The sequence below is a fragment of the Paroedura picta genome, chromosome 5 (assembly GCF_049243985.1).
Source record: "Paroedura picta isolate Pp20150507F chromosome 5, Ppicta_v3.0, whole genome shotgun sequence".
Lineage (NCBI taxonomy): Eukaryota > Metazoa > Chordata > Lepidosauria > Squamata > Gekkonidae > Paroedura > Paroedura picta.
The window spans coordinates 123,219,405-123,485,849 of record NC_135373.1 but is presented as its reverse complement, the minus strand read 5'-3'; the positions used below and the strand labels follow the sequence as shown (position 1 = coordinate 123,485,849).

At 49.1% G+C, this 266,445-nt stretch overlaps 7 protein-coding genes and 1 long non-coding RNA gene across 17 annotated transcripts; 5 read left to right on the top strand and 3 right to left on the bottom strand.

Moving 5' to 3' along the window:
* The first annotated feature begins 5,747 nt into the window (after window positions 1-5,747).
* Window positions 5,748-18,780, top strand: LOC143838633 (myotrophin). Its single transcript, XM_077340327.1, has 4 exons — window positions 5,748-5,971; window positions 13,180-13,293; window positions 14,229-14,312; window positions 16,761-18,780. The coding sequence occupies exons 1-4, from the start codon at window positions 5,900-5,902 to the stop codon at window positions 16,845-16,847; spliced, it is 357 nt and encodes a 118-aa protein (XP_077196442.1). The 5' UTR covers window positions 5,748-5,899; the 3' UTR covers window positions 16,848-18,780.
* A 5,393-nt stretch (window positions 18,781-24,173) lies between these two features.
* Window positions 24,174-35,273, bottom strand: LOC143838632 (myotrophin). Its single transcript, XM_077340326.1, has 4 exons — window positions 35,069-35,273; window positions 30,478-30,591; window positions 29,482-29,565; window positions 24,174-26,191 (listed from the first exon to the last, which is right to left on the bottom strand). The coding sequence occupies exons 1-4, from the start codon at window positions 35,138-35,140 to the stop codon at window positions 26,105-26,107; spliced, it is 357 nt and encodes a 118-aa protein (XP_077196441.1). The 5' UTR covers window positions 35,141-35,273; the 3' UTR covers window positions 24,174-26,104.
* A 217-nt stretch (window positions 35,274-35,490) lies between these two features.
* SNX2 (sorting nexin 2) lies at window positions 35,491-72,443 on the top strand. The gene is made up of 15 exons (XM_077340325.1): window positions 35,491-35,675; window positions 53,605-53,722; window positions 55,804-55,967; window positions 57,227-57,293; window positions 58,201-58,244; window positions 58,339-58,480; window positions 59,330-59,408; window positions 61,629-61,704; window positions 63,371-63,484; window positions 64,206-64,299; window positions 65,104-65,309; window positions 67,235-67,378; window positions 69,738-69,818; window positions 69,910-69,981; window positions 71,947-72,443. The coding sequence occupies exons 1-15, from the start codon at window positions 35,568-35,570 to the stop codon at window positions 71,995-71,997; spliced, it is 1,560 nt and encodes a 519-aa protein (XP_077196440.1). The 5' UTR covers window positions 35,491-35,567; the 3' UTR covers window positions 71,998-72,443.
* A 2,189-nt stretch (window positions 72,444-74,632) lies between these two features.
* On the top strand, window positions 74,633-81,703 carry LOC143838630 (polyisoprenoid diphosphate/phosphate phosphohydrolase PLPP6-like). The gene is made up of 3 exons (XM_077340324.1): window positions 74,633-75,493; window positions 77,051-77,456; window positions 78,723-81,703. The coding sequence occupies exons 2-3, from the start codon at window positions 77,237-77,239 to the stop codon at window positions 79,115-79,117; spliced, it is 615 nt and encodes a 204-aa protein (XP_077196439.1). The 5' UTR covers window positions 74,633-75,493; window positions 77,051-77,236; the 3' UTR covers window positions 79,118-81,703.
* A 2,914-nt stretch (window positions 81,704-84,617) lies between these two features.
* RBM17 (RNA binding motif protein 17) lies at window positions 84,618-101,939 on the top strand. Its single transcript, XM_077340323.1, has 12 exons — window positions 84,618-84,823; window positions 88,504-88,644; window positions 89,901-90,017; window positions 90,694-90,860; window positions 91,701-91,798; window positions 93,713-93,769; window positions 94,487-94,628; window positions 95,252-95,403; window positions 96,491-96,567; window positions 98,682-98,780; window positions 99,249-99,321; window positions 101,642-101,939. The coding sequence occupies exons 2-12, from the start codon at window positions 88,522-88,524 to the stop codon at window positions 101,743-101,745; spliced, it is 1,209 nt and encodes a 402-aa protein (XP_077196438.1). The 5' UTR covers window positions 84,618-84,823; window positions 88,504-88,521; the 3' UTR covers window positions 101,746-101,939.
* Window positions 101,940-107,890: 5,951 nt separating this feature from the next.
* Window positions 107,891-171,130, top strand: PFKFB3 (6-phosphofructo-2-kinase/fructose-2,6-biphosphatase 3). 4 transcript variants are annotated; one of them, XM_077340322.1, is made up of 18 exons: window positions 121,609-121,660; window positions 140,561-140,675; window positions 148,599-148,724; window positions 150,199-150,295; window positions 150,867-150,933; window positions 152,095-152,169; window positions 152,339-152,395; window positions 153,483-153,607; window positions 155,575-155,782; window positions 156,391-156,537; window positions 157,228-157,332; window positions 158,791-158,920; window positions 159,409-159,471; window positions 159,918-159,982; window positions 160,263-160,373; window positions 161,926-162,045; window positions 163,728-163,904; window positions 167,851-171,130. In XM_077340322.1, exons 2-18 carry the CDS (start codon window positions 140,597-140,599, stop codon window positions 167,878-167,880), a joined length of 1,782 nt encoding a protein of 593 aa, XP_077196437.1. In that variant the 5' UTR covers window positions 121,609-121,660; window positions 140,561-140,596; the 3' UTR covers window positions 167,881-171,130. The 4 variants fall into 4 exon arrangements, with proteins under 4 accessions (XP_077196436.1, XP_077196437.1, XP_077196433.1 ...); XM_077340321.1 differs by lacking the exons at window positions 121,609-121,660; window positions 140,561-140,675 and adding an exon at window positions 107,891-108,039; XM_077340318.1 differs by lacking the exons at window positions 121,609-121,660; window positions 161,926-162,045.
* On the bottom strand, window positions 122,331-127,119 carry LOC143838627 (uncharacterized). Its single transcript, XR_013231436.1, has 3 exons — window positions 126,697-127,119; window positions 125,383-125,554; window positions 122,331-123,614 (listed from the first exon to the last, which is right to left on the bottom strand). It is a non-coding gene; the product is annotated as an uncharacterized LOC143838627 (long non-coding RNA).
* Window positions 171,131-212,859: 41,729 nt separating the features above from the next.
* On the bottom strand, window positions 212,860-263,781 carry PRKCQ (protein kinase C theta). Of its 7 annotated transcripts, XR_013231434.1 has the most exons (19): window positions 259,405-259,551; window positions 249,431-249,559; window positions 240,886-241,085; window positions 233,823-233,883; window positions 232,623-232,785; window positions 230,750-230,781; window positions 230,036-230,121; window positions 228,872-229,001; window positions 228,195-228,304; window positions 227,749-227,866; window positions 226,782-226,957; window positions 225,038-225,211; window positions 223,945-224,036; window positions 223,147-223,209; window positions 222,350-222,488; window positions 220,683-220,871; window positions 219,867-219,995; window positions 216,397-216,821; window positions 212,860-215,414 (listed from the first exon to the last, which is right to left on the bottom strand). XR_013231434.1 is itself a non-coding variant. In XM_077340316.1 (18 exons), exons 2-18 carry the CDS (start codon window positions 249,546-249,548, stop codon window positions 216,666-216,668), a joined length of 2,136 nt encoding a protein of 711 aa, XP_077196431.1. In that variant the 5' UTR covers window positions 249,549-249,559; window positions 263,647-263,781; the 3' UTR covers window positions 216,269-216,665. The 7 variants fall into 7 exon arrangements, 5 of the variants coding, with proteins under 5 accessions (XP_077196431.1, XP_077196428.1, XP_077196429.1 ...); XM_077340316.1 differs by lacking the exons at window positions 212,860-215,414; window positions 259,405-259,551 and adding an exon at window positions 263,647-263,781 and having other exon boundaries at window positions 216,269-216,821; XM_077340313.1 differs by lacking the exon at window positions 212,860-215,414 and having other exon boundaries at window positions 216,269-216,821.
* Between the last annotated feature and the right edge of the window lie 2,664 nt (window positions 263,782-266,445).

Sequence of the window (266,445 nt, the reverse complement as noted above, 5' to 3'; positions counted from 1 at the left end):
TAGGGTTGCCAGCCTCCAGGTGGGAGCTGGTGTTCTCCCAGTATTTCAACTGATCTCCAGCATTTGGAGATTAATTCCTCTGGGAAACATGGCTGCTTGCTCCAAAGAGTACAGAAAAATTAAATTTTGTAAATGAAGCAAAATAAAGATACCCCAAGCCCTAATACCTTATAAAATCTGACACTGCAAACCTAGGAAGAGGTACTCAGTCTGAGTCCACTAAAATAAATGGATTTAAACTATAATAGCTCTGCATAGGATTGCACTGTAACTACACTCTAACACACTGCATTTTGAAAGCTATTGAAAATTTAAAAACTGAAGGGTTGGGGAAATTGGCCTTGAAAGAATTGGGTTTTATACCCCACTTTTCACTACCCGAAGGAGTCTCAAAGCAGCTTACAATTGCCTTCCATTCATCTCCCTACAACAGGCACCCTGTGAGGCACCTCTTGAGAGAATTGACTGACAGCAGGCCTCGTGTTTCAAAGCAGCTTACAATTGCCTGCCTTTCCTCTCCCCACAATAGCCACCCTGTGTGGTAGGTGGGGTTGAGACCTCTGACAGGACTGATCTATGTGAGCAGCTCTAAAAGACTGTCTAGCCCAAGATCATCCAGCTGGTTGCATGTGGAGGAGTGGATAATCCAACCCTGCTCTCCAGATTAGATGCCTCCACTCTTAACTACTATACCACAACTGAGTCCACTGAGATTTTATAGAATCCTGGAGGGGGGGGGCTTTGAGTGCAACATCATTTCCCAAATGTTTATCCCCCTCACCCCCCCACACACAGTTCCTCATGATGCATTTCAAGAAGAATGGAAGAACCCATCCACAGGCATGAGGGGTTTCTACATCTTTCATGGACTTCCTAGATATGCAGATGGTGAATTTGCAAAAGGGAGAACCTGCCACCCAAACTCTGGGCAGCTCATTGTGCTTGAAAACATTTTAGCATTGTGAGGGGAGCATGAAGATAGGACATTGGAGCACAGAAGGAAATGGCTGATGCTTTGTGTCTGGCTCCTAAGACAGAAGAAAATGCTTTGGTGCTCTGGCCTGCCTGCTCCTTCCCTTCCTCTCAAGTGTTTTTTGCCACTGAGTCACAGCAGATTTCTGGTGACGACCTGGGGTTTTGAAGGCAAGACACATTCAGAGGTGGCTTGTCATTGGCTGCCTCTTCAGAATGACCCTGGGCTTCTGCGATGGCTTCCCATCCAAGTGACTAGCCCTGGTTAACTTCTGAGATATGATGAGATCTGGCTAGCCTAGGCTACCCAGGTCAGGGACTTCAACAAGTAACATTATGCAAATTAGCCAGAGATGTAAACCTGCCTCCTTTCCATAATTCATGCAAGTCTCAGAATCCAGCTTTTCCACTCCGAACGCTATTTGTAGTGCAGAATCTATCCAGTCTGCATGTACAGGAATATCAGAAGATGCTGCATGTACAGGATGCTGCATGTACAGGAATATCAGAAGATGCCCCCGAATGCCCAAGCCGCAAACCTGAGCAAGGGAATTTTGCAGGCTCTCTGGCCTCTATTCTTGCGAACACAACATTTTGTTTAATAGCAATAGGATTCAAAATTATACAGCAGGGTCATCAAGCAGGATTAAGGATTTCAGCATCCCAAAGGCCCTCTGTTCAGCCTGCCATCTTCAGAGGTTCTCGGTTGGTGCAACTGCCCTTCAGAGCTGCACGTCAAAATCATCTCATTAGAAATTGTGTAAGTTATTCATCCTCTTCCTATGCAAGTTCCCCACTGGATGGGCCCATTGCTTCATCTCACAGGGTTGGTAATACCCGTTATGGATTTTCCTACTCACAAGTCCCTCCAGGGCAGGAAACCAGAAGACACTTGACTCATAAGATGTGATCAGCTGTGCGGGTTTACAGCAGGGGCGGGGAAGGTGTAAGATGATGAAACCTGAAGGTGCCTCCCGGGTAGGAAATCCATAGACAGTTACAGCGCCGAACAAGATGTTATCTTGGCTGCAGATAAAGGCAATAAAATGATGAAAAGCCCTGACTGCAGGAAGGAGGGGAAATTTCCCTTAAATTTCAGAGTCCATTTGGGGAGAAAATAGCTTAAAATAGCTAGGGAGCTAGAGTTGTTAACTACGAACATTCTTGGACATTTTTCGGGAAAGAGTACAGTAGGGATGCCATACAATCTGCCCTCCATAGTGGCCATATTCTCTGGGAGAATCTCTGTCATCTGCAGATCAGTTGTAATTATGGGACAACTCGAGGCCCCACCTGGAGGATGGCAAGCCTACTGGGGTTGGAGGTAGGGAATATGTACAGTGGCCAAACCAATGTGCAGAAAATAAATCTGCCCTTTCTCTTCTTAGAGCTAATTCCAGCTTCATCCTGTAGCACGTTGGACTTTAGCTTCCCTGCCCCATGCACTTATCTATCAGCTGCTTATATAGCTGGCCACGCCTTTACTGTCAGCCTGCCTTTGCTGCTAACATTCTAGGTCAGAGGTCCCCAACAAGGTACCCACCACTCTTTTCCTGGTGCCTACCAAGTGCTTTTAGAAAGTGGGAGGGGCTAGGCACAAGCAAAACTTCTGAATGTCCACTGGAATATGATTGGCTGAACACATTTTTTAAAATGCTGCTTTGGCGGTAGCTGCCATCAGAGGATCTGCAGCCATTATGTGGTTGATCCGTCTTCTAAGGCAGCCATTTTGTGACTGTGCCTGCCACACTGCATCAGAATTCCAAAGGTTCACAGGTAGAGCAGAGTTTGGGGCCTATATCTTAGTTTAGGGTCATAGAGCCCGCTTTCCAAAGCAACCATATTCACCCGGGGAATTGTTCTCTGTCTACTGGAGATCAGGCCTCACCTGGAGGTTGGCAACTAGGGATGCATGCGGTACAGCCAGATCGGTGATCAGCGAAGACTGAGGCAGCCATGCCACAGAGGGGAGGGGTAGTGGCAGCAGAACGCCAGGCGGCGCCACCCCTCCTCTCTGCACCACAGTGCTGGCTGCCTCAGGCTCCAGTGATCGCCGAAGCGGCTGAATCACGCCGGGTGCGTAACCCTATTGGCAACCTTTTGGGGCTAGGTGGGTTTTCTAATTGACCATTGCAGATTTGATTGGCTGTACAGACCTTGAAAACCATTACTTTGGCCTCATCTGCCACCACCACACCAGGATCTTCACTGTCTGGCCAAAGGTGAGCTGTGGCAGCCATTTTGTGGTATGTCCCACCATGTTCTATCAGAATTCCAAAGACGACTGTAGGGTTGTCAGGGTCCTCATGGCCACCGTTGGGGGATGGAGGAGGTAAAGTAGCCAGATGCAAGCTGGGCAAGTCCTGGAGATTTGGGGATGGGTCTTGGGAGAACAGGGACCTCAATGGGGTACAAACCCATAGAATCCCCCCTCCTAAGCACCCCTTTTCTCTAGGGGAACTTATCTCTCTGGAAGGGAGGGCACCAAGGAAGCCTCTGGAGAGGAATGCAGTGGCCAACCACCTCTGCTTCTCAACAGCTTTGAAAGCCATAAATTGTGACTTCACAGTACTGTGTTATTTATAAACACAAATTGCTTCAGCGAGGTATAACTCCCCCCAAAGCAATTGTTTCATCCATAGAAACTGATCTCTGTAGTCCAGCTGCTACAGACCCAGGAGTCCTGTCAAATATTTTAGGCTGAGAGGATGGGTCTGGCTCAGAGTTTCCTGGCTGTGCCGGAATTCTTACCTGATCCTTTCCAATCCTATTCTGACGTTCAATCTAACTATTTCTCCTTTTAGGATATGTCTGTAGCGGCCTTTTTGTACATGAAAAGCAGGATAATATTCATTTTTCCTGTTCAGGTGCATTCAGAGGGCAGGCAGAGCAGAGAAGCTCAGAATGATGAATCAGGAAGCCTTTGTTTCAAATGTGCTAGCGGGTCACAATCGGATTGTGAATGCTGTTTTCTACTGCTGACGGGAGAGAACACCTGGCAACAGAAGTCTCTGGACTGGGCTGTTTGTCTGGTGACTGTCCTTAGTAAAAAAAAAAAAAATTTTTTTTTAATTTTTATGTTTGTCCTTTGGAACTGGATCAGTTGAGGCCGAAACAACATCTCGAAATCCTATCCTGGCTTCCCTGCTAGAAACCTACCAAGTTAGACCTCAATGAAGGCCCTTGTGACCTTCACTCTCTCATAGAACCGAGAAGACCAGGCAATCATATTGATTCTGGTTTGAATGTTTTTAAATGTATTGATTTATTTACATTCCTAAATTACATATCATTTTTATGTATTTACATTGTTGTGAGCTGCTCCCATTCTCTGGAGAGAGGGCAGCAAATAACTGGCAATTAATAAAATAAAATGAAATAAATAACTTGAAAAATGACTATAGTTTATGACCATTATCTTTCCTATTTACCAGCATTCCACAAAGGATTTGGAAAAGCATTATTCAGCGGACTGCTGTCTACCGTTTGAACTTGCCCAGTTATTGTGGATCATCCATGCTCTTAATGTTGCTGTTTTTTCCCCTTTTTGTCCTGCTCCTGATCTCTAGTTTTCTGTGGCTTTGGAACTCAATGAGCCTTTTTCAATAGAAAAAAAGCAAGGATGTTACAGCATAGTGTAATTTATTCAAGCTGGTAGCCGTGTTGGTCTGAAGTAGCACAACAAAAATAGAGTCCAATAGCACCTTTAAGTCCAACATTTATTCCAGGCGTGAGCTTTTGAATGCAGGCACTCCTCCTCAGACAAAGTGGAACAAGGATCATAACTGTAGAGGGGTAAGGCAAAGCAAATTGTGGCAAATTAGTAAACTGTGTCATAACAGCCAAATTCAGCCATGTGATAATCTTGCGCTGAGACCAGAGAGTTAAATTCAAACTTGCATTCCATAGTACTAACATGTAATGTCATGTTGAATTTAACTCTCTGGTCTCAGGACAGGATAACTGGCCAGCACAGCTTGTCACATTGTCCCAAATAAAATCAATTAAAAAGAAGAGGGGATTGTAAGGAATGCGGATATGAGAATGGAAAGAGGCTCGCATGCTTATACGTTATATCAGGGGTAGTCAAACTGCGGTCCTCAGAAGTCCATGGACTACAATTCCCATGAGCCCCTGCCAGCAAACGCTGGCAGGGGCTCCTGGGAATTGTAGTCCATGGTCATCTAGACTCTAGAACAGGGGTAGTCAAACTGCGGCCCTCCAGATGTCCATGGACTACAATTCCCAGAAGCCCCTGCCAGCGAATGCTGGCAGGGGCTTCTGGGAATTGTAGTCCATGGACATCTGGAGGGCCACAGTTTGACTACCCCTGTTCTAGATTCTAGAGGGCCGCAGTTTGACTACCCCTGCGTTATACATCTTCAGTTATGACGGTGGTTCATTTTGCCTGAGGAGGCGAGCCTGCACTCGGAAGCTCTCGCCTCCTATAAAGCTTTGTCGGTCTTAAAGGGGCCATTGGGCTCGATAGACAAACTACCCTCTCGTTGCTAGGGCGACGAGACGCTAACACGCGCATGCGCACAGACAAACTACCTACTGAGAGAGAGTGTGTGTTTGTGTGTGAGAGAGAGAGAAGCGAGGCGTAGAGCGAGCAGCGGCGCAGGCGCGCGCGTGCCGGCTCGCCTCAGAAAAGGCGAAATTGTGGCAACAGCACGACTCTCAAAACGATAAAGCGCGCTCCTTCTCCTCACGGCTTTGTTTTTGTTTTTTTTTCCCTGAGGGGGGGGGGGTCTGCGCGCGCGCCCCCTCTGGCGGCCGTTGGGCGACGGTTGCTGCGTCGGTTGGAGGCGGCCCTTCCGGCGCGGCCCCGCCCCTTCCGCCCGAGCGCCGCCGGCCCCGTTCCGCGGCTGTCAGGCAGGCAGGGACGGAGAGAGGCAGGCAGGGACGGAGGGCGGCGGCCGCCGGGATGTCGGACAAGGAGTTCATGTGGGCCCTCAAGAACGGCGACCTGGACGAGGTGAAGGACTACGTCGCCAAGGTGAGCCGCCGAAGGGAAGGAGGGAGGGGTCGCCGCAGCAGACCCAGGCCCCTCAGGTCCTCAAGCCTCAGGTCGAGCCTGCCCCCGCCACGCCGCCGCCAGTGGGGAGAGGAGGCGGAGAGGCCCCGGGGACGAAGGCTCGGGAGGCGCGTGGGAGAATGAGGGGTTGCCAACCAGCCGGGAGGGAAAGGGCCTGCCCCCTTCCTGGCGGGAGCACGGAGGGTTACAAAGGGCGGGATTGGGGCGTCGCTCAGCCTTGCCCAGCCGCGCCCCCCCCCCCCGAGGAGCATCCTTTTGCGACGATGGCATCGAGTCCACCGGCAAGGTTGCCCTCGGAGGCGGTCTCCGAGGGGCTGCTGGCATCGCCTTGTTCTGCTGCAGGCCCACAGCGCTGCCCTCTGAAGCATGGCTGTCAGTTTCCCTAAGGGAAAACCATCAAGCCCCCCCCCCCCCGAAAAAAGGCCCTAGCCGTTCAACTTCTGCATGGACATTTTCCCCTTCACATGAACCACTCCCCCCCCCCCTTGGCGTTATTGTCTGAAACTATGTCTGTCATTACCGGTTTAAGCCTGAGCCCCTGGTACTAAATAGGAATTTACTTCTGAGTAATTGCGCTCAACAATGGGCTCAGGGAGGCAGACATTCCCAGGTGGTAGCTGTGTCCCATTGCAGTTCTCTATAGGTTTACTCAGAAACAAGTGTGAGTTGTGCTTACTTCCAAGTAAGTCGTTAGGCATGCACTGCTAGCCTGTTCTAGTCAAGCCTGTATGGGGCCTCATGGCTCCTTAAAAAGCTGAAAGATTTATTGAGATCCAATTTCTCCCCCAGCTTGCTTTGTTAAATGCAAGAAGCATATCTTAAATTTGCAAACATATATGAGCGAGTGAGTGTGGAGCGGGGGGGGGGGGGGAGATTTTGGTGGGGGCAGCTTGGCTTGGGAAGCATGCAGGAAACTTCTCTGGTCTCTCTGACACAATTATATATAGTGGTTTATACACTAATGCATGCTGTGTAGAGGTAATGAAGAGAGAGAATTGTTTTCCGCCTGAGTGCTATAAATGTAGGTCACCCATAATGAACTCAATTAGCAACAGGTTCAGGACAGCCAGAAGGAAGTTCTCAGTCATGTGTTGCTGCCAGTAAGCTGTGACAGCTTCTTGTTAGAAGATTTTTAAAGGGAGTGAGATACATAGAAGTGGAGAGTGTTATGTTGACTAAATAAATAGAATATTCATGTTTATAGTTGTTATACGACTGGCTGCCAGGTTCCCTGAGGAAAGAAATGCCCTGTCCCTTCAATGGGGTCGTTATTTACCAGGTGCTTTTATTTACAGTGTGGTTCTCCAGAGGTCCATGGACTACATCTCCCATGAGCATCTGCTGAATGATAGGGTTGTGAGTGTCCTGCATAGTCCAGGGGGTTGGACTAGATGACCCATGAGGTCCCTTCCAACCCTGTTATTCTATGATTCTATTAATTGTAGTCCATGGACATCTGGAGAGCCAGTTTGGCCACCCTTGTTCTATGTCATGAAATGATTCCACACATTAAGCCCGGAGAAAAATGCCCTGTCCTATGTCCCGTTTGCAACTCCTCACCTGGTCTTTATTTTTACCAAGGGTTTTAAAAGAGAGCTCAGTGATTCCACTGCCTTCTCTGAATCTTTGAAGTATGCACCTGAGTTTATTAACAAGTCTGATTTGAGAAAATAATGCAGTTAGGTATAGTTATGGAAAAGGGATTATGCATATGCTCAGGGTTGTTTCTTTCAGGACTCGACTCTAGTGCTGAAAAACAAACTTCTGAGCTAAGCCCTGATGAAGTCTTGGCACAAATGGAGCAGTTAATTACAGAGACAAACTCTAAAGGGGTAACCATGTCACTCTGTAATGACAATGCTGAAAAAGATACTTTGTGCCCCCTTAAAGTTTAACAGACCTATCCTAAGGCAGTCTACCCAATATCTTGCTCAGGACCATTAAATGGGGCTATGTTCAGCAAAGCATTCTTAGGATTGCACTGCTCTGGCTTTAAGAATGTATGGTTAAAACCTGTTCTCCCAGGTGGGTCAGCTGAATCCTCAGCAAGCAGCTACACCTGTGCACCTGAAGCACAATTATGACCATTGGTGGTCAAGCTAGTTCGTGGCATGTAAAAGATATATTTTGGACAACTTTGTGTTGAACTCAAGAACACAAGCACAGATTTATATATTATTTATTTGGATTTTTATACCACCTTTCCATATGGCTCTGGGCAGTTTACATAGAACGTCATAGGTTGATATTATGGAACATCATAACAGTATAATGAATATAACAATATAACAATCATAACATATCAACTAGAACAATATTTTAACAGAAACAGTAACTTTGAGATCCTTAGGTGGGTTGGTATATTCAGTCATGGAAGAGGGGGTCTGAGGAGGGACCAGCAGTTGCTGTTGGCTCAGTCGGCCTCAAGCAAATGCCATTCACAGCAATAATAATTGTGGTTGTGTAAGTCTGCGTTGAATAAAATTACATATATTGTTGAGCTCTTACTCGGCAGTTCAGTTGCTTTAAATCTGTTGAATGCGAGCTTTTAAAAATGTTTTTACAGTCTGCTTTTCTGACAGGGACTGAAGGCAGATTACACATAGTGAGTCAGTACAACTGACAAAATGGGACATTCAGTAACCAATGCATTAGGATGTTAAAAGTCTGAGACCACCAGAAAGAACTGAGGCAGTACAGAAGTATTCACATAACACATTCGGTGCTACAGAAATAGCCAATGCATTCCACTGAGCTCGGCAACTATTTGCGATACTATAACATTCTCATTTGATGATGAAGAAGAGTTGGTTTTTATACCCTCCTTTTCATTACCAGAAAGAGTCTTAAAGCAGCTTACAATCACCTTCCCTTCCTCTGCCGACAACAGACACCATGTGAAGTAGGTGGGGCTGGGAAAGCTCGGACAGGACTGCTTTCTGAAAACAGCATTATCATGACTGTGACTGGCCTGAGATCACCCAGCTGGCTGCATATGGAGGAGGAGTGGGGAATCAAACCCAGCTCACCAGATTAGAAGCTGCTGCTCTTAACCACTACACCAAGCCTGTTCCACCCATTCAAATGACCCATTATGTTTTTCAAAACCGCAACATCTGCGTGTGGTGGAGGAGAACTGACTTCTCCCTGCCCTGGCTGCTTGTCTCCTTTTAGCTTCTCTCCCCAAATCCTTTTTGCCAGAAGGTAATTTCCAGTATCTCCGCTCAGATGAAGAGTGGTTTGTGAAAAGCAGCTGCGGGAAGGCAAGCGACCAGTGGCAGAATTCTGTGCTAATTGCACTAGTGCTCCTTTCTGTGGTTCGGAATCGGATTCTCACTTCTCTCTCTTCCTCCGTAGTTGGAGGAGTTGTGTGCTGACCATCTGTTGTAACAAATTCGCGAAGATGCTGACACTGTCAAAGCAGGTGGCTGAGTCAGGTGGATTCTAAGTCTAACTGCACTGTATAGAAAACAGCGCTCCACTAGCTGGATTTTTGAAAAAAGAATCACCCCCTTAGTCGTGCTGTTCATGCATTCCCATTGTTCTTGCGTATCATGTCTGCTGTTCTTTGTGACCTGTGCGCTCTGGCGCTAGAGCTACATCACAACAGGCCTGATCAATTTCCAGGTCTCAGTAAGGTTTCATAAGATCTGTGCCTGCTGATCAGCTTTCCGCACTCTTCGTAATCCTTTTCTCCCCGGGTAGTTTTCCAGGCCCAGCCCTTCTCCCCCCCCCCCACCCCTCTGTCTCCCCAGGACCATTGTTTACGGGCTTTGTGCTTGCTGGCACATCCAACAGCTACTTTTCTGGCATCTGCGACTGTGTTGGGTGGGAGTGCAGAGACTCAGAGAACTGAGGTGCCCTTTCTGAAGGCCAAATTCCAGTTCAGAGGACATGACCATTGGCCTGCCTCCATGCTGTGTAACTTGAGAGTGCCTCTGTTGGTGTTGAGTCAAGGGGGGGGGATTGGTCTGATATACTGTGTTTGCTTCAACACTGAGGTTCCTGCATGGTGTCTGTGTGAATGGACGCCCTGGCTAGTGGAATACAAAGGGGGTAGCCCATTCTTTAAAAGCCTACATCACGCAGCATGTGCTGCTTCAGTCATGATGCCTTTCATATTCTTTCCCTTAGGAAAGTGACCCCTTGGCTTCTGCCCTACCTAATTTCATGTGACAGAAATGTGTTCATAAGTCTGCTTGTCAGGCACCAAGATAGTCAGAAGAAGCATTTTGAGGGATCATCTTTTTATTTTCTTCCTTTCCGTTGAGCTTTCAGCATCATAACTCCCTCAGTTCTCAAGTCTTTAAGAGTCCTTGTCCCCCAAATGTTTATGCTTTTCTCTGGGGGGAAAAAGTTGCACTTCCTGTTCTCATGGAAAATTTTCTGGTTTTGCAACAAGACTTTAAAATGCAGCAGACCATATATTTGCAGTGATGTGTGGTTCTTGAGTGCCACAGTATTCTGAGTTTCTGACTTCAGGGAGTTTGTTGCTTTGACCTACCCTCCCCCCCCCCCAGTAAATCCAGCCATCTCAGAACCTTTGTCTCTTCTGAGAACCAGTGGTTGGACCTGCTGTGAAGGTTCCTTCACCTTGAGAGTGAGAAGGACATTCTAAAATATTTGGATACCCCCCCCCCCAGGAATCTGGTTGATCTTTCTGTCTCCCAAGATCAGAGGGAGTGCTCCATTTCCTAAATTTGATGCATACTATTATAAATTAGCCAATAGTGATCCTGACAATAAGAAACGGGTGGGTCCAGGATGTCCTCCTTGCCCTCATGCAGAAGTCCTACTTTATGGTAAGGCCGAAGTTCCACTCCTGTGCAAGGGGTGGAAGATATTCTGACACATTTCAGATGTTACCAAGTCACATTCTCAGTGGTGAGAGGACAAGAGAGAACCTGTAGGACTGGCATGCAGGCACCAAGATAGAAGATGGTGGACAGTCGGAGGGTGCTTGAATACAAACTGAATACGAACAGGTTTTGGCAGTTGTTTAAATGGGGCAAAATGGGGCTGTGGTGCACCTTGCTAAACTATTTTCCATCTGCCACAGGAATGCAAAATTCATGCTTTACAGCATCAAGAAAACCAGATGCTGGCAGGAGAAGCGGTACTGTGAATGAGTGAATGAATGAATGAATGAGAGCATCTTGTCTTTGGAGATGTGAGGGAGCAATGTGGCTCAACATAGTAAACCAGTAGGTTGGAGTGGGTTTAATACATCCACTGACATCAAGATTGAAGCATCACATTCCACAGTAACAATACACCAACCCCAAAGCTGAGCTTCTAAGTGTTGTAGCAGACACATCCAAAGTTGTTCCACATAATTTTTGGAGAGTGTTGTTTCACAAGTGTATTTTCACTTCCATATTGGTAATATGGTGTTTATAGCTCAAGGCCCTGATTGTTTCCATCTCAATAACGATCTTGCCAACCGTGAACTGAAGGTGTTGTCTTAATGGCACCGACTTATACAACCATACACCTAAGTACCTTGGAAGTGCCTTGGGAAATGCCTGATTTACATATAAGCCTCTGCCAAGTTGATGGATATCATGCAGCTTCCTAGCTTAAGGGCATCATCCACAATCATTTTCATAGTTTCTGTTTTGAACCTCCTGCTCCTCACAATTCTGTGGAAGAAATTGAGATCCAGGATAGCTTACCAGCTGCCATTTCTCTTGGAAGCTGGAGAACAAAAATGAATAGACACAGCAGAATTGCTGATTCTGTGACACTACTTCTTTCACATTGTTTTCCAGATGTTAGATCCCTTGTAATGTCCACCTCTTGGTAGGACTCTTGAACATGACTCTTGAACGGGGAGGGCATAAACCTGTTGGGACTAATTGTATTGTATACCCACATGCCTATAAAGGATATAAAGTAGTTACTTGTAGGGGTGCAGAAGTGTCCAGCAGGCAGCCTTGGTGAACCAGGAAGGAGGGTGACTAGATGAAGCCCTATTGTCTTTAGGAGAACTCGGTACTGTCCTGCTGTGTAAAAGGGTCAGGAGGGTCTGGGAGCCTGATTATTTTCCCTAGCAGGTTACTGATTGCCTTGTTCTTTGTTTCATTCTTTCATTCAATATACTGCCCCTCACTGTGACATCTCTTCTTAAAAGTCATATTGTTACACAGTGATCTAGCTAGTTTTGCGAGCCAGGTGGAAAAGGATAAGACCCTTTTCTCCAGCAAATAATGGGAGCCACTGGATCTCGGAAACTCACTGTGCTGTAACCGTATTACAGTTATTTAGATCTTACTTAAACAAATATGCATATGAAGGTATTTTAGTTACACCCTTCCCTCCTCTTGGCTGTAGTGCTGAACATCAGGTTAAGGACACTGTAGAATACTGTCTTTCATTAATTTCTTTCTCCGATATGTTCTCTTGTCAGTCGTGGGTGTTTGTGTACTCTTGAGTGTTGGTGCTAGAAGCCATTCTGCATTCTTCTCTATTGACTTGTGTTTCCCCCACCCCAAGTTTCTAGGTTCTTTGAGACATGACTTTGTTGGACCATCAGCATGTTGCTAACAGATGACATTTTGCTTAGGTGCACATGCTTCTTTCATTTTGGCTCTTGGACTTGAGGTCTTTGCAGAGATTGCTGCTCTGTCCTCAGAAAGGAATTAATATACCATGTTATTCTGCTGGGTCCTTAATGTAAAGCTGAGCACCTTGACTTGGAGGTGGGAAGGGTAGAACTAAAAAATCTTCATGCAATTTTGCATTTCAGTAAACTATTGAAAGAGCCTTTCTGGAATGTTTAGTTCATAAATAACTCTTCTGTTGGGAAGAGGGAATGTTCTTTGCTTGGCTGGTAGCCATGTTGAATGTATTCAGTGGACCTAGTACTGTAAAAAAGAATTAGGTGATATGATCTAAAGATTAGCCAGGGAAGACGGGAATGGTTGAAAGGGAGGAAAGGAATAGTACATATACTGCGACTGAAGACTGTTCCCTGGTTAGATAACTTCCTGATTCTTGAACTGAGATACAGTTTTGCCACCCTGCCTCTGTTGCTGTAAAATCACTGAAACAAACACAGGAGGCAAAAATTGGGACTGCTGATACCTGGCTTGAATAATGACTTGCCTGTATGATGCTCATTTTCAAACATAGCTCTGAGTTCTCACTGCCGTTTCTTCCTGCTAAAGGGTGAAGATGTGAATCGGACTCTGGAAGGTGGGAGAAAACCTCTTCACTATGCGGCGGATTGCGGGCAGCTTGAGATCCTGGAGTTCCTTCTACTGAAAGGCGCTGATGTTAATGTATGTTGACTACAATCCGTGGGACCTGGAGAGACTCTGTGTGGATGGCTAACGGGGGCAGGGCATCTGAGAGATGGGTCTTGCATGGGAGAGGCTTCCGTTTTGTCCCGTGTTTTGCAGGCGTTTGTGTTGTTTCAAAACCTGGTGTATTCAAGGAGAAGATGGAATGAGTAGATATGCAATGAGCAACAATGGTCTTTTAAGCCCCTTGATGCTTTTATGGGCTACTCAGTCCTCCAGCCTTTAGTAACTGGCCAGTCCTCTGGGTGATTGAAAACCGCTGATTGGGTTAATCTGGGTGACTCCAATGAGTTTGCTTCAACAAGCTGTGTGAAAGCCTGTCCCCCCTCTCCTTCTGGGGTGTTACAGAACAGATGCATTGGCTCAGACCAAGCAGAGAGTAAGTGATCTGCTTCATCATTAGACTGTCAGTGTACAAATAAATGGGTCCCATCTCCTGGGGATACTGTTTGTAGGATATCAGCGGCCTGTGTGCAAACACTCCTGTTAAGCCTTAAGGCAGTTTCTGTTTTCAGTGTGTGTGTGGGGGGGGGTGGGGGGGTGGAGCTGATTTCCACAAGTTCCCCTTCCACTGCAAACCCTCAATTTGTTCCCATCGTTTTTGAAGGTGGCTTCTGTGACACACACACACAGACACATACAGAGTCTCGGGAAGTTCAAAGACCTATAGCAACCAGAGGGAAGAATTGGGGTAGATTTCTGTCCCCCTCCCCCAAACCGCTTAAAAACTCCAGAATGCATGCTCAGATACTATATGTGTGCATAGATGCAGGCCTGTGTTTTATTCGGATTCAGTTCTTCCGTGCCGATTCTTAATAACCACCATGACCTCATTAGTGTATTATTAGAACAGTCTGCTACTCTCGAGTGAAGTCCAAACAGTTCTCATCAAGCGGGGCCCTTCTTTTCTACAGGCTCCAGACAAACACAGTATCACTCCACTCCTTTCAGCAGTCTACGAAGGCCACATGACTTGCGTGAAGCTGCTCCTGTCCAAGGTGAGTGATGGTAGACATGGGACAACATGATGAATGAGCATGCCAGTTTCAGTGACCACCTCCATTTGAGGGACGCCAGAAAGAATTACTTTATAAAAACAGAAGAAGAGCATACTATTCTCAGTGTTGAGTGTCTTCATCTAAATCACATTAAATAATGGGCAGTTTCTTTCAATTGTGTGGGGTTTGTCTCCATATTAATTGGCCAACAACCTGTTTACACACACACACACACACACACACACACACACACACCATTGTGTTCAGAGCAAGGGCTTAGGAATAGGATGAGTGCTTGGTGTGAAGCTCACCCCAGATGCAATCTCTGGCACATTCTCTAGAAGCAGCCCATCTAGCATAGCTTCCAGTGTCACACACTGGCAACCCTGGTACCCTCAGAGTCCAAAGCAGCAGCTTTCGTAGACAGGCTGTTCTTTCTTAGAAAACCCTCTCCATTATAGTGGCTGGAACGGCCTATGCCCATAAATATCAGGATGATGGAGCTGCTGCAAGAGCTTCTGGTAAGGTTCTGCGACCCGTGCCACAGATCATGTCAAAAGGAACTCCCAACTATGTTTGGGTCATCACAGACATCTGTGCCAAAGCTTTAATTTCTTGCTGCTGCTTTGCTTCCTCATTTATCTCTCTAGCTGCCTTTGGGACTTAGTTTTAAAAGTTTTGGCCACATGCTTGGGTGCAGTTGCTAGACGTTTTCCTTCTGAAAGCTTTTGTGTGAATCTCCCAAATGAATTAGTCTGAAAGTGTATCATTAGATTTGGCAAACTGCTCATAACTTTTCTGCTGCTTGGGAAATGTGTATGCAGCCACTGCACTTTTTGTGCCTTTGCCCTTCTGAACCTGCTAGTGAAGGGAGGTTTCTAGTTTTGCCTAAGGTTAGCAATTGAAAGTGAAGCATTTAATCTACTGCTTGCTGAACCAACAATAAAATAATTTTCTAACTCAGAAATATCGGATTCTGGAAGGTTCCTGTCTCTTCAGAACACCTCACAAAGTTTATTTCCTCCCATAAATTTCCCTGGCTGTAGATCTACTTCAGTATAAATGGAAAACGTTCCTGCTTTTAAGCCTTAAACTTCTTGCCACTGGGTTACAAAGAAGATCACCTGCTCTTGCCCTAGATCTGCCTGGTCCTTCATGTCCACTTATTGTTTGGGTCAGTGGCAAGGACAGGGATGTTTTAGGTGTGGAGCTACAGGTGCAAAACATCCTTCTTCCAGGTTATTGTGTGTCATGGAATGTTCAGCACCAGGTGAAAGAACCTTTCTTAGTAATTATGTTTCCTCATCTCTCTCTCGACACTTGGCAGGGGTGTGTTGTCACACTGATCTCTTCGTTTTGTGTGTGTGTGTCTTTGTTTATTTTGCTGTGTGTGTTTTCTCCTTTGTTTTGAGCTACTACTAACTTTTTATCTTGTTTGTAAAGTTTTGATTTGCTTCTGTTGTTTAACTGTGAGTGGGGCCTCGCATTTTCATCCCGACAATGATTTGATGCAGGTTCAAGGTATCAGCACCCCAAATACTGTTCTGACCTTCTGTTTGTGCTTGGTTTCTAAGGCATTGCAAAGACTTAATGGCTACGCATAGTTGGTTACCTCTTCAGTGAATGCAAGCGGTGCTTAGTCACTGCTAAGTAGCTTAGCATGTTAAGTATTTTGTATAGCTACAAGTGGGTGTGAAGAGAATTCTATGCAAGTCTGATTTTTCTGGTGAGCTCAGAAGGTCACCTGTAGGTGGAGAGGCCAGGGTTCTTTGAATGCCACCATTGGCCTTCAGAGAATATGGATTTTGAGAGCGACCCTTGCCAAAAGAACCCAAGAGCCTCAGGGAAAAATTGATGCTTCTGTTTTGGCCCACTAAGGGATCCAAAGCATCCTGCAGAAATATCCAAAATGAAGCAAATGTGTGGAAGCAAACCAGACAACAAGCCAGGCAAACATATCCTGGGAAGGTCTTGCTTACCTGGCAGCTGTAGGCCACAGGCTGTGTGCCTTAGGCTAAAAGTCAGGGAACAGATGCCCCTGGCTATGCCCAGACTTCAAGTTGGCACACCTACTAGTATGGCCCAGACTGAAAAACGTGAAGACTGAAATCTGTATTGGGTTCCAGTGGCTGGGGGACAAGCTTTGTTTGAATGGACATTTTATCTAGAAGCACCTACAAAATACTGTGAATTCAAGTGTGAATCTTTGACATCACTGCACCTGTACCCTCAGTATGCTATTTGGATTGTGGATGGCCTTAAATCCTTGTTTCAAACACACAGCTGAAAACTTGGTTGGGTATAAAGGATGAAGGCGTCGTCATGAATTATGGCGCTTGCATAAGAAAAGCAACGATGAATACAGTTCTTCTTGTGCAAAAGAGCTGTGGATGTTTTCTCCTGGGCCTTATCTCCGGAGTGACAGCAACTCTTCTCCTCTCTCGACAGGGCGCTGATAAGATGGTGAGAGGACCGGACGGACTAACTGCCTTGGAAGCCACCGACAATCAGGCGATCAAGGCTCTGCTCCAGTGAGGGATGGACTGAGCCGTTTCGTCTCTCTCTCCTGTGGCCTCACACTGCTGCCTGTCTGTCACTCTTTGTATCTTCCAGCTTCTTCCACTAAAGATGGGGCGGGGAGGGGGGGGGAACCACTACAGTAAACCCAACCAGGTGGGGCTCCTGTAAAAGAGAGCGAAGGTCCATCTGGAGGGGGAAGGAGCCCATTTTTCTGGTGTCTCCTTAGGACTGTTTCTTTGCGGGACAGTCTTTTCCCCTCTCCAGTGAGGCTGGACATCTCCTGGGGAAAGGAAGAAGAACGTGGTCTAAAATGTGGCCTGTATGCTGTTCTGATGCTCTTAGGATTTCCAGAAAATGTTGTGAAAGGGTAGCACCATTCTGTGCTTTCTCGTTTTGTTAAGGCTGGGGAAAGCCAGGCCTTTTGTACCTTCATTTCCAATCAAGCTGCATCCCCAGGCCTCAGGTAGACCCTGCGATAAGCAGAGTTCATGAAATTGGTTTCAAACGTCCCAGACTTTAATCATTGGATTCCATGTTAATCCTCAACTCTTTCCACAAAGAGCCCACCAAAGAATCATGTGTGCTCCACGACCCAGGACATTCTAGTTGAGAGCCAGCCACATTGGGGATAATAGTGCTCTTGGAAGGCGTCGGATTGAAAATCCCTCACCTCCATGTCATAAAATGTGCTTGAACCAAGCAATGGCCCCGGACTCCTTGGTGCTAGAGCATCCATGCTTTGCCCTTTGTGAGGGAGACTGGAATGTCTTAATTCGTAACCCAAAATGGCTCCCAATCTTTGGGGCCCATATCGTTCTTCTGAAGAAAGCCAAAGCATCCTTGCTCTAGCTGTGCCCTCACCATATAGATCTTATCCGTGCTGCATGCTCCTCAGGATGAGATGTGATCCACTCTCTTAGCATTGTCTTTCGAAACCAAAAAATTCAGTCCCGCAGACTCAGTGGTCACAGGGTGGGCTGCAGCTCATGACCAGGAAAGGAGAGAGCGGTTTATACGGGTCTCTTCACCAACACTTTGCAAGGTAGCTTTCTTAGGGACATTCACTTACAATTCTTTGCATCATGTTAAGCTTCGGTTGGTTTAGAGTTGCCAGTAGAAACAGCACCAGACCGGACTGAAAAACGAGGACAAAATTTGGGCCACGTCAACCTTCCCAATAAGAGTTGCCCTGGCTTCACCTCAAGTCTGTGATAGCCTCAAGGATATGTGCTGTCCGGTTTATATCTCCATTTTATATTACGTTTAGATCCCTCCCCTTATAGTCCTGATAGCATTTATAGTACTGTGTGGCCCGTTCCCCATGCTTGTAGCATTTCCTTCCAATGAGAAATCAAGCAGTTGAGTCTCTGTTCCAAAACAAGAGAATATTATTGAGTACCTGCAACTCAAATTGTTCTGCATTTCTCATTCATGATATGTGAGCAAAGGGGCAGCTGTGAGGGGAACCAGGAGATGTTTAACGAAAAGTCTTAAAAAAGAGTCCTGTAATCGCTCTCTGTCGCTAGTGCTGGGCTGTTCCCAGTTTGAACTAACGCCTTGTGGTCTCAAAGTTGGCCACTCCCCTTTGTACAGGCTCTGCTTTCCCAACTTAGTTTTTGTTCTTCTGCAAATAGTAAATTGAGTGGATAGAAGAAGCTGGTAAGAGTGGAATGCCTTCAGTGGAGCAGTCGCCACGTCGCATGCGAAACCCCCCACGGAAACGTCTTCTGTTTGGTAAACGGAGAAACGGTCATATCTTTCTACCCAACGCTGGAAGCAAAACCATGCTTTGTGCATTTTGATATTTGATCTTTTTCCAGGACTGTAACTATTTTTCCACAGTTGGGTTTTTCATTATCATGGTTCATACACATCTGACCGGTGAATGATGCTTTGTTTCAGTTTGTGTTGCAAGAATGAATGGAATAAACTTGAACTGTGTTCTGAAGTGAAGCTTTGTTTTTTCATATTATTCATGCAACTGTCCACATTAATCTCCTTACAGTTTTGAATCTGGCATTGTAGAATAACGTGAAGTAGAAGAAGAAGAAGAAGAAGAGTTGGTTCTTATATGCCGCTTTTCCCTACCCGGAGGAGGCCCAAAGCGGCTTACAGTCGCCTTCCCATTCCTCTCCCCACAACAGACACCCTGTGGGGTAGGTGAGGCTGAGAGAGCCCTGATATCACTGCTCGGTCCGAACAGTTTTATCAGTGCCGTGGCGAGCCCAAGGTCACCCAGCTGGTTGCATGTGGGGGAGGGCAGAATCAAACCTGGCATGCCAGATTAGAAGTCCGCACTCCTAACCACTACACCAAACTGGCTCTCAGTACTGTAGCATGCAACATAAGCAAGATTGCAAGAAGCAAGATTGCATAACATTTATTCTGCAAGTTTTTGTATTTTGCTTTTATGCAAAAGTTGGACCATAAGGAAGGCCGAGCGTCAAAGAATTGAGGCTTTTGAACTCTGGTGCTGGAGAAGAGTCTTGCGAGTCCCTTGGACTGCAAGGCGAACAAACTGAAGAGATCAGCCCAGACTGCTCCTTAGAAGGCCAGATCCTAAAGATGAAACTCAAATACTTTGGCCACCTCATGAGAAGGAAGGACTCCCTGGAGAAGAGCACGCTGGGAGTGATTGAGGGCAAAAGAAGAAGGGGACTACAGAGAATGAGGTGGCTGGATGGAATCACTGAAGCAGTCCGGGGAATGGTAGAGGACAGGAGGGCCTGGAGGATCATTGTCCATGGGGTCACGATGGGTTGGACACGACTTTGCATCTAACAACAGCAACAACCACTATAATTCAACTTTTAGAGGGAGGTATACCATTTGCATTGGCTGGGTGCATGATTATAAGTGTGCTGGTTTACTTTGGAGGCATCAAGGCCTGCCTTAGTGAAGAGTTTATATAGAAAGAAAGTAGAGTTTAATGACATCTTAAAAACTAAGCTTTTTATGAACTGGTGTTCACTGTACCACCTGGCTAAAGAGTCCAATAGTCCCAATATACAGGAGGTATAGTCAGAAAGATCTCAGGCAGCCTTTTACATGATCTGAACATTTAACATGCAATGTTGAAGAAAATTTGGTTTTTATACCCACTTTTCACTACCTGAATGAGTCTCAAAGTGGCTTACAGTTGCCTTCTCTTCCTCTACCCACAACAGATACCCTGTGAGGCAGGTAGGGCTGAGAGAACTCTGAGAACTGTGACTCTCCCAAGGTCACCCAGATGGCTGCATGTGTGGGAGTGGGGAATCAAGCCAGGCTCTCTACATTAAAGTCCTTTGCTCTTAGTGACTACACCACGCTGGTTCTCAAGGTGCACCACCATGCTACACTGCTAATCTGCTCACAGGGACTATTTTATTCACCTGCCACTATCTGGACCTTACCAGCTTTCTGAATTGCCCCATTCCAATTAGGCTAAAGCACTGGGGAAGAGTTGCTTCGGGCCCCATTATGTACTTCTCTGTTCTGCTCGTCACAAGGACAAGAAGGTCTTTGTGGTCGATGGTTGCCGAAGTCCAACATCAGACCCACAAAAAAGGAAGAAATGACAGATCTCTATCCGGGTAAGTGGGCAGATTCTTTTTGCTGCTAGTGCCCTATCTGTCTCCAGACTGTTTGGCCATAGTGATCCATGTGATGGTCACCTCTAGATTAGACTTCTGTAACTTGCTTTATGTGGCCTACCCTTGTCCTTGACCCAGACATTCCAGGTGGAACAGAATGCAGCATCTAAGGTCCTCACTGGGTCATCATGGAGGACCCATTTCCAGCCTGTGCTGAGGCAGCTGCACTGATTACCAGTTATGGCCTGGATCGAGTTGAAGGTTTTGGTTTTGGATCTTTAAGGCCATATGCAGCGTGGACCCTGCCAATCTCAGGGACTGCTTATCTTCTTGTGCCTCCCGTAGGGCCTTGCGCTCTGTGCATGCTAATCTGTTAGTGGTCCCTGATTCTATAGAGGTGTGCCTGGTCCTGGCCCTGACCTGGTGAAATGAGCTCCCGAAAAGCTGAGGGCCCTGATGGAGATGTCAAAGTCCCACAGAGCCTGCAAAATGGAGCTTTTCTGGCAGGTCTTTGGTTGAGGCTGGGTTGCTTTAAGAGTGTTGGCCTCCCCCCCCCCCGGGTTTCTTTCACTACATCATCTATTGAACCCTTTGGGGATGTTATGGATTCTAAATGTAATAAATACCATACCGTAGAACGTAAAAACAATCCTGTAAGTCCATGAACCCTATTCCCTTCATAAGGGATCTTTCTGAACCATTCTTTTAATGCTCGATTGTCCTTACAGAACTGTCCTCCTAAACTATTCAGTTTTACCTAGTTTGCAGCATGAAAAGTATAAAGTAGCCTTCTGACCTCAGGCAGGCAATTCCTCAAGGTGGAGGTGCCAACAGCAAGTGTATGTGCATTGGCAATTGTATTAGCATGCCCATTTTCATGAGTCGCCATGGTGGAGCATAGGGAGAGAGGTGCACTACCGGCATGAGGGTCCAGGATCGTGAATGGTTTTATACCTTGAATGGAATCTGGTAACTGATGGGCAGCCGATGGAATGACTGCAGGATGGATGGGCAACCCCCAAAATCCTGCCTCTTTCTGGGCTCTCAACCAAACCACAGAACAAATCCAAGTGATTATCAGCCAATCAGTGCCCTTGGAACTCTGCTGGGTGGGAGGAGTTCAGCAAGCCTCACTATAAAAGGAAATCTCCTCAGGCAGGGACTTGGAGACTGTGGTCAAAAATCAGATTATTTGTATTTGGGATTTTTTTTATTTAGGTAGGAATGGTAGGTTTAGGGAAGAAAGATTATTTTTAGGTGATAAATAAGCATCTTAGTGAAAGCCAGAAGGACTGAATCTACTTAGGCGATTTCTGAGAACCTGAGATGAAAGGGTAAACATCCCTTTCATGAAACCTGCATCTTAATAACCTATTCCAGTCTACCTACTAACCTGAGGCAAATACTCTGGAGAAAGGAAGCAAGAATCTTACTTCATTGTTTAGAACTGGGGCGAAGTACATTAAATAAAGTATTCAGTCCCTTGGGGGAAAGGCTTTAACTGCTGGGTTGCAGTCGAGAGTCATTTTACCAAAACATTCCTCACACAACACTCAGTTTAAAACCCTATTTCTCCCATTAATTCAAGCATGTTCTTTTGCTTTCCCCTGTGTCTTCTCTGTCCAGTTGAATATTTACTAAGAGGGGGTCTAAATTTACCTCATAACATAACTATAAAAGAGCAGTCTTTCTTCATAGATCCACGTCTCCCGTTTTCATGACTCTGGTGATTCGAAGATAAAGAGAGCCTAGGGTGAGGGGGAGGAGCCATTTCAGAAAGCTCCCTGAGGTGTTTCAATAAAGCCTTGAGGGAGGGTCTAAATTTACCTCATAACTACACCCAATAGCATTATAGGTGTCTGAATAAAAGAGCAGTCTTTCATCATGGATCCATGTCTCCCGTTTTCATGACTCTGGTGATTCGAAGATAAAGAGAGCCTAGGGTGAGGGGGAGGAGCCATTTTAGAAAGCTCCCTGAGGTGTTTCAATAAAGTCTTGAGCCTTGAGGGAGGGTCTAAATTTACCTCATAACTACACCCAATAGCATTATAGGTGTCTGAATAAAAGAGCAGTCTTTCATCATAGATCCACGTCTCCCGTTTTCATGACTCTGGTGATTCGAAGATAAAGAGAGCCTAGGGTGAGTGGGAGGAGCCATTTTAGAAAGCTCTCTGAGGTGTTTCCACCATAATAAAGCCCTGAGCCCAGGGTATAATGCTTATATTTCTCCCATCATTGCCACAGGGTGTAATATGTATTGTTCACCTAGCTTCAGATAAAATAATAACTGAAGCGTTCTGTACCTACCAACTGAGGTGTCTGACCAATTCAAGTATCTGGGCATGAAATTGGGGTCACCATAAGTGGGCAGGTAGTTGTGAATATCTGTATTGTGCAGGGGGTTGGACTAGATGGAGGCCTCTTCCAGCTCTATATAATTTAATGATTATATAATTTAATTTTTCTACAGTTCCATGTTGCTTGTTGTTTCATTTCATTCATCATTGTTAATCTAAGTTATCTGTACTGTTTCTGTTCTGTTTCATGTGAACTGCCCTGAGCCTTTGAGGAGGGCGGTATACAAATATAATAAATTTGATGTAAAGCCCATTGTATGTGGTGATACAATGTGCGCTTGAACCCCTCCCACCCGACTTTGCGGCTTTGGCCGGGCAAAGGAGCAGACCCGCCACATCAGCCCAGCCTCATGGTCAGAATTTCAGATAGCATGTTGGCTGCCTTACCACCCTGAGACATAAGGGTTGGTTAAATAAGGGTTGTAGACAAACTGGAGCGTGTCCAGAGGAGGGCAACAAAGATGGTGAGGGGTTTGAAGACCAAGACATATGAGGAAAGGTTGGGGGAGCTTGGTCTGTTTAGCCTGGAGAAGAGATGACTAAGAGGGGATCTGATAATCACCTTCTAGTATTTAAAAGGCTGGAACAGAGGTGTTCTCTCTTGCCCCAGAGGAACAGACCAGATCAAATGGGATGAAATTAATGCAAAAGAAATTCCATGTAAACATCTAGAAGAAGTTCCTGACAGTTAGAGCAGTTTCTCAGTGGAACAGGCTTCCTCGGGAAGTGGTGGGTTCTCCATCTTTGGAGATTTTTAAACAGAGGCTGGATAGCCATCTGATGGAGAGGCTGATTCTGTGAAGGCTCAAGGGGGTGGCAGATGACATTGGATGAGCGATAGGGTTGTGAGTGTCCTGCTCAGTACAGGGGGTTGGACTAGATGACCCAGGAGGCCCTTCCTACTTTGATTCTCTGATTCTAGATACATTCATGGAGACTGAAGGCAAGCTCCACATTCAGAGACATTAATCCTTCAAATCCCAGAGTCAGGAGGCACCTCAGAAGGAAGACCAAGGCCTCTCTGCCCTGTTCTTGGCCCTCCAGAAGAACTGGTTGGCCACTGTATGAGATGGGATGCTGGACTGGATGTACCACTGGACTGATCCAACAGGACGCTTCTGATGTTATGAAGACTTCAGCCTCAATCCTGTTATTGGCCCTCCGGAGGAACTGGCTGGCCACTGTGTGAGACAGGAGGCTGGGATAGATGGACCACTGGTCTGATCCAGCAGGGCTCTTGTTATGTTCTTAGGATGCTGGACTAGATGGACCACTGCTCTGATTCAGGGGGGGGTCTTCTTATGTTCTGATGTTCAGACGCTGAGGCCATTTATAAGTTTAAGTGGTCAGAGGATCACAAACAATGGTCAGATGCAGAGGTGTCGGGGCAGAAATCAACAAAGCTTCACTTCAGAACACAGTTCAAGTTTATTCCATTCATTCTTGCAACACAAACTGAAACAAAGCATCATTCACCGGTCAGATGTGTATGAACCATGATAATGAAAAACCCAACTGTGGAAAAATAGTTACAGTCCTGGAAAAAGATCAAATATCAAAATGCACAAAGCATGGTTTTGCTTCCAGCGTTGGGTAGAAAGATATGACCGTTTCTCCGTTTACCAAACAGAAGACGTTTCCGTGGGGGGTTTCGCATGCGACGTGGCGACTGCTCCACTGAAGGCATTCCACTCTTACCAGCTTCTTCTATCCACTCAATTTACTATTTGCAGAAGAACAAAAACTAAGTTGGGAAAGCAGAGCCTGTACAAAGGGGAGTGGCCAACTTTGAGACCACAAGGCGTTAGTTCAAACTGGGAACAGCCCAGCACTAGCGACAGAGAGCGATTACAGGACTCTTTTTTAAGACTTTTCGTTAAACATCTCCTGGTTCCCCTCACAGCTGCCCCTTTGCTCACATATCATGAATGAGAAATGCAGAACAATTTGAGTTGCAGGTACTCAATAATATTCTCTTGTTTTGGAACAGAGACTCAACTGCTTGATTTCTCATTGGAAGGAAATGCTACAAGCATGGGGAACGGGCCACACAGTACTATAAATGCTATCAGGACTATAAGGGGAGGGATCTAAACGTAATATAAAATGGAGATATAAACCGGACAGCACATATCCTTGAGGCTATCACAGACTTGAGGTGAAGCCAGGGCAACTCTTATTGGGAAGGTTGACGTGGCCCAAATTTTGTCCTCGTTTTTCAGTCCGGTCTGGTGCTGTTTCTACTGGCAACTCTAAACCAACCGAAGCTTAACATGATGCAAAGAATTGTAAGTGAATGTCCCTAAGAAAGCTACCTTGCAAAGTGTTGGTGAAGAGACCCGTATAAACCGCTCTCTCCTTTCCTGGTCATGAGCTGCAGCCCACCCTGTGACCACTGAGTCTGCGGGACTGAATTTTTGGTTTCGAAAGACAATGCTAAGAGAGTGGATCACATCTCATCCTGAGGAGCATGCAGCACGGATAAGATCTATGTGGTGAGGGCACAGCTAGAGCAAGGATGCTTTGGCTTTCTTCAGAAGAACGATATGGGCCCCAAAGATTGTGAGCCATTTTGGGTTACGAATTAAGATATTCCAGTCTCCCTCACAAAGGGCAAAGCATGGATGCTCTAGCACCAAGGAGTCCGGGGCCATTGCTTGGTTCAAGCACATTTTATGACATGGAGGTAAGGGATTTTCAATCCGACGTCTTTCAAGAGCACTATTATCCCCAATCTGGCTGGCTCTCAACTAGAAAGTCCTGGGTCGTGGAGCACACATGATTCTTTGGTGGGCTCTTTGTGGAAAGAGTTGAGGATTAACATGGAATCCAATGATTAAAGTCTGGGACGTTTGAAACCAATTTCAGGAGCTCTGCTTATCGCAGGGTCTACCTGAGGCCTGGGGATGCAGCTTGATTGGAAATGAAGGTACAAAAGGCCTGGCTTTCCCCAGCCTTAACAAAACGAGAAAGCACAGAATGGTGCTACCCTTTCACAACATTTTCTGGAAATCCTAAGAGCATCAGAACAGCATACAGGCCACATTTTAGACCACGTTCTTCTTCCTTTCCCCAGGAGATGTCCAGCCTCGCTGGAGAGGGGAAAAGACTGTCCCACAAAGAAACAGTCCTAAGGAGACACCAGAAAAATGGGCTCCTTCCCCCTCCAGATGGACCTTCGCTCTCTTTTACAGGAGCCCCACCTGGTTGGGTTTACTGTAGTGGTTCCCCCCCCTCCCCGCCCCATCTTTAGTGGAAGAAGCTGGAAGATACAAAGAGTGACAGACAGGCAGCAGTGTGAGGCCACAGGAGAGAGAGACTAGACAGCTCAGTCAATCCCTCACTGGAGCAGAGCCTTGATCGCCTGATTGTCGGTAGCTTCCAAGGCAGTTAGTCCATCCGGTCCTCTCACCATCTTATCAGCACCCTGTCGAGAGAGGAGAAGAGTTACTGTCACACCGGAGATAAGGCCCAGCAGAGAACATCCACAGCTCTTTTGCACGAGAAGAACTGTATTCATCGTTGCTTTTCTTACGCAAGCGCCGTAATTCATGACAACACCTTCGTACTTTATGCTGAAACAAGTTTTCAGTTGTGTGTTTGAAACAAGGATTTAAGGCCTTCCACAATCCAAAAAGTACAGGTGCAGTGATGTCACAGTATTTTGTAGCTGCTTCTCCCCCAGCCACTGGAACCCAATACAGATTTCAATCTTCAAGTTTTCCAGTCTGGGCCACACTAGTAGGTGTGCCAACTTGAAGTCTGGACATAGCCTGGGGCATCTGTTCCCTGACTTTTAGCTTAAGGCACACAGCCTATGGCCTACAGCTGCCAGGTAAGCAAGACATTCCCAGGGTATGTTTGCCTGGCTTGTTGTCTGGTTTGCTTCCACACATTTGCTTCGTTTTGGACATTTCTGCAGGATGCTTTGGACCCCTTAGGGGGCCAAAACAGAAGCATCAATTTTTCCCTGAGGCTCTTCGGTTCTTTTGGCAAGGGTCGCTCTCAAAATCCATATGCTCTCTGAAGGGCAACGGTGGCATTCAAGGAATCCTGGCCTCTGCACCTACACGTGACCTTCTGAGCTCACCAGAAAAATCAGACTTGCATAGAATTCTCTTCACACCCACTTGTAGCTATACAAAATACTTAACATGCTAAGCTACCTAGCCGTGACTAAGCACGGCTTGCATTCCTGAAGAGGTAACTTGCATAGCCCACTAAGAATCCCAAGTATCAAGGATTTTAGGAATTAAAGGTAGCAAATATTTGAAATGATGAAATGGATCTATGCCTAGGGACATATACTACAAAAATAACCTGCGTAAAGTGCATATAGAGCTTCACCCTCCGCCACCTCCAACTGGATGCGGATCCTTGACCCTATAGAAGCACGTCGGACCTCAACAAGGGCCAGGGCCTCTTCAGTCCTGGCCTCCACCTGGTGGAATGAGCTCCCTGAAGAGATTAAGGCCCTGCTTGAACTTTGACAATACCGCAGGGCCTGCAAAAGGGAGGCATTTGCTTGAGGGCGACCAACTCAAAACATCTATAGCCCCCCCCCCCCCCCCCGACTGAGAGGTCAAACCTACTTAGGGATTTTCAATTATTATTGTTTTGTTGAAATGCTGTTCTAGTTGGTATGTTATATCATGATTGTTATCCGTTATACTGTTATAAGTTCTATTTAAATGTTCTACAATGTTTTATGTAAACCGCCCAGAGCCGTATGGAATGGGCTATATAAAAATCTAAATAAATAAATAAATATTTTTAAGTGAGAAGAATTCTGTTCATTGTTGTCGTTTTAGCAAGCAGCACGTTAAATGCTTCACTTCCAATTGCTAATCTTAGGTTCAAAAGGGCAACGGGAAAAGGTGCTTACACAACACTTTCCAAAGAACATACAATATATACAGGGCTGCCTACTCTAAAGGTAGCCTTTCAAACGTATTCATTGGGCGATTCAGACAAAATCTTGCCAAAGGGAAACGCCTGGCCTTTTCCATATGCGCCCAAGTATGTGGCCCAAACATTTAAAACTAAGTCAGAAAGGCATTTAGGGTGATATATGAAAGGCAGCAGATATAAAGTCTGAAATCTCTGCCCATGGGGCTGGGAGTTCAATCCCAGCAGCCGGCTCAAGGTTGACTCAGCCTTCCATCCTTCCAAGATCGGTAAAAAGAGTACCCAGCTTGCTGGGGGGTAAACGGTAATGACTGGGGAAGGCACTGGCAAACCACCCATATTGAGTCTGCCATGAAAACGCTGGAGGGCGTCACCCCAAGGGTCAGACATGACCTGGTGCTTGCACAGGGGATACCTTTACCTTTACTTTTAATGAAATAACTGTCAAAGGAAAGTAGCAGCAGAGAGAAAGAAAGCCTTCAGGATAGAAGGCTGTGATGGGCCACTCCTAGTTGAAGGTTTCTTCTGTGTGGCACGGGGAACTGGAACCTCATCAAGAACCCACTTGTAGCAGTACCATCATTGTAACAGCATGTGCTGCTCCATAAACTACAATGGAGAGTTTATTCTAAAAATGGACATCCTGTCTTACTGAGACTATTGGTTTGGGCTCTGGGGTGTGACACTGGGAGCTAGACTAGATACCAGGGTGCGACATTGTTGGCTAGATGAGATGGATGGCCTAGGGATGTGCCAAAGACTGCATCTGGGATGTTCTATTACTGAGCCCTTGCCCTGAACATGGGAGGTGGGTGGGGTGGAGACAGGGTGTTGGCCAATTAATATAGAGACAAACCCCACACAATTGAAAGCAGCTGCTCTTGATTTCAGGGGCTCTAGGCCAGTGGTTCTCAACCTGGGGGTCGGGACCCCTTTGGGGGTCGAACAACCATTTCACAGCGGTCGCAGCAGGGCAAGCAGCTTGGCTGGGAGGGCGCTATCCACACAACAGCCTTGCGGGGTATATCGAGATTGAGCGTTCCTCTGTCTGGAGCATCGGAAAAGAGCGAGATCGCCATGGTGGGACAAGAGGCAGAACTGAACTGAGAAACCCCGGAAAAAACCCATTTTATAGACAATCATGAACCATGGATCTTCACGCCATTGGTCAGCTTCAGTTTAATTTCTGTGAAAGAACCCTGGCATAATTGTATGGTTGGGGGTCACCACAACAGGAGGAATTGTATTAAAGGGTTGCGGCATTAGGAAGGTTGAGAACCACTGCTCTAGATGAAGACACTCAGCACTGAGAAAACTGAACTCTTCTTCTGCTTTAAAGAGCTATTGTTTCTGGCTTCCCTAAAATGGAGGTGGCCGTTCACACGGATATCCTCATTCATCATGTTGTCCCATGTCTACTGTCACCAACACTGTGGTTGACAGAATGGGTAGAGGCCAGTTTGAGTTCTGGTTTCTATGAGAGTGTCCCTTATTCCAGCACTTCTGCTGTCCAGAACATTCACCACTGTGCAGAACAGCACAATCCGTGCCCCATCCGGGGCAGTGATGCTCTGTATTCTTGGTGCTTGGGAGGCAACGGTGGGAAGGCTTCTGGAGTTCTGAGCTCACCAGTGGACCTCCTGAGGGCACCTGAATTCTGGCCACCGTGCACCACACAGTGTTGGATTGGATGGGCCACTGGTCTAATTCAACATGACTTCTCTCTTATATTCTCATGTCCCCACAGTTTGAAAGAAGTCTTAAAATGGGCATGCGAAACCCCTATTGGGGCAGCCCTCCAACTCTTACCTTTGACAGAAGCAGCTTCACGCAAGTCATGTGGCCTTCGTAGACTGCTGAAAGGAGTGGAGTGATACTGTGTTTGTCTGGAGCCTGTAGAAAAGAAGGGCCCCGCTTGATGAGAATTGTTTGGACTTCACCCGAGAGTAGCAGACTGTTCTAATAATACACTAATGAGGTCATGGTGGTTATTAAGAATCGGCAAGGAAGAACTGAATCCGAATAAAACACAGGCCTGCATCTATGCACACATAGTATCTGAGTGTGCATTCTGGAGTTTTTAAGGGTTGGGGAGGGGGGGACAGAAATCTACCCCAATTCTTCCCTCTGGTTGCTATAGGTTTTTGAACTTCCTGAAACTCTGTACGTGTCTTTCTGTGTGTGTCAGAGAGCCCACCTTCAAAAACGATGGGAACAAATTGAGGGTTTGCAGTGGAAGGGGAACTTGTGGAAATCAGCTCCACCCGCCCCCCACACACACACTGAAAACAGAAATGCCCTTAAGGCTTAACAGGAGTGTTTGCACACAGGCCGCTGATATCCTACAAACAGTATCCCCAGGAGATGGGGCCCATTTATTTGTACACTGACAGCCTAATGATGGAGCAGATCACTTACTCTCTGCTTGGTCTGAGCCAATGCATCTGTTCTGTAACACCCCAGAAGGAGAGGGGGGACAGGCTTTCACACAGCTTGTTGAAGCAAACTCATTGGAGTCACCCAGATTAACCCAATCAGCGGTTTTCAATCACCCGGAGGACTAGCCAGTTACTAAAGGCTGGAGGACTGAGTAGGCCATAAAAGCATCAAGGGGCTTAAAAGACCGTTGCTCATTACATATCTACCCATTCCATCTTCTCCTTGAATACACCAGGTTTTGAAACAACACAAACGCCTGCAAAACACGGGACAAAACGGAAGCCTCTCCCATCTCTCAGATGTCCTGCCCCCTGTTAGCCATCCACACAGTCTCTCTCCAGGTCCCACGGATTGTAGTCAACATACATTAACATCAGCGCCTTTCAGTAGAAGGAACTCCAGGATCTCAAGCTGCCCGCAATCCGCCGCATAGTGAAGAGGTTTTCTCCCGCCTTCCAGAGTCCGATTCACATCTTCACCCTTTAGCAGGAAGAAACGGCAGTGAAAATTCAATGCTGTATTGGAAAATAAAGGTCAGCTGGTTACGTTCTACCCCAAGCCTGGCTTTAGCACTCTGTTCCATATTAGTTTCAGAGATCTTAAAACGGGGGGGGGGGGGGGGGGGCAGGGTGACAAGGTGGCAAGACCACATCTGGGTTCAAGAATCAGGCTTTTTTTTTCAAACCAAAGAAACACAATCTTCAGTGCATTAGCCACAATACAGTTTTGTTTTTTTCTCAGTTTCAACCCCCATGTTTTCCTTGGCTTACTATGTCACCTACTTCTTGCTTGGCATTGTGAGAGGACCGTCCCTCCGGGGCAAGAGAGACCAGAACCAATGGGATGAGATTAATGCAAAAGAAATTCCATATCAACATCCGGAAGGAGTTCCTGACAGTCAGAGCGATTCCTCAGTGGAACAGGCTTCCTCGGGAGGGGGTGGGTTCTCCATCTTTGAAGATTTTGAAACAGAGGCTGGATAGCCCAACCTTTCCTCATATGTCTCCAAGTATGTTTCAATCCCAACCGCAAGGGAGAAAAGGATGATCCCTCAAAACTGGTGTTCCAGCTATGCGAACAAACCTGACAAGCAGACTTAGGGACATATTTCTATCATGGCAGTTAGACAGGGCAGAGGCTAAGAGGTCACTTTCCTAAGAAAAATAATTTGAAAGGGAACCCAGCTTCTAAAGAGTGATGCTGGCGGATCAGGGCCACTTGCCTTCCACTAGCCAGTGATGCCATTCCAAGCCATACATCTGGCCAGGGGATTCCCAATGCTCATCTGAGCCACCACGCAGGAACCTCAGTGTTGAAGTGAACACAGCATAACAGACCAACCCCCTCCCCTTGACCCAACACTAACAGAGGTACCCTCAAGTTAAGCAGCATGAAGGCAAGTCAATGGACATGTCCTAGGAGCTGGAATTTGGCCTTCAGAAAGGGCACCTCAGTTCTCTGAGTCTCTGCACTCCCACACTCCCACCCCACACAATCGCAGATGCCAGAAAAGTAGCAGCGGATGTGCCAGCAAGCACAAAGCCTGTAAACAGCAGTCCTGGGGAGCCAGAATGTGATGGGGGGTTTTAAGGGCTGGGCCTAAAAACTACCCGGGGAGAAAATGATTATGAAGAGGGACGGATTACGAAGAGTGCAGAAAGCTGATCAGCAGGCACAGATCTTATGAAACCTTACTGAGACCTGGAAATTGATCGGGCCCGTTGTGAGGCAGCATTAGCGCCAGAGCGCACAGATCACAAAGACATGATACGCCAGAACAAGGAGAACGTGTGGATGTGAGGGGCCAGGAAACGAGAGCAGGGGACAGGGGAGAGGCACGGGAGCTGCCCAGCAGGGAGAGAACCAAAAACCTGATCGAGATGAGGTGGAAAGGAAAGGAGCTGGATATTTTTATCTTGGGTTGCGGGGGGGGGGGTAGAAAGAGGCATCAAAAAAGGTAGAGGGGGCCTCCAAGGGTGCAGGACGAAAGAACTGGCTGGGGAGGACTTTGTAGGTGTGTTTTCATGAGGGAAACAGCCCACAGCTGGTATGTGCAACTCTCTAGAAGTCATCAATGAGAAAACACTGCAGGGTAACATCCCATAACTGACTTTGTTAATAGGCATAAATGCCCCAGTAATTTCAGCCTTCAGAGAATAAGGCAAGTAGCTCAAATATAGTATTTTAATCTTGCTGTTTTCTATACTATACAATTGTTTTATGTATCAGTGTTGGAAGCCGTCCCGGGCAGGGTAAAATAAATGGAAAATAAAATTCATAACCTGCCCCCCCAGCTTCGCAGAGTACTCTGATGGTGGCAATGTGTACCTTCTTCAAGGAAGTGTCAAAGCCCAAGACATTCATAACCATACTAGACACAAAAGTGGCAGCAGCCTGTTCAGCAGTTGCTCCATCCACAGAGAGAGAGAGAGAGATGCAAGGGTTGGAAGCTGAACAGCAAAGATGTAGCCCCATCTGAATGTATGAAGCTGTCTTGTATTGGATCACACAATAACACCATGAAATGAAAATTAATCCCTTGAATGGGAAAACAGGTTGCATGAGGCAAGTTTAATGGCAGTTGACTGCAGGAGCAGCCAATACTGATTCATTTTACTGTTTTAACTAGGAATTATTGTTTTTAAAGGTTATTTATATATTGTTAATACGTGGTTAACCGCCCTGAACAAACAATGCTGGAAGGAACGTTCTTATAAATACATAAAATAAAACAATTGCTCTATCCAAATCAGTACTGTCAAACTTGCAGTGGCTCTCCAGGGAAGTCTTTTGCATCTCAGGTTCAACCATAAGTGTATTCCATGAGAAGGCCTCGCAAAGACCATTCGCTAACAGAGACCCTGGAAAATCCATGCCACTCAGTAACACTGAACTACTTAGATCAGGCTTTCTCAACCAGGGTTTTATGAAACCCTGGAAGAGTTTCCCAAATGGGGGGGAGTTAATTAATCCTTACCGCTTGTTCTCCCTAACATTTGGGAAAGGCCCGTGTGGGCGGAGCGCAATCTAGGACACATCCAGTGTCTGGACTAAGCTTCCGCTCGTACGGGCTAATCTGGCTGTGCCAAGTGCCCGCCTCCAGAGCCCAGCCGTGATCCATTGAGCTAGCCTTGCGCTTACCTGCCTTGGCTGCTGGCCCAACCCGCCCACCAGTGGCTGCACCGACCTGGCTACCAGGCTGTGCCCAGATTGCCCCGCCTCCTACAGCACCCGCCCCCTTAAGCTGGACACAAGGCGCACTCGTCACCTTGCGCTCACTGCATTCCTGACTGCATTGGGCTTCTTTACTAGTTTTAAATATATATTTAAAATTTGTTAAACATTTATTGGGTTATATGACCATATAAGATCATGTTGGCTAGTGATAGTCCTGGAGGGGCCCCAGGTGGGTATGTAAGCCCCGTTCTCCACAACCATATTCTGCACAATTGTGTCACTTGTGGGGTTTCTCAAAGCTTGAAGAATATTTCTGGGATTTCTCAATGGTAAAAAAGTTAATAAAGACTGACTTAAATCAATAGGTATGGATGGCTGTAAAAGACAGATTAATGGAGGAGAGATTCATCAATGCCTACAAGCCATGGCAATTAAAGGGAACCTGCAAAGGCAGTAAACCCCTGAATCCCAGAGCCAGGAATCAACATCAGGGGAAGGCCTTGGCCTCTATGTCCTGTTTTCGGATCTCCAGAAGAACTGGTTGGCCACTGTGTGAGATGGAATACTGGACTAGATGGACCATTGGTCGGATCCAGCAGAGCTTTTATTTTCTTTAATAATGAAAGGGTCTTTTCAGTCTTGGCCCCAGCCCGGTGGAACACTCTGCTTGAAGAGATCAGTGCCCTGAGGTATCTTAAACTATTCCAGAGAGCCTGCAAAACAGGAGCTGTTCAGGCCTATGGTTGAGGCCAGGAAAGAACATCATAGATTCTGGTCTCCCCGCACCCATCTTCCATCTGGAGTGATTTCAAATGCCAAAAGACAAGGGCAGGCAGAGGACAATAGCAGCTGTGACTGGATGGGGTGTGATATGCAGAGAGGTCACAGAAATCAGCGCTGGTGAAATGGCAGGAGATCAGTGGCTCACAAAAGCAACAGTGGGAGGGCTTCTTGAGTTCTGGCCCTGCTGGTGACCTCCTCATGGCCCCTGGGCTTCGGCTCCTGTGTGACACAGACTGTTGACCTGGATGAGTCATTGACCTGATCCAAGATAACTTCTCTTATGTCCTTAAGGTCTTGCTGGTGCACCTCCTGAGGGCACCTGGGTTTCATCCCCTGTGTGACACAGAGGGTTCAACTGGATGGGCCATTGGCTTAATCCAACATGGCTTCTCTTATGTTCTGATGTCTGGGGCACTGATGGTCTACATTCTTGGTGCTGTGGGGGGTCCCATTGGGGGTTCTTCTGGAGTTCTGGTCCCACTGGTAGACCTCCTGATGGCGCCTGGGTTTTGGTCCTTGTGTGACACAGAGCTCTAGGACCGAGTGGGCCACTGGCCTGGTCTGGCACAGCTTCTCTTGTGTTCTGATGGCCCCTGGGCTTTGGCCACTGTGTGGCACAGAGTGCTGGACTGGTTGGTCCACAGGCCTGATGCAGCACGGCTTCTTATCTCCGTCTCCATCCCTTGGCAGCTGCACTCCTCCGACCTCGCCCTCCGGAGCAGTTCCATCCCTCCAGGCCCAAACTTCCCAAGGCCGCCGGGCCCTCGCTCGAGGCACGCTCGCCAGGGCGCCCAGCCCAGCCCAGCCCAGCCCAGGCGCCGCGCCCACACGCAGCCTGCCTCTCGCCCCAGGGCGCGCGCTCCGCTGCGGGCTCGGAAAGGCGGCGCCGCCACACCCCCACCGTGCTCCGGAGGCCGGGCAGAGCGCGCTGCGAGAGGGGCCTGGGCCTGGGTCTGCTGCTGCGGCGACCCCTCCCTCCTTCCCTTCGGCGGCTCACCTTGGCGACGTAGTCCTTCACCTCGTCCAGGTCGCCGTTCTTGAGGGCCCACATGAACTCCTTGTCCGACATCCCGGCGGCCGCCGCCCTCCGTCCCTGCCTGCCTCTCTCCGTCCCTGCCTGCCTGACAGCCGCGGAACGGGGCCGGCGGCGCTCGGGCGGAAGGGGCGGGGCCGCGCCGGAAGGGCCGCCTCCAACCGACGCAGCAACCGTCGCCCAACGGCCGGCAGAGGGGGCGCGCGCGCTCCCACTCAGCGCTCTCCTCCCTCGCCCCGCCCTCCGCTCTCCGTGCGACCAATCACAGCGCGCCTTTCGCCCGCGCCTCCTCCTCTCCGCCTCCTCCCCTGAGCCGCGCATGCCCGCCCTCCCGGCGGCCCCGCCCCTTCGTCTCGAGCGGCTGCGGCGGGTTCCCGTCGGGGGGGCGGGGCCGGCGGGGCGTCACGTGACTGGAGGCAGCTGCCGGAAATCCCGCGCCTCGGAAGGACGGGGGGGGGATAAGATGGCGGCGGAGCGGGAGCCTCCTCCGCTGGGGGACGGCCGGCAGACCGAGGCGGAGGAGATGGAGGACGGCGAGGACCTCTTCACCAGCACCGTGTCGACGCTGGAGGTAGGCTGCGGCCGGCTTCCCACTCCTGCCCGCTCCCTCGGCTCTGCCTCGGGGAAGGCGGTCTGGAGAGGGGAGGCAGCCCCTGCCAGGCGCTGGTTCCTCCCGCGGGGACTGGTCCGTGTTGCCTGAATCCTCCCTTGGATTCCGGGAGACAGCCAGCCCCCCCGCCTGGAGGTTGGCAACCGTTGCTTCTCCAACTCCCAAGTACCTGCGTTCCCGTCTTCCCAACCAGAGTCCGACCCAAAGCTGGAAGAGGCCCTCAAAGGCCATCCAGTCCAGCCCCCCGTCTTCTTGGGGACTTAAAACTCCCACCCTCCTGCAAGGTGCTCATCCGGTCTTTTCCTGAAAACTTCCCACGGAGGTGACTCTGCCGCCCTCCGAGGCAGCAGGTTCTGTCTAGCTTCGCTTGTGTGGTAGGATCCGCCACCCACTTGCCCAGAGAGGTGTGTGGTCCCTTTCATCAGGGGTAGTCAACCTGCGGCCCTCCAGATGCTCATGGACTACAATTCCCATGAGCCCCTGCCAGCGTTTGCAAGGCACCTCGGCTTCTACTATTCATGTCATGGGAGTTCCTCTCCTAAGGCTTGATGTACGCTCTGGGGAGGGGGACTCGATGTGGAGTGTCTGTTTTAGGTCAATAGCAACCTCCTTTCCCTTCTATAAATGTGACTTATCAGTTAGAGCACTTCCTCAGAGGGACCGGCTTCCTTGTGAAGTGGTGGATACTCCTTTGGAAGTTTTTAAGCAGAGGTTAGATACCCAGCGGACAGAAATGCTGATTCTGTGAACTTGTGCAGATTGGGAGTGGCCGGGATGAAGGGATGGCATCTGTGCTTGGCCATTGGGCCCCTTCTGGCTTGACCAGGGAAATGCCAATCTACATGTTGTGATTGGGAGGCAAATTTCCTCCAGGCCAGACTGGCCAGGGGTTCTGGTTTTGGGGTGGGGGCATCATCTGGGCATGGGGTCACAGAGGGCAGAATTGTGAATTTCCTGCATTCTGCAGGGGGTTGGACTAGATTACCCTGGAGGTCCCATCCAACCCTGATTCTGAAACAGCTCCGTTCAATAACTTTGTTTCTTGTTGCTCTAAATGTATTCTTCATGATCTCTTAATTGAAACTCCATGGAGTGTAGGGGCTCAAGTGTTGCGCTAGAGTCCGGGAGACTCACGTTGGAATCCCCCCTTTTCCATGCATATTTATTGGTGAGCTTGGCCAGCCACGTCTTTTCAGCCTAACTTACCTTGCAGGGCTGTTGTGAAGGTACATGGAGGAGAGTAGAATGACATAAGCTGCTTTGAGATACCCCTGGGGAGAGAGGTGGGATGTGAATAAAACAAATAGATAATACTCAGCCTGTGTTACTAGCTATAATTGAAAGTATTTGCTGTTTAAAATGTCGAATGCCAAAGGAAGGTAGCCTTAAATCTTTTGATATCTGTGCTGATAACAAAAGTATTCCACCCAGAGAAATCAAGTTGGCTAAATAAAAGCAAACATTCATTTGGCTCTGTTACTGATATATTTTGTTATCTGTTTTTATTCCAGTTCCATGTGAACCGTCCTGAGCTTCAGGAGGGCGGAATAAAAATAAATAAAATAAATAAATAAAATAATTGGTTTGATTTTAAGGTGCCCCACATTTCTTGGTATATGTTGGGAAGGGAGAATCTTTCACAGATGGTAAGCATCTTGGTGCAGTGGTTAGGAGTGGCAGTTTCTAATCTGGTGAGCCGGCTTGCTTCCCTGTACCTCCTCCACACCCAGCCAGCTGGATGATCTTGGGCCAGTCACAGCACTGATGAAGCTGTTCTGGCTGAGCAGTGATATCAGGGCTCTCTGAGCCTCACCCATTCACAGGGTGTCTGTTTTGGGGAGAGGAAAGGGAAGGCGATTGGAAGCCGCTTTGAGACTCCTTTGGGTAGAGAAAAGCGGCATGTAAGAACCAACTCTTCTTTTTCAGTAGTATCAGGGCTCTCTCAGCCTCACCTCCCTCACAGGGTGTCTGTTGTGGGGAGAGGGAGAATGTAAGCCACTTTGAGACTCCTTCGGGGTAGAGAAAAGCAGCATATAAGAACCAACCAATTGTAAGCTGCTTTGCGACTCCTAGTAGAGAAAGGTAGCATATAAAAAAATCCAGCGATAAGAAAAAAAATGATAGGAGTGCATTTCTATGGTCTTGGGTTCACTTGCACTCCGACCATAATTAATCAGATCATATTTGGACTATTGTTGGAACCACTATTGTTACTATGGCTTTACTAAGCATTGTTACTGAGTCGTATTATACTTACTCCTATGTCCCCCCATGTTCTATGTAAACATGTTTTCCCATGTTTTATGTAAACCTCCCTGAGCCGCAAGAGAGAGTGGTATATAAATACAATAAATAAATTCCCTCCAAATCAGAGGTCAGGTTTTTTTAAGCAACGGGCTTTTGAAGTCTTTTGCCAAACTTTGGGGAGTTAATATTTGAAGCCTTTACCTGAGTCCGGCCGAATTCAGCCCCTTGATACAGAGCCAAATGTTTGTTTGCTTTTATTTAGCCAACTTTTATCTTGATTTTTCTGGGCGGTGTACTTTGTTTTTTCCCTTGACCTTTTTAACTCTGCCAACAACTCGCTTAGGCCAGGCTAGCCCAATCTTTGCTCAAGTGGATTAGAGCGAGCCGACAGGCTTAAGTTCACCCAGAAAACTTTGTGATTTGCACTTGGATTTCCCAGTTCTTAGTCCAACACCGCTGTACCACTCTGGAATGATCACGAATTCTCTTAAATTGGGGGCTTTGTGTGGCTTGTGTGACCGTTTCCTGTATGTCCTTGGTGGAATGTATTGTAAAATTGAGGGATCTGGTTCAAAATTAATCATTCCTGTTTTTGTTGAAGGCTTCCTGCCACTGAACTGTAAAGTCACAGGGTCAGTGTGTTCGGTCCATTCTAGTTTATCATGTCCTGGCTATAGTAACGTGCTAGGCTTTTGTGAAGAGAGATAAGGCTGGAACTTCCCGAAACTTGCAAAAGCTACAGCTGTATACAAAGAGTAAATGCTTCACTGGGCATTCAACATGTTTATTCTTTGCCTTTCCCAGTGATCTAAGCCCGGCTTTTCCAACCTTTTGACTGTGGAGGAATCCCTGAAACATTTTTCAGCCTTCCAAGAACCCTGGGAGTGGTGACATTTGTTTGTTTATTTATTGTATGGATACACCACCCTTCCCAAAGGCTCTGGGCTGTTTACATGAAACAAGAAATGATACAGGCAGCTCCGTTTATAGTAATAACAAGGTGATAACAATAATAACATTAAAGAACAGTGGAAACGGCAAAGAGCATCAGCTCAACTCATACTGAGGCCCAATGGGTAGGGCGGTTTAATTTGATTTATACCCCGCCCTTCCTGACACAGTCGGCCCGAGGCAGCTTACATTGGGATAAACAGTAAAATATAACAATTTCCATAAAAACTCCATTAAATGTTACAATCTAAAACTCTAACAGATGGCGGAACGACATTCCTCCCTTATTCCAGTCAGTAGATCACCTGCCCCAAGTGCATCCATTCTCTGACACAACCAGGAAGAGCTAACATAATGCTTCTCACTAGGTTCTCCTTCAGAGATATGAGCGCGGAGGAAAGATGCAGGAGCCAGCCAATCAATCATTTCCTGTTTCTATTGTGGAGAAAGAGACTAGGCCCGTTGAGGAGCAGGGGGAAGTGGGCTCCAGTGATGTCAGCACCCATCTGAACTTCCGGGAAAGGCTGGGTCACTCTTGGGGAACTCTGGCAGAACCCCAGGGTTTCCTAGAACCCTGTTTGGGAATCCCTGATCTTAGCAGTAAATAATAGTTGCTTCAAATCATGAATGTGACCCTAAAATTAAACCAGCAGCAAAACGATAAGTGATAAATTTTATTTATTTACTTCTATTATTGAGAACTAGGGACACTGCCCGTTGCATTCAGGAATACTACGGGTGCTAGATTGGGGGGGGGGGCTGGGGTGGAAGAACTCTGCCGATGGCCTCTCTCCCCCCAGGACCTGGAAAGGCTGCAGGCAGCTGTTATGGAACTCACTGGCAGGGGCAGCTCTCATGCGGCAGGGATCTGCAGCCTCCGAGCCTTGGAGGAAAGTAGAAGTTGGTCAGGGGTGGGGGACAGAAGGTGATTGGCTGGCCGCTGGACAGATAGGCAAGCCGGTTGGAGGACGAGGCACTCAGGGGTGGGACAACTGCCCTGAGTGGGTGTTAAGCGCTGAGTGCCACTTAAGCCATGAGGCCAGCTCCTTCTTCTAGGCTGTACCAGAAGTATTAAGTGGAACAGATTATAAATCGCCTCTCTTGAGCCAGTCATCTCGGGGTGGCATACAACATTTGTAGATGGACGTTGCCCTTCAAATCTTCGTCCCATCCCCAGGTTCATGGGGGAGAGGGCTAGGGTGGAACCGGTGTTGATCCTATGCAATGCCAGGTCAATAAACAACAAGTCCTCAACCCTGCGGGATTACTTCGTAAGGCATGAGGCTGACCTGGCTTGCGTGACGGAAAGCTGGGTGCGCGAAGGCGAGACCGTCGCCTTGAAAGATCTGGCACCGCCTGGGTTTTCCGACCTGCATCAACCCCGCCTCCATGGGAGGGGAGGGGGGGTGGCAATTCTGGTCAGAGAGACCTTCTCCTTCAGGGCTCTCCCTGCGCCAATGATTCCGGGGATTGAGTGTGTCGGTCTTGGGTGGGAATCGGTCGAGAACGTGGCGATCTGGTTGGTGTACCGATCACCCACTGCCCCGCCCGATTCCCTGCCAGGCCTGCTGGAGGCGGTGGCTGCCTGGACGTTGCAGTACCCAAAACTTTTAGTTTTGGGGGACTTCAACGTTCATGCGGATGCGCCGTCTTCAGGACTTGGCCTGGATCTAGTGTCAGCCATGGAGACACTAGGGTTCTCGCAGATTGTTGCTGGTCCCACCCATCAGGCTGGTCACACCCTCGATTTGATCTTTGGTGCAGGTGTAGCGGTAGATCTGGTGGCGAATAACATCGTTCCATGGTCAGACCACCAAGCCCTGAAGGCTCGACTGAGGATACCACCCCCTCTCCGTTTGGGTGATGGACGTATTCTAGTCCGCCCGCGGAGACTCATGGAATCTGAGAGATTCCTGAATGCCCTGCGGGACCCGATGCCCTCCGGCACCTCGTTGACGGCCTTGGTGGAGGACTGGCAGTCCCGCCTTACGGCCGCCATTGACAAGATTGCTCCTAGGCGCCCTCTCCGCCTTCGCCTCAAACAGGCTCCATGGTATTCCCAGGAGCTTCGGGAGAGGAAGAAGGAAGTGAGACGGCTTGAGCGAGTGTGGAGGAAGACTCGTGATGAAGCTACAAGGACATCTCATCGCACGCTTATGAAGGCGTATGAGAATGCGGTGAAAGCGGCGAAACGAGACTTCTACGCCACAGAAATCGCGTCCGCAAGCTCTCGCCCAGCACAATTATTTAAGGTAATTAGATCACTTACCGCCCTGGAAGAAGGGCGACAAACGATAAGGGAATTGGAATTGAGCTGTGTGGCATTATCGAGCTATTTTGCGGACAAAGTCCTGTCGCTCCGCCGTGACCTACCTGCCACGATTGATACAGTTAGTGAACTGGAAGCTCCGTGGCCGTCAAGGGGGTTAGTGTTTGATGGCTTCAGGCGGCTCTCTGTAACCGAAGTGGACAAGTTACTGGGTTCAGTGAGGGCGACCACTTGCCCCTTGGATCCCTGTCCGTCCTGGTTGCTCAAATCGGGCGACCAGCGGATAGGAGGCCCCTTGAGGGAGATTGTCAACCTCTCCTTAACATCTGGAGAGTTTCCCAAGGGGCTTAAGGAAGCAGTGGTACGCCCCTTACTGAAAAAGCCATCATTGGACCCGCGGAACCCCGCCAGTTACCGCCTAGTTTCGCATTTGGCGTTTCTGGGTAAGGTGATAGAGCGGGCCGCAGCGGACCAACTCCTAGGTTTCTTGGATGAAACTTCGGCCCTCGACCCATACCAGTCTGGCTTCCGCCCTGGCCACGGGGTGGAGACCGTGCTGGTCGCCCTCATGGATGATATCCGGCGCCAGCTGGATCGGGGCGGCTCCGCCATTCTCGTGCTTCTAGACCTGTCGGCCGCATTTGATGTGGTCGACCACGAGTTATTGGTACACCGCCTCGCCGGAGCTGGAATAAGGGGGACTGCGCTTCAATGGCTGGTCTCCTTCCTCCAGAACCGGACGCAGAGGGTTGCGATGGGGGAGAGTTTGTCGAGCCCTTGTGAGCTCCCTTGTGGGGTTCCGCAGGGGGCGATACTCTCTCCCACACTTTTTAACATCTATATGCGCCCTCTAGCCCAGCTGGTCCGGGGCTATGGGCTGGGTTGCCACCAATATGCGGATGACACCCAGCTCTACTTCCTAATGGACGGCCGGCCGGACTCCACCCCGGATACATTTGCCAGCTGTTTGGAAGCGGTAGCTAGATGGCTCAGGCAGAGTCGCCTGAAACTCAACCCCTCCAAGACGGAGGTCCTGTGGCTGGGCAGAAGAGGGCAGGACCAGGAAGCGCGCCTCCCATGCCTGAACGGGGTGCAATTAACACCTGCACCAGTTGCCAGGAATTTGGGAGTGACATTTGATGCCTCCCTCTCTATGGAGGCTCAGGTCACCAATGTAGCTCGGACAGCATTTTTCCATCTTCGCCAAGCCCGGCTACTAGCGCCCTACCTGTCCTCGGAACACCTGGCCACAGTGATCCATGCAACGGTCACTTCCAGACTAGACTTCTGTAACTCGCTCTACGCGGGCCTTCCCTTGTCTTTGACTCGGAAGTTACAGCTGGTCCAAAATGCGGCTGCCAGGGTCCTCACTAGAACACCTTTGAGGGCCCACATTCAGCCGGTGCTTCGTCATCTGCACTGGTTACCAGTCTGTTTCCGAATCAGATTCAAGGTATTGGTATTGACCTTTAAGGCTATACGCGGTCTGGGTCCCATCTACCTGCGGGACCGCTTGGTTGCTTATGCCCCCCGCAGGGCACTCCGCTCTGCGGGTTTGAATTTACTGGTTGTCCCGGGCCCACGGGATGTGCGCCTGGCCTCGACCCGGGCCAGGGCCTTTTCAGTCCTGGCCCCAACCTGGTGGAACGAGCTCCCAGAAGAGCTAAGGGCCCTGCAGGATCTACCAGCTTTCCGCAGGGCCTGTAAGACGGAGCTCTTCCGCCAGGCATATGGTTGAGGCCAGGGCAGCTCTCCCACTAATCCATCAGAGGATCCCCTCCAATATTGAGATCTCTAACACCGAGATCATGGTTAGATCTATTGTATTGGTGCCACCCTCTTCTGAACATTATTCTCTCCACCAGGCTGAACTAAGATCAGAATTGTGACCACCGCCGCTATATGTTATGTGATATGTTATATGTAACTTTTAATTGGGGTTTTTATGGGGATTTTATTGTGTTTTAACTATTTATGTTGTAAACCGCCCTGAGACCTATTGGGAGAAGGGCGGTCTAGAAATTAAATAATAATAATAATAATAATAATAGATAAAAACCAATAAGAGACATAAATACCATACAGGCCTTTGGTTGGGGCCAGTGCCATGGTGACCTCTATGGGCCCCACCAACTTATCGTTTTTTACCTGCTCGTTTCATCTGCCATCATTATCAGAAGCCCCTGCTCATATCCTGGCTCTGAGGGGAATATAGGAAACATCTTAAATGGGTTGTATTTCTTCAATTAATATATTAAACATTAATTTATTTAATTTTATTGATTGTATTGTTGCATCTGTTGTGCACCACCCTGAACTGGTCCTGCTTGGAGAGCAGTGTGAAAATCAAATAAATGAATAGGTACCGTGGTAACCCTGCATTAAAGGTAAAGGTATCCCCTGTGCAAGCACCGAGTCATGTCTGACCCTTTGGGTGACGCCCTCTAGCGTTTTCTTGGCAGACTCAATACGGAGTGGTTTGCCAGTGCCTTCCCCAGTCATTACCGTTTACCCCCCAGCAAGCTGGGTACTCATTTTATCGACCTCGGAAGGATGGAAGGCTGAGTCAACCTTGAGCCGGCTGCTGGGATTGAACTCCCAGCCTCATGGGCAAAGCTGTCAGACGGCTGCCTTACCACTCTGCGCCACAAGAGGCTCTTAACCCTGCATTAGGTAACCCATTAATAGGAATTTGATTCCTGAAACTGAATGCTGAACTATAGTGCAAGTAGAATCATAGAGTTGGAAGGGGCCATACAGGCCATCTAGTCCAACCCCCTGCTCAGAATAGCCCTGACCCGGGTTGACTAGGCTGGCCCATTTTCTCAAATCTCAGGAACTAAGTAGGGTGGGTGTTTCATAGAATCTTAGAATCATAGAGTTGGAAGGGACCTCATGGGTCATCTAGTCCAACCCCCTGCACTAGGCAGGACACCCACAACCCTGGAGAAGGGAACCTCCAAGGAAGTCCAGGGTCATGTCCCAGAGGCAGTATTGGAGGTCCTTGGAAACCCTGCGTGGTCTCCATAAGTCAGCTGCCAAAGGTATTTCCGTGGGATGAAACTAAATTCAGAGTGAAATAATACTCACACCGGCGATTAATGATAATCTCCCCCCTTTGTCTTTTTATAGAAGGCTTCTAGGGTGCTAATGTGAGAGTGCTCGGATAGAGAGGGTGGTACAACAGAGCTATGCCCCTAATGTCACGGATCAGGCAACGGTGGCTGTTGAATGCAGAAATTCCGTGTGGAGATCATCCAGGTCTCAAAGTTCACATCTCAGCTATGCCGTGTGCACTGGGCAAGCCCCCCTCCACCAGCCTCACATGCTTGGCACTTTGGGGACATTCCTTCTTAAACTGTTCTGTGCGGTGGTCAGACTCGGGTCGGTGACCTTGTAATACTGACCTAATTTACTGGATTATAGCAAGGATTAGTGAGGGGAGGGAAGGGCTGAGCAGTTAGGGGACATGCATTGTAACTATGTGCTACTTAAGAGTTTGACTCTGTTTGGCCTTAAAGGTGCCACTGGACTCAAACTCTTAAGTAGCACATAGTTACAATGCATGTCCCCTAACTGCTCAGCCCTTCCCTCCCTTGAATTTTATTCAAGATACTAGGGGCCAAGCCCGTTGCATTCAGGAATACAACGGGTGCTGGTTTAGCGGGGTGCGGGTGGAAGAACTCTGCAGACAGTCTCCCCTTCCCCCCCAGGACCTGGAAAGGCTGCAGGAAGCTGTTAGCAAACTCACCAGCAGGGGCAGCTCTTGCATGGCAGGGATCTGTAGCTTCCAAGACACAGAGGGAAGTTGGAGGAGGAGAGGGTGGTCAGGGGTGCGGGATGGAAGGCGATTAGCTGGCTGCTGGATGGACACGCAAGCCGGTTGGAGGAGGAGACACTCAGGGGCGGGACAGCTGTCCTGAGTGGGTGTTAAGCGCTGAGTGGCACTTAAGCCATGAGACCAGCTCCTCCTTCAAGGCCTTACCAGAAATATTAAGTGGAACAGATAAGCTTTCATGCGCAAGGACTCTTCCTCAGATACACGCTAAAATTTACACCTCCAATAAAACTTGGTTGGTCTTAAAGGTGCCCCTGGCTGGAACTTTGCTCTCCTGCTTCGGACCAACACGGCGATCCACCCGGATCTCTTAGCACAGTGATTTGAAAGTTAAAGTTAAAATAGTAGCAGTGTGTCTCTCCCGGCGGTTTCTCAAGAGAGCTGTCGAAGAGGCTGTGTGGTCTACTGATTGTGAAACTGCACGAGGATACTGTCTCACTGCTTTTTGTGGAAGCTCCCTGGGTGTGCGCTGAGAAGCAATATTGTTGAACTGGGCAATATTGTTGAACTGTTGTTAATAAGCACTATGCGTATGTGGGAGACATGCCTATTGCGAATGCTTCCCGTCAAAGTCCATGCGCTTTCCTTGAATCGGATGCCTCTGGTAGGTTGAACTGTCACCGCATGGCTGGTTTGTATGGAAGCCCTCTCGTGCCATGGAGGACTCCAGGCCCTCGATTTGTGAGGCTGTCGACGTTGGAACATTTTGGAGGTCCTTCATTCATAGGGTTGCGGTAAGAAGAAGAGCTGGGTTTTCATACCCTGTTTTTGACTACCTAAAGCAGGGTTAGTCAAACTGCGGCCCTCCAGATGTCCATGGGCTACAATTCCCATGAGCCCCTGCCAGAATGCTGGCAGGGGCTCATGGGAATTGTAGTCCATGGACATCTGGAGGGCCGCAGTTTGACTAACCCTGACCTAAAGGATTCTTAAAGTGACTTACAATCGACTTGCTCTCCTCTCCCCACAACAGGGTCGGTGAGGCTGAGAGAGAACTGTGACTGGCCCAAGGCCACCCAGGTGCCTCCAAATTTGGGAAGGATGGGGGGCATCAAACCTGGTTCTCTGCATTAGAGGCCACCTCACTTAACGATTCCCACAAGCTGGCTTTCAAGTTGGTAGCTACTTGACAGCAATTTGGATGAACAGGAGCCGTTTGCCTTCTGAAGCTTGTTTACAGGATGATCTTGATAGGCTCCAGAAGTGGGCTAAACTGAATAAAATGAAGTTCAATGGGGACAAATGTAGAGTTCTGCATTTAGGTAGGAAAAACCAAATACAACATTATAGGATGGCGGAGACTTGTCTTGGCAGTAGCATGTGCAAAAAGGATCTAGGAGTCTTAGTAGACCATACATTGGACATGAGTCAGCAGTGTGACTCGGTGGCTAAAAAGGCAAATGGGGTTTTTGGGCTGTATCAAACGGAGTATCGTGTCCAGATCATGGGAGGTGATGGTACCGCTTTACTCTGCTCTGGTTCAGTCTCACTTGGAGTCCAGTTCAGTGTGTGTTCAGTTTTGGGCACCCCAGTTGAAGAGGGATGTAGAGAAACTGGAACGTGTCCAGAGGAGAGCAACAAAGATGGTGAGGGGTTTGGAGACCAAGACGTATGGAGAAAGGTTGGGGGAGCTTGGTCTGTTTAGCCTAGAGAGGAGACGACTGAGAGGGGATCTGATAACCATCGTATCTAAAAGGCTGCCGTGTAGAGCAATGGTCCCCAACCACCGGGCCTCGGATCCCCTTCCCCGCCCCTCCCCCGCAGTCAGAAGCTTCTTTTTGACCCTTACGATTTTCAGATCTCAGACACATCAGTGAAACGTAGGAATGCTGGGTGGTGTCATTCTGGCATATGTGAATTCCCCAAATAATCTGAGAACTCACTGGGATTTTTTCAGCTGTGTCACAGTCACTTGGTACCGGTGTATGAATCGCGCAGCCGCCAGCGCATGCGCGGGAGTGCCACGCATACGTGTTTGCGCCATATACGGCCGCAAACATGCATGCGTGGCAGGGTCCGTGTTTGCATTTGCGGCTGCGCATGGTGCAAATGTGCACACACGGCACTCCTGCGCATACGCTAACCTCTGTGCATGCATGTCTGTGGCTGCGCATGCTGCTAACGCGCATGCCCAGCACTCCTGCACTTGCGCATTTGCGGCCATGCAAGCGTGGCCACTGGATCACCTCCCCCCCTATCGGTCCGCAGCCTTAAAACGGTTGCAGACCACTAGTGTAGAAGATGGCACAGAGTTATTCTGTCTTACCCTGGAGGGATGGATCAAAACGAATGGGATGAAATTAATTCAAAGGAAATTCCATCTAAACCTCTGGAAGAAGTTCCTGATAGTTAGAGCGGTTTCTCAGTGGAACAGGCTTCCTCGGGAGGTGGTGGGATCTCCATCTTTGGAGATTTTTAAACAGAGGCTGGAGAGCCATCTGACGGAGAGGCTGATTCTGGGAAGGCTCAAGGGGGTGGCAGGTGACAGTGGGTGAGCGATAGGGTTGGGAGTGTCCTGCACAGTGCAGGGGGTTGGACTAGATGATATTGGAGATCCCTTCCAACTATATGATTCTATGATTGCTGCTGCCATAGGTTATGCGGCTTGGCCCTTTTATGTGCCTGCATGCGTCACTGATTGCAGGTGGGAAAAGGAGGTGAATCATGAATCATATTAGGAATATTTTGGCTGGAGGTGAGGAATGGTTTGTTCAACCCCACTCACAGCACACAATAACCCCTGGGGGAGAGGATCTGAATGCTTCCTCCAGTAAGGAAGCCCCCATGCGTACACTGTCTTGTTCGTTCATCGTGTGTGGTTTTTCGAGAGAAAAAAAAGGGACCATTCTAACGAAAGGCCTTTTCTCTAGAAATGCAAAAGTTTGAGATTACTCAGCGAAAGTGTTGTGCAATTGATTCAGGATTTACGAAGATTAGAACAATGTGTTCCCCCCAACTGTCCTGGCTCCAAATTGACTCTAACTTTCAAAGCCCTAATAATCTGGGATGTCTGTGTCTTCAGGGCCGCCTCTCCCATTACGTCCCCCCAGAGAGTGCTACACTCAAGTGACTGGAATTTGCTCGGGGTCCCCACCCCTAAAGAGGGAGAACTGGCCTTGACCAGTGCCAGGACTTTTTTGGCGATGGTTTGGTGTGACGCTTTACTACCTAATGAGATCAGGACCATGTGGGGTTTAAAACTCTGCCGCAGGGCCTTTCAGACTTGGCTGTTCTGCCAGGCCTACGAGTGAGGCAAAGAAAATAATATTTGCAAGACTGCCTCCCTACCATCCAACCTAGTGTGGAGTAGTAGTTAACAGCGGCAGCTTCTAATTGGGTTTGATTCCCTGCTCCTCCACGTGCAGCCAGCTGGGTGACCTTGGGCTAGTCACAGTCCTGTTAGAAAAGTATAACTTCGCTTAGGATTGCTCTGAGAGTGTTCTGGTGTAGAGAGGCAGTTTGGTATTATGGTTGAGAGCAGCGGTTTCGAATCTGGTGAGCTGGGTTTGATTCCCTGCTCCTCGCCAAGCAGCCACCTGAGTGACTTTGGGCTAGTCACAGTCCTGTTAGAAGCTGTTCTCACAGAGCAGTCCTGTCAGCCTCACCTCCCTCACAGGGTGTCTGTTGTGGGGAGAGGAAGGGAAGGCGAATATGAGCCACTTTGAGACTCCTTCGGGTAGAGAAAAGCAGCATATAAGAATCAACTCTTCTTTTTCATCAGTAATATCAGGGCTCTCTCAGCCTCACCCACCTCACAGGGTGTCTATTGTGGGGAGAGGAAAGGGAAGGCAATTGTAAGCCACTTTGAGACTTCTTTGGGCAGTGAAAAACAGGATATAAAAACAAACTTTCTTCTAAACCTCTCATCATCGGTTAGCCCCCGTCTGTAAGAATATGTATATGGAAATAGAAGAGGTTTTAATTTTTTAAAATAATTTACCTGTTGAATATTTTATTATACGTGTTATCAGGCTGTTCTAAGCTTCCCTGAGCCAAACAGAAAAGTCAGCGTTCAAGAGTTGTTGTTTTTGATTTATTTCTATGCAGCCCCTCCCTGAAGGTTTTGGGCAGCTTTCAGATTAAAATAATAAAATACATTGTTATTTAGAATGTTGTTAAGTACATGAACATTATAAATAGTGAACCAGTGGCTTCCTGCTTCGTCCCTGTTCTAGAGGCGGAAGGCGGAGCACAAATATCATTTTAGTGATGTTCCAGTTGGATGGATTCATGATTATTATTTAGTTATTATGTGTTGCGTCATTAATGGCATTCACTGCTGCAACATGTTTATGGTTTATCAGGGTTAGTCAAACTGCGGCCCTCCAGATGTGCATGGACTACAATTCCCATGAGCCCCTGCCAGCGAATGCTGGCAGGGGCTCATGGGAATTGTAGTCCGTGCACATCTGGAGGGCCGCAGTTTGACTACCCCTGGCTCAGATGGTAAAAATATAAAATAGGAGACACTAAGTGATCATTAGGTAGGACAGATAAAACCTCTGCGAGGGACAAACGTTCTACATGTGAGCTGCTAAGGGACAAATAGTTAGAGTGCCTGCCTGCAGGTAAGCTTCTCTTGTTACCTGTCTGGCCACAGTCTAATTAGGATGCCTTAACCACGCAAAGATCTTCTGATGTCACTGCGGCAGGAAGTGGTGGCAGCTCCAAACGTAGGTGGCTTCAAGAGGGGATTGGACAGACACCTGGAGCTATAAGCCACAAGGTACAGATAGAACCCTCTATCTGGGGCAGGGATGCTCTGACTTCTCGGTGCTTGGGGGGGCTGCAGTGGGAGCGCTTCTGGAGTTCTGGCCCTGCTGGTGGACTTCCTTGATGGCACCTGGGCTTTGATCACAGTTGGACCGGATGGGCAAGTGGCCTGATACAAGGTGGCTTCTCTTGTTTTCTCGTCCTTGATAACCGCTAGCAATTCTGTCAACATTTGCCCCAAATTGAGCGAGCTTCAGCTGGTTACACCAGGATATCTTTGAGCTTTCCGTAATCAGCCCACTCTCAACTGTTGTGGTTCTTGCAAGCTTGCACCTGGCTTGTTTTCATGGGCATCTTTTTGCTTTCTTCTTCTCTCATGTGTGGAATTGAGACCGAAGACTTCCTGGTTTTGGAAGTCTTCCTCATCTAACCAGTTTGAATCCCCAATCATAGAATCATAGATTTGGAAGGGACCTCCTGGGTCATCTAGACCAGGGGTAGTCAACCTGTGGTCCTCCAGATGTTCATGGACTACAATTCCCATGAGCCCCTGCCAGCGTTTGCTCATGGGAATTGTGGTCCATGGACATCTGTAAGACCACAGGTTGACTACCCCTGATCTAGACCAACCCCCTGCACTTTGCAGGACCCTCACAACCCTATCGCTCATCCACTGTCACCTGCCACCCCCTTGAAACCTTCACAGAAACTGATGGTGAGCAGCAAGAAAAAGATCACTGTTACCAAAGGGACCCGATCTAGATCAACCCATTTCTTGTTGTCCACAACTAGGATTTAGAATCAGGAGTATACAGTGGACTCCAAGTCTTAGGTTATGGCAGAGGAACAATTGTTTAGCTACCTGAATTTGAGCACTGTAACAAGCTGTAATTATCCATCTGGTATAGCAGGTCTTCACTCCTTGCTCTGAGTGCAGAGGGAGACAGAAGAAGCAGCTGAGAATCAGCCGGGCGTGAATATGTCAAGCGCAAACCAGATTTGGTTCATGTTGTCTGAAACAATAAACTTGGCAAGTCAACACTGGAAAGTATTGTGGTGAGGGAGAGAATAGGCCCTGGTGTGCTATTTATTCGCTTCATATATGTATTATGTTTTTTAATATCTATATATCGCCCTCCCTTTTGGCTCAGGGCAGTTTAGAAGAAGAGTTGGCTCTTAGATGCTACTTTTTTCTGTCTGAAGGCGTCTCAAAGTGGCTTCCAGTCGCCTTCCCTTTCCTCTCCGCACAACAGACACCCTGTGGGGGAGGAGAGGCTGAGAGAGCCCTGAGATTACTGAAGAAGAAGAGTTGGTTCTTATATGCCGCTTTTCTCTCTCCAAAGGAGTCTCAAAGGGGCTTACAGTCGCCTTCCCTTTCCCCTCCCCACAGCAGACACCCTGTGAGGTGGGTGAGGCTGAGAGCCCTGAGATTACTGAAGAAGAAGAAGAGTTGGTTCTTATATGCCGCTTTTCTCTACCCAATGGAGTCTCAAAGCGGCTTACAGTCCCCTTCCCTTTCCTCTCCCCACAACAGACACCCTGTGAGGTGGGTGAGGCTGACAGAGCTCTGAGATTCCTGCCCGGTTAGAACAGCTTTATCAGTGCCGTGGAGATCCCAAGGTCACCCAGCTGGTTGCATGTGGGGGAGGAGCAGGGTATCAAACCCAGCTCACCAATTTAGAAGTCCACACTCATAACCACTACACCAAGCTGGCTCTTGTATGTATTTACATTGGGAACTTTCATAAAAGAACACATTTCTTGATTTAAGTATATGACATATTTAACAATGAGAACTTGCATTGAGTTTATAATTTAACATTCAGTATCCAGCAGCTCAGTTTTTTCTGCACTGTGATTCTGTTTTTCTACTGTGGGTGTAGCTGATGGTGGGAGGGACCGCTGGGCTCTGGCTGGTGGCTCGTTCCCTTGTCTTGGCCAAAAGCCTGGTGAAAGAGCTCCCTTTTGCAGGCCCGAGGAATTGCTTGCGCTCCGGCAGGGCCCTGATACCCCCTTTCCTATTAAAGGACCCCCAAAGCCGCTTACACTGTTCTCTTTCCACTATTTTATCCTCACAGCAACCCTGCGAGGTAGCCCAGGCTGAGTGTTTGTGACTGGCCCGAGATTACCCAGCCAGCAGAGTGACAGCACACTGACTTTGTGATGCTAGAGATTCATTTCCTGGCAACTAAATGTTTTTGCCAAAAGACGTCTCCCCACCCCCTCTGAATTCAGCCAATTTAGCATTTTCAGGATAACGCCTCTGTGGAACTGTGTTGCAATGCAACGGTTCTGATAATGCAAGGTTTTCCTGAAAACAGTCTTTTGCATGGATGGCTGTTTTGAAGCTTCCCATAAGAGTGGCAACTGCCGAACAAGTTCGTCCAGTCCTGTGTAGACCTCCCCAGTGGCCAGCTGTGCTCAGTGGAACGTATTCCCAAACCGTCGTGCATAAATGCCCTCTTAGAACCATCATGTGCCACGCCTGGCCCATGCCAGCTTATATGTTTTTCCCGTCCACAAGTTGGACTGGCTGTCCTGAGGCTTCCTGCAGCTGCCCATCCTCCCCACCCCTGGCTCTCCCGTGCCTTTCAATTTAGAGCAGTGCTTCTCAGCCTTCCTAATGCCGCGACCCTTTAATACAGTTCCTCACGTTGTGGTGACCCCCAACCATAAAATTATGCAAGGGTTCTTTCACAAGAATTAAACCGAAATAGACCAATGGCATGAAGATCTATGGTTCATGACTGTGTATACATTGTTTTTCCCCGGGGTTTCTCAGTTCAGTTCTGCCTCTTGTCCCACCATGCTGATCTCGCTCTTTTCCTTTGCTCCAGACAGATGAACGCTCTATCTCGATCTTCCCCGCAAGGCTGTTGTGCGGATGGCTCCCCCCCTGGGCCAAGCTGCTTGCCCTGCCACGACCCCTGTGAAAGGGTCGTTCGACCCCCAAAGTTTTCCCGACCCCCAGATTGAGAACTACTGGCTTAGAGAGACTTTGTAGCACAAGTGCTCTTATCTTGGTTCTTCTCGGTATGCTAAACAGTTCTGTTTCAGCTCTCACTGTCTGTCCTTTATTTTCACACTGCACTGGGGATCCAACAGGTCAACCGTGGGAAAGGGGTGGGGGGGGCAGAGTATATTTACCTGGGTTTCCTATTGTTCCTTGTCTTCAGCAATGCCTATCTGTGATGCGGACTACCTGTAATCAACACTTCCTGGTTTTGGAAGTCTTCCTCATCTAACCAGTTTGAATCCCCAATCATAGAATCATAGAGTTGGAAGGGTCCTCCTGGGTCATCTAGTCCAACCCCCCTGCACTTTGCAGGACACTCACAGCCCTAATCAAGACTTTCTTAGGCTTCCCCAATGTCTGGGACTCCTGTGGGCTTGTCTTAAAGGGCCAGATTTGGGAGTGCACCCCGCAGGGTCGTGACAAGAACGCCCTGACGAGAGTTGTGCTTCGGCCACCTGTTGAGCCAGAGCCTTCGTAGGGACTTCTCAGAGGAGCGCCAGCGGCTTTGGGTGCGTCTCGAAGCAAAAACAGAATTAACGTTTCGAGACCCAGGAACGTTTAACCGGCCATTTGATTCAAGCCGGTGTGTCCAAACGAGGGAGACGTGTCAGCATTACCGAGGGGAAATCATAGAGCGCTATTCCCCGCCTCGTCCCGGAGCAAGCGTTGATGATTAATATTTCCTTAGGATGTTATCGTGCAACTGGTAGGAAATGGAGATTGCTGACATAGCTGCTTTTGCGTGCTGTTTTTTGCTTCGTGCTTTCGGCCAGTGTCCGCTGACTGGTCCGGAGCCATGGCAGAGCTCTCAAGCGCTGACCCTTCACTTTCCCAACTCTTTGCTCCTCCTGAACAGTCCAGCCCGTCGTCTCCAGAACCGGCCAGTCTCCCCGCGGAGGACATCAGCACGAATTCAAACGGCCCCAAGCCTGCAGAGATCATCCTAGATGACGACAGGGAAGACCTCTTTGCTGGTAATTCTCACCCTCTGTGTGTGTGTGTGTGTGTGTGTGTGTGTATCTCCCTGGAATCTTTTTTTTGCTTCCAGCCCAGATGCTTTCTTGTCCATTTAGCTGCTTTTCCTGATGCACTGTTCTTAGAGAGCAGTTGTCACAGGAAGGCAAGAAATGGGAGTAAAAATGTAAATGGATTTCCAGAACCAATTGCCTTCAAGCAAAAGAGGGGCTTGCAATACATACAGCGGGTTGAGCTCAATGGGATGCGATCTTAGAATCATAGAGTTGGAAGGATTCACACAGGCTGTCTAGGCCAAACCCCTGCTCTATGATCCTGCCTTGAGCAGGGGGTTGGACTAGGTGGTCTATATAGCCCCTTCCCACTAGGATTCTTTGAGTCCAGTTCACCAGTGGGATGGGCAGCCTAAGGAGGTGGGGAGCTCCCCCTCAGTCTTAAATCAGTGGCTGGACAGATATTTATCCTGGATGCTTTAGGCTGATCCTGCATTGAGCAGGAGATTGGACTAGGTGGCCTATGTGGCCCCTTCCCACTCTATGATTCTGTGAGTGGGAAGTATTCAAGCACTGGCAGTCTTCAAGCAAAGGTTGGATACACACTTTTCTTGGATGCTTTAGGATGCTTAGGGCTGATCCTGCGTTGAGCAGGGGGTTGGACTAGATGGCCTGCATGGCCCCTTCCAACACTATGATTCTATGAGTCCAGTTCAGCAGTGGAATAGGTTGCCTAAGGAAGTGGGGAGCTCCGCCTCTCTGGTGGTCTTCAAGCAGCAGTTGGGCAGATCCTTATCCTGGATGCCTGAGACTGATCCTGGGTTGAGGAGGGGGTGGGATTTGATGGCCTGGAGGGCCCCTTCCCACTCTAGTATTCTAGGAGTCTAGTACAGCAGGGGAAGGGGCTGCCTAAGGAGGTGGGGAGCTCCTGCTCACTGGTGGTCTTCAAGCAGAGGCTGGACAGAGCCTTCTCCTGGATGCTTGAGGCTGATCCTGCACTGAGCAGAGGGTGGGACTAAATGGCCTGGATGCCCCCTTCCAACTCTAGGGTTCTATGATCTTCATGCTGGCCTTGCTCCGAGAATATAGGCCTGAGCCTGTATTTGCCCAAGTGCTCGCATACAGTCTTCTTTTTAAAACTACATTTGCCCCTTTGAGGAAAGCAGGCCTTGGTGCTTCGTTACCAGAAGGCCTTACTTCCGTTATTCTTCTGTGTATGTGCTGCACTGACAGAGTGGGAAATGGTAGCTAGAACCCCTAGATTGTTTTGAAGAGCGCGCAGGCAATTGGCTGGCCGGGGCACACATGGCCACATCCGGCTTCGCGTCTGCCTATCTGGAATTACTTCTGCCTTGTGGCCAGTTTCGTTTAAGGACGGAGCCAGTCAAGACCACATGTGTAGGCTGTGGGGTGTGGCTGCTGCTTCTTTATCTTGATCCTCAGCTGCTCAGTCAAGGCAGATTCCAGGACTGACTTAGCTTCAGCATCTGACTCTCCTGCGTTTTTACCAGTCTTGACACCTGAGCTTGTTCACAGTTTTGGGGATATGGTTTGCGGCAAGAATAAGTTTGGAAAAGAACTGGCTAACCCAATCTCAGAACCTAAGCAGGGTCCTCTTTAGGAACATAAGGGGAGCCCTGCTGGATCTGACCAATAGTCCATCTACCCCACCATCCTTTTTCATGCAGTGCCATCCAGGTCCCCTGGATGGCTGACAAAAGGGCATAGAGGCTGAGGTCTGAGAAGAAATTTTCTGGGTCAGACTAATAGTCCATGCTGGAGTCCAGCATTCTGTCTCATACAGCGGCCAACCAGTTCCTCTGGACAGTCAGCAGTAGGACAGAAGAATAGTCGGTTCTTATATGCTGCTTTTCTCTACCAAAAGGAGTCTTGAAGCGGCTTACATTCGCCTTCCCTTTCCTCTCCCCGCAATAGATACCCCGTGAGGATATATGAGGCAAAATTGGGAATCGCTGCCATAAAGTGTTTGGGGAGGGACTGTGGCTCGTTAGCCACGTGTTTGTATCAAAATGTTATCACGTATATCAGTTCACGCATATACTTGGAAATTATTTTGTTTTACATAGAAGCCACAGAGGAGGTTTCTCTGGATAGCCCCGAGAGGGAACCGATACTCTCTTCGGACTCTACTCCTGCCGTTACTCCCGTGACGCCTACTACGCTAGTAGCCCCCAGAATGGAGACCAAAAGCATCACGGTGCCGGTGGATTTTGATCTATCCAGAGAAGAGGTACTTACTTTCTCAATAGATCTTTATTATTTACTTACTAATGATTATATACTAGGAGCCAAGCCCGTTGCATTCAGGAATACAATGGGCGCTAGATTCGAGGGGTGGAGTGGAAGAACACTGGGGATGGCCCCAGGGCCTGGAAAGGCTGCAGGCAGCTGTTAGGGAACTAACATAGCTTTAGCTTCCTGTTCAACAAGGAGAGGAAAAATCTTGCTAGCTTCTTTCAAGACAAGCCTCTTCCCCACTAGGCCTACAATATCATTAATGGAAGACTAAGCAGGTGACAAATCCCATTCAAGCTGTGCTAAGTACTTTTGGGGCTGTGATATTTGTCTTCTGGGTATGATGAGTGCCCTGGAACTTAGGTCTGCAATGACGGGCTTGAACTGAACGTAGAAGAGCAAGGACACATAAGCCTGACTACCGAACTTCAGTCTATCATCTTTCCAAAGCCACTTATGGCTGTGAAAGTTGGACCAAGAAAAAAATCAGACAAGTGAAGAATCGATTCGTTTGAACTCTGGTGTCGGAGGAGGCTTCTGCGGATTCCCTGGATGTCAAAAAGTCACAAACAAAGAAAACTACAGTGCACAAAGTCTGATGTATCACTGGAGGGCAAAATCACGACACTCCGGCTCACTTACTTTAGGTGTATCATCATCTCAAAAGAGAAAGCAGTCATGCTAGGATTGGTCAGTGGAAAAAAGGAAACCAGGCCGACAAAGAACGCGGTGGTTGGATACTATCAAAATGGACACAAAACTGCACAGCTTGAAGGGAGGTGTTGCAGGTTCTGGGGGTCATGGCGACAGCTGTGCATAGGATCGCCCAGATGTCACTGAATGGCTGACAGCATCTTCCCTACATAGTGGTTTGAGCAACTATTGGGTATGTGTTCAGACAAAAGGCACCTACATGTATGCTAAATAATGCAGTTTTGATCTTCTTCAATGGCCATTTGAAGTGGATTTTGCCATTTCATTTAGTAAAATCCAGATGTAGAGATGATTGGAAGGGCATTATTTAGAGCATGTGATGAAAACACCCAGTATAAAATTTCTCCTGCCTTTCTGATGATACCTGGGGGTGTTTTTGAGGAAATTCCGCAATCTTTATCACCTGTTTCGGCTTTTGGCTCAGCTCATGATTGAGCTAGGGACTAAGCAGAAAAATGTTGGTGTGAGCTGCCAGAATTTGCAACTAGATGTCCCTTTATATCCGTCCATTCATAGAGAACTTGTGTTTTGTGTTCCTAGATTGAAGAGGAGGCCAATGGAGACATGTTTGATATTGATATTAACGTGTCCGATCCAGAGAAAGTTGGTGAGTTTGAAAGCAGCGGGTCATAGAAACTGTTCATGTGTAACTTTAATTTTCAAGAAGGGGGGGGGAGGCATAGAAAGGATCAATGAAGCTATTTTTAATTAACAAGAATATCACCCTGCCATTCCACCCTCGTAGGGCCACTAAAGCGGCTAACAAAGTAAAAACATGCGAATTACAACCTCATCTTAAGAAGTTCATAGGGTGGAGAGTTGAAAGAGGATTTTTTCTCCCTCTCCCAAAAGACTAGACCTCAAGGGCATCCAATGAAGCTGATGGGCAGTAGGTTCAGGCAGACAAAAGGGAGTACTACTTTACACAGCATGAGGGAAATGTGGTACTCACTGCTGGAGGATGAGGGATGGCCACCTTTGAAAGGGGATTTTTCATGGAGGACCAGTCTATCAATGGTGACCAGCTATAGTTACTGAGGAGAACCATCTTCAGAGCCACTAATCCTCTGAATCCCTAACATCAGAGGAGGCAACATCCAAGGTAGACCTTGGTCTGTATGCCCTGTCATTGACCTTCCAGAGAAACTGGTTGGCCATGGTGTGAGACAGGATAAGACCACTAGTTTATTACAGCAGGCTCTTCTTAAGTTCTCACACACAAATAGATCATTAAAACCCAAGCTTATAATAAGTACAAAAGATAAAAAAACAGTTAAGGCAGGGGTAGTCAAACTGCAGCCCTCCAGATGTCCATGGACTACAATTCCCAGAAGCCCCTGCCAGCATTCGCTGGCAGGGGCTCCTGGGAACTGTAGTCCATGGACATCTGGAGGGCCGCAGTTTGACTACCCCTGAGTTAAGGCATCGGGGATAGGTTACATATCGTGTGAGTAGTTTGGTGTCCAAAGAAGTATTCAAGGGGTGATCAGGGATTCTTCCGTCTGTTCCCTTAGGTGACGGTATGAATGCGTACATGGCCTACCGAGTAACAACAAAGGTAATCTATTTTGACAAAACAATTTGTGCTCTTCTGTACCACATAAGTGATGAATGTTTTGAAAGGACATGGTTTTTTTTCTTCTTCTTTTTAGACCAGCCTGTCTATGTTTCACAAAAAAGAATTCTCCGTAAAAAGACGATTCAGTGACTTTCTCGGCTTGCATAGCAAATTAGCGTCAAAATATCTACATGTCGGGTACATCGTGCCCCCAGCTCCGGAGAAAAGTATTGTAGGTGAGCACCTCTCCGGGACAGATTGTGGTGTTGTCCTGATGCCGCCATGTTTATTGGCTGCTTTTGTTTTGCATCTGTTTAGTAACTTCTTGGTCTCTAAAATCAAGCTAGGAAGAATGCCAGATTCAGGAACACATTCTTGCCGTTAACTTGACAAACAATACATTTGCTGTTTTGGCGTCTGTCCCTCTTGTGTTCCTCCCTCCCCAATTTACTGCTGGTGAGCTGTGAACCCATTCTGTTAGTGGTAGCTGTTCCCTGTCTGTGGCCCCCTTCAAATGTGCCAGAGCCCTCTAGGCCCCTGTTGTGGATGGCTGATATATATTTCATTTTCTTTGTTGGGGGTAAAAGCTGCACACAAAATCCCAGGCAGTTTTCATGGAATGCATGCTTCCTTCCATGTTTCGTCCACCCCCCCCCCCCCAATTCATGGTTAACTTGAATATCAGCCCCTTTCAGCAAAGCAAATCCCAGGAGTCCCCAACACGGTGCCTCCGGGCACCCTGGCACCCACCAACCCTCTTGCCCAGCTGAGCAGGCTTAAGTGGGCAGGGCCAGTTGGGCCTTTGCCAAGAAGAGCTTCTGCTTGTCCATTGTCGATCTCATTGCCTGTGCAGATTATTAAAAACATTGCTTTGGCTAGCCACCGCTGCACAGCGACCTTCAGCATGTGACTGAAGCTGAGCCACGAGGGCCATTTTGCAATGGCCTCCAGCTCCGTTTGGGTACTCTTGCAAATTCCATATCGAGCCCATCCCTGTTGAAATGCTGATTGTTTTCTTGCCTTTTGTGACAGATCTTAAGCTTTTTAATCAAACTGTTAGAAAAGCGGTGTAACTGTCTTCATAGGCATGACCAAGGTGAAAGTAGGCAAAGAAGATTCCTCGTCTACAGAATTCGTAGAAAAAAGAAGAGCCGCTCTAGAAAGGTAATGTATCCTTGCAAATTCATGAATGCTATGTGTACTATGTATAATCATAGAATCATAGAATCGTAGAGTTGGAAAAGGCCATACAGGCCATCTAGTCCAACCCCCTGCTCAACGCAAGATCAGCCCAAAGCGTCCTAAAGCATCCAAGAAAAGTGTGCATCCAACCTTTGCTTGAAGACTCAAATGCCCTGTGCGATTTGAGTTTCTGCTGTGGGAGGGTTTCTGGAGTTCTGGCCCCACCTGTGGACCTCCTGATGGTCCCTGAGAAGCTAAGCAAAGTCGGTCTTGGTTAGTTAGTTGGTTAGAGACCACCAAGGAAGTCCTGGGTTGCTACTCAGGTGCAGACAGTGGCAAATACCATCCCATACCTTCAAAATGCTACTGGGTTGTGATAAGTCAATCACAACTTGTTGAGTCAGTCTACCAACAGGGAAAGCCCAGCTACTCCCTTTACAGCTAGCACTCCAAAATGAAATATGGTTTCGTTTTCAGGAAACCAGAGGACTTCCTCTTTCATCGTGGAAGCCCGAAGGCCTGCTGTTTGTGGTTTCTGGGAGTCTTCTGTGGCTTAAAACGTACACAGGCTACATTTCCTCTGAACCGTTGTGAGGTGTTTTTTAGAGTCCCCTGTTTTTTTATTCTGGTGGTTTTTAGGGCGGGTAACCAGGTTGTATTGATTCTGAAACCTGGTTAGCTTTAGGGCTCTAAGATACACCAGGGGGGGGAAAAAACAAGACTCCAAAAACACCTTGCAACTGTTCATTAGATAAGAGGTGGACAAATGGACTTGCTAGTGAACTCCAAGCAGGCATGAGAAAAGCGCTTCCTAGTTCCGGTCAGTCACTCGGAAGATGTAGATAAAATGCCCGACAACTGTTCACACACTCCACACTTTGGCGAGGAGAGGTTCCCACCTCTGAAGATGCCAGCTACAGTTACTGATTTAACATGAGGGACAAAAATCACCAGACCAAAACCCTACAGCCCAGAAAACTCACAAAAACCAGTGGGCCACGAAGGCCTTTGCTGGCTTGTTTTGGGTTACTGTTTTTCACATGGTTGTGTGAACTTGGAGGGTGATTTCTCTATACCTCCGTCTTAAACATCCCTTTGCCGTGAGGCCTGATGAAACTAGATCTTTAAAATACCAGGACCTTGCCTCTTCTTTTGAGCTCAGATTGACCGTGTCCCTCTCATGTGTGCGTCTTCGGTGAAGAGGTTTGGTTTTCCAAAGGCGCAGATTTTACTAAAGCAGTGGGGGTATAAAGTACAGCAGTTCCGTAGCACGTTCAGTATTGCGTGGCTGGTTTGCAGAGCTGGGTTTAAGGCATGACTTCACTCTTGTTATTTGTTGCCTTTTGCTGTTTGAAGCGGGCACGAGCAAGCAGGTGACATTTATTTAGATCAGTATTATTAGTTGCTGTTCTGGCTTGCGGGGCTCAAAAGGTGGCTCACCATGTAAATAAAGCAGCAGTTGTGGAAATAAATAGAACTCTGCTGAAAATAACAATAAACTATATTAGTCAAATGTACTTCTAAAGCAGAGGTTCTCAACCTCCCTAATGCCGCAACCCTTTAATACAGTTCCTCATGTTGTGGTGACCCCCAGCCATAAAATTATGCAAGGGTTCTTTCACAGAAACTAAACTGAAACTGACCCATGGCGTGAAGATCCATGGTTCAGGATTGTATATACATTTTTCCCCCCCCGCGGTTTCTCAGTTCAGTTCTCCCTCTTGTCCCACCAAGCTGATCTGGCTCTTTTTCGCTGCTCCAGACAGACTAACGCTCTCTCTCAATCTACCCCTCAAGGCTGTTGTGTCAATGGCACTCCCACACACACCTGGGCAAGCTGCTTGCCCTGCCACGACACCTGTGAAAGGATCATTCAACCCTCAAAGTAGTCCCGACCCCCAGGTTGAGAGCCACTGTTCTAAATAAAACCTGTTGCTTGTTGGGGAATTTGGTATATTTTTTTGCAGCGTTTGTTTCTGTTCTGGGGTGGCTAGGAAACCTGTGTTGGGTGGTATCACAACAAGGGCAAAGGCTGAAGGGGGGGCATTTAGATCAATATCCTCGATCAATAAGCATGAATCTGGATTTTGAAGCTTTTGTCCAGATAGCAAAGTTCTGCACCCCCTGCTCCTTTTACAGACAGCATATGTTTTTGCAGTACTGCCAGGAACACTCAACATTGTCTGACTTTTAAAACCACAGGTATCTCCAACGAACGGTGAAACACCCAACCTTGTTACAGGATCCTGATTTAAGGCAGTTCTTGGAAAGTTCTGAGGTATTTTAATTCTCTTGTCTTTTAGGCTGGCCCTTGAAAGCTGGCCCTTGCACATGAAAATCTAGCTCGTACCCCTGAAACTTGAATTTTACACCCTCAGCAGACTTTTCCCAAACTGGAATAACTGTGCTGGTCTCTGACTGAGTGCAAGAGGGTATCTTTTCTTGGGGAAACACTTTTCCCTGTAGAAGAAGATGAGTACTTAGGGTTCTCAAAGAGGCTTCCAGACACCTTCCCTTTCCTCTCTGCACAACAGACACCCTGTGAGGGAGGGGAAGTTGAGAGAGCCCTGAGATTACTGAAGAAGAAGAGTTGGTTCTTATCTGCCGCTTTTCCCTACCCGAAGGAGTCTCAAAGCGGCTTCCATTCGCCTTCCCTTTCCTCTCCCCACAACAGAAACCCTGTGAGGGAGGGGAGGCTGAGAGAGCCCTGAGATTAGGAAGAAGATATTACTGCTGTCAGAACAGCTCTCTCAGGGCTGTGGCGAGGCCAAGGTCACCCAGCTGGCTGCATGTGGAGTGCGGAATCAAACCCGGATCACCAGATTAGAAGTCGGCGCTCCTAACCCCCGCACCAAGCTGGCTCTCTGAGTAGTGGCTCAGGGACGTTCATATCTTGGCTCAAATTTTTGTTAGTCTTTATTGCACTATCGGAGTCTTTCTCTTTTGTACTGATACAGACAAATACGGCTCCCTGTCTTGATTTATTTCCGTGGCTCACAGCACAGTGTTAAATTCCAGCATCCGATGTGAAACGCCTTAGATTCACACAGTAATGCACGTTAGAATCTGTGCTCTTAACTCTTGAGAAAGTTCAAAGCTTTCAGCAAAAACTTAGGAAGGAATGCAAAAACGCAAGATGAACTGAATAAGCCTACGAGTGAGGTGTGTCCAATTCATGGCATCTGGCCAGTAATGTCTGTCTCCTGTTCCTACAGCTACCTCAGTCACTTGGCAACAAGTTTCTAGAACTCTCAGGTCTCAGAAACATTCCACGGAACAGCTGGAGACTGGACTTTGGCAAGCTACAGAGAGTTAATATCTTTGTAGTATCTTGACAATGCAGATCAGAGGGAAGCATCTGCCATCTTCCCAACTCCCCCTAGGCGTGTTTTTGATGCGTTTTAGCCAACATTTTTCTGTGTCACTGCACCCGCCACGGACAACGTGTCAGAATGTACTTCTGGAAGCCGGTGCTTGTTCCCTCGGCTGTTCTGGAGGTATTATAACAACTTTGGCAGGTGTTCTCTCGGCAGAAGACCAGCCAGTCCCTGTGTTCATAGAATCATAGAGTTGGAAGGGTCCATAGAGGCCATCTAGTCCAACCCCCTGCTCAATGCAGGATCAGCCCTAGGCATCCTAAAGCATCCAAGAAAAGTGTGTATCCAACCTTTGCTTGAAGACTGCCAGTGAGGGGAAGCTCACCACCTCCTTAGGCAGCCCATTCCACTGCTGAACTACTGTGACTGTGAAAATTTTTTTCCTGTTCAAAGTTCCCTCCCCTCCAAGAATGTCAAAATAGTCAATTCAAGTAATTGTTGCAATATATATTGGGGAGGTGGTACACTATATAAGAACCGGATGTTCTTGGTGGGCCCTTCTCTGCCTAGTTAAACCTCCAGGTTTAAGGTGAGCTCTTACAGACCCCCTTTGTTTTTCGATTGCAGCTGCCGAGAGCAGTGAACACCCAGGCTCTGAGCGGAGCGGGGCTGCTGAGGATGGTGAACAAGGCCGCCGACGCAGTGAACAAGATGACAATCAAGATGAACGAGTCGGATGCAGTAAGCTGGCTCCCCCCTCTCCCTCCCCCCTGCCATAAATGGGGCTCAGTGCTTGCGGTTTAAGACAACGGGGAAAGGTAGCTGGGTGTTATTTTTCTGGCATGGGCTCTAAGCTGCAATTTAGTTTGGCTACCCTGGGCACTTAACACCCACTCAGGGCAGTTGTCCCGCTCCTGAGTGCCTCCTCCACGCGGCTTGCCTGGCTGTCCAGCGGCCAGCCAATTGGCCACCCCCACCTGTGACCACCTCCTCCTCCTTCCACTTCCCTCCGAGGCTCAGAGGCTAAAGATCCCTGCCACATGATAGCTGCCCCTGCTGGTGAGTTCCCTGCCCTGGGAGCCTCCAGCCTTTCCAGGTCCTGGAGGAGAGGCTATCTGCAGAGTTCTCTCATCCCCACTCCCAAAATCTAGCATCTGTTGTATGCAACGGGCTCTGTCCCTAGTGATAAATAACTTACAGTCACACAGTGAAGATCCTTGTACTGTGAACACAGCTGCTGCCAGTGTTGTAAAAATCTGCCCAGCCAATCAGAAGCCCTGCCCACTTGCTAGAAACACTTGGCACACTTCAGGAAAGGTATCAGGCACTGCGGCATCCCTGGCACTCTTGTTACTTGCCTGTCCTATGCGGTTAATTTGTTTTCATAATACGGCAGGCATCGTCTGCAAGGGTAACCTAATTTAACACGAGTTGATTCTTCCCCCCCCCCCTTTTTTGCCAGTGGTTTGAGGAAAAACAGCAACAGTTTGAAAATCTGGATCAGCAACTCCGGAAACTTCACGGCAGCGTCGAAGCCTTGGTCTGTCACAGGAAAGGTACAGTTTTCGTCATTTCAAAGAGCTCTGTGAATTTGAGGCCTCTCATCGAAATGTGCCTGTGGCCCAGGCTGGCCTGATCTCGTCAGATCGCAGAAGCCCTGGTTAATACTTGGATGGGGGCCCACCAGGGAAGTCTGGGGGGGGGGGGCTGTGCAGAGGCAGGCAAGGGCAAAACCCCCTCTGTTCATCTCTTGCCCTGAAAATCCTATGAGATTGCCATCAATCTGATACAACCCACAAATAGACATGCTCTGACCAGGGTGGACCGGGGCTAACCTGATCATGTCAGATCTCAGGAGCTAAGCAGGGTCAACCGTAGCTACTATCGGGGTCGCTACGCAGAGGCAGGCGACAGCAAACCCCCTCTGTTCATCTTTCCCCTTGAAAACCCCAGAGGGAATCACCATAAATTTGGTTGGGCCTTGACAGCACTTTCTTCCTCCAATCTAAATATTTGTGGTTTTTTCAGCAGTAGAGTCTCAGCTTGGGGCACAGCCTCGGTGGGTGAGAGCGTAATAACAGTGACAACGCGGTGAGGACGGCATAGAGCAGGGGTGGCTGAACGTTGGTTCTCCGGATGTTAACGGACTACAGTTCCCACGAATTCCTGGCAGTTGGCCATGCTGGCAAGGGCTCATGGGAATTCTCGCCCATGAGCAGCTGGAGAGCCACCATTTCCCTCCCCCCCCCCTCAGCGTAGAGGCTTATGGGTCTCTTTGGACAGGTAGCCTCCCCTAGACCATTCAGAACATTGCCTCCCTCCCACCGTGGGGAATCAGCGCTGCCCCTTCCTTGTTTCAGAGCTTTCCGTCAATACCGCAGCCTTTGCTAAAAGCGCTGCCATGCTGGGGAACTCCGAGGACCACACGGCCTTATCAAGAGCTTTGTCACAGCTGGCCGAAGTGGAGGAGAAAATCGATCAGCTGCATCAGGAGCAAGCTTTTGCCGATTTCTACGTCTTTTCCGAGCTGCTGAGTGACTACATCCGCCTCATCGGTGCGGTAAAAGTAAGCTGGTCTCCCCTGATCTCCTTGCAAGGTAGAATCTGTACGTTAGCAGGATGATGTAAGAAGGCAGGGGAATACAGGAAGAGCAAAGAATGCAAAAAGGACAGAAGTAAAACCGAGCAAAGACTTGTGGGGGGTTTTATTCAGTTTTATGGAGTATTTTGTTTTTGTTGCTTGTAAGCCACCTCGAGACGATCTAGTCAAGAGGCGCGATATAAATCATCAAATTATAAATAAATAAAAATGCAAAGAAGGACAGGAGTAAAACAGAGGTGAGGATATAAGAATACAGAAAGAGCTGAGAATATAGGAATACAGAAAGAGCGGAGAATATAAGAATGCAAAGAAGGCAGGACAGGACTAAAAGAGAGTCAAGATTATAAATCAGGGATAGTCAAACTGCGGCCCTCCAGATGTCCGTGGACTACAATTCCCATGAGCTCCTGCCAGCAAACGATGACAGGGGCTCCTGGGAATTGTAGTCCATGGACATCTGGAGGGCCGCAGTTTGACTACCCCTGCTATAAATGCAAAGGAAGACAGGAGTGAAACGGAGCCAAGCTTCTAGTCATTGATTGAACTTGTCCTGTCGTCTCAATTAAGCACCAACAATGATGTGGCTCCCTTTTGAAATTGCTTAATATGGAGGCAACTAGCGCAGAAACAATTTACTGGGTGCATTTAAAAAACAGAGTAGCAGTCTAGGACCCTGGGTGATCTTTTCCACCGGTTGACCTACAAACTCTCGACCTGGTCTACTTTACAGGGTTGTTGTGAACCAATGAATGAGAGAACAATGAATGCACTAAGCTACTCAACTTTGGGGAGGAAAGCAGGACATAAATAGATTCAAAAGTAAAATGCATGTACCTTGAGTAAGCCTAAAGGTGTCTTTAGATTCCCGTGGGGTTGCTGCCATCCTTCGTGTGCTTGCTTCGTGAAAATTCAAAGCACAGGTTGAGATTTCCAAGGTGTGTTTTGCCTTGAAAGAGAAACGGCAGCCCAATTCTGAAGTGGGTTGGAAAATTTAGTTGTGAATTAATTTTATTTAGTATTTAAATTTATTTCCTGCCATTCCCGAGACTGGCTCGTGGCAGGTTACAATCGGCCATGCTATAAAACCCCCAATAAAATCCCATTAAAACAGTCCAAGAACACACACAAAAAATACAACAACAAACCCAACAGCATGGCGGTAGTCCTCGATCTCCCATCCCTCCAATAAAACATCTAATAAGGGGGGTGGGAAGAGGGGTCTGTAATTCAGATGGTCTTAACATTGCCTTGCACTGGGGGAGCCTCAATCAGGTCTTCCTTGCTGCCCCAGCCTCAGCCATAAACCTGGCAGAAGAGCTCCGTTTTGCAGGCCCTGCGGAATGTCAGTAGCTCCCACAGGTCTACCGGGAGCTTGTTCCATCAGGTAGGGGCCAGGACCAAAAAGGCCCTGGCCCTGGTCGAAGCCAGGCTTCTCTGGGGCCGGGAACAACCAACAAGTTGGTGCCCAGAGTGTAAGGCTGTACGGGGGGCAGAGGGCGACAGGTGGTCCCTCAGGTATGTGTGTCCCAGACTGTGAAGGTCCATAAAAGTCAAAGCCAGAACCTTGAACCAGATCCAGGCAGCACCTGGCAACCAATCCAGCTGCCTCAGAACAGGCTGGTTATGGGCTCTCCAAAATGTTCTTGTGAGGACCCTAGCACCTGCATTTTGTACCAGCTGCAATTTCCGGATCGAGGACGAGGGTAGGCCCGCATAGAGCGAGTTACAGAAATCTATTCTGGAAGTGAGCATTGCATGGATCACCGCGGATTCTATGAATTCCCTGCATTCTCCCAGGGGTTGGACTAGATGACCCTGGAAATCCCTACCGGCTCTATGATCCCAGGGGCCTGTCAGGCATTTCATTGCTGTGCCGTCTCCCTTTGCAGGGCGTCTTCGATCACCGAATGAAGTGCTGGCAGAAGTGGCAGGACGCACAGGTCATGCTGCAGAAGAAGCGAGAAGCCGAAGCAAAGATTCAGCTTGCCAACAAACCCGACAAACTGCAGCAAGCAAAGGACGAAATCAAGGAGGTAAGCCGGCAACGCGAAGGCCGTGTGTTTGCTCTTTCTCGCTCTGTTCGTTGGGCTCCAGTCTTCGCTCATTGGGCTTCGTGACGGGTTGTGATCATCGCTTGCGTCTGCAGAACGGCAAGTAGCTCACTGCTCCGGTGCATGACTGGGCTGCACGAATTCTGAAATGTGTGTTGCTCTGATTTATCGAGCGGGGAATCCTAAAACAGGCAAGCAAAGGAGTAAACAGCTTTCAAAGGGGATCAGGTAGACTTCTCCTCCATGAATCTATCAATGGCTGCTAGCCATGCGGACAGAGGCACTAAGCTGTCCCTGAATCCCAGAGCCTGGAGGCAACATCAGGGGAAGGCCTCGGCCTCTCTGCCCAGCTTGACCATCCAGTGGAACTGGTCGGCCTGATCCAGCAGGGCTCTTAAGAAGTTCTCCAAAGGAACTGGCTGGCCACTTTGATCCAAAATGCTGGACTAGATGGACCTGTGGTCTGATCCTGCAGGGCTCTGCTGACGTTCTCATGAAGACCTTGGCCTTTCTGCCCTGTTTGCCCTCCAGTGGAACTGGTTGGCCACTGTGAGGCAGGAGGCTGGACTAGATGGACTACTGGTCTGACCCAGCAGGGCTCTTCTTGTGTTCTTAGGATGCTGGACTAGATGGACCACTGGTCTGATCCAGCAGGATCTTAGGATCTTCTGATGTTCTTAGGATGCTGAACTAGCTGGACCCCTGGTCTGATCCAGCAGGGCTGTTCTGATGTTCTTAGGATGCTGGACTAGATGGACCCCTGGTCTGATCCAGCAGGGCTCTTCTGATGTCCTTAGGATGCTGGACTAGATGGACCCCTGGTCTGATCCAGCAGGGCTCTTCTGATGTTCTTAGGATGCTGGACTAGATGGACCACTGGTCTGATCCAGCAGCGCTCTTCTGATGTTCTTAGGATGCTGGACTAGATGGACCCCTGGTCTGATCCAGCAGGGCTCTTCTTATGTCCTTAGGATGCTGGACTAGATGGACCCCTGGTCTGACCCAGCAGGGCTCTTCTGATGTTCTTAGGATGCTGGACTAGATTGACCTCTGATCCGTTATTCAGTCTTTGGATCTTTCCAAAATCCATCGACTTGGATCCTACCACCAAACGCAGCTTAAATCTAGATTGTGCTTCTGGCTCCCACCCCTTGAAATGTGCTAAGCCATGATACCCAGTTGCACCAGTGTTTTACCTAAACATGCCCTTGTTCCTTCTGTGTGTGCCTGTGTGTGTGTGTTGTGGTGTGACTTCCATAACACTGTTGAAACATTTTGAAGCTGCCATAATCTCTGCCCTCTCTCTATCACGCTTCGTTAAGGAAATTGAAGAGGTAGGGTAACTTCCATATTTGTTTTTTTCCCTGTTCTGGCTGTTTGTTAGCACAGAATATTTGGGCTTTGAGTCGGGTTATGCCAGGAATGCTGTGTCAGTCTTCCATCAAACAAAGTGTTAGCGAAATAGCCCTCTCCAGGGCAAGTCCTCTGGGCTACCAGAGTCTAGTTTTTAAGGTGCTACCAGAGTCTAGATTTTGAGTGCAGACCAGCGCAGCTCCCTTCCGAAACAACAATAAAAACAATAAAAATAATGACAAAAATACAAATAATAACATAAAAAATAAGACCATAAATTTATATATTCTACCCTTTTCGGTTGGCTCGGTTTAGTTAACGTCTGAGAAAAACAGTGTTATAGATACAGCAGTTCAACGATTAAATTAGGTTTTGTAATTACTTAAGTTATTAAATTATCCTGAAACCACCTATTTTATAGCTTCAGACCTTCTCATGGCGGGATGATGTTAGTCTGGATGGGAGAGCCAGCTTGTTGTCATGGTTAGGAACACCGACTGTTTGAGTCCCCGCTCCCCCACATGCAGCCAGCTGGGTCACCTTGGGCTAGTCACAGTCCTAATAGAGTTGTTCTCACAGAGCAGATCTGTCAGAGCTCTCTCAGCCCCACCTCCCTCACAGGGTATCTGTTCTGGGGAGAGGAAGAGAAGGCAATTGTCATCTGCTTTGAGGCTCTTTCTGGTGGAGCAAAGCGGCATATAAGAGCCAGCTTTGCTTCTGTGAAGGACTAGGTGGATTTTCGAGTAGGGAGGCCAGCATTATCATGGGGTTATTCCTGGCCTCAAGGCCCTCTGGAACTCTTTAAGATATCAGAGGTCCAAGATCTCCCTAAGGAAGAGTATTCCAGCAGGCCGTTCCACCAGATCCCATTATTGGGTTGATTTTTGGCTTCTGGAATAGGGAATTACATTGAATGGAGCCCGTGTTCTCCTGTTGCGAACAGCAGAATGTTTCTCAAAGTAAGAGTTCTCGTTTTGCTTTTCCTTAGTGGGAATCGAAGGTTCAACAAGGAGAGCGGGATTTTGAACAAATCTCCAAAACCATACGCAAAGAAGTAGGAAGATTCGAGGCACGTATACATTTTCGCTCCCCTTGATTGCTGGCTTGCGGCGAATGCGTTTGTATTGTCGGTGACCGTTTTCTTGCTTTCACCCAAACAGAAAGAACGCGTGAGAGATTTCAAAACCGTTATAATCAAGTATTTGGAATCGTTAGTACAAACACAACAGCAGGTAAGCTAGGTTTTTCAGCTCTTTGTCAGTCGTGTAAGTCGCAGTATATTTTCAATTTAGGGATGAATGACAGAACCCTAAGTTAACAGATAAAAATTCACAACGTAGCAGGACTGGACTTGTGTGTGTGGGGGGGGGGGGGGCTAGAGAGCTGGCATGGTGTCGGACTAGGACTGCCTTTCTCAACTTTTATTTATTCGATTTTTAGCCTGCCTTATAAAACCCAGTGAAACCCCATAAAACACAAAACTCCTGCAAAAAGATGGCTAAAACCTGTTCCTCTTCCCATAGCCAATCCCTGAGGGAGGTCTCAGAATGGTACAGGACAGCCTGGGGGGGCTAGATCCTGGACTCAAGCATAGACCTGGTGGAAGAGGTCTGTGGAACTTTGGCAGCTCTGTCAGGACCCTCGGCTCTCCCGGGAGCTCATTTCATCAGGTTGGGGCTAGCACTGAAAAGGCCCTGACCTGGATTGAGGCTCTGGGGCTCGGGACCTCTAAAACAGTGGTCCCCAACCTTTTTATCACCGGGGACCACTCAACGCCTTTTACTGAGGCCCGGTGGGGGGGGTAGTTTACTCCTCTACTCTCAGCCACTGCCCTAACGCTCTCTGATTGCCATGGTAATGTGTAAACATCCCTTCAAAATAAGATACAGACACGCCACAACAATGAAGTATGTTGTAAAGGGCTGGGGGGGGGGGAGAAGGCATCCTTCGGGGCCCACCTCCAATTAGTCGAAGGACCACATGTGGTCCGCGGCCCACAGGTTGGGGATCGCTACTCTAAAAGATTAGCTGTCCCAGAGGGCACATAAAAATAATCTGAAATAATGTGGAGGAGAATACCGCCCCCTGTTGGAGGCCACAGGGGAGTTGTGGTTCCAGAAGGAGCACAGCCATTGAAGGGCCGTCCCTGAATCCCAGCCCCGGTGAGGCGGTGGCCCCAATAACTCATGGTCGACCACATCTAATGCGGACGGCCGATTAAGCATCGCCAATATGGCCAAACTGCCACAATTCATCTGGTGTCGGAGATCATCCTCCAGGACGACCAACATCTGCTCCACCCTGTGGCCAGGATGGAAGCCTGACTGGTGTGGATTGAGCACTGAAGCTTCCTCCAACTATGCCAGGAGCTGGTCTGCCATGGCACTCCTCCGCCAGGGGTGTGGGTGAGGCCAGTGTGAGCCCTGGGGAACGTCAAAGCAGACCCCTCTCCTCCCCTCCCCTCCACTACAGCCTGGAGACCGGATTCGAAACCCAACACAAAAATATAATTTAGAACAATTGCTGGAGCATTTTAAGTATCTATATGAAATTAGGTTTTTAACTGTTGTGCATTGTTCATTGTGTTTTAAACCCATGCACATTTGGGCTTTTATGTCGTTAACTGCCTCGTCGGACAGCTTAATAATCAGTCAATACAATAAAAATAAGAAAATGAATCAGTTATAAGTTAAATTGGGTTTGGAAGTTATATTGCAAAACGGCCTCCTCTTTACAGATAAGTATTTCGGAGGGTGGGGGGATTAGTTGGTGTCGGGTTGGGTCGGTTGGCTGGATGCAAAGTCATAGCTTAAACAGCTTAAACAGTTCCGCAGGGCCTGCAAAAAGGAGCTCCCCCACCAGGCATTTGGCCGAGACCAGATGTAATCAACAGCGACCAAGGGCCCCTGCTCCCCCCCTCCACCCCCACCCCCCCCTCAGAATCCCATCAACAAGCCCTGGACCTGTTTGTATTACTATATTGTTCACTGTTATACTGTGTTGTTATTTGGTTACAATTATCAGTTATCAGTTATACATGTTTTTACAGACTGTTTTATGTATGGTTCTCTATAATGTAAACCGCCCTGAGCCTCCGGGCAGGGCGGTATAGAAGTATGATAAATAAATAATAATAAATAAATAGGATCGTGTGCACTTAAAACTGACCTCTTTCTTTCCCCCCCTCCCTTCCTAAGCTGATAAAATATTGGGAGGCGTTCCTACCAGAAGCCAAAGCCATAGCTTAGGAAGAAGACTTGTCTCACGTACGAAGACTCTCTCTCCGGGTGTTTGTCCTGACCGAGCGAAACTCCACAGCGAAATCCACTTTAAAATCATCCAAATAAAACCACTATATATTTTATGACTTGTGGCTTTTTATATACGGCAGCGTCCAATCTCCCTCCCCCCCCCCCATGGCTGCATGTCCTGCCCCCCCTCCGCAGGGGCCTGTGGCATGACATTCCGCAATACTTGCTGAATCGAACACGATCGTGTCTTAATATTTGCACTGGGAGGTGCGATGCAAAGCCAGAAAGTTATTTTTGTTCTTTCCAGTCTCTTGTCTGTTCTGTCGACCTGATCTTTATGAAGCAAAAATGGCATTTATTAATGTTCACATTACACATTCCTGTACATAATCGAGATTTTTGTGATTACAATAATAAAGGGATGTACCTTGTGAAACATTTAACCGTTTCTCGTTTTCTTCCTTCCCTCCCTGGTAATTAATTTAAGCAGGCTTGTACCTCTCAGGAGTCGGGTCAGTTACATCCACCGAGACTAGACTTTGCATGTTTTTAAAATGTGATTGAGTTTTCTAAAAAAAAATCCAAGGATTTGAATGTCAGATCTGTGATTTTTCAGAAATTCATATGGGGAGCCCTGTTAGTCTGAAGCGGCAGAATGAAGGTCGGTCTAGATCTGACTTTCTCAACCAGGGTTGGCCTTGGAAGGGTTTTCCAAATGCGTGGGAGTTGATTTATTTTTAATATATTTTTTAAAATGTGTTAAACATTGGGTGGTATGACCATATATGGTCATCTTCACCCGCCCTCCTCCCAAAATAGTCAATAACAGGCCAGGAGGGGTTGGGAAGGGGAGGGGCCCCAGGTGGGCGTGTCCACAGCTCGGCTTCCCAACCATATTCTGCTTGATCGCGTCAACTCTGGGGTTTCTTGAAACCTGAACAATAGTTTCAGGGATTTCTCACTGGTAAAAATGTTGAGGAAGGCAGACTTGGAATGTATAGACTGGTAAGTTCCATTCCCTTCCAATGTATCTGGCAGGGTGTGGAAGCACACAAGAGCTTACAGCTTGAATACAACTTTGCTGGTCTTAAAGGTACCTCTGGTCTCAAACTTCGTTCTGTGATTTTGGAAGGAACAATTCAGCAGCTCTAGTATTGCTCACGCGCAGTTCTTTTTTTGTTGAAAGGAAACCATCAAAAAATTCTGTATCAAAACATACAGAGTCCTACATACAAATATACTTATTATTGTATGGCTGGGCTACACACAAGAAGCATGTAATATAGAATATGGAGCAAAGTATGTACAATGCTTATGCAGACTGACTGGACAACCCCCCTAAACATTAATATTGGAGTTTTCCATCCACTGAGTTGCAGTCGGGGAGAGTACAAACGGCTCTGTCACATCTCCCTAGAAAGCATGACCCTCACGTTCCCATGCCAGTTATAAAATAGCTTGGTGGGCTGCACCACGGTTGCATTCGGGACCTGGTATTTTGCCCCATTGAAACAAGAGGTCTGCTTAGCTACCAAAGCTTCTGGGTGTTTGCTACTCCTTCCCCATTTGGTATCATTTGCAAATATAATGAGGATTCATCTAGATCGTTGATAAAAATGTAGTGAAGTACTAGACCCAGCAACCACTACTCACCTCTCCCCAATCCGATAAAACAATAGGCTTTAGGCGTACCGTATATACTCGAGTATAAGCCAACTTTTCCAGCAAATTTTTAATACTGAAAAAGACCCCCTAGGCTTATACTCAAGTAAGGGTCCCCACTTACCTGTTATTGTTGATGCCATATTGTTTTTGTGGACCCTCTTTTCCACTTACAGAGCTAGCTTACTGTTTTTCTTTGAAATAAGTATTCAAAAACATTTAACCTAAGGATCCCTCAATTAATGTAACTTTATTGTTATTTTTGAAATTCACCAGTAGCTGCTGCATTTCCCGCCCTAGGCTTATACTCGAGTCAATAAGTTTGCCCAGTTTTTTTGTGGCAAAATTAGGTGCCATTGGCTTATGCTCAAGTATATGCGGGTAGATATTCCTGTTTTGTAACAGGTGTACTCAGCCTGTGCGTTAAAAAGTGTCTTCAACTCAGCTTTCCCATTTGCTCACACGGGTCTGTGCGGAATCTGGGCTGAGAGTCATCCACCCCGCCTTCTGCCTTCTTCTCTTCCTGAACCACTTCAGGGGCAGCTATGCAAAGAACTTCAGGACCCATGTGTGTGTTTGCACAGGTAGGGCTCTGTGCCCGTGTTTGGTAGCGCATAGGACAATGATATATGCTTTGACAGGGAACTAGGACAGGAGGGCGATAATAAAAACAAGATCTACGAGGAGCCATGATTGTTCAAAATACGCTTTTTCCTCAGGCAGGGTACCACAAAGCAGTGGATCCTGAAACTTTGTGGGGCGTGAGTTGGGATGCCAGCCTCCAGGTAGGACCTGGGGATCCCCTGAAATTACAGACGACAGAGCTCAGTTCCCCTGGAGAAAATGAATGGATGCTTTGGAGGGTGAGCGTCATAGCATTCTACCCCACGGAGGGTAGAATGTACTACAAGTACAACGATATAGGCTGGATATCAGGGGGAGAAAATTCACAGTCAGAGTAGCTCAGCAGTGGAATAGGCTGCCTAAGGAGGTGGTGAGCTCCCCCTCACTGGCAGTCTTCAAGCAAAGGTTGGATACACACTTTTCTTGGATGCTTTAGGATGCTTAGGGCTGATCCTGCGTTGAGCAGGGGGTCGGACTAGATGGCCTGTATGGCCCCTTCCAACTCTATGATTCTAGGTCCTTCCCCAGTCAGGATGCCATCCTCCAGGCAGGACCTGGGGATCCCCAGGAATTGCAGCTCATCTCCAGGTGACGGAGAAAATGGTTGCTTTGGAGAGAGGACTTTATGGCCTTGTACCCCACTGACATCCCCGCCCTCCCCCAACTCCACCCCCAAATCTCCAGGAATTTCCCAACCTTGATTTGGCAGAAAACGCCTCCCCCAGCCAGAGCCCAAGGGGGGTCTGGCAGCCCTAGACAGGAGACACTTGTGGTGTCAAAACACCTTAAGCCCGTCTTGCGCTCCGGTCTGCGTTCCCTGGGGTATAAATAGACTTACATGACCTAAATCCGTGGTATTATCTTTTTAAATATGGTCCTGCCGGTGCTTACAGGCAGCGACTCCAGGACTTCTTGTGGGCGAAACCGGGATGAGAAAGGCCATCTCTCTTTAACGCTGATCACAGCCAGGACCGGCGCTGGGCCCCTCCGAGACTGACCGAACCTTCCTTCCCTGGTTACTACCTTCATGCAGAGATATCATGAGGAGTGAACTAACATTACTGGAGACCCAAAGGCAGGTTCATAAGAAGAATCGCAGGACAGCAGATATTTAACAGCAGCCATCCCCGGAGAGGACGTCCGACTGCAGCTGCTGAGCTAGAAGACTTCTGGGGAAAAGCACAGAATCGGGCAGGTGCCGTAAAAGGTACTGTAACACTCCTGACAGGGCTATACCACACATTGCACGCCCCTCTCTCGCTTTCCTTGGCCCCAGCAAACCGGTAGGTGTCGGAATGCAGGTGCTTGGCTGAATCCATGGCAGGTGGGGAGAATTCCAAGGTAGCTAAGCTCGAGTACCGGATGAAAAGGGGGAAAGTTTAGCAGGGGGCAGGAGGCCTCTGTGTGTATTGGGGGGGGGGACCATACAGAAGGGAATGCAGTTTGGCCAATTGCCCGTGTATTTGTACCCATCATCGGAGGTAGGGAATTGGACAAGATTATTTCAATTGCAGTCCAAGCAGGTAAGAGGTGAGGATTGATCTTTCAGAGCTAAAGTTAGAAAAGTGAGGATAGGCCTTGTGACCCTCCCCCCAGCATACCGTGTAGTGGGGGGGGGCATTTTTGTGTTGGCAGAGTTCAAATACGTCAAGGCTGTGCAGCACTAGATGCTTAAAAGAATAAAATAGTTTTATTGAGAAGAGAAATTTCAAAAGAGAGGAGATAGTACTTAACGGTCTAACTGACTGGTGTTCTGAAGGGCATCAGGGAGGAAGTGTGCTCAAAGGAACAGGAAGTCTCTAATTGAGCCAATCAAGACACTGAAGGGGATTATTTGAAAATGCCAGGAAGTTCCTGATCTAACTATGCTAAAAACAGATGTCCTCTGATGCCCCCTGCTGGATACTCTTTGTGTGTTCTCAAATCATGCACACTACTGATCTTGCAGTTTCCACCACTTGGGAATGACTCAGAACCAGAGGAATGGAATATTTATTCATTTGTTTACTCCGTTCTTCTCCCAAATGGGGACCCCAAAGTGGCTTGCAATGTTTCTCCCCCTTTCTCTGTTTTATCCCACCCTGTGAGGTAGGTTAGGCTTAGGGTTGCCAGATCTGGGTTGGGATTTAACTAGAGATTTTGGGGGTGGAGACGGAGGAGGGCAGGATTTGCGGAAGGGAAGGACTTCAATGAGTCCATCTTCCTCAGGAGCCATTTTCTCCAGGCAAACGGATCTCTGTTGCCTAAGGATCAGTTGTCATCCCAGATCTCCAGCCACCACCTGGAGGATTATGACCAGGCCAAGGTCACCCTGTGAGTTTCAAGGAGCAGAGTAGAAATTTGAACCCTGGTCTCCCAGCCCTGGTCTAACCCAGGAGTTCTCAATCCAGGGACCCGTGGCCCTTCCCCCCTGCCTTAATATACTTGGCTGCAAACTAGGGAACTGGCCACCTCTGCCTGGGGGGCTTGATGGGTGCAAAATCAAAGGGGGAAGTTGTTTGTAATTGTGGTATGGAGGGTCCGGGCTGTTTTAAAGCCGTTCATCATACTGGGAGTTTTTATGTGCAGACCCCGGAATGCAACGTGGTGTCAGAAGTAGGGGAGAAACGCTCTGGCCTGAACCGAAGGCCTTTTCCTTGCTAGAATCAGAAGACGAAGCACAGACGGCAGCGGAGAGGAGGGAGCTTAGTCAAAATGGAGATGTTAGACGCAGGTGCCTCCTGCAGGTGAGCAAGCATGGCTGACCTCCTTGCCTGTCTCATAGGTCACCGCTGTGACACCCAACCTGAAGAGCAGCCAAGGACTGAATCGGAGCATCCGGGTGGAATTGCCGCTGCGTCAGAGGGAGTCGTGCCCGGAAACCTCATCTCTTCGCAAGGGCCCTGCCTCAAGGGCCCTGCTCCTCCCCCTGTAGGCTTCACCCCAAGAGGCCCGCACCAACCCATCTTTTATGGCGCATCTCTTTCGGTCCTTCCTGGCCATCGACCGCTGGGCCTCCAAAGAGCTGTGGCTGTGTGCTAGAGAGAGCTCGGTTTGGGCTGGTGGCCGCCCGCTCATGAAAATCATAGAGTTCTCGGCACACGGTGTCCCTTGGCTAGCCGGCATGTTGGGTGGCCTCTACTTAAATCGTAATCCAGGAGTCCGAGAGCTGCTCATCAACATGCTCTTTGGTAAGACCGCCTCGTCCCTTCTATCCCTGATGCAGCCGTCTTCTCTATCATCCGTTAAGAGAGTTTCAGAGGGTAGCCGTGTTAATCTGCAGCAGAACAATTGGATCCAAGGCCAGTAGCACCCTGGATAATCCGGGGCCAGCTACGATTTTGATGCACAAGTGTGCATTATCAGTAGTGTACCAAGGGGTCAGATGTGGCTGTGCACCCGTTTATTTAAAATGCCCACCAAGTGGCAGCACATGGCACAGAAGATGAGAATAGATGGGGGTCTGGTGCAGTTGGTTATGGTCCAGCTAGAACCTAGTTTGAGTCTAGTGGTGCCTTTAAGACTAGTTTGGTTCTAGGTTTTCTTTCGTGTGCACGCCCACTTCTTCAGTTACAAAAAAATGGAAACTTCCAGTCTGCCATGTAGGTGAGCCGTAAATCAGCATACAGAGTAATGAAAACGTTCTACCGATTCAAGGGCCAAGCAGGAATAACAATCTTAGTTTATATGGTCAAAAATCAGTGAAATGAATCCAACGTTAATTAAAACCAGAATTAATTAGAAAACAACACACACTTATAATAACTTGCTATGTAAAGAGGTAAGTTTGTAATATCTGCTCCACTTAATATTTCTGGTAAGGCCTTGGAGGAGGAGCTGATCTCATGGCTTAAGTGCCACTCAGCGTTTAACGGCAACTCAGGGTGGCTGTCCCGCCCCTGAGGGCTCCTCCTCCAATTGGCTTGCTTGTCTGTCCAGCAGCTAGCCAATCACCTTCCGTCCCCCACCCCTGACCACCCCTCCTCCTTCCACTTCCCTCCGAGGCTTGGAGGCTGCAGATCCCTGCTGCATGAGAGCTGCCCCTGCTGGTGAGTTCCCTTCCTGTGGGCCTCCAGCCTGCAGCCTTTCCAGGACCTGGGGGGAGGGGGAGGCCATCTGCAGAGTTCTCCACATGCACCCCAATCTAGCACCTGTTGTATTCTTGACTGCAATAGACTTTGTCCCTAGTTATGTATATTTGCCATGGAGAAAGTTAGACGCTACTTATATTTTTAAAATCTATTTTCCCTTATTTTTCTATTCTCCTTTTTTCCTATCTTTGTTTTTCTTTTTCATCGTCTGTTAGATTTTATCTTTCCCTTTTCTGCAGTCCCTGTAAGTCCAGTGAATCCCATGGGTTAAGGAGGGAAGGACTCCTTTTAGGATTGCCCCGTTAGTCTCCTGTGGCTGATGACGGTGCTCGTTCAAAACCTCTTTTATCGCTTTGACCCCCCCAGCTCTGGTGCTCGACCTCGTTTTGGTGGGCCTCCTGAAAGGGCTGGTGAGAAGGAAGCGCCCGAGCTACAATGACATGGACATGTTTATCACCCTCTTCGTGGACAAATTTTCCTTCCCGTCGGGCCACGCCACCCGCGTCGCGATGGTCTCCCGGTTCGTCTTCCACCGTCTCACCCTGGCTGCTCCTCTGCAAGTCCTGGTGGTCCTCTGGGCCTTCATGGTGGGGCTTTCCCGAGTGATGCTGGGCAGGCACAACCTGACGGACGTGCTCTTTGGGTATGTCATAGGCTGTGTGGAGTACAGCGTGGTGGAGCATTTCTGGTTGTCTCCGATCACCGCCCCGTCTCTGTTCGCCACCTGGCGAGCACCCAAGTGTTTGCTGCACAACCTGTAAAAATCGCTCAAGTTTCGCCGGGCAGCAGGCCTTCTCGACGGGCTGAACACGACTCATCCCAAGAGGCGTTTTGACCCAGAAAACCTCTTTGGCGTTACCTTGTTCTCTGAATGGACAGAGAGCAGCCGATACAATGGCCCAAGCCATCCAGTAGTAGAACTGGACACAGGGATGCTGAGGCCCACTTGTCTCCTGTTCTGTACGGACTGGGCACTTTGACACACACGAAATAATGCCCTTCCGATCTGCTTCAGTGCCCGGATGTGGCCTGGGCCTGGCGTCTCTGAGGGATTCTGCATACATCCCCCAAAGGGCAATTCCGCTCAGCTGGTTCCAACAGGCTGGTGGTCCCTGGCCTGCAAGAGGTGCGCCTGGTCTCAGCCAGGGCTGTTTTGGTCCTGGCCCATACCTGGTGGAGATACGGGCCCTGTAGGAACTGTGATTAAATTTTAGATTTATTAAAATAGTAGCAAAAAAGCCCATTGCATCTCAAAATACAACGGGCGCTAGATCCCGCCCTGGGCAGGCCAGCTGGGGCCTGGAGAGGCCTGGGCGGGCATTTTCAGGATGGTGGGGGGAAGTGGAGGTGGGGAGTGTCTCGCCCTCTCTCCCGCCCCCGCAGCACCGCTGAGGTTGCAATAGGGGCTGCTCAGGGCGGAGGTGAGTGCTGGCGAGGGCTCTCTCCCTCTCCTCCTCCACCCCCACTCCCATGGGGCCCACAGTCCCAGGCTCTATGACCTCCAGCTCCCACTCACCAAGCTGGCACTTCTTCCGTATGAAAGAAGTTGGAGGGGGATGCGGCCAGGGGCGGGACACCCTTCCTGAGTGGCTGTTTGTTGGACAGCCAATCAGGGATAGGACAGCAATCAGGGATGGGACAACCTACCTGATTGGTAAGCGATGAGTCCCAACTCCTCCCAGCACCCCCTTCCTGTTTTATTTATGTGTTCAGATCAGATGGCTCCAAGCCAGCTACAAAACCCACACAATTTACCGAACCATAATCCAGCAAAGCAGTATACAAATGTCCAACAATAAAAAGACTTATAAATCAGTTCTACAGGGCCTGCAAAAAGGAGCTTCTTCCATCAGGCACTCGATTTGAGGCCGGGCTGCCAGTAACATCTAACACACACTGGAAATACTCTCCCTGTAATACCAGGTTCTGACCTCCATCAAGGGAGGACCACGTGGGAGAAGCTTGTAAGGATCTGGATATAATTTCAGAATTGTATTGTTTGAACCTGGATTGTTTAACCTGATGCACACCGCCCTGAGACGGCTGGGCTGAGAAGGGCTCCTTATCAACCAATCAAATTATATATAAAATAGAAGTAAATTTGCAAGTAGACTGGAAGTACATTCTTCCGTGTGTGTCAAAGCGCCCGTTGTTTTGACCCCCCGTGGATTTGGGCCCAGTAGATATGCCTCTTGAAAGTGTCTGCCCTGAATTTCATGCCCCCCTCTAAGATGCCACCAGACTTTAGCTCTTCGACTGCAGAACTTTAATGGCAAATCCAGGTGCCTGCTGTGCAAACATTGTTTTAGGAGTGCTTCAACTGAAATTACATCTTTACCTTAACACTTGCCTGTCTTTAGAGTTATACCCTTCTAGCCTGTTGAGAGCCAGCTTGGGGTAGAGTTTAAGAGCAAGGGCTTCTAGTCTGGCAGGCTGGGTTTGTTTCCCCACTCCTCCACATGCAGCCAGCCGGGTGACCCTGGCCTAGTCACAGTCCTGTTAGAGCTGTTCTGACCGAGCAGGAATATCAGGGCTCTCTCAGCCTCCCCTCCCTCACAGGATGTCTGTTGTGGGGAGAGGAAAATGAAGGCAACTGTAAGTCGCTTTGAGATTCCTGGTAGGCAAAAGCGGCATATAAACACCAACTCTTCTTCTTGAATTCAGTGGATTTAGAAAGGGTATAAATCTGCCTATTCGTTGACAACAGTAGGGATAGAAAAGTATAACTGTTTTAAATTGCTCTGAGAGTGTGCAGGTATAAAGGGCCAACTTGGTGTTGTGCTTAAGAGGCGGCGGCTTCTAATCTGGCGAACCAAGTTTGATTCCCCACTCCTATACATGCAGCCAGCTGGGTGACCTTGGGCTAGTCACAGTCCTGCTAGAGCTGTTCTCACAGAGCAGTCCTGCCAGGGCTCTCTCAGCTCCACCTCCCTCAGAGGGTGTCTGTTGTAGGGACAGGGAGGGAATGCAATTGTCAGCCGCTTTGAGACTCCTTTGGGTAGTGAGAAGTGGGGGTAGTCTGCTTTGAAAACAAACAGCTAGAATGTAGCCATCCAACAAATCAGCAATTCCATGTAACACAGAGGACGGTTGCCAATTTTTGTACTTCCCTAAATTAAGGGAGTTTCTTTTGGCAAGGAGCATAGCCTGTCTGATTAAGATTCACCTTAGTGACTATATTAAACAATATTTTGATTTTCTACTTGCCTAAAATGTTTCTCCCCCCCTACTTTTCAATTTACAATGTTTGGCCATCTTGTCGAACTTTTGGGAATGAGAACTAATCACCAGGAGACAGAAATGCATTCACCTGGGGAAAATGGGAAGGAGGGTTCTGTGGCATTCATGAAGGAGGGAGGTGACTTTAACCTGGGTCTGGGGAGGGTGGGTTTTTTTTTTAAAGGGGAGTGACCTCTGTGGGGTATAATGCCATTGTCTGCAGGGGAACTGATCTCTGTAGGCTGGAAATCAGGGGTCATACCAGCAGATCTCTAGGTTCCCCTTGCAGGTTGGTATTGTAGTTAAGAGGAGAGGCCTCTTGAGAACTGGGTTTGATTCCCCACTCTTCCACATGCAGCCAGTGACCTGGCTAGAGTTCTGTTAGAGCTGTCCTCACAGAGCAGTTTTGTCAGAGCTCTCTCAGCCCCATCTACCTCACAGGGTGTCTGTTGTGATGCTTTGAGACTCCTTTGGGTAGTAAGAAGCTGGGTATAAAAACTCTTCCTCTTTATTGACCTTCCCTGTGGCAAGTACCAGGGTTGCCAGCCTCCAGGTGGGGCATGGAGATTTACAATTGATCTCTAGACTATACAGCAGTCAGTTCCCCTGGAGAAAATGGCTACTTTGGAAGCTGAACTGCAAGGCACTGTCCCTTGATGAGGTCCTTTCCCACCCCATGTTACCTGAAAAAGTCCTGTCTCCTGAATTTATGATGGAGGAATTAGCAATGTGAGAGAGGGGGTAATGAGCAGGACACCCCACCAGCGTATAAGAAGTTTCTTGTCGAAATCTTAGGCTGAGGCTGCTCTTAAAAATTAATAAAAAGGATTTTTGATTTAAACAAATAAAAAGTTCTTTAACATCAAGGCACACAACTAATCTAAATGCATACACACAATGAAAAGCAAAGAGGTGATTGGACATGAGAGAGGCTAAGTTTTGGGTCAAGGAAAGTTTATAGTTACTGCCTGATGAGAACAGAAGCACCAGCCCACCAGGAAGTTGGATTTCATGCCAGGAAGGGCCAAACATATGAACAAAGATGGCTTGTCCCTGTTCTCTTTTTATAGCAAATTTTATTCCTTGTGTTATAGGGCAGGGGTAGCCAACCTGTGGTCCCTCCAGATGTCCATGGATTACAATTCCCATGAGCCCCTGCCAGCATTTGCTGGCAGGGGCTTATGGGAATTGTAGTCCATGAACATTTGGAGGACCACAGGTTGACTACCCCTGGTATAGGGCACAGGGCACAGATCCTGTGACAATGTCTGTCAGGATTAATTGAACAATGTCAAAGATACAGGGTTTGTTAATGACAATGAAGCCTTGATGAGCTTCATTCTGGAGAACTCCAGAGCTGATGCAATGCTTCAGTGGCCCTGCATAATAATTGGGAGGGGGTGTCCAGGTGTGGCAAATCCTCTTTTAATGGGTATTAAAGACAGATGGAAGCTGCCAGAAGGATGACTTCACTGGGAAGAGAGATTAAGGTGAAACAATACAGGGTCCTCATGAGGAGTAGCCACTGGCCAGGTGTTGCCCTACTCCGTTATTTCCCCCACTTGGAGTTTGCAGAGAGATTGTTGGTGTAACTATGTGTGAATGACAAAAGAAAAAGGACAATACATTTATTAGTTAAGCATCGAAAGAAATAGTAAAATGTATATAATGATCAAAAGACCTTAAAAAAACATACATTAAATTCATATACAAGCGCAGTTTTTAAACAGAAAATAATGGAAGATATTCAAGAAGCAATAGAGGTAAGCATGTTAAATCACAATGCACTTAAGAATCTCTCAGGTTACAATGAGATATAATTCTAGCACATGGAAGCATGGCTGTTTTGTAAACGCTCAAGGCATAAATGAACGACAAAAGGGTGTATCCCCCAACCTTAGGGAGACGCGAAGATAGCCAAGCAGCAGATGGCTGGCAGGTCAGCCCAAATTTGCAGGATAGTTTTGTAGGTCTGTTGCAGCCGAAACAAAAGAGAACAGTTATCTCTCTTTCCCAGACTAGAATGCAAATAATCAGATATGTGAAATAAATGCGAGACTATGCCTGAACAAACACATAGAAGGGAAAAATAGTAACCAGGCAATGTGAAAAAAGGCAGTAACATTCAGATTTGTATGCCACCCTTTCCCAAAGCCTCAGGCCGCGTATACAATAAAATAGATAAACAGGTAATTGGGAGCACCTTGTCGCTCCTCTTAGATGTACAAATCAGCAGCAAATGGTCCTTCTAAGCAAGGTAGGTTCAGTTTTTGAATGCCTGCATCACTTAGGGTAGAGCCTCTTGTGGCACAGAGTGGTAAGGCAGCAGACATGCAGTCTGAAAGCTCTGCCCATGAGGCTGGGAGTTCAATCCCAGCAGCCGGCTCAAGGTTGACTCAGCCTTCCATCCTTCCGAGGTCGGTAAAATGAGTACCCAGCTTGCTGGGGGGTAAACGGTAATGACTGGGGAAGGCACTGGCAAACCACCCCGTATTGAGTCTGCCATGAAAACGCTGGAGGGCGTCACCCCAAGGGTCAGACATGACTCGGTGCTTGCACAGGGGATACCTTTATCTTTATATCACTTAGGGTTGAGAGACATGCAGAAGAGGACAGCTAAAACATTGAGAGTTTTTCACAAGCGGCTGCAAAGCGGCTGTAAATGCGGCTGCATTCAGACACCGCAATAAAGAACAGTTTGCAAACCGACGTCAGTCTAAACTCTCACTTTATAATATTTTGTGTTGTTTTAATACAAAAAAGTCTCCCGGACAATAAAATCAGAATTCAGCGCGAACATCCCCATGCCTTCTGGGTGTACTTCCGGCCGACCGCCTTTAGGCGTCAGCAGAGAGCTCCCCTTTCCACGTAACGTAGCTTGGGCAAACGCCAATGGAACCGTTACGGATTTCGCGTAGGCTTTTCGACGCGGAAGGAACTGTCAGCCTCTTACAGGGCGGAGTTTCCGTCTCCCTTTCCGTAAATTTCCTCCCGGCCGGCTTACATCTTTGGCGGGCGAGAAGTCTCCGGCGTGGCTCCTCCCCCCGGGCCGGTACGTCGCTTGCGTAGCGAGGGCCATCCCCCATGCGCGCGAGAGAAGCCAGATGCGTTTTGCCTGCGCTGCGCTCGAGGAGGCTGATTGGTGGGCGCCGCCGGTGACGTGCGGGGCCTGCCCTGGCCGGAGAGGGGGCTCTCTGCGCGGCTTCGGGAACTACGCGACACCCCGGCTTGAGGCCTAGTCCTGAAGGGTGAGCAGGGCTTGCGAAGCGGCGCTGTAGAAGGAAGGGGGATTTCAGAGAGGATGGGGAAGGAGGCCCACGGAGGGCAGGGTCACCTAAGGCTGCTTTGGTGGAATGGTTGCTGGGGGGGGGGCAGCCGTTAGAGGAAGCAGGTTGAGAATTTATTTTTATTGTAGTTAATAATAATAGTCCCGTTTGCTTGCCCCCGCCCTCACTGCAGGGCGCGGAAGGAAAGAAGCTCTGCTGAAAAAGCGTGGCCAATTTCCCCACATTTGGAATGCGTGCGTGTATTTAAAAGTATCTGGCCAAGAGTTATTCTGAGCCTGTGCAGAGTGCCTTTCGCATGCCGAGGAAGAATCGCGGCCATAACTGATTCCCCACGCTTTTAATGCTGCAGGGTTATGCCAATAGGATCGCTGCCTTTCTGCATCTTGGGAAGGGGGGTATAAATATGGTCTTTTTAGCTTGCAAAAAATAATTGGGGGGGGGGTTCCTATCCGGGTTTTTCTGTAGCATCTGATTGGCTTCCGTTGGAACCAGGATGCTGGCCTAGATGGACCATTGACCTGATCCATCGCGGTTACATCTTTTGACAGACCCAGAAAATGTTCAGCTGGTGTAGTGGAGTGAATAGAGACTTGGGTTCAAATCAGGGTTGGTAGCACCCACGTGGGACCTGGGGATCTCCCAGGATGACAGTTTATCTCCAGACTACAGAGGTCAGTTTCCCTGGAGAAAACAGATGCTTTGGAGGGTGGACTCTGTAGCCAAGGCTCAGGGATGCCCTGAAATGGCAGCTCATCTCTAGACTCCAGAGATCAGTTCCCCTGGAGGAAATGGATACTTTGGAGGGTGGACTTTGTGGCATTGGACCTCAGTGAGTTTCCTGTTTTCCCCAGGCTCCATCCCCAAATCTCTACGAGCTTCCCAACCTGGATCTAGCAGGTCTAACCCCGAATACCCTACTGGTGCAAGGAGGATCCCGGCAGCTCTAGTACAAATATCATACAAGAGTATAGGAAGGACGGTCTAATAATTAAACCAAACAGAGAGAAACAGACCTATCCACTGGCAATACAATAAATATATTCATAAAAGAAAGGAAAATGTCTTATTTTTGTAGTTTTCCTTGTTTCTTTATTCTTTAGGACTTCTGTCAAAACAGAATCCAGGTAATATCCGTTTTCAGTGAGATTCTTTCATCAGTGACAAGTCCTGAACATTAAATAAGAATTATTATAACAATATCAAAAGAAATTATAACAAATGCAATAAGTAAAAAAATAAGTACAAATCTAGTACAAATGTCAGTTCTGCTGCAAACGAATAGCCATATTTTGACGTGTTTTAATGTTTTGGGGATTTTAAGGGTTCTGTGTTTTTATTATTTTACTGTAAACCGCCCCGAGTCTTTGAGAGCAGTGGTATATAAATCATCAAAGAATGAATAAAATAATTAAATAAAAAGATGACCTTTGGATGAGGCCTTTCTCTTTGGAAGAAGCAGTTCTCTTGAGTGGGCTGCGTGGATGTTGTGAATAAAGTTAAGGTTGAATAAAGTTAGTTAAAATCACAGTATAAACAAAGACATAATAAAGTGCAGTTTTGGTACAACTGATTAATGTGGACAACTTGGTTATTTCAGACTCTGGTGCTGGAACCATTTAATATGAGCCCTTTTGGGGAAATGGCAGGGTAGAAGTCTATAAAATAAAATAAATATAGTCCCACTTGTGCTTATCCTTACTAGGTTGTATTGCCTGTTCATCTTTGAGGTTTACTAGTGTTATATCAGCAGAAATGGCCCGCAGATTGTTCTGCCTGTGGCTGAACGCACAAAAACATTGGCAGAATTTAAAATCAATTGAGGCATCACCAGCATATACAGCTTAAAATGTCTTGTTGGATGTTTGGTGTTGTGGTTAAGAGCAGTGGCTTCTAATCCGGTGAGCCCGGTTGATTCCCCGCTTCTCTACATGCAGCCAGCTGGATGATCTCAGAACTCTCTCAGCCCCTTATCTGCATCACAAGAGCCATCTTGGTGTAGTGATTAAGAGTGTTGCCCTCTAATCTGGGGAGTTGGGTTTAATTCTCCACTCCTCCACAGGCAGCCAACTGGGTAACCTTGGGCTAGTCACAGTCTAGTTAAAGCTGGTCTCACAGAGCAGCCCTGTAAGAGCTCTCTCAGCCCCACCTACCTAACAGGGTGTCTGTTGTGGGGAGAGGAAGGGAAGGCAATTGTAAGCGACTTTGACACTCCTTCATGTAGTGAAAAGTGCTGTATAAAAAATGACTCTTCTTCCTCTGAATCTGCGCTCTGAATCATGTTGATTAATTTATTTACATGTTAATTATTTGTCTACCTTTCTCGCTGAAGGCACAGGGGGATTACATGGGGTAAGTCACTGCCGTCAACCGGGTGGGATAGCTAATACCCAATGTAGGAGGACTAGAAGAGTCTCAAAGCAGCTGACAGTCACCTTCCCTTCCTCTCCCCACAGCAGACACCCTGCGAGGGAGGTGAGCCTGAGAGAGCTGTGGGAGAACTGGCCCAAGATTACCCAGATCCTGCATGTGGAAGAGGAGTGGGGAATCAAGCCTGATTCTTCAGATAAGAGGCCGCTGCTCTTAACCACGACACCAAGCTGGCTCTTCTTTCTCTTCTCTCTGGGACTGTGATGAGGAAATTAATAACCGATAAAAATCTGACACAAGGCATATGTATTAATATGGCATATTAAACAATGCAGGAATTACATAATGGGATAATATAGGTGGTAAGAGTTAGTTACCTTATACCCTGCTTAAAGCCTGCTACTTTAGCAAATCACTGGACAGTTGCTTATCTCAGATAACAAATTGCTAATTGCTGGAAGGGGAAGGACAGCAGCATGGTAGGGCCTGATCTCCTCAGTTCTTGGAAGCTAAGCAGCGTCGGTACTTGACAGGGAGACCTTCAAGGAAGGCCCTGCAGAGGAAGGCAATGGCAGACTACCACGGCATCTCCCTTGCCTTGAAAACTTCTGGCCTGGGGGTCACCTTAAGTTGGTTATGAGTTGATGGCAGTTTCATATCTGGAGAGAGGGGAAGGCAGCATGATATAGCAGCACGGCCTCCTCAAATCTCAGAAGCTAAGCAGGGTCAGTACTTGGATGGGGCACCAACCAAGAAAGGCCCTGCAGAGGAAAGCAAAGGCAAATTACTGCTGTCTCTCCCTTGCTTTGAGAGCCCCTTTCTGGGGTTGCCATAAGGCTTAGATGAGAGACCACCAAGGAAGAGGAAGGCCATAGGAAACCATCTCTGCTTCTCACTTGCCTTGAAAGCCCCTTGCTCAGGTCTCATGTCAAGATGAAAGACCCCCAAAGAAGGTGCTATAGGAAGGCAGCGGCAAACCACCTGTGCTTCTCAGTTGCCTTGAAAGCCCCTTGCTGGGGCCACCTTAAGGCTTGGATGAGAGACCACCAAGCAAGGCTCTGTAGAGGAAGGCCATGGTAAACTGCGCCTTGCTGGGGTCATCTTAGGTTGGCTGCAACTTGATGGCACATTACACACAAGTGGGGGGGATAGTGGAGGGTCAAACTTATTTTAAAAAAATAAACTACATGGTAAACACAAATCTTGGGCCCCTGATAGATTGGAGTGAAATAGCTGCCCCTTTGATTCATGTCACCTTTTTTTCCCCCTTGCAGCAGTGAACTGGGAAGACAATGTCTCTTTACGATGACCTTGGAGTGGAGACCAGCGATTCTAAGACCGAAGGCTGGTCCAAAAACTTCAAATTGTTGCAGTCTCAACTGCAAGTCAAAAAAGCAGCGCTCACCCAAGCCAAGGTACCATATCAGTTTGGTTAAAATTCTTCCTGTCATTATTGCCGGCTATTGTGATAGCAGCACCTTGAATTGGAATCGAGTGAGATAGGAGTTGAAGCTTTAAGTAGAAACATTTCGGTATTCCACAGGGCCTGTAAGACGGAGCTGTTCTGCCAGGTCTATGGTTGAGGCCGGTGCGCTTAGGAAGATCTGCCCCCCCCCCCCCCTTTAACATCTTTTCCTTTTTTAACATCTTATCGGCGGCTGGAGATCAACTTTCCTATATCCTTCTTTTGGTTAGGGGTGTCTTTTAGTTTTTTAGTTATTTTAATTCGCCACATTGCATTTTGGATTTCTGTATGGGTATTGTGTAATTTATATTGTTTTAGGGAAATTTTATTAGGGTTTTTATATTTTGTAACCCGCCATGAGCCTTTTGGGAGTGGCAGGCTAAAAATCGAATAAATAAATAAATAGAAGTCTTTATTTGGGGAATCAGTACAAAGATCAGCACTTCACAAACAGCTCACAGACAGGATTCTTGACAGAGATGTTAGGGAAGGGGGTTACATAGCTTATATACCTTGGAGGGGGAAAGGGGGAGCACAGGGTTTGCTTTTGGCGGGAACACCAATTCACACAGAAAGGGCAATACTGTTGCCTCTGATCTATAAGGTGCCAAAACAGCCCATCCGGCCACCTGGTATTTAGTCTGAGCTCCCAGCAAGGGAGAGCGGTAAGGGCACGGATGCTTTGAAATGCAAGGGATTGATACCAAACATCAATAGGGACGAAAACTATAGGTCAGGAACAGGGGTTCATAACAAAGCCCTTCGAAGGCCGTCAAGATTTCACGAAACTGGTTAGAAAGCCTGCTAAAGGCCTGAACCATAGGCCTGGCAGAACAGCTCTGATTTATAGGCCCGGTGGAACTGTCCAAGGTTCCTCTGGCCCCTGATCTCTTGTGGTGGAGTGTGAAGCTTGACCATGCTGGGGCCAGGACCAAGAAAGCCCTGGCTCTGGTTGAGACCAGTTTGGCCTTCCTAGGGCTAGGGATCCTAAATAGACTCTCATCACTAGATCCCAGTTCCCATATTGGGAGATCCTCTGTCGTCTCTTGTGTACTTTTGGAATGTGCCTTTGCATACGCTCATGCGTCACTGGAGGACCGAACGGACCCATGTTGACTTATTTTGCACCAGTGCAGAAAACCTGCAGAGACTTTTCTGTTCCAGCATCTGCTTCTAACTCGTTTATGTTTTATTAATAATTTTAAGAGCCAGAGGACGAAGCAGAGCACAGTCCTTGCTCCCGTGATTGACCTGAAGCGAGGCAACGCGTCTGACGAGCGACAGATTGTGGACACCCCACCGCATGCGGCAGCTGGCCTGAAGGTGAGGTGGGGTCTGTGAAGCACAGCAGAGTGGAGAAATCCTCTAAACAAGGCAACTAGTGCAAGTTGTGGGGAAACGTCCTTGCTGGCTGTTCTTTCATGGTCCTCTTCCAACCTGGTGAAATTAGCTCCCTGAAGAGCTACGGGCCCTGCAGGAGATTTCAGCATTTCACAGGGCCTGCAGCTCTTCCGCCAGGCATATGGTTGAGGCCACGGTGGAGTCCTGGAGTTACCATAGGCAGGTCCCTTAACATCAGTTAGATCAAGACCCTCACTCCCATGAAAGAGAGTTCTCGGCCCCAGTGAGACAGTGGGAGAGGTTTGGGGGGGCAGAGGTTAGAACTCTGTATCGCTATCTTTTAATGTTAATATCAATGTTTATTGTATACTTTTAAGGGGCTTTAGGGGATTGGACTGGTTTTTATTGTTTTATTGTAAGCCGCCATGAGTCTGAATGGAGTGCGGCGGTATAGAAATACAAAAATAAATAAAATAGATAAAAATAAAATAAATCAATAACAAGAGCCAAGGGGGTTCTTCTATTAGGAGTTCTAAAAGGCATTGTTCTAAAAGTACTTTGGAAGAAAGATGACGCACACACCGAAGGTCTTTGGCTTTGCTGACAGTTGGGGTTTTTAAAGAAAAACCATTGACCCCTCTCGCGTTTTCGATCGCAGGATCCTGTTCCCAGCGGCTTTTCGGCAGGTGACGTCTTGATCCCTCTGGCTGACGAATATGATCCCATGTTCCCCAACGACTACGAGAAAGTAGTGAAACGCCAGCGGGAAGAACGGCAGAGACAGCGAGAGCTGGAGAGGCAGAAGGAGATTGAAGAAAGAGAAAAGTAAGTTGAGAGTCAACTCTTCCCTTTGTCGGGTACTTCTCTGAGAAAGAGAGCTTTGACTAGCCAAAGCTTCTGTCCTGGCAATCTCGTTGGTCTTGAAGATGCAATGGACTTGAATCTACCTCTTTTGCAGATTGACACTGCGACCTGCTCAGAACTGCCTTGATGCTAATGCAGGCTTTCTCAATCAGGGTTTCGTGAAACCCCGGGATTTCTTGACAGCTCTGGAAGGGCTTCCTAAATGGGGGGGGGGGGGTTACCCAGCTTGCTGGGGAGTAAACGGTAATGACTTGGGAAGGGAATGGCAAACGACCCTGTATTGAGTCTGCCATGAAAACGTTAGAGGGCGTCACCCCAAGGGTCAGACATGACTCGGTGCTTGCACAGGGGATACCTTTACCTTATATTTCTTAAATTTGTTTATCAGGTGGTATGACAATATATGGTCATGTTAGGCTGCTTCCCCCTCTCCCAAAATGGCCAGTGATGGGCCTGGAGGGGGTGGGGAGGGGCCCCCCAATGGGCATGGACACAGCTATGCTTCCCAACCATATTTAGCATGATTGTACCACTACTTGGGTTTCTTGAAGTCTGAAGAATGTTTCAGGGGGTTCTCAACGGTAAAAGAGTTGAGAAAGGCTGGCTGCTAACAGGTTGTCTCATTCATTCATTCATTCATTCATTCATTCATTCATTCATTCGTTTTTATGCTGGCTTTCCCAAGGGCTCAGGGTAGTTTACATTGTATGAGAAACAATTATGAAAGATAATCCATGGGGTTAGAGATTTTCCATCAATTAAAAATGGTTCCTGTTGTAAAATTTTTGTGTTAATCGCCAGGAGGCGCAAAGACAGGCACGAGGCGAGCGGATTCTCAAGACGGCCGGATCCAGATTCCGACGAAGATGAGGACTACGAAAGGGAGAGAAGGAAACGAAGTAAGAAACCCACCACTGATTATGTTGTTATTGTGATTTGTTGGTTTTGAAATACTGTCCCTCCCTGCGAGCAGGCTTGGGGCAGTTCGCAACCTGCATGTACATCATATACAGAATCACAGTTAAATCATTGTTTAAGCTAACAGTGGTCCGTTGTTTCTCCTCATTGGCTCACTGATCGGTCCCTAGTCCACTTTGATCGGGTTTTGGCTTTTCCTCCTTCTCTCCATCAAAATTTATTTTCTTTGATTTTCTTGTGTACGAGGGATGGTCAGGTTCAAGGAGGGGAGGGCTGGGTATTTCCTAGGTAAGCTCTGTGGGGGTCAGACTCCCTCCCTCCCTCCCTGCTGGGTTGTCTTTGAGGAAGTCCAGAGGCTTCAGCGATGATGAAGAAGAAGAAGAGGGGCTGGGTTTGTATACCATTCTTTTCACTACCCGAAGGAGTCTCAAATTGGCTTATGGTCATCTTCCCTTCCTCTCCCAACAAGAGACACCCTGTGAGGGAGGTGGGGCTGAGAGAGCTCTGAGAGAACTGCTTTGTGAGAACACCACTATCAGGGCTGTGACTGAACTAAGGCCACCCAGACGGCTGCATGTGCAGGAGCAAGGAATCAAACGCAGCTCACCAGCCTTTTTTGGTGGTCAGTCATGCAAGTCATAGCAAGGTTTTCAAGGCAAGGGAGAAGCAGAGGTGGTTTGCCATTGACTCCCTCTGCAGCGCCTTCCTTGGTGGTCTCTCATCCAAGTCAAAAGAAATTCCAGAAGAAGTTCCTGACAGAGCGGTTCCTCAGTGGAACAGGCTTCCTCGGGAGGTGGTGGGTTCTCCCTCTTTGGAGATTTTTAAACAGAGGCTGGAGAGCCATCTGATGGAGAGGCTGATTCTGTGAAGGCTCAAGGGGGTGGCAGGTGACAGTAGATGAGCGATAGGGTTGGGAGTGTCCTGCACAGTGCAGGACTAGAGGACCCAGGAGGTCCCTTCCAAGTCTATTTATTTATTTACTATATTTATATACCGCCCTCCCCAGAGGTTCAGGGTGGTTTACATAAGAACAAAGAACACTACATAAAACAGTCTATAAACATGTGAATAACCTTACAATAATAATAACTAATAGTTGTAACCATATAACAATATAACAGTATAAACACTAATTCTAATTCTTATGGTGACTCCAGCAAGGGGCTTTCAAAGCAAATTAGACGCATTTGCCATTGGCTCCCTCTGCAGAGCCTTCCTTGGTTGTCTCTCATTCAAGTCTTGTGGTGAAGCCGGCAAGAATATTTCAAGGCAAGGGAGAAGCAGAGGTGGTTTGCCATGGCCTACACGGTTTAACTTTTTTTGACTACTTACCACTGAAAACTCCCAATTTTTTGACTGTTCCTTGGTGGTAAGACGCTAAACTATATGGACTCCTGGTCTGACCCAGCAGGTCTCTTCTGATGTTCATATGAAGACCTTGGCCTCTCTGCCCTGTTGTTGGCCCTCCAGAGGGACTGGTTGGCCACTGTGTGAGACAGGAGGCTGGACTAGATGGACCTTCACTGGACTGATCCAGTGGGGCTCTTCTGAGGTTCTTATGAAGGCCTCGGCCTCTGTGCCCTATTATTGGTCCTCCGGAGGAACTGACTGGCCACTGTGTGAGATAGGATGCTGGACTAGATGGACCACTGGTCTGAACCAGCAAGGTTCTTCTTGTGTTCTGAAGGCCTCAGCCTCCATGCCCTGTTGTTGGCCCTCCAGAGGAACTGGCTGGCCCCTGTGTGAGGCAGGAGGCTGGACTAGATGGACCACTGGTCTGATCCAGGAGAGCACTTCTGATGTTTTGATCCTGTAATTTGCCTTCTCAGTAAGAAAAGCAGCCGATAAATAAAGGAAATATTTCTTCTTCATACATTTGTCTGTTTCTTTTGCAGGCATGGGAGGAGCAGCGATTGCGCCACCAACATCGTTGGTTGAAAAGGACAAAGAACGTACGTCAGTCTTCAGCTTTCTTTCAATGTGTTAGATCAATTGTGCTCAGAATTTCTTCCTTGGGGTTCTCTTCTTCTCCGCTTTGAGCGTCCTGAGCTCAGCCATGCCCTTCTGAGTCCACGGAAGCCAGCTGGCTTAGGCTGTCACTCCACTTAGAATTATGCCATCAGTTGCAAGGAAACCTCTCATGGTTCACCACAGACTCACAATGCATGACCGAGGGTTGTCGACGCTCACTTGACCTGTCAGAGAAGCAGCCAGGCCACCATCCTGTGCAGACTGAGGCTTTCTCTGCCCGGACCACGTGATGTAAATAAGGTTAGATAAGGATCTTGGTGACCCAGCTTCAAATCCCCATCCTGTCATGAAAGCTTGCTTTGTGACCTTGGATTATTCGGTCTGTCCTACCCCACAGGGCTGTTGTGAGAATAGAATGGAGGAAGAAATAGAAGAGTTGTTTTTCATACCCCACTCTTCACTGCCCAAAGGAGTCTCAAAGCGGCTTACAATCCCCTTCCTTTCCTTTCCCCACGTGAGACACTCTGTGAGGTAGATGAGGCTGGGAGAGCTCTGACAGGACTGCTGGACTCAGACGGTGTTCTGCTGCTTCAGTTCAAGACAGCGACCCACTCTATCTTAAATTAAAAGGTCTGCTATCAGAGAACATGCGTTCAAATGGTTTTTCCCCAATGGTAAATGACAATTTTCCCTTCCAGCGGTGTCAAACTTCCCATATGAAGAAGAATCGAGGCCGCGCGGGTCATCTTCCAAAGCAGCCATCCCTCCGCCGATGTACGAGGAGCCGGAGAGACCGCGGTCACCCACGGGCCCCAGTAATTCCTTCCTGGCCAACATGGGGTGAGTGCTCACGGCAAGCCGTCATTTAGTGGGAAATGCCAGCAGAGGGCTGAGAAAAGACACGTCCAGCTTAAAGGCACCAGCCGGTCATGCTGCCTTTGCGTGGGCAGACTGCTAATCGTAACGTAATGTTTGCAGAAGTGGGATCGTATCAAATGACAGGCGATGGCTTGGACGTCCTCATTCACAGGCCCTGAAGGGTGGTCCCTTCTCAGCTTCCTCTTCTTGAGGCTGAACATTCCCAAGTCCCTCGGCCTTTCCTCCCAGGACTTGCTTCCCAGGCCCCGGATCCTCCTCACCGCTCTCCTTTGCACCCTCTTAATTTTGCTCACATCTTTTTGAAGTGAGGACTCCAGAGTGAGGGGAACCTCCACATTCAGAGGCACTTGATCCTCTGAATCCCAGAGCCAGGAGGCAACATCCGGGGAAGGCCTCGGTCTCTATTCCCTGTTGTTGGCTGTCCAGAGGAACGGGTTGGCCACTGTGACACAGGATGCTAGATTAGATGGACCCCTGGTCTGATCCAGCAGGGCTCTTCTGATGTACCTTTGTCTTCTTGTGCCTCAAAACGTCACATTTCTGACCATCGCCAGATTGCACACCTGTCCTTTCTCTACCTGCAGGGGCACCGTGGCACACAAGATAATGCAGAAGTACGGCTTCCGGGAGGGCCAGGGGCTCGGGAAGCATGAACAGGGTTTGAGCACTGCTCTGTCCGTGGAGAAAACCAGCAAGAGGGGCGGCAAAATCATCATCGGTGATGCCGCCGATAAAGGTAACTTGGGGGGGTGGGGGTGGGAGCTGTGGCTCAGTAGTACAGTATCTGTTTGGCATGCAGAAGGTCCCAGGTTCAATCCTTAAAGGTAAAGGTAAAGGTATCCCCTGTGCAAGCACCGAGTCATGTCTGACCCTTGGGGTGACGCCCTCTAGCGTTTTCATGGCAGACTCAATACGGGGTGGTTTGCCAGTGCCTTCCCCAGTCATTACCGTTTACCCCCCAGCAAGCTGGGTCCTCATTTTACCGACCTCGGAAGGATGGAAGGCTGAGTCAACCTTGGTTCAATCCTTGGCATCTCCAAATAAAAGGGACCAGGCAGTGGTGAAAAAGAGCTCTGCCTGGGACTCTGGAAAGATGCTGCCAGTCAGAGTACACAATTCCAATCTCGAGGGTCTGATTCAGCCAAAGGCAGCTTCGTTGGTTCATGTGGAAATGCTTCCTTTGAAAAGAGGGAAGGTGTGCTTCAGGCGGTTCTGAGATGGAATTAGTGGAGGACTTTCTACTGAATGACATCTGCTTTCTACTGCCCCTAAAGCCTTCTGGGAGCAGGCGATCGGTAGAAACTGGGCCACGAGAGCTAGCATGGCCCCCCTCTTTGCAATGGAGAGTTGCTCTACTTTTCACTACTCAAAGGAGTCTCAAAGTGATTCCCTCTCCCTACAACAGACCCTCCTGTGTGTGTGTGGGGGGGGGGGCTGAGAGAGCTCTGACAGAACTGCTTTGCAAGAACAGTTCTAACCAGATTGTGACTAGCCTATGGTCACCCAACTGGCTGCATGTGGAGGAATTAAACCCAGCTCTAGAAGCTGTTACTCTTAACCACAACAACAAGCTATCTCTGTCTCTCTCTGTGTGTCTGTCTGTCTTTCTCTCTGAAGTGTGATAGTTTTTCCCCCTTCCGACCCCTTAATTTTACAGAAAGGTAGATTTTTAGGATACAGAAGCCTGGATCCGATGTCAGTTCTTTGCTTTTGTGGCATGCGTCCAGTCCAGTGTATGGTGGGGTTAAGCTAGCTTAATGTCATTGGAATGAAACAGTCATTTAGGATTTTACTTGGATCCTTTCACTTCTTCTCCTGAACAGGAGACGCCTCCAAGAAATCGGACTCGAACCCCTTAACGGAGATACTGAAGTGCCCCACCAAAGTGGTCTTGTTAAGGGTAAGTGTCTCCGTTCAAATGTCCCCCCGTGAGATTTTTAGCTTCCAGCCGGTGTGATTTTTGTTTTATTTTAAATCCTGCCTTGCTCCCCAGTGGGAGTCCAAGGCATTTGCAGGGCTCTCCTCTCCATTTTATCTTCACAACAACCCTGCGAGGCTAAAGGTGTGCCTGGCCCATGGTCACCCAGAGGACTTCCAGGGTCCATGTGGAGATTTGAACCCAGGTCTCCCAAATGCCAGTCCAACTACATCGCTTATCATATCCCGCAAGGTCCTAGTTTGTCGATTTTGGAAGGAAGAGGTCATGGATTTTGTTGGATTTCTCATGATTTGGAGGCCCAGTGACGGAATATTCAGAATATCAGAAAGTGGGTAGAAAAATGGGGTGGCCGTACCAGGCAGATGTCATGTCTGGGCTGCATCTCTGGGCTGTTTGCTTTTCTCTTGGGGGTCCAGGCAGCTGCCTGAAAACCAGAAGGGTCCATAGAGGTCACCTAGTCCCACCCCCTGTTCCAACCAGGATCAGCCTCAAGCATCCCTGACCAGTGTTCGTCCGGCCGCTGCTTGAAGACTGCCAGGGAAAGGGAGCTCTCCATCTTCTCAGGCAGCCGATTCCACGGTTGGACTTCTTTTCACTGTAAAAACAAAAAACAAATCCCTAGTATCCAGTCAGTGCCCTTTCTACCCATAAACTAAACCCATTCTTGTGAGTCCTCTCCTCTCCTGCCCTCCTCGAGGTGACGGCCTTTCAGATTGATTTATTTATTCATCGCATTTCTACACTGCCCTCCCCCTGGAGCACAAGGGTGGTTTACATCATGGAAATACATTAAAATGTTGTCAGTAAAAGTTAAATGATATAATTTGCATTTAATCTAAGAAGAAGAAGAGTTGGTTTTTGTACCCCACTTTTCACTGCCCGAAGGAGTCTCAGAGCAGCTTCCAATCGCCTTCGCTTCCTCTCCCCACAACAGACACCCTGTGAGGGAGGTGAGGCTGAGAGAGCTCTGTAAGAACAGAACTATCAGAACGGTAACTGGCCAAAGTTGACCGAGCTGGCTGCATGTGAAGGAGTGGGGAATCAAACCTGGCTTGTCGGATTAGAATCTGCCACTCTTAACCTCTACACCAGTGGTTCCCAACCTTTTTAATTACCGGGGACCGGTCAACGCTTGACAATTTTATTGAGGCCTGGTGGGAGGGAGGTAGTCTTTTGCCAAGAGACATCGCTGCTGCCTGAGCCCCTGTTCCACTTGCTTTCCTGTCGGCACCCCTGACTTCCCGCTGCCCACTGGGGGGCGCTGCCAGCAGCAGCTGCGCAGTGCCAGGCCGAGGGGGAGCCCCAGCCATGGTGGCTGCCGGAGAGCACCAAAGGGGAGCTGGCAGCAGAGTGGCAGGGCAGCCCCTGAGGCAGCAGCCGGGGAGGAGGACAAGGAAGAGCCGCAGACCGGTACTGACTGATCCACGGACCGGTACCATTCCCTGGACTGGGGGTTGGGGACAACTGCTCTACACCATGCTGGCTCTCTCTAAAATAATCAAAACAGCATGGGGGCATTCTGCTCTGTCAAATGGTGATGGTGGGGATAAAGGCTTAGACAGGGTGTTGTTATGATTACTTGGCTTTATTCATTGGGTCTTTTTGTGCACATTCTGTGTGCATATCTCGATAGGGAGGCTGGTCACGTTGGTGGTCTCTGGGCCTCAACCGTACGTCTGGTAGAACAGGCCCTGGGGAACTGCTTCATGTCCCGCAGGGCCCTGATCTCACTTGGGAGGTTGTTCCACAAGGCCAAAAAGGCCCTGGCTCTGATAGAGGCCAACTTCTCTGGGACCGAGGACCCTTAGCAGATCTTGTGTGCTGGAGCAGAGGCTCCTTTGAGGGACATAGGGAAGAAGACAGGTGTCAGGTACAAAGCTCCCAGACTGTTGAAGGCATTGAAGGTGGTAAGTACCTGCTCCTTGAACCTGATTTTGGTTCTCAACCGGAAGCCAGTGCAGCTGGGCAACCCCGGTGCCCATGAGGAGCTGAGCCACTGTGTTTTGGACCAGTTGCAACCTGGCTTTGCTTTCAGTTCCAGAACCCACGCTCGAATCCTCTTCTCTTTTTTGCAGAACATGGTCGGGGCTGGGGAGGTCGATGAGGAACTTGAAGGCGAAACCAAGGAGGAATGTGAAAAATACGGCAAAGTTGGGAAGTGTGTCATTTTTGAGGTGAGGAACGGCCGCAGTATCATTTCCCAGCACGTACGTTTGTGCCTTATTTGTTTCTCATATTAACTTAGTCCCTTTATACTCTAACCTTTCTGCCCAGTGGAGACCCAAAGTAGATGGCATTGTGCTCCTCTCCACTGTTTCCTCCTCACAACAATCCTTTGAGGTAGAGTAGGGTGCGACTGGCCTAAAGTCACCTATCAAACTTCCATGGTATAAGCAGGGATTTGAACCCAGGCCTCCCGGTTACTAGTCCGGCCCTTTCAACCACCGCACCACACTGGCTTCTGAAGGTCTTGAAGTTCACCTCCCAACCCCAAAGTGCCGATCGGCATTTCCCAGGGCATGCAAGAAAGGGCCACAAGAGCCAAGCACTGACATGACCCTTCCGGCCCACCCACTCACTGTTTTGTTGTCTCTCTGATCTGAGCGGCCCTCCGTACTGATTGCGTGTGTGTCTGATTTTAGATTCCAGGCGCTCCCGATGATGAAGCAGTGAGAATATTTTTGGAGTTTGAGAGGGTGGAATCGGCGATTAAAGGTAACCAGCCGATGATAAAGTTCTTGGTTTCAAAAACTGGGGGACCCTAAGTGACACATGGTTGTTATTTTCTGGGAAATGTGATTATTAAGAGAGTGACTTCTCTCCCTCTGCCCACCTTGGTGTGTACTGCTCAAGACTGGGGTAGATGGATCACACATTTATTTATTTATGCAAGTATGTATCCTTATTCATTGCTGTTCCTCTATATATTTGTGAAACAGCCTAGGGGTGGGACGTGTCCATCTGTCCAAGTTAGAATAGGGCCAATCAGGGTGCAGCCCCTGCATTTCCCGCCCTTTTTCCCTGGACTCTAGCCTCTTTGCTCTCAGATGCGCCTCAGTGCCTGGAGCCAGCAGCAGGTAAGGGTCATGGTGGAGGGCTTGCTAACGAGGCCCTCTTGGCCTGCTGACTTCCTGCTAACGAGCTGCCCAGCCCCTCCCTGCCCCACTTGATCTGGCTGCTGCAGCCCAAAGCCACCTTAAGCTGCCTGGCCAGGGGGGGGGGCCTTTCAAGGCCCGTTCTTAAGAACGGGCTTTGAAGCTAGTTTATATATAAATTTGATGATTTATAGGCCGTTCATCCCACAGTGGGCTCAGGGCTGCAAACAACAATAAGCAAGAATAAAGGCACCTACCATGAACTATAAGCCTGGCAGAACAATTTGGTTTCACAGGCTCTGTATTAAGTACTGCAGATCCCGAGAACTGCCAGATCTCAGCTGGCAGGGTGTTTCACCAAGCTGGGTCAGGACTGGGCCTGGTTGAAGAAAGGCACGGTAGAATCAGACTAGAGACGACCAGGAGGTTCGCTGTTCATAAAGCTCTGCGAGGATTATATCTGGGCATACAGCTCTAACGGGGGTTGGGGTGGTGGTATTGATCACGTGTTGCCCTGGTGATCCCTTTACTTCCGGTTTCAAGTTGTCTCCCTTTCTCTGTGAACCGATGAATGCGCTGACTGTTCACCATCTTTTTGTTAATGCTTCCTTGCTTGGGAAAACCCTACTGGGAAAATCAGGAATCTTACATTGTCTAGCTTGTTTTTTTTTTCCATTATGGTTCCCACTTAGCTCAAACTAGAATCATAGAATCATAGAGTTGGAAGGGGCTATACAGGCCATCTAGTCCAACCCCCTGCTCAACACAGGATCAGCCCAAAGCATCCAAGAAAAGTGTGTATCCAACTTTTGCTTGAAGACTGCCAGTGAGGGGAGCTCACCACCTCCTTAGGCAGCCTATTCCAGCACACCTCGATTCCTTTCTTTCCCTTCTCTTTCTTCTGACAAGAGGAGCTGTGACTCTTGAAAGCTTATCCATGGGTGGCCAAGCTGTAGCTCTCCGGATGTCCATGGACTACAATAACCATGAGCCCCTGCCAGAGGCAGAGACATCCAGAGAGCCGCAGCTTGGTCCTCCATGACTTACACCCTTCATAATCTTGTTGGTCATTTGTAATTGTAATCCAGGGACATCTGGAGAGACACAGCTTGGCCACTCACGGCTTATACCCTTCAAAATCTTGTTGGTCGTTGTGCAGCTGCTGGACTCGAATCTAGCTCTGACATAGTCAGCTTGGAGTCTGGAAATCTTGAACCTGGAAAATGTTGTTGGTCTTTAAGATTATGTTGGATTTGTATCTAGCTCTTCTGTTCTTCCCCATTCCTTATCAACTGGTATTGGATTCGAGGCCTTTTGTATTAAGCGGTAGACACCTTTTGTGCTCAGGGAGAGCCTCGTCCTTATCAGAATGGATCTGTGGTTCTGGAACTGTGTCAAATTCAGGAGTCTCCAATGAGGTGCCCACAGGCCCCCACCTGCCAAGTGATTTTCAGAGAATGGGTGGGGCCAGCTAAGGCTTTTGGCCTCCGGTTGGCCACTGGAGATGTGATTGGCAGATTTTTTAAAACTGTTACTTTGGCAGCAGCGTCCAGCACAGCACAAGGATCCTTGCGGTTAATTTAATTTAATTTCTAGGCTTCCCCTCCTTGCACAGGAGGCTTGCGGTGGCTTACAACATAAAATTCATAGTTTAAAATCATAAAACCTAGTCATAAAAACAGTACACACAGCTGTAAATAACTAGTACGGCTCCAACAAATAATTTTGTGGGATTCCAACAGCTGTTTTCATGAAGTGACTGAAGGTAAGCTGTGGCAGCCATTTTGCGGCTAGCTCCACTTCCTGTGGCAGCCATTTTGTGGCTGGCTCCACCTCCTGTGGCAGCCATTTTGTGACTGAATCCTCAACTACCACAAACTCAAAACATTTGGGGGGGGGGAATCACTGGTCTAACGGCATGTTTTCTGCCTTCTTCCTAGCCGTTGTTGACCTGAATGGAAGGTACTTCGGAGGCCGAGTGGTAAAGGCCTGCTTCTACAACCTGGACAAATTCAGAGTGTTGGACCTCGCTGAGCAAGTCTGAGCCTCACCCTGACAAAAAGACATGACTGCTGGAAATCCCCCGCCACCTCAGCTGCCATGCGGAGAACAGAGCAAGGGGTGACCTCTTCTGAAAACTGAAAAGAAATCCCTGAATGGATTTTTCCTATTTGTTGTGATGGACACAATTAATTTTTTTTTTGTATTTTTACTGTATGATAAATCTCCTTTAAAGTATAGCCTCTTCTGTGTTCTTGAGGATACGGTGAGTTTTGCTCGGTTGCTTTGGAATTCTTTCAGGGCATGCTGAGGAAGGAACAATTTGTCTTGGTTCCCCATTTTCTCTCTCTGTTTCTCCTGGAAACATCAGTGCAACAGAAAGGAAAGGTGATGGAATTTTTCATTTGGCTGGGGGGAGATATAGCAATTTGCAGCATTTTCATAGACTCTTTGGGATGGGGTGGGGAGTACCATGTCAGGGTTCAATCCCAGGCATGTAAGAACATCACAGGAGCCCTGCTGGATCAGGCCAGTGGTCCATCGAATCCAGAACCTTAAGAATATCAGAAGAGCCCTGCTGGATCATACCACTGGTCCTTCTAGTCCAGCATCCTAAAAACATCAGAAGAGCCCTGCTGGGTCAGACCAGGGGTCCATCTACTCCAGCATCCTAAGAACATAAGAAGAGCCCTGCTGGATCAGACCAGGGGTCCATCTAGTCCAGCATCTTAAGAACATCAAGAGCCCTGCTGGATCAGACCAGGGGTCCATCTAGTTCAGCCTCCTAAGAATATCAGAAGAGCCCTGCTGGGTCAGAGCAGGGGTCCATCTAGTCCAGCATCCTAAGAGCCTTGCTGGGTCAGACAAATGGTCCTGCCTCACATGCTGACCAACCAGTTCCTTCATAAGAATGTCAGAAGATGTCCCCCCGGGGTCGCCAGAAGTCAGCTGTTGACACAGAAGCACATGGCATATCATGTGTACACACTGCGACAGTTTCTTCAAGTTCTTAGCTGGTTTGGCAAAGAATCAAGTTCAGACTGATATCGACATTCCTGCATCGTGTTTATGGTTAAATAACTGGGGTGACGTGTGTTTGTCTGTACCGCAGCCTCAAGGACAGATCCAACTTTTCCGTTCTCCCTGCGCTTACCCTTTACCTCTGCGCCAGTTTGGTGTAGTGGTTAGGAGTGCAGACTTCTAATCTGGCATGCCAGGTTCGATTCTGCGCTCCCCCACATGCAGCCAGCTGGGTGACCTTGGGCTCGCCATGGCACTGATAAAACTGCTCTGACCGGGCAGTGATATCAGGGCTCTCTCAGCCTCACCCACCCCACAGGGTGTCTGTTGTGGGGAGAGGAAAGGGAAGGCGACTGTAAGCCACTTTGAGCCTCCTTCGGGTAGGGAAAAGCGGCATATAAGAACCACCTCTTGTCAAATTCGAGTCCAGTGGTCCCTTGAAGACCAACAAAGTGCTTTTGCTGATCTTAAAAGTGCCACCAGATGAATTTTGTTCCATCGCTTCAGACCTGCATGTCTACCCGCTTGAATCTATAGGGATGCCAGCCTTCAGGCTTGACCTAGGCAAGCCCAGCTTAAGGATTCGCACGCCTTTTAACACCAGAGCCAATTTAAGAAATTGTGAGGCTCTAGCAGAGCACAACTGGTGCCGTTACTTGCACTGTGCAAATAATAGCGGGGCACCCTGGCATGTCACTACATGGCTTCTGGAAGAAACTCTAGGGCCCATTCCGCACAAGGACCAATGTTGCCAATTGCTTTCACAAAGCAATAACGGTATTTTAAATAGTGGAATCTCGGCGTTCCGCATACCTTCATTTGTAGTGGAATCCAGTAGCGTTTCATTTGTTCCCCACAGGTTTCCGGTCTCGCAGGAATCGCTAGAAAGGAAGCGATTTTTTTCTGTGTTTGTTCCCGCCCCTGGCCGTCAATCAAACGAACAGCCAGTGGGCGGTTGTTATCATGATCCCAAAAAGCCCCTTTCCCTTTAAGCACAGGTTAAAAAAAAACAAAACAACACACACATTTCAACGAATATGCCTTCATCCTTCCTAACGTAGAGACCCATCTAGCTGGCGTGTGAGCTGGCGACTCATCGTTACCACACTCCCACGAGTGAAAAAAAAAATCCCCCCCTGCACAGGCGCGATTTTTGCCTGAAATTAAAGGGAACTGGCAAACAGGGGGCTCTGTTGTGCTTGGGGACTTAGGGGAGCTTTAAGGCACTTCTGTGGAGGGACTGTAGCCGGAGAAGCCTCGCTGGGTGAATCAAGCCTCACTGGTTTGTTTCTTTCCCCGCTCTCTCCGAGGAAAAAATATGGTGATCGCTTCACCAGAAGTTCGGAGGAGAGAGCCAGGGGGAGGGACTTTGTTGCAACCGCAACATTGAGAACGCACATGTCTTTTTGGCAAGTGTTGCAGCTTGTTGGCAGGAGTGTAGCGATTTTCTGAGGGTTAATCCACTTTTCCGGATTCCCCGGAAATTGCTACAACGAAGCGATTTTCGCACTAGTGTTGCAGCAGTGTTGCAGATTGTGTGCAACGTCATGCGGAACGTCAAATTTGTAGCGTTTACCATTTGTAAGACTTCTGCTACTTTTAACTCATGCGGAATGGACCTAGAATTTAACTCTAGAATTTTGGGCACGGCCGCAAGCTCCTTCTACTTTTCCTCCCTAGCTTTCCTTTATGCATGTCCCAAAGGGTAACAGTACCCAAGAGATCTCATTTTAATCTGTAATAGTAAAAAGGTGAGATTCCTAACAAAACAAAATCGAGACCCACAGGAATATCGTAGACCAATTTAACCATTTCTTACTCGGAAGTCTACAATACAGCGATAACACACAAAACACAACAGAACGAACAGCATGTTCATCAATAGCTCACTATTGGGGCCAGGCAGGGGCTCGTGGTAATTGTAGTCCACGGACCTCTGGAGACCCACAGTTTGGCCACTCTATACTAGGGGAAACAGCTTCTGGACCTGGGGATCCCCTAGAATTGGGGCTGATAGCCAGTCTACGAAGATCAGCTTCCCTGGAGAAGATAGCTGCTTTGGAGGGTGCCTATGGCATTGCACCCCACTGAGGTCCCTGTCAAGCTTAGGCTCCACCCCTCAGTCTCCATCTGTTTCCCAACCCAAAGTTGTCAACAAGGGTGCTTTAAATCTCAAAAGCTCATTCCGCAAATATCTGGTTGGTCCATAAGGCGTCGCTGGACTGGAATCGAGCTGTGAAACGCCAGGGCCTCCACGCTGCTCTTTCTGGCGTTTTCTCCCCTCCTTTCCTCCCCAGGGGTGGCTTTTAGCCTCCGGCCATTGTTCTGGAGCCCAGAAACGCCTCCCTCAATGCCCTGCTCTGGCTGCAGGCTGCCCTCTTACAGACAGCTTTTTAGGAGTCTGGCTGTACCGGCTCCCTTGTCCCAGCTGCCTCTTCACAATTCCTGGGGTTCTTGCATCTGACAAAGTTAGCTCGGTCTTTCCAGAGGAGATGCTGGAATAAAAGGTTTGTCTGCGCTTGAAGGGGCTGCTGGGGATCTGTCTGGTTTTGCTAACCCAGCCAGAAGGGTCGTGGTGGCGGCCTTTGGGTGCAGTAGCCGGCATAGGTAGCCTGCCGATGGGAAAAGGAGGCCGTTTCTCCTCTCTTTCTCATCTTAGGATCCTCTTGAGCGGCCGGTTCCTGACCTTTTTGGTCCAGAGCTGCCCTAGGCAAACTATGACCTTGGCACCAATCTCTTGCCACGTTAGGGTGGCCAGCTCTGGGTTACAAAATAGCCGGAGAATTTGGGGGTGGAGCCTGAGAATGACAGGGACCTCAGTGGAGTATAATGCTACGGAGTCCCCCCTCCAAAGCAGCCATTTCCTCCAGGGGAACTGATTATTATTATTATTAATAATAATAATAATAATAATAATAATAATAATAATTGTCCTCGCTTGTGAGACTCAGGGAGGGGAGCAGGCAAACATTCAAGGGGTGCAGTTCCCATCACCTCTTCCTCTCTTGAACAGACCCTGAGCAGGCTGCCTCTGAAGAAAAACAAAGGCAACATTATAAGAACCCTGCAGGATCAGGTCGGTGGTCCATCCCGTCCAGCATCCTGAGAACATCAGAAGGGCCCTGCTGGGTCAGACCAGTGGTCCATCCCGTCCAGCATCCTGAGAACATCAGAAGAGCCCTGCTGGATCAGACCAGGGGTCCATCTAGTCCAGCATCCGAAGGACATCAGAAGAGCCCTGCTGGATCAGACCAGCGGTCCATCTAGTCCAGCATCCGAAGGACATCAGAAGAGCCCTGCTGGATCAGACCAGCGGTCCATCTAGTCCAGCATCCGAAGGACATCAGAAGAGCCCTGCTGGGTCAGACCAGGGGTCCATCTAGTCCAGCATCCTAAGAACATCAGAAGAGCCCTGCTGGATCAGACCAGGGGTCCATCTAGTCCAGCATCCGAAGGACATCAGAAGAGCCCTGCTGGGTCAGACCAGGGGTCCATCTAGTCCAGCATCCTAAGAACATCAGAAGAGCCCTGCTGGATCAGACCAGGGGTCCATCTAGTCCAGCATCCTGTCACACCCCGTGGCCAACCAGTTCCTTTAGAAAGCCAACATCAAAGTATAGAGGCCGAGGCCTTCTTGTTATGTTGACTCCTTGCTCTCAGATTAAGAGGTTTAGTGCTTCTGTGTGTGCACGTTCCCCTCAGTCACCCACAGACCTCTCCTCCATGAATCTATCCAATCCCCTTTGAAAGCTGTTTCTTGTGGCCATCACTACATCCCCCGGCAACAAATGCCGCAGTTTAACCACACTCTGTGTCAAAGAGTATAACAAAGTTTTAGTTTGGTGGCACCTTTAAGAGTTTAAATCTTGGTATAAGCTTTCGTGTCCATGAGCCCAGATACAAGTATCCGAAGAAGTGTCCTTGAGCCCAAAAGCTTATAAGTATTAGAAGAATACAGTTTTCATCCAGGGGTTCCTGTGAGACCAACAAAGTTTGATTCAAGCTTTCATGTGCATGCACACTTCATCAAATACATGAATACACAATGAAAACTTATACCTGATAAGTTGTACCTGATGTAGGCTGATTCTGGGAAGGCTCAAGGGGGTGGCAGGTGACAGTGGATGAGCGAGAGGGTTGTGAGTGTCCTGCACAGTGCAGGGGGTTGGACTAGATGACCCAGGAGGTCCCTTCCAACTCTGTGATTCTATGATTCTAAATTCCATCTCAACATCCAGAAGAAGATCCTGACGGTTAGAGCGGTTTCTCAGTGGAACAGGCTTCCTCAGGAGGTGGTGGGTTCTCCATCTTTGGAAATTTTTAAACAGAGGCTGGATAGCCATCTGATGGAGAAGCTGATTCTGTGAAGGCTCAAGGGGGTGGCAGGGGACAGTGGATGAGCGATAGGGTTGTGAGTGTCCTGCATAGTGCAGGGGGTTGGACTAAATGACCCAGGAGGTCCCTTCCAACTCTATGATTCTGTGATTCTGATTCTAACAAATGTTGGTTAGATTCTAACTGTTCTGCTGCTTCAGACCAACATGCCTGAACAGACCCAGAATCAATTTTATACTGATATTCCATGAATAAAACCTTATTGGACTCAAAGAAACTTTTTTCCCCTCCCAGAATCAAGCTTTGTTGGTCTTGAAGGTGCCACTAGACTCCAACTTTGTCCTTGGCCAGGGGAGGCCAAACGGGGGTTCTGCAGATGCCTGTGGGTCGCAATGACCTTGAGCTCCAGGGGCTCAAGGTCATTGCAGTCCACAGGCATCTGCAGAACCCCCGTTTGGCCTCCCCTGCCACACCATCCACCTCCCAAAGCACGGGATTCCTATCACCTGCAGATGAGTTGTACTAGTGCGTCTCCAGCCTCTACCTGGAGGCCGGCATCCCAAACATCCAAGGGCAGCTCGGAGCCGGGTTCGGTCCCGGGACTGTGTAAAGTGGCGCTTCCTGGGGTCCGCCCCGAGCCTACTGCCCATCAGCTGGAGTCCGTCGGGAGCGGGAGAAGCGGCTCTCCTTCCCCTTCCCCTTCTTGCAAAAAAGACCCCGCTCTGCCGGGCCTGCCGCCCCCGGGACCCCGCGGGAGGAGGAGGAGGAGGGCGGCGGCGCTGCGGTCCCGCAGGCGGGGAAGGGTTAAGGGCTGCCTTCTGGCTTCCTCCTTCGCAGCCCGGCGCCGCCCGGAGGAGGAATTGCCCGAATTAGTTCGCCATGCAGCCCTCGACGAGGAAGCGCCGCGCTTCGGACCCGGGCGGCCAAGGAGGGGACCCTGCAGCGCGGATTGCGCCACCGGCCGGCCGGCCACCGCGGAAAGGTAAGGGGTTAAATCTCCCCCCCTCCAGTTCGGTAGGCGGCGCCTCCCAGGGCAGGCCGCCAGGTGAGGCTTACCTGGCGCGGCCTTGCGGGCCCTCCTGGGCAGTTCCTCCGCTCAGCGGTTCTTCAGGGAGGCTGGAGCCTGCAGGGAGCACGGGGGTGGACTAGATGGCCGGGAGGAGGCCCAAACGGGAGAGATGTGTGTGCTGGCGAAAGCTGCTGCTCAGAGTTAGATTTGGTTGGCCTTGAAGGCGTCGTGGGGCTGTTAATACTTCTGCTGCTTCAGAACTGCCTGGCCTACCCGCCTGGGTTGGCGTTGCGTGGTTGGCTGGAGCTGAACCGGAGATCTGGGCTGCAGGCATGTGGAGGGATGGGCAGAGGCGAAGTCTGTCCAGGGCTACTAGGGAGCCTCCACAGTCAGAGGCACTAAATCTCTGGATCTCAGAGACAGGAAGGAACCTCTGGGCAAGGTTTTGGCCTCTGTGCCCTGTTGTTGGCCATCCAGGGGAACTGGTTGACCAGTGTGTGAGGCAGGAGGCTAGACTGGATGGACCACTGGTCCTGGGGTCTGATTCTGCAGGGCTCTTCTGATGTTCTTATGAACTGTTTCACATGGACAGCTCCTGTATCCTAGATTAAACCCTCTGCTTGTGGAAAGGTAGCATGTCAGGGACGAGGCTAAGCTAGAATCCCCTCTCCTTGACAAGTGGCCTAGGAACAGTGATTTTGTTTTTGGATCAAAGAGGCTGTCTTCAGAGGTTCCGCCATGTCTGAAATGGAGAGCTTCCAACCTTCAGGTGGGGCCTGGAATTCTCCCCCAGACTACGGAGATCATTTGTCCTGGAGAAAATGGCCACTTGGCATGCATTTGCTTTTATTTAGTTATATACATAACAGGTCGAGATTTAGCACGTGTTGTTTCCTCCTTTCTAGAAATCCAATGATGGGTAAAACCTTTTGCTGTCTTTTTGCCAGGGAGTTTATAAAAGGTAAAAGAGTTCTGCCAGGCAAACCAAGGGACCCCCCCCCCCAATTTGATTCCCTGCTCCTCCACAGGCAGCCAGCTGGGTGACTTTAGGCTTGTCACAGTCCTGATAGTGCTGTTCTCACAACTCTTCTTCCTACACTGAAAGAACAAAGTTTGAGCCCGGTGGCATCTTTAAGACTGACCATGTTTTATGCAAGATATAAGCTTTCATGTGCATGCTAGTAGCCTGAATAAAACTTTGTGGGTCTTAAAGGTCCCGCTGGATTCAAACTTTATCCTGCTGATTCAGAACAAAACAGCTGCCCACCCGAATCAGAGTTGGAAGGGGGCCATGCAGGCGATCTCAGCTCAATCCCCGGCTCAGTGCAGGATCAGCCTCAAGCATCCAGGAGAAGGATCTGTCCAGCCTCTGCTTGAAGATTGCCAGTGAGGGGGACCCCACCTCCTTAGGCAGCCCCTTCCATGGCTGAACAAGACTCCAAGAATCCTAGAGTGGGAAGGGGCCATGCAGGCCATCTAGTCCCACCCCCTGCTCAGTGCAGGATCACCCTCAAACATCCAGGAGAAGGATCTGTCCATCTGCTGGTTATAGACTGACTGCCAGTGTGGGGGAGTTCCCCACCTCCTTAGGCTGCTGATTTCACTGTGGAAGTTCTGCATAAAACAGGGCCCAGATGGCTCTTGTATGAGCAATGCATTTTCCAGAATTAATCAGTACTAGGTGATATGGTGAAAATAACAAAGAGCCTTGGGTAACAATTTAAGGACTAGCGGATTGCTAGAGCAGAAGATTATCACCTGATTAGAAGAATAATAATTGGGATTTATGGCCCATTTTTCTCTACCCAAGGAGTCTCAAAGTGGCTGACAATTGCCTTCCCTTTCACCACAACAGACCCCCTCTGAGGGAGGGGAGACTGAGAGAGCCCTGATATTATTAAAGAAAAAGAGTTGGTTCTTATATGCTGCTTTTCTCTGCTCAAAGGAGTCTCAAAGTGGCTGACAATCGCCTTGCCTTCTTCTCCCCACAACAGACATCCTGTGAGGTGGGTGAGGCTGAGAGAGCCCTGACAGAACTGCTCTGTGAAAACAGGGCTGTCAGGGCTGTGACTAACCCAAGGCCACCTAGCTGGCTGCAGGTGGAGGAGCGTGGAATCAAAACCAGCTCTCCAGATTAGGGTCTTCCACTCTTACACCAAGCAGGAGGCTATACAAATAGACACATGTACAAGGCTGCAAACAACAGAGTGTGAGTCCAGGAGCACTTTTAGAACCAGCACATTTTTATTCTGGGTATATAAGCTTTCATGTGCAGGCATGAAAGAATTGTGGGCGCACACGCAAGCTCATACGCAGAATGAAACTTGTTGATCGGAATCGTGCCCCTGGACTCAAACTCTGTGGCTTCAGACCAACCCAGCTGAAAGCTACAAAAAAGGGTGAACCGTGGGCGGGAAGAATCTGACAATTCCAGAAGGCTGAATTCTCAGAACAAGGTGTGTTGTGTAGCAATGCAGAGCAGTGTTGGAAAACAGCAATGGATCCCACGGCAGTAAATGTTTTGTGCTGGGTGTGAAGGAGCCACTCCCAACTGGGAGCGAATTAGCATTGTTGTTGTTAGGTGTGAAGTTGTGTCTGACCCATCATGACCGCATGGACAATGATCCTCCAGGCCTTCCTGTCCTCTACCATTCCCCGGAGTCCATTTAAGTTTGCACCGACTGCTTTAGTTACTCCATCATGCCGCCTCATTCTCTGTCGTCCCCTTCTTCTTTTGCCCTCGATCGCTCCCAGCATTTGGCTCTTCTCCAGGGAGTCCTTCCTTCTCATGAGGTGGCCAAAGTATTTGAGTTTCATCTTTAGGATCTGGCCTTCTAAGGAGCTGTCAGGGCTGATCTCCTCTAGGACTGACCCGTTTGTTCGCCTTGCAGTCCAAGGGACTCGCAAGAGTCTTCTCCAGCACCAGAGTTCAAAAGCCTCAATTCTTTGACGCTCGGCCTTCCTTATGGTCCAACTTTCACAGCCGTACATTGCAACTGGGAAGACCATAGCCTTGACTAGACGCACTTTTGTTGGCAGGGTGATGTCTCTGCTTTTTAGGATAGTGTCTAGATTTGCCATAGCTTTCCTCCCCAGGAGCAAGCGTCTTTTAATTTCTTTGCTGCAGTCCCCGTCTGCAGTGATCTTGGAGCCCAGGAAAATAAAATCTGTCACTACCTCCATTTCTTCCCCATCTATTTGCCAGGAATTGAGAGAGCCGGATTCCATGATCTTTGATTTATTGATGTTGAGTTTCAAGCCAACTTTTGCACTCTCCTCCTTCACCTGCATCAAGAGGCTCTTTCGTTTCTCTTAGCTTTCTGCCATTAGAGTGGTATCATCTGCATATCTGAGGTTGTTGATATTTCTCCCTGCAATCTTGATCCTAATTTGTGACTCATCTAACCCCGCGTTTCTCATGATGTGCTCCGCATGGAAATTAGTCAAGGCGACAGTATACAGCCTTGCCGAACTCCTTGCTCAATTTTGAACCAATCGGTGATTTCATGTCTGGTTCTCACTCTTGCTTTTTGACCTGCATAGAGGTTTCTCAAGGGACAAATAAGATGCTCTGGTATTCCCATCTCTTTAAGAATTTGCCACAATCTGCTGTACTCCAGTATGAATTAGCATATGAAGGGTTAAAGAGCAAGTTGAGGAATCTTACTGACCATTACAGATTTTTCAATATTTCAGGTGTGTCACCTTGTTAGAAACATAGAATCATAGTTGGAAGGGACCTCCTGGGTCATCTAGTCCAACCCCCTGCACTGTGCAGGACACTCACAACCCTCTCGCTCCTCCACCGTCACCTGCCACCCCCTTGAACCTTCACAGAATCAGCCTCTCCGTCAGATGGCTATTGAGCCTCTGGTTAAAAATCTCCAAAGATGGAGAACCCTCCACCTCCCAAGGAAGCCTGTTCTACTGAGAAACCGCTCTAATTGTCAGGAACTTCTTCCGGATGTTTAGATGGAATTTCTTTTGAATTGATTTCATCCCATTTGTTCTGGTCCGTCCCTCCGAGGCAAGAGAGGATAACTCTGCTCCATCCTCTACATGGCAGCCTTATAATACTTGAAGATGGCTCTCAGATCCCCTCTCAGTCGCCTCCTCTCCAGGCTAAACAGACCAAGCTCCCCCAACCTTTCTTCCTACGTCTTGGTCTCCAAACCCCTCACCATCTTTGTTGCCCTCCTCTGGACACGCTCCAGTTTGTCTACATCCCTCTTCAACAGTGGTCTGAAGCAGCAGAACAAAGTTTGAGTCCAGGGACTTCCTATTTGAGAAGCATCCATGCATGCCAAGGTTTATAGCTTGAACAAAACTTGGTTGCCCTTGACGGTTCCCCTGGACTCAGACTTTGAAAACACAACCTTGATGTTTCAGGATGCGGAAAAAGCAATTGATAATGTCCCCTGGAAACCTTTGGCTGAAGTTTTGAAATATTTGCAATGTGGATAAATATTTTTTTAGGTGGACACAAAGTATATACACCAAGCAGCACGCAAGAATGATAATAAATGGGTCCTTAGCAGAGAGGCTGTGCCTAACTTTTATTTTGAAGCACAGTTTCCAAATGCTGGCCGTTCCTATTGCTGGCATGTCATAGTGGTTAAGACTGGTAGCTTCTAATCTGGAGAACTGGGTTTGATTCCCTGCTCCTCCACATGCAGCCAGCTGGTCGACCTTGGGCTAGTCACAGTTCTCATCAGACTGTTCTTGCAGAGCAATTCTGTTAGAGATCTCACGGGCCCACCTCCCTCACAGGGTGTCTGTTGTAGGGAGAGGAAGGGAAGGTGAATGTAAACCGCTTTGAGACTCCTTTGGGTAGAGAAAAGTGGCATATAAGAACCAACTCTTCTTGTTCTTCCGTAATACCAGGGCTCTCTCAGCCTCACCTCCCTCACAGGGTGTCTGTAGTGGGGAGAGGAAGGGAAAGGAGTTTCTAAGCTGCCTTGGCACTCCTTTGGGTAGTGAAAAGCGGGGTATAAAAACCCAGGTCTTCTCTCTCTCTGCTCAGAGCTACTTTCATACAATGAAAAAGGGGGGTGACTTCTTATAAACACTCTCTTTTACAAGAATAGAATAGTGCAATATATTTTGGGGGGAGGCAGAATGATGGGAAAGGGAAAATTCCAGCTTGTTTGGCACTAGTGAAAGAGGTGTTCAGAACCAGGTGTCTGCTTGGCAAGATGTCACCAATTGTCCTAGTCCCACTGTATACCGCATCGGTCAGACCCCACCTGGAGTCCTGTGGGCAGTTCTGGAGACCTCACTTCCAAAAGGACCTGGACAAAATGGAGATGGGACACAGGAGAGTGACAAAGTGGATCCGGGGCCTGGGGACCAAACCCTAGGAGGAAAGGCTGAGGAACCTGGGAATGTTCAGCCTGGAGAAGAGGAGGTGGAGAGGGGACAGGATCGCTGTCTTTAAGTATTTGAAAGGTTGTTCCTTGGAGGGGGGCAGGGAAAGGTTCCTGTTGGCAGTAGAGGAGAGGACCTCAGTAATGGGTTAAAACTACATATAGAGCAGTATTGGCTAAATATCAGAGGGAAAAATTCACCAACAGTGGAATGGGCTGCCTCAGGAGGTGGGGAGCTCCCCCTCACTGGCGGTCTTCAAGCAGTGGCTGGACTGATTCTTCTCCTGGATGCTGGAGGCTGATCCTGCACTGAGCAGGGGGTGGGACTAGATGGCCTGGAGGGCTCCTTCCAGCTCCATGCTTCTTTCCAGCTTGGGACGCCTGTTCATTCCACCTTTTCTCCAAGGCATCCATGCCGATTCGACAGCTCTTCTCCTCTGGCTCATTATCTTCACAACAGCCCTGCCAGGTAGCTTAGGTCAAGGTCACCCGGTGCCGTTAGATGAGCATTTTGTTCTTTGGCCCTAAAACAATGGATTGTTTCCCTCCACTCTCTGCTAGACAATGTTTGTTGCAGCAGAGAGCGGGGTTGGCTCCGTGCCCTGATCCTTCCCCGAATCCCAATTTGGAAAGCCGACTTTCTGTCGGAGGTCCATCCCTCCCTCTTTCTGTTTTTGGCCCATTTGGAAAGCGGAGTTGCTATAAATCAGAAAGGCTGTTCTTTCATTGTTGCCATCCTTCTGGTGACTCACGCTCCCTGGGTTTCCTGTTGTCAGCAAAGACCCGGTCGAGTTGCTATTCTGGTGTACGGACCTAACTTCCGTACGCTTCACCCATGCGCATGCGCATGGGCGCTCCTGCGCGCACACACAAAGCTAGGCTTGCAATCCTCCAGAACCCTGGAGAACTCCCGGAATCACCTCTGATTCAGAGGGGTCACACCGTGTTAATCTGTCTGCAGCAATAGGAAAGTGTGAGAGTCCAGCAGCACCTTAAAAGCTAAACACATTTGCGGCCATTGATGGGGGACTCTTGCTGAGAGGGAGAAAGAGAGAGCGCAGTTTCTCTGGAGAGAGATGGAGGATTTGGTGGTTGGACGCTAAGGCTCTGTAGCTCAGGGGTAGTCAACCTGTGGTCCTCCAGATGGCCATGGACTACAATTCCCATGAGCCCCTGCCAGCGTTGCTGGCAGGGGCTCATGGGAATTGTAGTCCATGGACATCTGGAGGACCACAGGTTGACTACCCCTGCTGTAGCCCACTGATGTCTCTGACCTCCCTCGGTTCTTCCCAGATGTCCAGGAATGTCCCAATCTGGACCTGGTAACCTTATGACCCCACTGTGGTGGTGGATACATTTATATTCAACATTTTAAAAATCAGCATTACTGCAAACTCACCCCCCCCCCCAAAAATGTTATTGATCTCTAAGGTGCTGCTAGACTTAGGTCTGATGGATGCCCAGGTAACAGAGATCAGTTCCCCTGGAGAGAGGGATGCCAGCCTCCAGGTGGGACCTGGGGATCCCCTGGAATTACAGCTCATCTCCAGATTGCAGAGTTCGGTTGCCCTGGAGGAAAGGGCTGCTTTGAAGGGTAGACTTTGTGGCATTAGTTCCTACTGATACTATGCCAGATCTTTTTTAAAAAATTATAATACTATTACTGTTTTTTCTCTTTTTAAATTGTCTTAGCTTTGAATGTATTTGAATTTTGGCCTGAATGACCGTAAATAAATATTGATTGATAGTTCCTACTGATATCTCTCCCCTGATAGTTCCTACTGATATCCCTCCCCCTCCCCTAGGAATTTATCATCCTGGAGATAGAAATGTCAACAGCCAGCATGTCAACAGCCTTAGAGTTATAGAATCATGGAGCTGGAAGGGACCTCCGGGGTCATCTAGTCCAACCCCCTGCAGAATGCAGGAAATTCACAACGACCTACCCACCCACATTGACCCCAATTCCATGCCCAGATGATGCTCCCCAGCACCAGAATCTCTGACCAGTCTGGCCTGGAAGAAATTCACCTTGTAAGATACCCTGAGAAACTCTTGTTTGGTTCAAGGACTCACCCTGGGGCTCTCCTGCCTTTTGTGCTTGGTCCCTCCAGTTGAAGCCAAACATGCAAAGAGAACAAGCAAGAAACAGTTTTGTTTTGGGTATCGAGCGGAAATATGCAGGATCTTCCCGAAGGTCATTTACTGCTCTGCTTCCTTCACCTTCTGTCTCAAGGCCATGAGGCAAAGCGGTTTATTTACTTACTAGGTGCAAAGCCCATTGCATTCAGGAATACAACGGGGGGGCTAGATTGGGTGGAAGAAGTCTGCAGACTGGAGGCCCCTGGGAAGGGAACTCACTGGCAGGGGCAGCTCTTATGCAGCAGGGATCTGCAGCCTCCGAGCCTCGGAGGGAAGTAGAAGGAAGAGGGAGTGGTTAGGGGTGGGGGACGGAAGGCGATTGGCTGGCCGCCGGACAGACAGGCAATCTGGTTAGAGGAGGAGCACTGGACGTGAAAAAAAAAAACACTTAGCTCCTCCTCTTCTCTCAAGTCAAAGCTGCTTAAGGCCATTTGGGGTAGGAGCCGTCTCTGCCATCGTCTGTCAGGGTTGCCAACCTCCAGGTGGCATCTGGAAATTTCTTGTTCTTTCAGTTGTTCTACTGGTGAGCAAGATCAGTTCCCCTGGAGAGATGGGCTACTTTGGAGGGTGGGCTCTTTGAAGAAGAACAAGAAGAGTTGGTACTTATAGGCCGCTTTTCTCTACCCGAAGTGGCTTACAATCGCCTTCCCTTTCCTCTCCCCACAACAGACACCCTGTGAGGTGGGTGAGGCTGAGAGAGCCCAGATATTCCTGCTGGGTCAGAACAGCTTTATCAGTGCCATGGCAAGCCCAAGGTCACCCAGCTGGCTGCATGTAGGGGGAGCGGGGAATCAAACCCGGCTCACCAATTTAGGAGTCCGCACTCCTAACCACTACACCAAGCTGGCTTTATGGCAGAGGTCAATGGACTACAATGCCCATGAGCCCCTGCTGGCAGGGGCTCATGGCCATTGTAGTCCATGGACCTCTGGAGAGCCACAATTTGGCCTCCCAGCTCTATGGCATTGGTGCTTTGCGGTGACCCCTCCCCTCCCTGCCTTGACCGGCCTCTGCCCTCTTCACTTCCAGGTACATCTTATCCTGGAGCTGCCAACCCTTCCCGGCATGTGAGCAAACAAAGAGCCACACATGGGCAGGCGAGCTGTCTTCGCTCCTTTTTGCTGCCTGTGCACGCTTCTTCCGCGTGGCCAGCCGGAGGATGTGGCTTTTTTCTTCCCTCAGCACTGCCTGACCTCTCTGTAACCGAGCGCTCCCAGCGCCTGGTGCCTCCGCGGCCATGTGAAAGAGGCATGCGCGCTCATAGTTAGCACGGGCCGCGTTCACATGGCTTCCCCGTGGAGGAGCCGTTTCCAAGAAGTTCCGGGAACAAGCGCGCCTGATAAACAAGTTGTCATGTTTGGGTTTTTTTCCTGTATTTTGCACCGTGCTCAGAGAGAGAAAACATATTTTGCAAATAGCTCGACTGGGCTGCCGCAACTGGGATTAAAAAAAATAAAAAACCCTGTAAAAGACACCCACTTTTCAGGCACTGGCTTGTCGGACTCTGCAGCAACAGTCGAATCAAAAGGGGTTGAGTTTTTCGAGGTATTTTGGGACGCCCGGCAAACATTGCTCCTAAACAGGGCTTTAGGGCTGTTTCCAGGAATTTGCAGGACAGGGCTGGTTGTTTTGCATTTTCCCATTCTTTGTGGGCTCGCAACGATGGCGTGCATCTTTGCAAATAATTATTTCTTTAACCATCGGGGTTACAGAACGCTCCTGCAGGCAATTTAAGTCATAAAAATATCTCAGTTGCGCATGTTCTGGTTTCCCCCCCCTCGGGAAGTGGTGTCATGTTCTACTTTGCTTCTGCTAATCTGACAGCTGCAGGCTTGTATTCTTTGAGCCGGGGTGATGTTGTGGTCGGAGTTTTGGGGAATTCAAACCTGGATCTCCTAGATTCTATAGCTTCACAGTCATGTAGAGCACTCGCTCCCCTCACCAAGCCCCTTCCTTCCCCCACAGAAATCTCCAGAAACCTCCCTAGTTGGAATTGGCAACTTTAGTTCTGGCTGGCAAATTGCAAGCCAGTTTCATGGTCTATCTTGCCTGTGCGCCAATATTCAACTGTGCAATTTGCTTTGTTCTGATTTTTATGCACACGGACATGTGAAACTGCCTGATATGGAGTATCAGGGTATTGGCCTGTCAAGGTTAGCATTGCCTGCTCTGATTGGCAGCAGCTGCTCATTTCAAACCAGTGGTCCATCAAGGTTATCATTGCCTGCTCTGGCTGGCAGTGGCTCCTCATTTCAAATCAAACCAGTGGCCCATCAGTGGTCTGCTCTCTACCTGCCCACAGCTCTCCCAGGTCTCAGGAGGGGGCATTGCATGTCACATGCAGCCGACATCTGTTTTTAAAACAGGAGATGGCGGGGACCGGACTTGGAACCTTCTGCATGCCAAGCAGAGGTTTTGCCACTATCCACAGCCCCTCCCTGCTGAACAGACTAATCCTCCCTTTAAGTGAGCCTGTACACTTCGTTTTCCCAGGCAGAATAAACGTTTACAATGTAGAAGAGCTGCATGAGAGAGAGGGCTGGGAGGACATTGGTTTTCAGCCGCTTAGCACCATGCGCTGTAAATCCCCCCTATTGCTTTCCTGATGTGTGTGGAAAAAATGGTACATCTAACCAGGAAGCCCTGTAAGAATAAGCTTCCGTCACAGGATCGTTGCTAAAATGGGATCCATCCGTCTGCGCCGTGGGACGGGGGAATAGCTCCATCGGCCCACGGCTGTTCACGTGATGTATTTCTGTCCGGGGGAGGCTGGACTGTAGCAATGCGGTTAGAATTCCCATGGACTGTCGAGGGAGCCACCCGCACAAATATTTACCCACGCGGCTCCCAGCAGAAGCGGTGAAGATATCACAGGAGAGATAACGCTTGGAGTCAGGCCATCGCTGTGGGGAAAAAAAATGGCTGTAAAATGGGAGAATATAAGAGCTGGTTCCTTCGCCTTTTAGGTGGGGTCTAGAGATCTGTTTCTCAGCTTAGAAAAGAGATGACTAAGAGGGGATATGAGAGGGCTTTATAAAATGATCCATGGAGTAGTGAGAGTTGACCAAGAGAACTTTCTCTCTCTTTCCCAAAAGTCTAGAATTCAAGGACATCCAACGAAGCTGATGGGCAGTAGGGTCAGGGCGGACAAAATACGGAAATGCTACTTTACACAGAGAGTGATTAAAGTGTGGAATTCACTGCCAGAGGATGCCACAATGGCTGCAGGAATAAACAGCGTTAAAAAGGGGTGGTGCAGAGTGGTAAGGCAGCAGTCATGCAGTCTGAAAGCTCTGCCCATGAGGCTGGGAGTTCGATCCCAGCAGCCGGCTCAAGGTTGACTCAGCCTTCCATCCTTCCGAGGTCGGTAAAATGAGGACCCAACTTGCTGGGGGGGTAAACGGTAATGACTGGGGAAGGCACTGGCAAACCACCCCGTATTGAGTCTGCCATGAAAATGCTGGAGGGCGTCACCCCAAGGGTCAGACATGACCCGGTGCTTGCACAGGGGATACCTTTACCTTTACTTTAAAAAGGAGGTAAGATTTATGAAGGACCAGTCTGTCGATGGCTACTGGCCATGGTGGCTAAAGGGAACCACATTCAGTCAACCTCTGAATCCCAGAGGCAGGAGGCAACGTCAGGGAAAGGTCTCGGCCTCTGTGCCAGAGGAACTGGTTGGCCAGTGTGTGAGACAGGAGGCTGGACTAGAAGGACCCCTGGTCTGACCCAGCAGGGCTCTTCTTAAGTTCTTAGGATGCTGGAGTAGAAGGACCCCTGGTCTGACCCAGCAGGGCTCTTCTTAAGTTCTTAGGATGCTGGAGTAGAAGGACCCCTGGTCTGACCCAGCAGGGCTCTTCTTAAGTTCTTAGGATGCTGGAGTAGAAGGACCCCTGGTCTGACCCAGCAGGGCTCTTCTTAAGTTCTTAGGATGCTGGATTAGATGGACCACTGGTCTGACCCAGCAGGGCTCTTCTTAAGTTCTTAGGATGCTGGAGTAGAAGGACCCCTGGTCTGACCCAGCAGGGCTCTTCTTAAGTTCTTAGGATGCTGGACTAGATGGACCCCTGGTCTGATCCAGCAGGGCTCTTCTGATGTTCTTAGGATGCTGGACTAGATGGACCCCTGGTCTGATCCAGCAGGGCTCTTCTGATGTTCTTAGGATGCTGGACTAGATGGACCCCTGGTCTGACCCAGCAGGGCTCTTCTTAAGTTCTTAGGATGCTGGAGTAGAAGGACCCCTGGTCTGATCCAGCAGGGCTCTTCTGATGCTCTTAGGATGCTGGACTAGATGGACCCCTGGTCTGACCCAGCAGGGCTCTTCTGATGTTCTCAGGATGCTGGACTAGATGGACCCCTGGTCTGACCCAGCAGGGCTCTTCTTAAGTTCTTAGGATGCTGGAGTAGAAGGACCCCTGGTCTGATCCAGCAGGGCTCTTCTGATGTTCTCAGGATGCTGGACTAGATGGACCCCTGGTCTGACCCAGCAGGGCTCTTCTTAAGTTCTTAGGATGCTGGAGTAGAAGGACCCCTGGTCTGACCCAGCAGGGCTCTTCTTAAGTTCTTAGGATGCTGGAGTAGAAGGACCCCTGGTCTGATCCAGCAGGGCTCTTCTTAAGTTCTTAGGATGCTGGAGTAGAAGGACCCCTGGTCTGATCCAGCAGGGCTCTTCTTGTATTCTCATAAAAACACAAGAAGAGCATCTCTCCAAATGTCAAGGGAAAGGAGAAACGGGAGTTCCCCAGTTGGAGAGCCTTGAAGGAGGACCCATTTTTATAATGTTGGTTTCTGCATTCATCTGCCTGCCATAGAAGAACTAGACTCAAGCCCAGGTGCACCTTAGCAACTTAGCCAGATATTGGGTGTGTGTGTTAAGTTTTTCTGATTCCAAGCTCCCCATACCAGATGTTTACGATATAACTTGGTCATTTGTATCAGGTGTGTGAAGGGTAATTCTGCAGAGGAGGTGTGTTCCCTTTGACCCCCACTCGGAAACCCCCTTCCCCACCAGTTTCTTCCTAACCATGCATGAGGAGGAGGAAGTGGATAATGGTATCCTGTATCAAAGGAGTCCTGTTTCCCTAATGCTGATCAGCACCAAGGGCCATCTTGTCCCAGGTCTGCAAAGTTCCAGTGAGCTCCCCGCAAACAGGCGTACAATCAGATAGGGGACAGAATGAGCTGTTTGCAGGGTTCCTGTTGACTCAGAATTCCTGGGGAGGCATCCTTAGGATTTCTTTCCAGGTGTCAAACTTGGCTCTGAGTTGTGAAATGCCGCCCCGGGGCCGTCTGACATCAGGCCTGCCGTGCTATTTGCAGGAGTCGAGCCATGGCCCTCAAACCTACTAAGCAGGCTTAGAATCTGAAGAGGTACAACGCGGTGACGTCAGCTTGGTTTCAGAATAGAGGGCCAGGCACAGCTTGTCCTGTATATCTTGGGGCGTGGTTATTTCGGGAGGAATGTGCGATTTTACGGCTTCCAGGACATGCATTTGGCTGGGCAAACTGGGGTATGGGTTTCTGGCCTCGGCCTACGGTTTCATAAGCTGGCCGGCTGGGACAGGGTGAAATCGCTACCCAGCAAGAAAACAGATACGGTTACTGGCTGCCCTAGAAAGAGCCAAGGAGGTGCTTTTCAAATGATCTCTTTTAAATAGGGCTGATCCTGTGAAGGCTCAAGGGGGTGGCAGGTGACAGCGGAGGAGCGAGAGGGTTGTGGGTGTCCTGCACAGTGCAGGGGGTTGGACTAGATGACCCAGGAGGTCCCTTCCAACTCTATGGCTCTATGATAGCCCTTCTATTCTATGGCCCACTGATGAACAAGCCGCTCAGAAAGTGGTGAAATCTGCCTAAGATAAATAGCAACCAGATACTCCATTATGATGGCTTCCAAACATTTTTGCACACCCGGCTCATGGCCTGGCGTCACCAGGGCACTGTCCTTGCAGGGCGGCTTGGCTTGTTGCCGTAACAACACGGGCTTTGTGACATCGTCGGGGGAATCCAAGCTTGGGGGGGGGGGAGAGAAGCAGTTGTTTCCGTTAACTGACAATAATGAGGGCGGGTGGTCCTGGGGGGACTTGGAGGTGAGTTTCTGTCAGAAGGAGATGGAGCAGGCAGCAGAGGAGGAGGCCTTATTTTGAGACAGTGGGCAGTGTCACGGTTAAACCTGGGCCTTGGTTGCTATGCCTACAGGGTTGGCGTAAGAGCATAAGAGAAGCCATGTTGGATCAGGCCAAGGGCCCCTCCCATCCAACACTCTGTGTCACCCAGTGGCCAAATCCCAGATGCCCTCAGGAGGTCCACCAGCAGGGCCATAAGAACAGAAGACAGACCATGTTGGATTGGGCCAGTGGCCCATCCAGGGCATCACTCTGTGTCACACAGTGGCCAAATCCCAGATGCCACCAGGAGGTCCCCCAGTGGGGCCATAAGAAGCCATGTTGGATTGGGCCAATGGCCCATCCAGGGCATCACTCTGTGTCACCCAGTGGCCAAATCCCAGATGCCACCAGGAGGTCCCCCAGTGGGGCCATAAGAAGCCATGTTGGATTGGGCCAATGGCCTATCCAGGGCATCACTCTGTGTCACCCAGTGGCCAAATCCCAGATGCCACCAGGAGGTCCCCCAGTGGGGCCAGAAGCCCTCTCAGTGTTGCCCCCCCCCCAAGCACCAGGAATACAGAACATCCCTGCCTTGGACAGATTGGCACACAACCTCTGATGGAGATCTGCTCCATGTGTTTATTTAGTCCCCTCTTGGAGCTGTCCCTCCTTGAAGCACGCCAGGCTAGAGTGTGCCAGAGTCCCAGTGGTGCTGGCACCCTGGTGATCCAAGTCCCCAGTTCATGTCTCTGATCTCTGCCTCAGGTTCACTAGGTGGTCTTAGGTAAGTTTCTCTCTCTCTCACTCTCAACTTCACCCCCCCTCTGTTCTAGTGGAATATGCTGGCCTGCCTTGCAGGGCTGTTGTCGAGATCGTAATCAGAATATCTACGTAGAGCGGTTTGAGCACTGAAAGCATCCTAGGAATGACCTCTGCTTGAGCTCCAGGAGAGCTGCTGCCAGCCTGAGTAGACAATACCGACCTTGAGGGACTGACGGTGTGATTCAGTGAAAGGTTGCATTATGTGTGTATGTTTGTTAGTTCTGTTAGCCCAGGGATTGCTCATTTTCTAACCTTTCAAAATCTGGTTACATAAATTATATTTCTGGCTTGGAGCCTGACCTAACATGCGAGTGGCGACTTACTGCTTGTTGGATGGATTATGTTCTGTTTATTTCATTTGTTCTCTCGTGTTGTAATCCAGTTTTATTGAGGTTATGTATATACTGGTCTTTATTGCGCCGTTTTCCTGCTCTGTAGTCCATAAGCCAGTTTGGTGTAGTGGTTAGGAGTGTGGACTTCTAATCTGGCATGCCAGGTTCGATTCTGTGCTCCGCCACATGCAACCAGCTGGGTGACCTTGGGCTCGCCATGGCACTGATAAAACTGTTCTGACCGGGCAGTGATATCAGCGCTCTCTCAGCCTCACCCACCCCACAGGGTGTCTGCTGTGGGGAGAGGAATGGGAAGGTGACTGTAAGCCGCTCTGAGCTTCCTTCGGGTAGGGAAAAGCGGCATATAAGAACCAACTCTTCTTCTTCTTCTTCTAAGAAAAATGGGCGGCAACTGACAGAAGTGATCTGGATAAATAGATAATTCTAAAGACAAATACACTTTTCTAAATTCGTTAATTCCAATGGAGAATGCATATGTAATTGATGTATTTTTCTTATCGGATTTTAAATACCCGTCTATCCCTGTAACTTGTGGCCACGTATGAATTGGTGTGAACTTTCTAGATATGGTGAAATAGTTCAGGATTACGTTAGTGGACCGTTCTTCTCCTCTTCCGGGCGTAGCTGGTTTCCGGAACCCTCTTTCTAAACAGATTACATCAGTCCGTGAACTTGATTATGTTCTGAACTTGGCCTCGCGTGGGACACGTTGCGTATACTGCTGGCGTGCAAGACTCTTGTGCGTTCTTCCTAGAAGGCTCCTGCTGGTAAAGAAAAAGAGGTTCCTGTTTTTGCATATCCATCCCCAAAGAGGACCGTGACCGTCCCCTGAAACAGTTACAGACAGACTAACAAAGATGTGAGATTTTCGCAAGGAGAGAATTGGATGATGAAAACCACAGTGCAGGGGTGAATCCAGCTGTGGGATGGGACATCGTGTGCCTCAGGAAATGGGGAAGGATGTTTCTCTGCATGGGGAGATCCCCTCGCTCAATGGGGAAAGTACCTGCTTTGCAGGCAGAAGGTCCCAAGTAGGGCTGCCAATCTCCAGCCGGTGGTTGGAGATTTCCTGGAATTACAAAATCTCCAGGCTGCAGAGGTCAGTTGCTCTGAAGGAAACGGCTGTGATGGAAGGTGGACTCAATTTTAATCCCCTCCCCTAACCTCACACTTCCTGGACTCCACCCCCAAAACCACCAGGCCTGTCAACCCGGAGCTGGCAACCCTAGCATGCCATGATACATAGCGAAGTTTGCCAACCTGAAGAAGAAGAAGAGTTGGTTTTTATACCCTGCTTTTCACTGCCTGAAGAAGTTTCAAAGTGGCTCACAATCGCCTTCCCTTCCTCTTCCCGCAACAGACAATCTGTGAGGTAGGAGAGGCTCAGGGAGAACTGCTCCAGCAGAATGGTGACTAGCCCAAGTTTGCCCAGCGGGCTGCATGTGGAGGAGGAGTGGGGAATCAAAGCCGGCTCTCCAGATTAGAGGCCGTCGTTCTTAACCAACCCGCACCCCAGACTCCTTTCTCCTTGAATGGAAATATTCCTTAGGATCCAACAAGTCATACGCTGGGTGGAGGCTGTGCAAAATATTTTGGCCCCCGTTCCTGTTTTCCAGGTGAAGGGGCTTCTGAGTGTTGCAGGAGTTTAGATATGCAAAGAAAGCAAAGCACCGGTGTACTTAAAAGAATAACATGGTTTTATTTAGAGGAGAAACAGTTTGGTATAGACAGATAGGGGAGAATCCTAACAAGCTGTCATTCTGCATTCAGGAGGCAGGCAGGGAGGAAGTGTGCTCAGAGGAGCAGGAAGTCTCCCAATTGAGCTAATCAGGACATTAGAGGAGAGTATTTGAAAAAAATATTGGGAAGTTTCTAATCTAACTATGCTAACAACACATCTCCTCCCATACCCCCTGGGGGATATTCTTCATAGAATCATAGAATCATGGAGTTGGAAGGGACCTCCTGGGTCATCTAGTCCAACCCCTGCACTATGTAGGACACTCACATCCCAATCGCTCATCCACTGTCACCTGACACCCCCTTGAACCTTCACAGAATCAGCCTCTCCGTCAGATGGCTATCCAGTCTCTGATTAAAAACTTCCAAAGATGGAGAACCCACCACCTCCCGAGGAAGCCTGTTCCACTGAGGAATCGCTCTAACTGTCAGGAACTCCTTCCGGATGTTGAGACGGAATTTCTTTTGCATTAATTTTACCCCATTGGTTCCAGTCTGTTCCTCCAGAGCAAGAGAGAACAACTCTGCTCCATCCTCTATATGGCAGCCTTTTAAATACTTGAAGATGGTTACCAGATCCCCTCTCAGTCGCCTCCTCTCCAGGCTAAACAGACCAAACTCCCCCAACCTTTCTTCATACATCTTGGTCTCCAAACCCCTCACCCTCTTTGTTGCCCTCCTCTGGACACGCTCCAGTTTGTCTACATCCCTCTTCAACTGCGGTGCCCAAAACTGAACACAGAACTGCAAGTGAGGCCGAACCAGAGCAGAGTAAAGCGGTACCATCACCTCCAGATGCTTTTGAATCAGATCTTTCAGTTTCCAATCCTGAGAAGCATTCAGACCTCTCATTCTCCACCAATAGTCTGACATGGAAGATTGTGGAAAGGTTCTCGTTGAGGACACGTAATCCACGTTCATCGGCATAGGTCTGCTTTTGTTCCGCCGCCAAAACTCTAGCCTTCATGGCCAGCGTTTTTCAACCAAAAAGAGGAAGGAAGGCAAGTCAAACGTTTTGCATCAAGCTGAATTAGCAATCCCGACATTGCAAAACGGCACCGAATCCCCTTTGCCCCGTAACGTGTGCCGGGCCACGCAGCTTTCCTTCCGAGGGGCAACATTTAGAGGCCGCTGCTTCCCACTACAGATGTCTCTGCGATCACAGAAGAGGGGTCCTAGGGTTAGGATTTGAACACAGCACTTTGTTTCCAGTTCTCTTGTTTTTTCTCATCTGAATCTCACACGCTGGGCGATGTTAGATCTTGCTGGGGATGGGAGGATTTGTCTCTGAAAGCTGGCAACCATTCCAACAACTATATCAGCCTTTCTCAACTTTTCTCTTACTGTTGAGAACCCCCTGAAACATTCCTCAGGCTTCGAGAAACCCCAGGAGTGGTGCGATCGTGCAGAATATGGTTGGGAAGCAGAGCTGAGTAGGGCTGTGTGTTTCGGCTTGGCGATTACCGCAGCCCAAGACGACCACCGCTGTGGCGCGGAGGGACGCTGGCTGGTGTGCTGCCGCCGCCCCTCCTCTCCGCTGGCCTCCTATGTGCCGCTTTGGTATTTCAGTATTTCCCAAACACGACCTGCCAAGCCTATCCCCAGGGCCCTCCTGGATGTTGGCAGCCCTGGATGCAGAGGCGACTGAGTGACAGGGAATCTCTCCAGGTCAGAAAGCTGCAGTATTAGATTAGCGTAAACCTGCCTTTTCATGGTTCTCTCCGCCAAAGGGTTTCCTGCTTGACCTTGGGCATGTCTCTTAACAGACCAGCTTTGTTCTTAATCAGCCAGGGGCCCGCAGAGCTAACTGACTGCAAAAAGAAATCCATTTCACCCTCAGTGGCAGGGCCCTGTTTGCTCTAGGAGAGCTTTCATCTCTTGAAGGAGGGCTGGGCCTCTAAATCAAAGCTGCCCTCCTGGGGTGGGCTGGCTTTCCCATCAACAGCAAAGGCTTAGAATCATAAAGTAGGAAGGGTCTTCCAGGGTCATCTCGTCCAACCCCCTGCAGAAGGCAGAAAACTCACCTGCCCCCCCTCCCCCAGTGACCTCAGTTCCATGCCCAGAGGATGCCCCCACCCCAAACCAGGCCCGAAAGAAACTCGCCTCCTGATCCTGGAGTGGTGACCGGCATCCCCCTGGCCGTGCAAGGAAGGGCTGTGAGAGCCAAGCATGGACACAATCCTTTCTGCCCACCCCCTCTGCCTAAGTTCACAGAATCAGCATTTGTGACTGATGTCTATCTAGGCTCTGCTGAAATACTTCCAAAGGTGACTTCATTCCAGAACAGCCAAGCCGGAACAGCGGAGCCTGTTACCGAGGAAGCCAGGCTGTGTCAACATATAATTTGCACAGCCGGAGCTTATATTTGGAAAGCCCCAGGCAGTGAGGCCGACTGATAAGAGAAGGAAGGGGAAGAAGGGCAAAAGGCCAGCTTGGAAATTCTTTTCCTGCCAGGAGAGGGGTGTTCCCGCCTCTCTGGAGGACTCACCAGCCCATCTGGGACCCCTCCAAAGAAAGAGAGTCTTCCCTTGGTGGCCTGTCCTTTTGTTAAATGTGGCGTAGAGACCCTGGGTCAGCAGTTAATTTTTAACAGGGCCCTTATGGTATTATCTGAGAAGATCTGTGGCAGGGGGGTGAATTTTAGTGAGTCACTGCTCACTAAATTGAATTGGATTTTATCCCCCGCTTTTCACTGCCCAAAGGAGTCTCAAAGCGGCTTACGATCGCCTTCCCTTTCCTCTCCACAACAGACACCCTGTGAGGGAGGTGGGTCTGAGAGTGCTCTGACAGAACCGCTCTGTGAGAACAGCACTATCAGGACTATGATGAGCTGGCTGCATGCGGTGGAGAGGGGAATCAAACTTGGCTTGTCAGAATAGAGACTGCCACGTGTAACAACTACCTCATCTTCTTAACCACGCTCTTAACCACTACATTAGTAGAGCATTATTTTTTTTTGCCTCTCACAGGTTTTTATATTTTTCACCTATACTGTGTGGCTCATTCATTTCGAGCTTCCAGGTGGTGTCTGGAAATCTCCTAGGTTTACAGTGACCGAGATCAGTTCCCCTGGAGAAAATGGCTGCTTGGAAGGTGGACTCTGTGGCATTATACCCCACTGGAGTCTGTCCCCTCCCCAAACCCCGTCCTCCTCAGGCCCCACCCACCAAATCTCCAGGTATTTCCCAACCTGGAGCTGGTAAACCTACTCTAGAGTGCTACGAAGCCCTCCTCATTACTACTAACTTTGATCAGGGCCTGTCTGAGAATGCATTTTGAGAGTGTGAAGAGCGGAGCCTTGCCTGGAGAGGCCCCCAAAGCGTGGAAGTGTTTACCTACAGAGTCCCAACCATCACAGTTGCCAGGCTCCAGGTAGATCAGGAATCCAAAGAAGTGAGCAGTGACTGACAAAAGCTCAGACCCCACCACAAATTTTGCTAGTCTTTCAGGTCCTGCTGGACTCGTGCTCTTTTCTAAAGGGCCCAGACGTCTCCCAAAATGACAACCGTTCCCAATCGAACTATGCTAAAATCACATCCCCTCTCATGCCCCCTGCAGGACATTCTTCAACATTCTGTTCCATCATCCACCCTACAGATCTTGCACGTTCCAACCCTTTCCCCCACAAAAAAGCAGGTTGACATCTTCAAGATGAGGGACCTTGGAAGAGTAACCAGGGTGCTAGAATAACCGGGATGCAAAGGAAACAAGCGGGTACAGATATTTTGCCAGCCTAAAAAGGCTTTTGGAGAGGCGTGACAAAAAAGGGGAATGGTAATGCACAGGATTATTGCCAGCGCACTAAACCAAGTGTGCGAGGTGCCCCACGTGAAGTTAATACCCGCCGTGTGAACTTGAATGTGCTGCTTCCTAAGAAAGAACAAACAACCAGCCGGGTTTGGAGTGCAAGAAACCGCTGTGTATGGCTAATATCAACATGGCCCTTATCAGGAACGCTGCGTCCTGCAGGCTCAGTTGTGCCGATGGACTTTCTTAGAATACACGCTTTGAATTTCCAGGTCATTTGGCTTTTTCATTGTCCAAGGTTGCTGAGCCCTAGGATCGGGTGCCTTTGACTCGTGGGCGGCTCTTTTAGGTGGCTGCCTTTAGGCGATGAGGCCGGTACTGGAGCTGCAGGTCTTCCAGAGAAAGTTCTAGACACTGTACTCTTTTTAAATGGGTGCTTTCTGGAATGGATGGACATCAGGAGAGCCCTGATGGATCAGGCCAGTGGTCCATCTAGCCCACCATCCTAAGAACATCAGAAGAGCCCTGCTGGATCAGACCAGTGGTCCATCTAGCCCACCATCCTAAGAACATCAGAAGAGCCCTGCTGAATCAGACCAGTGGTCCATCTAGCCCACCATCCTAAGAACATAAGAAAAATGCCCTGCAGGATCAGATCGGTAGTGCCTCTAGCTCAGTTTTCTTCTTAGTGGCCAATCAGTTCTTCTGCAGGGCCTACAACTCATAAGAACTCAAGAAGAGCCCTGTTGGATCAGAGCAGTGATCCATCTAGTCCAGTTTCCTCAGAACATCAGAAGAGCCCTGGTGGATCAGACCAGCGGTCCATCAGTCCAGCATCCTGAGAACATCAGAAGAGCCCTGCTGGATCAGACCAGGGGTCCATCTAGTCCAGCATCCTAAGAACATTAGAAGAGCCCTGCTGGATCAGAGCAGTGATCCATCTAGTCCAGCATCCTAAGAACATCAGAAGAGCCCTGCTGGATCAGACCAGGGGTCCATCTAGTCCAGCATCCTAAGAACATCAGAAGAGCCCTGCTGGATCAGACCAGGGGTCCATCTAGTCCAGCATCCTAAGAACATCAGAAGAGCCCTGCTGGATCAGACCAGGGGTCCATCTAGTCCAGCATCCTAAGAACATCAGAAGAGCCCTGCTGGATCAGACCAGGGGTCCATCTAGTCCAGCATCCAAAGGACATCAGAAGAGCCCTGCTGGATCAGACCAGGGGTCCATCTAGTCCAGCATCCTATCTCACACAGTGGCCAACCAGTTCCTCTGGAGGGCCAAGAATAGAGCAGAGAGGCTGAGACCTTCATACGACCATCAGGAGAGCCCTGCTGGATCAGAACAGTGGTCCATCCAGTCACACTCCTGATAAAACTCACAGAGCAGTTCTGTCACCCTCACCTTCCTCAATGGTTGTCTGTTGTGAGGAGAGGAAGGGAAGGCAGTTGTCAGCTACTTAGACTTCTTTCGGCAGTGAAAAGCGGGATACAAATAACCAATTCTTCTTCTTCTTCTTCTTCTCTCTTCTCTCTTCTCTCTTCTCTCTTCTCTCTTCTCTCTTCTCTCTTCTCTCTTCTCTCTTCTGCTTTATCCCTGGCACTCCCAAAACCAGTCCAGCTCGTGGCGGTTTACAGTCAAAGAATAAAATACAGTATGAAATAATAAAAATACAGTATGACCCCTGAACAATGACAATAACCCAGATGGTGGGAAAACCGTCTAAAAACCCACCCCCTCCCCCAATCCATCCCTAATAGCCACTATCACATACAAATTTACAGTACTGCATGGTTGTTACTCTGGATGGTCTTTATGGTGCCTTACAAACGACCGTTTTGCACTTTGGCATTAATTGCTGTCGTTTTGGAGCTGCTGTTTCACAGCTTCCCTTTTTTCCTGGTCTACCCCAGTTTTTCGTTTGGTTGTTGTAGTCACCACCGGGAAGCTGCCCCCCCTAACTGCAGCCTTTTTTGTTGTTGTTTTTTTGGGGGGGGAGTTATTGACATTTTTACTGAGAACAGCGCTAGAAACGGGGCAAACCCACCAGCTTTGCCGTGCATTATTAACCGATAAGCCCAGTGACAGGGTCAGATCTGTACTGGAGTCTTCTCCTCTGCCCCTCCCCACAGGCTCTCGTTTCAGTGTTGTACAGTAGTGAAAACGGATCTTGTCGTTAAAAGGTCAGACGGTGGCCTGTGAAATGAGGACCTGTTTGCTTTCACCCTGTTGTGGAAACAAGAGCCAGAGTCGCGTCCCTCCAGATGGCAGGCACTGGGGGGGGGGGGGAGAGCACAGGGGGGCCGGGTTTACATAGCTGCTGCCATCGCAAATAGCTGGATTTTTGCAAGAGCGGCCAAGAGACAAACAGGAATGCAACCCACTTGGCCTCCAGCTCCTCTTGTTCCTCCAAGACTAGAGAGGAGAGGGCCTCATCCTGCCAGGACTGAAACTGAATTGAAGTTGTCCTGCGGCTTTAGTTGCCAACTTTGGGTTGGGATATACCTGCAGACTCTGCGGGCGGAGCTGAGAGCAGGCAGGGTTTGGAGCAGGGGGAAGGGGGCCTTCGTGGAGTATAATCCTACAGAGTCAACCCTCCTGTAAAACTTGGGGGGATCTCCAAGTCCCACCTGGAGGCTGGCATCCCTACCTGCAGCCCCAATCCAGAGTACTTTGCACGGGAGTGAAGACTGCTGGCTCTTCCAGACGGTTGCTCAGCAAGCGGGATGCAAAAACCTCTTCCGCCGTCTCAGTCCTGATCACAGTTCCACAGGGGCTGTAAGACCAAGCTCTTCCGCCCGGCATTTGGTTGATGCCGGGATGTGGGACATCTGTAAGGTCCCTCCCCTAACCCCCCCCCATCAAGGTATGGGGTTGGTGTGGTCACTCGAGTCAGGAGGGGAGAAGGATGGGTGGGCTTAGGGTGGGTGGTTTCGTGGGTTGGATTTGAAACTTGGTGAAAACTGCCCTGAGCCAGCTGTTTCATTCAGGCCTCAACATAAGCCCAGCAGAACAGCTCCATCACGGTCCCGCAGGTTCTTGATCTTGTTCATCGGGGTTACCCTCCACTGTATTCTTTCTAGCTCTGTAGTGTCCTTTGGGACAGGGGTAGTCAACCTGTGGTCCTCCAGATGTCCGTGGACTACAATTCCCATGAGCCCCTGCCAGCATTTGCTGGCAGGGGCTCATGGGAAATGTAGTCCACGGACATCTGGAGGACCACAGGTTGACTATCCATGCTTTGGGAAATACAGCCACCCGTTCCCGGTTTCTTTCCACCCACCGTCAAAGGCTCTGAGCTGCAGAGATATTCATTGGCTCTTCCGTCCTGAGCCCTTTCCCTGCAGCACAAGGCGAAACCACTTCTAAGCATCCGTTTACCTAACTGTGACACATCTGTGAATGGCAGCACATGACACGGAGTCTCTGAGTCATGCTCAAACGGATGGGGGGGAGAGGGAGGGGGAATTTCCCTGCAAGATGTTCGCAGAGCAAAAAAGAATGCGTAATCCTTGGCTGTCGGAATGATTGGAATGACTTCGAATATCAGGTGCCATGTGGGTCCCATAGAGGTCTTCCGGAATTACGGCTCCCTTGGAGCAAAGGGGGTAAATTCTGTGGTATACTGTAAAGCAGGGATAGTCAACCTGTGGTCCTCCAGATGTTCTTGGACTACAATTCCCATGAGCCCCTGCCAGCATTTGCTGGCAGGGGCTCATGGGAATTGTAGTCCATGAACATCTGGAGGACCACAGGTTGATTACCCCTGCTGTACAGAAAAGGTGGCCAAAAGGTGGCTCTCTCCAGATGTCTACGGACTATGAATAGCCACCTTTGGCTGACTCCGCCATAAAGTCTAGGAGAAAGTGAACTCCCTCCCTGGGAACAAATCCCAAATCTCAGAGGGGTGTTCTAACCTTGATCTTGCACCCCTGGTTGGAACTTCTCTAGGTTTGCCAGCTCTGAATTAGGGAATTCCTGGAATTTTGTGGGTGATGCCTGGGGAGGACACGGAGGAAGAGTCAGTGGGGTAGAGTCAGTAGGGTATAATGCCACAGAGTTCACCCTCCCCCCCAAAGCTGCCATTTTCTCCAGGGGAACTGATCTGTGCCATCTGGAGACCAGCTGTCATTCCAGCGAATCTCCAGAACCCACCTGGAAGCTGGCAACCCAAAGATGACAAGGCCCAGCTTGGAAGCAATACCCAGCCCCTCTCATTTTATGCACCCCCAACATTTTAAACTGGGGTTTCTCTCCTAAGGCACAGCGGGCTTTCCATCTGCCCCTGCGCCATCACTAGGGGAGGTTGCCAAGTGGCCTGGAGATAAAATGCTTTTTCCTCCTAACAGAGCCTTCATGGGATCTTATTGGCCAGGTGGTTTTATTTCCCCCCATTCCCCGAAAAGCTTCACTTGCCGATTTCCATGTTTCAAACCTCTGTTGAAGGGAAAGGATGCTTTTCTCCAGGTCTGTTGGCACCCCTCTAACTAGTTTAGCTTGAACCCGTTTGGGGAAGTGAAATGGCTTAAACTGATTTGGGGAGGGCGCTTGGCTCAGGGCAGAGATCCCTAAATTGGATCCCTAATGGGTGGATCCTATGGACAATTTTTGCTGACTGAAGGGGAGGAATTTTTTTTGTAGATTTCTCCCTCCTACTGCAGACCTCTGACAACCTGTCATACTGGGTTACTTTTTTTTTTGGGGGGGGGGGAGGATTTCAGGGGCCCTTTCTTGAGGGAAAGGGAAATTCTGTTCAGCTGGCATAAATCAGCTGGCCCTCACCCTAAAAAATGTCCTGCCCCTTTAAGAGAGGTTGAATAGATGGAACCGAGCAGCTGAAGAGTTTCATGGCATGGAGATAAATCCAATCACCTGGTAAATCACAGCCCATTAAGCCTCTCTTAAAGAGACAGGACATCCCCCCTCAGTTGGCAGCCTTCAGAAACTCCTATATCTGGGCCAAATTTAGATGTTACATAACAACTAGGGATGCCAGCCTCCAGGTTGGACCTGGGGATCCTCTGGAATTACAGCTCTTCTCCAGACTACAGAAATCAGTTCCCCTGCAGAATATGCCTGCTTTGGAGGATGAACTCTGGTACTGCACTTCATCTCTGTCCTCCCCAGGCTCCATTCCCCAAATCTCCAAGAGATTCCCAAACTGGATCTGGTAATGCTAACTCTCCCTCCCCATCCCCCTATGGTGGCCAAGGAAACCTGGCATCCCCTTCTTCATAGGATCAAGAGGAGCTTGGGCCCAGTGGAAAACTGGACCAGATGGTATCAAGGGACAGTTTGCCTCTCCTCGTTTCTACAAGAGATGCTAACCTCCAGGTGGGGTCCGGATATCCTCTGGAATTTCAGCTCCCCTGGAGAAAAGGGATGCTTTACAGGCTACCCACCTGAATCCCCTTCACAGGTTTGTCCTAAAAATAAATTAATTCAAAAGAAATTCCATCTCAACATCCGGAAGAAGTTCCTGGCAGTTAGAGCGGTTTCTCAGTGGAACAGGCTTCCTCCTTCAGAGCCAGTTTGGTGTCGTGGTTAGGAGAGCAGACTTCTAATCTGGCATGCCGGGTTCGATTCTGCACTCCCCCACATGCAGCTAGCTGGGTGACGTTGGGCTAGTCACAGCACTGATAAAGCTGTTCTGACCGAGCAGTGATATCAGGGCTCTCTCAGCCTCACCCACCCCACAGGGTGTCTGTTGTGGGGAGAGGAAAGGGAAGGCGACTGTAAGCCGCTTTGAGACTCCTTCGGGTAGAGAAAAGCGGCATATAAGAACCAACTCTTCTTCTTTTTCTCCTCGGGAGGTGGTGGGTCCTCCATCTTTGGGAATTCTTAAACAGAGGCTGGAGAGCCATCTGACAGAGAGGCTGATTCTTTGAAGGCTCAAGGGGGTGGCAGGTGACAGTAGATGAGCGAGAGGGTTGTGAGTGTCCTGCACAGTGCAGGGGGTTGGACTAGATGACCAAGGAGGTCCTTTCCTATGCTATGACTCTTTGATTCTAAAACACAGGAAAGGTGAACTTTTCTTACTGTCCCGGGAAGTGGTGTGAATAAAAACTGTAATGTTTTATTTATTTATTTTATTTATTTATTTATCATACTTCTATACCGCCCTCCCCAGAGGCTCAGGGCGGTTTACATTATAACAGAGAACCATACATAAAACAGTCTGTAGAACATGTACATCAATAACCAACAATTGCAACCAAACACAACACAGTATAACAATAAACAATCATAATACAAACAGGTCCAAGGCTTGTTGATGGGATTCTGAGGGGGGTGGCTTATTGATTTAATTCTGAGGGGGGGGGAACAGGGGCCCTTGGTCGCTGTAGATTACATCTGGTCTCGGCCAAATGCCTGGTGGAGGAATGGATTTTTTTGGGAATGGATTGCAGGTGTGTGGAGCAGCCAGGGGAAATTGGAGTGGGAGTTCTTTAAGGCAGCAGCAGCCAGGCTTCCTCGAGAGTAAATGTAGATTGAGCAGAGAAGGATTTGCATCTGAATTGATATGATTAGACTTCAGCAGAGCAAAGGACTTTTGCTTCCCAAGACTTGGTTATTTCATAATGAGGCTGTCCTTTGTTTGCAGGTTAGTGGCTGCAGGGCAGGATTCCGCAAGGAACATTTGTCCTTAAGCACTGGCTGGATGGTAGATTTCCTGCAAAGCAAGCAGTGGGTTAGCTCAGCTGCAGGGCAGAAAGACTCATCCCGCCAGACCGGAATCAGTCACTAATTTACAGGAAATTGTCCCTGGCTAAGGAGGATCCTGAAGAGACTTCACCAGTTTTCTTCCAAAATAGAAATTTGCAAGTTTTATTGTGTATAGGTGCCAAAGAGGCAAATCCTCCCACACCCCTTCCCATTTAAAAATACTTTACATATTTTAAAGGCAGTTAAATTATTTAAATAATTTATACCCCCACTTTTCTCCTCCTTTGGACCCAAAGAAGTCTTTCTTTCTTTCTTTCTTTCTTTCTTTCTTTCTTTCTTTCTTTCTTTCTTTCTTTCTTTCTTTCTTTCTTTCTCTCTCTCTCTCTCTCTCTCTCTCTCTCTCTCTCTCTCTCTCTCTCTCTCTCTCTTTCTTTCTTTCTTGTTCCCTTCCATGGAGTCTATCTCTGCCTATCTCGCAGGGTTGTGATGATAATATGGGAGATCTAAAAGAAAGGAAGGAATAAAAACAAATCAGATATGAGGAGGGAAAAACAGAGAGGAAGGACAGCTCTGGAACTCCGGGTGCAACTTAAGTTGATGGCTTGCTCAAAGGCATTGCTGCCCTGGGGACCCTATTTGGGCAGAAAGGTGTACGGAAATGTTCCAAATGAAGAAATTTAAGTAAAAAAAAACAGTTAGCAATCGAGTACCCTCCTTCTCTTGGAGCCCCTGCCCCACGAGAGTACTGCTGAGGAATTTAAATTACTTGCACCGGACAAAGATCAGTCAAAATACCAGGACTCCAAAGCAGATTGCAGCGGGTTAATGTGATTAATTGTCACAGGAGGTACCCCTGGGATTTGCCGCGTGGGCATTGCACCACGTGCAATGCCCACGCATGAAGCCCTGCTGAAGGAAGGGTCTGCTTTTTGCCCCCCCAAGACGTTTACGATTTGCATTTCTGCAGTGGGGCAGAAGAGAATGTAAGGTTAGCAAAGGGCGAGGCGAGGAAAAAAAAGCTGAGTTTCAAGACAGATCCCACTTCCCTCCTCAGAATGTTGTGGCTGCTTTTCCGGCTGTGCACATCTGCCCTGCGGTTGGGAACATGGGCAATGCTCAGGCAGGCCTAGTTGCTTAAGGGGGAAGGTGGTGGCGGTGGAGGGAGGGAATTACAAACATCCTGCGCCTTCTAGACAAGGTATGCCTGCTGGTCTTTCTGCCTGCCTGCCTGCCAGCCAGTCCCTGGGAGGAGCTGCCAAGAAGGGCACTCCTGTGCATGCCGGGGGCTCGTGCTGGCTCGGTGATCGGCCCAAGAAGGGAGCGAAGAGGCCAATTGGTCCTTCCTAGCTGGATGCAGGAGCATCTGACTGTGAGTGACAGGCGGGCTGGTCTTCCCCAGCAGAGGAGTCATGCGGGACGTGAGAAACGTGCTAGAGCCCGGGGAGACCTCTCCCAGCTGATACCTTTTGCTTTCTCTAAGGCTTATGGAGACAGGAAGGCTTTTATCTCTATGCAGATCGCCTTAGGCTGGCAAGAGAGATCACATTTCTCAGGCACTGGGTGGGGAGGCCCCCCAGCAGGGGTTCACGGATGCTGTCCTGGAGGCTATGGAATGTTTCACAGCTTTAAGAATGGACTTTGACATTATCAGCCCTAGTTGACATCCAAGGAGGAGTGGGACATGGGATGCCCAGGGATGCTGAAAATAATCCTATAGAGACAAAATTAGAGAGGCAAAAGAGATGTTTTATAATCATTGAAGCAAGGATGACTGTAAAGATTAGGATCCAGAGGAGGGTGTTGGGAGAGAACCTTTTAAAAATGTGCTTTGTTTAATTGTTAGGGCTGACCCTGCTTTGAGCAGGGGGTTGGACTAGATGGCCTGTATGGCCCCTTCCATGATTCTATGATTCTAATATACTATGTAATGTAAACTTTGAATGATTATATTAATAACCCCCTTTTCTTTTATGTATCTTTCCTCTATCTCTATTATATTCTTATTTCTGTTTTTAATATTTTTTAAAAAGTTACCGTAATTATTAAATAAAACAGGGAGAGGACAGGTTTGAATGACACTTTTGGGTGTATTTTTATTTTAGGATTTATCTTTTATGGCTTTCAAAACCCTTTTATTGTACAGCACTGTGGGGCCCTTACAGGTGCTGCTGTGTTAATTTTCTTAAATAGAAATTATGTGCAATAAAGATCTCTATCTTTGGGTATTTTTAAACAGAGGCTGGATAGCCTTCTGACGGAGAGGCTGATTCTGTGGAGGCTCAAGGGGGTGGCCGGTGACAGTGGAGGAGCGATTGGGATGTGAGTGTCCTGCACAGTGCAGGAGGTTGGACTAGATGGCCCATGAGGTCCCTTCCAACTCTTGAAAGATCTTTTTGTTTAGTTGAGCATGGCTGGTCCTTCACAGACTAACAAGAACAGAGAGACTTTCAGTCTGACAGGGGTGGCCAAACTGTGGCTCACCCGATGTCCACGGAATACAATTCTCAAGAGCCCCTGCCAGGATGGCACTGGCAGGGGCTCATGGGAATTGTAGTCCATGGACATCTGGAGAGCCACAGTTTGGCCACTGCTGGTCATAACACTTCATTTCCTTATTATTATTATTTGTGTCCCGTTCATTGTACTGAAAAGCTAGCGGCTGGAAATGTGGCTTCCCCTGCCTTTATCCTCACAACAACCCTGTGAGGAAGGTTAAGGTGAAAGAGAGAGAGAGAGAGAGAAAATGACCGACTCAAGCCACTCAGTTTCATGACAGAGTTAGGATTTGAGTCTGTGTCTCCCAGCCCTTGGGTGAATACTCCTACCACTACATCACATGCCTACTTCTTGCTGAAGCCATTACAATTCGTAACTGGAGAGTTATGGCGTATTTAGCAGCATTTGTATGTTGTAAGAAAGAATGTATTTGAATATTTCTTCCCTTGAAGTCTGGGCCCGATTAGCCAACACAAGCAGTGGGGCAGGTAATGGCACATGGACAGATAACCAGAGGAACCAGTTGGCTACTGTGTGAGACAGGATGGTGGACTAGGTGGACCCCTGGGGTGATCCAGCAGGGCTCCTCTGATGTTCTTAGGATGCTGAACTAGAAGGACCAAACAGGGGTTCTGTTCTGAGGATGCTGGACTAGAAGGACCTCTGGTCTGATCCAGCAGGGCTCTTCTGATGTTCTTAGGATGCTGGACTAGATGGGCCACTGGTCTGACCCAGCAGGGCTCTTTTTATGTTCTTAGGATGCTGGACTAGATGGACCCCTAGTCTGACCCAGCAGGGCACTTCTTATGTTCTTAGGATGATGGACTAGAAGGACCCCTGGTCTGACCCAGCAGGGCTCTTTTTATGTTCTTAGGATGCTGGACTAGAAGGACCCCTGGTCTGACCCAGCAGGGCTCTTCTGATGTTCTTAGGATGCTGGATTAGATGGACCCCTGGTCTGATCCAGCAGTTCTCTTCTGATGTTCTTAGGATGCTGGACTAGATGGACCCCTGGTCTGATCCAGCAGGGCTCTTCTGATGTTCTTAGGATGATGGACTAGAAGGACCCCTGGTCTGACCAAGCAGTTCTCTTCTGATGTTCTTAGGATGCTGGACTAGACGGACCCCTGGTGTGATCCAGCAGGGCTCTTCTGATGTTCTTAAGATGCTGGACTAGATGGACCCCTGGTCTGATCCAGCAGGGCTCTTCTGATGTTCTTAGGATGCTGGACTAGATGGACCCCTGGTCTGATCCAGCAGGGCTCTTCTGATATTCTTAAGGTTCTGGACTAGATGGACCCCTGGTCTGACCCAGCAGGGCTCTTCTGATGTTCTTAGGATGCTGGACTAGATGGACCCCTGGTCTGATCCAGCAGGGCTCTTCTGATATTCTTAAGGTTCTGGACTAGATGGACCCCTGGTCTGATCCAGCAGGGCTCTTCTGCTTTTCTTAGGGTGCTGGGCTAGGTGGACCATTGGTCTGACCCACTGGAGGCTGGCATCCCTAACAACCTCCAATAAAATCAGGTGGGCGGCCACGTTGGTCCGAAGCAACAAAGCGTGAGTCCAAAGTGTGAGTCCAACAAAGTTTAATTCTGTAATAATTTTACTAAACATATAGGGGAATCCTTTCACACAGCACAAGCCTGTTGCCTGATTCCGGCCCTCGAACGCAGTTTAATTCTGTGTTTGAGCTTTCATGTGCACGCATGCTTCTTCAGATCCCTTGCATGGGCCCAACATACAAAGGCTTGCACCCCAAATTAAACTTGGTCCAGTTTGGGGGACAAGCTTTCATGCGCGTGCACGCTTCTTCAGCCCCCTTGCATCGACCCAATGCGCAAAAGCAATGTTGGTCTTAAAGTTCACCAGCCCATGCACAGTATTTTTAAAAAGGCAGCAGGGGGTGGGGGTGTCAGAAGCCCCTGGGAAATCAGTTCTTTCTCAGATTTTTAAGCTCATTCTTTTATTCTTCCACCTCCTGCCATTAATAGGTTTTAATCGATTAAATGAGTAGCTTTTTGTATTGTTTTCTTTATGTAATTTTTTTTGGGGGGGATTCACTCCCTGCCCCCCACTCCTTGCCCCTTTCCCCGTTGTGCAGGGCCTTGCCCAGACTCCAACTCAGCTCTGTTGCTTCAGACCCATGGATTCAACCCTGAATCCATTTCTTCCCCTTTTCCCTTCCCACCTCCACTTTAACAGTTTAGTAGCACCTTTAAGACCAACACAGATTGATTCAGGGTGTGAGCTTTTGAGTGCAAGCCCTCTTCCGTCAGACTTGCTCTCTCCCTGGTTGCACTGGAAAGCACACACCCTGAATCAATCTTTAAAATCAGAGTCCAGGAGAACCTTTAAGACAAACAAAGATTTAATCAAGGCGTGAGCTTTCGAGTGCAAGCACCCTTCGTCAGACAATGATCTTCTTTGTTGGTCTTAAAGGTGCTCCTGGACTGATTTTATTGCGCTGCTTCAGACCAACAGGGCTACCCACTTGAATTTAAGGGTTTAATCATCCTTTTGTCTAAGGAGGGGAAGGAGGGAAAACCCCTATCCCATGGACCGGCATGCGGTTCCGTGTGCGGCCAGACGGGGGCAGCAGCGGGGTGAGTGTGCGCCGCCGCCGCCGCCTCCTTCGGGACGTGAGCCGGAGCCGGAGCCTTCTCCCCGCCCCTGGGCTGGCGGGCGCTGACGCAAGCCTTTGCCGGCCGGTCCGGGACTATAGAAAGCGAAGCGCGGCCGCCCAAAGGAGACTCGCGCCCTTAGCCGGCCGGCCGCCTGGAAGCCACGTAGGAGCGGCCAAACTTAGCCCGTCTGCACGCCCGGGGAGCTCGGATTCGACCCGGATTGCCTTCGCTTCCCCCGCAGGGAAACTTCGCCCTGCAGGGAATTCCGCGCGGGGCAGAGACCCTTTTGCAGGGACTTTAAAGAGAAAGGGAAAGTGTCGGCGGTGCAAAGGACGCTTTCTTTTGTTTTTGTTTTTTTACAATTGTGGGTCTCCCCGCTTCCTCCCTCCTTCCCTCTGCCTCTCCGTTGCCAACCCCCCCGGGAGCCAAGGTGGAGCCGGAGCGCGTCCCGACCTTTGCGCTAAACATGCCCATGGAGCTGACGCAAAGCCGGATCCAGAAGATTTGGCTGCCGCCCGACAATCACCCGGCGCTGCCCCACCGATGTGAGTAGAAGGAAGGGGAGACATGTGGGGTGGGAGGGGGGGGGGCCCGATTGATGCCGTCCGTCCGCGGGCGCTGAGTTTGGCGAGGCAGGATGCGCGCCCTGGGGATGGCGCGCAGGAAGGGGGGTCCTCCCCCCCTAAAAGTCCGCTTGGGGGGCAGCTAGGGCCGGCTCCGACGCAGCCTTTGCAGCGGCCGGGGACCGGCACGAGGCTTGCCTGGCTCCCTCCCGGGCTGCCACCTCCAGGTCGGGAAGCTCCGGGAGGCTTGGGTTGCCCGAGAGAACCGACCTCCCTCGCCTGGAGAGGGAGTGGGATGCGGGGCGGTGTCCAGCTCTCGCCGGGAGGCCGGTCCCTCCAGGCGGGGACGCTGCGGCCCATGTGGCTGCCCTGAAATGCTCCCGGCGCCGCGCCACGCCTCCTTCCCCCGCCCGGGCTGCGGCTGTGCGGCCGGGCACGCTCCGCATGGCCGAGCTGAGTCTCGCTTTGCACGCCTTGCATCTGGCCAGGAGGAGCGAGCGAGCAGGGATCCGGCCCAGGCCCTTTTGGGGTTTTTGCAAGGGGCAGGGAGGAGGGGGCTTGCCGCATTGCGCCCCCCGCGCCCTCCAGTTGGGGAGCCCCGCGGGCGCACGTGGGAGGAGCCGCCTCCGCCGGGCCCTGGCTTGGGGCGGGATGCTGCTCTTGCTTCCGAGTAGACCTTCACGCGCGCCGCCTGCCTGCGGGGACGGATCGGGGCCTTTTCTCCATAGCGGGGGACCAAAAGCCTTGCGCCGCTCACAGCAGCCAAAGGCGTGGGGGTGGGAAGCGAGGCCGGCTCAAGCGCTTTGTGTCAGGCGCCAGTGCTGAGAAAGGAGGCGTGGTGGAGGGTCTTGCACGCACGCACCGCTGGCGCAGAGGCTCACATCTGCATGCAGGGGCGGCCGCCGCCTTTCCTTTGGGTTTCACCTTTGCGGGGCTCCGGGTGGGTTCTCTGGGTTTGAAAGGAGAAAATCCCCTCATTGGTACCCTCTCCCAAGGCACGCAGCTCCTCTTATATTTACTCGTTTTATTTTCATGGAATCATAGAGTTGGAAGGGGCCACACAGGCCATCTAGTCCAACCCCCTGCTCAACGCAGGATCAGCCCTAAGCATCCTAAAGCATCCAAGAAAAGTGTGTCTCCAACCTTTGCTTGAAAACTGCCAGTGGGGGGGGGGGGGCTCACCACGTCCTTAGGCAGCCTATTCTATTTTAATGTATATCATGCATCCCCCCCACCCCCAGCTGTGGTTTACAACCTCTCCTTTTTTAGAAACAAAGCAACTCTGCGGGGTAGGTGAGCTATGGCAGGGGGGGATTCGAACCTGGGTCATCCAAAACCTAGTCCAGCGCTTTAAATTACACTGCCTCCATCTAGCCTGGAGTATGTAACACATTTGAAATGCCAGATTAAAAGAGGAAAGGGGGCATTCTCACCCCCTGTGGTCACATGTCAAATGCAGATGCCTTGGCTTTACTTCCTGTGGGGTTTTTGCTGAGAAATCCCATTGTGATACTGGGGGGGAAGAATAAAATCAGAGTCCAGTAGCACCTTTAAGACCAACAAAGATTTATTCAAGGCGTGAGCTTTCGAGGGCAAGCACTCTTTGTCAGACTAAGAACCGACCATCATAACAGTAGGAATATATAAGCAAAAGTTAATCCTGTTGCATTAGTAAACTGTGTCACAGCATCCACACACAGCCACATGATAATTGGGGGGGGGGGGGAGGAAGAGTGTTTCTGAGCACGTGCAGAATATTTCATACACCTAGTTGTGGGATTTGTGCTGGCTTAAATGACTCCAAGGGAGCTTAACAAACTAAGGCTGTACTTTCACTTGTATATGATTTGGGAGTGGCAGGAAATACATTGAAATTAATAATAATAATAAATAATAATAATAATAATATCTTTCAGTTTTTGAAAAGGGGGGATGGGTTATGTGAAATTGTATTGGGTTTTTTTTAACCTTTATTGGTGATCAGTTTCCTGTGTTGTGTTAAATATCTCAAGAAATCATTCAGTTAAGTCTGACCATTTTGCAAAGTGACCTCCTGGGAGTATCTAGTCTGACATCGTTTCAACCTCCCCTGAGAGGATCCAGTCTGACCCTTTCACATAAGGGTTTGCCTACGATCCCTCTCTCCTTCCATCAACCCGACTCTCTGATCCAGAGGATCCTGTTCCTCCAGAAAGCCAGGTAGAGTGCAGCAAGCGCTAGACGTCTCAAACAAGTGAGCCCAGCTGCATGCAAATTCAGCCACCCTCCAGGGCCGGTGGCTGTTCCCCCTTTGATTCCCCCCCCTTCCTCAGTCCAAGCAGGTCTCCTGAGACGTTCAGTCAAGCAGAGGCACACAACCGTATCCTCACCGGATCCCTTGTTGGCAACAGTGGCTGTTGTGCGATCCCCAGCTTGATATTTTAAACAACCTCAGTGAGGGAGGGGGAGGATCCGTGGGGGATTAATTGATTCATTCGTGACTCCATTGATAAAAATGCTTATCTGTAGCTAAACCTTGCTGGGGTGGGGCTGAGTGGGTGGGCAGAAATAGCGCTGCATAACGAAGACTCTTTCCCTCTGGCCCCTTTGGCTGATATTTTTAAATAAATGCATATTGGATTAAAGAGGACGGATGAATGGGCCTTAAGCTCTTTAGGGCTCTCTTCCTTTTATTCTTCAGATAGGATTTTTTCTCCTGGCAGGGAAAGATTAGCCATGTGAAGTCCCTTGGCTTTATGCGTGGCTGGGCACAGTTGGCCTCAAAAGGGCGGGATCTTCCTCTTTTCTCCTCCTCCTCATTATTATAATAAGTAATAATATAATAATATTAGGAATAATTTTATTCATATTTGCCCTCCCAATGCTCAGGGCAGGTCACCTCAGGTCATTTCTGCCTCCTTTAGCTAAATACTCCGCTATATGCACCAGTGGCCTGAGTCTATGAAAGGCAAAGCTGCTGAGTCATCGGTTGGTGCTGGCTTTGAGGAAGAAGAGTTGGTTCTCATACCCTGCTTTTTACTACCTGAATGAGTCTCAAAGCGGCTTCCATTCGCCTTCCCTTCCTCTCCCCACAACAGGCACCCTGTGAGGGAGGTGAGGCTGAGAGAGCTCTGAGAGAACTGCTCTGTAGCAGCTCTCTCTCTTTTCCCCATTCTTTCCCTCACAACAACCCTGGGAGGTAGGTTAAGTTAGACTGAGAATGTGCACATGGCCCAAGGTTGCCCAGCAAGCTCCCAGGGCAGTGTGGGGAGGGGCTTGAACCTGGATTTCCCAGATCCAAGGCCAACCCACCACTTAAAGTGTGTGGAGGGGGGGGGCAATATATATCTCCATTGGGCACATGCTGCCCTCTGGATTCTTCACTTCCTCTTTGTCCTCTCCTGCCCTGCTCCGCCCAGAGTGTAATCAGGCCCGGAGTGTAATCAGAGTAATCAGAGTGTAATCACGGCTCCCCAGTCAGAGCTGCTTCCTCCTTTTTTTGCAGATGTTTAAAGGGCCACACACGTGGTGCACACATGTGCTTTTCAGGTTGTGACCTTGTGCTCCTGAGAGTCCCCAGAATTGACATTCTCCCTTCCTTTCTGAAGTTTCCAAGGCTGAGGTTCAGATTCTCTTTTACTTTCTAAGTATGTAATAATGGGGGGGGGGGGGGGAATCCTTCCCTACCCTGTGCAGGTCCCGTGCTTGGTGACTGTTTGCTTAGTGGGGGTGTGAACATGCAGATGGACAATGCAATGCCTCCCCCAACCCTAGGGCAAATGGTTTCTCTGTGGGACCTGTTTGAAGATGGGGAAATGGGGTGGGAGGTAATGGGGTTACCCTTCCTTTAGACACACCTTTGCCAGGCCCTTGAATGATAGCTGAGTGTGGGGGGGGGGGGGTTTGCAGCCAGTGTAGAACAGAATGCAGTTACTCAGCAGTCAGTCGAATGTTCTTATTGGTTCTGGTGGGCAGCTGTGTTGGGTCTGAAGCAACAGAAGAGAGCTTGGGTCCAGTGGCATTTTTAAGGCCGACAAAGCTTAATGCATACGAAAGCTTATCCACAGAATTAAACTTTTTGCTGTCTTGATGCACATGTCGTTGGGATATTCTTCTGTATTCAAGTATTTGAAAGGCCGCCATGTAGAGGATGGAGCAGAGTTGTTCTCTCTTGCCCCAGAGGGATGGACCAGAACTAATGGGATTGAAATTAATGCAAAAGAAATTCCGTCTCAACATCCGGAAGGAGTTCCTGACAGTTAGAGTGGTTTCTCAGTGGAACAGGCTTCCTCGGGAGGTGGTGGGTTCTCCATTTTTGAAGATTTTTAAGCAGAGGCTGGAGAGCCATCTGACGGAGAGGCTGATTCTGGGAAGGTTCTAGGGGGTGGCAGGTGGCAGTGGAGGAGCGATAGGGTTGTGAGTGTCCTGCACAGAGCAGGGGGTTGGACTAGATGACCCAGGAGGTCCCTTCCAACTCTAGGATTCTATGATTCTATTTATCTCAGGCTAAACATGTGCTTGTGACACCGTCCAATCCTCTTGGGGGACAATCCTGCCCAGGAGCTGCTGGGTCCACGTGCTTGGACTGGGAAAGTGCTTAACTTCCGCTTGATGGTGTCAACTGTCTCTTAAGCCCATTTTCTTTCTTTAATCTGATTGGGGGCAGGTGGGTGAGGATAAAGCGATTGAGAAAGCCATTATACCGGAGTGGCTAAATCCCTTTTTCTCCCAGGAGATGGGTGTTATCCTGGGAAGATCTTTGACCTGTCCAGAGGTTACTCCTTAAACCTCAGGCCTTTATCAGGTCTATACTCCAAAGTAAACGTAGGGAGGGACTTCTCTCCAAGGTTGAGGCTTGCCTTCCGGCTTGGGCTGGAGTCTTTTTTTGACTTGACTTGGAGCGGGGCAAAATGGAAAGGATCCATGATTTGGTGGTTTGAGGGTGTTTGCATAAGAGGCGGAATTGCAAAGCGAGAAGGGAAAAGCTTGTTGCAGGTCTAGGTGACTGTTGGCTGTATCTGAGATAGATCAGGGTGAGTAGCCGCGTCAGTCTGTGGTTGCAGTAAAGTGCAAAAAGACCTTAATGCAATTTGGGGGAGGCTAGGAATTTTTATGAGTCACTGCTCCCTTCTTCAGATATCTGAAAAAACGAGCAGTGACTCATGAAGGCTCCAAATTGTGTTAGTCCTTTAAGCTTCTACTGGACCCTTGCTCTTTTCTACAGTTCATCTCTAGTGGGCTGAGTTCAGAATCATAGCGTTGGAAGGGACCTCCAAGGTCATCTAGCCCAACCCCCTGCACAATGCATGGCACCTGCCTAGGCAGAGTGACCCCGATTTCATGCCCAAGTGATCCCCCACAAAAAAACCTCCAGCATTCAGCCTGGTCTGGAGGAAATTCACCTGGGTATGCAAGGAATATATTTTTTTAAGGAAATAGCTCAACTTAGAGCTGCCACCTTGCTTAAGGCATCTTGCAGAAATCTCTCTTCTGTGTCCTTGATGCTGATTTTGCCAGTGCTTGATAGCCAAGTTCCCAGCTTGTTTCCTTATAAAAGCAGTCTCCCTTTTTAACCTTCACCTGAGTGATTATTTTTCTTATCCATCAGGAAAAGGCTGAAAATGTCCTTCCCTTCTGCTGCTTTGTCCGGCCAGTGCAGGGTTAATTTTATTCCGACCGGGTATCTTTTTTAAAATTTGCAAATCATCCAAATACAGACTAGTGAAGGGGAAGGTGTGTTGAGACACATGACTGGGGGGGGGAGGGGAGGGAGTTCTTATCTGATGCAAATAGAATGAAAAGCGCCAAGGGAAGAGAGACTTAGTTATCCTTAAAAAGCATCACCCAGATTAGTGACCTGGGATGCCTTTGCAGTTGGTTGGCTGGCCGTGCGCACGCGTTGAGCGGCACGCAGTCATGCCTCGTTCCCGGCCCCTCCCTCCTGGCTGGGCTCTGATGCCTTAGTCAGGATTCCAAGCCGTGATCCATTCATTTTCTGGGGAATGGCACGTCTCCCACGTAGGGCTCCCAAATGCCTACCGACGCCACAAAGGCAGGGAGGAAAGGGGGGGGGAAGGGGAGGGAGTTTGTCCGGAGGTATTCCCTCTGGAGGACGAGTCCCTGGGTCTGTTGAAAGGATGCAGGGATTGTGCGGACTTTGCATTTTCTAAATGCAGCTTGGGAAACTGACCCTTCTGTTTTCAAAGAAGTTACAACTAGGCTAGACAGATGCTCCGGTCTTGCATATCTAGGACACTGGGTCTCTCGGAATGGATGAATTCCGGAGTGTTCGCCAAGTTAGTCCGTTACCGCAGATGAAATCTTTTTTTCCCCCTTTCCCATAAAATATATATATATATATATGTATATGTATATGTATATATATTTATGTGTATATATATATATATATATATATATATATATTAAAAATAAGATAATATGAAAAGCGCTGCACAAGAAAAAGTAGGGACCATGCAACAGATCATACGTATCAAAAACCATTCTACATTGTTGGGCGTGCAGAACGGAAAATATTTCTCCCCTGACATCCTTTTCATTAATTTTCCACTTTTACAACTTGGGTACTTCACATTCATTTTCATTCATTTAGCATCTTCAGCGACCAGTCCGTTTTTATTCTGCCAGCAGAGTTAGTGGGCTTGGAGTCCCCGTTCCTCAGCTGGGTGCTAACTCCGCTATGGTTTGTGGAAAGGAAAGAAATCTGTTTTTTTTTACGGTGCCGGAAACCTTGTATTCTGTATTCCTGTGTTCATTTTTATAGTGATACAGAAATGTCCTTTGAGTGACATACCTCTTAGATTGCCTGATACTCGTTCAAACATAGGTGAGCATCAGCCCAATAATATCCCCTTGAAATACTTTCTCCCCCTGGTTTTAAAAGGGCTTGCTCCCGAGTAAATTTGTGGACAAGCAGCTCCTAACTGGCATGCTGGACCCGTGAATGGAAAGATACGAGGATTTTTGAAGAATGGATTTGGGCTCCCTTCTAATGCACCCTGTGTATTCTGGGCAGTGCCGAGTGCGAGGTCTTCCTCGTCCCCTGTGAATATTTCCCCCCCTTTGCACCTGGCAGAGCAGAGTTGGAGGTTGGCCTGGTAGCTCCCAGCGTGTTGCCCAGTTAATCCCAAGCTGCTTGTTGTTCCGGCAGCAAAGTGGGCAGGGCCCGGTGTGGAAGAGTCACGAGGAGGAGGAGAAGGCTGGGGAATGTGTGTCGCACTTGGAAATTGCTGCCAGCCGGTGCAACACCTGGGGTTGCCAACTTCCTGGAAGAAAATGTCCTGCCCCTCGAATAGACGTTAAACAGGACACCGTTTTACTTCCGTGCGGCCCATGTCCACTCCCCGAGTCTTTCGTTTCGGCTCACTTTGGTTTATAACCCGAAGTGGCCAACTGTCGTTCGCCTTCCTCCATTTTTCTCCTCACAACAACCCTATGAGGTAGATTAGGCCGAGAGCATGGGACTGCTCCAACAAGTAACCAGGGCAGAGTACAGATTCAGACTTGGGACCGCCAGGAACTGATCTGAGACTCTTGATGGCCACACTGTGCAGTTTGTTTTCAAGGGATGGGGTATTTTTTCCTCCCCAGGACTGTTGGCAATCCTAGTCACAGACAGAGGTTCACTAGTGACTATTAGATGGAATGCTTTGCCTGGGGGTAGGGATTCCCTGTCTTCTTGGACCATGGGGGGGCCAAAAGTGGGAGGACCTCTGGAGTTGTGACCCCACTGGTAAGACCTTCTGAGGGCACCTGAGTTTTGGCTACTGTCTTGGACTGGATGGGCCACTGGCCTGATCCAACATGGCTTCTCTTCCGTTCTTTGAAGTCTTTTAATAAAATGCGGCACCGAAATGATCTTGCTTGGTTTGTTTGAACCATTCCTCTTGGTTTTGTCTCCCCCTGCAGCATGTGGGCCTCAGCTTGCCAATTCCCCCACCGTGATCGTGATGGTCGGTCTCCCGGCTCGCGGGAAGACTTACATCTCCAAGAAGCTAACCCGCTACCTCAACTGGATTGGCGTCCCGACAAAAGGTGAGATCTCATTCTGGCTCCTTCAGCGGCCATGCGCTTGCACGGGGCCAGCTGGCCCATGTGTGGCTCCGTGGGCCACGAGGGTCCGTGTAATGTTGTCAATAATGATTGGATTGGTAGACCACCCTCCCAAAGGATGGTGAACAATATAATACACATACATAGATAATACGTATCCAATGCAAATACGTGTTCTATTGAAATTAAGCATTTATATATATATAATTTTTATTTTTCCAAAAAAAGAGAAATAGAGTAGATACATATAATAAACATTAGTGAAGCCATTGTTTAGAACAGGGGTAGTCAAACTGCGGCCCTCCAGATGTCCATGGACTACAATTCCCAGAAGCCCCTGCCAGCGAATGCTGGCAGGGGCTTCTGGGAATTGTAGTCCATGGACATCTGGAGGGCTACAGTTTGACTACCCCTGGTTTAGAATCTAAGGATATTAGAACCCACTCCTTTCCCCATCTAATTTACCTTTTTAAATAGTTCAGTTAAGGACCCCATTGTTCCTGAAAGGCTTCTTCTGATTTTCTATTAACCATTAATGTCAATTTAGCCATCTTGGCGAGATCCGCCAATTTGCTCAACCAGTCTTCTATTGACGGAAAATTAAGCATTTAAAATTAAAAAATTGGCTGCAGAAGGTCGCAGATTCAGTCATCCACCACTTATCCCACCTTTCCTTTGACAAAGAACACGCTTCCCCTTTCTCCGTTTAATTTGTGAGTGGTTTTAATGTATTTTTTTAATTGTATATTTGAGTGAGTCGGCATGAGCCGATGACCTCGGGGATGATGGCATACAAATCTAAATAAATAAATAAATCCTCACTGCAACCCTGCGAGGTAGGCCGGGCTGAGAGCAAAATATAGGCCTCATTTCACCCAGCGCTCTTGGTGGAGTGGAGTACTCACAATATCCTGCAGTGTTCTGGGCCACCATCTTGGCAACCTCGGGGAAGAACCTGGGCTTTCAGATGCTGCTCCAACACCCTAACCACTGTCCCTCACTGCCTCTCAGATAGCAGAAGTCAGAAAGAGCCTGCCTTTCCTAAGTAGACAGTTTAGGGCTGGACAGTGCTCCGTCCAGGGCAATTTGGTATGTTCGTATTCCTTGAATCTCTCAATCTGTGCTTCAGTAAGCTACCCTTAGCTGATTCTATATCAGTCTCTTGTTCGGCCTTACAAAATAGCCCACAGAAGTTTCTGCTCTTGTTTGTTTGTCCCCACGATGGGAGTCTGCTCATTGTCCCCTTCAGGTTTACAGAACTTTCCTGCACGCTGAACTATCAGCGGACTTGTGTTGCTTTGGGCCAGTTGGCTAGTACATGGCCACCCTTGCCGAATGAACAGATCACCTGCTTTAGCTAGAATGTGTGCAGCTTGTTCCCGAGTGGACTTGGGTTCAGAATGCGCCTACAGTTGACACGCTGGGTCTGACCATCTCCTCTCCCTTTGCTTTGCAGTGTTCAATGTGGGAGAATACCGCCGGGAAGCAGTGAAACATTACAGCTCCTACAACTTCTTCCGTCCCGACAACGAGGAGGCCATGAAAGTCCGCAAGTGAGTAACTGGGGCGCCCCTGGCGATTTTGGAAGTTGGAAAGAGGCCATGATCTCTGTTTGTTCTTGCACTGCGGAGCTGCTAGTCTCAAAGGCCTGAATCAGTCCCCACCCCCATTTGGGGACAGGGGATCTTGGTACGTTGGGCTGTAAGAACTGGCGGGGGGCTTGTTAGTCCTGAACCGAGGCAAGAATCCAATCTGATCCTGGGACCAAATTGTGCAGTGAGATCTTACAGTACAAATATTTGCTTGACAGTCCTGTGGTTTTCACGGAGGTGTCCACCCAAATAGCAACATCACAGAAGACGACCAGGGTTGGGGGAGGGGGGTAGACAAGGGGAGAATCTCAGTGGTACAGTCCTCTTTGTGTCTGGAATCTGGACCAAAATTTGGCTGAACCTCAAGACTGATGGCCAACCGTTCAGGTTTCTAGTCCTTATGATGGTTTTGGGTGTCAGAGGCCTTAATAAAAAAGATTTTTCTTATTAGGGGGTGGGGGGGGGGTGGAAGGACTACCTCGTGGCAACTCTGATTCAAGCTGTCCTGACCGTTGCGGTTTCCTTCTTGCAGACAATGTGCCTTAAGCGCTCTGAGAGACGTCAAGCTGTACTTGTCGGTGGAAGGTGGCCAGATTGCGGTGAGTGGCTCGCCAAGATTGTGTGTGGAGTGATGCTTCAGTTCTGGAGCACAGCTGCTGCTTCCTGATCTGGCCACGTGCGCGCAGCTGTGTGATCAATGATAACGCCTTGTTTTGTAGGTTTTTGCTTGAATTCCACAGTCCCTCCAACACGGCATTGAGTTTTCCAGCAGGAATTTGCACTCAGGGGTGTGGCCATGTTGAATCATCCTGAGAATTTCTGCTTTGTCCCAAATATGTGCTAGTTCCGTAATGGGTCAGGCTGAGATCCACTCATCCAGGGTTACCTCTGGGCACCGTGGCAGTGGTCAACACCTTTCCTGGCTGCCGGCCAAGTACTTTCTGAAAGTAGGCGGGGCTAGGTAGAGCTATAGCCCAGCAGGGCTCCTGATTGGCTCTTTAGGTTAAAAGAGATCCTGTTAAACAGAGCTGCTGAAATGCTGAACTGATACTATTAGAGAGTTATGTTTAATTCCATTCCCTGAAGTTTTCTGGTTGGCTCCGCCCCCTCTGGCAGCCATTTTGTGACTGCGCTCAATTGGCCAGGGGTGTCAATTGTGTGAAGTGCTAATAAACTATGGCAAAGCTCTGAATTAATGTCCTCCAAAATGTGCTGTTGTTAATAGCCTTGCTCAGGGCTGTGGCTTCCGCATTTGAGTCCCTCCGCCTCCTGTTGGGTCTTCCTCTTTCCCTGCTGCCTCCAACTTTTCCTAGCGTTATTGTCTTTTCCAATGACTCTTGTCTTCACCTAAAGTGACCAACACAAACACCTTCAGAACTGGCCAGTTTTTGAATCTCAAATCTGCACTAGAAACGGAAATTGGCCCACTCGAGAGAACCTATTTAAATGCTGGGTCCGAGGAGAGAAGGCTTGCTAATCAACTCTGACAAGTAAATACTTGACGTGCAGGTCTGATTTCAAAGCAAGGATCTCACATGGGTGGCAGCAAGAATTCTTGGCTCTTGCCTTGCCCTGGAATTGCAAAAAATAGGTGCAAGACAGATGGGGAAGGGATGTCTGTTTTGGGTATCTATTGGGTATAATCTATAATCTTTCCCCTTGTCACCACCTGCAAGATCCTTAATTGAATTAAGTAGCGTGCAAATCTATTTAAAGCTCTTTTTTTCTTCTTTTTCCCCTCCCTGACCCCCCCAAAATAGGTTTTTGATGCTACCAACACAACACGGGACCGAAGAGCAATGATCCTGCATTTTGCCAAAGAGAACGGGTTCAAGGCAAGTGAGCTGCATGACAGGGGGCTCTGGGGTGCGGTCGCTCAAAAGAGGGACCCACTCAGTCGTTCCTGCAGAGGAGCTGGCAGACCACTGTATGGACGGGCAGCCTTCCTTTGTTTTCCACAATGGAGTTTTTTTAAAAATGATGCATTGATTTTGGTTCCTTCAGGTGTTCTTCATTGAATCCATCTGCAATGACCCGAATGTCGTGGCCACCAACATTATGGTAAGAATGCCGAAACCCGCCTTTCTTTTGGGGTGGAGACGTGTTTGGGCCAGCGAGATGCCGGGATGGAAGTATCTGGGTGGGAGACCACCACGGGAGTCCACGGTGGCTTCAGAGAGGCCCGCAATGGCCAACCGGTCATCTCTTGGCTGCTCCAGGGAGGTTGTTCTCGGCTCAGAAATGGGGAAGCTTTGAATTACAGTAGAGGAATGAAGGTGGAAGATGCCAGGATGGCTAAACTCCAAAGAAGTTGAAACGAGGCCGTTTCTATATCCATGGTTGAACTGGACATTGCTTACTGGCTTTTTGGCATGAATGGCAAGCCCTTGCTTTGTCCTTCCATTTTGTTTGTGAGAAACAGAATTTCAGAGGGCTCAAGAGTGCTGAAACCTGGTTGGTGTAAAGTGCTCGCCGATCGCAGCTCGCCTATGGCGATGCTGTCTGGTTTCTGGGGCAACAGATGTTCAGAGGTCCGACTCCCTCCGTAGCGACCCTGGGCTTTCCTTGGTGGCCTCCCACCCAAGCAGTATCGATGGCTGGCTCTGCTTAGCTTCCCGGTTGAGTGTGTGCAGGCCCCCAATATCCGGATGCTTCATGTCCACAATTTAACAGCTGTCTTGATGACCATTATAAGCTTTGGTGTCGTGGTTAGGAGCGCGGACTTCTACTCTGGCATGCCGGGTTCGATTCTGCGCTCCCCCACATGCAGCCAGCTGGGTGACCTTGGGCTCGATATGGCACTGATAAAACTGTTCTGACTGAGCAGTGATATCAGCGCTCTCTCAGCCTCACCCACCTCACAGGGTGTCTGTTGTGGGGAGAGGAAAGGGAAGGCGACTGTAAGCCGCTTTGAGCCTCCTTCGGGTAGGGAAAAGCGGCATATAAGAACAAACTCTTCTTCTTCAGTGATATCAGGGCTCTTTCAGCCTCTCCTCCCTCACAGGGTGTCTGTTGTGGGGAGAGGAATGGGAAGGCGACTGTAAGCCGCTTTGAGACTCTTTCGGGTAGGGAAAAGCGGCATATAAGAACCAACTCTTCTTCTTCTTAGCGATGAAACCTTTTTTTCTTTTCTTAATGTTTCCCTTAGGAAGTCAAGCTGTCCAGCCCGGATTATAAGGACTGTAATTCTGCCGACGCAATGGAAGACTTCATGAAGAGGATCAGTTGTTACCAGTCGAGCTACCAGCCGATGGACCCGGACGGTGCCGACAAGTAAGGGAACTGAATTTGGGACAGAAGGGGGGGGGTGGATTTGCTTTCAGAACTGCTCAAAATGATGATAGCCAAGGCATTGTAGTGGTTAAAGAATGGCAGCCTTTAATCTGGGTGACCGGTTCTCAGAGAGCTGTCCTCACAAGAGCAGTTCTCTTAGAGCTTTCTCAGCCCCACCTACCTCACAGGATGTCTCTCGTGAGGAAGGGGAGGTGATTGTAAGCTGCTTTTGGGGCTCCTTTGGGTAGAGAAAAGTGGGGTACAAGAAAATCCAGCTCTCCTAAATGTTTTATACGCACACTTGCTTAGAGGTTGGTCAGCTGCGGTCTTTTTCTGCGCATGGCTGGGTTTCACTGCAGTGCGCTGAAGCTGAAAATGGGGAAGCTGGCAGCGTTTGGGGGATTTGGGGGCATCCAAGGGTTCCGAAGCGCTTCCCTGAGTTTGCAGCAAACTGTGTGGCTATGCATGCGTGCCATGCCACCCATGCGCGGGGAAGAGTGCTGACTTTCCGTTTTCCACTCAGCGGTGGATCAAGATGATCTGGCTGGCGCCTCCCATGCTGAGCATTGAGTCAGGAGAGGAAGCCGTGCCCTGCTTCAGGGTCCAGTTCACACAGAGCAGAAAGAGACCGCCAGGGGGCATCCAGTCCAGCCCCACCTCACTTTCTCAGAGTCTCAAAAACTGAGCCCAAACCAAAAGTAATACATTGAAGCTCTGTTTGGGATGGCCCAAACCTAGACACTGAGCAGGGGTCAGCCCCGGCTAGCACTTAGGTGAGAGATGGGCCAAGGAAGCCCCAAATGCCCTGTCTCTCGCCTTGGAAACATTACAGGCTCGCAGTATGCTGGCTGCATCTCAAAGGAGCATTTCCTGCACCACCAAATGCGCAAGCAAAAACATTTTTTAAAAAACCCTCAGTTAAACCATAGTGTGGGATGGGGGGAGAGAATCACTGTGGAACATCAGGCCAAAACAGAACACCCGCTTGCAGAAGATGGCAAAAGAAGGGGGACCGGGAGTGTTTTCTAGGGAGAGAGTTCTGGAGCTTTGGTGCCTGACCCACAAGGCCTTGTCACCCCTCATCTCAGAAGGTCGTCTTCTGTATGACCTCTCCAATAAGGCTCCTCTACGCCTTATGCCAGGCTTCTTTCAGACCAGGCTGTTGGTCGCCCACCTTGGTCAGATCGCACTGCCCTTCGCCCAAAGAGGAATTAACGCATGGAATTCACTGCTGCAGGAAGTGGTGGCAGAGGTTCCCCCAGGGGCTCTTGGCCACAAGGTCTAGATGGGGCAGAGATGCCTGCGTTCTTGTTGTTGGGGGGGGGGGGCGGTCAGTGGGAGGACTTCTGGAATTCTGGCCCCAGTGGTAGATAGCCTGATGGTGCCTGGGTCCTGGGTCTTTGTCACAGAGGATGGGCCACTGGCCTGATCCAGTGTGGGTTCTCTTAACTTCTTATCCCTGGCAAGTCTTTGTCGTCCTGCCAGTTTGAAGACTGCCAGTGAGGGGGAGCTCACTACCCCCTTAGCCAGCCCATTCCACAGCTGCTGGTGGACCTCCTGATGGCGCCTGGGGCTTGTTCTCCTGGCCCGATCCAGCATGGCTTCTCCGTTTGTCCCCCTCCGTCCATATTGAAGCCAACTCAGTGACTGCAAAGCCTATGTGTTATAGTGGTTAAAAAGTGGGAGACTGTAATATGGAGGATGGGATTTGGTTCCTCACTCTTCTCCACATGCAGCCAGCTGGGTGATCTTGGGCCAGTCACAGCTGTCTGAGAGCTGTTCTTGCAGAGCAGTTCTCTCAGAGCTCTCTCAGCCCCACCTTCCTCTCAGGGTGTCTATTGTGGGGAAAGGAGGGAACGATTTTTTTGGAACTCCTTTGGGTAGTGAAAAGAAGGTTATATGAAACCTGCTTCATGTGGCGGACAGCTCTGGTTTTCATGCCAGCGCATGGTGTGTCTTCCCCTCAGAGAACTGTCACTGATCAAAGTGATCGACGTTGGCCGGCGGTACCTGGTGAACAGGGTGCAGGATCACATCCAGAGTCGGATTGTCTACTACCTGATGAACATCCACGTTCAGCCGCGCACCATTTACCTGTGCCGACACGGGGAGAGCGAATTCAACCTCAAAGGGAGGATCGGAGGAGATTCGGGGCTCTCCAGCCGGGGCAAGAAGGTAAGGGTGGGAGAGAGACCCTTTTGGAGATGCCGGATTCAGGTCCCAGGCACACCTTAAGGCAGGGGTAGTCAACCTGTGGTCCTCCAGATGTCCATGGACTACAATTCCCATGAGCCCCTGCCAGCAAACGCTGGCAGGGGCTCATGGGAATTGTAGTCCATGGACATCTGGAGGACCACAGGTTGACTACCCCTGCCTTAAGGGACCGACAAGATTTTCAGGATAAGTTATTGAGAATCGGAAGTTCCCGCCCCAAGTTTTGACTCCTGAAAGCTCATACCACACAAATTGATATAATGATTAAGAGTGGCGGCTTCTAACCTGACAAGTCAGGTTTGATTCCCCGCTCCTCCACAGGCAGCCAGCGGGGGTGACCTTGGGCTAGTCACAGTCCTGTTGGAGAGCTGTTCCCGCAGAGCAGTCCTCTCAGGGCTCTTGTCAATTCCAGCTTCCTCACAGGGTGCCCGTTGTGGGGGAAGGGGTCTTCCCTTCCCTGTGGCGGAGGGGGAGACTGGCTGTGCGGGATTCTGAGGGGACCGGAAGAAAGTTCCAGGGCTGGGAGCACGAGGCCCGCAACCCTCTCCCTTCTGTTTCCTCCCCGGCAGTTTTCCGTCGCGCTCAATCGCTTTGTGCAGGAGCAGAACCTGAAGGACCTCAAGGTGTGGACCAGCCAGCTGAAGCGGACGATCCAGACAGCGGAAGCCCTGGAGCTGCCCTACGAGCAGTGGAAGGCCCTGAACGAGATTGACGCGGTAAGAGGTTTTCCGCAGAACGCTGGGCTCAGCTGGCAGCATCGTGCGGTGGTTCACGGTGTGGCCGTCAGATCTTGGCGGTTCAGTCTTGAAGCCTCCATTTTTACCGGGAAGTTCAATGGCTGATTGGGCCGTTGCTGTTTTTCTCAGACAGACCTACCTCACAGGGTGGTTGTGGAAGTAGTTTTGATAGGGGGCGGGAGAGACCTACATATGCTTCCACTAACTCCTGAGGAAGCTTATGGAGGTCGGTAATGGAGAGGGAAGGTATTTCCTTTTTCTTTCTCCTCTCGCTTTCATCATTACCTCCTTTTCTCTAGAGGAGAGGGTTAGTTCCCTGACAGAGAGAGACCTAATCAAAAAGAGGGCCAGCTTGGCATCATGGTTAAGAATGGCGGCCTCTATTCTGGAGAACAGAGTTTGATTCCCCGCTCCTCTTCCACAAACAGCCAGCTGGGTGACCCTGAGCCAGTCTCAGTCCTGTTAGAGCTGTTCTCGCAGAGCAGGTCTTTCAGAGCTCTCTCAGCCCCACCTATTCCACAAGGTGTCTGTTTGTGGGACTCCTTTGGGTAGTGAAAAGTGGGGTATAAAGTCTCAGCTCCTCTTCTCATTCTGGAGGGATTCAAGTCTGTTCCTCTAGCAACTCTCCCCGAATATCAGACTTAAATATATATATATTTCTCCTTGTAGGGGGTTTGCGAAGACATGACCTACGATGAAATCAAGGAAAAGTATCCAGAAGAGTTTGCCCTGCGCGATCAGGACAAATATTACTATCGGTACCCATCGGGGGAGGTACGTAAGTCGGATGCCTGAGAACATGGCAAATTTTAATTGGGGGGGCGTGGTGGAGGGGGTTTATTGGCTCGAGACCAAGGAGGGGGTTCCAAATCTGCCAGAGTAAATCCGAATCTAGCCCAGAAGCATTGCTGAACAAAGCAGTTGTAGGGGAGGCTGCTAGCTTGGATGAGCTTGGCTGACTTAATCTCTGGCTCACTCCCCCCTCCATAAAATTGGAATAATTCACAGCAGAATTTCAGGATGGAATCCAGTCATTTCCAAGTTGTTCTAAGTGGCTTGAGCCGTGCTTCTTGTCTTCATGCCTCTTTTTGAAAAATTCTGCCCTCTGGTGAATTTTCAGAGCTCCCGAGGGCACCTTAAAATAATACCAGGCCTCCAGAGCTTGGTAACCAGCAGAAAAACAAGCCTCTCCCACATGCAAGCGCCTGCTTTCAAAGCCAGACTGGGGCTGGCGTTGTGCTTTTGCAGGGAAATGGCAGTCTTGCACTGCCTCAATTTAATGGGGGTCGTGCGGACAAAAAGTGTGCGGGGGGGGGGGGAGGCCTTTGCCTCCCTTTCCCAGTGAGTTTTGTTAGTCCAAGATTGGCCTTGCTTGTTTTACATTATGCTCTTTTTTCTGTTAATTTAATCGTTAGAATAGGAATGCTGGGGCAGGAGAAATGTTATGTTTATGCCCACCAAGGAAATCTGGTGGCCAGCAAAATAGTACTTGGGGGGGGGGGTGCTTTAACCTATTTTTCCCTGTTCATACTTCCTTCTTGATAAAGCAGGCCGGCCAGGTAATTTGCAAAAGGAAATAATTGTTTGAGGCCAATGTTGGAAGGTCTTAGAACACATCTGCAAGCTTTCTTCTGGCAGTCTCGGTTGTGGAGGAAAGCTCTGCCAAGACACAGCTGGCTCATGGCAATCTGGTAGCATTTTTTAGGCAAGAGACATTCAGAAGGGTTTTGCCACCACCCGTCTCCTTGTAAGAACTCTGGTGTTCCTTGGAGATCTCCTATCAAAATACTGGCCTCTTCCTGACCCAGCTCGGCTTCTGAGATCTGGCTAGCCTGGCCTATCCTGTTCAGGGTAGCCTCTTATCTGTTGGCAGAGTTTGAGTACGCCGAGAGTGCGGAGCACTGGATTGCTTAAAATGGTAAAATAGAGTTTTATTTAGAAGAGCAACCATGATGTGTAGAAAGGAGGATAGAAGAAAGCGAAGTATTCTAGCTAGCTGTCCTGTGCAGTTATTCTTCTTGCAGCTCTTCTTGAAGGGAGGTTTCCTGTTCAGCCTATCAGGACTCAGGAGAAGATAATTTGAAAATCCAACAGGGAGTTCCTATCCTAGCTATGCAAAATACACGCCTCCTCAGACGCCCCCTGCAGGACGCCCTTTATATGCTGCTCAGTTATGCCCACTGCAGGTCTTGCCTTTTTCCAACATCAGTAACGTCCTTTTCTCCCTTGCAGTCCTACCAGGACTTGGTGCAGCGCCTCGAGCCAGTCATCATGGAGCTGGAGCGGCAAGAGAACGTTCTGGTCGTCTGCCACCAGGCTGTGATGAGGTGCCTCTTGGCCTACTTTCTCGACAAGAGCGCAGGTACGAGGCTCAGGTCTGTTCCAGCCCTTGCTGGCAGGCTGCTGTTTTGGTTCCTCCTTCTTTGGGTGTCTGTGTGTTGATTGATGGCAGTTCTTTGCAGCGGATTAGCCAGGTGAAATCTGCCGCAGCCCCTTGCCATTCACATAAAAGAGTGAGAGTCCAGTAGCACCTTAAAGCTAACAGAGCAGGGCAGGAGCTTTCATGGGTCACTGCTCACTTCTTTAGATACACTTGTAATGTGAGTCCCATCTGTCCTTATTATCTCATAGAGTGGAGTGATTCGTGTCAGTAATGAGAAAGGAAACCTAGGTCTAGATTCGGTCCAGGAGGCTGCATTGTCTTGAGCTCCATTATCTGTAGTGATTCAGCCACCTTCCTCTTTCTGTTCTCCCTTTGAAATTGCTGTGTAAGAGAACTGCTATTCTTGGGGCATCAAGCGCCTTTTGCTGTCCCAATGTTCACCCATCCTTATCTCTGCTTCTTTTCAGAGGAGATGCCTTACTTGAAATGCCCACTCCACACAGTGCTGAAGCTGACCCCCGTGGCCTATGGTAAGGGTCTCCCAATCTGTATGGAGCATGGAGGGGGGGGAGCAGGATTCTGCGTCCACTGCACCTCACTGGGGAGAGGAGAGGAAAGGGAAGGCGACTGTAAGCTACTTTGAGACTCCTTTGTGTAGAGAAAAGCAGCATATAAGAACCAACTCTTCTTCTTCTTCTTCAACTCTTATGATTCTGTAAACCGTAGAATTTCATCCATCTCCTTGGATGCAGAAAGGGTCAAGTTTCAAGTGCTCGTGTTACACATGCACTGAATGCAGATCTGCTTTTTTAGACAGGCCAAAAGAATGCAACGTTCTTTTGCTATTGCAGGGGACGCAGCAAGTCTTGGCTTCAAAATATCTGCTGGGTTAAGCGTTTAACATTTTTTAAATGGACAGATCCGCTTGTCAGCTAGCTCTGCGAATAGCTGTCCCATTACTTCTTGTTTCCTTAAGGTTGCCGAGTCGAATCCATCTTTTTGAACATTGAAGCTGTGAACACCCACCGGGACAAACCAGAGGTGAGGATCCGCTTTTGGGCGTCCTGTAGGTTGCTTCCCCACACCGCTTCTCTTGTGTAGCTGTCGAGAACTTGTGTACGCTTGCGTGTTTGGGGAAGAACCATCCGCTCAATTCCCTCCAGTTGTGGATAACGTTTTCCCCTGGCCGTCATTCCCCCTTCCGAAAAAGTAGCAGTAATGTCAGTCATCCTGCGTACGAACAGGGAACTTGCTTTCCACGTGTGTCCTTGCAGCCATCTCCCCCCCCCCAACTCGTATTTTTCCTTTGCTTGCCTTGTAGTTTTCCGGCCCTTTTCGGAAGTGTGTTTTTAAGTTGATGAGGATGATGAGGACTTTGAAGCAAACCCCACCGGCGTTATATTTTTGTCAGAAACTGGCCAAGACGAGCGTGGTATGGAGTGCCAAAATCCAGGGCTGGGGGAGAACCCAGGGGGGGGTTGAATCCTTGCTTACCCACAAAGCTTTGCGCAGTCTGCTTGCCCTACCTTGCAGGGCTGGCGTGAGGATAAATGCAGGAGTAGTGTACCCAGCGATGCCCGCTGGAAGGTTGGGAAAGGTGGCGGGAAAGCAAGGAGCAAGCCCTAGGGAAGTCCTAATACGGGTACAATTCCACGAGGGGTTCTTGGATGCTTTAGGATGCTTTATGGCTGATCCTGCGTTGAGCAGGGGGTTGGACTAGATGGCCTGTATGGCCCCTTCCAACTCTATGATTCTGTGATTCTACTTGCTTTGATGGAAGCGCCCCCAGTAGGCATGAAGCGTTGAGTTTTTCGAATCTCAGAGGAGGGGGAGTCTTTAGCTTTGAAGAAGAGTCAGCCTAGGGTGGGAGACCTCCAAGGAAAGAGGGGAGGGAGAAATCTGCAGAGCGTGTGGTGGGCCTCTTGCTAGGGATGCCAACCTCCAGTTGGTGACCTGGGGATCTCCCAGAATTGCAGCTCATCTATGGAGATCAGTTCTCCAGGAGAGAATGGCTGCTTTAGAGGGGGAACTCTGTGGTGTTGCACCCCACTTAAGTCTCTGTCCATCCCCGGATCTTCATGAGTTTCTCAACATGAAGCTGGCATCCCTGCCTCCCCTTCCCCGGGGTTGGGAGAGCTGCCAACCCCAAACTCTTTGCTTAGGGGCCAACTCTCTTAATGCCATCTGCCCCACTTCCCTTCCGTACATCCTACCCAGGCATTTCTCCCCTAGGTAGTGTTTGAGCCTCGCTAATACAAGCCAAGGTGGAATTCAGAGCAGGGTTTGGCCTACCTAGGCTCATCAGAGGGGTAGACCTGGCCTACTTTTCCTCTCGTTAGTTCAACCAGAAGCAAACGAAATATTCAGAATCTCACATTTTCAGTTTTGAGATCCTTGACCGACTGGGAATGGGCTAAGCCCAGCCTGGTGTGGTCCTCTGCTCCCCCGAAAATGTCCTTATAAGAGACAGTCCCCTCTAGAAGCAGGGCCTGTTTTGAGGTGGCCCCATGCAACTTCTAGTCAGCAAGAGATTTTTTTTTAATTCAACAAAAGTGGCTAGGCCCTGGGATTGGTTTGGTTTCCTGGTGGAGTGGTCAAGTTTAGCAGCTTCTAATCTGGAGAACTGGGTTTGATTCCCCCACTCTTTCACACACAGCCAGCTGGGGGGCCTTGGGGCTAGTCACAGTTTTCTTAGAGCTGTTCTTGCAGCGAAGGTCTATCAGAGCTCTCTCAGCCCCACCTACCTCCGGGATGTCTGTTGTGGGGAAAGGAAAAGAAAGATGATTGCAAGCCACTTTGGGACTCCTTTGGGTAGTGAAAAGTGGGGCATAAAAAACCGCTTCTGGATACATTTCCTCTTGGCAGCCCACCTCTGGAAGGGGTTTTATGCGGGTTGCGGCATTTGGAATTAGAAGACAGGCGGTTAGCGTGGGTTGGCTTGAGAACAAGAAAGGAAGTAATCCTGCCCCTTTGCCTCATTACAGCTAACCTCCAGACTGCATAGATTGCTTATTTGTTATTTGCTTAAACCGCTTCTTCCACTGCTGGGGACAAACGGAAACCTTAGATTGAGGGCTGGCCCATGCACAGGTCCACCCACTCAGGTATGACAGCCGGGGAGACCTCCCAGCCTCTTTCTTGGGCAGGAAACTCGCATGCGTAACAGGGACCAAACTTTGTCCCCTCTCTCTCCCTTTCCTTCCAGCGCCTTTGAGATTTTTTCTTCATTCTTCTCTTCTTCATTCTTCGGAGCGGTGGGGAGTTCTGAAAAAACGACCAAAGGCTGTTAAGCGGCCTGACCTCTACTTCCCTCACCTGCTTGTTGTTTTGGTGGTCAAAGAAAAAAAAAACATAGACTTACTTTAGATGGGAAAAGGTGGACGTGGGGATCCCTGCGATGCATTTAATCTTGCCTGCAAAAACTTAAAAGCGGGCGTGTGAATGGGAGTGCTAGAGATGGAATCGCAGCGGTAGTGAACTCTGTCCAGTCACTTCGTCAGATACGAGTAGGGCTAGAGTTCCCTTAGTCCTTATACCTCACTCTGAAGGTGGGAGGGGCTTTGCCAAGAAGGGAGTCAAGATGCAGAGATACAAAGCACATTGTAATCCGCTTGATGAGAGCGGGGGAGAAATGATTTGGGGCAGAAAACATGCGTCTGCAGTGAGACAGGAGAGCTAGATTCAAGTTCAATGGTGCAAAAGAGACGTAACAAGATTTTTTGGGGGTGGGGGTGGGGGGAGGGTGTTATGAGCGTTTGAGAGTCCGAGCATCCTCCATCAGGAGCTCTGTTGGTCTTTAAGCTGCTGTTGGACTCAAATCTAGCTCTTAATCGCTGCAGACTCACACCACTACCTCCTGAAAGCATAATGCATGGAAGCGCTTATGTTCGGAATGAAACTTCGTTGGCCTTCAAGGTGCCTCTGAGCTCAAAACATCTGCTGCTTTAAGCCAACATGGTGACCCACCTGTGCCGAAATAAGAGCACCCTGATTGAAGTAGGCCATCACCCAGGATTCTCACAGTGGCCAGCCAGTTCTCTGCATCTTGATTCCCCTCTTTGTCTGCCAACCCCCTTCCCACCTTCTTACCAGAGCGGAAGGACTCTGAGATCACCATTTTGACTTGTTCTCCGATGAAGAGAGCTTTAGAGCAGTGGTCCCCAACCTGCGGTCCGCGGCCTGGTGCCGGCCCGCGAAGGCCAGGGCGCCGGGCCACGGTTCCTTCTCCCCGCCCCCCCCTGCAGTAAAAAACTTCCCAGGCTGCAAGCTTGCGGCCCGGGAAGCTTCTTACTGCGGGAGGGCGGGGAGAGGGAATCAGGGCCGCGCATCGCGCATGCGTGGCCCGACCACACATGCATGCTGCGCGGCCAAAATCACAGACGCGCGGCACTTTTGCGCATGCTGCGCACGTGCGATTTCGGCCGCGCAGCTCGCATGTGCGCATGCGCGGCCGCGGCCATCGCCCTGCTGGTCCCCAGCCAAAAAAAGGTTGGGGACCACTGCTTTTAGAGTCTTGGATCCCAATAAACTTGTTGGTCTTCGGGGAGCTCTTCTCTTGCAACCCAAGGGGGCGGCTCACCTGAAACTTTAAAAAAGATGTCTCCCCCTTTCCCGACCTTCATTTCTGTGCGCATGTGTGCGTGTGTGTGTGCGTGCGCCCTGTGTGTGTTTTGGCAAGCCAATGAACCGTCATGCGTTCTTTTTAAAAAGACCAACTGCTCCCCCCCCCCATAACTCTCTCCTCCTTCCTTTTTGTTTTTATTTTTTTTGTGTCGCTCTGATGTAGGATGCCAAGAAGGGACCTAACGTTCTCATGCGCCGCAATAGCGTCACCCCTCTAGCGAGCCCCGAGCCCACCAAAAAGCCGCGCATCAACAGCTTTGAGGAGCACGTGGCTGCCGCCTCTTCGGCCGCTCACCCCGTCTGTACGCCCCATGAGGTGCCCGCACAGCTACCTGGACAGGTTGGTTACATTCTTTTGTTGACGTTTCCCCCCCCCTCCTTTCAGTGTGGTGGTGGTCTTGGCTGGGCCGCGCTTCTTGCAATTTTACCTTTGTGTCTTTCCTTCCCCGTTGTTTTCGGGGGATTTCTTAATCACCGGATGGCGGTAACTCCTCCGAGGTCATCTCCGGCGCCCCGGTTTTGCTCCTGTCCTTTTGTGTGTCAGTGAGGGGTGGGTTTAAAGTGTGGATGTTGGCGGGCTTTTGTGCATGCCTATGAGAAAGCATGTGGCTTTACATCTGAATGGGACCGGGGCACGGCACGTGTGATCGGCTTGGATTCGGCACAAACTAATTCAGGAAGCTGGCTCATTTTCCCTGTCTGATATTTTCCTGGGTCTGAACTTTTGCCCTCGGCGCCTTCCGGATAGATTTTACTTTTAAAAGCACTTGCTTTCTTAGGTTACAATTCAAGAGTCCCAAACCTTGTTGAGCCTATGGGCACATTTAGAATTTCGAAAGGGGCGCAGTGAGTGTCGTCCCAAAATGGCTGCTGGGGGGTGGTGGAGCCAAACCCAAAATGGCTTCTGCCGGAGGCGGAGCCAAATGGAACGTCGTTCTCTGCTTGGGAAGAAAGAGACGCTGAAGGTGGAACAGAACTACACATGGACTAAGAAAAGCCCAAGGGCTTGCCTTGCCCTCCTGATCCACCAGTGGAAAACCCTTTCCTTTGAGAGCACCCAATAGCAATCCCTGCTTTACTGTGGCCCCGCCCACTTCCTGAGGCACAAATGGGATGGCCAATTATGATACCAATGGGCACCATGTTGGTGAACCCTGGTTTATCTTGTTAGAGCCTTTGGATTGACCATGAAGGTTTGTGTTTTGATCATTAGGGTTAGTGCAGCTGACCGTAGTGAGTGGGCAGCATGCAGTCCCGCCTCCTGCCTCTTCCTCGCAAACCGATTAACCCTTTGTGTGACCTTTCTGTTGCTCCTCGGTCCCCCTTCTGCTTGGCACCCCATTACTGATCTCTTTTTTTCCCCCTCTCCCCTTTCTTTCCCTTTTCTCTCTGTCTCTTCTACAGCCTGTACTGGGAAAGGCCTCTCTGTAAGTATCTTCGGCCCACTTTTGCCTTTCCTGCCATGAGCGCTTGAGTTTCCCCCCCGTTTTCTTCCACCGATACCCGTGCAAAGTTGGGCTTTTGTTTTCTTTTGTGGTGGTAGAAAACTGAAACAGCGGTGCCCATTGATTTACTGGCACATTTCTCGATTGGCAGCTGCAAAACCTCCAGGACAGCCTTTCTCAACTTTTGTACCATTGAGAAACCCCTGAAACATTCTTCAGGCTTTGAAAAACCCCAGAAGTGGCACAATCGTGCAGAATATGGTTGGGAAGCAGAGCTGTGGACACGCCCGCGCAGGGCTCCTCCCCTTCCTGCCCCCACCAGGCCCAGCATTGGCCAGTTTGGGAGGGGAGGGCAGATTGGCATGACCACACATCACTCAATGAATGTTTAACAACCATTCAAGAAACTCTGCCAGGGCTGTTGAGAAAGCCTCCTCTAGAGGGAGAGAAGTAAAACTCAATTCTGTGTGTCTTGTGAAATCTGGCTTGCTGCCTCTTCCCCTGCTTGTGACTGACAGACTCGTAGAGCTGGGAGGGGTCCTAGAGGCCATCTAGTCCAACCCCCCGCTTAAAGCAGCATCAGCCTCAAGCATCTGTGACAAGTGTTCTGCTGCTGCTGGTGAGGGGGGAGCTCCCCACCTCCCCAGGCAGCCCATTGCATTGCAGAACTACTCTGTAAAAGTCAGGCTGGTATCTTTCCCCCACCCATAGGGAGTTTGCCATTGCTTGCCTCTGCGTAGCAACCCCGTTCTTCTGTTATTTTTTCTCATTTAGGCTAATTGGACCTAGAGCTATCATAGAGTTGGAAGGTACCTCCTGGGTCATCTAGTCCAACCCTCTGTACTTTGCAGGACACTCACAACCCTCTCGCTCCTCCACTGTCACCTGCCACCCCCTTGAGCCTTCACAGAATCCTAGAGCTGGAAGGGACCTCCTGGGTCATCTAGTCCAACCCCCTGCACTGTGCAGGACACTCACAACCCTCTCGCTCCTCCACCGTCACCTGCCACCCCCTTGAACCTTCACAGAATCAGCTTCTTTCTTTCCACTCCCTGGCTTTCAGCTGAACCAAGTTTTGAGTCTGGGGGCATGGCCGCCCACCTGAAACCTGGCTTTCCCCTCAAGCATCCCTCGCTTTGTAGTTCCCCCTTGCTGTCTGAATGCAGCCAGTGCGATCTAGAACATCCAGAAGTGTCAAATGGGGAGCAGGGAGATCTGGATTCAAATCCCGCTCTGGCCCATTTCTTCCTGATTCCTGTTTGCATGACTAAAGTCGTTCTTTCTCAGTCCGGTCCACCTTGCTGGGTTGTTGTGAGATAAAACAGAAGGGGGGGTGCTACTTAAGTATGCTGCCATGAGCCCCATGTGGAGGGAAGGGTTTTTTTTTTGCAAAAACCCTCTTGGATTTGACTGAGTGAGGTCCTCGGTGCCCTTTGAACCCTGCCCGCCAACTTGTGTTGTGTAGAACCCCAATTCTGGGCACTCTTTTTCTCTCTCAAACCTTCCTCCTTCACTGCTTTTTCTTTCTTCCCCTCTCTCTCTTCTCTCACTGAACTTGCCCCACCACAAGCCGGCCCGTTTGTCAGTTTTTCAGAACTTTTCGCTTTACTAACGTTTCCAAGGTAAAACCGCTTGCTGCTAGCACGTCATAGTTTCCCTACCCTGCTGTGATCTTAGCGGAACCCTAGTCATTCGAGAACGTTCTGGCATGTTGCCTGTGCGCACATGTACACAGTGAGGGGGGATGCGTGCACACCTTTGGCCCATGCTCCTGCATCTTCCTTCGCCCTGGAATTTCTCTGTGTATGTTTTCTTCCCTTCCCTGAAACTGCTGCATTCAGAGACCTAGGAGCGTCCTCATGCTATTCTGTATCCCAAGAACCTCTGCCCTTTTTTTGGCCGTATGGTGATTGTTCCTCATATTTCCCCTCAAGCTTTCCTTTGCAACTTCAAGGCATGCATAAGGGAGTTATTTATCTCTTGACAAGGCAGCTTTGGCTGGGTGATGCATGCATATTCTTTAGGAGGAATGCAGAACTGTTGAGCAGGGACATTAGAATCCGGGGATTGCTTTGTTCACACCCCACAGCAGAATGAGATGGGGCTGAAATCTTCAAGCTGCGGGTGGCAGAGGGAACTTTCTCTTCCCTCTGCGTCAGGGGTAGTCAGCCTGTGGTCCTCCAGATGTCCATGGACTACAATTCCCACGAGCCCCTGCCAGCGTTTGCTGGCAGGGGCTCATGGGAATTGTAGTCCATGGACGTATGGAGGACCACAGGTTTGACTACCCCTGCTCTACATGACAAATCTCCCTGCAAGGAAAAAGCTAGCATAGCTGAAAAAAGTTTCCCAGCCCAAAGTATTCCCTGTCATGCTAGCTTTCTGCTTTCAGTGCTTCCTTCAGCCTGCTCTTGGCCACAGCCCTAAATTTTGAGGCCCTGCTTCTAATTAACTCTGTGCCCTGATTTTGGCAACAAAAATGTTTTAATTTGAAGGAAAAAAAACTGGATGTGCCCCATTCATGGGTTGAAGGGCTGTGTCCTGTGAGTTACAGTGCTGGTAATCGGGCATTAAGTCTCCACTTAAATGTTGAAAGTTGGCAGAGAGAGCTGAGTGAGAAAAGGGGCCCGGCTTGTGGGTGGTGGACCAAGTCATACAGTTAACAACAGTTGCGCCTGGTTTGTGCCATGACCCTGCTGTCTCCAGTGAGGTCCTTCCTTGGTGGTCTTAATGTTTCCTCTATTGCTCTGCATGCAAATGATCTATCGCTTCTGTTTGCCTTGGTCTGCTCTTTGGAACCGGCCCGCTCACGGTTTCTTCTTCTTCTTCTTCTCCCTGCAGAACCTGAACATCTCCCACGAGCAGTCTTGAATTTCTCCCGGCGACGTTGGGGGCCGCCAGCGGGGGAAGGCCTGGCTCCGTTCGCATGGCCCCTCACCTCTCCGGTCCTCCTGCATTCGACTTGAAGGTCAAGTTTTGGCCGTCGGCCGTCTCCATTAACGGATCAGCTGCCCGATTTGGACTCTGAACAGAACGAAGGCCTGGGGGGGGGGAGGGGGAGAGACTTTTTTGAGGGGGAGGGAAGGAAGAAAGAAGAACAGCTCGCTAGATTATAAATGTGGATCCAACATCTGATTTGTTTTTGGTTGTGTTACCTTTTTGTTTTCCTTCGGGGCATGATAAGTCAGATGCTGCGGCTTTGCACATGGCATGACTTTGGTGGGAAGGGGAGTTGACTTGTAAGACGACACTGTTGCCTTGTGGGGGTGGGAAGAGACCCTCCGTTCCTTTCACCGCGTGTCAATAATTGGATGATGTCAGGGGGTGGGGAATGCAGATAGACAGGAGTATCAAAGCTATGCACTGAGACACTGACATATTTGATCTCCCCCATTTGCATGCTCCCTGCTGTTAGGGCAACACTGAGGGCTCCCTTAAAAGCCTCCGTATCGTATCGATTTTAAAAGAATACTAAATTTGAATCACTCTGAATAATAAAGGGATGCATAGAAGTCACATAGCCTTGGGTTTGCCTGAGGACACTCCCGCCCTTGAGGGTGTCATTTTTGTTTGTTTGTTTAGACTGCCTAATAACCTGCGGCAGGTAACTTTTGTCATGCGGTAAACCGGAGGGAGGTACTGCAGGAGGTGTGCATGGGAATTCGTGGTTTTGATTGAGCCGGGGATGGAGAAGAACAGGTCCCCGAGGGGCACTGCCGAATTTCACTTGGTTGAGAAATTACCTCCTTGCCCTATAACCCCGTTTGATCGCATAAAGCTCCAACCCAGGTATGGATCTGGTGTTAGAAACCCATTTTCGACGACTGATTAAGACTTTTCAGATCGCCCTCTTCAGACTCGTTTACGGAATCGTTTTTTTTTTTTTAATGCTTTGAGGGGAGAGAAAGTTTTCCAGCTTGTTTTCAAATCTTGAGCCAAGGGAAGGTAGTTTTCCAAGAGCATCGTTCATGTTCTCGTGCACGACTGGAGATGCAGGTTGTTGCAGGGGCCATGCCTCTTCTGTCACTGGTTCACCCCCAGGGGTCTGGGTGGGCAATAAACCGTCACATTGTTGGGCGAGCACCTTGTGCGAGTTCACGCCAGGGCTGGCTGCTGGCCAGTGTCTCCCAGTGGGACATTGGGACTGTTTGGGGATGGGGCACTGCGCATTGGTCAAACTAGAGAAAAGTCAGTTTCTGTGTTGCAAAGTCTTCGCGTCCCCAGACGTCTGCTATGGGTGCACTGGAAGGCAGGGGGTTGGGCCTCCCCCCCCCCCCTTGCAGCTAAGCTGAAATAAGGAGCTGCTCTTTTAACCTTGTAGGAAACACTTTCACATCGGGCCCCTGCCCCTATATGCCAGTGATCCCGAGGCTGGGGATTCACTCTGAGCACAAGGGGCAGGAATTGGCCCTGACTCCTTTTACTAGTTTTTGTGCAAATAGACCCAGTGCAAATAGACCCAGGTCCTGGAGGCCGTGCAGCCAGCCCGAGACACTGTGCCTCTCAAGTTTTACATTGCCATAGCTCGGTTTGGATGGCGACTGTGGCGTATTTCTTTTGAGCTGATGCAAGAGAGACTTGTGTACTGTAGACAGACTTAAAACACGCATATTCTCCTTGCAACACTCCTTGTTTGTCGTGCCATCTGGGAGGGAGTGGAAGCTCGTAGAAATACTTTAGCATGGTGTTTCTTTCCACCTTCCCCCTTAGGGACTGCAGGTGTTCCCTGGAGGCGGGTTCCACACCTCAGAACAATTGCAGAGAATTCGGTGTGGTTCTGTCCTTTCCTCCCCAAATTGTTTCTCGTTGGTTGGGTTTTTTGGGGGGGGTCTGCCATTGATTTTTCCAAACCCTAATGTTAGCCCAGAAGAAAATCTAACTTATTGAGGGAATCGGCTGAATATTTTCCATTGGCTCACTTGGAAAACCAGTTTCCGAACAACCGATAGGATCATTTTTTACTTTCCACAGGCTTTCAATACCTGCCAGAGCCATCTGTAATAACCGTCTGCACCCCCCCTGGAAGCTCGGCAGAGCTGTCCCCAAGATCCTCCCACCACACAAGGGCCATGAACGAAACCGGCTTTCCGATCCCGTTAGCAGAGGGTTTTTCAGTGGGGCTTCCCACCATTCAGACCTCTCCCCCTCTTCCTCCGTAGCCTTGAAGAGTGGTGGCGAACAGGCAAACAGGAGTGCCTTGAGCATTAGGGTTGTGTCACAGTTTTACATGTGTGGGTTTTTTTGTACGGTTTTCTATTGACGACTGTGTGCTTGGGCCATGTCTGACGCTGAAGATTTCTACTGGGGTGGGATTGGGGGTGGGTGGGCGGGGAGGCTTGTCATGCAAGGTGGTTTCTGTGTATATATTAGTGTATAGCTCCAAGGAACCCCCCTGCCCCTTTTGAGTTATTTTTATGGCGTTATCTGCACACACCGTAGAGTTCCTGCTCCCAGTTTCCTCCCCATTGTGTAGCTGCAAAAGTGCAGGTTGTCTCCTCTCCGTAAAGAGTTTGGAGAGGGACCGAATGACTTTAATCTCATATCTTAGTTCTCCGTTTCCTGCCTTGGCTAGATAAAACAGCTGCTGACGAACCTGCACATTCACTTGCTGTGATAAAGCTGTTGTACCCAAATTTTCTTCTGGGGGGGGGGGCGAAACGTGATTGGCTCCTACTCAAGAGGAGTATCCTGGAAGAAACCAGATTATTTTCCGCTTCCGGCAATCGGAATGAAGGAAGGGGTGCATGTGTGCGTGGGGCGGTGGGACGGAGAGAACCACACCAAGGATTTTCTTCTTTGATTGTTGGGGTTTCTTTTGTGCCCCCCCTCCCTTTGATACTTGAATTTATATTTTATCACATTTTTTATAGCACAGTGCTATTTATTTATTTAAGCGGATGTTGCAGAGCTGAGAGGGGGAGGGGAACGGGTTTCCTTTGGACTTTTTTTTTTGGGGGGGTGCTGCTGCGTGCGATGTTGATTCTGTATATATGAAACAAATGGTTGTGTGTGGGGGTGGGGAGGGGTTCGCCTTTGAGATGAAGCTGCATCAGCTGCAGGTCTGCCTTCGGGACGTTTGTATATTTTGCAGTTGGACCAATAAAAGATCTTGAAATAGGAAGCTGTGGTCTTGTGTGTTTTGTTTGGGAGAGTCTTTTTAATGGCTGCTAGTTTGAGGTTCTGCATGTTGTGTTAGTTCCCAAATGTATCTAGAGGCCAGCAACCAAATAGATAGCCAGCCAGGTATTTATTATCACTTATTACTATTTCACATGACCGGGGTGGCCAGACTGGCTCGCCAGATGTCCATGGACTACAATTACCATGAGCCCCTGCTAGCGGGTGATTGTAGTCCATGCACATCTGGCGAGTCATAGTTGGCCATCCCAGTATGGTCTTGTCTGGCTATGCCATTTTGTCCTCTTCAGATTACAAAAAAACAAACAAACACTGCAGCATCAGTATCTTCTATTAAGTGGCGGCAGCCATTTTGTGGATAACTCCACAGCCACTCTGTGGAAGCCATTTTGTGCCCGACACATTGCCAGAATTCCAGAGGGGCCTGCAGGTTTGAAAAGGTTACAAACCACCATTCTAACTTTTTCCTCCTGCCAGCCAAGTGGAGGGACTTCCGTCCACACAGCCCTTCTGTGACATCAGAGTAGCTCGCCCAATCGCTGCCTCAGGTTCGGTTGGCCCCCTACCTTACTTGCCTGGAGTGCAGTGCAATACAATGTGGACTTTTCCCTCTGTCAGTCCTTGGGGTTATGGTTTCAGCCCCGCTGTCATCTCTGTAAAAAGAATGGACCTTGTGTGTGATTACAGAAATGATCCACCGGCTAGATCCTCTCAGATTGGACCGATCAGATAGCACAAAAGAGCTTGGGAGAAAGGTTGGAGATAGCTTTTGGGCTGATTTGTTTCAGTTTCTTTCCTATCCCACTGAGTTGCTAAGCTTCAGAATTGGGACTGCAAGGTAGTTTTCACTGAAGACAATGCTAGCCTCTCTCTTTTCTTTGGCCTGCTAGCTGGGGAGGGGAAGAAGATAACAGCCATTTGGCGAGAGCTAACATACTGAATTTCTCAGTTGGATCCCTCTTTGGCTGCAAGGGAGGAAGCTCTCAGGCTTATTTTGTCCTCTTCCAAAACAGCATTGGTTCATTTCTTGTGCGGCATGCAGGTTATGCAGGCAGGAGATCCTATGAGTATCTGGCAGCCAAGCAAGAGATGTTCATAGGTGGTTCACCATTGCCTGCACCAGGTCATGACCCCAGCGTTCCTTGGAGGTTACCCTTCCGAGTGCTAGCCTGGATCTGATTTGGTAGACGGCAGCTACATGTTGAGAGTTGCATGCACAGAAAGGGCTGTGGCTCAGCGGAGGAGTGTCTCCTTGGCATGCAGAAGGTCCCAGGGACAACCCCTGGCATCTCCAGTCAAGGGCCAATCAGTGAGTGACGGGAAAGACATTTGCCTGAGATCCTGGAGAGCTGCTGATCTGAATGGACAATAGTGATCTTAATGGATCAAGAGTCCCTGGCCTCTTATTCCTTTGTGGTGGCCCTTCAAAGGCTAGCCAGGGCCGGTCCTGCTTAGCTTCTGAGATCTGGCCAGATCAGACTCACTTGTTATCAGTAAGTCAATTTGGTTTCACGAGTCTCTGAGGACAACAGCTTTCAAACTTCCCATTCCCCTAGGCATTTTCCTGCCTTTAGAAGAAGGCTGCTACTGGGAGGACATTTGAGAAGACATGAATTCATCGGGTTAGGAGCTGACTCGATAGGGATTTAACGCACAAAAAGAAGTCCGTGGCAAGCTAAATCTTGGGGCACTGAGTTGCACAGAACTAGCCCAATGCTTTCCTTTTTCCAGTCCTGAGTCAATGTGGGGAAAGAACTTAGCTAAAATCAAACCCAATCGTTTGGAATTGGGGCATACTGCATTGCAGGGTTGGTATGAAAACACCCCCCCCCCAATCTGTCAAACTCTGGCTCTAGAATTGTTTGTCATTTATAGACCTGAAGCAGATCGTGCAGTGCGAGCCATTAAACCCACTGAAATGGGACATCTTGCTGAACTCTGATAGTTGTTGAAGCAAAGCAGACGAATTAACTGTATGTTAAACAGCACAGAAAATATGGAGGTCCAGGTTTTTAATACTTCTGGTGTACTCATTTAATTATTTATCTATTTATTTAGATTTTTAACCTGCCACTCCTAATTGGCTAACGGTGCACTACATAATCCCACAATTGTGGTACAATAAAACAATGACCTATTTAAACCCCATTAAAGCCCAGTATCCAGATGGCGAGTCCTTGCTTGATATGACTATATAACTATTGGAGGCAGTCTGGCGTATGACGTTCAGAGCCAGATGATATTGCTCCGACCAGAGAGGGGGCCCCCCAAATCAACTCTAGCACTGGCCCCGACCATACACCTGTTGGAAGAGCTCCATTCTGCAGGACCTGCCGAAAGCAGAAAGCTCTCCAAGGGCCTGCAGCTCCACTGGGAGCTCATTCCCCCAGGTAGGACCAGGACCGAAAAGGCCCTAGCCCTGGTCAAAGCCAGGTGAGCCTCCCTGGCGGCAGGAATGCATGTGGCCAATAAGGAAAAGTGTTCCCTTTATGTTTTTTTTAAATATTTTAATTACTTTGAGCTCTGTTTAAGGAGAAAATCAGAAGGAACAGGCATAAAAAAGTCGTATAAAATAGTTCATCAGCTTTACATTTATCATACCCGTTAAAATGCATTAAGATATCTTCTTATAGTATAAAAATCCCATTGAAAGTTATTCAACATTTCTATATAGATTAATCTATACATTATTCAATACCCCCTCATTTAATCATTAAATCCTCCAGTTAGCACAGCCTTTCTCAACTTTTTTGCCTTTGAGAAACCCCTGAAACATCCTTCAGGCTTTGAGAAACCCCAGAAGTGGCATAATCGTGCAGAATACGGTTTGGAAGCAGAGCTGTGGACACGCCCACCTGGGGCTCCTCCCCTTCCTGCCCCCACCAGGCCCAGCATTGGCCATTTTTTGGGGGATGGGAGCAGGTTTTATCACCTGATAAATGTTTAACAAATATGAAGAATATAATAAATTAACTTCTACCCATTTGGGGAATCCTTCAGCGCCATCAGGAAACCTCAGGGTTTCATGAAACTCTGGTTGAGAAAGGTGTGACGTTAGCAAATCATTTTTGTCCTGATAATGCAAAAAGGCTTTCATTCTATTTCAAAAGAAGACGTGGATTTGTGTCTTATCAATGCTGTGAGTTGTGCCATTTCCGCAAATTCTCTTAATTTTAATATCCAGTCTTCAATTTATAGGTATCTCCTCACTCTTCCAGTTCCACACCTGTAAAGTTCTTGCAGCAATAAGTTGTTGAATAGATTTTCATACTTTCATGCCCCTCAACCTCTTTGGCTCTCACCTTGTTCAGGTTGGTCCCCCCCTTCTTTTCTGTGGTATGAGCTCCAGTTACTACCTGCAGGTAAGCTGCCCTCTCTCCTGGCCCCACCTGGAGGTTGGCACCCCTAGACTTAGGGCATCAGTGGACAGGGCTCTTTGGAGGCTGGCCCTTTTAGAAAAAAAGAACCTCTTTCTCACCTTTACACTCCCTAGCAGAGTCTGGCATCCCAAAACAACCAGCAAGCGAAACAGAAGAATGAAAACAGAATGACTTTGTTTAGTGGCTCTCATTCCCCCACCCCACCCTGCCTTCCCTTGCCTGTGTTTGTGAGCGGCTGGCTTATGCAACACCAAGATCCGCTGCGCTTGGAGGAAAAGAGGTGACATTTGATAACCCTGCCTGGCCACCGGGAAGAGAGTCCTGGGCTGGCTGAATGGAGGACAAAATGCAGGGTGAAAGGTTAAAGGAGGTCAGCACGGGTTCGGGCCCTGGGATGCGCATGGAAAATTCCATCCTTAACACTGGAGGTTGGCCTTTTTTTTACTGAAGAGCAGTGGGCTGTAGTGGTCAGAGAGGGCTGGTCTTGTTGGCAGAGTTTAAATCTGCAAAGGGAACCAAGCCCCAGGCTGATTAAAGGAATAAAATGGTTTTACGAAGAAGAGAAACGCACTTTGGGTAGCAAGAGGAGGGAAGGCTATCCAAACTGTCTAATTGTTCTGCTACACAACAAAAATGGAGTCCAATGGCGCCCTTAAGACCAACAAAGAGGCGTGATCTTTCGAGTGCAGACACGCCTCTTCAGACTAAATGGAACAAGGATCATAAGTGTACAGACATAAGGTAAAGGTTTGCCACAGTTCACTTTTGCCTTATAGCTATACACTTATGATTCTTGTTCCATTTAGCCTGAGGAAGGGTGCTTGCACTCGAAAGCTCACGCCTCGAATAAATCTTTGTTGATCTTAAAGGTGCTTTTGGACTCCATTTTTGTTTGGGCTACTTCAGACCAACACGGCTACCCACTGGAATCTAATTGTTCTGTTGTCTTCTTTCTGTCCGTTGTGGGGGCAGGCAGGGTGCTTGAAGGAGCCGGAAGCCTCCAGTTAGAACCAATCAGAAAAAGAGGAAGAGTTGGTTTTTATACCTCGCTTTTTCACTGCCCGATGGAGTCTCAAAGCGGCTTACAATCGCCGTCCCTTCCACTCCCCACAACTGAGGGAGGTGAGGCTGAGAGAGCTCTGACAGGGCTGCTCTGTGAGAACAGTACCATCAGGGCTGTGACTAGCACAAGGTCACACAGCTGGCTGCATGTGGAGGAGTGGGGAAACGAAACCCGGCTCATCAGATTAGAAACTGCCATTCCATCTCCTCCTAAAAACTTCCATAGGAGACTCCCCTATCCCATCTATGGACAGCCCTTGCAAAATTTGTGTTGGGGAGGAGCTTTCGGGAGTCACTGCTCAAGTGTGCATGCACATGGAATATTATACCAGAATTAAGCATTGTTGGTCTTAAAGGTGCCCCCGGACTCCAACTTTGTTCTATTGATCCAGACTAACATGGCTACCCTGCCCCAGATTTTGTTAGTCTTTAAACTCTATGCCCATCTATTCTTTTGCCTAGCCGCATCTCGATTTTTCAGGATTCTCCAGTCGACCAAGCAGCTGGAAAAAGAAAGGCCTCCTTCCCCTGTAGGGCTGCAAACTTGTGGCAGGCCGTGAAGGGGTTAAGGATGCTAAAGCAACCTTAAGGGAGAAAGAGGACCACAGGAGAGGGGCGTGGTTTGCTCTGGTGCTCTGTTGCCCGGGCGACCAGCGGCTGCAAAGCTCTGTGGGCCAATGGGGAGGAGCCAGCCCTCGCCTTGCCATAGCTGAAGTCAGGCGCTGATTTCTAACTGGATCTTGCGAGAAATCAGGCGATGGGCCGCTGCAGAGGAGCAGGGAGCCGCTCCGATGGATGAGCAGGGGTGAATTATGTGGGTTACCAGTGCAATTTTTCCAAGAGGCAGAATGTCTCATGCACACAGTCCTTTAAAAAAAAAAGACCTCATTTGGCAGGGTGACATCAGGACACCTTTGCAGTGTAAAAAGCAGAGAGAGAGAGAGACAGACATACAATTCATTGCTGGCTTTCTTGCAAGAGGCCGGCTGTGGTCTGAGAGCTGAGAAAATTCGGTCCTGCAGAGTGAATGGCTGCTGGGCAACAGCTTGGCTTGCCAACAGGACTGGAGAAAACAGCTCTGGCCCTTTAACACAGGCTTAATTGGGGGGAAGTGGACAGAGGAAACTTTCCATGGCAGAGAAGGAAAGAACCTCAAGTAAATAACACCCCAGTAAGCCTCTGTTCAGAGCCTCTTGTGGCGCAGGGTAGTAAGGCAGCAGACATGCAGTCTGAAAGCTCTGCCCATGAGGCTGGGAGTTTGATCCCAGCAGCCGGCTCAAGGTTGACTCAGCCTTCCATCCTTCCGAGGTCGGTAAAATGAGTACCCAGCTTGATGGGGGGTAAACGGTAATGACTGGGGAAGGCACTGGCAAACCACCCCCATATTGAGTCTGCCATGAAAACGCTGGAGGGCGTCACCCCAAGGGTCAGACATGACTCGGTGCCTGCACAGAGGATACCTTTACCTTTAAGCCTCTGTTCAAGAAGAAGGACATTTTAGCTCCATAATTGCAACTGATCAGGCTACGGCTGCTTGGAGGGGGGGCTCTCTCAGGTTGCCAGCTCTGGATTGGGAAGTTCTTGGAGATCTGGGGAGAGTTGGGGGGTGGAGAGCAAGGCTTGAGAAAGGGAGGGAGCTCTGCTATGTGTGTGTGTGTGATGCAACAGAATCCACGCTCCCCTCCCCAGCTGCTATTTTCTCCAGGGGAACTAAGCATGCCTGGACATTTGGGGGTGCTACATCAAGACTGGGGTGGCCAAACTGAGGCTCTTCTGATGCCCATGGACTACAATTCCCATAAGCCCCTGGTTTAAGGTCACGTAGGTGCTCTCTCTTTGAGTGGGATGCCTCTCTTTGTCTGGGATATTCTGTCTGACTGCTTTGTCCTCTCTCTCTCTCTCCACATGGCCTTCCATGAAGACACATGTCGCTGAAGGTCCCCTGTAGATACAACGGCCTCCAGTTCACAGTCACATGATGCTGGACTGTTGGAAAATATCCGGTGTACAAAGAAGAAGAGGGCAGCAAGAAGGCAATTAAATTTTCGATGCTATTCCTTCTCTGCCTCCAGATTGCTACTCTTAAGGACATTTTCCTTCGGAAGTGCTACACTCAGTCTTACCCTCCTTCTCAGCTAGAGTTGTAGTTAGGAACCTCTCTGCCTCTCTTCTTTCCCGTCAAGTACATTAGTTCCTAAATAAACATTTATCTACTTGGCAATCAGGTTGTGCACCATGCTGGGCTAATTATTCTGCCAATACAGAGAGATTGACCATTTATAAGTAGCACAACCAAAATTGAGTCCAAAAGTATCTTTAAGACCAACAAGGATTTATTCAAGGATTATTTCAAGTGCAGGTACTCTTCCTCAGACAAAATGGAACAAGGATCATACAGATATAAAGAAAAGGTACATTAATGGCAAATTAGTAAACTGTAGCAGATTAGAAATTATCTAGAAATAAGCAACCATCCATGGAGATGGATGGGGCAAGCAACTAGTCTCTTTTAATTATTTCTTTTCACAACTGTCTGCCATTAATTACTTGACATTTTTATTTCTCCAATATTTTTGTGAACTACAGCTGAACTCAAAAGGACTGATCTGGCAAAGAATTATCATCCTGCATAATTTGGATATTATGACACAATTTACTAATTTGCCACTAAATCTACTTTTTATCTGTACTCTTATGATCCTTGTTCCATTTTGTCTGAGGAAGAGTGCATGCACTCGAAAGCTCACACCCTGAATAAATCTTTGTTGGTCTTAAAGGTGCCGTTGGATTGACTTTCTGTTGTGTCTTCGTTGGCCTTCCGAGCCTGCCAAAAAGCAGAAGAAAGGGTTTCCTGTAACCGGCAGTCCATCTCAAGAAGCATTCTGGGAAATGGATGAGAGTGATGGGATGTCAGTGGGGTTGAGTCATTTCCTGATTCTCGCAGATCAGTGGAGCAGAGTGATGGCCGTGCGAAATAAATAGACAAGCCACTTTTAAAGTAACAAGAGAAACAGCACTTTTGAAATGGTCTCCTTCCGAAGAAATGACAGAACCAAGTCTGAGTCCAGCCAGCAAAGCTTAATTCAAGATTTTCTCCTTCCCGCTTCCACAGAAGGCAGATGATCCCCACAAGAGGTGCACTTCTGTCTCAAAGTCACGACTTGCTCCACTGGAATCCCTTGGGATTCATTTTCCTTAAAAAGCTCATTGCTTTATGGGGAAAACCAAATTAGCAAGAAGTTTGCCCTTTTCTTAAACACTAAAAACACAAAAATAGTGACCACTGCAAAAAAAAAAAAAGTCATGTCACGGTAACGATGGAGAAGAGATCGAATGCGTTCAATAATTCATTTTTCCTGGATCACAAATGGATCAGAACGGTGGTAGCAGTCTGGAAATGAAACGTCGAATTGTTCTGGGTCTCTCAGATTGAGGAGCTTGAACCAAACTTGCTTATGCTCCCTGCAGGGTTCTACGGGTATGAATCTACTAGTAGTCCCGGCCCCTCAGGACGTTTGTCTGGCCTCGACCCAGGCCAGGGCCTTTTCGGTCCTGGCCCCAACCTGGTGGAACGAGCTCCCAGAAGAGCTAAGGGCCCTGCAGGATCTACCAGCTTTCCGCAGGGCCTGTAAGACGGAGCTCTTCCGCCAGGTGTACGGTTGAGGCCAGGGCTGGGTCCTGATATTGGATCTAGGATCCCTCTCTGGTAACATCTGGTAACCTCTGACCGATCTGATATCTCCCTGCCACCAGTAGAACGGTAGGAAGGTTGGCCCCTGGCTGGACGAGGGGATGAGACACTTAGTAGATTTTTTTTTTGTTTCTGCCTTACTAGTTGCAATAGTATTTATTAAGGGATGATGGGATTTTATTGTGTTTTTATCTTTCTATTATTGTAAACCGCCGCGAGCCCACCAGGGAACGGCGGTGTATAAAACCAATAATAAAAAAAAGTAAAATAAATAAATAAACCTGATCTCCAAATGTAGATCATTTCCAGTAGCTGCTTCTGGCTGTGAGAGTTGGATGATGCGAAAATTGGATAAGAGGATAACCGATTTGTTTGCGCTCTGGTGCTGGAGAAGGCTTCTGCAGAATCCACGGACAGCAAAAGTCACAGGCAAGGAAATACTAAAACCCTCTGAATCATTCCCCCCGCCCCTTGTGCAGATTGGAGACGGGATAGGGGGGTAGGGACCATTTCTCTGCAGCTCTCTCTGTGCATCAGCAGGGTCTGACTCATTGCTGACACGGTGGAGGAATGAGTGGAATCCAAAAACGGATTCTGATCACATAGGCCTTCCCCCTCCACCCCCCCCCCAAGCAGACTGGGAAAGGTGCTGGCGACATCTCGTAGGGAAATGTCTGGGGAGTGAAGGAAGGAGACAGACCGTCAGCCAGCCCCCCAGTCCTGCATCTCCTCCTTCAGGTTCCTGCGAAATGTCATGTGCTCAAGAGTCAAGGATGTCTCTGCTGGGCTGGAAACCTGGAGGATTTATGGCTCCTCTTTTGGAAGGCAGCTCCAAACAGAGTCTGCCCAGGATGTGTTCCGTGGTAGAGCGTCCGCCTTGCCGCAACCCAGATGTGCAGAGATTTGTGGGGTTTTGGGTGCAGTGATCTTTATCTGCACACAATTATCTGAGCCTCCCTGGCTTTATTAAACCAGCTAATTTGTTTTCTCTAAAGGGGTATTGGACCCTTTGTAAGAATCCTAAAGAATATTGCCTGCAAACTCTGGTCTACTTTTTCTAGGAGCCAGCAGGGTGTTGTGGCGAAGAGCGGCAGCTTCTAATCTGGTGAGCCGGGTTTGATTTCCTGCCCCCCTGCATGTGGCCAGCTGGGTGACCTTGGGCCAGCCACAGTCCTGATAGCTCTTTTTTCCCCAGAGCTCTCTCAGCCCCAACCATGACACAGGGTGACTGTTTTGGGGAGAGGAAGGCTTACGATTGTAAGCCACTTGGAGACTCCTTCGGGAAGTGAAAAGTGGGGCAGAAAAACCAACTCTTCTTCTTCATCCGGGCATAAAGCTTTTGAGTCATAAATTAATCCTTCAAGGCTGAAAACTGCAAATTATCTTTGGTTCTTTGTACCCTGACCCAGAGAGCCACTAAGTAGACTATATGGAACTTGTTGGACCAAGGCATCCATTCAGGGAAGAGGGCCCTGGCTCAGTGGCAGAGCATCTGCCTGGCATGCAGAAGGTCCCAAGTTCAATCCCCGACATCTCCAGTTAAAAGGATGAGGCAGTGAGGGATGGGAAAGACCTCTGCCTGAGACCCTGGAGAGCGGCTGCCGTCCCAGCAGGCAATATTGACCTTGATGGGCCGAGGGTCTAGCTCTCCATAAGTCAACGTCATGCATGTTTATATTTGGAGGTGTTCTGTTTTTTCAGCCAAGGTCACCTTTCAATCCAAGCTCAGATCTGGAGACTTTGACATTCCTGCTGAGGTTGATTGACCCTTGTTGCTGGTTTGGTTCCTAATGAGAGAGAGATAAGTATTCAGATTAGAGATTCAAGAGAGGCAGGCTGAAGGCTGTTGAATGGCTGGACATGCTTTCAAAACAGAATCTCCCCTTGCTAAAGACACGAGGAACTCTTTAAATTTCCCCCCAATATTCCCTGGAGAATCCCATGTGCAGGCTTTTTACGGCTGGTGGGGATGATGGTGGTTTGCAATCCATTCTAGAAACGTCATGAAACTTAATTTGTTCTTGCTTTTCTTGAGTTTTCAAACTCTTTTCCTATTATTTTTCTACTGTGTACCATTGATAATAGGTTTTCGTTGAATCTGGGAGGTCTCCGGGCCTCAGCTGGAGGCTGGCAACCCCACCGAGCCAGCCTGGAAGCCAGCTCATCAGTTCACATGCCTCGTGGAAAGAAAGCCACGCTGCCTGTTTCTTGAATGAAGGCAGAGACCTGCTTATTCAAGGACATCCCTGTCTGCACACAAACTTACGCAGGACAGCTAAAAACGTGGCGGACAGAACAATGAGCATCTACTTGGAAGGATTTCAGAACGACGCAGGGGGACGTGGCTGGCTATTGTTCTGTTCTCCCCGACATACTTTTGTAAAACAGAGACACAATTCCTACCCACCCTCCCCAGAACATATTACTGTTGCTTACACAGATGTGAGTCGAGGTGACGGAAACGGCAGGACAGGACAATCGTGTTTTTTGGGGCTTGTGTGAGCAAATTTGGTGTTTGGATTGAGGACTTGTCTCCAAACTCACTTGGAGTTGCCAGCTCTGGGCTTGGGGAAACTCCTAGAGCAGGGATGGGCAAACTGTGGCCCTCCAGATGTCCATGGACTACAATTCCCATATTATTATTTTAATTTATTACCCACCACCGCCAAGTGGCTCATGGTGGGTTACAATAGTCTGAATAAAATCCCCAATAAAACCCCCATTAAAACCCCAGACATAAAACCACAGAGATCCAGTAATCGCAAGACAAAAAGAGATACACTTTAAGTATTTGAAAGGTTGTCACTTGGCGGAGGGCAGGATGCTGTTTCTGCTGGCTGCAGAGGAGAGGACACGCAGTAATGGGTTTAAACTTCAAGTACAACGATATAGGCTAGATATCAGGAAAAAGTTTTTCACAGTCAGAGTAGTTCAGCAGTGGAATAGGCTGCCTAAGGAGGTGGTGAGCGCCCCCTCACTGGAAGTCTTCAAGCAAAGGTTGGATACACACTTTTCTTGGATGCTTTAGAATGCTTAGGGCTGATCCTGCGTTGAGCAGGGGGTTGGACTAGATGGCCTGTATGGTCCCTTCCAACTCTATGATTCTGTGATTCTTTGATTCTGAAAAAACAATTTGAATCGCTGTCCATTCCCCCAATAAAAATCTCATTGAGGGAGGTTGGAAGAGGGGGGCAGATGGACCCCGCAGCCCCCATTCACATCGCGCTATCCTGGAACGGGGGCCTACAGATCTTCCTTGCAGTGCCGGCCTCAACCATAGACCTGGCGGAAGAGCTCCGTTCTGCAGGCCCTGCGGCTGCAACTTGACCAGGCTTTCCACCCAACCTGACCACGCTTTTTCAGAGGGGCAGGAAATATTCCCTGTCCGGCCACCCTCAACCAAAGCCGTCCATCCCATTCACGTAGCCGTATTTCTGCCCTTGCACGGCCCCCACCAGGTTGGATTCCTTGGTCACAGAAGAGCGTGACGGAGCCCGACAGCTAACGTCTATAGATCCACAGAAAAATGACTCAGCTCTAAAAGTGGGACGGTGGCCCAGACTGTAATATAAGCCGTCAGCATCTCTACAACTGGGAACAATTTCTCTATTCATAGCAATGTGTGGAAATGGAGCGGGAGGCATCCGACAGAAAGGGAAGGGAATTCCCCTTCCGGACACGCACCGGCTGGAGTCGTGCGGCTGCCTACCTGTTTCATGTGCTTGGTGCAATCAGTCATCAGGGAGTGAAATCCAGAGACAGGATCAAGACCTCTTCCCATCTGCCCACAGAGTTCGTTTCCTAGAAAGGACAGCTCTCTTTTTCACGGCCCCGTTCCTTGATAATTCATTCTGCCTCTCATGGAGACCATGAATAGAGATTTGGATACCTATTAGCTTATTTAGACCCAGTTCTTTTTCTTAAAACAACAACGACAAATAGATCCTCAAAACGGCTTTCATCTAGGGTTCCCAGCTCTGTTCTGGGAAATACCTGGAGACTCTGGGGGTGGAGCCAGGAGTGGGCGGGATTAGGGGTAGGGAGAGACCTCAGCGGAGTATAATGCTACGGAGCCCGTCCTCCAAAGCTGTCATTTTCTCCAAGGGAACTTCTCTCTGCAGTCTGGAGATGAGCCGTAATTCCAGGGGATCCCCAAGTCCCATTGGGCAACTGGCATTCTTAAAACATGATTTCTCAGTGGAACAGGCTTCCTCGGGAGATGGTGGGTTCTCCATCTTTGGAGATTTTTAAACAGGGGCTGGAGAGCCATCTGACGGAGAGGCTGATTCTGTGAAGGCTCAAGGGGGTGGCAGGTGACAGTGGGTGAGCGAGAGGGTTGGGAGTGTCCTGCATACTGCAGGGGGTGGACTAGATGACCCAGGAGCTCCCTTCCAACTCTATCATTCCATGATTCTAAATTCCGTCTAAACCTCCGGAAGAAGTTCTTGACAGTTAGAGCAGTTCCTCAGTGGAACAGGCTTCCTCAGGAGGTGGCGGGTTTGGAGATTTTTAAGTGCAGGAGGTCCCTTCCAACTCTGTGATTCTATGATCGTATTTCCAGGGACTCTCCTGTTTTTACCATAGATTTGGGTGTGACTTAGCTCTTTTCGCCCTCAGGTGGTCTGGGGCCATCTCCTCCTCTCACTGATCCAGATCTTTCTATCCAAATCTTTCCAAGTGTCCGTGTAGTCTGGCACCTGGGATCCCGAAATCCACCCGGTTGAAGAAGAGAGATTGCACAGCCCTTGCCTCACCACCTTCTTCACCTGCATGAGTCAGCCCTTCTGCATGTGAGGTATGTCAAGCAGGTTTCCCTGTGGAGAACCGTTTCTCTGGTGAGTCATGTGAGCGAAGCCATAACTCTGGCCCCATGATCTGGAGACGGGGCTGAGTCATCCTCCCGCGGGACATTAACCTTTGGCAAGCAAAGGATCACCTGAGACGGCTTGATTTATGGAAACAAACCACCTCAACTGTGACCCAGTTTGGTTCCAGGAGTTAGATGGAGGCTACTATTCCCTGCTTTTTACCACACAAAAGAATCTCAAAGCAGCTTCCAATCGCCTTTCCTTCCTCTCCCCACACCCCGTGGGAGAGGTGTGGTGCTGAGAGAGCTCTGAGAGAACTTTGAGAGGCCCAAGCTCAGCCAGCAGGCCTCATGTGTCTCAAAGTACCCGCCAATTGCCTTCTCTTCCTCTCCCCTCAACAGGCACCTTGTGAGGCAGGTGGGGCTGAGAGAGCTCTGAGAGAACTGTGCCTGGCCCCAGGTCACCCAGCTCACTTCATGTGCCCCAAAGCAGGCTGCAATCATCTTCCCTTCCTCTCCCCGCAACTGACACCTTGTGAGATAGGTGGTACTGAGAGAGCTCTGCGAGAACTGTGACTGGCCCAAGGTCACCCTGCTGGCTGCATGTGGAGGAGGAGTGGGGAATGAAACCCAGTTCTCCAGATGAGAGGCCACCGCACCAAGCTGCCACCATGCCCTAGGCTGAGGTTTTTGATTTGTATCAGCAACTCTCCTGCTGGATCTCACCTTCTTATCATCGCACCTGAGATTCCTACCCCTCGGTTCAGTTGCAGAGGCCTCGTCATGGTCTCCCAAGATGGAGTGCAGAACACTCAGCCAACAAAAAAACCACACGTGGACATCCTGGAAAAGCTAGGTTTTCCATAGGGTTACCAACCTCCAGGTGGCACCTGGAGAAACCCCCCCCCCCATTAGTAATGCTTTCCAGACAGCTTAGATCACGGGTAGTCAACCTGTGGTCCTCCAGATGTTAATAGACTACAATTCCTATGAGCCCCTGCCATCTAGAGAATGGACTCTTTGGTATTGAGAGCTACCATGGGATGCTGGTTAAGAGTGGCGGCCTCTCATCTGGAGAACCAAGTTTGATTTCCCGCTCCTCCTTCACCTGCAGCCAGCTAGGTGACCTTGGGACAGTCACAGTCCTGATAGTGTTGTTCTCACAGAGCAGTCCTTTCAGAGCTCTCACAGCCCCGCCTCCCTCACAGGGTGTCTGTGGTGGGGAGAGGAAGGGAAGGCGATTGGTTCTTATATGCTGCTTTTCTCTACCCGATGGAGTCTCAAAGCGGCTTACAATCGCCTTCCCTTCCTCTCCCCACCACAGACACCCTGTGAGGGAGGTGAGGCTGAGAGAGCCCTGATATTACTGAAGAAGAAGAAGAAGAGTTGGTACTTATATGCTGCTTTCCTCTACCCGATGGAGTCTCAAAGCGGCTTACATTCACCTTCCCTATCCTCTCCCCACAACAGACACCCTGTGAGGGAGGTGAGGCTGAGAGAGCCCTGATATTACTGAAGAAGAAGAAGAGTTGGTACTTATATGCTGCTTTCCTCTACCCGATGGAGTCTCAAAGCGGCTTACATTCACCTTCCCTATCCTCTCCCCACAACAGACACCCTGTGAGGGAGGTGAGGCTGAGAGAGCCCTGATATTACTGAAGAAGAAGAAGAAGAGTTGGTACTTATATGCTGCTTTCCTCTACCCGATGGAGTCTCAAAGCGGCTTACATTCACCTTCCCTATCCTCTCCCCACAACAGACACCCTGTGAGGGAGGTGAGGCTGAGAGAGCCCTGATATTACTGAAGAAGAAGAAGAAGAGTTGGTACTTATATGCTGCTTTCCTCTACCCGATGGAGTCTCAAAGCGGCTTACATTCACCTTCCCTATCCTCTCCCCACCACAGACACCCTGTGAGGGAGGTGAGGCTGAGAGAGCCCTGATATTACTGAAGAAGAAGAAGAAGAGTTGGTACTTATATGCTGCTTTCCTCTACCCGATGGAGTCTCAAAGCGGCTTACATTCACCTTCCCTATCCTCTCCCCACAACAGACACCCTGTGAGGGAGGTGAGGCTGAGAGAGCCCTGATATTACTGAAGAAGAAGAAGAAGAGTTGGTACTTATATGCTGCTTTCCTCTACCCGATGGAGTCTCAAAGCGGCTTACATTCACCTTCCCTATCCTCTCCCCACAACAGACACCCTGTGAGGGAGGTGAGGCTGAGAGAGCCCTGATATTACTGAAGAAGAAGAAGAAGAGTTGGTACTTATATGCTGCTTTCCTCTACCCGATGGAGTCTCAAAGCGGCTTACATTCACCTTCCCTATCCTCTCCCCACAACAGACACCCTGTGTGGTGCGTGAGGCTGAAAGAGCCCTGACATTCCTGCTCAGTCAGAACAGCTTTCTCAGTGCCGTGGCGAGCACAAGGTCACCCAGCTGCCTGCATGTGGAGGAGGTGCGGGGAATCAAGCCCAGCTCCCCAGATTGGAAGTCTACACTCCTAACCACTACACCAAGCTGCCTCTGTGGCACATGTGACCTCAGCCTGTTGCCTGTTCCACTGCCGCTAATTTCGGTGTGTCTGTGGAAAGCTTAGGCTTCTCTGACTCATGCGAGACGTTTTGAGTTGCTGTAGCCAAAAATGTGCCGGGCCCTGCAAAGGAAATTGGGCTTTTCATTACTATGGGAACCAGACCTTCGAGGCTGCCGGCCAGCCTCTCTGATGCGCATTAAAATTCTTGGCCACAATGCTGTGAGCGACAAAGTTTTGTGTGCTGGCTTTGAAGGAAGCCCACACCGCCGCCCTCCTCCTTTAAAAGTCGCCACATGCTTCTGGAGAACAGGAGCCGTAGAAATGAGGTGGGTTGGATTAGTTGTCAATTGGGTGGGAAAAGTGAAGTGTGTGAAGGGAAAAATCCCTGGGTTTTTCAGCTACATGGTCATTGTGGTGGGAGCCGATCGATGGACACATGAGATCTGGTTTCAGTTTCATAAAAGGAAAGGGCTTGTTTTCTTTTCTTTTTAACATAGTGCTTCATTGTAAGAACTTGGAAGCAGGGATGCACATTGATGTATTTACGATATTGTAATGTACATCAATACACATGAAGTTGCCTTATACTGTATTGGGGGATGTCAGCTCTGGGTTGGGATATACCTGGGCTGATTCCGCACTTACTTTGCTTTTTCCGTTGTGGATCCTGCTGAATTCAGATCGATTTGAATTCGGTTCTTCCACTCCCCCCCCAGTTGAAACAGAAAGTTTCACTTGATTGGGGAAGCTCAGAGCGGGGAGGGGAGCCAAGTGCAGCAGGAGCCTCTTTCTTTCTTTTCTTGAAGTTGGGGGGGGGGAGGATGTGAAACCGCAGAGGAGAGGAGAATAAATCCAAGGGGCAAATCTCTGCTGAGCGATGTTAGGGCTTCTGGAGCACAGTCACTTTAAGACAAGCCTTGCAACTGGGAACCAGGAAGTCTTTGAACTGACACCCTGTCCAATCAGGGAAGATTCTTTTGCTGCGAGGCACGGAGAAGGAAGTTAATTCTCAAAAAGCAGAAATCTGCACATTTACTGATGGTGTTGTTTCAAATATCGAGGGTTATATCCACGTCTGGATATCGTGGGGGAATGGTAGGGTCACTCCAGATCAATGATGAATGTTGCAGAGGGAAAATTTAAAGCCCCCAAATCAAAATGGAAATTGAATTCAAGGTAGATGAGAGGGATTAATTCAAGCTGGGAGTGGGTAAAAAAGCCCCATTCAGATTATACCCTGGAGACTTTGGGGGTGGAGCTGGGAGTAGGTGGGATTTGGGGCAGGGAGGGGACTCAGTGGAACATAATGCTGTGGGGCCCACCTTCCAAAGCAGCCATTTTATCCAGGGGAACCAATTTCTATTGCCTGGAGATGAGCTGTGACACTGGGGTATCTCCAGGTCCCACCTGGAGACCGGCATTCCTAATTGTCCTATAAATGTCAGTGCTGTCTACTCAGACTGGCAGTGACTCAGACTACATGGGCCTTTCGACTGCAGATGGCAGGAATTGAACTCGGGACATTCTGCATGCAAAGCAGAGACTCTCCCACTGAACCACAGTCCCTCCCCAGATAAAATACATTAAACAACCGGCATGTGTTCATTTTTATTCATATTAATTGTTTTGTTATTTGGGGTTGGGGAGTTCAATCAGAGTTTGGAGTCTGTTGGGCAATGGAACAGCGTCAGGAAATGATGGAACTGACAGGGAAACGTTCCAATCATCATTGTTAAAACTGATTTGTCTTCTTATAGGCCTTCCCCACAGGGTTGCCCCCGGTCATCACCAGTCATCTTATAGATCCACCAGCCAGTCATCTTCAGGTTTGCCAGCTGCAGCCTGGGAAATTCCTGGGGATGTGTGTGCGTGTGTATGTGTGTGGGCAGGGGCTAGGGCTAGTAAGGCTTGGGGAGGGGGGGAAGGACTACGGCAGGTAGAATGTTACAGAGTCCACCCTACACAGCAGCCTGGGTAACTGATCTCTATTATATGGAGATCAAACGCAATTCTGGGAGATCTGCAAGGCAGGCCTGAAGGTTGACAAAGCTCCCAGAATGGATCCGGATAGGATGCAAGGGAAGCGTAGGGTGTGGTTAGGATGGTCAGTCAAAACGAAAGAGTCTCAGAAGCCTTCGTTTCTGAGAAACAGCTTTAATAGGGGATTAGACAGATCCATGGAGGATCAGTCCATCAATGGCTACAAACCATGGTGACTGAGGAGGAACCTCCACATCCAGAGGCACTAATCCCCTGAATCCCAGAGCCAGGAAGGCCTTGTCCTCTATGCCCTGTGGTTGGCCCTCACTGGTTGGCCAGTGTGTGAGACAGGAGGCTGGACTGGATGGACCTCTGGTCTGATCCAGCAGGGCTCTTCTGATGTTCTTAGGAAGGCCTCGGCCTCTCTGCCCTGTTGTTGGCCCTCCAGAGGAACTGGTTGTCCCCTGTGTGAGCCAAGAGGCTTGACTAGCTAGACCAGTGGACTGATCCAGCAGGGCTCTTCTGATGTTCTTAGGAAGGCCTTGGCCTTTCTGCCCTGCTGTTGCCAGCCAGAAGAACTGGCTAGCCACTGTGTGAGACAGTATGCTTGACTAGAAGGACTCTCCCTGGTCTTCAGGGCTCTTCTTCTTAACTGTAAGAGAATCTCAGCTATGGCGAATATCGTGAGGATGTTCTTAGGATGCTGGACTAGATGAACCACTGGTCTGACACAGCAGGGATCTTGTGATGTTCTCAAGCAGGCCTCAGCCTCTGTGTCCTGTTGTCAGCCGTCCAGGGGAACTGATTGGCCACAGTGTGAGACTGGATGTTGAAATGGATGATCTGATTCAGTATGGCCCTTCCAATGTTCTTATTACAGACAGAGTCCCCACCAGTGATCTCTGGAACTCTCTCACCAGGAAGCTCTGACTGTCTTCTCTTGTTGCCGTCTTCCCCCGGTGGCTAAAGACCTTTTTGTTTTCTTTGGCATTCCCTCAGTGATCCCTCCTTCCTCACAAGTGGGGATTCGAACCTGGGTATTCCAGTTCAATAGTCTTAACCACTACACCACACTGGCTTTATCAGGTATGCTTTGAATGGTTATCTGTGTAAACATATGGAGCAGAGGTCCATCAGTGGCTGGTAGACAAAAGGTATAGATGGAACAATTTGTCTGGGGCACTGAGGCTCAGTATGCTTGGTGGGGGGCAGCTATGGGGGGGACTTCTGGAGTTCTGGCCCCGCTGGTGAACTTCCTGATCTGGCACCTGGGTTTGGCCACTGTGTGACACAGAGTGTTGGACTGGATGGGACATTTGCCTGGTCCAACATGGCTTCTCTTATGTTCTTATGGCTCTGCTAGTGGACCACCTGAGGGCAGCTGGGTTTTGGCCACTGTGTGACACAGAATGTTGGCTTGGATGAGTTATTGGCCTGATCCAACATGGCTCCTCTTATGTTCTTAGAACCCTGCTGGTGGACCTCCTGAAGGCACCTTGGTTTTGTCCACCGTGAGACACAGAGTGTTGGACTGGAGGGGCCCTTAGGCTGGTCCAATACAGCTTCTCTTATGCTTTGGCGGCCCCTCGAAGGGCAGAAAGGCAGGACAGACATTTTGTAATTCAATCAAACAATAGATTCTTTTCTCAGCTTCTCCCAGTGCGGTTTGTAGAGGAAGCCTGCGGCGCAATCCAAGGGCGAACTCCACTCACCTTGCTGCCTTTGACTGTCACACCCTTCCAGGCTTGTGACTGGCATGCCGCTGCCCTCTCCCTCCCACCTGTCCAGAGTTTCAAAGGTCACCTGGCATGCCCCTTTCCCTCACCTGAGCCACGTGTCACAATTCCAGACACCTGGGGCTATTCGTGCAACGTCACTGAACTTCAGCTCTCTGCTGGGTCTGTGGCTCATCGGCCTGGCTCCAAAAGCTTGGGGCGATGCCAGAGCTGGTCAGTGAGCAGGGGAGAAATCCTCTTGAGATGGACAGCTGTCTGAGCCAATGGCTGTGCCCTTTGAAACAATGCCCTCCTCGAGCAACCTCACATGGGATGGTGGAGTCTGACTTTGCAGGTTCTCTTGGCAAGTTGAGTTTGCTTCCTCATTCTTCTTCCACATGCAGCCAACGGGGTGACCTTGGGCTGATGACAGTTCTCTCAGAGCTCTCTCAGCCTCGCCTCTCTCCCAAGTTGTCTGCTGTGGGGAGAAGAAGGATAAGAGATTGTGAGACACTCTGAGGCATGTAAGGCTTGCTTGAGGCATGTAAGGCTTGCTGGGTGACCTTGGGCCAATCAGTTCTCTTAGAGCTCTCTCAGCCCCATTTCCCTCACAACGGTGCCTGTTGTGGGGAGAGGAAGCATAGGTAATCGTAAGACATTTTGAGACACATGAGGCTTGCTGAGTGACCTTGAGCCAATCAGTTCTCTCAGAGCTCTCTCAGCCTCATTTGCCTCACAAGGCACCAGTTGGGGGGAGAGGAAAGGGAAGGCGATTATAAGGCACTTTGAGACCCCTTCCGATAGTAAAAAGCTGGTACAAAAAAACAGCTCTCCTTCTTCTACCCTGATGATCCATGCTTGGCTTACTTTATCAAATCTCATAAGATCAGCCAAGTGGATCCTGGTCAGAACTTCATCTTCAAATGGGACAAAGTAGTCATCGTCCCATCCCCCCCCCCCAGCCGTTGGTAGAGGATGGGGGTAGGGGTGCCAGCTCAAGGTTGGGAAACTCCTGGAGATTTGGGGTACAATGTCACAGGGCCCATCTTTTTCTCCAAGCAAACTGATTTCTGTAGTTTGGAGATGAGCTGTAATGTTGAGGGATCTCCAGGTCTCACCTGGAGGCTGGCATCCCTATATCCAGGACATTATGCCAACTGCATTTTTATCCTCACTATATCTGAAGATGTGAGCAATAACACCGGAAAACTCACCCCCCTGCTGCTGATTTTGTTAGTTTTTAAGACGCTGTCGGACTCTTGCTCCATCACCTTTGTGATATAAGGACCGAGGAACTCCTGCTCTCGCTGTATCTGATGAAGTGAGCTGTGATGGCCACTGATTCTGCTCGTCTTTAGGGTGCTCCTAGACTCTTGCTCTTTTCTACTGCTACGGAAAGACGAAGACAGCACCTTATCTCGAGCTGACATTCTAGATCTGGAGGCCAAACTGCATCTAGCAGGTTTCAGGGTGTGGATTCGCTCCCTTTCCGAAATGACTTCACACCTTGGACTTTCAGAGGCAAGAAGCTGCTTCGGTGTGGGTCACGGGACCACGACTCCTGTCAAAGCTGCCGGGCTGTCAAAATAACGCCGAGTTGGAAAGCATGTCCCCGCGTCACCCTCCGCCAACCCCTTTTTTTCCAGGCTGTGACCAAACAGCCCAGCAAATTCCTGGGGCGTTCCGACGTGGCCGTCACGGACTGAAGGTGCCTCTGTTTGTCTAGAAAGGTTACCGGCTCTCAGCCCTGCTAAGGGATTCATTTGGGGGAATATAGGCTTGTGAATCCCGTTGTTTTGCAGTTGTCAACGTAGGTGGCCTTAATCCCTGCGGACTGCAGGCAGAAAATGGCAGCAGGGCCCTTCTGGTCATTTATGCGTTACAATTCTGCTCTTTGTGTTTGGCACAGCTGGGCGTTTGAGAACGGAAGGCCCTTGAGGACTGGCCTTTGACGGCCGGTGAAAGCGCCTTCCCTGCCGCTCATGAAAGCTCCTTCCTTGCCGCTTGTTTATATTATTTTTTGTGTGTATATATAGACCTGCTGAGGATGGATCATGAGGACCAAGACAGGATCGTAGCTTCCAATGTCATTGACCAATGTGTGACTAGATCCCATCTGCAGGATCCAGTCGGTTGAAATTGAAACTGACCAATAGCGTGCACTGGTGGGGAAGATCCATTGTTTGCTGATGTATAAAAGTTGGGGTATTCTGGGGGGGGTTTGGTGCAGAGTTCAGCTCAATCCAGGACTTCTTGGACCATGCTGGGGGCCTAATGAAGAGCTCCAAGGACACTGAAACCATGAATGTAACCAGTCTTAAGGTGCTGTTGGACCAGGGATTCCCAACCGGGTGCCAGGAAACCCTGGGGTAACGCAAGACCTCCGCAGACATTACATGGCCTTTCCCAGAAGTTCAGATTAGGGTTGCATGATCTGGCGCGTTGGCCGCTTCGGCAATCACTGAAGGTGGTGCTAGCCAAATTGAGATGGTTGCTATCATCACCCAGTTTGCTGGGAGGGTAGTCTAAAAATCTAATAAACGAATGAATGAAATACATGAATGAACGGAGCCCTCTTCCCCTGTTGCTCTATAACGCTGGTCTCTTTCTCCACAATGGAAATGGTAAGTGATTGATTGATTGATTGATTGGCTGGCTCATGTATCGTACTTCCGTGCCCACTCCTCTGCCCAGCACATCACCATTTCTGGGGTTCCCCAGAGGCTGAAAAACATTTCAGAGGTTGCTCCCTGGGCCAAAGGTTGGAAAAGGCTGTTCTGGACTCTTGCCCTTTTCTGCTGCTACAGACAGACTAACCCAGCGACCCATCTGGATCTATCTTTGTTGAAGGGAGAGAGGGCTGAGATTGTGCCAAGAGGCTTCAGGCTAGGGATTGCAGTTCTGGGTTGGGAAGCATCTGGAGATGTGGGGGCTAGAGCCTATGGGGCACAGTGCTGGGAGTGGGGGAGACCTCAAAAGGGGACAATCCCAGAGAATCCACCCCCTGAAGCAGCCAGGGGAACTGATTAGAGCGGTTTCTCAGTGGAATAGGCTTCCTCAGGAGGTGGTGGGTTCTTCATCTTTGGAGATTTTTAAACAGAGGCTGGAGAGCCATCTGACGGAGAGGCTGATTCTGTGAAGGCTCAAGGGGGTGGCAGGTGACAGTGGATGAGCGAGAGGGTCGTGAGTGTCCTGCATAGTGCAGGGGGTTGGACTAGATGGAAGGTACCCAGGAGGTACCTTCCAACTCTATGATTCCATCTTGGTCGTCTGGAGAGCAATTGTAATAGCAGGAGATCTGGAGTCACCTGGAGTTTGGCAACCCTATTTCAGACTGGGTGAGGCAAAGAGAGAGTCAGAGATCTAATCAGGGGAGCAAGATTGAGATAAGCATATCCGTGGAGCCCTGCATTGGGAAAAGAATGTGCCCAGGGGACTATTTCATGCGGCCATTCTCTCTCCTTGTAGGGACAAAAAATGTTATTGGCATAAGATAAAGGAAACTCCCCCTGCCCTGCCTCTCCTTTTGAAGTGAAAGGGATTTTGAGATGCGCAATTTTTGCACAGGCCCATTTTGCCGTTTAGGATAAAATGCAGTCTGTCCACACCAATGGCGAATTACCAGTTCAATAGTATCTTGTCTCTCACAGGGCTGGAGAAAGATCTGTACATTCTTACCCACTCTAGGCGTTGTCTCAGAAGAAACCTGAGGCTCTGCCCCCACCTCCGTGACAGGCGTTAACTAGGGCCCATTCTGCACACGTTGGATAATGCACTTTCAGTGTGCTTTTGCGGCTGGATTTTCCCGTGCAGAACAGGAAAATCTGCTTCCGAAGTGCATTGAAAGCGCATTATCTAGCCTGGGCGGAGTCAGCGGTGCTCATGTATGGTCAGATTTCTTGCAATTTATGGCCCTGCTTTTGGAGAAGTGAGCTGTAGTGAAAAGCGGAGGCTGTGATAAATAGGGTTGCCAGCTCTGGGTTACGAAATACCTGGAGACTTTGAGGGTGGGGCCTGAGGAGGGTGGGGTGTAAGGAGGCAAGGGCCTTCAATGGGGTATAATACCATAGAGTCCACCTTCCAGAGCAGCCATCTTCACCAGGTCACTGGGAGATCAGTTGTAGAAGGGGAGATCTCCAGCTGCCACCTGGATGTTGGCAGGCCTAGAACATTTTTTAGGTTGGGTGTGTGTGTGTCCTTTGCAGCACAAACCTCATGGCTTCTACCCTTCTCCTTCTGTTTTCTGGTTTCTACTCTCACAGTCATTTATACTACTTGGAAAACAACTAAGATAACTGGTTAAATAAACTGATAGAATCGTAGATTTGGAAGGGGCCATACAGGCCATCTGTAATGTGGATCAGTGGCAAAACTTACATGTTTGAGGTACAATAAATCAACATCAGAATTCAGATGTGGAGTCCAATATTAGATTATTTTGAGCAGTAGAAATTGAGATGATCCTGCATTGAGCAGGGCAGTTCACCTCAATGGCTGGTTTCTTTAAGCATACATCCTCCCTGATTGTCTTCAGAGCTAATGTTAGTCAATTAGACTGTTAGGACTAGCTATCTCCCCTCTTAGTCAGTTGGACAGGACTAGCTATCACCCCTCTTAGTCAGTTAGACAGTTAGGACTAGCTATCTCGCCTGTTTGCAAACTTAAATGGACTCCGGGGAATGGTAGAGGACAGGAAGGCCTGGAGGATCATTGTCCATGTGTCAATGTGCTATAAGAACTCACAACGTACTTCTATAAAAAGAAAGCTTTTATTGAGAATTTACTTCAGACACCTGAACTAGCGAAGTCAAATCTGCCCAAAGATACATTTGCAGACCCTTTTCAAGAGAATTCTCCCGCCCAAAACTTGAAGGTTCCCAAGGGAGGGGGGAAGGAGCACCAGGTGCAATAAACCAGGGAGTGTTACTTCTCACACGGCCTTGGGCTGCCCGGCGCCCACTGACTGTTTTGGTTACAAAGAGCAGGCCTTGCTGGCCGGTTCAAAAGACAAATAGTTCACAGCAAATCATGATAGCAGGGTACAGCAGACAAGTTTCGATTTCAGGCAGGCAGCTAAATATAACGGGTCGAGGTTACACAGAGACCCAAAAGCGAAAGGTAAAACTAAGGCTAAGCAAACATGGAGAGACTCAGGCTAATATAGAGATTCATGGCAGAGAGCAGGCACTGATCCTGACACCATGGGGTCGCGATGGGTCGGACATGACTTCGCACCTAACAACAACAACAATCTCTCCTGTTAGTCAATTAAACTGTTAGGACTAGCTATCTCCCCTCCTAGTCAGTTAAACTGTTAGGACTAGCTATCTCCCCTCTTAGTCAGTTAAACTGTTAGGACTAGCTATCTCCCCTCCTAGTCAGTTAAACTGTTAGGACTAGCTATCTCCCCTCTTAGTTAGACTGTTAGGACTAGCTATCCCCCCTCTTAGTCAGTTAAACCGTTAGGACTAGCTATCTCCCCTCTTAGTCAGTTAGACTGTTAGGACTAGCTATCTCCCCTCTTTGTCAGTTAAACCGTTAGGACTAGCTATCTCCCCTCTTAGTCAGTTAAACTGTTAGGACTAGCTATCTCCCCTCTTAGTCAGTTAGACTGTTAGGACTAGCTATCTCCCCTCTTAGTCAGTTAAACTGTTAGGACTAGCTATCACCCATCTTAGTCAGTTAGACTGTTAGGACTAGCTATCTCCCCTCCTAGTCAGTTAAACTGTTAGGACTAGCTATCTCCCCTCTTAGTTAGACTGTTAGGACTAGCTATCTCCCCTCTTAGTCAGTTAAACTGTTAGGACTAGCTATCTCCCCTCCTAGTCAGTTAAACTGTTAGGACTAGCTATCTCCCTTCTTAGTCAATTAGACTGTTAGGACTAGCTATCTCCCCTCCTAGTCAGTTAAACTGTTAGGACTAGCTATCTCCCCTCTTAGTTAGACTGTTAGGACTAGCTATCTCCCCTCTTAGTCAGTTAGACTGTTAGAACTAGCTATCTCCCCTCTTAGTCAGTTAAACTGTTAGGACTAGCTATCTCCCCTCTTAGTCAGTTAAACTGTTAGGACTAGCTTTCTCCCCTCTTAGTCAGTTAAACTGTTAGGACTAGCTATCTCCCCTCTTCTTTACAAAGTTGTTTCTCTTTAAGCAGTAGGCCGCTCTCCCTCCTTTCCAGATTTAAACTCTACCAAGCCATGCGCCCCTGCCCATCCCAGTGGACTGACATTTTGGGATCCTCTCATATTCTCTCCCTGGCCTTCCCTCCCTGTGTCCAGCCATGTAATTGCAGCCTAGAAAGACCAGCTGGTGGTTTGCAGGGCGGGGGTGGGGGAGGAATATATTATATAACTGGCATCAAAAGGATTAGTCATTTTCCTCGGTGGTAACTACAGACAGATCAGATAGACCCGGCAAGCATTCGTGTGTGTGGGTGCAAAAATCTCACTTTTCCGGTTATCATACGAACCGTTGGGTCTCGTATTTCCTTGGATAGTGAAAAGACAGATAGGTAATTACTATTTTTAAAATCGAGAGCAGACTTCTGGGCTCCTGAAAAACTTGCATGTATTGATTGTCTGACGAAAGGGGGAAGGCCAGGGGACTTGGGAATGCCCAGTTTGGAGAAGAGGAATTTGAGGGTTTGGGGGAGAGGGTTGCTCTTAGAGCAGGGGTAGTCAAACTGCGGCCCTCCAGATGTCCATGGACTACAATTCCCAGAAGCCCCTGCCAGCATTCGCTGGCAGGGGCTTCTGGGAATTGTAGTCCATGGACATCTGGAGGGCCGCAGTTTGACTACCCCTGTCTTAGAGGCAGGCGCGGAACTGTTCCTGTTGGCAGCAGAAGAGTGGAAACACAAGAATGGGTTTAGATTGCAGGTGGAAAGAGCCAGCTTGATGTAGTGCTTAGGAGTGAAGACTTCTAATCTGGCGAGCTGATTCCCCACTCCCCCACATGCAGCCAGCTGGGTGACCTTGGGCTCGCCACGGCACTGAGAAAACTGTTCTGACCGAGCAGGAATATCAGGGCTCTCTCAGCCTCACCAGACGACATCGGGTAGGGAAATGTCTGGGGAGTGAAGGAAGGAGACAGACCGCCAGCCAGCCCCCCAGTCCTGCATCTCCTCCTTCAGGTTCCTGCGAAATGTCATGTGCTCAAGAGTCAAGGATGTCTCTACTGGGCTGGAAACCTGGAGGATTTTTGGCTCCAAACAGAGTCTGCCCGGGATGTGTTCCGTAGCAGAGCGTCCGCCTTGGAGGCAGGGATCTCTCTTGCCGCAACCCAGATTTGTGGGGTTTTGGGTGCAGCGATCTTTATCTGCACACAATTATCTGACCCTCCCTGGCTTTATTAAACCAGCTAATTTGTATTAGAGCCTTTGTAAGAATCCTAAAGAATATTGCCTGCAAACTCTGGTCCGCTCTGTCTGGGAGCCAGCAGGGTGTTGTGGCTAAGAGCGGCAGCTTCTAATCTGGTGAGCCGGGTTTGATTTCCTGCCCCCCTGCATGTGGCCAGCTGGGTGACCTTGGGCCAGCCACAGTCCTGATCATGCTGTTCTCCCAAAGCAGTACTCTTAGGGCTCTTTCAGCCCTACCCCCCTCACAGGGTGACTGTTGTGGGGAGAGGAAGGGAAGACAATTGTAAGCCACTTGGAGACTCATTCGAGTAGAGAAAAGCGGCATCTAAGAACCAATGCTGCTTCTTCAGTAATATCAGAGCTCTCTCAGCCTCCCCTCCCTCACAGGGTGTCTGTTGTGGGGAGAGGAAGGGAAGGCAACTGGAAGCTGCTTTGAGACTCCCTCGGGTAGAGAATAGCGGCAGATACGAATTAACTCTTCTTCTTTTGCTGCCTGGGTATTAGGAACTCCCCCCCCCCCAACCAGCGGCTGGACGAACACTTGCCAGGGATGCTTGAGGCTCATCCTGCTTTGAGCAGGGACTTAGGCTATATATCCACTGTGAGATTCAAATGTGGAATTCGCTGCCAAAGGATATAGTGACGGCCACAGGAACAAACAGCTTTCAAAGGGGATGGGATAGACTCGTGGAGGATCAGTCTGTCAGTGGCAGGTGAGGAGAACCTCCATGTTCTGAGGCACTAATCCTCTGAGTTGCAAAGCTAGGAGTCCACCTCAGGGGAAGGCCTAGGCCTCTCTGCCCTGTTGTTGGCCCTTCTGATGAACTGGTTGTCTCCTGTATGAGACGACAAGCTGGACTGGATGGACCACTGGTCTGACTCCAGCAGGGTTCTGCTGAAGGCCTCGGCCTCTATGTCCTTCAGAGGAACTGGTTGGTCACTGTGTGGGACAGGAGGTTGGCCTAGTTGGACCAACTATCTGATCCAGCAGGGCTCTTCATATATGCTTAGGAAGGCCTCAGCCTCTATGCCCTGTTGTTGCCACCCAGAGCAACTGGTCGGCTGCTGTGTGAGATGGGATGCTGGACTCAGTGGGCCGTGGGTCTGGTCCAGCAGAGCTCTTCTGATGTTCTTAGGAAGGCCTCAGCCTCTATGCCTTGTTGTTGGCCATGCAGAAGAACTGGTTAGCCCCTGTGAGAGACAGGAGGCTGGACTAGAGCAGCCATTAGTCTGATCCAGCAGGGCTCTTTTATGTTCGTTTGAAGGCCTTGGCTTCTGTGCCTTGTTGTTGACCTTCCAAGGAACTGGTTAGCCACTGGAGGAGACAGGATGCTGGACTGGATGGACCCCTGGTCTGATCCAGCAGGGCTCTTCTGATGTTCTTAGGATGCTGGACTAGATGGACCCCTGGTCTGATCCAGCAGGGCTCTTCTGATGTTCTTAGGATGCTGGACTAGAAGGACCCCTGGTCTGATCCAGCAGGGCTCTTCTGATGTTCTCAGGATGCTGGACTAGATGGACCCCTGGTCTGATCCAGCAGGGCTCTTCTGATGTTCTCAGGATGCTGGACTAGAAGGACCCCTGGTCTAATCCAGCAGGGCTCTTCTGATGTTCTCAGGATGCTGGACTAGATGGACCCCTGGTCTGATCCAGCAGGGCTCTTCTGATGTTCTTAGGATGCTGGACTAGATGGACCACTGGTCTGATCCAGCAGGGCTCTTCTGATGTTCTTAGGATGCTGGACTAGATGGACCACAGGTCTGATCCAACTGGGTTCTTCTGATGTTCTTAAGATGCTGGACTAGATGGACCACTGGTCTGATCCAACTGGGTTCTTCTGATGTTCTTAAGATGCTGGACTAGATGGACCAATAGTCTGATCCAGCAGGGCTCTTCTGATGTTCTTAGGATGCTGGACTAGATGGACCACTGGTCTGACCCAGCAGGGCTCTTCTGATGTTCTTAGGATGCTGGACTAGATGGACCCCTGGTCTGACCCAGCAGGGCTCTTCTGATTTTTCTGAAGTCCTCAAGTTGCTCCCAGATTATTTCAGGTGCCACAGCTTAACACCCCTTTGGTCTTTTGGAACAAAATATCTTTTCCTTGCTGTAATTACAGTGCTGGGATTCCCCCCCCCCCCCGTTTTCTTGGGAGGCAGTAGGAATGAATGCAGCCTGATTCGATTATGCTTAGCAAGATGGCATTACTCAGCTAAAAAAAAACGACACTCACAAGTGAAGTCCAATCACAACTGTGACATTGAACGACTTTCAACTGACCTAGCCCTGACTATTTCACAAGATACAAATAATCAACTCTTCTTCTTCTTCTTCTTCTTCTTCTTCTTCTTCTTCTTCTTCTTCTTCTTCTTCTTCTTCTTCTTCTTCTTCTTCTTCTTCTTCTTCTTCTTCTTCTTCTTCTTCTTCTTCTTCTTCTTCTTGCCTAGAAAGTTAAATTTTGCAAATGGCTCATCCGCTATTCAAATATCTGGGCTGCCAAAGCACAAGACTGGCCACATTATGTAAGCAAGGGAAGCCTCTCCTCTCCCATCCTTCAAAATCAAGCCGTCTTCCCCTTCCCCTTCTCCTTCCCTTTAGCCAACCCTCCCATCTGTAGTCTGCAAAAACCTGTCGCAGACTGGGGCGTGGCACTGCTCTCGAGTTGCATTTCTAAGAAATGTGCTGCTATGTAAGGTGTCGGGAAGGATGGGAAAAGGCCACCAGATGTGTTCATTCCCCGAGAATGACTCATGCAGGAGAGGCCTGGGAACCAGAAAACGGCCCCTGTGGCTGGAACCAGTCTGTGCCCCGGACAGGTAGGAGATGTATTCTCAATGCGCAGACTTTGGGAATCACATTGGCCTTGTGGCTCTTAAAGGCAGCAGTGCGGAAAAGCATGTGGGATCAGATTGTTACCTGAAATAGATCTCGCTCCTGAATTTTGGATGGAGGAATCAGCGGATTCTGGGAGACCTTGAGCAAGACGGGTAACAAATGAATCTCCACCAGTGTCTGCGAGGATATTCCCTTCAGAGAACTTGCATGGAGACCAGCTTTGAAATGAAATCAAGAGGACCCTTATTGAAAAACAAATCTAAAAACCTAACACACCGCCTCCTCCACTATATCCCCCAAAGACCCAGTGACGAAAACTCGCTCAACACCCTCAGCATCCACCAGAACCTTCTTGGCCCTGATCCTGGCCTGGTGGAATGTTCTACTAAAAGCTTTCTCATCCAGGGCTCCATGAATCCGTGGGTTTCTTGAGGCCCCTGGAAGGGTTTTCTGAATGGGCGACAGATAATTAATTTGTATATTCTAAAAAAAATGTTTGTTAAACATTTATCTGGTGATATGACCATATATGGTCATGTCAGACCCCCACCCCCCAAATGGCCAGTGATGGGCCTGGAGGGGCCTCGGGTGGGCGTGTCCACAGCTCTGCTTCTCAACTATATTCTGCACAATTGCACCACTTCAGGGGTTTCTCGAAGCCTGAAGAATGTTCCAGGGGTTTCTCAATGGTAAAAAAGTTGAGAGGGACCTGCAGGACCTGGGACAGTTCCACAGGGCCTGCAAAATGGAGTTGTTTCACCAGACCTGCACTTTCAGGCCAAAAATAATACCAAAATTGAGGAAGAGTTGGTTTTTATACCCCGCTTTTCCCTACCTGCAGGAGTCTCAAAGCGGCTGACAATCTCCTTCCCTTCCTCTCCCCACAACAGACACCCTGTGAGGTAGTTAGGGCTGAGAGAGCTCTAGGAGAAGAGCTCTGAAACAGAATTGTGACTGGCCCAAGGTCACCCAACTGGCTGCACATGGAGGAGGAGCGGGGAATCAAGCCTGGTTCTCCAGATGAGTAGCCTCTGCTCTTAACCATGACACAATTCTGGCCAGTTCTGGCCAAGAGAATGTGTTGCAGGCAACATGACTCAAAAGGTTGTTTCTGAACAAACCCCCTCGCCCTGTTTGTGGGGTGTGTGTGGACACCGTCAAGACCACAGGTCCATATTGTCTACCAGCATGCACACAAAATCTTCTACCCAGAATTAAATTTTACTGGTCTTGAAGATGAAGATTCCATCAGACCAACATGGCGTCCCACCGGAATACATAGTAGTAAGGATTACTATGAATTAACTTAGTCACTAGGGAATACCTCCTTACACTGAAGAATCTTTTCTAGCTCTTCCATGGTGGCTAATCTTTCCCTAATATCTCTTTAAACAAAAGAAGAGAAGCTGAATTGGCCTTGGAAACAGTGCGGTGGGCAATAAAGAAAACAGAATACTATATAGACCAGGGTTGGCCAGATGGTGACGCTCCAGAGATCCATGGACTACAAATCCCATGAGCGCCTGCCAGGATGCTGGCAAGGGCTCATGGGAATTGTAGTCCATGGACCTCTGGAGAGCCAGTTTGGCCATCCCTGATACAGACAATCTTCCCTCTCACACTGTCTAAGGCAGAAGGAGGCTGCATAGCCCAAATTTCTGGGCATGAAGCTTTTCGGAGCCTTTTCGGAAGCTCGTCACAAGACCAGTGAGCAATTTTTCCATCGAAAAGGAGCAGCGATACCCAATCAGATGGCAGCTCTGGAAAGACTTCAAGGGCGAAGAGGGGGGAAATACCCCCCCCCCCACACACACACCCACCACACCCTGCTGGCTCAATGGAAACAGCTGCAGGGTCATTTTAGGACGTGTTCCATTCATAACTTTTCATCGACGACCAGCTCTACGGCTATATTGATTTCGACTCCAGTGCGTGTAACAGTGAGCGGTGCAGTTCACAAGCCTGGGATGCCAGCCTCCAGGTGGGACCTGGGGATCCCCGTGGAATTACAGCTCATTTCCAGACGACAGAGTTCCACAGTCCGAGTAGCTCAACGATCAGATGCCCAAGGAGGTGGGGAGCTCCCCCTCACTGTCCAGCAGCAGCTGGACAGACCCTTATGCTGGATGCTGTCAGCCAGGGGTAGTCAACCTGTGGTCCTCCAGATGTCCATGGACTACAATTCCCATGAGCCCCTGCCAGCGTTTGCTGGCAGGGGCTCATGGGAATTGTAGTCCATGGACATCTGGAGGACCACAGGTTGACTACCCCTGCTGTAGGCTGATCCTGCATCGAGCAGGGGGCTGGGCTAGATGGACTTTAGGGCCCCTTCCAGCTCCTGGGGTTTAATTTCCAGGAAGGGCTGGGTAGAGCGAAGAAGCATGAGAGATTATCGGCGAGAAAATAGCTGAGACGGGAAGAAGGCAGGCATCAAGATATGTGAGTTGCCATAAATAAACGTACAAACACCAGAGTTAGCAAACAGACAAGAAGAGAGTCCAGTGTCAGCCCAAAGGTCAACAAGAAAACACAATGTTGATCTCTCTTTATCTCAGGCTTCCTCCAAAGTGTTGCTAGCACTAAATGTGACAAGAGTTTGCCAGTACTAGAAGGTCTCTCTCTCTCTCTGTCTCCTTAACATCGTCTTGACTTGCAGCATATATTGGGTGGTGGGATTCGTCTCCATGCCCAGGAAAGCTTGTGTTGCCCCTTCCTACATATGAAACCTCCAGCCAAAGGACAGAGAGAAGCTGGTTTTTTTTTGGATTCTGCTTTTTACTACCTGAAAGAGTCTCAAAGTGGCTTCCAATTGCCTTCCCTTCCTCTCCCCACAACAGACACCCTGTGAGGGAGGTGAGGCTGAGAGAGCCCTGATATTGCTGAAGAATAAGAAGAGTTGGTTTTATATTCCGCTTTTCTCTACCCGAAGGAGTCTCAAAGCGGCTTACATTCTCCTTCCCTTTCCTCTCCCCACAACAGACCCCCTGTGAGGGAGGTGAGGCTGGGAGAGCCCTGAGAGAATTGGGACTGGCTCAAGGTCACCCAGAAGGCCTAATGTATATCAAGAAACAAAAACTGGGGTACACAGTAAATAGAAAATACCAGAAAAAAGCGAGCTGTGTAATTGTGACTCTGAAACTATAGTAAATCATGCTTTCAAAAGTGCAAAAATAGTCATTTATCATAATAACCAACATTTGTAAACAATTGTAAACAATTCAAGTGTGATACAAAAAAATCCAGGCCACAGTTCAACAGGTTAGTTCCAAATGAAGTCCAAACAAGGATCCGGTAGTCCCCTCTTTGGCAAAGGTGGCTTCTACAGTAGACCCAACAGAAGTAATAATACTATCAAGTCCCTCAAGGGAATAAGTAACACAATGACTTAGAAGAATTTCCCAAAAAACAAACTTATTTTCCAAGCTGCACAGTGACTGCTCTATTATCCAGGCCTATTATGTATTGAAGTGGCCTAGAATCACCTTCCCCTCTTCTTCCCATAACAGACATTCTATGAGGTAGGTGGGGCTAAGGGAGCTCTAAGAGAACTGTGACTGACCCAAGGTCACTCAGCTGGCTTCATGTGGAATCTCAAAGTGGCTTATAATCACCTTCCTATCCTCTCCCCACAACAGACACCCTGTGAGGTAGGTGGGGCTGAGAGAGCTCTGACAGGACTGCTCTGTGAGAACAGTTCTATGAGGACCGTGACCAGCCCAAGGTTGGCTGCATGTGGACGAGTGGGGCATCAAACTCCTCTCCCCAGATTAGAAGCTGCCACTCTTAACTGCTACACCGAACTACCTCTCCAGGATAATTCTCTTTCTGTCTCCTTTAAAGAAGATTCCCTTTGCCAGCGTTTTATGCTCACAGCTACCCTGCGAGGTAGGCTGGGGGACGAGAAACCCTGGCTGCAAGCTGTGCAGAGACGGGAAAACCTGGAGCCGACTCTCAGTGAAATTGAGTCCTTGACGCCCAGGATTCCCTCACCATGTTGGAAGGTTAACTAGCTTAGTACAAAGGGAACGGGAGCTCATTCTTGCTCTCGTGGAGAATGGCCTTTCTCTGTTTCTCGAAACAAAAGCCGTGTGATAACTTTGATCAGGACCAAGACAATAGGGAGGTCTGCTGGCTTCGGAATGCTCCAAAGGCCCTTCACCAGACTGTGAAATTAAAGGGTGGGGCGGATTAAGAAATGTTTCTCTTCACCTGGAGGTCTGGGCCAGAGAGCCAGCATTGTGCACTAGTCAGAGTGCAGAGCTCGATTCGAATTCTCCACTCTGCGGCGTCGGCTTGCTGGGTAGCCTCGAGCCAGGCCTGCACCTTAAGCCTAGCCTACCTTGCAAGGTTGGTGGGCAAGTTGGCTATTGGGGTTGTTATTGTTGGAATATGCCAGATAGGCATGATTTAATAGTATGAGAAGAATATCCACCAGGGGGCATATTTAGCATATTCAGATTAGGGACTTCCTGGTATTTTCAAATAATCTCCTCCTGGTTCCTGATTGGCTCAGCCGTCGACGTCCTGCTCCTTTGAGCACGCTCCCTTCTCTTTCCCTCCGGGACGTTGGACAGTTAGGATTATCTCTCTGCTCTCTTTAAAACAAAAACGTGTGTCTCTTTTTAAATAAAACTAGTTTGTTCTTTAAGCAGCTGGTGCTCTGCCCCTGAAACTGCTAACAGTTATGAGGACAAAATGGAGGAGAGCAGACTGAAAGAAGCCAGTACAAGTTTCGATTGGCTGGAGCCAATGACATCACCAACCCCACCTTCCCTGGAACACTCTTGCAAGAGCTGGAGGGAAAGCGATTCTCTTATTACAGCCTTTTTCAAACTTTCGACCAGGAAGAGGCCTCTGAAATAATTTTTCAAACATCAAGGAGCTCCGGAAATGATGTCAACTGGCCACGCCCCCAGAAATGACATCACTCCCCGCCCTCTTAGCTCTCCTTTTGCTCCCTCCCCCTGCGTTTACTATTACTATGGCAGCATTGCCTCATGTAGGCCAGAAAGAAGAGCAAGAGCTGAGAAGACAGCCTGCCCCCCCCATACCACGCCACCTCAGAGCTTCCAGGGACCCCATCAGAGCTCCTACGAATCCCCTTCAGAATTTCTGTGGATCCCTGGTTGGGAATCCCTGTGTTATTAGGAAGGGGCTGTGGCTCAGTGGTAGAACATCTGTTTTCTGTGAGGAAGTTCCCAGGTTCACTCCCTGACATCTCTTCTGTGTGTGCATGTGTTTGTGTGTGAGAGAGAGAGAAAGAGAGAAAGAGGTTAGTTGCCAGTAACTGCTTATTGGACTCAAGATGATTATGTAACTGAACGATAAGTATATCTGTGATTAAAGAAGTTGGTAAAAGCCAGGGAATAGCAAATTAGCCTACAGATAATAAAAGAGTTAATAAATAGATGCGAGAACTGAGTGACTTAGCATGTGCAGCGAGATAAGAACCCAATATCGCTGTTAAGCCCTGGAGGTTCCAAAGTCCTGAGTGTTGCATTAACTTGTAATTCACGATTCTCGTATTCTAGTCTGTTTCTGATATTCCTTGGCAATAAAACAGCCTCTTTGAGGTCCCCATTGAGTTTCCTGGAAGGTTGAAATGTTTCTCAATTTTGCGATTAGTCCAATCTTAGCTATATTTATCACCCAGTTACTTATTTATTATTAGTTTTATAGACTGCCCCTCCCCACAAGCAGACTCGGGGCCATTTACATTATACCTCATGCAATTAAAATCACAGTTAAAACAATGGATAAAACCTTGCTGTGCTCCATTTTCAATCCATTTTCAATCCACCTGTCAGTAAACTTATGACCGTAATGTGATTTCCCCCTTTAAATTCACCTTTGAGTTTAGAGGTGGAAATACCCTGGAAATGAATGGAGGGAGACCCCTAGATTCTGTCAACTATATTAGTTCATTTCGGCCTCAACCATAATCCTGGCAGAAGAGCATCTTTTTGCAGGCCCTGTGGAACCTGGGTAGTTTGATCAGGGTCTGGATCTCAACTGGCAGCTCATTCCGCCAGGCTGGGGCCATGTCCAAAATGGCCCTGGCCTAGATTGAGGCCAGATGAACCTTTTTCAGGCTTGGGACCACCACATCAACATGTGAAGATCTTAAGCTTCTTCTGGGGGGCATACCTGCATCTTGACTCTAGAAGGCCGAGCGTCAAAGACTTGAGGCTTTTGAACTCTGGTGCTGGAGAAGACTCTTGCGAGTCCCTTGGGCTGCAAGGCGAACAAACCGGTCAGTCTTAGAGGAGATCAGCCCAGCCTCCTTAGAAGGCCAGATCCTGAAGATGAAACTCAAATACTTTGGCCACCTCATGAGAAGGAAGGACTCCCTGGAGAAGAGCCTAATGCTGGGAGCGATTGAGGGCAAAAGAAGAAGGGGACGACAGAGAATGCAGTGGCTGGATGGAGTCACTGAAGCAGTCGGTGCAAACTTAAATGGACTCTGGGGAATGGTAGAGGACAGGAAGGCCTGGAGTATCATTGTCTATGGGGTCGCGATGGGTCAGACATGACTTTGCAACTAACAACAACAACAACAAAACCCTTCCTGGCAACTAACCGCTCCACACCTATCTGTAATAATAGAATCACAGAATCCTGGAGTTGGAAGGAACCTCCAAGGTCATCTAGTCCAACCCCTTGCAGAATGCAGGAAATTCCCAACTATTTGTCTGCCCACAGTGATCCCAGTTCCATGCCCAGATGAAGCCCTTACCCGAAACCAGAATCCCGGGCCAGCTTGGCAACATCTCCTTCAAGGTAGCTAAGGAAGTGTGCACATGAAAAGTTATACCTAGAACTGAACTATTGTTGTTGGGATATAACTTCTAATTCTATATACAGTTAGTTATACAGGGTTTTTTTTAAAAAGGAAGTTTCTAGCTACTGCTTTCGCGACTGTTCTCATTGTAGACTCTCCATCTTTCCTCAAAAACTTCAACATTGACCTATTTTTCAGAAATGACGTTAGTCATTTAATTGCATATTCAGCCATTTTAGCATTCCAGTCTCCTCAGCTTGGACAAACAGTGTGTTTCCATTTTGCTGCAGAAATAGTTCTAGCAGTAGTCAGCATGTATTCCAGGACTTCCAGCTCTGGGTTGGGAAATACCTGGAGACTTTGGGGGTAGAGCTGGGTAGGGGTTGGAAGGACCTCAGTGTTCTTTGATGGAGTTCATTTTCTTCAGGGGCACTGATCCCTTTAATCTACATGGGCACTGGGATCCGTAAAATATCTCTTCTGATCCTTTTTATAGTCTAAGTAATATTCCCAATTGCATATGCTTAGAGTCCATAAAAGAATGGAATTTTAATATGTTTTGTATTCTTCCATGTATTTCTGTCTGGAATATTTTTTCTCTTTTTAGCAAGTCCACCACATATGATTAAAAGTTCCATCTATTCTTGACATTTCCAACGTTTCCTGCTATAATTTTTAAATCAATTTTTTCAATATCCTATGTATTTTCTAACATTGTTTCTCTTCTAACCAGGGCTGGCAGGGCAGAGATTTGTCTAAGCATAGGTTTCCCCATTCTCTATAGCCAAGTGCTGTTCCACAGCAGAAACCCATGAGCCGTTCATAAATCTCGAGCACCCTCTATCGTCTGCCGCCCACAAATGTCAAACCCATGGGCTGTAGCAAGCAAATGAACAAAACACAAAGATCTGTGAAGTCCCTTTTCCTCCCTCCGCTCTCTGTCACCCGACCAAGCTGATGCAAGAGCTGTTGATTACCCAGCACGATTACGGAGCACAACTGTGGCGGTGAGTTCCAAAGATTGATGAGAACAAGCGATCGCTTGAAAGGTGCACATTGCCCATGCAACAGCTGAGGGGAAAAAAGGACCTTCCTTGCATGGTATGGACAGGTTTAACCTGCAGCTTAAAATTTAATTTTCATGGGAGATACCTGGAAATATTGGGAGTGGAGCCTGTGGGATGTGGGGCGTGGGAAGGGGAGTCCAGTCTCGAGGAGTCTAGCCCCAAAGGGAAGCTGATCTCTGCAACCTTGAGACACGTCGTGATGATGGGAGAAGAGGCAAGCAAGATTTGGGGTGGGGAGGGTCCTCAGTGCAGTACTGCTATTGGGTCCACCCTCCAAAGCGGCCTTTTTATCCGAGGGAGCTGATCTCAGTCATCTGGAGATGAGCGGTGAAACCGGGGGATCCCCAGGTCCCACTGGGGAACCGGTCTCCCTCATTCCATCAGATCTTGAAAGTTCAGCAGGGTTCGTCCCGGCTAGATCTTGCAAGGGCTGTCTCCGAGGCATACCAGGGTCGTGCCGTGTGGGTCAGGCAATGGCAAACGACCTTGGAACATCTCTTGTCCAGCTGCCAGGCAATCTCAGCATCCCCTGGCTATATTACACGCATGCCGTATGATAAATGATAATCATTGTAATCTGGGAGATTCCCCAGCCACCCCCTGGCAGGTGTTTCAAACTAGTGATAGCAAATAACAGTTTATTCCAATGCAAAACAATTTCTCAAACTTTCCAAATAAGCGAACTCCATATTTCCGTTTTCGGTACCTTGAGCATTTACACTTTGTGATGTCAATACTTGTAGACCCCTGTATATCGGAGACTGTAGAACGCTTTGGAGAGTGAACCGTGTACACTAACATATCGCCATAGGGTTAGGTTTATATTCTTCTGATACATTTTCATCATTGAAAAGATGTTATCTAAAGAGGATTCATTCATAAAATGTTAAGAGTATCACATATCACTGACAAAGACAGCGAAAACGGAATATACCTAGTAGTTTGTTTATTTGGAAAGTTTGAGGAATCGTTTTGCATTGGAATAAACTGTTATTTGCCATCGCCAGCTTGAAACTCAATTTCTCCTGCTTGTATCATGGCTGACGGGTCTTCACCTGTTGAATTACCCCCTGGGAGGGGGCAACCTTACAGGACTCTGACCCAGCTGCAGGCTCGCAGGCATATGGAGCGGTTGGGTTGTCGGCTCCTTGTTGGGACAGTCCAGGAAAGTTTAGGGGTGGAGCCCGGGGAGGGCGGGATTAGGGGTGGAGAGGCTATAGACTCCACCCCCTAAGGCAGCCATTTTCTCCTGCGGAACTCATCAAGGGATGTCAGGCCGCAGGGGGGACCTGGGGATCCCCTGGAATTACAGACTCAAGTGATCAGTTCCAGAAGGAGAACTAGCTGCTTCGGAGGGTGGCCGCTACAGCGCTATACCCCACCAAGGTCACTTCCTGTCCTAAATCCGATCTACTTCCGGCTCAACCCCCAAAGTACTCCCCAACACTATCTCCAAGAGACAGAGCTCAACCCCCCTGGAGAAAAGGGCTGCTTGGGAGGGTGGAGTCTATGGCATCACACTCTATGGCATCACACTCTCCCGAGGTCCCTCCCTGCCCCAAATCTTGCCCCCTCCCGGCTCCACCCCATGGCCAACCCTAGATCTCTGCCACCTGGAGACCATTTGCTCTTTGGGGATCTCTCCAGCCGCCCCCTGGAGACTGGCAAGCCTTCCCTTGGGCCGATGCCCCTGCTCTTTGGGGGCCCCGGCCTGCTGTGGCTTTGGCGAAGGTCACTTGGATACACGCTGCCCCTTCCCTCCCTGGGTGGCCCATTGTCCCAGGGCTGTGCTGAACTAAGCGTCGGGCCCAGCCACAATAGCATCCGGCCGGCCGGCTCAAAGCCCGGCGGCTTAGCTGGTCCTTTGCGATTCTGATGGAAGAGCGTTTTTGTGCTCAAAGGACCGTGTGACTTGGGGCATTGGAATAGGCCCTGAGTCACCGGGCCCTTGGTGCCAAGTTCCCCGCTTGCCAAGCTGGCATGAGCAAGAAGAGGGGGTGGGGTGGGGCGGGTGGGGGGGGTAGGGACCCAAGCCCTGCCAGTGCCGCAGGGGTGCCAGCCTCCAAGTGGGGTCCCCCAGAATTACAGCTCATCTCCAGCCAGCAGAGATCCATTCCCTTAGAGCAGGGGTAGTCAAACTGCGGCCCTCCAGATGTCCATGGACTACAATTCCCAGGAGCCCCCTGCCAGCATTTGCTGGCAGGGGGCTCCTGGGAATTGTAGTCCATGGACATCTGGAGGGCCGCAGTTTGACTACCCCTGCCTTAGAGTGAAGGGACGCTCTGAGGTCCCTCCCCAAATCTCTTGCAGCTTCCCATCTTGGATCTGGGAACCCGATCCCGGCTGGCGTCCAGTAACCCTAGCAAACTGGCTTCAAAAAAGAGTGAGGGGCGGAAAGGCCGAGCAAAATGTTCAGGCGTCTTTAGAAGTGCCTTCGAAGTGGGCAAGATGCAATTCAGCTCCACAATGACACCTGGAACACGAGACGTCATGCTCTTTGACTCACACAGGATCGGAAGATGCTCTGACATCTTCATTTCTAATAACGGTTCTCAGTTGGGCATGTGAGTCACTGCCAGGTTGCTGAGGGACAGGTTTAACAAACTGCTATTAGCTGTGACGGCTAAATGGAACCTCCACGTTCAGGAGCAGTATGCCTCTAAGTAGCACGTCCTCGGGGAGTCAACAGTGGGTGACATAACCTCCTTGTTGGGGTCCCAAGAGGCCACGCTTTGAGGGGGTGGGGCAAGCACAACCTAATGCTTTCATAATAAATAATTTTGGGGGTTGGCTTTTGTGGGAAAGTACACAGGCCCGATACAGAGTGGTGATCCAGCTGGGTTCATCGGTGCCCTCTGAGAAGGGAAGTCAAGCTTTCTCAGAGCTGTGGCAGGAAGGGGGAAAAGGCAGCATGGTGTGTGGCACTACATCACTTCCTGTAACAGCCCAGAAGTGATATAAGGCTCCTCTAGGAACCACTGGATACTCTATGATTTCACCCTAGACATTTCTTATGGTTCTTAGTTCTTAGGACTCCGTTGGTGGATCTCTTGATGGTACCTGGTTTGGGTCACTGTGTGACTCAAAGTATTGGACTGGATGAGCTACAGGTCTGATCCAACATGGCTTCTCTTATGTTCTTATGACCCGGCTGGTGGACCTCTTGAGCCATCAAGAACCTGGTTTTCATCCCCTGTGTGACATAGAGGGTTGGACTGGATGGGCCATTGGCTTAATCCAGCACAGCTTCTCTTACATTCTTATGTCTGGGGCACTGATGCTCCACATTCTTGGTGCTTGGGGGGGTACATTGGGAGTTCTGGAGTTCTGGCCCCACTGGTAGATCTCCTGATGGCACCTGGGTTTTGGCCACGTGGAGCATTGGACTGGATGGGCCATTGCCCTGATCCAACAAGGCTTCCTTTATGTTCTTAAGTTCTTAGTTGCCCTAGAACAATCTTCCCCCAACCCCTGGGCTGCGGACCAGTATTGGGCTGTGAAGCCCTCAGTACTGGGCCACGGCGGGGAGGGAGGGGGAGGGAGGCACGGGCGCCGGCGGGCGCAAACGCACAGGCTCAGAGATACCACGCCTGCGTGTTTGCACCTGCTCACGTGCTGGCACCTGCACCTCCCTCCCCCCCCCCCGGCCCGAAAAACGTTGGGGACCACTGCCCTAGAACACCCACAGCAAAAGCCCAGAAACCGAAGCCTTCCCAACTAGTATTCAGAGGTACACTGCCTGTGAACATGGAGGTTTCATATAGCCTTAGTGGGAAATAATCATTGATGGACTAATTCTCTAAGTAGTGTTTCAGATGTCCTGCCTTTGAAGCAAGCAGTTTAGGAAGGGTGAATGCCTCTTGGGTGGAAAAATACCATAGATAGGCTTGTCTCTGCCTGCCAGAGGATTCACCTGAGAGGTAACACTGCCACCTACAGTCCAGCTCTGGGAGCTGCACGTTTACTATCATAACTCTGGAGACTGATGGGGCAAGCAGCATATGGGGAGGTGAGACCCTTTGATCACCGACCCAGGCGGTTTTGTTTCTCCTTTTGTTTTTGTAAACGACAACTGAATTCCGGGGGATTGATTGGCTGTTTTGACAAAGAATGATCATTGGCTGTCTTTGGTTGTGTGACACAGTCTACTAATGTAACAGAATTAATTTTTGCTATATATTCCCACGGTCATGTAAGGAGTTCTTAGTCTGACGAAGAGTGCTTGCACTCGAAAGCTCACGCCCTGAATCAATCTTTGTTGGTCTTAAAGGTGCTTCTGGACTCTGATATTATTAGCATAACTCTGGTCCAAACTTTCTCGACATTTTTTACCTTTGAGAAACCCCTGAAGCGTTCTTATACCTGGAATTAAACTGTTGATCTTAAAGGTGCCACAGGACTCCATAATCAAATTCAGTTCTCATGTCTGCTGTTAACGCTCTTGTCGTCGGAACTTGTTCTTCTAGGAACGCTCCCAACCGGTTCCCCCAGAAACATACCCGCATCCATGTCTACGGACGACATTTTATTAACCTGTACAAACATCATATACAGTGAAGAAAGAATTCACATTAACAGTTCTAACTCAACTCCATGACCGTGCTGAGGATTCATGCTCCGACGTCTTCTACACACTGAAGGGGAAAACCAAAGATGCATCAAACTGGCTTTGGAGGGGGTGTACCATTGATTTGGGGAGGGGAGGGATTTCAGTGGGGTACAATAGCATAAAGTCCACCTTCCAAGGTGGCCATTTTCTCCAGGAAAATGAATCTCTATTCCCTGGGGATTTGTTGCAATGCCGGGAGATCTTCAGCTACCTTCTGGAAGCTTCCAGACCTATTACAAATCTTACAGGGGGCGTCTGACTTTGTTGAGCCTGCTGGTCCTTCTGCAAGAGAGTTGGGGGGCCACAACAAAATGGCTGCCATGGGGTGTCTGTGGCCAACCACAAAATGGCTGCTGGGGGGGGGGGGTTGGGTCCAATCATAAAACATTGGAAAGTGCAAGAAAACGTTAAGGCCTCTGACACATATTCCTGTGGGGAAGGGAAGAAATAAGCAGGTGCCAGGAAATGCACTGGTTGGCCACAGCAGTGTGGGTAGTAGCCAATAGGTGCTTGCATTTCCACGTGGCAACTGTAGCTGCAACCTGAGAAGGGAAAGAATTGCATTTTCCCCACCTAGTAAAAAGGGGGGTTGGAAAACAGAAGCCCCCACTTGGCCTCATTGCCTACAGCCTACTAGAAGCAGTAGCAGGAGAAAAAAGGAAAAAAAAAGGCCTCATCGACAGGACGTCCTTAGCATAGGGTTCCTGGCAATTCCAAGGGCCTTTCCACATGCCATAAATTTACCTTGTGAAGACACTTCATTCCAGCCACTCCGCATGACATCATTAACATCCAGTGTCTTGCCAGTAACCAGCTGGCTACATCCTCCATTTTCAAGCGCTAGTTGGAGAATCGCATAAAGTGGATTCCCCAACCTATTTAGCACTAGCTAAGGGAGAGCAACCAACAGGCCACCAGCCCAAAAAATGTGTGGAGGCGAAGAAGCGCTACGTCCGCCTCCAGTGTCTCGCCCTTGCACCTGCCTTCCTCTCCCTTCTTCTGGGGGATGGGAAATGCTTTTAAAAAATAAAGAACAGCCTGGAGCAACGACTAGGCGGAGAAGCATGCAGGCGATGCCAGAAATAATATTCTCCCAAAGTTGAAACACAAAGCATGCCTCTCTAAAGTCCCCCCCCCCAATCAGGAATGAGATTAATTTTTAAAAGTATAAAAACTCGTGACTTCATAAGGAGTGGTGTTCAAAAAGCACTATGCCTCTATGATTAGATGCATAGGTGTTTAAATGGAGAAGGATCAATTTAAAAAATTAGAAGAAGAAGAGTTGGTTCTTATATGCTGCTTTTCCCTACCTGAAGGAGGCTCAAAGCAGCTTACAGTCACCTTCCCTTTCCTCTCCCCACAACAGACACCCTGTGGGGTGGGTGAGGCTGAGAGAGCCCTGATATCACTGCTCAGTCAGAACAATTTTATCAGTGCCGTGGCGAGCCCAAGGTGACCCAGCTGGTTGCATGTGGAGGAGTGCAGAATCGAACCTGGCATGCCAAATTAGAAGTCTGGACTCCTAACCACTACACCAAACTTAGCAGGCATCATGGGCCTTTAAAACATGGAGAAAGGGTGTCTGGCTTGATTGACAGGTGGAAGAGTGTAGCTCTCTTCCGCCATTTCCAGCAGCACTTGTAGAGGGTAAAAAGTGTGAAAAGGCAGCAGACTGGAGCAAGACTGCAAAAGTTTGCAGAGTGGCCAGAAAGCTCGATAATATTTAGCGCTATGCCATTCAGCTGGCATAACATTAATTTTAACCATGTGCGGAAATGCCCCTAGATCTACGCAGAAGGGACAAAAGGTAACTCTAGGAAGCAATAGAAACTCTGTGGTAAGAAGAGGTGATCTTAGTGATTCCTAGAGCTACCTAGGACCAGCAAAGAACGATCTGGTAAGAAATTCCTGTAAGTAGACAAGGCCTTATTTTTCTTATTAATTTTTCTCCCAGGAACTCCCTCCTGCCTGGCAATCCCATTATAAGCACATTAGGAAGGACGGCTTGCTTAAAGCTACTGAGTGAACGTTGGGCCTTTCTAGCTGCGTTATCGGCTCTGAAAGGCAGAAACTGTCTCTTCCCCTGCAGTACATCCTATCTAGCCCTTCCTCCAAAGAGCTCCGTACAGCAAAAATGGTTCTCCTTTCTCCATTTCTCCCCCTCACAACAACCCTGTGAGTGAGTTTAGGCCAAAGGGATGTGAGTAGCCCAAGTTCATCGAGCCGATTTCATGGGAGATTTGAACCCAGGCCATGTAGGTAAAGTCTTTTTTCATACCTGCCACCTGAGATATCTCATACCAGCAGACTGTAGGCATGAAGCTGTTTCAGAGCTCAAACACCTTGACTGCTCACCGAATTGGGAACACCATTGTACGAATCCAAGCTGCACATTACAGATTTGATAAATGGCCTTGGTTGCTCTTTCTTTTTCGCTGTGAACTCCTGCACTGGGAAGCAAAAGCATAGAGGACTCAATAAAACCAAAAGCCAAAGTCCTTAAAATAAAAGGGGGAGTTTTGTAGTTCATGAGCATTGATGTCACTGGCTCTAGCCAATAGGTGCCTTAATTTCTATAGCGCCACTGTAATTGCAGCCATGGAGGGAAAGAGTTGCATTTCCCCCATCTACAAAAAGGGTGGTTGGAAAACATGCTTTCTTTGCAACTGAGTACAGAAGATGCCTAAATTGCCCACCAAACATAGGAAGTCCAGTTAGCATGCTAAAAAACAGGGAGGCTTTTGATGGGAGAAGTCAAGTCGTGCAACCTCTAGAGCAGGGTGTCTCCCATTTTTTCGATCTGGCGGTGCATTCGTAATTCTGACACGTCCCAGAGGGTGCAGCTGCAAAATGGCTGCTGCAAGGGACGGAGTCAGCACAAAATGGCTATTGCAGGAGGCAGTGTCAGCCACAAAATGGCTGCTGCAGGGGGCGGAGAAAGCTATAAAATGGATGCTGTGGCTTGCCCGCAGTCACCCAATGAAAATCCTCATGTTGTGGTAGCAGATGCCACAGTGCCGTGGGCACCACGTTGGGGATCCCTGCTCTAGAAGATAAAATAACTTGTTGGGGTGTGGCATTTCATGAGGCCCCGATAACCAAGGAGCTGATCTTTCGTAGAGGTTCCCACAAGGGGTCGCTACGGAAGGCCCAAGAGCTCAGCGGAGCTCACGAAGAGGAGAGACTGTGTAAGACAGGGGTAGTCAAACTGCGGCCCTCCAGATGTCCATGGACTACAATTCCCAGAAGCCCCTGCTGGCAGGGGCTCCTGGGAATTGTGGTCCATGGACATCTGGAGGGCCGCAGTTTGACTACCCCTGGTGTAAGATCTTGCAGGATTGGAATCCGGTGCAAAGGATGGGAATCTCACATGATCTTGCAAGAGCAAAAGGCATACATGAGGTTTAGGTAGCTGAAACATAGAAAACACACCGTCGCATGCAGCCAGGCTATTTAGGGTTGCAAAATCCAGATTGGGGGAGTTTCTTCTGATTAGTTGGGCAGAGCCTATGGAGGAGACAGATTCCCTTGACAAGGGATCGTGGGAATTGTAGTCCATGGACATCTGGAGAGCCACAGTGTGGCCACCCCTGGTCTAGAGCTACGAGGAAGTTCTGTCAGCCCGCCTTCAGGAGAAGAGAAGAAGAAGGTCAGCCAGTCGGGAGATTCTTTCCGGGCAGGGGCACTTCTAGTTCCGGTTCTCAGCACAGCAACTTCTCCATGACGGGGCTGGTAAACGAAAAGTTTCTGAACATGTTCTGGTCCATGCTGTTAATGAGGGCTCCATCTCCGTATGACAGACGGGGTTTCTCGCTCAGAAATTCCTTGTCAAAGTTGCTGTAATCGCCGGGCGATTTCTTGCCGAGGGAGAAAGAAATCAGAGTTAGGAGTGTAGGGCAGAGTCTGCACTTAGTTTGTTTATTCCATTGTCAATCCTGTTGAATTCAGATCGCTTTGAACTCGGATCTTCCCCCCCCCCATCGAAACAGGAAAGTCTTCTGCACGTGGTTAGGGGAGTTCAGAAGGGGGGGGGTAGCCAAACCTCTTTCTTTCTTTTTTTGAAGGGGGGGGGAGAGGAGCCAGGCAGGGAGCTCTTTCTTTTCTTGGAGGGGTGGGGGAGAAGATCGAAAAAGGCAGAGGAGGGAGGAAAAATCCAGGACCAACAGAAGTTGAGAGAAATTAGGGACTTCTCCTTTAAGGCAAGCGTGTCACATGACCAGGAGTAGCCTATCAGAGGTTCCCAATCCGGATTTTAAAATATATTGAGCATTAAAAGCACTCCAAGATACCGCACAATAAAGGTAGGGTCACTCCGGATCAATCCTTCTTGCTGCAGAAGGAAAATTTAAATCGCCCCCAAATCCAAACGGAAATCGCATTCTGTGTAGAGGGCAGGGACTGAATCAGTCTGGGGTTGGAATAAAAGCTCTGTGCAGTTTACACCTAGGGCTACCAGCTCTGGCTTGGGAAATACCCAGAGAATTAGGAGGTGGAGACAGGAGTGGGCAGGATGTGGGGTGGGGTGAGACCTCACTGGCAAATGCCACTTGTCAACTTCTTTTTATCCCCAGGGGGGAAACGTGCAGGTATCCATATTTTAAAAATTCGTTAAAGCAAAAAAGTCATTTCAAACAGAGTTGTTTTTTTTTGTACCCTGCTTTTTACTAGATAAAGGAGCCCCCAAAGTGGCTTGCAATTTTGCCTACCCTTCCTCTTCCCACAACAGACACCGTGAAGTAGATGAGGCTGAGCAAGCTCCGAAAGAACTGTGACAGGCCCACGGTCACCCAGCTGGTTGGATGTAGAGGAGGAGTGGGGAATCAAGTCTGGTGCTTCAGATTAGATTAGTGAAACGGAGCAAAAAACATAAATGGGAAGCCCAGGGTAGCCTGATCTCCCAGAAGCTAAGCAGGGTCAGTATTAGTGATAATTTATTTAAAACATTTCCTCACTGCCTTTCTTCCTTTTGGAGCTCAAGGTGGCTTATAACATAGATACAAATACATGAAATAAAATGTTAAAAACATTAAACCCCCCAAAATGTCAAATCACAGTTCAGGACTACTAGTAATTTTAAGCAAATTGCGGCCATAAATATCTGCAAATGAACAGCTTTATCAGTGCTGTGGGGAGCTCAAGGTCACCCAGCTGGCTGCATGTAGGGGAGCGGGGAATCATCTGATCTCCTAAACAATACACCAAGCTGGAGGTTAAGGCAGAGCGACAGGCAGCAGATGTTTAGTCTTAGCAAAGCTTCCAGGTAGTTAGCATCGTTGCTATCACTAATAAAGAGATTTTCCAGCAAATGGAGTTTTCTTATTGAAGGCAATTGGCTGAAAGCTCACAGATGGCACTCTCTGAGATTCTGTTTTGGAGGCCACCAGTCCAGGGGTGTGTGTGCAAAATCTAGAAATTTAATTATAAATTAATAAACAAATAATAGAATGCCTGGTCCCCAAAATGGAGAACTGGACTGGATTGGAAGAGCATTAATTTTATAGTCATTTGCAGAAAGGGGGGAGGGGAGAGACTGTGGTTCTGAAAAGACTGTTTATTGCTTGATATATCTCTTCATTTTAAACATTTCTAACCCACCTTTCTATCCCTACAGGGAGATCCCCAATGCAGCTAACAGAAATTAAAAATAAAACAACAATCAAACTACAGCCAACAAGAAAGGCACAGCCAAAATTAAAAACTACTATTAGCAAACAAACAGGAAAATAATGACAGCGAAAACAAAACAGCACAAACACATCCTTATAACTGCAACAGAGAGAAAGCAGGCAGGCAACAGGCAAGGGGCATGCACAGGAATAAACATCCATCAAAAGGGATTAGATGGATTCATGGATGATTAATCTATAAAGGGTTGTGAGCCATGGTGGCCGAGAGCCAGGAGGCAACCTCAGGGGAAGGCCTTGGCTTCTATGCCTTGTTTGTTGAACCTCCAAAGGAGCTGTTTGGCCAGTGTATGAGACAGGATGCTGGACTAGATGGACCCCTGGTCTGACCCAGCAGGGCTCTTCTGATGTTCTTAGGATGCTGGACTAGATGGACTCCTGGTCTGACCCAGCAGGGCTCTTCTGATGTTCTTAGGATGCTGGACTAGAAGGACCACTGGTCTGACCCAGCAGGGCTCTTCTGATGTTCTTAGGATGCTGGACTAGATGGACCCCTGGTCTGACCCAGCAGGGCTCTTCTGATGTTCTTAGGATGCTGGACTAGATGGACTCCTGGTCTGACCCAGCAGGGCTCTTCTGATGTTCTTAGGATGCTGGACTAGAAGGACCACTGGTCTGACCCAGCAGGGCTCTTCTGATGTTCTTAGGATGCTGGACTAGATGGACCCCTGGTCTGACCCAGCAGGGCTCTTCTGATGTTCTTAGGAAGCTGGACAAGAAGGACCACTGGTCTGACCCAGCAGGGCTCTTCTGATGTTCTTAGGATGCTGGACTAGATGGACCCCTGGTCTGACCCAGCAGGGCTCTTCTGTTGTTCTTAGGATGCTGGACTAGAAGGACCCCTGGTCTGACCCAGCAGGGCTCTTCTTAGGTTCTTAGGATGCTGGACTAGATGGACCACTGGTCTGACCTAGCAGGTCTGAGATCTGGCGTGATCAGGATCGCCTGGGCTATCTAGGTCAGAGCCTGGTGCTTCTGGACTTGAATCTAACTCTTTTACCACTCAGCACTCACTAAAACTCAGATCATGTGGAACAAATGGATTTTGTTTGGGGATGGTAATGAGCCTGTGTAATACAAGTCTGGCCAGTTGGTGGCGCCTTTGCAAGAACCCTCAACCCCAAGAGAACAAATGAGTGGAAAACGCCCTCCGCTTTAGTCTCTCCTCCGCTCCATCCTCATACCCTCCACCCCGAACGGCAGCAAGTGTTTTCTCACCACTCTGGGCCTGAAAGGGGGCTCCACGGCTCTTCCTTCCAGAGCCTCCCAGTCGATTTCCTGGAAGAAGACGTGCTGTCGGATATTCCCCTTGGCTCCCAGCCTCCTCTCCGGTTCTCGTACGAAAAGCTGGGGAAGTAACAGAAGACAAAACAAGAATCCGTCTGAACTGATTCAGGGCAGGGGTCCCACTCCTCCCAAGACCCCATCTTCTCAATTAAGGCTGATCCTCTGATCAGGCTTGCTAGATGGGAATCGATGCTCTCTTGCCTGGAGGTCTGGTGTGGTCCCCATGAGATCTCCTGCCACCACCTGGAGGTTGGTAACTCTTCTGCATAACCCTATGCAGAAGCTCAGATTGATACCACAATGTTTGCTGATACTGTTAGGATGTAGGAAGATGCAGCCAATGTTATGCGGACTGCTTCTTTGGTATTTTAAGGCCTTACGGGGTCTAGGCCCTGTGTATCTAAGGGACCGTCTCTCTGAGTCTGTCCCTTAAAGAGCATTGAATTCTGCTATTATCTATCTGCCTGTCTGTCCATCTGTCCGTCCATCCATCCATCCATCCAATTTATTTTTCGATTTTTATACCGCTGCTCTCAGGAAGTCTAGCAGTGGTTTACAAGTATAAAACAATAGATTCCATTAAACCCCCATGAAAACAACCCTTATCAGAAACCAAGCAGACGGCGATCACTACCCTAAAAGGTTTTAAACACTCCACCCCCTGTTTTAAACTCTCCACCATCTGTCGGTGATCCCCAGCCCCAACCTGGAGGGAGCAAACCTGTCCCTCCATCCCATTCTTCTCACCTTCACTAAAAGGTCTCTAGCGTTTCCGTCGAGCCAGCGCGGATAGAAGGGGCTGTCCATGCGGATCGACTGAAAGAGCTCCTCTTCGTCCTGGCCGTGGAATGGAGACTGGCCAATCAGCATTTCATATAAGAGGACCCCGAAGGACCACCAGTCTACAGACATGTTGTATTTCTGTCCCAGGAGAATCTGTCATTGAAGGAAGTCGGCCATTGAAGACAAGGAAGACTTGAAGATGGGAAGATGCTTTATATTTTGCAACTAGTGATATCCCTTTGGGTGATCCCCAGCTTGGTGTCCGAGGGAGACACAGTGTCCATCGGTGTGTTTTTTGGGCTCCTTCTTCCCGAAAGCATATTTCTCCCGAAGCAAACAGCTTGTCTTGCCTTTCCTCCATCTCTTGGAGAAATATGTTCTTGAGAAGAATCCAGGAGGCTTTCTGTCTTCAGAAAGCTCCCATACCGAAACAGCTGTTTTTGTCAAAGGAGGACACTTGGCTTGGGACCTTGCAATATTTGATGACTGGACCTGAACCCCATGGAAAAGATTTGGTGGTTCGTTCTCCAAATGCCCACGGGCTCAACAAATTTGGGGGGTCCCTGCATCAATTTTACAAAGTGAAAATCCATATAAGCCGTTCCTAAATTTTTTAGCGCTGAGAAACCCTTGATGTTTCAGGTCTTGAGAAACCCTAGAAGTGGTGCGATTTGGCAGAATATGGTTGGGAAGCAGAGCTCTGTCCATGCTCACCCAGGGCCCTTCCCCTTCCCCTGCCCACCCCCTCCAGGCCCTTCCTCAGTCATTGGGGGGGGCAGGTTGACATGGCCATGAAACCCTGGTTGAGAAAGCCTGGTCTATAGACTCAACACGTTTGGGGAGCGCTATATCGGTTTTTACAAATTGTAAATCTAGATCAATGCGATACAGTCTCAGTTAAACATTGCAATTGGGTTTGAATTGCAGAAGTTTGAAAACCAGCAGAAATCAGGAAGAGATAACCAGAAATTCAACTTGGGTGTTTGCAAAACTGGAAGAGCAATGAATACACACAGGAGAATTACCTCCCCTTAATAGGGTCACTAGCTCCAGGCTGGTAAATTCATAGAGATTTTGGGGTAGATGCTGAGGGGGAGGTAAAGTTCACCTTCCATAAAGTCCACCTTCCAAAGCAGCTGTTTTCTCCAGGAGAACTGATCTGTCTAGCTTGGTGATCAGTTGCTATTCCAGGAGGTCTCCAGGCCTCACCTGGAGGCTGGCAACCCAATGAAAAATGCCGACTCTTCAGAACTATAAGAAGAGCCCTGCTGGATAAGCCCAAAGACCGATCAAAGTCAGCACATTGTTTCCCGCAGCAGCAACCAACGAGATTCAGAGAGTTCTTTTGGAAGGAGCCGATCAGCTGGCAGGGGCTCATGGTAATTGTAGTCCATGGACATCCAGAGCCACAGTTTGGCCACCCCTACTGAATACCCAAACCAAGAAAATTCTTGACAGATGGTCCTGTAAACTTCCTAAAGTAAGGCATGGAGCAAAAGACACTGTGGTTCTTTTCTCCTAACATCAAATACAAAGATATACTGCACGTGGACAGGGATGTTCCATTTCTCAATAGTGGCTCATAGCGGATGACAGACATTACGAGCAATAGGGTCACGATGCCTACCTACCTCCGGCGCAATGTAGTCGGGGGTTCCGCAGAAGGTGCTCGTCTTGTCGTCTCCGAACATGTTCTCTTTGCACATTCCGAAATCGGCGATCTTGATGTGGCCTTCCTTGTCTAACAAAACGTTATCGAGCTTCAGGTCTCTGCAAAGGTAGAAGTGGGTTAGGCCGGTGTTCCGAAAATACTGCTTTTAAAAAAGAGAATAAACAGAAAACATGAATAGTATCAGTATCAGTTTGGACTAAAATGATATAAACCCGATTCTGGATATCTGTTTAGCCAAATACACTGTATAATAATGCCAATATTTTTGGAATTCTTCTGCTGTTTTCCCATTAACCAAACTGGTTAATTTAGCCGTTTTGGAGAGTTCTGTCAGCTTATCAAACCAAATCGATAACTCTGGTGGTCCAGATGAGCCAATATGATTCTTGCTGCCGTAGTAGCATGAAAAAATGAAAATACCGCCACGCAGAAAGGCATGCATGACAAAGTGTGTCATAGGTACCTAGAGGACTCGATGTCCAAACTACAGCAGTTTTCAGATGATTTCATAGTGACTGCTGGCAATTCCTAGAGATGTCACCCCCCCCCCCCATAACATTTTGATTATATTTTATTTATATGCAGAGCAGAAACACGAGAGACAGAAAAACTAGGACAGGCTCTGGGCATCAGAAAGCCTGCACTGCAGCTCCACCTAGAGTTTAAATGGACCAAGCGCACCCTGTTTCCTTATTTACATTTTATATTAATAAAAATGGTTCACACTCTCTCCCACAATATGCAATATAATCCTACCTGTATATGATTCCTTTGGAATGAAGGAACTGCAAGCCACAAATAATTTCAGCTGCGTAGAACCTGAAAAAGTCAGTTTTTGATTTTACCCACTGTTTCATTCCATAGATATGGATTGTCCTTATGCAAACACCCAGAGAGTGAGAAATTCACAAGTCAAGCAACCCCCCCAAAACCTTAAATGTTAGAAGAACAACCAGCCGGCATTAGTTACCCAAATAAGGAGTATTTACTCAAACTTTCCTGCATTCACATTTTTCTTGCTTGAGGGGCTTGGGGACGTTCAGTGTGGAGAAGAGGAGGTTGAGAGGGGACAGGATTGCTCTTCTTAAGTAATTGAAAGGTTTGCTCGAAGGAGGGCAGGGAGAGGTTCCTGTTGGCAGCAAAGGCCAGGATCCGCATTGATGGGTTTAAACTAATAGGCTGCCTTAGGAGGTGGTGAGCTCCCCCTCACTGGCAGTCTTCAAGCAAAGGTAGGATACGCACTTTTCTTGGATGCTTTAGGATGCTCTGGGCTGATCCTGCGTTGAGCAGGGGGTTGGACTAGATGGCCTGTATGGCCCCTTCCAACTCTATGATTCTGTGATTCTATGATTCTATGAAACTACATGTAGAATTATACCGGCTAGATATCAGGAAAAATTTCACAACCAGAGTAGTTCAGCGGTGGAAATGGCTGTCTAAGGAGGCTCCCAACCATTACAAGATGGTAATTTCCTGCCAAGGACTGTCCCCAATCAGAAAGGTTATCGCTGGATAATGTCTCTGAATGTATAGCAAAAACAGGCAACATCTTACCTCGCTCTGCCTATGTCGAACTTGTGGCAAATTTGAATATGAAACATCAGATCTCCCCCATTGAGGTATTCCATCACAAAGAAGAGGTTTTCCTAGTGAACAATGGCAAAGAACGGGGTTGTTTGAACTTAGGAGGCAGCTGAAACCACCAAAAACGAGAAATGGAACAGTGTCAAAGGTGCTCGGGTCTCAGGTGATGAATTTTGCTCCAGGCTCGTTTTACAGATGGGCAAATGAAGAGCTGCTTACTACTCAAAGGAGACTCAAAGCAGCTTACAATTGCCTAACCTTCCTCTCCTCACAACAGACGCTCTGTGAGGTAGGTGAGGCTGAGAAAACTCTGAGAGAACTGGGACTCACCCAGCAGACCTCATGTGTCTCAAAGACCGTTTACGCACTGGCGGTTTCATGCCAGGCTGCAGCCTGGAGTTTTGTCATGGCAGGTTGTCCCGCCTCTTCCTGCACCACATGGGGGAGCATTTGGCCCAGTGCACCTCGTCCGCCCCCTATCTGTGCCCCCACATGGGAGCTGGGGCAGTGAAGTTCTCAGTGCGTAAATGGTCAAAGTGGCTTACAATGGCCTCTCCTTCCTCTCCCGCACCCTAGAGATATACATCCTGTGCTAACCAGGGCAAGGGCCTTTTCGGTCCTGGCCTCTACCTGGTGGAACAAACTCGTGGAAAAACTACAGGCCCTATAGGAACCTCCGCAGCTCTGAAGGGCCTGTAAGATGGAGATCTCCCACCAGGGTGCTGGTTGTGACTGGGTCGTGCATAGCGGCGTCCGAATCGATTTTTCCAGGGCGATTTGGACACCACTGCACACAACCCTAATTGTGACCAGTGAATGAAAATGACATCATCAGAATGGGACCTCCCTAAATAACCCGCCCCCTGCTCGGGAATAAGGAGGCGGAAGGCAAAACCCAGGGGGGTTGGTGGCTGATATGGGTAATGAGCAACATTCAACCATTTTATTGTTTTTGATGATTCATAGTTATATATGTTGTGAACCGCCCTGAGCCAGCAGCGCCCAAGAGAGGCAGCGTAGAAAACCGAATATAAATATATACATAAAGATATGTAGGCTGAACCTTGGTTTGGAATGTGCAAAAGACATGGGTGAGGAAAGGGTGCTCCCATGCCAGTGAGAGGACACGCTTTTCCACCAGCGTACACTCGACGTCATCGTCCATCAGCACCACGTCCTTCTTCAGCGCCTTCAAGGCGAAAAACTGACTGGTGGATTTCAACTCTGCCAGGAAGACCTGGAAGAAGAAGAAGAAGAAGAAGAAGAAGAAGAAGAAGAAGAAGAAGAGTTGGTTCTTATATACCACTTTTCCCTACCCGAAGGAGGCTCAGAGCGGCTTCCAATTGCCTTCCCTTTCCTCTCCCCACAACAGACACCTGTGAGGTAGGTGAGGCTGAGAGAGCCCTGATATCACTGAAGAAGAAGAAGAGTTGGTTCTTATATGCCACTTTTCTCTACCCGAAGGAGTCTCAAAGTGGCCTACAGTCGCCTTCCCTTCCTCTCCCCACAACAGACACCCTGTGAGGTGGGTGAGGCTGAGAGAGCCCTGATATTACTGAAGAAGAAGAAGAGTTGGTTTTATATGCCACTTTTTTCTACCCAAAGGAGTCTCAAAGTGGCTTACAGTCGCCTTCCCTTTCCTCTCCCCGCAACAGACACCCTGTGAGGTGGGTGAGGCTGAGAGAGCTCTGAGGAAATTGGGACTGGTTCAAGGTTGCCCAGCATGTATCTTGAAGCATCCGACAGTTGCCTTCCTCTTTCCACAACAGACACCTGATGAGGTAGGTAAGGCTGAGGGAGCTCTGAGAGAATTGGGACAGACCCAAGGTCACCCAGAAGGCCTAATGTATATCAAGAAACAAAAACTGGGGTACACAGTAAATGGAAAATACCAGAAAAAAGCGAGCTGTGTAATTGTGACTCTGAAACTATAGTAAACTATAGTCTTCTCTTTCCTCTCCCCACAACAGACACCCTGTGAGGGAGGTGAGGCTGGGAGAGCTTCTGACAGGACTGCTCAGTCAGAACAGCACTATCAGAGCTGTGACTAGTCCAAGGTCACCCAGCTGGCTGCATGTGGAGGAACAGGAAATCAAACCTGGCTCACCAGATTAGAGGCCGCTGCTCTTAAGAAGGTTGTTTTTATACCCCAATTTCCACTGCCTGAAGGAGCCCTGGAGCATCTTCACATCACCTTCCCTTCCTCTCCCTATCACAGACACCCTGTGAGGTAGGTGGGGCCGAGAGAGCCCCAAGAAAGCTGTTCTGTAATAACAGCCCCAGGAGAACTGTGATTAGCCCAACGTCACCCAGCCGGCTGCATGTTTAGGAGTGGGAATCAAACCCAGCTTGCCACATCAGAAGCTGCCACTCTTAACCACTATGCCACGCTGGCTCAAGGGATCCTTTTCGGTGACTGGCAACTTGCCATGCAAGTCCACGCTGGTTCCACCGTGGAAAGCGACAGGACTTGGCACTGGGTGAGAAATAGGGAGACGAAGAGCCGAGCTCAGGGATCTCCAACACTTTTCTGGGTGCCCGTCAAGCTGTGTGTGTGTGCACGGGGGGTGGGGGAGGGTGGCTTGCCCCGTGGGGTTTTTGACTGGCCATTGGCAATTTGATTGGCCATGCAAATTTGTTAAAAAGTTGCTTTGCCGTCAGCTGCCTTCACGGCGCAAGGATCTCTCCTGTGTAGCTTCTTGAAAATGAATTTGAGGTAGCTGATGAGCGCTTGCAAGTGGCCCAAAGTCAATCAGAGAAATTTTTATCGGGGAGGGGCGCAACGGAATACAAGCGACGGTTTGTACCTTGCCGAAACGTACCTTGCCGAAACTTCCTTTCCCCAACATTTTGTGCAAGACGAAATCATCGATGGTGAACTTTGGCAGATCGGGATGGGGCTCTATCCTTGGTTCAGGGACCGCTGGGTAATCGGGGCTCGGGATGTCTTCTACTGGAGATTCCCAGGAGATGCCTTGAGGTTCTGGGGCACATCGCCGAGCATTAAAAATAGTCTCCGGTTACATTCGAGGTAGAATTTCTGGACCCCCCAAAGTTGTCTCCAGGTCATCGTCAGTGGTGGCTCAATTTTTGTGAGGGGGTGCACTCCCTCTGCCCACCAACTTCCACTTGCTTCTCAATTCCCAGGGAAGTGAATACTCCTTCCTCTTTGACTCTCTGAACACAGAATGGCCAACTGAGCATGCCCGTCCACTGCCATTTTATTGGAGAGCAGATAGATTGGCATCATGCCGACATGGCAGCATCACTTACAGCGCAAACTGGAAGTGACCAAATTGTGTAGGCAGGACGCTCTAGGATTCGCCCCAAACTCTATGGTTAAATTACGATTAAGCAGAAGAGTTTTTTTTCGTGAATCCTAGAGTGCCCTGACCAAACAACGACATTTAATCTTGTTCATGCCAGAAGTGATGTTGTAGCATTGCCAAGATGCCATTCAGGTAGGTTCCCTCCCCCTCTGCAATCTTCCACCCACCTGTCCCGTTAGGGGTTCATGAATTCTTGCAAAAACAACCGTATGAGAGATCAATACCGGCCATGTGCACCTGGCCAGGAAATAAGGAGCGTGAGCAGCTTTGGTGGCAGGGATGGCGAGGAGGTGGCAGGGAAGTAGAGGTGACGGCAACAGAAGATGACTTACACCATTGCCTGGGGAGCCCAGTGGCCAGGGGGGACCTAGCAGGAGGGGAAGTCCTGAGGACAGAGAAAACAGCGCCTCCTTTAGGAGGATTATTGAAGGACAGAATGCAATACCTTTTTTCTCCGCTAGGGGGCCTGGCACAGAAGGGGCCGAAGGAGCGTCTCTGTCGGGGGAGAGAATTTCAAGCGGTCCGTCCCGGGTAATGTGCTCTGGATCACGCAAACTTCGAGCCTGGCGTGTGTATTTATTTCCAGGGAAGGGAGGGAGAGGGCGAGAAAGACGGAGAAGGCAGACTCACATCACAAATGTGTAAACATCAGGCAGTTACAGAATATAAGTGCGGAATTCTCCATATATACTCGTTCCTTGGATTTGTTCTGCAAGCAACGAGAAAAACGTTGGATTTGGAGTTTTAGCCGGAGAAGATCTGCACCTGGGGGGCAGCTGTTATAGCAGGCTTTCTCAACCAGGGTTTCATGAAACCCTGGGGCTTCTGGATCAGAAAGCATGCCCCAGCCCCCTCCGTCGAGCAGCTGCCGATCTGGTGGGGCTTACCCACCTGCTGCGTGCTCTCAATCAGTGCCAGCGCTTCAGCCATGAGCTTCTGGTTGACACCACATAGGTTTGCCACTTTGCTTTGGCACTTGTGATGGACATTCATGGCACAGGCTGCAAAAGAGACACCAAATGAGGGGGAATCAACTGCTGGGGGTCAAAACTACACAAAAGGGATCCGTTGGCCAGGAATAAATGTCCACTTTGGAAGGTGGACCCTAGGGCATTAAACCCCAGTGAAGTCCCTCCCCTCCCCAGGCCCCGCCCTCCTCAAGCCCCGCCCCCCAAATCCCCAGGTATTTCCCAACCCAGAAGCTGCCAACTGACGCTCCAGGCCTGATCCTCAAGGAACAAGAAGGAGAGTGAGATGGGAAGGAAGGGCCGTGGCTGAGTGGTAGAACCTCTGCTTGGTGTGCAGAAGGCCCCAGGTTCGATCCCCGGCATCCCCAGATAAAAGGACCAGGCGGTAGGGGATGTGAAAGAAGGCAGCCTGAGACCCAGGAGGGCGGCTGCCAGTCAGAGTAAGCAAGCCTTGATGGACCTCGAGGGTCTGATTCCACACGTTCATGTGTTCATGAGAGAGAAAGGGGGGCAGATGTGCCCACAGCAGGAGGAGGGACCCGGCATTGTGCTCCCCCCCCCTGGGCGTCCCGCCTGGCCCCGATCCGCCCCTTGCCTCACCGTCGCATTTCAAGCCCTGCCTCGCCAGGCCCCAGAGCAGCGTGCCGCAGTGGTCGCAGAAGGTCGGGCTCTTGTAGTTGTAGACTTTGAAGCGGTGCGGCATGTCGATCTTGAACCGCTCCTTGTGGAACTGCAAGGAAGAGAGCGGACGGGTGAATGCGCACCCCAAGCAGGCGGCCTCCTGCAGGATCTGAACACAGGCCCAGCTGTCGTTAGGACCGAACGCTTCGTCCCCGGGTGAGGAAAGACTAAAAGGCCGGCTCGCTTCCTCTATACGTAGGTGGTTACTTCTGAGGAAGACGTAGCAAGAATAACTTTGGAGAGCCAGCATGGTGTTATGGTTCGGTGGACTCTAATCTGGAGGACTGGGTCTGATTTCCCCACTCCTCCTTCGCACACAGCCATTTGGGCCAGTCACAGTTCTCTCAGAGCTCTCCCACCCTCACCTGCCTCACAGGGTGCCTGTTGCGGGGAGAGGAACGGAAGACGATTGTAAGCCGCTTTAAGACACCTGAGGCCTGCTGGCTGATCTTGGGACATCACAGTTCTCTCAGAGCTCTCTCAGTCCCACCTGCCTCACAGAGTGGCTGTCAAGTTCCTTCACATCACCAACTTCCTGGTCCTTTTACTGGAGATGCTGGTGGCTGAACCTGGGACCTTCTGGGACCTTCTAAATGCAAATCAGAGGCTCTGCCACTGAGCTACAGTCCCTCCCCACGTCATAAAACTACCTGATATTGAATTAGATCCTTGGGCCGTCAAGGTCGGAATTGCCTACTCAGATTGGCAGCTGCTCTCCAGGGTCTCAGGCCGAGGTCTTTCCCATCACCCAGGGATTAGTCCCTTTTTAACTGGAGATGCCGGGGATTGAACCTGGTACTTCCTGCAAGCCAAGCAGCTGCCCTGTCACTGAGCCATGGCTCCTCCCCTGCCGTCTACTGAATCAGACCCTTGGTCTGTCACGATCAATATTGTCTACTCAGACAGGCAGTCGCTCTCCAGGGTCTCAGGCCGAGGTTTTTCCCATCACCTGCTGCCTGGTCCTCTCAACCGGAGATGCCGGGGATTGAACCTGGGGCCTTAATTAATTAAATTAATTAAAAATACTGTATTGATCGGCTGCCTCCCATGATACCTGAGGCTTTGCGTCAGTCAGAAACTTACCATGGTTTCTCTGCTGTTGATCGCCGACCCTGTGCACTTCGCAATGACTTTATCGATGCACTTCTTGTGAATGGCAGCATTGCATTCTGGGGAAAGGGAGAAAGCCCCCGGCGGTCAATTGAGGATGACCATTTCAAGCAAGGCAGGAGCGGGGATACAAACTGCGCTGTCACATGTCCTAAATAATGCACTTTCATGCACTCTGCCAATGGGTTTTCTTGTGGGCACTTTCACGCACGCTAAATAATGCACTTTCTATCCACTACTTTAGTTAGTCTTTTAGGTTAGTTTTTTCTTGGATGCTTTAGGATGCTTAGGGCTGATCCTGCGTTGAACAGGGGGTTGGACTAGATGGCCTGTATGGCCCCTTCCAACTCTAGGATTCTATGATTCTATGATTCTAGGTGTTACTGGAGTGTTACTCTTTTCTACTGCTAATGCAGAATAACTTGGCTCCTAGGGAATGTGCAATCAGCTATATCTGAGCTGCAAAAATATCAGCATACTGTGTGTAAAAGGGAGGAAAAAAGCAATATAGTTAAGATGATGAACCAGAGCAGAAACCTAGTGGGCAAAACCCCTTTTCTTCTCTCCCTAAGTAACGTGCAAGATCGACTATAGTAAATAATAAAATTAATAACAATAAAAATAATCAAGCAATACTCAATAAGGCCATTATGTACTAATTACAAATATAATGTAATGGAAACTTACGCCTGCACTGGTAGCCTTGCTTGTTAAGACCCCTGGAATGAAAAGGGAGGGAAAAGCATTAGAACTGTATAGGATCTGTCAGTCATATATATTTAAGAGGAATAAGGCTTTAGGACCCTGAAGAATCCAGTGGAAAATGTCCTCGTTTTCTTTTCCGTAATAAGAACATGAGAGAAGCCATGTTGGATCTGAGCAATGGCCCATCCAGTCTGTGCCACATGGTGGCCAGAATCCAGGTGTTATCAGTTCACCAGCAGGGCCATAAGAACATAAGGGAAGCCATGTTGGATCAGGCCAATGGCCCATCCAGTCTAACACTCTGTGTCGCACAGTGGCCAAAACCCAGGGGGTCATCAGGAGGTCCACCAGTAGGGCCGTAATTACGTAAGGGAAGCCATGTTGGATCAGGCCATAAGAACATAAGTGAAGCCATACTGGATCAAGTCAATGGCCCATCCAGTCCCATACTCTATGTTACAAAGTGGTCAAAACCCAGGTGCTATCAAGAGGTCCGGTCTACCAGTGGGGCCAGAACTCCAAAAGCTCTCCCACTGTTGGCCCCCAAGCACCTAGGGCAGTTCCGCACATTGAAAAAAATAATGTTTTGCCAGCAAAATGGCGTAATGCTACAAAAAAACATGCCTCCGGCTATTCCTCACCTTCTGGCTCTCTTGCTTTCATCTGCTACCTTCTTGCGCTTCTTACACTCTGCTTGAAATGGTGGAAGAGAGCAACATGCTTTACATGCGCCTCTCCACCACCTGTCAATCAAGCCAGGCAGTCAATCACCTTTCTCCATGTTTTAAAGGGCCCGCGATGGCAGCTAGTAAAACTTCTCTATTGAAACACCTATGCATCTAATCATAGATGCATAGTGCTTTTTATAAAGACATCCCTTATGGAATAACGAGCCTTGAATCTTTTAACAATTAATCTCACTCCCAATTTTGGGGGGGTTGGGGTGGACTTTAGAGAGGCATGCTTTGTGTTTTAACTGGGGAAATTTTTTTTTTTGCTTTGCCTGCACCATTTATTGCCTATTCGTTGCTCCAGGCAGTATGCTTTAGAAACAAAAACAAAACCCATCCCCGGGAGAAGGGAGAGGGAGGTGGGTATGAGGGCGGGAATTGGAGGTGGAGATAGTGCTTCTTCAGCTCCACACATTTCCTTAGCGTGCTGCTAAGGCCTGCGGGTTGCTCTCCTCTACCTTGCGCTTTTTAGTTGCGGGAATTCATTTTATGCGATTCCCCAGCTAACGCTTTACAATGGAGGATGTAGCTACCGGTTTGCTGCTTGGACAATGGATGTTGGCGATGTCATGCAAAACACCAAAACTATAGCGTCTGCATAAGGTGAGTATTTCACTATATCTATAGGGTGCAGAATGGCCCCAAGAATACAGAGCATCACTGCCCCAGAGTGCTCCATCCACACCTTGTGTCTGATAGCCATTCACAGACTCTGCTCCACAGATTTCTCTAATCCCCTCCTGATGCTGTCTCTGCTTGTTGCTGCTACCACTTTCTGGTGGTGGTAGAACATGCTGCTGAGTTGTAGCTGACTCATGGCCACACTGTAGGTCCTTTCAAGGCAAGAGACAGTCAGAGGTAGCTTCTCATAGAATAATAGAGTTGGAAGGGACCTCATGGGTCATCTAGTCCAACCCCCTGCACTATGCAGGACACTCACATCCCAATCACTCATGCCCTGCCTCTCCATCGCGGCCTTGGCCTTCCTTGGTGGTCTCTCATCCAGGTCCTAACTAGAACTGACCCTGCTTAGCTTCCAAGATTTGATCAGATGTGACTAGCTAGAGCCACCCTGGGTGAACGGACAGCAGGCCGAGAGAAACTCCTCCCCCCCAAGACCTTACCAGACAAACTCATGACAGACGGAGCAGAACGTGGGTTGCGGGAAGAAGGTGGCCGTGAACTCATGACATTTGACGTTGTGGATCTTGGCTTGCTTGATGGCTCCTCGGCGCTGGTGCAGAGAGAAAAAGCCTTCCTTTTCGCAATCAATGAATTTGGGAGCGTCTGGAATGAACGCAAAGAGAGCAAAGTCAGGGCTGGGTGAAGAAATCCTGCGGTCGCGCCTAGACCAAAATAACACTATTTAAATTTTTAAAAACTGTACATGCTCTGCCAGTCATTAGGAACACTTCCTAAAAAGGTCTCGGGGCTGAGTGATATCATCTGAGGGTCTAGGTCAGGGGCAGCCAAACGGTGGCTCTCCAGAGGTCAGTGGACTACAATTCCCATGAGCGCCTGTTGGCAGGTGCTCATGGGAATTGTAGTCCATGGACCTCTGGAGAGCCACCGTTTGGCCACCCCTGGTCTAGGTGGTAGACTCCTGTTGGACTATCCTGGAGATTTTCACACAACCATTCTAAACGGGGCATTACGAGAGCCAGCTTGGTGTAGTAGTTAACACTGGCAGCCTCTAATCCGTGGCGCCGGGTTGGATTCCCTTCTCCTCTTCCACATGCAGCCAGCTGGGTGACCATGGGCCAGTCACGGTTCTCTCAGAGCTCTCTCAGCGTCACCTACCACCCAGGCAGGGAGAAAATGGCTACTTTGAATGCTGGATCCGAATGGTATTGTACCCCATTGAAGTCCCTCTCCAAACCTTGCTGTCCTCGGGGTCCACCCCCTCCCCCCAAATCTCCAGGTGGTTCCCGACCAAGAGTTGGCAACCCGACAGCTCCGTGCAGGATCAGCCTAAGTCATCCCTGACAAGGGCTTGTCCAGCCAATGCTTGGAGCTCGCCATCCCTCCTGGGCCAAGGGTACTGTCAAAGTCCTTCCCAATCTGGATTGATTTTATGCTCCCCTAAGGCAGGGATCCTCAACCTGTGGTCGTCCAGATGTTCATGGACTACAATTCCCATGAGCCCCTGCCAGCATTTGCTGGCAGGGGCTCATGGGAATTGTAGTCCATGAACATCTGGACGACCACAGGTTGAGGATCCCTGCCCTAAGGGATGGGTCTGGCTCAACCCAAGCCTGGGAGATGGGGAAGGGCAGGCTCCAGGACTCACGTCAAGCAGAGAAATTGGCAGTAGCGTTACTTGCCTCTGGTTTCCAGGAAATATTTTGCATTCATTAACATCCTCCCCTGGGGTGTCAGTTCTAGCTAAAAAAGGGAAAAGAGAGGGTATTTTTTTTAAAGAAGAAAGAAGAAAAAAAGCAAGAGTGATTTTGACACAATCAGCAAATGATCCTTTTGGGAAGAGTCAGCAAAGGAAAAACCTATTAATGATCTCAGGGGTGATGCAAAGGAAAGACACATCCCCCGGCCCCCCGGCCCCCCGAGCATTACACTGAGTTTACCATTTGGGAAGAAGCAGCAGCATTTATTTTTTGTACCCAAATATTTACTACTCAAAGGAGTCTCAAAGCAGCTGACAATTGTCTACCCCAAGGCACCCTGTGAGGGAGGTGAGGCTGAGAGAGCTCTGAGAGAACAGTGACTAGTCCAAGGCCACTCAGCTGACAGCATGGGGAGGACTGGGGAATCAAACCCGGCTCTTCAGATTTGAGGCTATCACTCTTAACCACTTAAGCCTAAGAACATGAGAAGCCATGTGGGATCAGGCCAATGGCCCCTCCAGTCCAACACTATGTCACACAGTGGCCAAAATCAAGGTGCCATCAGGGAGGTCCACTAATGGGGCCATGAGAACATAAGAGAAGCCATGTTGGATCAGGCCAATGGCCCATCCAGTTCAACACTCTGTGTCTCACAGTGGTCAAAACCCAGGTGCCCCCAGGAGGTCCACCAGCAGGGCCATAAGAACATGAGAGAAGCCATGTTGGATCAAGCCAATGGCCCATCCAGTCCAACACTCTGTGTCTCACATTGGCCAAAATCCAGGTGCCCTCAGGAGGTCCACCAGCAGGGCCATAAGAATATGAGAGAAACCATGTTGGATCAGGCCAATGGCCCATCAGTCTAACACTCACAGTGGTCAAGCCCCAGGTGCCAACGGGAGGCTCACCACCAGGACCAGATTAAACCCAGAAGCCCTCCCACTGCTGCCCTCCTCAAGTACAACCTTCTTGCCAGTTGCCCGGCTCTGCCAACCCTGCAGTCCATGAATATCTGGAGAGCCATAGTTTGGCCATCCTCTAGGAAGACTTCAGACCCAACTTGAAAGTTGGCAATTCAGCTTCCAGGACATGTAGAACATCCTCCCCCAGGGGGCAAATAATAATTCTTCGGGACTGTTATGGGAAAGCAACATGATGGGGAAGGATGAAGTCTCCTTTTCCCAGGAGTGGAGTTTTCGGTCAGCAGGAAGCTTGCAAATACACGTGGATCACATGGATGGGGTGTCGGAGTGAACATGCCTGGACATTGGGGAGAGGGGTTACATCACTCAAGGTATATATAGGTGTTATGTCCCTGAATGGAATGCCTCTTTTTCTCTTAACCTTTGTCCTCTCCTTCACTCCACATGGCCTTCCAAGTCTCTGGAGGTCTCTCCTGTACAGGCAATGACCTCACACTCCCATATATGGGTGTATGGGAGGAGGTGCAAGGGTCAACAAGGGAAGAGGTCCCAAAACAAACTCTAAGACAAAGGGAAGAGGCCACGGGGACAGAAGGAAATGGAGTTGAGAAGAAAAAAAAAAGGAGAGTACTGGTAATTGGAGACTCCCTGCTAAGAGGAATGGATCGCCACGTGGCTGGGCCCGACCCCCTAACCCGAGAGGTGTGTTGCTTGCCAGGGGCGAAAATTAAAGATGTTTCAGAAAGGCTGCCCAAACTCCTCAAATCTACGGATCGCTACCCATTTGTGATGGTCCATGTGGGGACGAATGACATGTCCCTGAATACCATCGCTCCTATTAAAAAAGACTATCAAGATCTGGGGAGGAAGCTCAAGCAAATGGGGGCACAAGTGGTATTCTCTTCAATCTTGCCTGTCAAGGGAAGAGGAATGCGTCGGGAGAGGAAGATAATGGAGGTGAATCACTGGCTGCGTAGTTGGTGCCGGCAGGAGAGATTTGGTTTCTGGGACCATGGGATAGGCTTTCTTGAGGAAGGCCTACTAGCACCTGATGGACTGCACTTATCAAAACTGGGGAAGAATGTGTTTGGCAGGAACCTGGGGAGATTCATCAGGAGAGCTTTAAACTAAAGCCACTAGGGGAAGGAGACGATCAACATAGGGAGTGTATGGAAGGAAAACTATCGGAGGCAGCCCAACCGGCAAGGCCAGCTCATAGGGAACCAAAAGTAAAAGGATTCAGATGTCTTTATACTAACGCCCGAAGCATGGGCAATAAAAAGGAAGAGCTGGAACTTCTCATGCTGATGGAAAGGTATGATCTAGTAGGCATCACAGAAACTTGGTGGAATGATTCTCATGACTGGAATGTAATGGTGGATGGATATGAACTGTTCAGAAAAAACAGAATAGATCGAAGAGGTGGAGGAGTGGCACTGTATGTGAGGAAAGGGCTTACCTGTCAGGAAATTCTAGTGAAGGAGAGCATATCTACAGTGGAAAGCATCTGGGTGAAAATAAGCGAGGGGAAAACAAACAGTGTGGTGGTTGGTGTCTGCTACCGACCGCCTGACCAACGAGAGGATGTGGATGCTGCACTTTGTGAGCAGCTTGAGAAAATATCCAAACGGCAGGACCTTGTCATCATGGGTGACTTCAATTTCCCAGATGTGTGCTGGGAAACAAACTCTGCGAAGCGTCCTCAGTCATGCAAGTTTCTGACCTGCCTGGCTGACAATTTCATTTATCAAATGGTAGATGAACCCACAAGAGGTTCAGCCATACTGGACTTAATACTGACCAACAGGCAAGAGTTGGTGGATGAGGTGAAGGAGGTGGGGACCCTAGGGGGAAGTGACCATGTCCTCATAGAATTCCTTTTGAGATGGGGAGCCAAGGAAGCTTGTAGCCAGACGCGGATGTTGGATTTTCGTAGGGCAAACTTTAATAAACTCAGATACATGATGAGTGTCATACCATGGACAAGAATGCTGGAAGGGAAGGGAGCATGTGAAGGGTGGGCGCTACTCAAACAAGAGCTATTGCATGCTCAATCAATGACTATTCCAGAAATACGAAAACACTGCAGGAGCTCTAAGAAGCCTATTTGGATGAACAGAGAACTTCAAGAGGAACTAAGAAAGAAAAGGAAAATGTTCAGGAAATGGAGGGAAGGACAGAGCTCTAAAGAAGAGTACCTACAGGTTACTAGGCACTGTAGATCAATCATCAGAAAGGCCAAAGCTGAGAGTGAGCTAAGATTGGCCAGGGAAGCCCATTGTAACAAGAAAAGATTTTTCAGTTACGTGAGGAGCAAACGTAAAGTAAAGGAGGCAATAGGCCCGCTGTTGGGTGCGGATGGACAAACTCTAACGAAAGATGCAGAGAAAGCAGAAAGGCTTAGTGCCTATTTTACATCTGTTTTTTCCCACAGGTCTAAGTGTTTAGGCACATCTAGAGATGGCTGTAGCCAAAGGATAGTGTCTGGGTGGCAGGTTAACATGGATAGAGAGGTGGTCGAGAGGCATTTAGCTGCACTGGATGAGTTCAAATCCCCTGGTCCAGATGAAATGCACCCAAGAGTACTCAAAGAACTTTCCAGAGAACTTGCACAGCCCTTGTCCATCATCTTCGGAACCTCTTTAAGGACTGGAGATGTCCCGGAGGACTGGAAAAGAGCAAACGTTATTCCAATCTTCAAAAAAGGGAGGAAGGATGACCCGGGAAACTACAGACCAGTGAGTCTGACCTCTGTTGTGGGGAAGATAATGGAGCAGATATTAAAGGGAGCGATCTGCAAACATCTGGAGGACAATTTGGTGATCCAAGGAAGTCAGCATGGATTTGTCTCCAACAGGTCCTGCCAGACCAACCTAGTTTCCTTTTTTGACCAAGTAACAGGTTTGCTGGATCGGGGAAATTTGGTTGATGTCATTTACTTGGATTTTAGTAAAGCTTTTGACAAGGTTCCCCATGATGTTCTGATGGATAAGTTGAAGGACTGCAATCTGGATTTTCAGATCGTTAGGTGGATAGGGAATTGGTTAGAGAACCGCACTCAAAGAGTTGTTGTCAATGGTGTTTCATCAGACTGGAGAGAGGTGAGTAGCGGGGTACCTCAGGGTTCGGTGCTCGGCCCGGTACTTTTTAACATATTTATTAATGATCTAGATGAGGGGGTGGAGGGACTACTCATCAAGTTTGCAGATGACACCAAATTGGGAGGACTGGCAAATACTCCGGAAGATAGAGACAGAGTTCAACGAGATCTGAACACAATGGAAAAATGGGCAAATGAGAACAAGATGCAATTTAATAAAGATAAGTGTAAAGTTCTGCATCTGGGTCAGAAAAATGAAAAGCATGCCTACTGGATGGGGGATACGCTTCTAGGTAGCACTGTGTGTGAACGAGACCTTGGGGTACTTGTGGATTGTAAACTAAACATGAGCAGGCAGTGTGATGCAGCGGTAAAAAAGGCAAATGCCATTTTGGGCTGTATCAACAGAGGCATCACATCAAAATCACAAGATGTCATAGTCCCATTGTATACGGCACTGGTCAGACCACACCTGGAGTACTGTGTGCAGTTCTGGAGGCCTCACTTCAAGAAGGACATCGATAAAATTGAAAGGGTACAGAGGAGAGCGACAAAGATGATCTGGGGCCAAGGGACCAAGCCCTATGAAGATAGGTTGAGGGACTTGGGAATGTTCAGCCTGGAGAAAAGGAGGTTGAGAGGGGACATGATAGCCCTCTTTAAGTATTTGAAAGGTTGTCACTTGGAGGAGGGCAGGATGCTGTTTCTGCTGGCTGCAGAGGAGAGGACACGCAGTAATGGGTTTAAACTTCAAGTACAACGATATAGGCTAGATATCAGGAAAAAGTTTTTCTCAGTCAGAGTTGTTCAGCAGTGGAATAGGCTGCCTAAGGAGGTGGTGAGTGCCCCCTCACTGGAAGTCTTCAAGCAAAGGTTGGATACACACTTTTCTTGGATGCTTTAGGATGCTTTGGGCTGATCCTGCATTGAGCAGGGGGTTGGACTAGATGGCCTGTATGGCCCCTTCCAACTCTATGATTCTATGATTCTATGATTCTATCTTCTTAAATGGGATGCCTCTTTCTGTCATATCCAGGGAGCTTTCCGCTGTCCACTTTGTCCTATCCCTCTCTACACATGGCCTTCCATGGAGAAACATGTCTCTGCATGTCTCTCCTATAGATAAAATGGCCTTCTTGTTTCTCACACATGGTTTCGCTTGGTGCAGTGGTTAGGAGTGTGGACTTCTAATCTGGCGAGCCGGGTTTGATTCTGCACTCCACTGCAAGATCTGCAGCGTGCATAACTGAGCAGAATATAAAGGGTGCCCTGCAGGGGGCATTAGACAGGATGTATATTTAGCACAGATAGAATGATTTTCAAATTATCTCCTCCAGTGACCTGCTGTTTGAGCACACTTCCCCGCTTGCCTCCAAAACAGGTGCTGAACAGACGGAATGACTGCAAACAACAGCTAGCTAGATAGTTAGGTCTCTCCTCTCCTCCTTCTCTACATAGTTGTTTCTCTCCTGAATAAAACCGATTTTATTCTTGAAGCCTCCCGGTGCTCGGCTCGCTCTACATTCTCAAACTCTGCCAACTGTTTTATGGGCTCGTGAGGATCCGAGTCCTTTGTCTAACCATGAGTTTTCAAAAATCAATTTAGCCATCTGTGAGATTCAGCACATTTCAGGCCCCCTGATTATCTTATTAGGCCAGTAGCGGGAAAACAGTATGCATGTCTGGCAGCATTCAGCAAAACCATGCTGGGATCAACACAGAACACTCCATTGACGTATTATATTTCTCGATGAATTTGGGAAGAAACTTCCCCACTGGGGCATTCCATCATTCAATTCCCCGGGTCCGTTATTATCTCATACTCCCAATGGACAGTTCTTTCTTAGCAAAAGCCATTACAGCATCATCTCTCACCCTGTTATGGAAGCCAGGGGTTTCAGTTTTGCAGGATCGATCACTATGAACATGATGCATTGCCTACTTGGAGAACTGCAAACCGCTTTTACAGCAACCTCGACCTGTTCCTCATCCCCCCCCCAAAAAAAACCAACTGTAATTTTGCCTCGTGGTACATCACGTTCATAATTTCATCTGGGATCATCCTCAGACTGTTTTGCTACTCTAAGAAAAGGAGCAAGGGTTCCACACACGTGTGAGGAAAAGCACCTCTGATCCCTCCCAAGGGTTTGTGGGTTTTGTCTAGTAACAGACACATTTCGTCTTGCAGGGGTGACTACATGGGCTTCTCAGACGACAGGCCTCTTATAATCCTCAAAGTTAAAGGGTGGAATGGGAGACTTGGGCCCATTCCGCACACATAGGATAATGCACTTTCAATGTGCTTTGGCACCTCTAAAGTGCATTGAAAGTGCATTATCTATTGTGTGCAGAATAGGCCTTGGTGCCTTGTGAGGACCTGTATCAGTAGAGAAATTGAAAGAGAACCAGCTTGGCGTAGTGGTTAAGAGCGGCGGCTTCTAATCTGGACAACCGGGTTTCATTCCCCATTCCTTCTCCACATGCAGCCAATGGGGTACCTTGGGCTAGGCACAGTTCTCTTAGAGCTCTCTCCACTCCACCTATCTCACAGGGTGTCTTTTGTGGGGAGACTGTGTCTCTCCAAATGTCCATGGACTACAATTACCATGAGCCCCTGCCCGCACTTTGTATCCCTGCCAACATAATTGTAGTCCAGGGACATAATTGTAGTCCAGGGATAGAACCTTTTCTGTTCTTTTTTGAAGGGTGCTGGGATCAAGTGGGTGTGTTTATTTCTGGAGAGGTGTCTGATTGGCTGCTGGAGATTTGACTGGCTGTGGGCAGACTTTTCTAAACATCTCTTTGGCAGCCGCTGGCATCACAACACAAGGTGCAGTTGAAGGTGAGCTGTGGCAACCATTTCTTGGCTGGCTCCTCCTCCTTTGGCAGCCATTTTCTGTCTGGCCCCTCCTCCTGCAGCAGCCATTTCCTGACTGTGCCCATCATACTACGTCAGGATTCTATAGATAATCAGAGTCTGAAAACAGTTTGGCAACCCTAGTTTCACGGCTCCAACGCTTACCCAGATTTCCGTCTTCCCGTTATTCTTTTTACACTTCTCCGCCACCGTGTTGAGTTCGACCGTCGTCTCGGAGACCATCTCGGCGCTCTTGTCCTTCACGATGATGTGCATGACCCGACCCTTGTGGATGTGTGCATCGAAAGTGCTGTTCCAAGGGGGGTACATGGTGGGCTTCTTCTGAAGGTACCCTTGGCCATTCTCTAGGATCAAAAATGTTGCTATTGTAATATTATTATGATGTTATTATTCCAGCATTCTGCAGACGGTTGGACTAGGTGACCCTGGAGGAACCTTCCAATTCTATGATTCTATGAAGAAGAAGAAGAAGAAGAAGAAGAAGAAGAAGAAGAAGAAGAAGAAGAAGGAGGAGGAGGAGGAGGAGGAGGAGGAGGAGGAGGAGGAGGAGGAGGAGGAGGAGGAGGATCTTATATGGCACTTTACTCTATCAGAAAGAGCCTCAAAGCGGCTTACATTCACCTTTCCTTTCCTCTCCCCAAGTATAATAGTAATAATAGATGTGGTGATTAAGAGTGGCAGCCTTTAATCTGGAGAGTAGGGTTTGATTCCTCGCTCCTCCACATGCAACAAGCTGGGTTCCCTTGGGCTTAAAATCCCCCAAATATTATTCTCTATGGCAGGGGTAGTCAAACTGCGGCCCTCCAGATGTCCATGGACCACAATTCCCAGAAGCTTCTGGGAATTGTAGTCCATGGACATCTGGAGGGCCGCAGTTTGACTACCCCTGCTCTATGGTATGACCAGGCACAAATCTACCACAGACCAACACAGCTACTCTCAGAAATCTCTGTTGATCTCTGTTGTCTGGAGACCACTGGTAATTTCAGGAGATCTCCCAGTCCGGATCTGCAGATCTCTCAGGCTGGCAACCCTAGGTTTAGTGGTAGTGGCTTGTATCTAACAAGATCTGTGATGGGGACACACTGAATGGGACATTCCTATCTCCCACCACTGTTGTAGCTCACCACACCTCCTGAAATGCTACTCGCACAATTCACGGGGACCTCCTCAAACACTAGAGAGGGGGTCTACAGTACGTGGGGGGAAAAACCAGTGGAAATCACCCCCTCCGTTATCTGAAACATCCTGTCAGTGATGGAAAACGACCTCAGGATACAAGTCAATATTTTAATCAGTGTTATTGGTTTTAATGCACTGGAACGTACGTAATAGTGTCGTCGTTTGCTATTTAAAGAGCTTTTTGGGGAGAAGCAGCCATCAAGGACCCTCAGTGGATAATGTAACAAGTAGCCCTCAACATGCAGAGAGCAACAAACACAAAGGACTCACAACTGGACGAACTGAGCAGACTTACGATCTAAATCACGTATCAAAAATGCAAAGGCCCTTTCATTGGAATAATGGAGGTGCAGAAGTCGGGTGGCTCAGAGGGCCTGGTTCCCGCTGGAGACCAGTTGCCAACTCCAGATTGGCAACCACCTGGAGATTTGGGAATGGAGTGTGAGGAGGCCAGGCCATGGAGTCCATCCTTCAAAGCTTCAGTTTTCTCCAAGGAAATGATCTCTGCTGTCTGGAATTGTGCTGTAATTCTGGGGGATCCCCAGGTCCCACCTGGAGGTTGGCGACCCCTAATGTGAAGCCTGGACAGAGTGATGTTTCGGGAAAGGAGGGACCTCAGTGGGTTACATAGAGCCCATCTTCCGAAGCTGCTATTTTCTCCAGGAAAAACAGATCTCTGTAGCCTGGAGCTGTAATTCTGGGGGAACCCCTGATCCTGCCTGGAGGTTGGCATCCCTAAGGGTGTCCAAGTCTCAAATTCCAGTGGGATGCCTCCCATTGGCCGCTTCAGTTCTCTGCCACAACTTTAGTATCGCAAAAGGGGCAGGAATTGGTGTCATTCCGATGCGGTGACATCACTTCCTGCGCCTACCAGAAGTGACATCATCCCATTGGCCAAAGCTCTAGGATTACATCAACACTCTATTGCAAACCCAGAGCTTCAGGAGATCCTAGCGTGTCACCCAAACACAATGATGTTGCTTCTGGAAGAGATGTCGTAGTGTTGGAGCCACGCCAGGAACTGCCACCGCAAGCCAGACGACACAAGCTAAGCCGTGGCAACCACACTTCCTCCCTCCTTGGGCAAGCGCTGAGCCCATTCTAGGGCAGTTTCCACATCCCTGTTCACCCACATGATCCTCACTTGACGTCTGCTGTGACAGGTGCTAGCTTGATGTAGCCTTTTACTGTCTAGGCCTTTGAGTCCATCCAGAGCTGAGCTGTCTGTGCCTCGCCATGGGGCTACAGAACCCGGGTCATGCGGCACGCAAAACAGGGGCTCCCCCACTGAGTCATGCGCCATTTCCCATCGTCAGTCAAGCATGACTGACTGATTTCCACCTACTATTTGCAGACTTCACAAGGTAACAAGAGCCCTCTTGACCCCCCCCAAAAAAATCAACATGTGTTTTGTGGCCCTCTTAAAGACGGGTGACATTCAGAAAAGACAACTGCTGCATTTTCATGAGACGAACAAAAGGGAAGGGATGGCGCACGGTTTTGAAGATTAACGGGAAGAAGATGAGATTACAGACAAAAGTGGGACGTCAAATTTTTGTTGTTGCTATGAGCATGGTGGAACGGATAAGTAAGTTGATTTATATCCATTGTATGTAAAATCATAGAATCATAGATGGCTTTCAAGCCTCTGTTTAAAAATCTCCAAAGGTGGAGAACCCACCACCTCCCGAGGAATCCTGTTCCACTGAGAAACCGCTCTGACTGTCAGGACCTTCTTCCAGATGTTGAGACAGAATTTCTTTTGAATTAATTTCATCCCATTCGTTCTGGTCTGTCCCTCTGGGGCAAGAGAGAACAACTCTGCTCCATCCTCTATATGGCACCCTTTTAAATACTTGAAGATGGTTATCAGATCCCCTCTCAGTCGTCTCCTCTCCAGGCTAAACAGACCAAGCTCCCCCAACCTTTCTCCATACGTCTTGGTCTCCAAACCCCGCACCCTCTTTGTTGCCCTCCTCTGGACACGCTCCAGTTTCTCTACATCCCTCTTCAACTGGGGTGCCCAAAACTGAACACAGAATCTGTTGTTTCTTTCTTCTATAGGTAGTTGAATATTTTCCCTTTGGGTTTGGGATTCCCAACCAAGGGGCTGCGGTCCCAGAGGAGTCCATGAGAATTCCAGAGGGGGTCCACAGTATTTCCCCTCCTGTCTTAATGTACTCAGCCACAAGCTAGGGAACCGGACTCTGCTTCTCTCCACTGCTCTCCACCCCCTCCCCTCAAGCATGAGTTCTCTCGTGGTTTCTGCACCTGGAAGAAGCCAGAGCCTGCACACCTACTTCTGCCTTAAACTGTGTCCTCCTCCCCCAGTTCTCCTTGAGCCTCCCTGCTAAGGTGGGTGCTGATGCCACTTCGGGTGACATGTAACTTCTGGGGACATGGCAGGGAGGCATGGCCAGATGACATCACTGATGAATCATTTAATCCTAGAGTGGGAAGGGGCCACACAGGCCATCTAGTCCCACCCCCTGGTTCAAGGCAGGATCAGCCTCCAGCATCCAGGAGAAGGATCTGTCCAGCTGCTGCTTGAAGACCACCAGTAAGGGGGAGCTCCCCACCTCCTTAGGCAGCTATAGCGCTTTCGTCAGGGAATGCCACAAAGGTGAGAGGATAAAGATCCAGGTGGTCTGTTTGGGCCCAGGTGGGCTTGAAAGGCAAGGGTTTTGTACTTCACAGCATTCAGCAGTTTTCAGAAGGCAGTTTCAGAATTTCTACCCACCTGCCGGCTTTTATACCACCGGCCGCCAGGAGGTTTTCCAAAATGCCTGTGCTTCGAACGAAACCTGCGGAGCTGGTTTGCCAATTTGCCCTGGAAAGCGCAAGACTTTGTAGTTCCGTGTTACAAGAGGGCACGGGGACACTGCCCCCAAAGGCCCAGGAATTTTCCAGGCCACTGTGGAGAATGTGAGCGATGCTGCGCACCCTCCACAAAGCCCACGTCACCCCTCCAGTCCTCTGGCTATTTTCCTAACAAGACACGACGGGGACGTGGGCGAGCGTGTGAAATGCGCAGCGTTCCCTGACCTTTCCCTGCCATGACTGAATGCTTCCCTGCGTCCACCGGGCACTTATTTTTAGCTCGATGGACCTTTCGGATGGCACTTTTGTTATTTGTGTTTTAGGAAGCCAACAACACCAGGGGGAGAAACGTAGCACATCGTCCGCCGCAGCCTCTCAAGGAAAAGGGCCTGGCTCAGTGGTTCTCAACCTTCCTAATTCCGCGACCCTTTAATACCGTTCTTCATGGTGTGGTGACCCCCAACCATCAAATTATGCAAGTGTTCTTTTGCAGAAATTAAACCCAAACTGACCAACGGTGTGAAGATCCATGGTTCATGATTGCATATAAATTTGTTTTTGTTTCTCAGTTCAGTTCTGCCTCTTGTCCCACCGTGCTGATCTCGCTCTTTTCCGCTGCTCCAGACAGACGAATGCTCTAACTCGATCTACCCTACAAGGCTGTTGTGTGGATGGTGCCCCCCCCCCGGCCAAGCTGCTTGCCCTGCCACAACCCCTGAGAAAGGGTCGTTCAACCCCCAAAGGGGTCCCGACCCCCAGGTTGAGAACCACTGGCCTAGCTAAAGGTGACACGGTCACTTTGAATCAGGATCGGGGCCACATCTGCGAGGGGGGAGGCAAAGCCATTTTAGTGTTCAGAAAGGAATGAAGGGGCATATTTTCAGGACCTATGAGGACAACATCCCATCTCATTTGGGGCCCAAAATGACTACATTCACACAGGGCAGGGGTGGCCAGACTGTGGTTCTCCACAGATGTCCATGAACTACAATTCCCATGAGCCCCTGCCAGCTGTGCCACCCGTCTGGCCACCCCTGACATAGGGGGAAGTTAGGGTTGCCAGCTTTGAGTTGGGAAATACCTGGGGATGTGCAGAGGGGGCGGAGCCTGAAGTGGGTGGGGTTTGGAGAGGGACTTCAGTGGGGTACAGGGCCATAGAGTCCACCTTCCAAGGCGGCCATTTTCTCCAGGGGAATTGATCACTTGCTTTCCCGGGAGATCTCCAGGCACTACCTGGAGATTGGCAACCCAAGGGCACAATCACGTTCCGTAGCAGTAGCCAGCTCAGGAACAGCCTCCACAGAACTGTTTCAAGCATCACATTCATGTCCCCCAGAAGTGACGTTGGCATGCCCAAGTCATTGGGGGGTGGGGAACAGGGGGACGCTCTGGCTTTTGGGCAGAACTCCATGGTAGAATTTGCTTCTAACCATAGAGGTTTGCCCCCAAACCAGAGAGTCATCTCCCCTTCCAGGTGATGTCAGCATGATGCATTAAAATGTGACATTCTTCTGGTTTGGGGTAGGTTGGGGTGGCCAAGGTGCATCAGAAAGTGGGGGACCACCCCTGGACCAGTGGACCTGGCCACCCTACTTATATCTGGGATTGTCTGACACCCCTCCACCTTAGACTGAAGCTCTAACTCAGGGGTGACCAAACTGTGGATCTCTAAATATCCATGGACTGCAATCCCAGCATGGTGGCAGGGGCTCATGGTAACTGTAGTCCATGGGCATCTGGAGATCCACAGTATGGCCACCCCTGTTCTAACTGCTGCTGCTAGGCCTAGGTGAGTTATGCAAGTCTGGTGGTATCAGGTGACCCAGTGGTTGCTGTCAATCTCGGCTCAGATGAGTCATCCCTCAAAGGCCGAAGCAACCCTGGAAAGAACCTTGCTCCTCCCCCTGCTTTTTACTCAGAAGCCAAGCCTTGGAACTGTTGTGGTTGCCTAGCAACACCCACAGGGGATTTCTGTTTCTTAAAGCTACAGCACGCCATTTATCAAAATGGTAAGATTTCGTAGTCCCGCCGTATACAGCATTGGTCAGACCACACCTAGAGTACTGTGCGCTGTTCTGGAGGCCTCACTTTAAAAAGAGCATGGATGAATTTGAGAGTATGTAGAGTAAAGAGACAAGGATGATCCAAGGCTTGGGGACCACACCCTAGGAGGAAAGGCTGAGGGACTCCGGAATGTTTGGCCTGAGGAAGAGGAGGTGAAGAGGGGACAGGGTGGCTCTCTTGAAGGATCTGAAAGGTTGTCACTTGGAGGAGGACAGGGAGTGGTTCTTGTTGGTAGCAGAGGAGAGGACCTGCAGTAATGGGTTTAAATGATGCGTAGACCAATATCAGTTTGATATCGGGAAAAACTTTTTCACCATCAGAGCCAGCTTGGTGTTGTGGTTAGGTGTGCGGATTTGTTTCCTGCTCCCCCACATGCAGCCAGCTGGGTAACCTTGGGCTAGCCATAGAACTGATAAAGCTGTTCTAACTGAGCAGTAATATCAGGGCTCTCTCAGCCTCACTCAACTCATGGGGTGTCTGTGGAGGGAAGAGGAAAGGGAAGGTGATTGGAAGTCGCTTTGAGACTCCTTCTGGTAGAGAAAGTGGCATATAAGAATCAACTATTCTTCTTCTTCTAATCCAGAAGTGGGATGGGCTTCCTAAGGAGGTGGGGAGCTCCCCCTCACTGGCAGTCTTCAAACAGTGGCTGGACAGATCCTTCTCCTGGATGCTTGAGGCTGATCCTGCATTGAGCAGGGGGTTGGACTAGATGGCCTCTATCGCTCCTTCGAAATCCCGGATTCAGGGGTTTTTACACGTGCCTCCCCAATTTATTTGTTTAGATTATAACTCAGGGCATATTTCAGGTTGGTAGAAAGTTCTGTCTTGCCCTCTCACAGCTCCAATCACCGACTGGCTTTATCCAGCTTGGCTGTTTAGCTCATTTAGTTATTAATACGGAGACAGGCAAGGACTCGTGGGAGGCGTCCCATTTCCTCCTTTACCCGTATTTCCCCTTCCCCTTTCTCCAAGCCCGTGTAGCCTCTTCCCCTTCTCTTCCAGCCAAAAGCCAACCTATATTTATCTGTCCCTTTCTATTTAGGTCTCCCCCCTCCGGGAAACATCTACCGCAGGAAAACTGTGGTCCACTTGTGTGAATCCTAGAATCCTAGAATCCTAGAGTTGGAAGGGGCCATACAGGCCATCTAGTCCCACCCCCTGCTCAACACAGGATCAGCCCAAAGTGGTGTCAGCCACTGGGCCAGGCCCACTTGGTTGCTTGGTAACTCTAAGGACTAGTGAGGAGGCACCTCACTTCCACCTCTGGCCATGTCCGCATTAGGAGACATTCCTTGTTTTAACCTTGCTTTCAAAAAAGCCAAACTCCGGGGACAGCCAGCTTGTGGCAGTTCACAAAGCTGGGTAAAAACATAAGATGACGAGATTATCGTCTTGCTGATAGAAAGAACAATAAAAAAACAACAATTTAAAATGGCAAGACGGCAACCACAACAATTACTAGACCCCTGGTTCTTCCACTCTCCTGTTCCAGCAGTGTTAAAACTAGGGGCGATGCTAGGCCTGGGGGGGGGGGGAGAGGTGGGGTCCAGCCTATGGCGTGACAGCACTTCCAGAGCAACCTGGACATGGTATCGGTCCTCTCTAGGAATCACTAGAAAATCAATGTTTTTTTCCTAGAGGAGTGACATCACTTCTGGGTTTTCCTGGAAGTGACATCATGCTGCTGCCGCTGTCTCCAGCTGCCTGCCAGGCTAGATCTGGCACCTCTACTTCCAGTGGGAGGGAATAATAGGCAAAATATGGAGAGCTCAAATCTTCTCTCCACGGGTGAAAGAAAAATAGCCCGGGAAAGGCAAAATAAAGCAGGACAAAAGGGGGAAATACTGGTTTTTGTGGGTTTTCCGGGCTGTGTGGTCATGGCCTGAGAGTTTGAGTCCCTGAAAGTCTTGCCAGTAGTGGTGGCCAACATTTTCAGAGGTTGGACATGGCAAGATGGAATCTCTCTGTGCCAAAGTGGGGAGTGTAGAGAAAACTCACCACAGCAAATGGATTCTGGTGGTGAAACCTTTGACAATTCAAGAGGAAAACACTTTATGCTCCTTTCCTCCTGGCCAGTTCACATAGAATCATAGAGTTGGAAGGGACCTCCTGGGTGATCTAGTCCAACCCCCTGCACTGTGCAGGACACTCACAACCCTCTCGCTCCTCCACTGTCACCTGCCACCCCCTTGAACCTTCACAGAATCAGCCTCTCCCTCAGATGGCTCTCCAGCCTCTGTTTCAAAATCTCCAAAGATGGAGAACCCACCACCTCCCGAGGAAGCCTGTTCCACTGAGGAACCGCTCTGTCAGGAACTTCTTCCGGATGTTGAGACGGAATAAAGAATCATAGAGTTGGAAGGGACCTCCTGGGTCATCTAGTCCAGCCCCGTGCACTGTGCAGGACACTCACAACCCTATCGCTTCTCCACTGTAACCACACCCTGTGATCTTTCCTTTGAAAGGAACCATGAGGAGGGAAAAAAACCCACCCCTAACTCAGCGTCATGCACTGCCAGAGCTCTATTACAATCTGCTTCGACCTGCATCCCTTCCTCGCCGCTGTGAATCTAGCTGGCTCGCGCCCATGCCCAGGAGCGCATGCATGCTCAGGTCCGCTTACCGGCTTCCACTGCTTCCTTGACCATCACGGCGCAGTAGGGCTCAATCACGTCCCCTTGGGAAGGCAGGTAGGGGCCGCTGTCGTAGTTCGACAAGCCGATCCGGAGGAAGGGGGACATGGTCGGCGGCTCTGTGTGGGGCAGAAAGGGGACGGTGTCGGTCATGTTCTCAAAAGGCCCAGCTTTGTTTTTATCGCCCCTGGCAGGCCTGAGAATTCAGCCACCTCCCTCTATCCCTCCCGACAGGACTTCCCCCTCTCTCCGTCCCCCCCTCCACCTGCTGAGTTAGCGTAAGTTGGCCACACGGCTGCCGGGCTGCGGGCCAGCCGCGTCGCTTGATTTGTCGGCTCAGCCACATGGCCGCGGGCTCCTGCACTCACCAGGGGCCGCGGCCAGGAAGCAAACCGCATCGACTGGGCTCTGGGAGAAACGGATGGCTGCAGAAGGCGTGAAATGAGATATCGGCCAGGACAGGAGGGGGAAGGCCGTGCCTTGGGGAACTTTGACACACAAAATTCAACCCCAGAGTCAGCAGCGGCTCAGAAAGGGAAGGAGAAAAGCCGAGTCACTTCTGGCTCGCGGCAAAACGCTGCCAAGAAGCCTGAAATTGCAGAAATCGGTCAAATGCCATTCATTAAAATATATAAAATATGTTATTCGCTAGACACCAGGAGTGGTTGAAGGATGTCTGGGGCCTGTAGCTCCAGAGCCAGTGTAAGGATTTACAGGGCCCTAAGTAGAGTACTTTTTCGGTGGGAGTACCCAGATGGGGGGAGACGGGAGTGGAAAGGGGTGTCACTCTGAGTGTCCTTAAAGAGGGAAAAGGGGGAGAAGTGAGGCTATGGCCCTGATCCATGGTGGGGAAGAGGTACCGTGGAGGGCTCCTGGAAGTGCGGGGCCCGTGGCAAATGGATAAACCGGCCCTGCTAGGTACAATCAGCAGAAATGTGTTTTAGCCCTTCTTTCCAAAGCTTCATTGCCAGGCAGCCAAACTAAGCCACGTCAGCTGTGATTCATTCATTCATTCATTCATTCATTCATTCATTCATTCATTCATTCATTCATTCATTCATTCATTCATTCATTCTGCAGTTTTTATCCTGGCGCTCTTCACAACAACTTGTAACAGGTTACAACAGTATACATTAACCCCCCCCCCTTAAAACTGTACAACCCACAAGAGACAAGTAGCAATATCCCCCCCCCCCCAGCCAACTGTCCCAGGCAACTGTCCACCTCAGAGTATGGGGTTTGCTGATGTTCTGGCACTGCTTGAGGAGGGGCCCTCGATCTTCTTGACTCTGACCTCAACCAAAGACCTGGAGCAAGAGCTCCATTTTACAGGCCCTGAGGAACTTTGACAGCTCTGTCAGGGCCCTCAGTTCTCCCGGGAGCTCACTCCACCAGGTTGGGGTCAGGACCCAAAAGGCCCTGGCCATGGTTGAGGCCAGACACACTTCCCTTGGGCCAGGGATTTCTGGATTCCTTTCCTCTAGCATTCTAACTAAATAAAACATGCTATCTTTCCTGGGCATTTCTTAACATATACAATCTGTACGAAATTCACAAAATCGTATATATAGTGGACATCCTGAAATTACATGAACTGCAGCCAAGATTTCCAACTTTGCATAAACATAAATGATTCTTTCATGGCAGCCTCCTTTGTTTACCCTCTAATACAGCAGAGGGTGAAAGCTCTTTGGAAATCCGGATTCTCTAAATTATTTACATAGGCCATGGGAACAACCCTGTTTAGCTTTTCCCTACGACTTAGATGTCTTCTAGTTCTGTTTAGGTCATGTTGCCTTTCTAGGTCTAAAATACTTTGTCTGACAAAAGCCATACAGGCCATCTAGTCCCACCTCCTGCTCAATGCAGGATCAGCCTCAAGCATCCAGGATAAGGATCTGTCCAGCTGCTGCTTGAAGACGGCCAGTGAGGGGGAGCTCCCCACCTCCTGAGGCAGCCCACCCCACTGCTCATCTAGACCTATAGCATCCTAGAATGGGAAGGGGCCATGAAGGCCATCTACTCCCACCCCCTGCTCAATACAGGATCAGCCTAAAGCATCCAGGAGAAGAATCTGTCCAGCTGCTGCTTGAAGACTGCCACTGAGGGGGAGCTTTCCTTGAACCCACGGATTTAACACTCATTCTAGCTGCATCCAAAGAAGTGAACTGTGCTTCGTGAAAGCTTCTCCCCTGCCCCAAAATTGGGTTCGTCTTTAAAGTGCTCCTGGACTCTTGCTCCTTCGTACTGTTGAAGGCAGAAGACTAACATGGCGACCCATCTTGATCTTCCTCAATAATTGTATCGTCTTATTTGTGTGCTTCCTCAGGCAGACCTTTGGAGAGCTGGCATATTGATTTTCTGCACTGATATACAGACTATGGAAAGGATTACGGGCCCCACCGCTCTTCTGTCTGTTGAAAAGATATTTTTTTATGTCACTTCTGTAGCATTTCTTTCTCTGCAGGAAGAAGCCAATGCAGGTGCTGCTTTTGTTGCCATGAACAGAAAACCACTGAGTCAGAGGGGCACATCCGGCCCTGACCCCATGTGTGAGAGTTCAAAACACAAGCCGTCTAACTTAGACGAGTTTGAGCATTTGAAAGTTGCTGCTTCACTGGAATAACAAGAGTGTATTGAATGTTTCATGGACAGAGCTTGAAGTGGCAAGAAATGCTACCTGGAAATGTCAGGCTATAAAGGCATCATTTTACCATATGTGGCGGACTTGTCAGAAGGCAAGGAAATATTGGATTAAAATGAGTTGCAAAATATAATGAAAATTAATTTATATTAGATGTCAAATGTTTGTTATTAAAGATGGTGCCAAGTAACATTAGAATATACAGGGAACTTGTTAAGTATAGGGTAACAGCTGCAAGGATTCTATAAGCATCAAGATGGAAAAAAACGCTTGTGAACTGATCTCACAAGATGGCTGAATATGCAACAATGGCAAAACTTACATATCTGATGCACGACAAACTAACATCAAACTTCAGAAGAAAGTGGAGTCCTATCTTATATATTGACTATATAGATAGGTAAAATGAGATGGAAAGGAATAACTGAGTTATAAAATGTAACAAGTACCCTACCAAGGACGTTTACCTCCCAGCGGTTCTAGTACTTGGGGCTGAATCTAGAAATGGTTCAAAAGCCCAACAAAGTTTAATTCTGGGCATGCATGCAAGTTTATACCAAGAATTAAACTTTGGTGGTTTTAAAGGTGTTGTGGACTTTAGGAGTAGATTATCCTGTTCCGCACAGGACAATCTGGACAATCCAGATGAAAAATAACTCTGAAAGTGCATTATCCAATGTGCGCATAATGGGCCCTGGTCTTCAGGTCCCACCTGGATGTTGGTAGGATCAGAAGCCTACCCTGTAATTGACCAATGCGTGGCTAGATCCCCTCTGCTGGATCCAGTCAGTTTCAAGATGAAACTGGCCAATAGCATGCAGTGGCAGCAAGATCTATTGTGGGGCTTTTGTATCTAAATTGGGGTTGGTTGTGAGTTTCTTTGGTTCCGTTTTTGCCTCTTTGGACCATCATTCTGGGCTCACAGTAAAGAGATGAAATGAACTCCAGTCCTGGCCTCTGTAGCCACATAGACCCCAATTCAGCCCCATTTGCAATCTCTCCTAGCAATTCCATGCAGGCCCTAAGCTTTTAAATATTTTGTCATTATTATTGAAAGTCTTTACATTATTTTATGATGGTCATCACAGGCCACTTGTTTTATGGCCGTTATTGTGTTCTAAGCATCCCATCATTCTGCCTAGAATCAATGGCATTTGATCTGCCGCCCACCAGACAATCCAAATATTTTGGCAGCAGGAGTTCCAGAGAGAATTACCAGGTCCCTCCCTGCCACAAGTACATGATGGGGGTAAGGTTGCCAGCTCCAGGACAGGAAACCCCTGGAGATTTGGGGGGGGGCAGAACCGGGAGAGGACAAGGAACTCAGTGGGGTGCAATAGCAAAGAGCTCACCCTCTAAATCATCCATTTTCTTCAGGGGAATTTATCTCTGTCATCTGGAGTTAAGCTGGAAATCCCCAGGTCCCACCAGGAGGCTGGCATCCCTATGTGCCAGATCAGGTATTGGATCTTTCCTGTTTTGAGCCAGAACCTTCCCTCTCTGTTTTCAGGAACTAAGCACACCACCCAGCCTCCTAGGAATGAAACGAGGCCAGCGTTCAACTCCTCCATCCTCTAATTAAAAACGGCTCCGGTCAGAACCTGCAGGATTATGTTGCATGCCCAGCATCTAGCATTCCCTCATTAGTATTCATCGTGGCTCGCTCAGAACTGGTGAGAAAACAACCAGGCTTCACTCTCAAATGGTCTCTGCAAAAAAGCACAGCAGGTTCATGCCCGCAACACTTAGAATCGTAGAGTTGGAAGGGACCTCCAGGGTCATCTAGTCCAACCCATTGCTCCATGCAGGAAATTCACAACTACTTGCCCACCCACAGTGACCCAATTCCCTGCTCAGATGATGCCCCCTCCTAAAACCAGAATCCCTGACCAGTCTGGACTGGAAGATAGTCCCAAAGAGGTACAAAAAACGTCCAGGGGAGAATTTTGCACAAACAAAGGCCTTGTTTCGATTTATTTATTGTATTATATTTTTTTTATTTGCCCCTCAGGCTGAAGAGTCTCATGGCGACTTACGACAGTAAAACCAAGAAGGTAAAAACAGCATTAAAAACAAATATTATAAAAGATTAACCTTAAAATATTAGGATACTTGGCTATTTCCATACTGCTATTAAAACAGCCCAAATGGGTGGTTACCCTCCAAAAGCCAACCGAAAGAATTCAGCTTTGCCTGCGGAAACTAAAGTCCAGGAGGGAATGGGCATCATCTGAGGCTACATTTCACAGCATTGGGGCCGCCACTGAGAAGGCCCTTCCCCTGACGGCAGCTAACTGAGCTGTCCTGGGGCCAGGAGAGACGGTCCTGTAGGTATGAAGGTTTTGGAAGTTAGCACCAACACCTTGAATGGGATCCAGAGACTTATTGGAGTAATACTCTTTAAGTATTTGAAAGGTTGTCATTTGGAGGAGGGCAGGATCCTGTTCCCATTGGCTGCAGAGGAAAGGACACGCAGTAATGGGTTTAAACTTCAAGTACAACGATATAGGCTCAATATCAGGAAAAATTTTTTCACAGTTAGAGTAGTTCAGCAGTGGAATAGGCTGCCTAAGGAGGTGGCGAGCTCCCCCTCACTGGCAGTCTTCAAGCAAAGATTGGATGCACACTTTTCTTGGATGCTTTAGGATGCTTTGGGCTGATCCTGCGTTGAGCAGGGGGTTGGACTAGATGGCCTGTATGGCCCCTTCCAACTCTAGGATTCTATGATTCTATGGCCTGTGTGGCCCCTTCCAACTCTAGGATTCTATAATTCTATGGCCTGTATGGCCCCTTCCAACTCTAGGATTCTATGATTCTATGGCCTGTGTGGCCCCTTCCAACTCTAGGATTCTATGATTCTATGGCCTGTATGGCCCCTTCCAACTCTATGGTTCTATGATTCTATGATTCTTCTAATATGAACTGACTGTGATGTTCCAGCCAGCAACTCAGCAGCTGCATTTTGGACCACGTGCAGTTCCCAAAGCGCTTTCAACGGTAGCCCCACGAAAAGCGAATTGCAGTAGCCCACTCTGGAGGTGACTGTGGCGTGGATCGACGTGGCAAGGTTGCCCGGACAAATAAGGAGGCAGGTGGCAGGCTGGGCGTAGGTGAAAAATTTGCTGACCATGCGACCACGGGTGAGAGAGTTGCAGTATTTTCAAAAAAAAAAATCAGTTTATAAATACATGTCTAAAAGGGGAAGAAGCATGACAGAGCCAGCCTGAATGCAAATGGCAGCTGGCATGGCAGGACTGTGGTTGGTAGGGTTGCCAGCCTCCAGGTGGTGACTGGAGATTTCCTGGGATTACAACTGACCTCCAGGGACTGCTTGGGAAGGCAGACTTAGGCAGGGGTGGCCAAACCGTGGCTCTCTCCGTGGACTACAGTTACCATGAGCCCCTGCCAGTCCACGGACATCTGGAAAGTCACAGTTTGGCCCCCTCTGCTCTATGGCATTATACCCCGTGGAAGTCCCGCCCCTCCTCAAGCCCCACCCCCTCAGGCTCCACCCCCCCATAATTCCAGATATCTCAGAACCCAGAACAGGCAACTCTAAATCTGAACAATTGTTGACCTCCTTTTAACAATGCCTTTAGCCCTAATAATACCCGGGTTGTGTGTATATGACACAGTTGGTAAAACCTGTCCAAATTGGCCTTCATATGGACCCAATAAAGTGAGGGCACTTTCCCCCAGAGGGCCAATCACCAGTCTTCCCCACCCTGGTCCTCCTCCCCCTTCTCTTTCTTGATGCTTTTGGGTACTTAGAATCACAGAATTGTGCAGGGACCACCAGGGTCATCTAGTCCAACCCCCTGCAGAAGGCAGAAAATTTACAACTACCTGCACACCCACAGTGACCCCAGATCCACACCCAGATGATGCCCCCCCCCAAAAAACAGAATCCCTGGCCAGTCTGGCTTGGAAGAAATTCATTTCCAGGTCCCAAAGTGGTGACCGACATTCCCCTGGCCCTGCAAGAAAGGGCCACAAGAACCAAGGCAGCGAGGAGGGATAGTCGGTCCCATTTAGCAGCAGGACTGTAACCCAGATTGGGGGGGGGGGGGGAGACAGGCCAGCTGGCCATGTTTCATGGCATGGGCCATTCTGCTTCGAGACCTCCTGTTTGCCAGAGAGTTGGAGGAGGAGGCCAGCTGGCCACGCTCCATGGTGCTGCAGGTGCAGTGCCTGCGTGGGCGGCCTGACTCCTCTGGTCAGGCTGCTGTGTGCACCAGGGCCTAAGAAGGACCGATCGCCTTCCAATGCAGCTGTTTCTCCAGGGAAACCGATGCCTTGAAAATAGTTGTAATCCCTGAAGACCTAGAATCATAGAGTTGGAAGGGACCTCCTGGGTCATCTAGTCCAACCCCTGCACTGTGCAGGACACTCACAACCCTCATCCACTGTCACCTGCCACCCCCTGGAGCCTTCACAGAATCAGCCTCTCCGTCAGATGGCTATTCAGGCTCTGCTTAAAAATCTCCAAAGAGGGAGAACCCACCACCTCCCGAGGAAGCCTGTTCCACTGAGGAACCACTCTAACTGCCAGGAACTTCTTCCGGATGGGTAGAAACATGTTGGGTCTCAGTTCCATGCGTGACTGAGTGATGTAATATACAGTATATTATCATGATTTATTGATATTTTTCATTTTGGATGTGTGCACTTTATTGTCATCAATATTCCTTCTAGCTCAACCTTTAGGTTCCTAACTTGTCTAGTGAGGTTGAGATTTGTTTCCCTTTTTCGTTTTGTTGTTCTGACCCCCCAAAATGGCCAGTGATGGGCCTAGAAGGGGTGGGACTGGCTGCACATGGAGGCGAAATGGGGAATCAAACCCAGCTCAAGTTCAGAGTCTGGATCTCATGAACAAACTGGGAGCAGGAGGAGAGCCAGCACCTAGGAAGGCTCAGCGCAGGCATGCACGCTAGTGCCCGTTGTCTTCCTGGGTGTAACAGGCTCTGCCTCCAATGCTTTTTAATAATTCTCAGTCTGAAAGATTCAAACACATCATTCCCCCCTTCCCCCACTCACTTTACCTCCCTGCTAGGAAAGAATCCTTTCTCTCGAATTTGGCACGGCCAATGGCTATTAAACAGGACATGTCTAATGGGGAAAGTTGGCAAACCTTCAACTGAATTTATTTTCAACCCCAAACCAGAAAAAAAAATAACCCCCCTGGGGAACTTGTTGAGAAATTGCATTAGGATCTTACCCTTTGCTTTTGAAAAAAAAAATTTCCAGCTTACAGTCACAATTTCCTACTGCCTTCTTCTCTGACGGAGAGGCTGATTCTGTGAAGGTTCATGGGGGTGGCAGGTGACAGTGGATGAGCGAGAGGGTTGTGAGCGTCCTGCATAGTGCAGGGGGTTGGACTAGATGACCCAGGAGATCCCTTCCAACTCTATGATTCTATGATTCTAAATTCTATCTAAATATCCGGAAGAAGTTCCTGGCAGTTAGAGCAGTTCCTCAGTGGAACAGGCTTCCTCAGAAGGTGGTGGGTTCTCCATCTTTGGAGATTTTTAAGCAGAGGCTGGAGAGCGATCTGAGGGAGAGGCTGATCCTGTGAAGGTTCAAGGGGTGGCAGGTGACAGGGTTGTGAGCTGCAGGGGGTTGGACTAGATGACCCAGGAGGTCCCTTCCAACTCTAGGATTCTATGATTCTATATGTCTCTCCCTCCAACCTTCCATCCTTTGACTGTGAAAAATACTTCCCACAAGGAGCAGTGAGAAATGGTCACATAAGGTGTGCAAGTGAAGGATTAAATTGGAGGAAGCAGAAGAAGAGGCAGACAAAGAACAAGGTGGATGGATAGAACTGGATACTGGGATTGACCTTAGAAAACGTAAAGAAATGACGGCAGACGGAGTCTTTGTTCAGAAAGTCACCACGAGTTGGAAACAACTTGATGGATCTGACAACGAAAAATATGCTGCTAACCCTCTACCTAAATCAGCCTTTCTCAACGTTTTTACCATTGAGAAACCCCTGGAACACTCTTCAGGCTTCGAGAAACCCCAGAAGAGGCGCAATCAGGAAGAATAGGGTTGGGAAGCAGAGATGTGGACACGCCCACCTGGGGCCCTCCAAGCCCCACCCCCTCCAGGACCATCATTGGCCATTGGGGGGGGGTCAGAATGACAAAACCAAAAAGGGAAACAAATCTCAACCCTACTAGACAAGTTAGGAACCTAAAGGTTGAGCTAGAAAAAATATTTATTACAATAAAGTGCGCATATCCAAAATTAAAAACATCAATAAATCATGATAATATACTGTATATTGCATCACTCAATCATGCATGGAACTGAGACCCAACGTGTTTCTACCCAAAGGGTCTTCCTCAGTGGTCAAATTAGTTTAAAATGCACTATGAGTGTAAAATTTAGGGCTTGCTGTGGGTTAAGAAAGTCTTGAAGCAAGCCCTAAATTCAGGTTCCTAACTTGGGGGGGGGGGGGTGTCAGCATGACCATATACAGCCATCTCACCCAATCAATGTTTAACAAATTAAAAAAAGATATTAAAAATTGATGAACTCCCACCCACTTGGGAAACCCTTCCAGGGCCGGCAAGGAACCCCAGGGCTTCACGAAAACCTGGTGAAGAAAGCCTGACCAAGATGTATGGCCTAGTCATTCACATTTCATTGAAGAAGAAGAGTTGGTACTTATATGCCGCTTTTCTCTACCCAAAGGAGTGTCAAAGTGGCTTCTAATCGCCTTCCCTTTCCTCTCCCCTCAACAGACACCCCGTGAGGGAGGGGAGGCTGAGAGAGCCCTGAGATTACTGAAGAAGAAGAAGAAGAAGAAGAAGAAGAAGAAGAAGAAGAAGAAGAAGAAGAAGAAGAAGAAGAAGAAGAAGAAGAGTTGGTTCTTATATGCCGCTTTTCTCTACCCAAAGGAGTGTTAAAGGGGCTTCTAATCGCCTTCCCTTTCCTCTCCCCTCAACAGACACCCTGTGAGGGAGAGGAGGCTGAGAGAGCCCTGAGATTACTGAAGAAGAAGAAGAAGAAGAAGAAGAGGTGGTTCTTATATCTACCCGAAGGAGTCTCAAAGCGGCTTACATTCACCTTCCCTTTTCTCTCTCCCCAACAGACACCCTGTGAAGGAGGTGAGGCTGAGAGAGCCCTAACATTACAGCCTGGTCCGAACAGCTTTATCAGTGCTGTGACTATCCCAAGGTCACCCAGCTGGCTGCATGTGAGGGAGCGTGGAACCAGGCCAGAATAGAAGTCCGCACAACTAACCACTACACCAAGCTGGCTCTCACCAAGCTGGTCTGAGGAAATGTGCATGCACAGGAAAGTTAATACCTTGAATTAATCTTCGTTGGTCCTCAAGGTGCCCCTGGACTCGAACCTCGTACCGCTGCTTCAGAACCACACGGCTACCCACCAGCATTGCTACATACGCTGCAAATGGCAACCCGCCCCCATAATATTTCTTGCACCTTGGAGAAACAAAACTCTTCAGCCTGCATAGTGCATATTTTTCTGTTTTTTCTTTTCTCGTGCTGTTTCATTCAAACGGCTTTCTGTTTCCTGGAACTTCGAACCTGCTGGGCACGCAAGCTTCCTGCCCCGACCACACACACACACACCCTGTCACTTTATCCTTATAAATAAAGGTGTAGAGAGGGGGCCACAGAGGGAAGGGTGTTCCTCCGGGCTGCAGGGTTTTTCAGCTCTTCCTTCCTACAATTAAAGAAGGGAAGGCTCTTTGCTGTATATCAAGTGCGCTCTGAGCTGAATCGGGACATCTGAACCACTCCCCCCCCCCAAAAAAAAAACCCCAAATGCTTGAACACCCTGTGGTTGCTTGAACACACACAATCTATTCAATCTGCAAATAGGGTTGCCAGCTCTGAGATGGGCTTACCTGGAGACTTTGGGGGTGGAGGGGATTAACTGTTTGAATTTGCATTTTTAAAGGGCTGACTTTTTTGTCTGTTGCCCCATGAAAATCTACTTCTTCAGGCACAGTCCCGAATTGCCTCCTCGTTTGCCCTGCTGCAAAGGAATCTTCAGAAAACTGGATTTAATCTTTTCAAGCATAGTCTAACTGGGTCTCATCTAGGGCTGCCCAAGGCAGAAATGCCTGCAATCGGATTTTCCCCCACGCCCGCCATTTTGAATTGTTTGGGAATGCCCCTTTCCTCATTGCTATCCTCCCTCCCTCCCTTCTGAAAATATGCCTTTTTCAAAAGGGGTGATCGCGTTATAACGCAGTTCCTAATTTTTTTTTTTAAAGCAGTCTGGCATAGCAACATTATAACGTTATAACACAGAGTTTTAAAAAATACATTCAGGACCCCTGGGAAGGAAAGGGGGGAGGCGATCAAGGACACAGAATGGTGGGATTAAGGGGCGCAAGGGAAACAAAGATGCAAGCAGGCATCATTTTGCAAAATACACATTTTTGGGGAAGGGGAAGGGAGCAAAGCATGATGGGAGGCTGCTTCCACTAAACTCAGTGCAGAAAGCATCTCACAAATTTCAGCCTGGGAAATAAGAGGAAGAAAGTCCAAATCCAGAAACACTAGAGCCAACTCTCTCCTAAGGTGGAAACGGTCCGGGAGTGGGCGGGATTTGAGATGGGGGGGACCTCAGTGGAGTACAATCCTGCGGAGTCCCCCCTGCAAAGCAGCTGTTTTCTGCAGGGGAACTGATCTCTGTAGTCTGGAGAGGAGCTGGAATTCCAGGAGATGAGCTCCTTGGACCCTTGCTCTTTTCTACCACTACGGATTATCCTGGCTACCCATCCTGATTTCACCCCACAAGTAGTCGTGAGGATAACATCGAGGAAAGGAGAGCAATGCCAGCCACTTTGTGTCCCCACCGAGAAAAAAGGTGGTGTGTAAACAAAGGAAATTTTAAAAATTAAACAATATATATCTCAACAATTTCATACAGTTCCTTTAGAGTACGCGACCCGTTTTCTGTGACTATAGGAGATGGTTTGCTGATAACTTACTAGAGAGGACATAAAATTGGTTCATAAGCCGTCCTGCAATGAAACGTTGAAGGCAATTTTAGCACCCCAACCACAAATTCCAGGAAGCAGAGAGTTTTTTGGGCGATTTCACACACCTTAAACAATGCACCTTGCAACTGGATTTTGCTGTGCAGAACGGGAAAATCCACTTAGATAAGTTGGAAGGAGACTTATAAGCCATCCAGTCCAACTCCCTGCTCAATGCAGGGTCAGCCTAAAGTATCTAGGAGAAGGATCTGTCCAGCCGCTGCTTGAAGACCACTAGTGAGGGGGAGCTCCCCACCTCCTTAGGCAGCCCTTTCCACTGCTGAACTAGACTCCTAGAATCCCAGAGTGGGAAGGGGCCATGCAGGCCATCTAGTCCAGCCCCCTGCTCAGTGCAGGATCAGCCTCAAGCATCCAGGAGAAGGATCTGTCCATCCGCTGCTTGAAGATGGCCAGTGAGGGGAGCTCCCCACCTCCTTAGGCAGCCCCTTCCACTGATGAACTAGACTCCTAGAATCCTAGAGTGGGAAGGAGCCATGCAGGCCATCTAGTCCAGCCCCCTGCTCAGTGCAGGATCAGCCTCAAGCATCCAGGAGAAGGATCTGTCCATCCGCTGCTTGAAGACGGCCAGTGAGGGGGAGCTCCCCACCTCCTTAGGCAGCCCATCCCACTGCTGAACTAGACTCCTAGAATCCCAGAGTGGGAAGGGGCCATGCAGGCCATCTAGTCCAGCCCCCTGCTCAGTGCAGGATCAGCCTCAAGCATCCAGGAGAAGGATCTGTCCATCCGCTGCTTGAAGATGGCCAGTGAGGGGAGCTCCCCACCTCCTTAGGCAGCCCCTTCCACTGATGAACTAGACTCCTAGAATCCTAGAGTGGGAAGGGGCCATGCAGGCCATCTAGTCCAGCCCCCTGCTCAGTGCAGGATCAGCCTCAAGCATCCAGGAGAAGGATCTGTCCATCCGCTGCTTGAAGACGGCCAGTGAGGGGGAGCTCCCCACCTCCTTAGGCAGCCCATCCCACTGCTGAACTAGACTCCTAGAATCCCAGAGTGGGAAGGGGCCATGCAGGCCATCTAGTCCAGCCCCCTGCTCAGTGCAGGATCAGCCTCAAGCATCCAGGAGAAGGATCTGTCCATCCGCTGCTTGAAGACGGCCAGTGAGGGGGAGCTCCCCACCTCCTTAGGCAGCCCATCCCACTGCTGAACTAGACTCCTAGAATCCCAGAGTGGGAAGGGGCCATGCAGGCCATCTAGTCCAGCCCCCTGCTCAGTGCAGGATCAGCCTCAAGCATCCAGGAGAAGGATCTGTCCATCCGCTGCTTGAAGACGGCCAGTGAGGGGGAGCTCCCCACCTCCTTAGGCAGCCCATCCCACTGCTGAACTAGACTCATAGAATCCTAGAGTGGGAAGGGGCCACCCAGGCCATCTAGTCCCACCCCCTGCTCAGTGCAGGATCAGCCTCAAGCATCCAGGAGAAGGATCTGTCCAGCTGCTGCTTGGAGACCACCAGAGAGGGGGAGCTCCCCACCTCCTGAGACAGCCCCTTCCCACTTTGAACTACTCTGACTGCAAACAGTTGCTGAAGTGGGTTGCAACTTTATTGTCAGCATGTGTGAAAGCAGCCCTCCCAGCTGGGCAAGTCTGCTTGGCCAAAAGCCCAAGAGGGACCTGTATAGATGGTCATCCGCACACAGGCTGCCATTCTGCTTCCTGAATTCACACAATTATTTTTCACACCCCCCCCCCCCCGTGACATCACCCACGGAGAGCTGCCAAACTCCATTTTGGGCATGGCTTTAAAAACTTTGCAAAGGGGGGGGGGATGTGTCAAGATGCCACAGTTTTCAACATGACAGCGTGGGAATACGATCAGCGAATAAGGGGGGAGGGCAATTGCAGGCCCTGAACAGCCGGCTCAGACGACCAAATTGCAAAGAAAAGAAAGAAGGGAGGGGGGAGGGAGGGAAAGACAGGAAAAAAGAGAGTGGGGGAGACAGACAGACAGACAGACAGACAGACAGACAGACAGAAAGAAAGAAAGAAAGAAAGAAAGAAAGAAAGAAAGAAAGAAAGAAAGAAAGAAAGAAAGAAAGAAAGAAAGAAAGAGGGAGAGGGAGAAAGAGAGATAGAAAGAAAGTGGAAGAGGAAGAGGAAGAGAGAGAGAGGAGAGAGAAAGAAAGAAAGAAAGAGAGAGAGAGAAAGAAAGAAAGAAAGAAAGAGGTAGAAAGAAAAAAGAAAGAAAGAAAACGAGAAAGAGGGAGAACAAGAGAAAGAAAAAGAGAGAAGAGAAACTGGTGCTGCCAACTGATAGGATTGCCAGGTCTCCCCTGGGCACGGGTGGGGTTGCCAACTCCTGGCTGGGGACTGCCTGGGGAGGACGGGGGCTTCAGCGGGGTCCAATGCCACCGAGGCGACGCTGGTCCGTCCCCAACGTCTTGGCTGAGGGCAGAGGCTCAGCGCAGCCGGGGAAGCCCCGCGCAACCCAACGAGCCTTTCGGACTGGGACGGGACTGGCTCTGGAGCCCCCGGGGGTCCCTCCCTCCCTCTCCCGCCGCCCCTCCCTGCGCCCCCCTTACCTGCCCTCCCGGCCGGGGCCTCGGTCCCTCCGGCGTCCCCCAGTTCGAGCTCCGGCGCCGCGCGATCCTCTCGCCCTGCAGGGCTGCAGCTGCAGCTGTCCTTCGGCCTTCCCCGCCCCCAGCGGATGCCACCCGGGCCGGCGGGGAACTGGATGCCAGGGGCAGAGTGGCAGCCGGCAGGCGCTGGGCTCCTTCTCCTGGCACAGAGAGGCTGCTGCACACCAACTCCCTCCGCGCCTGCCCTGCCAGCCTGGATGGGAGGGGGGGACTGGGTGGGCACCCCTCTTTTTACTACCCGAAGGAGTCTCAAAACAGCCGACAATCGCCAGCCCTTCCTCGCCCCATAACCGAAACTTTGGGAGGGAGTTGGGGCTGAGAGCTCTGAGAGAACTGGGACTGGCCCAAGGTCTCGCAGAAGAGCTCATGCGTCTCAAGGCAGCCGATGAACACCTTCCCTTCCTCTCCCTACAGCAAACACCCTGCGAGGGAGGTGGAGCTGAGAGAGCTGTGAGAGAACTGTGACAAATCCAAAGTCGCCCAGCAGGCTGCATGGGCCGCAAAGCAACCTTCCCTTCCTCTCCTCCAGACAGACACCCTGCAAGGTAGAGGCGGGGCTGAGTGATCCCTGAGAGAACCGTAATTGGCTCAGTGTTTTATGGTTCTGGTTTTAATTGGTATGATTTTGATTGTAAGCCGACTTGAGGTGTCAAGAGTCGAGAGAGGAAGGATATAAATCCAATAAACAAACAAATAACCAAATAAACAAACAACCTAGCAGGCTGCAGGTATCTCAAGGCGGCTTTCAATTGCCTACCCTTCCTCTCCCTACAACATGCAACCTGTGAGTTAAGTGGGGCCGAGAGAGCTCTGAGAGAACTGTGCATGACAAGTGGGGCCGAGAGAGCTCTGAGAGAACTGCATGGCCAAGGTCACCCATCTGGAAGAGCGGGGAGTCAAACCCGGTTCACCAAATTAGAGGCCGCCGCTCTTAAGCCACAACACATCCCCCGCCCCCCTGTGTTTAAAGAGGCACCCACTGGCGTGATGTTTCTGACTGGAGAACACGGGGAAAAGAGGAGGAATGTGTGTGTACAGGAAACCTGGCCTGCCTTAGTATCGTTTTCAGGGACCTTCACGCCTGCCTGGAGCTGCAACTAATACTATGGTTTTGGGAGGGGGGGGAAGATAAGAGACAATTAAGGGGTGACATCAGCCAAAAAGAAATTTAAAAAGAGAGTTTTGGTTAGGGGGGGTTAGGGGGTACATTCCCCTTCCCTTTCCTCTCCCATAGAGAGCATATCCTATAGTAGCATAGAAGAACCAGCTCTTTTTCTTCTTCAGTGATATCAGGGCTCTCTCAGCCTCTCCTCCCTCACAGGGAGTCTGTTGTGGGGAGAGGAAAGGGAAGGCAATTGTAAGCTGCTTTGAGACTCCTTCGGGTAGTGAAAAGCGGCAGATAAGAACCAACTCTTCTCCTTCTTCTCTTTCTCCCACCCTCGTAATAGGTGCCCTTCATCCTTTCCTCTCAGCAGTCTTTCTTTCCAGGTGCCACCAGTCAGCCTGAAAAAGCCCATCTCTGCAGGGAGGGGTTTCTTGCACCACTTACAGGCCCCACAATGCCCACTGGAGCCACCGTCAAGGAAGTTGCCAGTCTCCTGACATTCTTGTCAACTATTTCGGAATCAATTCTGCAGTTAATCCTATGGAGAGATTTGTTACATGTACTTTTATTAATTTGTCCAATTATAGACACTTCCTTGTGCTTCTAACAGGTTCCCATCAGGTAAACATTCATCAGGTGAAGATATTCTTTTAACATTCGGGGCAATGATGGGGGAGGCTTCACCTGCTGAATATCGGCCTGCCTTGGCAACAGGGAAAATTTTCCTGTCCCAGTGAACATACAAAGATGCCTTCTAGTGAATCAGATCCTTGGTCCATCAACGTCAATGTTGTCTTCTCAGACAGGCAGCGGCTCTCAGGGTTTCCATCACTTGTTCAATAACCGGTTAAGCTCTTTCCCATTTCTTTCTTCTGCTTTTTCTCTCCAATTCCCCGCATGAAGAAAAGCAGCATGTCAGGGGAAATTCCCTGCATGAAGAAAAGCAGCATGTTAGGGGAAATTCCCTGCATGAAGAAAAGCAGCATGCCAGGGGAAAGCCTAGCCTTCTCCCCGAGCCACTAACTTTCCCATTTGAATCCGCCGGCTTGTCGAAAGCCATCCGGAGCATTTTTCCAATTAGAGGATTAATGCGATTTGTGATTTTGTGAGTCTCAATCCATTAAATGACGGAGAGACCGTGGCACTTCCAAAAAGGAACTCTGGTGCTTAATGAGGAGGCAAACGATAACGGCCACCTTGAGCAATAAAGAGATGCCGCAGCACATGTTAATTGGATGCTGCTTCAAGACAGGTTGTTCAAACAGATCGCTGTCATCGGAGATGAAAGGTGGGATCATTAGTCGCCAGAGTTTACTAATGGCTGTTTTTATTTTAGCAATTATGTGGCTGCCGGCGTGTCAGGTGGATTGAGATGTTGCATTTGGTAAAAGGGGAATATTTGGGAAAAGTACGGAATTTAACGGGAAGGTGTATTGATCTGTTTATGAAACACACACATATTTTTCTGCCTGTTTATCTCTACCTGTAACACACATATCTGTCTGCATCCGTCTGCCTGTCCTGGCGCCTCAACATGTTACAGTTTGTAACGGTTCTATGGTTTGGATGATTACAGGGGTTTACGAGCTGCAAGTTTTATGCATTTACAAGTTAATGAGTTAATGAGTTTGATTGTT

Bases quoted from the DNA above. Each gene is read 5' to 3' on its own strand.
- LOC143838633 (XM_077340327.1), top strand. From the start codon at position 5,900: ATGTCGGACAAGGAGTTCATGTGGGCCCTCAAGAACGGCGACCTGGAC. The intron at 5,972-13,179 runs GTGAGCCGCCGA...TTCCTGCTAAAG, and splicing joins TGAAGGACTACGTCGCCAAG to GGTGAAGATGTGAATCGGAC. The intron at 13,294-14,228 runs GTATGTTGACTA...TCTTTTCTACAG, and splicing joins TGAAAGGCGCTGATGTTAAT to GCTCCAGACAAACACAGTAT.
- LOC143838632 (XM_077340326.1), bottom strand. From the start codon at position 35,140: ATGTCGGACAAGGAGTTCATGTGGGCCCTCAAGAACGGCGACCTGGAC. The intron at 29,566-30,477 runs GTATGTTGACTA...TCTTTTCTACAG, and splicing joins TGAAAGGCGCTGATGTTAAT to GCTCCAGACAAACACAGTAT. The intron at 26,192-29,481 runs GTAAGAGTTGGA...CTCTCTCGACAG, and splicing joins TGAAGCTGCTTCTGTCAAAG to GGTGCTGATAAGATGGTGAG.
- SNX2 (XM_077340325.1), top strand. From the start codon at position 35,568: ATGGCGGCGGAGCGGGAGCCTCCTCCGCTGGGGGACGGCCGGCAGACC. The intron at 53,723-55,803 runs GTAATTCTCACC...TGTTTTACATAG, and splicing joins CAGGGAAGACCTCTTTGCTG to AAGCCACAGAGGAGGTTTCT. The intron at 67,379-69,737 runs GTAAGCCGGCAA...GCTTTTCCTTAG, and splicing joins CAAAGGACGAAATCAAGGAG to TGGGAATCGAAGGTTCAACA.
- LOC143838630 (XM_077340324.1), top strand. From the start codon at position 77,237: ATGGCGCATCTCTTTCGGTCCTTCCTGGCCATCGACCGCTGGGCCTCC. The intron at 77,457-78,722 runs GTAAGACCGCCT...TGACCCCCCCAG, and splicing joins GCTCATCAACATGCTCTTTG to CTCTGGTGCTCGACCTCGTT.
- RBM17 (XM_077340323.1), top strand. From the start codon at position 88,522: ATGTCTCTTTACGATGACCTTGGAGTGGAGACCAGCGATTCTAAGACC. The intron at 96,568-98,681 runs GTAAGTGTCTCC...TCTTTTTTGCAG, and splicing joins CCAAAGTGGTCTTGTTAAGG to AACATGGTCGGGGCTGGGGA. The intron at 98,781-99,248 runs GTGAGGAACGGC...GTCTGATTTTAG, and splicing joins GGAAGTGTGTCATTTTTGAG to ATTCCAGGCGCTCCCGATGA.
- PFKFB3 (XM_077340321.1), top strand. From the start codon at position 107,937: ATGCAGCCCTCGACGAGGAAGCGCCGCGCTTCGGACCCGGGCGGCCAA. The intron at 150,934-152,094 runs GTGAGTGGCTCG...CCCCCAAAATAG, and splicing joins TGGAAGGTGGCCAGATTGCG to GTTTTTGATGCTACCAACAC. The intron at 158,921-159,408 runs GTACGAGGCTCA...GCTTCTTTTCAG, and splicing joins CTTTCTCGACAAGAGCGCAG to AGGAGATGCCTTACTTGAAA.
- PRKCQ (XM_077340313.1), bottom strand. From the start codon at position 259,492: ATGCTGGTGGGTAGCCGTGTGGTTCTGAAGCAGCGGTACGAGGTTCGA. The intron at 229,002-230,035 runs GTAAGTTTCTGA...TCTTCCTTGCAG, and splicing joins TCAACAGCAGAGAAACCATG to TTCCACAAGGAGCGGTTCAA. The intron at 227,867-228,194 runs GTGGGTAAGCCC...TACACACGCCAG, and splicing joins TGATTGAGAGCACGCAGCAG to GCTCGAAGTTTGCGTGATCC.